Genomic DNA, 234474 nt, shown 5'->3' with positions numbered 1-234474 from the left:
CCTCACACGCAAACCCCGCCTTCCGCGGTCTCCCGGCGCTGCTGCCGCCGCCGTTCGGGCCGCTTCCGGTGTCCCCGTGTGCCCCGCCCCCCTCTCACGTCATGGCGGCCTGTGGGGAGAAAGGCTTGGCGGGTGAGGGGGGGGGAGTGGAGTGAGGGATGCGATGGGGTGTCTCCTATGCCAAACCACACATCCCCTTGTGTGGGGAGAAAGGAATAGTGGTGGCTGGAGAGGAGGTGAACTGGATGCCACAATTCCATCTGCTGGGTGGAGTGAGGGAGCTCATCCAATCTCCCCCCCAAAAAAATTATTATTATTATTATTATTATTATTATTCAGTCTCCATATCTGTTTTTCACAACATTCCATTTTCTTTTGTTACAGAAACGCTGAGGTCTCAAATAGAGAATAAATGTTGATTATTGCACAAGGCAAATGTTGTTGTTTAGTTGTGTCCAACTCTTCGTGACCCCGTGGACCAGAGCACGCCAGGCACTTCTGTCTTCCACTGCCTCCCGCAGTTTGGTCAAACGCATGCTGGTAGCTTCAAGAACACTGTCCAACCATATCGTCCTCTGTCGTCCCCTTCTCCTTGTGCCCTCCATCTTTCCCAGCATCAGGGTCTTTTCCAGGGAGTCTTCTCTTCTCATGAGGAGGCCAAAGTATTGGAGTCTCAGCTTCAGGATCTGTCCTTCCAGTGAGCACTCAGGGCTGATTTCCTTCAGAATGGATCGGTTTGTTCTTCTTGCAGTCCATGGGACTCTCCGGCACCAAAATTCAAAAGCATCAATTCTTCGGTGATCAGCCTTCTTTATGGTCCAGCTCTCACTTCCATACATCACGACTGGGAAAACCATAGCTTTAACTATACGGACCTTTGTTGGCAAGGTGATGTCTCTGCTTTTTAAGATGCTGTCTAGGTTTGTCACTGCTTTTCTCCCAAGAAGTCTTTTAATTTCATGGCTGCTGTCACCATCTGCAGTGATCGTGGAGCCCAAGAAAGTAAAATCTCTCACTGCCTCCATTTCTTCCCCTTCTATTTCCCAGGAGGTGATGGGACCAGTGGCCATGATCTTCGTTTTTTTGATGTTGAGCTTCAGACCATATTTTGAGCTCGCCTCTTTCACCCTCATTAAAAGGTTCTTTAATTCCTCCTCACTTTCTGCCATCAAGGTTGTGTCATCTGCATATCTGAGGTTGTTGATATTTCTTCCGGCAATCTTAATTCCGGCTTGGGATTCATCCAGCCCAGCCTTTCGCATGATGAATTCTGCATATAAGTTAAATAAGCAGGAAGACAATATACAGCCTTGCCGTACTCCTTTCCCAATTTTGAACCAATCAGTTGTTCCATATCCAGTTCTAACTGTAGCTTCTTGTCCCACATAGAGATTTCACAGGAGACAGATGAGGTGATCAGGCACTCCCATTTCTTTAAGAACTTGCCATAGTTTGCTGTGGTCGACACAGTCAAAGGCTTTTGCATAGTCAATGAAGCAGAAGTAGATGTCCTTCTGGGACTACAAATACACATACGTTAGTACAGTCATACCTCAGGTTGAATGTGCTTCAGGTTGAGCACTTTCGGGTTGTGCTCCATGGCAACCTGGAAGTAACGGAGGGTGTTACCTCCAGGTTTCGCCGCTCGCGTATGTGCAGACGCTCAAAATGACGTCACACGCATGTGCGGAAGCGGCGAAACGCGACTCGCGCATGCGCAGAAGCGCCGTCGTGTCTTACGTTCCATTCAGGATGCGGACGGGGCTCTGGAACAGATCCCGTTCGCATCCCGAGGTACCACCGTATATAAACCACATGGCTAACATAGCACAGGAGAGCAATCCAAAAGTTTTGACCTATGAAGCCGTAAACGGCTCCAGACCGCAATACCTCAAGGGCAATACCTCTTTCCATAGGAACCTACCCAGACCCTGAGATCATCATCTGAGGCGCTTCTTCATGTACCTCCTGAAGAGGTCCAGAGGGTGGCAACACGAGAACAGGGCCTTCTTCAGTGGCTCCCCATTTGTGGAATGCTCCCCCAGGGAAGTTCGCCTGGCACCTTCATTATACACCTTTAGGCGTCAGGCAAAAGCGTTCCTTTTTAACCAGGTCTTTGGTTGATTTGATTGACATCCTATGCCCTTTTAAAATGGTTATTGGGTTGCTGTTTTTATTTTGATTATACATTTTGTAGTTTTATATTTTGATTTTGTTCTGTGAACCACCCTGAGGGCAGTATATTATTGTTATTATTATTAATAATAATAATAAAGCCATCTTGGCTCTCCTAAAGACTCTCAATATTTCCTCTGCCTCCTTAATCCCCCTTGCCTGAGAACAGGTAGGCAGATAGCAATTAAGGGAAGTTTTTGAAGGGATTCCTCTCCTATATCTATATCCAGATGCTCTGCATTGAGGGATGTCCGATGGTCATCCTGATGGTCTTATCAAATGCTAATGTATTGTGTAAACTGTGTCTGGAACTTTGTGAAACGTGCTAAATCTTCAGGAACATCACACCTTGGCCTGCCTGAGCCACAGTAACCCCAGCTTGTGTGTGATGTAATTTCTGACCGTTTGTAGAGGGGGTGTCCCTCTTCTCCACGCCAAAATGCAAACCCTGAAAAGAGATGATTCTTCTGGGTTCTGGGGTCTCTCTTGCCTCCTTGCTAGGAGGGGAGGGAACTCTGTCGCAACAGAAAAATAAAGATCTGCCTTGCTTTCACTGCATCCTGCCCCCATCCCTTCATCTCTGCTGATTCTGGACTTAGGGGACTCAGTTCCTTCGGGAGTTGGGCAGCAAAAGCCAACCACCCTCTTGCTGTTCTGGCTTCTGGGATAGCTGCGCAGCCTGCATTCGCTCCATAAGACGCGCACACATTTCCCCTTACTTTTTAGGAGGGAAAAAGTGAGTCTTATAGAGCAAAAAATACAGTATTTATTGAATTTTTATACCGTCCTATAGCCGGATGTCTCGAGGCAGTTCACAGAACAAAATCAAAATATAGAGCTGTGATATACCTAATCAAAATAAGAACGATAACCCAATAACATTCCCCACAAAAAAGAACCACATTTTAAAAGAGCATATGTGTTGCAAATGAGGCTATTTTTCTTTTTCACCCTTGGCACACGGCCTTGAACCAGCACATAGCCTTCTGGAACCCAATCTATTGTTTAATGGGTCATTTACTTACGTGCTGTTGTTGTTTTTCAAAAATGCATCTATAAGCCATCCTAATTTGAGAATTGTACATAGTACCAGAGAATTTTAGAGGGACCACGAGGGTCCTCTAGTCCAACCCCCTGGAGTGCAGGAATCTTTTGCCCAACATGAGGCTCAAACCAACAACCCTGAGATTAAGAGTCTCGTGCTCTACCGACTGAGCTTTTTTATTTTTAAAAGGGGAAACCCACAACATTTATGGCTGGGTAAAAGAATTATTGCAGGATAAATGTTGGGGGACCAAATGTGTGGCAAGTCTTGCCTGGAACTAGGCTCCAATCCACAAAAAGCTTGTGCCGTAATAAATCTGTTAAAATTCACAGTATTTATTGTTTCTTGCAACAGACTAATGCGGCTACCCCTCTGGAATCTTGACTGGAAAGATCGCTTCAGCTATTATTTCCAATAAACATATATTCACCAGCCCCAATGTGCTAGGTGCTGCGCCTGGGCTTCTTACCAATTTCTGAAGGGAGACTAGGATTCTTGCAAAAGACTGCTAGACTTGGCCGGCCTTTGTTCTGATCCAGAACAGCACTTTTCTTGTTCTTAAACGAGGGTGCTCTTGGGAATACATAACATAGATTTTGCCTTAACTGAGCACACAGTCTTGCTTTGTTAATTTAAAACATGTCTGTGGATCACAAGGGCTCTATTAATAAGGTAGACCACACAAGACTGAAGTCAGCCCGTCCCTCCTATACGAAAGGTAATCTTATGCATACTTACTTAGAAGCAAGCCCCACTGGGGAGAGTGGGAATCAAAGCTTTTAATTTATTTTTATTTTTATAATGTGTTACGTTCCATGGGTAGCTAACAGAGTTGTAACCCTCTCGTTAAAATCAACAGGACTTCACCATGCTTAACTTTGGCTAGATCACGCCCAATGTTTGAAAACCTTTGCACAGTGGAGGCTTAAAAAATAATCATAAAATTGACTAGAATATAAATTGATGTAGCTACTGTTGAGAGAAGTTAAAACAAGAATTGTGAAATACCTATTACTGTCACAAAGATAAATGACATTTGGAATACTGATGATCTCTTTGTAAAAATACGTATGCAGAGAAATAGCATCCCGCTAAATAACTCCTCTCATATTACACATTCACCTTCCTGGATTATAATTTCCGTCATTAAACCTATTGAAAGCCACAACAAGGCCAAACTCCCTGTTTAGAGTTTAGAAAAACAAATGCATCTTTTTCCTCTGGAGAGACGTTAACAAGCAGAGTTCCTTAATGCTGCATATATTTCCAGAATGCTTTTGTATTTTGTCGTTATTTGCCACGTGAAATAGTGGATAAATAATATTCCCCAATCTCCTAAATTGTAGCCTGTCAAAACATGAGATATCCAATACCTGAAAACGAACATCATTGGGAGGGAAATAGTAGCATTAAATTCAGCTGATACACCTGAGTTCAAATTGTGTATCCACTGGATCCCTAAATGATTATTAGGATTTATCAATGTTGCATAAATTATACATGCATGGTCCACTAAGTGCAAGGTATTTCCACCATTCTGGAATAAATGAGATTTTACCGTTCTGTTTATACCTGTCTTAGAAAAGATTAATTACCGGTTCTCGTGAAAGTTATATCCAATTCCACCAAGTATTTATAAGACAATAAAGAACTAGGAAGGACAAAATTGGATGCCATTTTCCAGCATTCAGCTGTGAATTTATAGCCGTCAAAGCTGTATTGCAGCAGAGCAACACCCTTGTGAAAATTTCATTTCGGTATGTTAAGTCGAGAATCAATTACATAGGAAAAGGTGCAGTTTTCAAGTGCCTCTTTGTGGAACAGTCTTCTTGTTCTAAATTAAACTGCTCAGAGATAAGGAAGCATCCAGATGGCTTCCTCTGTGGCTGGTTTAGCACTGTAGCGCTAAATCAGAAAAAAAGGGGAAAGGCATTTCAAGAAAGAGGTGCCAACTAACACAAGCATTTTGCGTTCTTTTGTCAAACTCTTTCGCACTTATTCTTTTGGACTGAGGAGCCAAACTTGGTAGTTTGCCACTCCTTAGTCTGCCGTTTGGACTACCAGGTATCAAACTTTTGTTGGCACAGTGAACAGCACACCTGACAATTGAAAAGAAAAACCCTTTATCTGCAGTACACACATACAGTGGTACCTCTGGTTACGTACTTAATTCGTTCCGGAGGTCCGTACTTAACCTGAAACTGCTCTTAACCTGAAGCACCACTTAACTAATGGGGCCTCACACTGCTCCCGCGCCGCCGGAGCACAATTTCTGTTCTCATCCTGAAGCAAAGTTCTTAACCTGAAGCACTATTTCTGGGTTAGCGGAGTCTGTAACCTGAAGCGTATGTAACCTGAAGTGTATGTAACTCGAGGTACCACAGTACATCATTTAGTGATAAGTTATGAACAAGTTCCCCTCGGTTTGATTCATAATCACTTCATTATTTACAAGCTTTGTCTGCCATCTTTCAGAAAAATCTCATCTGTTTTCCAAGAGTGCCCCCACCACACGAACACACATTTTTCGATTGTTTCCCCTCCTTTAATCTGCCCTAGACAGCTACTTGGAAGAAGGCTCCCCCTACCCAAAATGCACCCAGGAGCCAATAAATGTTTTACGTGTGAATGGAGAAACACTAATCACATAAAACATTTGGAAGAAATGGGTCGAAAAGAGATGCTCTTTTGAAAACAAAAAGCTGCCTAGGCAGGTGATCCGATCATATGGTTCACAGGAAACAAGACGGATTTCATTGAGCGTTAAGAGGCCAAACAATATTGACACGTTCACCTACAAAGTGTGGGGTCTAGTCTGCACCGAATCACGGAGCAGAACGTTTGGGAGAAACGATGCTTCAGTTATATTGCACCTGCGCATTACGGGATGGTCAGGCAATTATTACAAATTTACTAATATTACTCATTGGGACTTGGAGCATTTTCACCACCGGAGAATGGTAGGAGCTAAAGAACTGCAAGTTGCTAAAGTAAGGAGAATGCTCTGTCACAGGTTACTAAACCATCCTCAGACGACTTGTAGGGAACAATGAATTACCATATTTTTCGCTCTATAAGACGCACCAGACCACAGGACACACCTAGTTTTTGGAGGAGGAAAACAAGAAAAAAATATATTCTGAATCTCAGTAGGCAGAACAGCAAGAGGGATCGCTGCGCAGTGAAAGCAGCAATCCCTCTTGCTGTTCTGGCTTCTGGGATAGCTGCACAGCCTGCATTCACTCCATAAGACGCACACACATTTTAGGAGGGGAAAAGTGAGTCTTATAGAGCAAAAAATGCGGTACAACAGGTAAACCACTTTGCTCCATGTCTGAAAGCATCCCAGTTAGTGTTTCCCCATGTCGCATTCTGATGCTCCAACTTGCCAGGCTTAGTGCGTCCCTCGTACACTAGTCTTGCTAGGGAGTTTCCCCAAAATATTGGATCTGCCGCCCCCTGTGAGCAGTTTAATTAGGACTTTGGGTTCAACGGCTTGATTATTGCTAAGGTTACCTGCAAGCCCTGTTCCTTGGATTGATTGCTGGTCATTGCTGCTAGGTAAAAGCATGCATTGCTATTTTCCGTCACATTGTCCTGCCTCCTTAGGCTTCTGTGTTAGGGATTTGCGTGCAGGGAGAGGTCCAGCTGATGTGTAGCACCTCCCTAACAGATCTGGACTGCGTTGGTGAAATATGCAAACAACAAAAGTGATTACCCAATTGTGTCTACTTTTGAAGGAATGGGTTTCCCAAATCTAAAACCTGACTGTGCGGTCAGTCTGAAACGGGGCCCAAAATCCCTGTTTCTCCTTCTCCAAGGGTGCATTAGCTAAAAACCATTAACTTGAGCTCATGTATAACAGGAACCCAGCTGTACAAACATAACCGTCTCCCTTATCAGTCCATGAAGGCTGGTAATGACGGATGGCCTTGTCAGTTCCGAGTGGAGCAGGGATGGCACATCTTATCTTACATCCTGACCACACTGATGCACAGACCTTGTCAGCCCCCATGCCCGGGAACAGCGCCAGGAGTGCTCTTAGAGTTGGTGACCTTCTTACCCCAAGATAAGGAATACAGGAACAGGAACATCCTTTTATGGTCAAGAGTACCAGAACAGGAACATCTGTTTATAGTCATGGATGTCAATTTACGTGTATAAGCTGACGTGTCTGGATTCCTGGGGAAGGGGGGAGAGGGTGCCTGGAGGATATATATACTGTATGCAATTCTATTGCTTTTGTGCTTGGTGTGAACTGATTCACGCAGTGCCTTCTGCTATCCAGAGAGCAGAATAAACTCTTTCTCTGAACCAAACCTCGGTGTCATTTGACTTCCTTCCTCCCGTCCGGGAGCAACGCTCACCCAACCAATCGGTAAAGTCTAATAAGGCTACATTTCGGCTTTCACTGAGGTGGCAAACCTGTGTCTGAGACTGTAGGTGTGACTTTGAGCTACCATGAATGATTGAATGCTGCTTCTTTCAATAAGGTCCCCCTCAAAGAAACCTAGATGTCAGGGATAATGGTTCTGGCTTAGCTTTCTCCCTGACATGCTAGTTTTCTGTGAGCAGGGGTTTATTTTTGCAAGAAGGAATATTCAGTTATGTGCCCATTGTCATCCGAAGCTCTATAACCCAGAGCAGATTAACCACCTCACTGAGAACTCAGTTTCCTCAGAAATCTCAGGCAAATCACTCATCACCTCTACAACTTTTCTTTGATTAGGCTACCCCAAAGCCAGAATGTTGGAAGAATTCTTTCCCGTTCATCCCTCTGCCATATTTGCATCATTTCACACATGTGAATTATTTCTATAGGAGATGAACTCTTTAAAAATTGAGCATTTATATCGTTGTTGTTCGTTACAATCTTTCATTGAGATGCATTCAGAGCATTTGTAGGGGGATTAATATATTTGGCTGTATAGGGAGGCTGAAAATGGTTATAAACTAAAAATATTTCTGGAACACTACAGTGTGTAAAAGTTCCATTAACCCCAGTTCCAACGGCGCAAACAGCTTCATCACAATATGAAACAAGTGGCCACAGTACTGGAGGCAGTGGCAGGCAGCTCAGTCCATAGACGTGTGGTTTCCAAATACTTCTATTGATTTAGGAAATGTTTCTAAGGAATACTAGCCTTAGATTAAGCCATAAAGATTAATGTAGATTAAATTAACCCATGATCCACCAGATATTGGTGGATTTCAAAGCCCACCAGCCCCAGCCAACCTGGCCAGGGTTCAGAGACAGGGAGAGGTAAATTTCACACATTATCCAAACAGCCAAACATTCCCTCTCTGTGCCATAAAGGAGAGGCTTATATAAAAGGTGTTAACCATGACAGCTATGGGACGCGGGTGGCGCTGTGAGTTAAACCACAGAGCATAGGACTTGCCGATCAGAAGGTTGGTGGTTCGAATCCCCGCGACGGGGTGAGCTCCCGTTGCTCGGTCCCTGCTCCTGCCAACCCAGCAGTTCGAAAGCACGTCAAAGTGCAAGTAGATAAATAGGTACCGCTTCGGCGGGAAGGTAAACGGCGTTTTCGTGCGCTGCTCTGGTTCGCCAGAAGCGGCTTAGTCATGCTGGCCACATGACCCAGAAGCTGTACACCGGCTCCTTCGGCCAATAAAGCAAGATGAGCGCTGCAACCCCAGAGTCGTTCGTGACTGGATCTAATGGTCAGGGGTCCCTTTACCTTTTAACCATGACAGCTACATCTTCATTCTTTGCTTGTGAGCATTCTCCCATAGCTTTATATACCACTCAAAACCAAGATAGTACGTAAGCGGCTTACAAAATAACCACATACCATATGAATGTCCTAACAAGTCATGAAATGGGGGAATTGCGATGCAATGCAATATAGAATGTTAAGGTTTCTCCAAAGCCAAAATGTAGAAGTGCGTTTTGAAAACATCTTAGAAAGTCAGGGTTCCCTTCCCTCTTCCTCCCTACCTCTTGCCAAGGCACATTAGCCTGACTTCCAAATTCATCTGGTTTGAAACAGAATGTTGGGTTAGTTGGACCGTAGTTTGATCCAGCAAGACTTAAACTCTTAAAAACTCCACCTCAATCGCTATCTTCCCTTGTGTGTTTTCACCTCACATCCCAGGGCAATTTCAAGATGTTTGGAAAGTAACCACGGAGACAGCACAAAATACAAGGACTGCTGCATCGATGTGTTTGGCTTCCTCTGAATCCCCTTGAATTATCTCAGTCTTAAAGAATGAACCATTTGTATGTCACGTACCTCCAGACACGGGACAATCCTTGATGTATTTCAGAGCCAAGGAAACAAATGTTTATAAAGAAGAGTCTTTCTCTTTGTCCCTGCTCTGTAAGTTTTTCCACCTGAGATTCTCCATGCTTGTAAAAAGTTTCATGATCCAAACTCTTAGGATAATAGAAAAGACATCTGCAATCTAAGCTGTTTGCTAATCCTGTTTATTTTATCTTTTCTTTTTTACTGAGTTAAGACTCCATAAACCTTATTTATATTTTATAAGTCACTTTGTTCGACATAGCTATGCAGGGATAATTAAATAATTCATACTCTGCTAGGGATACATAGATTTACATTTAATGTGGACAACTGTCATCTAGATTGTGATACTTGATTTTCTTAGATTTAAGAATCAATATAAAAGGCGTTCATCTCATTCCAGTGGCGTAGCGTGGGGGGGGTGCAGGGGGGCCCGCCCGCACCGGGCGCAACATCTGGGGGTTAGGGTTAGGGGGCGCAAATCCACGGGTTAATGGGCGCAAATTACTTGCCTTGCCCCGGGTGCTGATAACCCACGCTATGCCACTGTCTCATTCCTTCCAGCTGTGTGCCTACTTGTGCAGCCTAAGCATGATTACTCAGAAATGAGTAAGTACTTCTGAGTTCAATGGAGCTTACCCCATAGTAAGGGTGCTTTAGATTTTCAGCCTTTTGCACCATTCCCCCATGTGTTTGTCATCAATTAGTGCATCCTTTATTGGTCTGCTTGTGGGACATAAAAGGAGTTTCCATTAAAGAGCTGAAGGAATGGGTTTCCCCAAACCCAAAACTGACTGTGCAGGCGGTTTTAAACTGCACCAAAATCCCTATTTCCCCTTCGCTAAAATGCATAAACTTGAGCCGTTGAGCAAATGCTTAACAAGAACACAGCTCTCTCCTTTATCAGTCACGGCAAGGGATGACCCTGGCTCTCTCTAGGGGAACAGAGAAAACACGTCAGTACCTTATCTTATGTGCCGACCACAAAAGACGCACAGACTGATGTCCGGGAAAAACGCCAGAAGCGTGTTCCCGGAGACCATGACCTCTTCCTCCCAGATAAGAGTAGGAAGGAATATCCTTTTATGATCAGAAGTATAGGAAGGAAGATCCTTTTATGGTTGAGAATACCAGAGCAGGAACATATGTGATGTCAACCTGCGTACATAGGCTGACGTGGTTGGATTCCTAGGGGAGGAGGGAGAGGGTGCCTGGAGGATATATATACTGCATGAAACTTCTCATTTCTTTGGACTTGCTGTGGACTGACCACGCAAGTGCCTTCTGCTATCCGGAGAGCAGAATAAACTCTTTCTTTGAATCAACCTCGGTGTCATTTGACTTCCTTCCTCCTGTCCCGGAGCAATGCAGACCCAATCAGTGAACTCCAATAAGGCTACAGAGAAACTCACCGTCACATTATCTGAACAGACATGAAGAACATCAAGTCACATGAAGAGGCTGCCTCAGATTTGCTAGGCAGGAGGCAAGACCTTCTGTTTGCCATGTCAAACCGCATGTTGAAGCCTTCCAACTAATCCTTCACTCAGCAAATTTCTTTTTGATATTCTTATAAATAATTCTTCCATTTCTAGAACTGCCGTAGAAGATCATCTTGAAAGGAAGAAGCACAAGGAGAGATAAACTTGTCTTTTCTTCCTCCAGGAAACATCTTTTTGTTCTTACTTGGGGCCCCTACAGATGGGTTTTGTTTTTTGCCGACTGCAACATGTCGTTGACCCAAGAAGAGCGCAGTAGTGGTGAATTCATGCTGGACATCATCCCAACTTATCAGCAGTTCTGCATTGCTTCTCCAATGTGCTTGCATTATTTCCAGCTGGTGGGTCCTTCTTAAACAATAGTACAAGGAAAGTGGGATCAAAAAACCACCCAGAACGTTATGTTGAAATCCTGTAACTTTTTACACTACAGTGGTACCTCGGGTTAAGAACTTAGTTCATTCTGGAGGTCCGTTCTTAACCTGAAACTGTTCTTAACATAAGTACCACTTTAGCTAATGGGGCTGCGGCGCCACCGCCACACAATTTCTGTTCTCATCATGAAGCAAAGTTCTTAACCCGAGGTACTACTTCTGAGTTAACGGAGTCTGTAACCTGAAGCGTCTGTAACCTGAAGCGTGTGTAACCCGAGGTACCACTGTACGTATGTTCTGGGTCGTGCATTGATTGGGAACAGTATGGCTGCCCTGAAACCTTTGCTTTTAGCCCAATTAACCAAGAAGGCACAATAAAAAAGGATGCCTAGATGGTCCCTTTCATTATAGAGAGGTTCCCTTTATAAAGACAAACTGCATCATATCTCCTCTCAAAAGTACTTTTCATGTAGGATGTGTGTCACTTTCAAATTGGCCAAGAGATGTGGATACAAGCCCAGAAATATGAGTGCACAAAAAAGTTTGATCTTGCCGGGGCTTCACCCAGACCCGAGAATGTCAATGGCTTCATTCATATTTCAGCAACCCTTCTGCAAGAACCCCGCGCCCAAGCAGTTGCCAAGATGTCAAGGAAATTTCATGCTCAATAAATGCTTGCAGACAAACCTTTGAAAATCTGGCAAACCTAGGTGTGAGAACAGGAAAAGAATGGCGCTGTAGCTCTTACATTATTCATTCTCGATTTAAACACAATCTGGGACACTTTGGCCAACTTCTCCTGCAGAGAGCTTATTATATGGTGTTCTCACAAAACAGATCTTTCTGGTATGACGATGTTGCTCCAGAGCACTAAAATGTGTCCAAGTGATACTTTGGGTTGCAGTTAAGGGGAGCTCACCTTAATTATCTCTTGGATAGCCCATCTCCCAGTACGTTTCCGAGCACAATTCAAAGTGTTGGTGCTGACCTTTAAAGTCCTAAACAGCTTCAGTCCTGTGTACCTGAAGGAGCGTCTCCACGCCCATCGTTCAGCCCGGACACTGAGATCCAGCGCCAAGGGCCTTCTGGCAGTTCCCTCATTGCGAGAAGTAAGATTACAGGGAACCAGGCAGAGGGCCTTCTTGGTAGTGGCGCCCGCCCTGTGGAACACCCTCCCAGCAGATGTCAAGGCATATTTTACTTTTAAAAGACAACTGAAGGCAGCCCTCTTTAGTGGTTTTTAATGTCTAATGCTGTATTGTTTTTAATATTTTAATATTCAGTTGGAAGCCGCCCAGAGTGGCTGGGGAAACCCAGCCAGATGGGCGGGGTATAAATAAATTATTATTATTATTATTAGATGTGGTAGGGTTAAAAGTTTTTGGCAAGGCTCCTCCTACTTGAGAAGGTGGTTTATGTTGGTTTGATTTTTTAATTTTTATTTGCATTTTCAAAAACAGGAACAGAGAGTATATTTAACCCCCTCCCCTCCCCCTTCCCACTTACAACTTCATACCAAATACAGCATGTATACATATACCATATGACTTCCCTTCCACACTTTTCCTGGTTCCTTTGCTTTTCTACAACTACGCATAATCCACATCTTTTTAATCATCCAATTTGTTACCTATTAAATACCCTATTTCAACTCTGCTGGATTTATTCGGGACCTGCTAAGCTATGTACAGCCATGCCTTGGAAGTCAAACGGAATCCGTTCCAGAAGTGTGTTCGACTTCCAAAACGTTTGGAAACCAAGGCGCAGCTTCTGATTGGCTGCATGAAGCTGCAGAAGCCCCATCAGACATTTGGCTTCCAAAAATAGTTTGTAAACTGGAACAGTCACTTCTGGGTTTGCAGCGTTTGGGAGCCAAAACGTTCGACTTGCAAGACCAGGGGTAGGCAAACTAAGGCCCGTGGACCACATACGGCCCAACTACCTTCTCAGTCCAGCCCGCAGACAGTCTGGGAATCAGCGTGTTTTTACATGAGTAGAATGTGTCCTTTTATTTAAAATGCATCTGTGGGTTATTTGTGGGGCATAGGAATCCGTTCATTTTTTTTCTCTTCAAAATATAGTCTGGCCCACCACATGGTCTGAGGGACGGTGGACCAGCCCACGGCTGAAAAAGGTTGCTGACCCCTGTGCAAGACATTCGGGATCCAAGGTACGACTGTATTTGTCTATACTGGTTCTTGAAATAGTCAATAAATATTTTCTATTCCTCCTCCTATTCCTTATCTTCGTTTTCTCTTATCCTGTTTGTCAGACCAGCCAGTTCAGCATATTCAAACATTTTACACTGCCATTCTTTCTTAAGTGGGTACTAGACTTGTTCTCTACCTTTCTGCCAATAAGGTTCTAGCTTTGGTGGTGGTGTATAGTAATAAACGCTTTTGTTTTGGGGGGACATCTGTTGTTACCATTCCCAAGAGGAAAATCTCAGGTGTTTTGGGGAAAGTTTTTTACCTATCTTTTTAAATTCATTATATATAGTTTCCCAATATTCCTTAATCATTTTCCAGGACCACCATGTGTGAATAAAAGATCCCTCAATTTCAGCAGTGGGCAGATTGGTGCCACCAATTTTACGTTTCCACTGTGGTCCAGAGGGATACTGTACCGGGGCCACCCAGGGCTGGGTTAACCTTTAAGCAAAATAAGCATGTGCTTAAGGTGGGTGTTATGTACTGAATTGAATAGGATCCAAAATGCAGCAGTCTGATTGGTCCTAGAACAATGCAGCAGTATGATTGGTCCGCAGGAGCCACCCAATCCAGCTCCAGGTGGAAGTGAATCCACAACCTGATTGGCCTACAGGAGATTTCATGCTCTTTATTCAGCTCATAGTGGTGAGGAGGAATGGAAGTTTCCCCACAATATCTGCTTTATATACATTATTTACACAATGGGCCCCATGTGATTGGCTAATTCCGGGATTCACCTGTAGGCCAATCAGGTTGTGGATTCACTTCCACCTGGAGCTGGATTGGGTGGCTCCTGCGGACCAACCATACTGCTGCATTGTTCTAGGACCAATCAGACTGCTGCATTCTGAATCCTATTGTTCTAGGACCAATCAGACTGCTGCATTTTGGATCGTATTCAACTCAGTACATAACAGTGGGCTTCTACAAGTCGAGACACAGGGATAACAGCAAGAGACCTTATTGAGCTAATGTAACGGAACAACAGGGGCAGAGCAACTGCTTATATATATTTCTGAAGGCCTGGTCCACTCCCACTCTCAACATGATTGGTTGCGAATCGTAACTCAGAGCTGAAGAGCCAATGCCGGTAGCCCAAACCCTGATAATGCTACATGATTGGATGTCATGTATTGAGCCAGAACGCAGGAGCTTAGACTCCTTAGCCCAGACTGGAGCTCAGCCAACCACAGACCACTGAATGCATAACAAGGGCAGTGGTTTTCAACCAGCGTGCCATGGCACCCTGGGGTGCCTTGAAGGATGGTCGGGGTGCAACACTGGCCTCTGTCCCTCTTTCCTTCCCTCCCTCCTCTAATACCCTCTTGCGTCTCTGCCTCCCAAAGGCTTGTTGCAGCAGCCCTGGCTATAAGCGTCGCAGGCGAATGGTGCCCCTGGGGCTGGCCAGGGGGTGTTTCCCAGGCTCCTGTGGGGCAGTGTGAAGAGGCACCTGTCTTTGGGGCAGGGGGGCAGCTCAGAGATCGGGGGGGGGGCAACAGCGGCTGCCCAGAAGACCCAAGGAGAGGGGAGAGGAGAGGAGGTTGAAGGAACACTCCATAAGCGAAGGTGTTTGAAAAAGGGTGAGAGGCTGCCAGCTCTGCAGGCAAGGGGGGGGACCTAACTGGGCTCCTGAGACCCACAGGGGTGCTGCAGAAAGAATGCAGTTGGTCAAGGTATTTAAATATACCTTCCTGAAGAAACCAGAGGCCTTTCTCCTGGGCATGGTCGGCCAATTGGTGCCACAGAAGGATAGAACATTCTTTATGTATGCTGCAACATCAGCAAGAATACTCATCGCAAAGTATTGGAAGACACAAGATCTACCCACCTTGGAAGAATGGCAAATGAAGGTGATCGACTATATGGGACTGGCAGAAATGACTAGCAGAATGCGAGACCAGGGAAGAGAGACGGCGGAAGAAGATTGGAAGAAATTTAAGGATTATCTTGGGAAATATTGCAAAATTAATGAATGTTAGAATGATGTTGGTTTAGAAAATTAAGGGGTTTTTCAGCTGTAATGATTAAGTAAAAAGAAAAGAAAGGTTGAAAATTAAAAGAAAATTAAGGGAGAGGATTTGCTGAATTAACAATTAGAAATTGGAATACAAAAAGGGTAGGTATGAGGAGGTCGGGGAAGTAAGTTATAAGAAAATAAGGGAATGAAACTTTACTTGTTTTTAAATAGTTTATAGTTTTGTACTTTGTTTTTTTATTTTTTGTGTTTGTGTTTTGCTTTTATTTTATTTTATTTGTATAATTTTTGAAATCTCAATAAATATCTTTAAAAGAAAGAAAGAAAGAAAGAAAGAAAGAAAGAAAGAAAGAAAGAATGCAGTTGGTCAAGGGAGTCGCAGACTCAAAAAGGTTGAGAACCTCTGACAAAGGCATCAAGGGAAGCACCAGTTCCCAGCATTCTTGGGGTGGCAGGAATGTGCTTTGAAGGTTTGAAGGCGAGAGCCAGTGTGGTGTAGTGGTTGAGAGCGGTAGTCTTGTAATCTGGGGAACCGGGTTCTCGTCTCCGCTCCTCCACATGCAGCTGCTGGGTGACCTTGGGCCAGTCACACTTCTTTGAAGTCTCTCAGCCCCACTCACCTCACAGAGTGTTTGTTGTGGGGGAGGAAGGGAAAGGAGAATGTTAGCCGCTTTGAGACTCCTTAAAGGGAGTGAAAGGCGGGATATCAAATCCAAACTCTTCTTCTCTTCTTCTTCTTCTTAGTGTCCTAGTCACTGGTAGACTTCAGGTTCATGGGCCTAGGATCCTGACCTTTGGGCACCAATGGCTAAGTCTGCGCCTCTCCTTTTGCAGGTCTCTGTGCATTCCAACTGCAAGGCTCCAAAGCCTTCATTCATTTGAATTTAAATCTGAAAATCCCTCTTGCCATGACAGTGACAAGAGTGGTCTCCTTATAAACAATGTCCTGGCTACTCGTAATGATGAAATATATCGCTTGATTCCAGAAGGCTGTAATTGGAATTCCATTTAATTTCACTAATTCCAACAAATTAGTCCCCTTCTGTCAGATTAAATGATATTCTAAAAGTGGAGAAAATCTTAACTCTCTCAGTCTTCATTATCATAATAAACACCTCCTTTGGGAGAGCATTTACCCATTATTAGAATGTTTTGTGCATAACAGAGATGTATGATCAGGAGGGGGAGGGAACGTGATTTTAAAATAGCCCTAGTAAGACCCATTAGAAACCAAGGAATTTATCAATGGCTGATTCGAATAATATTAGTGTGTATTCTGTGAGTGTGTGTGCAGAGAGAAAGAGAAAACACAATAGATTTAAAAGGTTCATTTTGAGCTTCCCTCTGTGAAGCAATTTGACTATGTCCTCTGAAGTACGAAGCATATTTTTACAGAAACTCCATCCATTTTTTCCCTTTTCATTACTATTTTTCAGCAGAATGCGTAGACTGAAAGGATTCTAGAGGCTGCCTCTTTAGGTACAACCATGACTCACTGGTGCATTCTGCCCAAGACAATGTATTTCTCTCCTATGGAGATAAATAAAAAGCTTTTCTCTGCCAAAGACAAGAAGACTCACTAGAAGACAAGCAAAAGGGTGGGGTTTTTTTCTTCCAATAGCATGACCTCATAAGACATGAGGTATGGGACAGGCAGACAATCCCGAAGGCTTGAAGAGCAAAAGCCTTAGTGATTTCACAGCAGCAGCTAATGAGGATCTGACACAGGGATTAGATTTTAAATGGTGTTAAAAATCACTCTTAAACAACTGGGAAAACAGCCCTTTGTTTTTTCTGAAATCCCTCCCCTAAAGATGCTCCTATCATCATAAGGAGGAGGTGATACTAGACCAGGACAGTCGGCCCTCGGGATATTTTTTCTGGCCCCTGGCAACAATTGATGCTCCCATTCCCGGCAGCCCTTAAGCTGCCTTCCTAAAGGCACTGGGCTTTGGGAAGGAGGCATAGGGGCTCTGGCAGGGTCCTAGAGCCCTCCAACTTCCTTCCCAAAGTCTAATTAGCCGTTTCCCAGCTTTGGGAAGAAGGTGGGAAGGTTCTCGGACGTGCCAGAGCTTTGCACCTCCTTTCCAAAGCCCAGTGCCTCACTTTGTCAGCTTTGGGAAAGTAGTGCGAGGGCTGGGGGAGGCATCAAATTTTGGCCTTGCCTCCCCACCCCACACAACAAGGCACTGTGTAACCCACAGGTTCCATGTCAAAGTACTCTTGTGTCCCATTTGGTATGAAAAGTTGGACCGCCCTGCCCCAGACAGATTAATGAGTGATTAATGGGATTTGTTGGCAGTCCACTTCGGGGTATATATGTTTGAAGCTGGAGCTTTGGTCGCAATAGAATGCTTTACATTTTTAGTTGTAACTCTTAACTTATGCCAGTAAAGGCTAGTTACATCAGTAAAATCATAAAATCATACAAATACATTGATAACCCAAACACATACAATATATGAAAAACTAGATAACCACCATTGAATAAATCAGTCAACTTTAGATTTAGCGTTAAAGATCTCGGCTAAGTACCCTGAAATAATCTTGGTAGTTTCAGAAGTATCATCCCTCAACAAATACTGGATTACAAACTCTTTGCAAATCAATGTTTTTGAGCTGTAAGGGAGTCACTAGGAGATCTCTGCGATGGGAGTGGAGAAGAGAACAATCCAAAATTATGTGATGTATTGTATCTGGTGTTTTCTTATTACAGGAACAGAATCTGTTCTGGAAGGGGATTTTTTGAAACCTTCCAAACAGTACAGATGAGGAGGGTGCATTTAGACGAGCTAGCATAAAAGCTCTACGATGCGATGGAGTTTCTAAATTATAAAAGTAATTAGGCTCCATGGTGGAGCTGCAATCCTAAGTAAGCAGATGAACATACAAAAGGCTGGGAGGGGTAGAGTTTGTGGATTTCATGATCTAGCAGCCTCTGCTTGATGAGAGAGAAGATTTGTAAGTCATCCAATAGAAGAAGGATTGCAATCCCTATTTGCCTGAGTTTCAGGGTAATATCAGAAAACCATGTAGAATTATGTATACCTCTCAATAAAGAAGTTATAGTAGTAAGCTTTCTGGGTCTGTATTAAAACGAATTTTTAGCCAGTAATTTTAGTTGCTGGAACAGCAGTGACAAACCTAGACAGCATCTTAAAAAGCAGAGACATCACCTTGCCAACAAAGGTCCGTATAGTAAAAGCTGTGGTTTTCCCAGTAGTGATGTATGGAAGTGAGAGCTGGACCACAAAGAAGGCTGATCGCCAAAGAATTGATGCTTTTGAATTATGGTGCTGGAGGAGACTCTTGAGAGTCCCATGAAGATCAAACCTATCCATTCTGAAGGAAATCAGCCCTGAGTGCTCACTGGAAGGACAGATCCTGAAGTTGAGTCTCCAATACTTTGGCCACCTCATGAGAAGAGAAGACTCCCTGGAAAAGAAAAGATGAGATGGTTGGACTGTGTTCTCAAAGCTACCAGCATGAGTTTGACCAAACTGCGGGAGGCAGTGGAAGACAGGAGTGCCTGGCATGCTCTGGTCCATGGGGTCATGAAGAGTCGGACATGACTAAACAACTAAACAACATATCTTAGGTGATATCCACGGTCCTCGGTTGCAAAGATTTGGCTGGGTCCTTCCCATGGGAGATAACAGAGCCTCTCCTTAGGCAGATTCTGCTTCACTCGTTCCTGACTTCCGAACCCTGATGGTACGGTTGCATAAATACACTGGCATTGTTTGAGTGCAGCCAGAGAAGGAGAATTCACCCCAGAACTGCACCCCAGGGAAGGTTCTGATGAGATTGCTTTTGCGGCACTGTATTAGCTATGAGGGCATCAATTCAGGAGTGTTTCCGTATTAGAATAATTGAAAGGCACATTCGACCTGATGTAAGTGAATAATAGGCCCTCGTGATTATAACAGTGCATTTCTAGTGAAATCAGCTGAGCATCTTCACCTCCTTGCCACAATTCGTGGCGCTTCAACCCTGCGTGGCTTTTGGCCAACTCTCTGCAAAACGATAAAGCTGTCTGTGGTTGCCAGCAATGACATAACCACAGCTGCATATTGCAATTCAGCCTTTGCTACTTGCCTAGAAAAACTACCTAGGTAGAACCTGGAGCTTAATAACCAGGCAGGGTTGGGATGTCTCCCGGAGGTAAAGGCAGAAGGTGCTGACCTGGAAATGAGAGTACTTGTGAAGGAGATCTAATCAGAGTGGGAAGGAATTAATACTGAAGTTATCCAGGCTACCTGTTTCTGTTTCAAAGAAGGGCTGGGGAGCCTACGGCCCTCTGGACTCCCAACGCCCATAAACCAGTGATCAGGGGAGATGGGATTTGTGGTCCAGTATCACAGTATCCTTGGTCTATAGGGTGACAAAAGCCATTATTTGATAATCCAGTAAGAAGTAAGCAGCACATAAGCGGCACACAAAACACTACAAAACCATTCTACATTCTAAATCTTATATTAATAATCCAAAAATTGAGAGAACAAGATACACGATCTACTACAGAAGCCACAAACAGAAAACTCATTCAAGAGGGACAATTGAAAAACTATTGTGATCCAGGCAAATACAAGTTCCACTATATCATTTCTTAATTCAACTATTGGACATTGTTTTTGAAAACAATTTCTTCCGATACAAAAATGATTTTTATGTCCAAATTAAGGGTGTTGCCATGGGTGCAGCCCTTGCCCCATCTGTGGGTAACATCCACATGATTGACTTTGAGAATAATTGGGTTTTTTCCAGAATCTAACTTACTTACTTCTTACTGGTCTACTACGTGAATTGGCAGCACAGGTTCATTTCTTCATTATTTGATAATCAGCATACAGAATTACAAAGTCTGCCCAATGCCCGTGCAACCTTAACCGTATCTCTTGGTCTTTTAAAAAATACCCTGTTTAGGAAAGCGATCTCTTTGGCAACAGTACGTCCATGAATTTTTTAGTGACACCTCTTGTATTAGGCTGCGCATATATCCAGTGCCTCAGTCATAACAGTGACTGCTCAAGTTCCTTTGCATTTTGCGAGCTGTGCTTGCAGATCCTCTTTCTTCTCCTGCATGCAAATCAAAAAGCATGGTGACAGCACACAAACTCCATCTCCAGTTATTGTCGTCTGGCTTTGACATTGGAAGCACGAAAACATTTGGATGATGAGTCATCGGAGAGAAAGCCGCTGCCCTCCTCCCATGTGATACGTTTCACTCTTTTTCCATAAGGCAGCCCAACTTTAGATCTGTCAACGTTGCTGCCACGCAGTTATTTCGCAAGAGCAGAGGGGTCTGCTAAGGCCTGGCAGAAACGTCAGCTCAGAGAGGTCTGGACGGAGAACAGAGATCGGAAGTCACTTTAGCAGATGGTGTCTTGCAAAAGCTAGACCCTTAGGACATACTCACATGACATCGGTCTTGGCTGCTAGACAAGCGCAATGTTCCATACAGCGGTCTGTGGTTTTTTTCTGATCGGTATGTGAAATGATAATTCACTGCATTGGGGTCTCAGCTGAAAATCAGTGTGGCCAAGCCGCAGTTCCTCTCTGCTGGGTGATTCAAGAGAATGTGATTATTTAGCATAATCATCAATATCTCTGGATCAGAGGTGGAGAATCTGTGGTTCTTCAGACATTCCTGAACTTCAGCTCCCATTGTAGGTCCTCATCCCCACACCCAATATAGACAATGTACTGGTTTGGTTTGGGTCTACGTGCTTTGTTGTTGTTTAGTCGTTTAGCCATGTCCGACTCTTCGTGACCCCCTGGACCAGAGCATGCCAGGCCCTCCTGTCTTCCACTGCCTCCCGCAGTTTGGTCAAACTCATGCTGGTAGCTTCGAGAACACTATCCAACCATCTCGTCCTCTGTTGTCCCCTTCTCCTTGTGCCCTCCATCTTTCCCAACATCAGGGTCTTTTCCAGGGAGTCTTCTCTTCTCATGAGGTGGCCAAAGTATTGGAGCCTCAGCTTCAGGATCTGTCCTTCCAGTGAGCACTCAAGGCTGATTTCCTTCAGAATGGATAGGTTTGATCTTGCAGTCCATGGGACTCTCAAGAGTCTCCTCCAGCACCATAATTCAAAATCATTAATTCTTCAGCGATCAGCCTTCTTTGTGGTCCAGCTCTCATTTCCATATAGCACTACTGGGAAAACCATAGCTTTAACTATACAGACCTTTGTTGATAAGGTGATGTCTCTGCTTTTTAAGATGCTGTCTAGGTTGGGTGTGCAATCCTATACTCAAGATCTGCTGGCTGAGGCAATAGGATTCACAATACTGGTGGAACTCCAGATATACTGCCATGACAGATAGACCGGCGAAACCCTCTGCGGGCCAAGCCATCCCACTAACAAAAAGGGGAATGACTAAAACAAGGAGAAGTTGTGAGCTGTGCAGGGGAGGAACACAAAACATCACCTCTCTATGTTATACCCCTTCAATGAGGGCTTTTCCTGCTTTCTCGAACTAAGTCTACAGCTTAAGGTAAAGGTAAAGGGACCCCTGACCATTAGGTCCAGTCGTGAATGACTCTGGGGTTGCGGCACTCATCTTGCTTTATTGGCCAAGGGAGCCGGCGTACAGCTTCCGGGTCATGTGGCCAGCATAACTAAGCCACTTCTGGCAAAACAGAGCAGCGCACAGAAATGCCTTTTACCTTCCCGCCGGAGTGGTACCTATTTATCTACTTGCACTTTGACGTGCTTTCAAACTGCTAGGTTGGCAGGAGCAGGGACTGAGCAACGGGAGCTCACCCCGTCACGGGGATTTGAACCGTCGACCTTCTGATCGGCAAGTCCTAGGCTCTATGGTTTAACCCACAGCACCACCTGCGTCCCAGTCTACAGCTTAGGAGGGCAGCTAATGGCAATGATCATCCTGCTTGTTGTGGCTGAATGGTTAGGGAACTGTTCTGCAGAGCACACTGTGCGGGTTCAAGTCCCAAGAATCTTTATCACCAAATAACGTTGGTTTTTTTCCTAAACTCCCACATCTTGAGAGTTTTGGAAAATCACTCCAGGAACCCCCACTGAAGTCTACTCACTCCCTTCCCCTTCTGCAATTGCCTTCACCCAGGAGAATCCTATAATGGAGACCTTAATTATTTGCGTTACTTTCCAGGTACCTGTGACTCATTCCTAATCAGCTTCAGCCTCCTTTAACTCGGTTCTTGGTTTAATTTAAATCCCCTTTGAAGTCTTTAGTTCCCGCTTCTTCTCATTTCTAGTCTCTTACTAACACAAGAACGTGGGCATGCCGGAATGACATGCTAACATGGAGGCATGTCAGTTCTGCAACCCAGAGAAAACAACATTGTGCAGCATAAAATGCATGCCAGATCAATGTTTTGCAGAGTACTAAAGGCGGGATGAGTACCGTATTTTTCGCTCTATAAGACACACCAGACCATAAGACGCACCTAGTTTTTGGAGGAGGAAAACAAGAAAAAAATAAATCTGAATCTCAGAGCCAGAACAGCAAGAGGGATCCTCTGCGCAGCGAAAGCAGCGATCCCGCTTGCTGTTCTGGTTTCTGGGATAGCTGCGCAGTCTGCACTCGCTCCATAAGACGCACACACATTTCCCCTTACTTTTTAGGAGGGGAAAAGTGAGTCTTATAGAGCAAAAAATATGGTATTCAAGGTAGTATCATTTCTCAGATTGTGCACCTAATCCCTTGCTGTCCCTTACCTGCTGGCTGGCATGAGTTGGAAGTCCAGCTTCTAGAGAGCTACAGGTTCCCTACTTTGCCTTACCTTCTATTTATTGTCCCTGAGGGGAATGTGGGAAGGCAATTTTACCAAGGACGAAGTGCAGCACAAATAAAACCATCGCATGCTCCACAGATGACAATGCTTCTGTTAGAAACTATTGTCTGTTTCCAAACCAAAAGTGAATCTGTGTGAATTGCATGTTTTGCTCTGGCTGCAAATGTGATCAGGTCTTTCTTCTTCAGGGTATTTTTATTTTATTATTTATTAATTATTTATTATTATTATTATTATTATTATTATTATTATTATTATTATTATGTCTTGCCAAAGATCTTGGGGAAGTAGGGCGATGGTTTGTCATTCAGGGATACAAAACCTAAGCACAGTTTGATAAGAGTATATAATAAATGAATAAATGTGTCAATTAAGTTAATTTGGAATATGCAGAAAATACAAAAAATATATTTAAGGAACTGCAGAAAAAGGGGGGAAGGAAGTCGAGTTTCGGAATGTTAAAATGATTGTAAAATTATTGAAATGTATAAAAATGAAAATCATAAACAAACAAACCTACAATTTTCAGGGTTGGTTGGTTGGATAAACAAACCAACAAACACACTTCTCCTTTATAATAATGAGGGCTAGAAACTTTTCTCTCTTTAAGCTCTGCAGAGCCTGAATCCCTCCCAGACCCTACATCAGAGATTCAAATTCTGCAGCTCGCACCAGAGAGATTTCTAAACGTTTGCATATAATAATTGCTTTTGTAAGGAGTTGCCAAGTGTACAGCTTTGTTGAATGGGGAGTAACTTGGAATAGCTCCCTTGGAATTTGAACTCTAATTATATTACCTGACCTGCAGCGTGTGCACATTCTCAGAGGGCTATTTATTTATTTTATACCAGCCTGTTTCTTGTCAGTACTTAACAGCATTTTTAAACAAAAGATTAATTGAGGCACTTGCTAGCTGCTCTCAGCACAGGAGAAGAGACGCTAATTCGGAACCGTTACCCAGGTAGACACTTAGCGGACAAAGAGCTTATTTAGGGGAACAGTATCACAACAAAGCAAAACAAAACCCTGCACCCACCCAGTGTACCACCTTGAAGAGATGCATTAGGGATATTCATGCAATTTATAAATTCTGCAGTTGCCAGTCTCCCTCGCTTGCTGTTCTTACAACAAAACCCCTTCTAGTCTAAAATGTTAACAGAGCTCCTTGAATTTAGCAGCGTTCCTTTTTACAAGATGCCAGCAACAGGAACTTTCCTCCTCCTCCTCCTCCTCTACAGAAAGCAGCCGCTATTTCTCACCAATTTCCATCAGCCATTTGTATGATCTAAATTCTCTGCCCACATGAGCAAACTGGAGTGAGTCACATCCATGAAGGACTTGGCCCAACCCGTTTTTGCAACAGCAAAAGTCATATTCCTATTTCAGAATGCGATACTTCTCAGCTCGAGGGGAAACATGGAACGGAGAAGGCAGCAGCTGGGTGGTAGTTCCCCCTCAACACAGAGTTTGTTTAGAAAACCATCCTGTTCCTATATAATTTAGTGTAATTAAAGCACTCCATTTATAAAAGGCACAAAGATCTACAGAAAGCTCTGGTCCATCCACCTTGCATTTGCAGGAGTCGTTTCTGCTCTTCTTATCTGGCAGGATTCCTAATAAGTCTTTTAAACATATGCACATCATCCGGGGACATTCTCCCCATCGCTGCCTCGCTCCTTGCTCTCTACTACTACTACTACTACTAATAATAATAATAATAATAATTTATTATTTATATCCTGCCCATCTGGCTGGGCTTCCCCAGCCACTCTGGGCAGCTTCCAAAAAAAAATATTAAAATACTGCAATACATCAAACATTAAAAGCTTCCCTAAACAGGGCTGCCTTCAGATGTCTTCTAAAAGTCTGGTACTTGTTGTTCTCTTTTACATCTGGTGGGAGGTCATTCTGCAGGGGGGGCGCCACTACCGAGAAGGCCCTCTGCCTGGTTCCCTGTAACTTGGCTTCTTGCAGTGAGGGAACTGCCAGAAGGCCCTCGGTGCTGGACCTCAGTGTCCGGGTAGAACGATGGGGGTGGAGATGTTCCTTCAGATATATTGGACCAAGGCTGTTTAGGGCTTTAAAGGTCAACACCAACACTTTGAATTGTGCTCAGAAACGTACTGGGAGCCAGTGTAGGTCTTTCAAGACCGGTGTTATATGGTCTCGGCGGCCGCTCCCAGTCACCAGTCTAGCTGCCACGTTCTGGATTAGTTGTAGTTTCTGGGTCACCTTCAAAAGTCGTCCCATGTAGAGCGCATTGCAGTAGTCCAAGCGGGAGATAACCAGAGCATGCACCACTCTGGCAAGGCAGTCCGCAGGCAGGTAGGGTCTCAGCCTACATACCAGATGGAGCTGGTAAACAGCTGCCCTGGACACAGATTTCACCTGTGCCTCCATGGACAGCTGTGAGTCCAAAATGACTCCCAGACTGCACACTTGGTCCTTCAGGGGCACAGTTACCCCATTCAGGACCAGGGAATCCTCCACACCTGCCCGCCTCCTGTCCCCCAGAAACAGTACTTCTGTCTTGTCAGGATTCAACCTCAATCTGTTAGCCGCCATCCATCCTCCAACCGCCTCCAGACACTCACACAGGACCTTCACCGCCTTCACTGGTTCTGATTTAAAAGAGAGGTAGAGCTGGGTATCATCCGCATACTGATGAACACCCAGCCCAAACTCCCTGATGATCTCTCCCAGCGGCTGCATGTAGATGTTGAAAAGCATAGGGGAGAGGACAGAACCCTGAGGCACCCCACAAGTGAGAGCCCAGGGGTCTGAACACTCATCCCCCCCCCACCACTTTCTGAACACTGCCCAGGAGGATTTCTGCCTGTCGACTAGGTGCATTTCTGCCTGTCGCCATATAGCTGCTCAAGTTTTGGGAGCTTTTGTCGGGGGAAAAGAAAAGGAAAGAAAAAACGGGGCAGACATCAGCTCTTCAGTGCTGCTTTTAAAGTGCCATCACTGGCTTTAGAATATTCTAAAGTAAGTATCGCATCGCTATAACCTTAGCGACGTTAGTGACTGTTCAGATAATAAGGGCTTATTATATTGTACTTGAAGCATAATCAAAACTCAGGCACTGGAAGATCCCTGCATTGGAAGCAAGCGTTTGTTACTGAGAAGCAGCCCCAGAGATTGTTGATGTTCAATTAACTGCATTAGATGTGCCGTCCAGAGAGGTTGGCCTTGGCTGATTTAGGAAGCTGACACATGAAGCGAAGGAAGAGGGGCAGGCGGCCTATTCTAACAATAGATTTAAAAACTTGTATCCAGAAGCGTACAGGAGGTCAGCATATTATTTTACTCCCTGCGTTAATCAACCAGCACTAATCTGCACTAACAGCAGCCTCTGAACTAGGAATGCATGCAAGTCACACTATACAAATGCTTGTTGTACGGAAATTCATTTATCCAAACACAATGAATTAATACCCAACCCTTGCTTTACACACCACAGATTCAGATTTCCAAACAACTGGACCTGCGTGTGGTACTGTAAACTAAGAATAAGCCTTAAACGAACCTTGCCTTTTGTGTTTTTCTGCTCTGGAGCAGCTAGTTTGCTATAAACCGTGGTGGGAGACAGGAAGTGGGGAGGAAAGGGAGGTAGACTGGATAAATAGGAGAGCGTTTTTCCCTTTGTTGCTTGTGACTCTTGAGTGCTGTGCCTTTTTCTTACTTGCAAGTCAGATCTGCTCGCATGGTCTAGGGGCAGGATCCAGGGCAGGTGCCGTAAGAAGAACTGGCGGGCACATTGGTGTGGCATTCTTGGAAGCCATACTGGTGACTTGACATGAGCCAACAGTGTGACGCGGCAGCTAAAAAAGCCAATGCAATTCTGGGCTGCATCAATAGGAGTATAGCATCTAGATCAAGGGAAGTAATAGTGCCACTGTATTCTGCTCTGGTCAGACCTCACCTGGAGTACTGTGTCCAGTTCTGGGCACCACAGTTCAAGAAGGACACTGACAAACTGGAACGTGTCCAGAGGAGGGCAACCAAAATGGTCAAAGGCCTGGAAACGATGCCTTATGAGGAACGGCTAAGGGAGCTGGGCATGTTTAGCCTGGAGAAGAGGAGGTTAAGGGGTGATATGATAGCCATGTTCAAATATATAAAAGGATGTCACATAGAGGAGGGAGAAAGGTTGTTTTCTGCTGCTCCAGAGAAGCGGACACGGAGCAATGGATCCAAACTACAAGAAAGAAGATTCCACTTAAACATTAGGAAGAACTTCCTGACAGTAAGAGCTGTTCGACAGTGGAATTTGCTGCCAAGGAGTGTGGTGGAGTCTCCTTCTTTGGAGGTCTTTAAGCAGAGGCTTGACAACCATATGTCAGGAGTGCTCTGGTGGTGTTTCCTGCTTGGCAGGGGGTTGGACTCGATGGCCCTTGCGGTCTCTTCCAACTCTATGATTCTATGATTCTAATAGGACTTGGGGATGGAAGGACTGTACAAAGGTGGGATTTGAGGCGGGATTAGATGTAAGTGTGAAACCCCCCATTGCCTTGTCCCCATTTCCAAGGAGCTTCACGTTCATTATAACATCTTCCACTTTCTCCCGTGCATGGCAAAACGTTGCCTTCTTCCCAGAGTGAACCAGCCCCACCTCTCTCCAAATATCCAATGGTTTTGGTCTGAACACCTGCATTGAGAACTGGCTGGTGGCAGGATCCTGTTATGATCAAACTTTGAGGGATATTGATCCACTGTTAAAGTCCTCCATTTTTCATCGTTAATTGGAAAAGCAAGCCAAGGTGAATGTTGGAAGGACAGATAAAAGGAAGCAGTTCAGTTATTGTTCAGTTATTGTCTTGTTGAGTTATTGCATGCTACTGGTTTCTCCATAGCAAGAAAAACTACTTTAGAAATATACATCCATGAGAGACTTGTTTATTCCCAAATGCTCAGTAATGTGAATTTTGGAGGCAGGCTGCCAGATCGCCAGCAATGCTTACTGGGGATCAATGCAGTATCTGGGGGTTCATTTCTGGATCTGAGATTGGAAAGGACAGATGGTTCTCATACAAATAGAAAGAATAATTTGGGACTCCACCATGTTGAGAACATTAATAATAAATAATAATAATAATAATAATAATAATAATAATAATAATAATAATAATTTATTATTTATACCCCGCCCATCTGGCTGAGCCTCCGCAGCCACTCTGGGCGGCTCTCAATCAAGTGTTAAAAACAATACAGCATTAAATATTAAAAACCTCCCTGAACAGGGCCCCCTTCAGATGTCTTTTGAAGATAGGATAGCTGCTTATTTCCTTCACATCTGAAGGGAGGGTGTTCCACAGGGTGGGCGCCACTACCGAGAAGGCCCTCTGCCTGGTTCCCTGTAACCTCACTTCTCGCAATGAGGGAACTGCCAGAAGGCCCTCGGCGCTGGATCTCAGTGTCCGGGCTGAACGATGGGGGTGGAGACGCTCCTTCAGGTATAAGGACCGAGGCTGTTTAGGGCTTTAAAGGTCAGCACCAACACTTTGAATTGTGCTTGGAAACGTACTGGGAGCCAATGCAGATCTCTCAGGACCGGTGTTATGTGGTCCTAGCGGCCACTCCCAGTCACCAGTCTAGCTTCCGCATTCTGGATTAATTGCAGTTTCCGGGTCACCTTCAAAGGTAGCCCCACGTAGAGCGCATTGCAGTAGTCCAAGCGGGAGATAACTAGAGCATGCACCACTCTGCACCACTTCACTGAAAATGTAATATGTGTCAGTTCACGATAGTCAACCGAACTATCCCATTAGCAAAAATGATTGGGAGGGGTGGCTAACACCCCAGAGGACAGGATCACACTTCAAAACGACCTTGACAGATTAGAGAACTGGGCCAAAACAAACAAGATGAATTTTAACAGGGAGAAATGAAAAGTATTGCACTTGGGCAAAAAAAATGAGAGGCACAAATACAAGATGGGTGACACCTGGCTTGAGAGCAGTACATGTGAAAGGGTTCTAGGAGTCTTGGTTGACCACAAACTTGACATGAGCCAACAGTGTGACGCGGCAGCTAAAAAAGCCAATGCAATTCTGGGCTGCATCAATAGGAGTATAGCATCTAGATCAAGGGAAGTAATAGTGCCACTGTATTCTGCTCTGGTCAGACCTCACCTGGAGTACTGTGTCCAGTTCTGGGCACCACAGTTCAGGAAGGACACTGACAAACTGGAACGTGTCCAGAGGAGGGCAACCAAAATGGTCAAAGGCCTGAAAACGATGCCTTATGAGGAGCTGGGCATGTTTAGCCTGGAGAAGAGGAGGTTAAGGGGTGATATGATAGCCATGTTCAAATATATAAAAGGATGTCACATAGAGGAGGGAGAAAGGTTGTTTTCTGCTGCTCCAGAGAAGCGGACACGGAGCAATGGTTCCAAACTACAAGAAAAAAGATTCCACCTAAACATTAGGAAGAACTTCCTGACAGTAAGAGCTGTTCGACAGTGGAATTTGCTGCCAAGGAGTGTGGTGGAGTCTCCTTCTTTGGAGGTCTTTAAGCAGAGGCTAGACAACCATATGTCAGAAGTGCTCTGATGGTGTTTCCTGCTTGGCAGGGGGTTGGACTCGATGGCCCTTGTGGTCTCTTCCAACTCTATGATTCTATGATTCTATGATTCTATGAACTGCTACAGTACCCCTGATAAGGTTGTTTCAGCTCTTTAATCCAATGGGGTAATATGACCACCTTCCAGATTCTAATTATTACCATAGTGTGCCATTTTGCCAAGTGATCCCATTACTTGGGACCACTGAACTAATGTAAAGTATCATTATTGTACAGCACAGTCTTCTTGTGAATATGGCTCTGCAGCAGGGGTAAGCTAACACCCAAAAGAGACATGATATGGACATTTTGGGAGCTTTACTTAACGGAACCCTTGTTAATTATGCTAACAGAAGTCAAAACTGTGTGAAAGCAAAGTGTCACCCAGTGCAGCACATTTTTTCAATTAGGTGTAAATGGGCCACATTCTATACAGTCTTCCTTTTTCTGAATGCAAGGTGTGGAAGGCAGGGAGCAGAATCTAGTGTTGCAGAAGTTGATTCATATTTTTGCAGAGCTTGGAATGGGGAATGAATGCTAATAAATGCTGAAGTGAGCCGGCAGCTTTCCCAGAGGTTCTGTGCAGAGGCAATCCATTTATCCCTTGTTTGAAGCCTCTATCCTTTTGCATCCATTATCGTCACATGAGGCGACAGTGCAAGACCCAAGGAGATAGATAGAGATATATATATATATCAAAAAATATGTCTCTCCTTGACATCTTTGGGGGCTGAAACCTACTGAGTACAAACCGACGCCGACGCCTCTCTTGTTGCTTGGATATGCTAGAATTCTTGGATGGCTGGCTATTCAGCTGTAATTCGGATCACAGCAGGGAAGAAGCCACTGTGCTGCAGCTGAAAAGCTTAAATTGCCTTAAAGGATTATCTGGAACAAACAAGATAAATGTAATCAGTCCCTTACATCTGACTAAACTCCTGCACGAGAAAAAATGATCCACTGTTCAGATCAAGGAAGTACAAATCTGCCGTTGACAGTACGCTTCCGTTGGAGGGTCTCGTGGCTTCGTCTCAGTTAGAGGCGTTGGTTTAGGAACCCATTGCTGTAGATCTGGCAAATTGGGAGAAGAAGAAATATGATACAAATGTCTGGTTCTATCACATTTATGACGGCAAGCTGTCTTTCCTAAATTAAACGAAGCAGCAATTCCCTAGAAGGGCAGCACCTTTTCGCTTCTGTCCTCTTAATTCATTGGAGATGGTGGCAGCTGGATAATCAGTGGACTAGAATTGTAGAGTTCGAAGGGACCCCAAAAATCATCTAATTCAACCCCTGTAATGCAGGAATACGGGGTTGAACCTGCAACCTTGGTGTCATCAGCACCATTCTTTAACCCAACTGAGCTATCCATGTAGCTATGCTGTTCTTGAGCAGCCCCAATGTTGTTGTTTAGTCATTTAGTCGTATCCGACTCTTCGTGACCCCATGGACCAGAGCACAGCAGTCACTCCTGTCTTCCACTGCCTCCCGCAGTTTGGTCAAACTCATGCTGGTAGCTTCGAGAACACTATCCAACCATTTCATCCTCTGTCGTCCCTTTCTCCTTGTGCCCTCCATCTTTCCCAACATCAGGGTCTTTTCCAGGGAGTCTTCTCTTCTCATGAGGTGGCCAAAGTATTGGAGCCTCAGCTTCAGGATCTGTCCTTCCAGTGAGCACTCAGGGCTGATTTCCTTCAGAATGGCTAGGTTTGATATTCTTGCAGTCCATGGGACTCTCAAGAGTCTCCTCCAGCACCATAATTCAAAAGCATCAATTCTTCGGCGATCAGCCTTCTTTATGGTCCAGCTCTCACTTCCCCAATAGATGCGTGCAACTTTCATATGCAAGGCCAACTGATAGTTAAAAACCAAGTCGGACTGGCAGATAAGCCCGGAAGCGTATAGGGTGTGTGTAGAGAGAGAGAGGCTGTCGTGTGGTTGTGTAGTGTTAACACAAATGAATGCAGTCCTCTATAGGATATTTCACCAGTTCCAGTACATTAATGTTATTCCTTTCCATAATTTGGGTAGCTTTTACTCGCGCCTTCTAAGAGAAACATGTGATGGGTGTCAACTGAGCACTGAGCACAAACAAGTTGTCTGTTTGCTCAAGGAACCCTGAGCTTTGCCAAAGAACAGAGAAATGTTTTAAAATATAACATCTAAGAGGGCAAATTGCCCCAAAAACATCCCAGAGAGGACTGGGTTTACTTAGGAGGCACAGAATGTCGACAGTCATTTGGGGGGGGGGGGAATGGAAAACTGGGCAAAAGATTGTCTGCTTGGCAATGGTAGGCAATAGTACATTGCAACATTTTGTTGCAGTTTCCCTCTCATCTAATACGGTACAGAGCTTTTGAATGTCCCATTGTTATTTCACTAGGACAGATGAAATAGCTTTGTGTGCCACCACATTTATTCATATTTCCCCATTTTATTTTCTGGTCTGATTCCTCACGCTACATTGTAGGTCACTCTTGGAACCCTTTCCTATGATCGCTTCAGTTCATAAGACATCCCTCAAGTCGGGCATACATTTCCCACTCCCTTTTTAAACAAGAGGAACACAGTCATTCCAAAGGGAATGTAACATGCAAGGCTTTAAGAAATCCTGCACTGACAACACATGTCAGCAGTCCTTGGTTGTTGTTTTTTGCCAGGTATATGCTCAAGTTCAAAATTAAATCCCAGTAACAACCAATACCAGTTTTGTAACTGTGTTTGCATAGGCCCAATGCAATGATTGGGCATGGTTTCTAACCGCATCAGTGCCAGGTAATCAGGGGCAGATGAAGGTGATGGACTTTATGGAGCTGGCTGATCTCACTGGGAGAATCCGCGACCTGAAAGAAGAGGAATATCAAGAAGATTGGAAGAAATTTAAAGATTATTTGAACAAATATTGTAACATTAAAGATTAGTAATTACTTGAAAGAACCAAATAGGCCTAGGATTAAATTAGGATTAAATAAATAAATGAGAAATAGAAAGATAAGAAAAGTTAAGAAATTTGATTATAACCGGAATATTGTTGTTTGAATAATGATATTGGAAAACCGCTACGTTCATTTACAAGGAAATTCAGATGGAAGAGATTAGAGGAAGTCAAGTAAAATGTTTATGAAGTTGGAAGTTTAACTAATTAATTATTTTTTATTGTATATGTGTTTGTGGTTGTATCTTTGGTTATTATTTGTTATATTTGTTTTTTATGTTTTTTATTTTTATTTTTCTTATTTTGGTTTTATTGATTTTATAGTATGTAATGTGTTTGTATGAAATTCAATAAATATTATGGGGGGGGGGGGAATACCAGGTGATCAGTAAGGTATGTGATTTCCTGCCCCAATGTTCTTTGCTGTTCCCAACCTTTGTGATTGCTCCCAGTTTGTAGAAGTTGTTTAGCAAAACCTTTCCTCTTACTAGTGTTTCTGTGTCCCGCAGTGCAACCTCGGGATAAGTGAGTGCATTCTCCATAAAGGACAGTTAAGACTATATTTCCTTTCAAAATGGGCATGACCAGTGCATTTTAGTATGGCTGCTTAATCTTGTAGCTTTCTTTTTCTTGTTTATGTATTAACTGGTGTTTGCTAGTATTCTATCCTGGATGCGGGTGGCAGTGTGGTCTAAACCACCAAGCCTCTTGGGCTTGCTGATCAGAAGGTTGGCAGTTTGAATCTGTCCCAGCTCCTGCCAACCTAGCAGTTCGAAAGTACACCAGTGCAAGTAGATAAATAGGTACCGCTGTGGCAGGAAGGTACACAGTGTTTCCGTGCGCTCTGGTTGCCATCACGGTGTCCCGTTGCGCCAGAAGTGGTTTAGTCATGCTGGCCATATGACCCAGAAAGCTGTCTGTGGACAAATGCTAGCTCCCTCAGCCTGAAGCGAGATGAGATCCGCAACCCCATAGGCACCTTTGACTGGACCTAACCGTCCAGGGGTCCTTTACCTTTTTTACCTATCCTGGAGTAAAGTAAAGGTAAAGGGACCCCTGACCATTATGTCCAGTCGTGGCCGACTTTGGGGTTCCGGCGCTCATCTCGCTTTATTGGCCGAGGGAGCCGGCGTACAGCTTCCGGGTCATGTGGCCAGCATGACTAAGCCGCTTCTGGCAAAGCAGAGCAGCAGCAGAAGAAGAGTTTGGATTTGATATCCCGCCTTTCACTCCCTTTAAGGAGTCTCAAAGCGGCTAACATTCTCCTTTTCCCTCCTCCCCCACAACAAACACTCTGTGAGGTGAGTGAGGCTGAGAGACTTCAGAAAAGTGTGACTAGCCCAAGGTCACCCAGCAGCTGCATGTGGAGGAGTGGAGACGCAAATCCGGTTCCCTAGATTACGAGACTACCACTCTTAACCACTACACCACATTGGCAGCGCACAGAAACACCGTTTACCTTCCCGCCGGAGCGGTACCTATTTATCTACTTGCACCTTGACGTGCTTTCAAACTTCTAGGTTGGCAGGAGCAGGGACTGAGCAACGGGAGCTCACCCCGTCACGGGGATTTGAACCACCGACCTTCTGATTGGCAAGTCCTAGGCTCTGTGGTTTAACCCACAGCGCTACCCTGGAGTAGTTGCCACTAAATTAAAGAGAACTTCATTCTGAGTAGACATGGTTAGGATTGCAGCCTTTGTCTTTTTTCCTTTTCCTTTTTAATGGCTGCTTTTATTCTGTTGTGTTTTAAGTGCCACCATTTATAACTTTCTTTACTCTGGAATGTACGGATCTAATCAATTTTATTATTGTTGCATGCCATCCAGAGAACCGCTGTTATGGGGTTACGAAGAAACAGAATGAATACCTAAAACAGAATATATCAAATACACAAAGCCCAGAGTATGGGAAATGGTTTGGCAGGAACCTTTTCACACAGGGTAAATAACAACAATGAACTTCTAGTCCTGACACTTTCCTATCTAGGCTTAAGAAAAAAATATGAATGTGAACTTGTGTTTCCAGGATGCATTGGCCCACATTACCTGGCTTCTATTGGTGGTTGATCACCCTTCCCTTTGCTGTAGCTCACATGAAGAAATGGATCAATATTACCCTTGCTGCAATCTGTGCTTCATCGTTGACTTGAGAGGTGTCAGTTTAAATTCTCTTTCTTGGTTAATTAGAAGTCAGGCAGCAGAGCAGGACTGGAACAGGGTCTTGCATCTCTAGGTTTTTAACAGAAGGGACCAGCTTGGATTCTGTAGGAGAGGGGAAACAAGACATAAGGAAGGGAACGCCAACTGTTACTGTTATTAGGAATCTGATCTTTGCCGAGACATGAATGAAGATACTTCTAATTCAATAGCAGTTCTAATGCCCTTAAGATGGAACCCAAATTTGGCAATAAAGCTGTTTGCCTCCAATAAATTATTAGCACAGTTGCACAGCAAAGCCATTTTAAGGCCATGACTTCTTACCAAATGGCTGTCTATGTTTGTTCGTTTTTAACAGGGGCACTTGAACCTTCTCCAAAAACTCCTCCAGACATGGCTTGTTGTTGTTTAGTCGTTTAGTCGTGTCCAACTCTTCGTGACCCCATGGACCAGAGCACGCCATGCACTCCTGTCTTCCACAGCCTCCCGCAGTTTGGTCAAACTCATGCTGGTAGCTTCAAGAACACTATCCAACCATCTCGTCCTCTGTTGTCCCCTTCTCTTTGTGCCCTCCATCTTTCCCAACATCAGGGTCTTTCCCAGGGAGTCTTCTCTTCTCATGAGGTGGCCAAAGTATTGGAGCCTCAGCTTCAGGATCTGTCCTTCCAGTGAGCACTCAGGGCTGATTTCCTTAAGAATGGATGGGTTTGATCTTCTTGCAGTCCATGGGACTCTCAAGAGTCTTCTCCAGCACCATAATTCAAAAGCATCCATTCTTCGGCGATTAGCCTTCTTTATGGTCCAGCTGTCACTTCCATACATCACTACTGGGGAAACCATAGCTTTAACTATACGGACCTTTGTTGGCAAGGTGATGTCTCTGCTTGTCTGCAGCCAAATACACCTCACTATGTCATGCAAGGTAATCTGCGTACTTTTCTTACTTCAGTCTTAAGGGCTGCCTTCTTCTGCTCTCTGTCCTTTGTGGTAAGCTCTGCTGAAGCTAGGATGGAAGTAGGTAGACCCTCCATGTGTCCCTGTTTTCCAGGGACAGTCCCGGATTTACAGAAGATGTCCCAGTTTCTGATTTTATCCCAGAAGGTCCCACTTTTCGTTAGGACATCCCTTTTTCATTGGAGAAATGTTGGAGGGTATGGAGTTACGTGACCCCTGAGCCAAGGAGATAAGTAACTATACAACCTTTAGAAGACATCTGAAGGCAGCTCTGTGTAGGAAAGTTTTTTCCATGTTTAATTTTTTAAATGTTTTTACATATGTTGGAAGCCTCTCAGAGTGACTGGGGCAACCCAGTCAGATGGACAGGGTATAACAACAACAACAACAACAACAACAACAACAACTTCCCGCCACAGCAGTACCTATTTATCTACTTCCACTGGTGTGCTTTCGAACTGCTAGGTTGGCAGGATCTGGGACAAAGCAATGGGAGCTCACCCCGTCACACGAATTCGAACCGCCGACCTGGAGGAGAAGAGGAGGTTAAGGGGTGATATGATAGCCATGTTCAAATATATAAAAGGATGTCACATAGAGGAGGGAGAAAGGTTGTTTTCTGTTGCTCCAGAGAAGCGGACACGGAGCAATGGATCCAAACTACAAGAAAGACGATTCCACCTAAACATTAGGAAGAACTTCCTGACAGTAAGAGCTGTTTGACAGTGGAATTTGCTGCCAAGGAGTGTGGTGGAGTCTCCTTCTTTGGAGGTCTTTAAGCAGAGGCTTGACAACCATATGTCAGGAGTGCTCTGGTGGTGTTTCCTGCTTGGCAGGGGGTTGGACTCGATGGCCCTTGTGGTCTCTTCCAACTCTATGATTCTATGATTCTATGACCTTCCGATCAGCAAGCCCAAGAGGCTCAGTGGTTTAGACCACAGCACCACCTGCTCCCTTTATTGCATCTGAATTATGTCGTGGCCAACATTGGTTTCTGAGACCTCCAGATATAGGGCGATATATAAATTCAATTAATCAACCAACCAACCAATAATAAGGCTATCAGTGCTGTGCTACTTACAGGAACAGAGGCAGTATTTTGTGGGAGAACAGCAAGAGAAGGCTGTGAGGACATGCTTTGGGGCTTCTCAAAAGCGTTTGGATCTCTACTGTGGAAGACAGGATGTGGAACTGCAAAGGCCTTTGGTCAGATCCAGCAGGGCTCCTTCTATTGTTTCATGATAATAGCTTGGTCTTAGCGTGCTCTGTTGAGTTGCCTTGAGGATCCCATTGGAGACATGCCAGGGTACAAATTTAAACAGAGAGGAAACCAGGAGGAAATTTATACAGGGAGGAAATTAAATGTTGATATGGGGTGGGAAACATGTGGCCCTCAGACGTGGCTGGACTACAACTCCCATCATCCCTGGCCTTTGGTCATGCTTGCTGGGGCTGATGGGAGTTATAGTTCAACAGCATCCGGCTGTCCATCACCATTTGGAGGGTCACAGGCCCCCCACCCATTTCAATACTAACCCTGACAGGTACGGCAAGAGAATGACTCCTTACAAATAGCATTTAAATAGCGTTCTGTCTTATTAAGTGGCATACAATTAATTCCCAGACAGGAAGGAAGCTCTGTCAGAAACTCTGGGACAAGATAAATGGAGAAATGACAGCCTCTGCTTTACCTCAAAGCTTTGTTTTAATAAGAGGGCAACATTGCACCCCTTCATTTCAGATGGAGGGGGATGCTCTTTCGAGAGCTGTGAGGAGAAATTTCAACAGCAGCAATTCAAAGGAAGAGACAAATGTGTTTGGAATGCTTACACTGAGATAGATTTAAAAATATGTGTCTTCAAGCAACTATTGCCATGGTAACACTTATCTTTTATCCCTTTCCCACACCCTGCTCCGTATGAGTAAGAAGTGTTTTGTCTTTCTCTTTGTGGTGGTTCCTAATCCAGCCTTTCTCCCATCTGACACCTCAACATCTGACGCCTTGCGGTTTTAATCTAAAAAATGAATTTTGGAGCTGCCACATGGTCAGCTGGTGATTCTTCTTGTCTCCTTTATGTCAGGTCAGGGGCGATTTAAAGCTAAGTTATCATATATGCTGTCCTCGCTGCGTCTTATTTCTTCAGCACTTTCCAGTGGGCAAAGTCTTGTTCTGCAACTATTTTTAAAACTGCCACTTTGAGATCAGAGTGGGATATACTGTATGCAGGCACAAGCTCTACAAACTCAGAGAATTGGAAGTGAACGCTGGTGATCAGCAATGAGGTTGGGCAATGCTGCAAATTGTGTTTCCATACTGTAAGAAGTGGGTCCTAAGGCCCTTAAAATACAATCTGAACAAAGCAAGGTTTACAGCCTATCACGACTGCCTAATTTGTCCCTCCTCTGTTGATATTTCCCACTACCCTTATTTCAGCGCCCCTTACCCTTATTTATTAGGGACGCGGGTGGCGCTGTGGGTTAAACCACAGAGCCTAGGACTTGGCAATCAGAAGGTTGGCGGTTCGAATCCCCGTGATGGGGTGAGCTCCCGTTGCTTGGTCCCTGCTCCTGCCAACCTAGCAGTTCGAAAGCACGTCAAAGTACAAGTAGATAAATAGGTACCACTCCAGCGGGAAGGTAAACGGCATTTCCGTGTGCTGCTCTGGTTCGCCAGAAGCGGCTTAGTCATGCTGGCCACATGACCCGGAAGCTGTACGCCGGCTCCCTCGGCCAATAAAGCAAGATGAGCGCCGCAACCCCAGAGTCGACCATGACTGGAACTAATGGTCAGGGGTCCCTTTACCTTTACCCTTATTTATTATTTCCCTTATTTGATCCTATGCAGTTACTTACTGAGCCAAGCCAAACACCACATCCCAGCCCACAAGCTCTAAACATCTCTAGTTTTCAGGTGCGAATCGATCTGAACTGCTGACATTTATCTAAAATGCTGCATTTGTGTTTTATGTGAAAAAACAACATCCTCATTTCTCACACATACTAAACACCTTCCATTCGCCAATGCTTTTCCTTGGTCTTCTAGGCCCAAATCCAGATTGATCTGGTGGAGTAGCCGCACCAGCAAAGATCCACAATGTTTTCCTGATTCTGTATTATTGCCTTAGGATGCTCCTGAGCCTCAGGGCCCGTCCACTCCGCAGCTTAATGCAGATTGTGAAACTCTTGTGAGTCCTTCAATTCCTCTCCCCATCCATTCAGCGTTCTGCTAAAACTACTGCTATCCTGCAATTTCTCCATCCTAAATATGGAGTTCCCCTATGCCAGGGATGTCCAGCTCCCAAGAACCTGCAATCTACTCCCAGAAGAAAGAACTAGCAGTGATCTACCCATTTTAGCGGGGGGCGACCCTAAGTTGTTGAGCTTTTTTTAGAGGGTGCAAGCCATAGTTGTTGTTGAGTTTTTTTTGATGGGGCCAAAGTTGTTCAGCTTTTTTGGGGGGGGCATAGTTCTGCTGCTTTTTGCCAGGGAACACTCCATACAACACTGCCCAGGTATTACTGTATTTTTCGCTCTATAGGACGCACCAGACCATAGGAGGGGGAGAACAGGGGGGGAATCCATAGGACGCACCCACATTTCCCCTTAATTTTTGGAGGGGGGAAAGTGCATCCTATAGAGTGAAAAATACAGTAACCCCGCCAGCGATAACTCCATCTTCCATTTTTGCAATCATTTGTGGGGTTATCAACCGCTATCATCCGGGGATCGACCTGTCGATGGCGGTTAACCGATTTGATATCCCTGCCCTATGCAATCAATGCAGCAATCCTATCTGGATTTTCCAAGCATAGGAAACCTCTGGATTTAGGAAACAGGTGGTGTGGGAAAGCCACCGTAGTTCGTGTGCGGCTCTATTTCCTAGCACCATTACAGTCCGCGATGGTGCCAGCAGTTAAAAATCCCCAAGCGAGTTTTGCAAAGAACCCTCCTGCCTTGCCGATTTAAAAAAAGGCGACAAGAAACAGTGCGTTTTGGCAGCGCAGAGGAGGCGAACGTACAGATTTTGAGTAGGAACGGATTGCCTAATTATTTATAGTTCAGTGCATTTGTAGGCCAGTGCCTCTTCCCCTCAAAAAAGAGAGATTTATCTTTTTTAAAAAGGAATTTACATAGAATAGAACGCTATATAATCAAGCTCATCATCAGTCTTAGCCCACACATTTTTCGTTGTTGCAAACTGGTGTTAGGAGGGTGAGATCTGAAGCAAGCAAGTTGTGTGCTGGAAGTGTCTGCTGTGTAAGAGTAGCTAAATTGCAGCTAGGAAGGTGACATCATGTGCAATGCTGACTCTTTCCTTGATACCGAAGCTATGTCCAGCAAGATGAGCAGGGTATAAATAATAGCATCATCATCATTATTATTACTACTACTACTATTATTAAAAGGTAAAGGCACCCCTGACCATTAGGTCCAGTCATGGCCAACTCTGGGGTTGCAGCGCTCATCTCATTTTATTGTCCGAAGGAGCTGGCGTACAGCTTCCAGGTCATGTGGCCAGCATGACTAAGCCGCTTTTGGCGAACCAGAGCATCGCACGGAAACATCGTTTACCTTCCCGCCAGAGCGGTACCTATTTATCTACTTGCACTTTGACGTGCTTTCGAACTGCTAGGTTGGCAGGAACAGGGACTGAGCAACGGGAGCTCACCCCAACGCGGGGATTCGAACCGCTGACCTTCTGGTCAGCAAGTTCCAAGCTCTGTGGTTTAACCCACAGCACCATAATCATTATTATTCGTTGTTAAAATATTCAAGAAGCTTTGACTTGCAGAACATAGCTAAAGAATAATATATGCAAAGTACAGTCGTACCTCGGTTGACGAATGCCTTGAGACTCAAAACATTTTGGCTTCCAAACGCCGCAAACCTGGAAGTGCGTGCTCCGGTTTGCAAACATTCTTTGGAACCTGAACATCCGACGCAGCTTCCATTGACTGCAGGAGCTATGGTTTCTTTGGACAGAAATTCCCAGTGTTATTGACTGTTAGGCTTGCCCGTACAGCCAGATCAATTTTTAAAATAATGAGCATGCTGCAATTGTGGTTGGTATTCAGCCGGCGGAGAAAATGGATGCTTACCTTGCTAAGCAAACTATTAGTCATAAATTTTAGAAACACTCCACACGGTGCCATAATAAATTAAATGCTGCAGCTCTGGAGAGACACTTTGGATTTACACCTTCAATTTCTATCAGAAAACCTGGCATATTGCCAGTGGCTTGCAGAGTTGGGTGGTTGTTCTGCAATGGTGTCTTAAACACCTGCAAGAATGCTGAACATGCATGTTTTACCTGTGCACCTGCAGTATTAATTTCCCTTTTAAAGTATGACTAAAGTATAAGTTGCCAGTGTTTTGCAGGTCTCCACTCCCGTGTCTTCCGCTCAGCCAAAGAGACTGGCAGGTGGCAGAATGGCCGTGTGCCCAACATTAGAGAGGGCAGTCCTCTATTTGAAGGTGACATCTCTCTGAATAGCTGTCTGGTCCACATCTGGTTTAAGGATAAAAGAACCTGTCAACGTTTTAAGCTTAGTGGTAGCGTCGACTTGAGCTCCGCATCAGTTGATGCGGTTTTTATTATTTTTATCAGTCTTTTATTAGCTTTCATCAGCCGCAGTATATTATCCCTGTCATTTGGCAGCTATTATATTCACAAAGCTTGAGTTAAGGGCTTGAGTTAAAAGTCTTAGAGAAAGTATCGGAGAAAGCCTTAATTAGCTCCAGCTCAACTAAACCTACCAACTACTTATCAGTAGCTAACAGGACCAGTGGTCAGGGATGACGGGAGTTGTAGTCCCAAAACATCTGGAGGGCCGAGTTTGCCTATGCCTGGACTAGTCCTTCCCCTGCCCACCCCTCTAATATTCTTAAGAGGGTCTCTTCTCCAGTCTTCAGAGAGTAGCTGGAAGAGGGGAGGCAGAAAATACCAGTAGTCCTCCTTTCCTTCCACTCAACAGTTTAATCTGAAATCTTAGGTGCAGTACCGTGCCCAGAGCTCAGAAAACTGCTCGCGCTCATGAAATTCCCTGTCACAAAATGCGACTAGAGCAATGTGAGTTTCGAACCTGATGAAGGAGCGGTTCCAGTTAATCCTGCGATTCTCCACCCTATGCTCAACCTGTAAAGAAAGCCATGTTAAAAACAACCACAGGCTTCCCCAGCAATCAAACTATGTCAAAGCATACTTTATTTAAGGGAAGAATGAAGTTAGAAAGGAAGCAGGAGAACAGCACACCCAAACAAGTCCGGGATCAAGTAATGCGAAAATAAGTTCTTAATTCCTATCTGCGGTGGAATTCAAAGAATGCACACTCTAGTCTCACCTTATAAACCACGCTCACTGAAATGTTGGGCAAAGCACGACCCATTCTGCAACTCACATGCAAAACGCGGGAGACGCACAGAGCTCTGCATGCCTAAAATTGAAGACATCGAAACTCTTCCGCATGTGCTCTCTGCATAATCCAATCACGGGTGCAGAGCCTCCATGTCTGCAAGATGTTCTCGCACTTTCTGCCGCATGCATGGGAGACAGCAGGCCATACCCTACTTCAGGTGTTGCAAATGCGGATAGGAAGCTGAGAAAATGCTTACTGGCGCTCAAGATTCCCGGCATTCTCTCACAAGCCCTGGAAAGTCTTTTGCACCCTTGGCGGTTGCGTTTGGGCCATTTTGTAAAAGTAGGTCATCTGCTTCCTGCTTTTCGGAGGATAAACAGGCATCTTGTGGCATTCAAAAGGTTTAAAGTACCCGGCCACGAAGTTGCGGCAAGCAGCATTAAGGCATTTCCATCGTCCATCGCCTGGTTCTTCCAAAGTTGCACAGTGTTGATGTCGAGAAACAAGTTTATCGTGCTGCTCAGGGATCAAGTCAAACGCTCACCTCAAAATCTTTAGAGATTCCGGCTTCTGGAAAGGGTTTGATTCACCCCGGTACAGATGGCAACAATTTTGCATGGGAGATCCATTCCCAGCCCCGTTCCGGGGCCCAAAGGACCCACACTCTGGGAATTGTGCATCAATTGGGGACATGCCTAAAATGGTTGTTGCCTGTAGGTGTCATACAAAAGTATAGGGAACCCCTAGGCGAAGCGCAGGGAGGTGGGGAATTCAAGTAAGGTTAAGCCTAAACAATGGTTTGTAGGACAATCCAGAGGACTCTTTCAAGCATTAAGTAGAAACCTCGGCAAGGGAAAGAAAAAATAAAAATAAAAATCCGGGACTGCTAACCGGTCACAAGCCTTTAAACTTAGTGTACTAATTTTGCTGACTATTTTTAATTGCCTATTTTTCATTGAAGCTGATTGCAAGGGTAGAAGAATTGCAGTTTAAAAAGTTAGCAGGAAGAGGAACTCCGATTAAAAAAAATAAAGGCACCTGGGCCTGAAAACAATTTGGAACATTGTACAGTCATACAACAAAGAATTGATGCTTTTGAATTATGGTGCTGGAGGAGACTCTTGAGAGTCCCATGGACTGCAAGAAGATCAAACCTATCCATTCTGAAGGAAATCAGCCCTGAGTGCTCACTGGAAGGACAAATCCTGAAGCTGAGGCTCCAATACTTTGGCCACCTCATGAGAAGAGAAGACTCCCTGGAAAAGACCCTGATGTTGGGAAAGATGGAGGGCACAAGGAGAAGGGGACGACAGAGGACGAGATGGTTGGACAGTGTTCTCAAAGCTACCAGCATGAGTTTGACCAAACTGCGGGAGGCAGTGGAAGACAGGAGTGCCTGGCATGCTCTGGTCCAGGGGGTTACGAAGAGTCAGACACGACTAAACGACTAAACAACAACACAGTCATAACTCGTGATAAATACGCTTCAGATTGAGTGCTTTCGGGTTGCACTCCGTGGTTGCGCGTTACTTCTGGGTTTCGCTGCTCGCGCATGCGCTGACAGTCAAAATGACGTCACGCGCATTCGCGGAAGCGGCAAAACGTGGCACACACAGACACGCTGTCGGGTCTTACGTTCTGTTCGGGATGCAAACGGCTCCGGAACGGATCCCTTTCGCATCCCGAGGTACCGCTGTATATAAAATGGGTTGATGATAATGCATAACAGAGATTCATTTTGATCGGAGCTACTTTTAAAAACAAAACACTGCATTGGTAGCGCAGCTGGTTTGACCCCTCAAACCTGTATGGCAGAAAGGCAGCTCTTCCCAGAGGTCTCCATTGAAAAAATAAAAATGCAACCTCCTTAGGTGTGTTCTTCTGGATTAATTCAGTTCAGAACTACTCCTGAAGAAAGAGAGAATTCATCAATACAATCGCTGTGCATCATTCCTGAACCTGATCACTTCCAATCCAGTTTAAGTCAGTTGCGGCCAAGTCCCATTGAGTGCAATGGGGTGTCTCCAACTTACAATGAATGTGTTCCATTGCTTTCAATGGGGATTAGTCGCAAATGACTTAAAACTGGATTTGAGCCTAGACTAGGCATACAAATGAGAAGCTGTAACTAACTAATCTGCTTCTGCATGTGCTCTTGAATATTCGCCCACAGATTTATTCAATTCTGTTTCAAAACTTGTTTCTCCAATACAGCTCATGGAGAAGTAAGGACAATGGTAGGGTTTTACGATGTTATACTTATTGAAAACGGACTTCTGGCCTCCAAGCTGACCTTCTTAACAGCCAGTCTTTTGTAGCTAAGTCGAGGCTTAATTTAAGGCTAGAACTCATCAAACATTACACCAAAAATTGTGTTTTCCCATGCAACGACACAGTCCTGAAAAAGTGGTTTTGTAAGAATAAAACGTGTTCCTTCATATATAAAAACAGGTTTGCCAAAACTTCCTGGCCAGAGTGCCTTACCTCAACCTGCCTATACACACATTGGGTGTGTACAGCATCTACAACAGAATGTGCGCCTATTTTGCAACTCTAATTATTCCAGCTTTCGGTGGTGGAAGCTTAGTCTGCAATACATCTATTCTATAAAATTATCCTCTTCTGTCAATCCTTCAGATTATATTACAGTTTTGTTAGAGGCAACCTGATTATCTTCAGTGTTTCAGTTGCCATGTTTCAAAAAGTGAAAATCCGGACACAAAAGTGGTTGTCGGGCAAAGTCGTTGAGCTGTTTTTTTAGTTTTGCCAAAAGTTGTTGAGCTTTTATTGTGAAATAAAAAGAAGTTTTTGAACTGTTTTTAAGGAAATTCGCCAAAATCTAGACTTCCGACATGGATTGCCATACGCCCGGATTTCCCCGGACATGTCAGCGATTTTCACCCAGATGCTGTTTCTGACTGCCATATTCTGGTTAAATTCTGGACATACAGCAGCCCTAGCTTAGGCCATTTTCATAAAGAAGAGGGAAAGTATTTTAGGCCAAGAATGCCGAAAAATTATTACAGTGAGATAACGGAAGACGGCAGATGGCACTAATAGGATTCTTCTCTTGAAATAAAACTCCACGGCTCGCCTCAGTTTCTCTTGGATATAGTTATCCAGGCTTCCTCCTTTGGCGAGGTGACCAGCTCATATCTGGTATCCACGACTTGACCTTCTACAGAACGCAAGTGGAGTTTCCTCACGATCACAGTCAGCAGGATTGTAGCTACCGTGTAGGCAAACCTGTGTAACCAGAGGGGAGGAGAAGGCAAATAATAATAATAGTAATAATAATAATAATTTATTACTTATACCCCAGCCACTCTGGGCGGCTTCCAGGAAATATTAAAATACTGTGATACATCAAACATTAAAAGCCTCCCTAAACAGGGCTGCCTTCAGATGTCTTCTAAAAGTCTGGTAGTTGTTGTTCTCTTTGACGTCTGGTAAGAGGGCGTTCCACAGGGCGGGCGCCACTACCGAGAAGGCCCTCTGCCTGGTTCCCTGTAACCTGGCTTCTCGCAGTGAGGGAACCGCCAGAAGGCCCACGGAGCTGGACCTCAGTGAAGAAAAAGTCAGAGCTTTGGATCCTCCAAAATGCCCTCCTAAGGGAGGGCAGGGAATGCCCCCAAATGGATTTGGGGCAATTCCCCTCCTCTCCCTGTGTCCCATCCTGCAATGTTCAGGAGGTACCTGTCAGTTTGCATTTCTTAGAACAGAAAGTATTGATCTGATGTGTAGAGATCTTTCCTATTCTAATTAATTCCAGAGGGTTCCGGAAGCTTCTCTGTGTGAAAGAAGGAAGCAGAAGGTTACTGATGTTTGGGTAATTCCTTCAGAGAAGCTGAGTACAGCCATACCTCAGGCTGAAGTAGCTTCGGGATAAGTATTTTCGGGTTGCGCGCTGCGGCGACCCGGAAGTAACGGAGTGCATTACTTCCAGGTTTTACCGCTCGCGCATGTGCAGACGGTCAAAATAACGTCACGCGCATGCGCGGAAGCAGCAACACGAGCAGGCGCGGGTTGCGTTCGCTTCTGAATGCGAATGGGGCTCCGGAACGGATCCCGTTTGCATCCAGAGGTACCACTGTGCAGCTGGTTTAAACTGGTTCTGTTATCTCTTCTGTCAAGGTCATGCTGGCGATAAAAATAGGCCGGAAGGAGCCTGGGTTTCACTTTCTCTTTCTATCTCGCTTCCTTCTGGTGTGGTGTTCTGTACATAGTATGCTTAGCGTTGAGTTTTAGACTTATATTATACGTTATTGTAAGTTTAAGTTAGGTCTGCTGCAACTGGATTTCTATGTATTGAATTCGTGACCATTATGCTCATTTGCCTTCAGTAGCAGTAAAGCTCTGTTGGATGAAATATTAATTGCCTTTTTTTTGCAGGGAGGGCCCAGTCAGTCCGGAGGCGAGGGGGAGAGTAAGAAAGAGGAGTGGATGGAAAAATTCCCTTCCATCTTATCTCTAGGATCAAAGCAAGAACGGGCAATGGAGGAATTAACACAATCCATTAGGCAGAATGACCTAGAGAAAATGCTACCCAAAAGGCTCCCCCCTCTCTCTTTCTTGCTGCCTCATTCCTCACAGAAACAGAGATGCTCTGTTCTTGCTCCCCCCCCAAATAAAAAAATATGCTCACCTCAGTTCAGGGCATTCCTGGCTCCCTGAGAAACCCAGAAGGGAGAAGTTTTTCATGGCAGAGTCGTCACTGAATCTATCTGGATCAAATCTACAAGAGAAAGAAGAAATTAATAATAATAATAATAATAATAATAATAATAATAATAATAATAATAATTGTTACTTATACCCTGCCCTCCAACATTAAAATATTGAAACATTAAAATATTAAAATTCAGCCTCATCACAGAAGGAGAAAGGAAAACGAAAGAGGGGAGGGAATCCAACTGATTCTAAGCCAAAGGCCAGGCGGAACAACTCTGTCTTACAGGCCCTGCGGAAAGAAATCAGATCCTGCAGGGCCCTAGTCTCATGAGGCAGAGCGTTCCACCAGGCCGGAGCCAGTGTTGAAAAGGCCCTGGCTCTGGTTGAAGCTAACCTGACTTCCTTAGGGCTCGGGACCATTAGGGTGTTGCTATTTATGGACCTTGAGGCTCTCCGTGCGGCAGACCGGGAGAGGCGGTCCCATAGGTACGAGGGTCCTGGGCCGTGAAGGGCTTTAAAGGTCAAAAGCAGCACCTTAAACCTGACCCTGTACTCCACCAGGAGCCAGTGCAGCTGGAAAAGCACTGGCAGAAACCCTGTGAGGAGCCTCGCTGCTGCATTATGCACCCGCTGGAGTTTCTGGGACAGCTTCAAGGGCAGCCCCGCGTAGAGCGAATTACAGTAGTCAAGCCTGGAGGTGACCGTCGCATGGATCACTGTGGACAGGTTGGGGAAACCTCCCTGACCCCAAAAACTAGGTCTGCAAGAATGCCATTATAAGGCAGCCAGAAAGTACATCAGTACAAAATACACAGGGCCTCAGTGTCTGTGTGCCTGAACCCTTTTCTCGCTCGATTCTGTACTGCTTGCTCAAAAGCCCTGCAATCTAATTTCTCTGCTCTCCTTCCTTCTTTCCTTGCAGCCTGCCAGCCAGCCTGCACAAAGCTACCTCCCAATTTTCCCCCAAGCCAGTCAGGCTGTGAACAAGTACCTTTGCAGAAGCTGACGATTCATTAGAATGAAAAGCTTGTTTCACCATCAGGTCAGTGGGTTTTTAAAAGCAATTATACAGCCCAATCTAAATTAACGTTAAGATTGCTATCATCAAGAGACTGACAAGGCGGTAAGATGATGCCAGGCGTTAAATAATTTGGTATTTGAATGACTGGTATTAGTAATTGTATTATAATTTGGTATTGTTATAGTGAGGCCGTTATTGGATGGTAATTGAAAATTATGATGATGCCAGGCTGTTTATTTCCAAAGCTAAAAGGGGAAAGAGCATTCACGGCAGAAAATAATATTGAGTAGAGGCTGTGTTGCAGAACATGTGCTCTTTTGAATGCATGGTATTTCGCTGGGTGTGAAAAGAATTATTTACTTTTTTATTCTTCAAACCTTCAGCTGTTTGAGTGTCGCACCCTTTTCTTAAAAGCCAGTTGGGATTTGCGAGAAGATGGGAGTTGTAGTTCAGCAACATGCAATGGCGATAGCTCAGTAGGTAGAGCATGAAATTGTTTATTTCAGGGTCGCAGGTTCGCGTACCACACTGGTCAAAAAAGTGTCGCGTGGCAGAGGGTTGGGCTGGAGAACCCTGGTGATCCCTTCCAAGCTTGTGGGTCTACGAACATCTGGAGGGCCACAGGTTCTCCACAGGGAATTTAGAAAGCAAGCAGAGAATCACTTTGCACAGGTCACACCTATGCATGCACACAAACACACAACCCATTCTCCCTCCGCTGCTCACATTGCCCTAAAGACAAGTGTTTTATGAGGAATGTGTCTGTTTCCACATCAATTGCAGACCACTGAAGAGCCTAAGGCAGAAAATCCAGACAGCATTTCCGTGGTTGACAATTTTGTTTAGTCGTAGATCTCACAGGCTGCGGACTTTTTAACAATACAGTCGTACCTTGGTTGTCGAACGGAATACGTTCCGGAAGTCCGTTCAACATTTGAAAACATTTGAAAACCAAGGCACAGCTTCTGTTTTTTTTAAAAAAATAATATTTATTAAAGTTTCAAAAAATTACAAAAAGAAAAGGAAAAGGAAAACAGAAAATACACAGTACAGAGAAAAATAAAAAGAATTAAAAACAAATCAATCTTTCCATGTCTTGTCTTTCATTTACTTGTTTCCCTGACCTCCTCACACCTCCCTTTTTTGTATTCTAGTTCAATTAGTGACTTCAGCAAATCCTTTCCATTTTTGCTTTTATCTTAATAATTTATCTTAATATATTGTAACTTTACATTCTCACCTATTCATAGTCCAATTTTACTTAATTCAAAAATATGGAACGCTTCACGAATTTGCGTGTCATCCTTGCGCAAGGGCCATGCTAATCTTCTCTGTATCATTCCAATTTTAGTATATGTGCTGCCGAAGCGAGCACACCAAGGCACAGCTTCTGATTGGCTGCGGGAGCTTCCTGCACTCAGTTGGAAGCTGTGGAAGCTACGTCGGACATTCGGCTTCCAAAAACAGCTTGCAAACCAGAACATTCACTTCCGGGTTTGCGGCATTCAGGAGCGTTTGAAAACCAAGGTACGCCTGTACAGTCCTACCTCTTGTTACGTTAGGTTCAGGTTACGTTCTTTCAGGATACGTACCGCGACGACCCGAAAATAATGGAACTGGTTGCTTCCAGGTTTCGCTGCATGCGCAGACGCTCAAAATGACATCACACGCATGTGCAGAAGCGGCGAATCACGTCCTGCGTTGCGCTCTGTTCAGGTTGTGAACGGGACTCCGGAACGGATCCTGTTCGCAACCAGAGGTACCACTGTACTCCCAATATCCAACACCTAGCCATTTTTTTTACTTTTCACCCTTCCCTGGCCCCAAGAGAAGAGTATGGCAGCCATTTTGTAAGAGGGACAACAGCACTTGCACTTCTTCCTGTGGAACTCCTGGAGACTATATCAGCACCTACGATTCTTATTGGCTGTGTTGCTCCTCTGTTTCCTTTTTCCAAGAAGAAAGCTATGGCTGCCGGAAAGAGAAGAGGGGCCCTTGGACTGAATTTATTTCTTTAGATTAAGCCCTACTGTGTTTCTGCCCTGAACTGAAATCAGGAAGCAACCCCAGAGCCACGGTGCCCAAACTATTAAAAGTTGCCATCTGGAGGCCAAAGGGAGCTAGAGCAGTTCCTGTTATGCTGAAGAAGTCAAAATCTGAAGCCAAGAATCCATAAAAATGAGCCTGGAAATAATGAGGTAGAACCTCCATTTCCTTAAAAACAAAAACCCATGATTGATGTTTCCTCCTCCAAACCACAGTTTTCATTATGAATTGCAATTGCAACATCTCCTCACAGCGACCTGTTTTTAAAAAGAAAATCCTGCACGCAGCATTTGCCACAGAAGGTCATGAACGTTCAGAAAAGGAAGTTATCGATTTTTTAAAAAATGCCACCAAAAGCATTTTGCAAGAACACATTTGCAAAGCCCTGAGTTTGAAAGCAAGGGTGCAAATCCGTCTTAACAAAAGGGGCTTTTTGCCTCACCCATGATGTTTAATTAGGTTCAAAAAAATATAGAACTGAACTGTACGTTCAGAACCATCTTCTGGGACTGTATGGAGGGGGGGGATGTTTGGTTTTCTAAAACCTCCCGTCTGTTAAAAAAGGAAGGCATCAAGGAGAGGTCTAACGCAATACAGCTGTAAGCTATTTCCAGAGCATCAAGTATATGGCAAGAGGCTATTTCACCTCTTGCAATCCCATACAAGCAGCACAACAGACCAGTTGTCAGTTCATTTCCCTCCGGGCCCAATTCAAGGTGTTCACATTACTGTTTAAAGTCCTAAATGACTTAGGCTCCGAATACCTGAAAGACTGCCTCGTTCCCTACAGACGACAGATAAACCTGTAACAGGAATTTTTTAATGTCTTAATATTTTACCATTTTTTATGTAAGCTGCCCAGAGTGGCTGGGAAAACCCAGCCAGATGGGCAGGGTATAAATAATAAATTTATTTATTTATTTATTTATTTATTTATTTATTTATTATTTTACATATTCCCTTGGCTGCTATGACTAAGTTGATTAGAGCGTGGTGCCGATAATGCCAAGGCTGCAGGTTCAATCCCTGCATGGGACAACTGCATATTCCTACATTGAAGGCAGGAAATATTTGCCCAGTATGGGTCTCAAACCTACAACCCGGAGATTAAGAGTCTCGTTCTCTACCAACTGAGCTATCCTGGGAAGCCAGGTCAAGAGAAGACTTCTTTTTCCACATGCTATTTTTCCATGCGCAGGGCTTTAAAACAAAACAACAACAAACAAACACTGGGGAGAATTCCAACATGCAATCCTCCCCCTTGCCTCTAAAATAGTACAGTGGTACCTCTGGATGCGAACGGGATCCATTCCGGAGCCCCATTCACATCGAGAAGTGAACACAACCCGCGTCCGTGCATCTGCACATGCTCGGGTCCTGATTTGCTGCTTCTGCGCAGGCACGTGACGTCATTTTGACCGTCTGCGCATGTGCGAGAGGCGAAACCCGGAAGTAACGCGCTCCGTTACTTCCGGGTCGCCGCAGCCCGCAACCCGAAAATACTTATCCTGAAGCTACTTCGACCCAAAGTATGATTGTACAATATACCTGAAGGGAAGACAGAAGTGCCTGGCATGCTCTGGTCCATGGGGTCACAAAGAGTCAGACACGACTAAACAACAACATACCTGAAGGAGCGTCTCCACCCCCACCGTTCAGCCCGGTCACTGAGGTCCAGCTCCAAGGGCCTTCTGGCGGTTCTCTAACTGTGAGAAGCGAAGTTACAGGGAACCAGGCAGAGGGCCTTCTTGGTAGTGGCGCCCTCCCTGTGGAACGCCCTCCCTTCAGATGTCAAGGAAATAAACAACTGACTTTTAGAAGACATCTGAAGGCAGCCCTGTTTAGGGAAGCTTTTAATATTTGATGAATTATGGTATTTTAATATTTTGCTGGAGGCCACCTAGAGTGGCTGGGGAAACCCAGCCAGATGGGCGGGGGATGTATGTATGTAAGTAAGATAAAGGGACACCTGACCATTAGGTCCAGTCGTGACCGACTCTGGGGTTGCGGCACTCATCTCGCTTTATTGGCTGAGGGAGCCGGCGTACAGCTTCCGGGTCATGTGGCCAGCATGACTAAGCCGCTTCTGGCGAACCAGAGCAGCGCACAGAAACACCGTTTACCTTCCCACCGGAGCGGTACCTATTTATCTACTTGCACTTTGACATGCTTTTGAACTGCTAGGTGGGCAGGAGCTGGGACCGAGCAAAGGGAGATCACCCCGTCGTGGGGATTCGAACCGCCAACCTTTTGGTCGGCAAGCCCTAGACTCTGAGTTTAACCCACAGCACCACCCGCGTCCGTATGTATGTATGTATAAAAAAATTATTATTATTATTACAGCCCAACCATCCATTTAGAAACACATGGCAAAAAAAGGGGAAAGACAGAAACAGATAAAGTTACTTGTGTCTCCATACTTATAGGGCAACGGCCAAGTCGAGCTGTCATGTAACACCACACCGAGCGCATACAGCACGAGAGTCTGAAACGAAATGAAAAATGCATCACTTTAGTCAGGTCAGATGACACACCACATTTGCCGCACACAAACGGCGCACCCTAGCAGACCACTGCTAGGGGAGTATTTTGCTAGCGAAAGCAGACATCTGCTCGGAGGCCAGCAATAAGACACTGCTATTATTGGGGGTGGGGTGGGGGGTGGAATGTATTTCAAATGAAGGAATGCAAAACACCAAAAATACCCAGGCCCGGCAGGCTTCATTTTGTTTTACGGATGGAAATTAAGATAGAAACTACTAGGCAAGCTGATTAAAACAAGACTGATGGAAGACGTCTTATTCTAGTTTGTCTTTCAGATTGGCTCATTTGAGCCTTCCCTTCGGATGCGAGGAATGCTTTGAAGCTCTCTGCTACAGCAGACATCAGGATGCAATCCTGAGCACGCTTGCCTAGAGAAAAGTGGGGTTTGGCTCTAAGCAAGCACAGCTTGGGGGAGGGGGTCAGGATGAGGGAGGATGTGAATGTACCATTTAAATCAGGGGTCAGCAACCTTTTTCAGTCGCGGGCCGGTCCAGCGTCCCTCAGACCATGTGGTGGGCCAGACTATATATTTTTTTTGGGGGGGGGGGAAATGAACGAATTCCTATGCCCCACAAATAACCCTGAGATGCATGTTAAATAAAAGCATACATTCTACTCATGTAAAAACACCAGGCAGGCCCCACAAATAACCCAGAGATGCATCTTAAATAAAAGGACACATTCTACTCATGTAAAAACACGCTGATTCCTGGACCGTCCGCAGACTGGATTGAGAAGGCGATTGGGCCGCATCCGGCCCCCAGGCCTTAGGTTGCCTACCCCTGATTTAAATGAAGCTAGTAACCCATAGCTTGGGTGATACAGGAAGCCAAGGTTACTTAGTAGATTTTCTTTTTAATCGTGGTTTACACGAAGGGTCTTCAGACGTGGGGAAAAGTCTCGGTGATCTGATAGTCTGGGTTACTGGAAAAAGAAGGCCCTGGTTTCTTAACCTTATGCATAAACCTCTACCTAAGCATTCTTATAGTAACAACAAAATATTAGCTTTCATCCATAGGAAAGGGAGACTTTAAAAAAAACTTTAAAAATTTTTTTTATTAAGTCTTATAGAGGAAAAATACAAAACTTAGTATCTTTCCCCTTTTTTGAACCAAACTAAGACTTTGATCTAGATACAATAAAAACATAAAAGGGGGGGGGGGGAGAGAAATAGAGAGAGAGAGAAAGAAAGAAAGAAAGAAAGAAAGAAAGAAAGAGGGAGGTTAAAAGAGAAAGATCGAAAAATAAGATTCAGAAAGTAAAGAACTTCTGATTCTTCCTATGTCTGCTATATAAAAACAATATTCGCTTCATCCAATCCAATATAAAGGTAAAGGTAAAGGGACCCCTGACCATTAGGTCCAGTCGTGGCCGACTCTGGGGTTGTGGCACTCATCTCGCTTTACTGGCCGAGGGAGCCGGCGTACAGCTTCCGGGTCATGTGGCCAGCAGGACTAAGCCACTTCTGGGGAACCAGAGCAGCACATGAACCAGAGCAGCCGGAGCGGTACCTATTTATCTACTTGCACTTCAATGTGCTTTCAAACTGCTAGGTTGGCAGGAGCTGGGACCAAGCAACGGAAGCTCACCCCGTCGCGGGGATTCGAACCGCCGACCTTCTGATCAGCGAGTCCTAGGTTCTGTGGTTTAACCCACAGCGCCACCCGCACCCCTAATCCAATCTAATACCCAACAAATCCACTTTCTATGAGCAAACATTATTTCCAGTCCTCAAATCTAAATATCATTATTTCTTTTTCATGGAAAAGTCTCTGAGAGGTTTCCAACCTCTGATTTTTCTCTGATTAAAGGAAAGGGAGGCTATGAGCGCTGGCTTCCAGTCCTACCTCTTTGGGAATAATATGCTGGTCAACGCTGCCCTCCAGCTCTTGCAGCCGAGCCGCAATTGGTGTCAGTTTTGATGTCCTCACCGTCTCACACAGAACCTGCCGGCAATATCTGCAAACAGAGAAACCCATTGCAAGCCTTTCGCTTGAAGCAAGAAAAAGGCGGCAACAACAATGAAAACCCCATCGGACATACTTCTTCAGACTCCTGAGGCAGGCTTCTTAGATTCTGTAAGGGCAAGAATCAAAACCGAGGGCTTCACGTTAAGTTACAGCGCAACTTGTAGCAGGATCAATCCATTAGCGTACAAATTGCATTTCGACTGGCCAGAACGCAGGCACAAAACATTCCCAAATTGCTAACCGTGCTTTGAAGAAAAGAAGCACAGATTCTGCTGTGGGGCTCACGTACTCCATGCCTCCTGAGTCTTTCAGTTCCACCTCTGGTCCATGGATTTGCTTAAAAATCAGGGCATAATGTTACAAGATTACCTCGTAACCAGGGTTTGCAAACCCACTTCAGTTCTGGTTTGCGCTGACCATGGTTATATGGTCTCGGTCCAGTATATCTAAAGGAGCGTCTCCACCCCCAACGTTCTACCCGGACACTGAGGTCCAGCACTGAGGGCCTTCTGGCAGTTCCCTCACTGCGAGAAGCCAAGTTACAGGGAACCAGGCAGAGGGCCTTCTCGGTAGTGGCGCCTTCCCTGTGGAATACCCTCCCACCAGACATCAAAGAGAACAACAACTACCAGACTTTTAGAAGACATCTGAAGGCAGCCCTGTTTAGGGTAGCTTTTAATGTTTCATGTATTACAGTATTTTACTGTTTTTTGGAAGCCGCCCAGAGTGGCTGGGGAAGCCCAGCCAGATGGGCGGAGTATAAATAATAAATTATTATTATTATTAGTGTATCTGGACTTAAACAAAACATAGAAAGGAGGAGGGAAACTGGTGTAAGGGAGAGTAACAGGAGGAGTGCAAGGTCAGTCTGGATGACCGGTTTCTTGAGCATTCATCCTGATTTGTTTGCATAAAACTCGTGGGGAGGTTGTAAGGCCTCCATTCAGATTTGTTTGCAGAGAGGCTATAGGATGACATTGCATCAAGCCAACTGCAATCCAAATTCGCCCGGGACTTTTCCTATCACTTTCCTTACTGCAAGAAGTCAGATGTTTACTTGGAAGTAGGTATGCTGCACATTCAACTAACAGATTTGAAAATAAGAGACCAGCAGCCAAAATGAGGGATTTTAGTCAACCAGCTTCTTTCCTTTTCCCCATAACAGTCAATCGAAGGAGCCTCCAAAACAAATCCAAAACGCCCCCTTCCACGAGATCGCCGCCCGCCATTGTACTCAACCAGCTCCTTTCCTTTCCCCCCACCATGTGCCCCCGCTCCAGACAGGCCTTTTCTCCAGCAAGGGTGAGTGCGTTGATGACGTATCCATCTGATTCCGAGCACATCCATCTGATTCTGAGCCCCTGATTCTGAGCAGAAAGCCCAGCCAGCAGCCAAACGAAGCCTCAAGCGGTGGTTCCCACAGCGCAGCAACCCGGCAAAGGGGATGCAGCAAGGAAAACCACCATCACCTCTCCGCTGGGAAGTGCTAAGCAAAGGCGAGTCCCTAGGCAATGCGGCCGATTTGATCAGCACAAGGCACGCAAGCTCCACCCCCCAGTTGTTCTTAGACTCCTTATTGGGTGAGCAACGCAGCCAAGCAACACAGTTGGAGCCTCCCTCCTCCCTGGCCAGCAGGGAGGGAGGGAGAGAAGAAGAAGAAGAAGAGAAGAGTTTGGATTTGATATCCCACCTTTCACTCCCCTTCAGGAGTCTCAAAGCGGCTAACAATCTCCTTTCCCTTCCTCCCCCACAACAAACACTCTGTGAGGTGAGTGGGGCTGAGAGACTTCAAAGAAGTGTGACTGGCCCAAGGTCACCCAGCAGCTGCATGTGGAGGAGTGGAGATACGAACCCGGTTCCCCAGATTACATGACTACCGCTCTTAACCACTACACCACACTGGCTCTCAGGAGCTGCTTCCTTTGAAACCCGGGAAATTTATGGGATATCATCAATCTGGGACAGCAGCGGGACACGGCGCTGGGATAAGGGAGTTTCCCACCAAATAAGGGACGGTTGACAGCTATGCTGCTGCACACAAGCACCAATTCGTCTTTAACTGCACAAGCTGTATTTGCCTGCGTAAGATTCCTACATGCCAAATCGTAACAGTGTGGAAGAGGTCCAGGGGTGTGCTCTCAAAACTGGTTCGGTTATCAGGAGAGTTGTAGCTGTTGAGTCCCAAGCACAGCCCTAAAACACACACAAAACCAAGTGAATACCTGAGTTGCTCAATTTTCACAGGTGTAACTGGACCTTTTCCAAGAATTTGGTCCATCTCCTTGTAAAGCTTCTCCTGAATTTCTTTTGAGGTAGTCAAGAAATAAAGTGCCCAAGTGCACACTGTTATAAAAAAGAGAAAAAGATGAGAGGATATGTTAAGTCAGCAATTTCTTCCTTTCGATTTACAGTTCCTGTACAGTAGCTAAAAAAAAAAGCAAAACCGCAGAATGTAAAGATCAGATCATACGAAGCAGTGCTACCCACAAAGAGGAAACAGCTGTTCTGGGGAAATGAAAATATATGCTTGCAAAAACCAGAAGGACATTTCAAAAGGCTAAAGAGTTCTTTTGAAGTAAGGCTGCTACTTAGCAATTATGAAGTGCTTTCTCCTAAGTGCGCCACATGTAAGATTCAGCCAGCGCTATAACCACCCTGTAAAGTAGACAATTATTATTGTTATTCCCACATTGCAGGTGGAGGCTGGGGAGAGAGTAGCTTGCTGAAAGCTATCCAGTGAGTTTAAAGCAGAGCCCAGATTTAGATGACAGACTTCTAGCTCATAGCCTCTATGCTAGAATAGCTTTTGAAGGAGTTAGAAATCTCTAGAGCAGGGATATGGATCATTCCCACGGGCTGGCCATTTCGACAGGCGGGTGGGAGACTGCCTACCTGTCAATCAACTGACATCGCTATGGTGTCAGGCAACCAATTTTTCCTTTGCAGCATGGCAAACAGCGCCGGGTGGGGGGGACCCAAGCCCGTCAGTTGCACCACGCTTTAGGTTCCGTTTTGTGTACTTACACTTAGCTGTGATTATGGACCCTGCCAGCGAGAATATCATTGTGTCTTCCAAAATCTAGGAAACAAAGTCTGGTTCAGGGAGAACGAATCAGTACATGGTAAAAATTGTCACTATCCCATCCAAAATCTTGGCTGAGGGGACAAATAATAAAATAGCAGGATCTGAGTAATTGCTCTAGTTATTAATAGTCTAAATAAGAAGTTTGTTTAGAATATATAAAAAATAACAATATTAGGACCTGGAATTAATTCTATACTTGCTAATTACAGATATAGTAGGAAAAACTTGGGAACAGAAGGAATGACTTATCTTCCATAGCCCCTTTACAGATGTTCTGAGTAGAAAAAATGTGCAACGTCACACAAACATTCAAAAACCTACACAGACAAACAAAGAGCCCTCATATTTGTCCACCACTGTGGTACCCTGGTTCTCAAACGCTGAAAACCTAGAAGTAAGTGTTCTGGTTTTTGAACGTTTTTCAGAAGCTGAACGTCCATTGCGGCTGTCTGCTATTGCTTCCGGGGTGCCTGCACCAATCAGAAGCTGCGCCTTGGTTTTTGAACATTTCGGAAGTCAAATGGACTTCCGGAACTGATTAAGGTTGGCGCTTTTGTTTTTGCTATTTATTTTGTGTTTTTGAGGCTTTTCCGGTTAATTTGTTTTTGTGACTGTGTGGAACCCAGTTCAGCTACTGACTGATTGATTGTGTGACCGCGGAAATGGATAAAAGCCCCCCATCCAAAAAATGACTATCATCACTGCAGGTAAGGGGAAAAAATTAATTTTTATCATCTACAATACTGTCTTATTTATTTTATAGTACAGTACATTGATTATTGCTTTCATTTTATGGATCAATTATTTTGTTAGATAGTAAAATTGCTGTTAAATTGCTGTTTTAGGGGCTGTTTTTTAAAGTCTGGAACGGATTAATCCATTTTGCATTACTTTCTATGGGAAAGCGCGCCCTGGTTTTGGAACGGACTTCTGGAATGGATTAAGTTTGAGAACCAAGGTACCACTGTACCAGCAATGGTGCTCAACTGCTGTGGTGGTCAAATGGCTAATGAGCTGCTCTGTGGAGCGAGTGTCGTACATTTGAGTCACAGTGTCACCCTCTCTTTTGCTCCCGACATGAGTGGCTTTTCAAACTCGCCATGCAAACTGGCAAGGGGGCCCCAATCCTGCCCCCTTCCCCTGAGCAGGGTTTGAACTGCCATCTCCTGTTTCCCAACTCTGGGCCACTCAAGTTGGTGTCATGAATGTATGCCTTGTTAAAGCTCCCAGACTGATGCCCAAAAGGTCTCTCTCCCTTTGGATGAGCAATGACCTTGCCAAGGAACATGCTCACTCAACTTGAGTTGGCGGTTCCCTCCAGGGAGAAGTCACGCTTGGAACAGAAGGTGCTTCTGACTCATTCAGGAGGACGCATCATAGCAGCGGCCTTTAAATGCCTGCTGCTCAAGGAATCCAAAATGGCGGCCTGTGGTTCAAACATGGAACCTGAAAGACTTGGACCAGCATGCCTTGCAAACCGCAGGCTAGCCGCTCCCCCACAAAGGTCAGTGCTACATGGAGCCATGTTAAGCAGAAATAGCTGCTTCAAACGTTTCTCTTGGGACGAAAGCAAAGAGAGCAATCAAATAGAAATCTATATACCGTATTTTTTGCTCCATAGGATGCACCGGACCATAGGGCGCACCTAGTTTTTAGAGGGGGAAATGAAGAAAAAAAATCTTATTTCCCCCCCAGCCCCAAAGAGCAGCGTACAGGCTGTGCGCAACCCCTCCGGCAGGGAGAGGCTGCGCGCGGCTATCCCTGAAGCCTTCGGAGCGCAGCGCAAGTTCCTGCGGTGTTCTGGAGGCTTCAGGTTCCTTTTGCTGAAGCCAGGAGAGCAAGACTCTCCTGGCTTCAGAGTAAGGAACCTGAAGCCTCCAGAACACCGCGGGAACTCGCGCTGTGCTCCGAAGGCTTAAGGGGGCTATCCCTGAAGCCTGGAGAGTGAGAGGGGTCGGTGCGCACCGACGCCTCTCGCTCTCCAGGCTTCAGCGAAAGCAACGTGAAGCCTCCGGAACGCGGAGGGAGCGCTCCCTCTGCGCTTCGGAGGCTTCGTGTTGCTATCGCTGAAGCCAAGGATCCTGCATTCACTCCATAGGATGAACACACATTTCCCCTTAATTTCTGGAGGTGAAAAAGTGCATCTTATAGAGCGAAAAATATGGTATTTAAAGCTTCAAGGTTGCAAAAGGAGAAAACCCTCCCCCGCCCCTCTCTCTTCCTCTCTCGGATGAAGATTAAAATCGGGAGAAACAATGCAGGCAATTAAATTAATCAAGCCCAGCAGAATGCAATTACCAGCGGGTCTAGCGGGACTTCCATTAATGGTTAATTACAGCACAGATGTAGATACCTGCTTGTCGCTCAGCTTCCCCTGCAGTAAAGAGTCTATGAAGATGTCTCGGCTGAGATTCTTCCCCTGTCGCTCTTTTATGACTTTCTTCAAGACCAACTCCATATCCACCAGAGCTTCAGGCACAGGAAAACAAAACGGTTCTTTCATTAGCCGGCACAGGACATTGTCTCAGAGATCCCTTGACACCACCCTGCCAAGCGGCTTGCAGTCCGCTCCTTTGTGAGGGCTGCTTCATGAATTACAGATCAGGCGTGGGGAACCTTTGGACCTCCAGATGTTGAAGAAAGACAACTCCCATCATTCCTGGCCATTCCCTGGTGCTGATGGGAGTTGGAGCTCAGGAGAATCCTAAGGACCAACGGTTCCCGCAACCGCTGTAGATTAAATCAGCAGCTTGAAAGCAGCTCTGCAGATCTCTTTCTCCAAAGCCCTCTGCACTGTGGAACGGCACCTACTGCCTCCAAACCATCTTCTCAAAGGGGAGCCTATAGAGCCATATGCATGTATATGGAGGGTGGGAAATGCGCCAGGGTGGTGTAGTGGTTAAGAGCAATAGACCCGTAATCTGGGGAACCGGGTTCGCGTCTCCGCTCCTCCACATGCAGTTGCTGGGTGACCTTGGGCTAGTCACACTTCTCTGAAGTCTCTCAGCCTCACTCACCTCACAGAGTGTTTGTTGTGGGGGAGGAAGGGAAAGGGGAATGTGAGCCGCTTTGAGACTCCTTCGGGTAGTGATAAAGCGGGATATCAAATCCAAACTCTTCTTCTTCTTTGCAGAACAAAAGTCTCAGCTTAAAGGTAAAGGTAAAGGGACCCCTGACCATTAGGTCCAGTCATGGCCAACTGGGGTTGCGGCGCTCATCTTGCTTTACTGGCCGAGGGAGCCAGCGTACAGCTTCTGGGTCATGTGGACAGCATGACTAAGCCGCTTCTGGTGAACCAGAACAGCGCACGGAAATGCCATTTACCTTCCCGCTGGAGTGGTACCTATTTATCTACTTGCACTTTGACTTGCTTTCGAACTGCTAGGTGGGCAGGAGCAGGGACCGAGCAACGGGAGCTCACCCTGTCATAGGGATTCAAACCGCCAATCTTCTGATCGGAAGTCCTGGGCTTGGTGGTTTAACCCACAGCACCACCCACATCCCTCAAGTCTCAGCTTACCAAAGACTTATTAGATACAAATATAAAAGTATTCTAAAAAATGTACAAACTGTTGTTGGAGTGGGAAACTAAAGAGGAATCTGTGAAATCGAGCATGATTAAGCGGGCACAAGACGCGGGTCACTATACTGATTATGAATTATGGGGAAAGCTGTGGCAAATAAATATGAATTTTATGGTATGTGATGCGATGAAAGAAAAGAGGAAAATGGCCCACAGATGGTATTCAGCACCCACCAGATTGGTGAAAATGTCTAAAAAAGAAAAAAGGTGTATGCTGAAAGTGTAATGAAAATGAGGGATCTTTTCCCCCCTCATGTGGTGGTCTTGTAAAATAATTAAGGAATATTGGGAAACTATATATAATGAATTAAAAAAAGATACTTAAAAAAAGTATCTCCTGCCAACCTAGCAGTTCTAAAGCACCTCAAAGTGCAGGTAGATAAATAGGTACCACTCCGGCGGGAAGGTAAACGGCGCTACTCTGGTTTGCCTGAAGTGGCTTAGTCATGCTGGCCACATGACCTGGAAGCTGTACGCTGGCTCCCTCAGCCAATAAAGTGAAATGAGCGCCGCAACCCCAGAGTCGGCCATGACTGGACCTAACGGTCAGGGGTCCCTTTACCCTTTACTTTTATAGACAAATACATAGCTTAGCAGGTCTTGATCCAGCAAACTTGAAATAGACAGAGTATTTAATAGATAACAAACTAGATGATTTAAAAGGTGTGGATTACACAGAGCAGTAGAAAAGCAAAGGAACCAGGAAAAGGGTGGAAGGGAAGTCATATAGTATATGTATACATGCTGTATTTGGTACGAAGTTGTAAGTGGGACGGAGGGGAGGGGTTAAATATGCTCCCTGGTTTTTTAAAAATGCAATTTATTTTAAAAAAATATAGCACGGACAAGCTGGAGGAGGGAAAGAAGCATTTCTTACACCCCCAAGCAAATGAGGTATAAATCTGTAATTGTCTTTCTATCCTTCCTCCCATACAAGGTAGTTGAATACTGAGCCACAACATTCCTAAAGTTACAAACCACTCCAAGTCTAAGTACAGTATTTTTAGCCACCATCCATCTTGAACTCTGAAGAGGTGGAATCTGAGCTAAGCACATCCCTTCGCATGTAGCTCCCCTTTGGAGCAGAGAGCGCATTGTCAAGAGATCTCAGCATCACTTTCTCGGCACATAAATGCAGACGTGGTTTATTGTTTACTGTGCCCTTTTGAAAAATGTGTGTGTGAGAGAGAGAATAATAATAATAGCTACCAGGGATCCTGTTGCTAGACTAACGCTCCCATCATCCCTGATGGCAGGCCATGCTATCGGGGGTTTATAGAAGTTGGGGGTTCAACAACATACAGTCAGTCGTACCTTGGTTCTCAAACACACCGTATTTTTTGCTCTATAAGACTCGCTTTTTCCCTCCTAAAAAGTAAGGGGAAATGTGTGTGCGTCCTATGGAGCGAATGCAGGCTGCGCAGCTATCCCAGAAGCCAGAACAGCAAGAGGGATCCCTGCTTTCACTGCGCAGCAATCCCTCTTGCTGTTCTGGCTTCTGAGATTCAGAATATTTTTTTCTTATTTTCCTCCTCCAAAAACTAGGTGCGTCTTGTGGTCTGGTGCGTCTTATAGAGCGAAAAATACGGTAATCTGTTCCGGAAGTCCGTTCGACTTCCGAAATGTTCGAAAACCAAGGCGCGGCTTCCGATTTGCTGCTGGAGCTTCCTGCACTCAAGCCAAAGCCACGTTGAACATCCAGCTTCCGAAAAACGTTCAAAAACCAGAACACTTCCGGGTTTTCAGCGTTTGGGAGCCAAAGCATGGGAGTACCAAGGCATTCGAGAACCAAGATATGACTGTATTGTGGGTCACCAGTTAGCTGCTCTTGGACTAAACCAATAACCAGAGTCTCTCCCCTGCCTACAAACACGAAAAGTATTGCACAAAATGTGCCCAGTTTATTTTAAAGTGTAAAGGCCTTTGGCTATGTGCAATCCACTTAATGGGCCCACCGATTTGGGGAGTGGGGAGATGAATGAAGAGAGGGATTCTGGGACAGCGAACTGGTTCAAGAACCACATGTTCTTAGCTGTGTGTAGTTCACCTCGGTAAGACAGACGATCTGATGTAATAGCTGCATTGGACAACACGCTGCCTGCAAAGGACAGCACAAAGTATTTGAAAATTTACGTCCTGCCTTATTCAATTTGCCAGAGGCTGTAGATTGCTGGAGCAATACCTCCTTGGCTCCTGGAAGTTCTGCTTAAAACCAAACTACCCTTAACCTCACATTTCTAAGCCTCTCTCTGCAGTGGCAGAGATGAGGTTTTTTTTTCTTGTGAAAACAGTTAAAAGAGAACCAAATCCAGGGCAATGGTCTGAAGACATTCTGATTTGAAGGCCTATTGATTTGAAGACATTCTGGGCAAATCCTGTGAAATAGGCAAGCATACCTCGACGATTGAAGACTGGAGGATGACGTTAATGGACTATGCAGAACTAGATAAACTAACAGGAAGGATTCGAAACCGGCGGGACCAGAAATTCACGGAAGACTGGAGCAAATTTACGGACCATTTGAAAAGTACTTGTGAAGATCAGACGACGTTTGTAGGTTTGCAAGAAGTTTTGTGAGGTGTATTATTGGAAGTATAGCAAAAATGGAGAAGGGGGAGGATGATTTGTTAAGAGATGTAAAGGCAATTAAGAAATGCATAAGAAGTGGTTAAAACGGTGGATCATCAGAGGTGCTCATGGAAGTCTAAAAAGATTGTATAAGTGATAGGTTTTGTGGTACATTTTAGAATTTATATGTTAAAATCAATAAAAAATATTTTTTTTTAAAAAAAAAGAAATAGGCAAGCATACCTAATTCATCCACACACACAAAAAGAAAATGGATTTTGCAGCCTGCATGCGATAGTCGCATCCACACCTGGCAGGGCTAATACACGGACGCCAAGAATAAACTCACCGTCTTCATACAGCTTTTTCCGAGTTGTGCTTCTGTCAAGGGACCCATCCAAGAAACCCTTTCCAATTTCTGACCAGATCTGAAACAAGTGCAGAGGAATCGCATTATCTTTCCAAGTCTTATTAAGCATCTTGTCTTAAATCAGTCTCCCCGGAAAAATAAAAATTAGGGCCTTAGTTCTATACAGTGGTACCTCTGGTTAAGAACTTAATTCGTTCTGGAGGTCCGCTCTTAACCTGAAACTGTTCTTAACCTGAAGCACCACTTTAACTAATGGGGCCTCCAGCTGCCGCCGTGCCGCCAGAGCATGATTTCTGTTCTCATCCTGAAGCAAAGTTCTTAATCCGAGGTACTATTTCTGGGTTAGCAGAGTCTGTAACCTGAAGCGTCTGTAACCAGAAGCGTCTGTAACCTGAGGTATCACTGTAATTGTAATAAGAGACTGGCTCTCATTGGCCCGAATCCTAAAACAAAACGTAAGGAATTTCACTGAATAAAAGGTTTCCACCTTCTTCCCAACCACATGGTTCAGCAAGAGCTCCTCATTTCCTTTAGCTATTGTTTCTGGGGTGGGGGGGGGTGTGCCTTTTTTGCAGGTAACTGCGGGTTACCTGCAAAAAAAAAGAGCCAGTGTGGTGTAGTGGTTAAGAGCGGTAGACTCGTAATCTGGTGAACAGGGTTCGCTTCCCCGCTCCTCCACATGCAGCTGCTGGGTGACCTTGGGCTAGTCACACTTCTCTGAAGTCTCTCAGCCCCACTCACCTCACAGAGTGTTTGTTATGGGGGAGGAAGGGAAAGGAGAATGTGAGCCGCTTTGAGACTCCTTTGGGTAGTGATAAAGCGGGATATAAAATCCAAACTCTTCTTCTTCTTTGCAGAACAAAAGTCTCAGCTTAAAGGGAAAGGGAAAGGGACCCCTGACCATTAGGTCCAGTCATGGCCGACTGGGGTTGCGGCGCTCATCTTGCTTTACTGGCTGAGGGAGCTGGCGTACAGCTTCCGGGTCCTGTGGCCAGCATGACTAAGCCGCTTCTGGCGAACCAGAGCAGCGCACGGAAATGCCGTTTACCTTCCCGCCAGAGCAGTACCTATTTATCTACTTGCACTTTGACTTGCTTTCGAACTGCTAGGTGGGCAGGAGCAGGGACCGAGCAATGGGAGCTCACCCTGTCATAGGGATTCAAACCGCCAATTTTCTGATCGGCAAGTCCTAGGCCTGGTGGTTTAACCCACAGCGCTAGACTTCTTTGAAGTCTCTCAGCCCCACTCACCTCACAGAGTGTTTGTTGTGGGGGAGGAAGGGGAAAGGAGATTGTTAGCCGCTTTGAGACTCCTTCGGGTAGTGATAAAGCGGGATATCAAAACCACACTCCTCCTCTTCTTCTTTGGGTGGGAAACTTTTCTTCCATGAACTTCCTTAAGTCAACTGACCTTAGGATCCAAGCCAACATGCCTTAGGTGTAGATTGACGACTACTGCATTAGAGCGGTATTTTCAAGGAGGAAGGCTTACGCAGCAGTTACTGGCACAGCTGAAGGTAAGGCTCCATTAATAGAAAGTGGGCAGATTAATCCCTCGGGATAAATCACACCAAATGATCCAAAAGAGCGCTGCTGAAACAGAGCCAGGATGCTCCTTCCAACAAATGATCGGCTACAAAACTCAGCAATACAGGACTTGGGGCCATGGCAACAGAAATTACAACTACGGTGGTACCTTGGTTTTCAAACACCTTGGGACTCAAACACTGCAAACCTGGAAGTAAGTGTTCCGGTGTGCGAGTGTTTCTCAGAAGCCAAATGTGCTCCGTTTTGAGTGTTACGCTTCTGATTTGAGAGCCATACTTCTGTTTTGAGTTTTACGCTGAGGTCTGTCTTTGTTATTTATTTTGCGTTTTTGTTAAGTTGTGGGTGAAGATATCAGACAACACAGCGATTCTTCAAACAGCTCTTGTTTATTCACAGGCCAGAACAGAACTGAACTGAAGGATTCAGCCAGCCTGCTTATATAGAGCTCCACTAGAATGCAACAGTAACCATTTTCTGTAACTATCCAATCACTGAACATCACTTTCAATCCCTTATTTGCATATGTGGACCTGAGTGAAAACTATCTACAGTATCCCCCTGCTGGCCCAGGGTGAGAACTTCAGTACATAACAGTTTTTGTGTCTCTTTTTTTGTTTTTGTGACTCTGTGGAACCCAGTTCAGCTACTGATTGATTGATTGTGTGACTGCAGTTCATTGTTTATTGCTTTCATTTTATCGATCAATGGTCTCATTAGATAGTAAAATTCATGTTACATTGCTGTTTTAGGGGTTGCATTTAAAAGTCTGGAACAGATTAATCCATTTTGCATTACTTTCTATGGGAAAGCGCACCTTGGTTTTGGAACGCTTTGGTTTTGGAACGGATTTCCAGAACGGATTAAGTTTGAGAACCAAGGTACTTGTGAAATTATATTTATTTATGAGCAAAAGGCATAATCAGATCCATGGCAACGAGAACGTCAGGGTGCAAAAAGGTCATTTTCAAATCCATGCTCGCTTAGGAAGCTGGCTGAGTGGCTATGGGCAAATGTCTGCACGAGGGGTTCACCGTTTCGTTTCGTCAAAGTTGGCAGTGGGCAGAAATCTGCCCCTCCTCTCCACGCAAGCCTACCGCTCTGGACACCTTGGGCATCAAAAACATCAGTCCCCATCTTTCCTCTGGAGTTGGAGGCAAAGGCTGGGGCTCGGTTTGGTGTCACACAGCCTTGCAAGACCAAGAAAAGGTCCGCCACAGCCTGCATCTCTAGCTTGCAGCTGGTGGGAGCATTGCCGGATTTACGTATAAGCTGAAGACGCTATAGCTTAGGGCCCCACTCTCTTGGACCCCCCAAAAAAATTTAAGGGGAAAAAACTGGATGTACATTTCCAAAATATAAGATAAAAAACAAGAACAGTGTTTTGTGTTGTGTAGGCTCCTATGATGTAAGTAATGGACCCCGCCTGCTAGCCTGCTCCCTAAAATATCACTGGTTTCCTCATTTCTATATATAGGGTGCCTACATTCTGCCATTTATAATTATTAGTAGTTTGCATCATATAAAGGTAAATGTAAAGGGACCCCTGACCATTAGGTCCAGTCGTGGACGACTCTGGGGTTGCGGCGCTCATCTCGCTTTATTGGCCAAGGGAGCCGGCGTAAAGCTTCCGGGTCACGTGGCCAGCATGACTGAGCTGAGCCACTTCTGGCTAACCAGAGCAGTGCACGGAAACGCCGTTTACCTTCCTGCCAGAGCGGTCCCTATTTATCTACTTGCACTTTGACGTGCTTTCAGACTGCTAGGTTGGCAGCAGCAGGGACTGAGCAACGGGAGCTCACCCCGTCGCGGGGATTCGAACCGCCGACCTAATAATCAGCAAGTCCTAGGCTCTGTGGTTTAACCCACAGCGCCACCCGCGTCTGAACAGAGGATTACTTGTGAGTAAACATTTTATACTTTACAGAAGACTGTGTAGAATCTATTTTAGGAGGGATTGAACAGGGAAAATACCAGGAAATATTTACAGAGACTCTAATGAGTCTGAGCAAGCTATCTGCTGCGCGTGTGTTTAAAAAAGGGGGAATGTTAACTCTGCCGATTTTGTTGAACTTGTAAAGGATATCTTAGACAATATATCCTCCCCCACATCCCTAAACATTCCCACAGGAGGGCCACAGGTCTTTAACACCTCTGCTAAGTCCCTTAAATGCTGGAACAACTGCAGGGACAATATTCACTCACATCCCAGCCCCAGACTAGAGAGGAAGACTGGGGTTCCTATTGCCACCCTTGCCAGAGGGCAGTTAAAACCCACCCCATACAGAATCTCCAGAATCCTAGCCGCTCTCACAGGTTTGTTGTAGTCAAGATAATACTCCACCCCAGTGACTTCCCTGGAAAGGAGCAATGGTTAGAGCCACTCTGGAGAGCGACACGGCATTCTCTGAGCTGTCTGCTAACAGAGGAACGAATTTATGAAGCTGATTGCTGTGGAATTCTCCCAGCCAAACCCACTGAAGTCCCGTCAAGGGAAACCCAAGCAAACACTCCACTATAGGCAGAGGCAAACTCGGCCCTCCAGATGTTTTGGGACTACAACTCCCATCATCCCTAGCTAACAGGACCAGTGGTCAGGGATGATGGGAATTGTAGTCTCAAAACATCTGAAGGGTCGAGTTTGCCTATGCCGGCTCCAATAATTCCCAGAGATTAATTCTGCAAGAGAGATTGTGCCTAAACCAGGATGGATTTGATTTAAATTACAATTTAAATCACTAGTCAATAGGACTTGAATTAAATCTTTTTTTAACAAAAAGACTCATTCTTGCTGGTATCATCAGCAAGAATACAATCAGATGAAGGTTTCATTTTTGGAATAATAAAGTTTCAGAGTAGTTTTTACAGTTATATAAAAAATTACTGATTTGGTTATACTTTTAGAAATACATAGTTATGAAACAAATAAGTTAATTGTTTATATTTGGACAACTTTCCTGCTGTACTTAATTGGAAGGAGAAGAGCAATCATTTCCTTAATAACAATTTAAACTATTTATTTAACTAAAACAATAACATTATAGCATATAATGATGTGGTTTTTTAAAAAAAGAACTTAGACTGAGTTTTAGCAAACATGAAAAACTTTAAACAAATCCTTATTTCCTGATGAATAGCCTTTGGACTATAACATAACTTAAACAGAAAGCTATCTTTAGAAAGATATTTCCTCCAAAAGCATTTTATTTTAAAAATCCAATTTGAATTTTTTTTTAATCTGATTTTTATTTTATTTTTAATCAACAATTTTTATCCACTCTGGCCTAAACTGTTTTAGGCTAAATGTGCCCGGGAATCAAAAAGTGCAGGGATTGCAAGAAGCAAGAACTGGAGAAATAACATTTCTTTCTCTCCCCTTTCAGATGCTTACCGCATCGTGGTTCTTACGGAACCGGATCACTTCCTGGTCATCCTCGAACCTGCCGCCCATTGCGGCTTGAGTGACGGCCTTCATCGAAAAGCCAAGCATGTGCTGACTGAGGGGCACATGTTGAGATTCGGGGAAGGACAGCCATTTTGCAAGGAGCTCTTCGGACAGCTTGAAGAAAAGAAGAGAGATCCTGTGTCAAACCCATTGCTTTGAGTTACTTCAAGAACGAACTAAGGTAAAGGAAGCATTTGTTATTTGTCTTGTCCCGACGGCTATCGATATTTCATTTCGCTTTTATTTTTTTAGACCGCCTTTCTATATTATGATATGCAAGGCAGTTTGCAAGCTGAAGAAACAATGAAGATCGCACCCCTTCTAACAATCTGATCCAATACAAAAATGCCACAGTATACCGTATTTTTCGCTCCATAAGACGCACTTTTTTCTTCCTAAAAAGTAAGGGGAAATGTCTATGCGTCTTATGGAGTGGCTGCGTAGTCCTTGGAGCCAAATTGCCCTGGGGCAAAAAGCAGATCATGCTTCTTCTTTTTTTGAAAGAGGGAAGTGGGTGTTGAAACAAAGCCGCTGGTCGTTTGCTGGGAGAGAGATAAGGGATGCTAGAGATAAAAGAGGCTGCCTGGGAGGGGGGGGGTTAAAGACATCAAACTTGCAAAGGGGGGAAACAGGAAGACTAAAGTAACAAGGAGAGAAATTAGAAGAAAAGGAGGAGCAAAAAACTGCTCCAGCTAAGGAAAGGACACTAAGGCAAACAAGAGGGAAGGGAGTGTTGAAAGGAAACAGCTGATCAGTGGGATCGGAAGAGAGATAAGGGATGCTAGCAGAGGCTGTCTGCGAGGGGGGAGGTAAAAGCCCACGGATCCTCAGGATTTTTACATTGGGTCACCCCAAATTCACCATCAAATCACATAGCATGTCCATGGCTACAGCCTGCACCAAAAAAATCACACACCCACTGTTGCGTGGGGTTGCAATGGTGCAAAAACGTGGTTACAGAGCACGGATCCACATGGATCCTCGGGATTTTTGCGTTGGGTCACCCCAAATTCACTATCAAATCACATGTCAGTGGCCACAGCATGAACCACAAAAATGATACATCCACTGTTTCATTCAGAATATTTTTTTCTTGTTTTTCTCCTCTTAAAAAAAACCAAGAACAGTGTTTTGTGTTGTGTAGGCTCCTATGATGTAAGTAATGGACCCCGCCTGCTAGCCTGCTCCCTAAAATATCACTGGTTTGCTTGTTTCTATATATAGGGTGCCCACATTCTGCTATTTATAATTATTAGTAGTTTGCATCATATAAAGGTAAAGGTGAAGGGACCCCTGACCATTAGGTCCAGTTGCAGACGACTCTGGGGTTGTGGTGCTCATCTCGCTTTATTGGCCAAGGGAGCCGGCGTACAGCTTCCGGGTCATTTCGCGAGCATGACTAAGCTGCTTCTGGCGAACCAGAGCAGCACACGGAAATGCCATTTACCTTCCCGCCAGAGTGGTACCTATTTATCTACTTGCACTTTGACGTGCTTTCGAACTGCTAGGTTGGCAGGAGCAGGGACTGAGCAACGGGAGCTCACCCCGTCGTGGGAATTCGAACCACCAACCTTCTGATCGGCAAGTCCTAGGCTCTGTGGTTTAACCCACAGCACCACCCACGTCATTAAAAAAGACCTGCACGTCCCCAAAGACAAGAGTATAAAGCTGCTCTCTCTAAGAAAGAAGTCCATGTGGATTCCAACTCACCTGGGAGCTTCCACATCTCAGAGCACAGATGGGACTCTGGGCCAAGACAATGCTTTGCAAAGTTTAAAGAATGTAAGATGGAAGTAAACGGGCAAGATTTAACTGGGGAGGAAGCAAGCAGATTTCTGCATGCTAATGATGAAAGATTTAGCAACAGCAATATTAGGAAAAGCAGAGACATCACCTTGCCAACAAAGGCCCATATAGTCAAAGCTATGGTTTTCCCAGGAGTGATGTATGGAAGTGAGAGCTGGACCATAAAGAAGGCTGATCACCGAAGAATTGATGCTTTTGAATTATGGTGCTGGAGGAGACTCTTGAGAGTCCCATGGACTGCAAGAAGATCAAACCTCTCCATTCTGAAGGAAATCAGCCCTGAGTGCTCACTGGAAGGACGGATCCTGAAGCTGAGGCTCCAATACTTTGGCCACCTCATGAGAAGAGAAGACTCCCTGGAAAAGACCCTGATGTTGGGAAAGATGGAGGGCACAAGGGGACGACAGAGGACGAGATGGTTGGACAGTGTTCTTGAAGCTACAAACATGAGTTTGACCAAACTGTGGGAGGCAGTGGAAGACAGGAGTGCCTGGTGTGCTCTGGTCCATGGGGTCACAAAGAGTCAGACACGACTAAACGACTAAACAACAACAACAACCCAAATAACTTGGCATCTCATTGCGTCCACCACCTTGCCGGTGCCTCAAAAGGGACTTGCCTTGCTCAGACCACCCACATTGCTACCAAACAACGCACTGAGCCCCCAAGACTAGGCGATTCACCTTCTGAATGGCTGAGAAGTTGCTCTGTAGACACTTGGTTACTCCATTTTCATAGAGCTTCTTCCTCAAGCAGGTCTCGCCAGCATCTCCGCCGAGGCCAGACTGGTACCGCAACAAGGACTTCAGCATCGTTTCAAAGGGATCCGCTAGGCAGAGGGAGAGAAAATCCAAAATCGAACAGAAATCCCTGCAACGTCCCCAAAAAGAGCAATATTCAGTGACATATAGGCCTGTCAAAACATTTAACGGGGAGCAGTTTCTACTTCTCTCGCTTCCTTGCCAAAAAAATACCAGGGCAGAGTTGGTATCTACCAATGCTCCTCATACAGCAGATTGCGGTGGCCGACGCGGTGCCCTTAATATGTTGCTAAACTACAACTCCCACCATCCCTCTCCAATGGCCATGGGCGTAGCCAAGGGGAGGGCAGGGAGGGGCAGCTGCCACCCCCCAAATCAATAAAAAACAATAAAAATACATAGCTAACTGAAGTTCTGCAAAATGCTGGCTACACCCATGCCAAAGGCCATGCTGTTTAGGGCTGATGGGAAAACCCCCACATTAGCTACCCCTGGAATAGATTTACGGATGACTAATCTTTCCTGCTGGGATGCAGGTGGCGCTGTGGGTTAAACCGCAGAGCCTAGGACTTGCCGATCAGAGGTCAGTAGTTCAAATCCCCGCGACGGGGTGAGCTCCCGTTGCTCGGTCCCTGCTCCTGCCAACCTAGCAGTTCGAAAGCACGTCAAAGTGCAAGTAGATAAATAGGTACCACTCCGGCGGTAAGGTAAACGCCGTTTCCGTGCGTTGCTCTGGTTCGCCAGAAGCGGCTTAGTCCTGCTGGCCACATGACCCGGAAGCTGTACGCCGGCTCCCTCGGCCAATAAAGCGAGATGAGCGCTGCAACCCCAGAGTCGGCCACGACTGGACCTAATGGTCAGGGGTCCCTTTACCTTTTTAACCTTTCCTGCGACAAGGTGCCTTCCATACAATTCTAGCCCTGCCCTCCATTTTAGTTTCCGAGACACACTTTGACAAGACCACCAAGGCGGTCCTCTTTGAAAGAGTTTTTTTCAATCATGGGAGATAAATTAGAAGCCAGCAGAGCAGTTAGGAACGCTGCGGCAGAATCCACTTATTATGCAAGCCACCTTGCTGGCCGGCAGTATCTCCTGCCCAGCACTGCCAAAAACTCCAAGCCATCTGCCGTTCAATTCAATTAGCAAAAACGCAGCTGGCACTCTCCACAGAGACCCCTCCTTGCCATATTCCAGGGTTTTTACCACATGTAAAAGGCACCTCCGCATTATTACGACCGTGGTGGGAAACACCAGAAGAAACGCACCATAAATATCTCTTCAAAAATCAAATCCTAAATGCACAAGAGTCTGTTTGCGATTCCCTTTCGAGTTCTGTCCACGCCGGCTCAGCCTTGCCGACACGGAACCCCCCCCCTGATCATTTTACTGATGCCCAGACTGGGCACCCACCCTCTGCCATGTTCTGAAGAGGAAAAGTGCAAAAAGCTTCTGTTTGCAAGCAAGCATGGCGTCTGATGTAGGTGCCTTTTCTCCCCATTCATGCGGAAAGAGGCACGCCCCCAGCCATTTTGTGGCCCGGTATCTTTTTCCGTCCTTTTAGATGTAGCAGCCATTTGGCGTTACGCCACATGGCAGCCATTTTGTTAACGGTGCCCATGGCACTCTCTCCAAATTTGAAGCAGGCCCCCTGTTGTCGTCAGGTATTTTGTGTTTTCACCTTGTGTTTTTAGGTCACAAACCTTCCTGCAGTCTTCATATGAAGGCCGGTATGCAAATTTAATAAATAACAACAACCACCGTAACTATGGGGGCGCTTGTCAGAAATCCACATTGCAGTATGTGGAAAGCTGTTCTTAAGGAGCGTAAAACAATTTCTGTTTGAACCAATTGTATTACTTTTGACTGAAAAAGCATAAAAGCAAAAACAAAACAAAGTAGGCTCAAAGAGGAACATTTCGTGTTATGTCACAAATTGCTTGTAATTCTTGTGTCTTCAAATATCCAGTCTCGCTTGCATAGCCATTCTTAATTATAGTTATTATTATTACAGTGGTACCTCGGGTTAAGCACTTAATTCGTTCCAGAGGTCTGTACTTAACCTGAAACTGTTCTTAACCTGAAGCACCACTTTAGCTAATGGGGCCTCCCGCTGCCGCTGCGCCACCAGAGCACAATTTCTGTTCTCATCCTGAAGCAAAGTTCTTAACCTGAGGTAATATTTCTGGGTTAGCGGAGTCTGTAACCTGAAACGTATGTAACCTGAAGCGTATGTAACCCGAGCTACCACTGTATTTATTGAATTTATACCCGGAGGTCTCGGGGCAGTTATAGTGCCATGCAATCCACATCTAACTTATTTTCCTTTCATACCCCTGTGAGGGGCAAGAATAGCACCAAGGTCACCTCTCGGTGGGCGTCCTGGCTGGGCAAGGACTGAACACGCCACCCCAACCCATGCCTTTCCGCACTCAATTTCTTGCATTAGATTTCACAGCTCCTAATTTTATCCTCACAAGGATCCTGTGAGGTAGGTTAGGCAGAAGAGGCGTCCATTGGTCCAAGGTCATCCAATGAGCTTCACGGTGGCTTGAACACCACACCACTCGGCTGTGCCAAATCCAGCAGGATATTATGGATTCGCAGAAGCCGCCTCGGCTTCTGTTTGACGTCCGTGATGCCCTGCTTTTGATGCCTCTGGCGTTTCCCTCCCTGCCAGAGATGTGAAGCTACAGGAAACTGGGCACGGGGCCTTCTTGGTAGTGGCGCCCTCCCTGAAGAACACCCTCCCATCAGATGTCAAGGAGATAAACAACTATTTGACTTTTACAAGACATCTGAAGGCAGCCCTGTTCAGGGAAGCTTTTTAATGGCTGGTGCTTTACTGCAGGGGTAGGCAACCTAAGGCCCGTGGGCCGGATGCGGCCCATTCGCCTTTTCAATCCAGCCAGCGTATGGTCCGGGAATCAGCGTGTTTTTACATGAGTAGCATGTGTGCTTTTATTTAAAACGCATCTCTGAGTTATTTATGGGGCACAGGAATTCGTTCATTCCCCCCCCAAAAAAAATATAGTCCGGCCCACCACATGCTCTGAGGGACGGTGAATCGGCCCACGGCTGAAAAAGGTTGCTGACCCCTGCTTTACTGTGTTTTTAATATTTTGCTGAGAGCCGCCCAGCATGGCTGGGGCAATCCAGTCAGAAGAGTGACATAATAATAATAATAATAATAATAATAATAATAATAATAATAATAGGCAGAAGCCCGGGGATCCATGCAGCGGCATGAGCAAAAGTGCCCCCAAATGCCACACAGCAAGTTTAATACTTTTTTTAAAAAAGTTAACACAGTACAGTGGTACCTCGGGTTGCATACGCTTCAGGTTACAGACTCCACTAACCCAGAAATAGTGCTTCAGGTTAAGAACTTTGCTTCAGGATGAGAACAGAAATCGTGCTCTGGCAGCGCGGCGGCAGCAGGAGGCCCCATTAGCTAAAGTGGTGCTTCAGGTCAAGAACAGTTTCAGGTTAAGAACAGACCTCCGGAACGAATTAAGTACTTAACCCGAGGTACCACTGTAATACATATGACCGTCCAAAGATCCCTTAAGGCCATGAAGTCGACGGCTTTGGTTAGGCGTTGGGTGTCCAGCTGTCCAGAAACCATTTTTAAGTGTTACTAAACACGTGCCTAATAATGAGTAAATAAACAAAAAAATCGCCTCCAAACTATCTCTTTGGCAAACAGGCTTGGCCAAGGAACCCCCTAACCTTCATTTGCACTTGAAAGGAAAAGGTGTGAGCAGAGACTTAGTTAAATACCACGCTCCTCTAAGGCAAGGAGCATTTCAAAAAGCATCAGGAGAAATTTAAATAGTTGTCAGAGTCAAGTAAACTGCAGCCTCTGGGTCAAACATCTCTTCTCAACGTTGCCCCACCAAATTTCAGCAGGGAAGACTGGAGTAAGTTTTGAGCATCTCCCTCTCTCACACACGCAGAGATCACTGGCGGCTTTGAGTTCTTGCACTATGAAACGGGCCGCCACTCTCAAAAGCTTAAAGGTAAAGGACCCCTGACAGTTAAATCCAGTCGCGAACGACTCTGGGGTTGCAGCGCTCATCTCGCTTTACTGGCCGAGGGAGCCGACGTTTGTCCGCAAACAGTTTTTCTGGGTTATGTGGCCAGCATGACTGAGCTGCTTCTGGCGAAACCAGAGCAGCACACGGAAATGCCATTTACCTTCCGCCGGAGCGGTACCTATTTATCTACTTGCACTGGTGTGCTTTCAAACTGCTAGGTTGGCAGGAGCTGGGACCGAACAACGGGAGCTCGCCCCGTCGCGGGGATTCGAACCGCTGACCTTCTGATCGGCAAGCCCAAGGCTCAGTGGTTTAGACCACAGCGCCACCCATGTCCCGCCTCAAAAGCTTATCCCACAATGAATGCGGTCATTTCTACGGTTCAAACCCAACTCGTATTTTTGTAAACACCAGGAAGGAGGAGAACTCACACGTCTTGTTGGGGTTGATGTGCTGCTTGAGGAGATCCATGGACCCGAGACTAATCACAAGACGCCGTCCAAACCAGAAAGAGACGACAGGGCCGTATTTCTCATGGAGATTCACCTGGAACTCATGCAAGCTACCGCTAGCGATGATATCTGGGAGGTTTCCATCTCTGGAACGAAGAAAGGACATGAGATGACCGCCAGGTGGTAGGACAACTAAATTTTACTCCACTGAAATTAATGAACAGCTTGGCTGATTACTTTCAGTTGAATATCACCCATACAATTTGCCATCAAAATTCTGAACATGCAAAGATATAGAGGGGTCCCATTAGAACCCTCCACTGCCCAAGTTGGCATTATTGTCTGTGCCACAGACACCTTTGCTATGGCAGACATGTTGCAGTTGGTGACACACCTATGGCACTTGAAGACCTGCTGGAGTTCCCTGTGCTCCATGCAGAGATCTTCACTTCTGAATACTCCTGGTGGAGCCACTGGACACAGCAAGAAGTATATGCTTTGCTGCCAATGGGGTGCCCAGGGATGTGACAGCCCTCACGAACCCTTGGGCAAGAGTAGTAGTAGTAGTAATAATAATGATAATAATAATTTATTTATACCCTGTCCATCTGGCTGTGTTTCCCCAGCCACTCTGGGCAGCTCCCAACAGAATATTAAAAATACAATTAAAAAATCAGACATTAAAAACTTCCCTAAACAGGGCTGCCTTCAGATGTCTTCTAAAAGTCAGGTGTTTGTTTCTTTCCTTGACATCTGATGGGAGGCTGTTCCACTACCGAGAAGGCCGTCTGCCTGGTTCCCTGTAACTTGGTTTCTCGCAATGAGGGAACTGCCAGAATGCCCTTGGCGCTGAACGATGGGGGTGGAGACGCTCCTTCAGATATACTGGACCGAGGCCGGTTAGGGCTTTAAAGGTCAGCACCAACACTTTGAATTGTGATCGGAAATGTACTGGGAGCCAATGTAGGTATTTCAGGACCGGTATTATATGGTCCTGGCGGCTGCTCCCAGTCACCAGTCTAGCTGCCGCATTCTGGATTGATTGTAGTTTCCAGGTCACCTTCAAAGGTAGCCCCACGTAGAGCACATTGCAGTAGTCATAACCTGAGCATGCACCACTCTGGCAAGACAGTCTGCAGGCAGGTAGGGTCTCAGCCTGTGTACCAGGTGGAGCTGGTAGACAGCTGCCCTGGACACAGAATTGACCTGCAGCTCTGTGTTCAGCTGTGAGTCCAAAATGACTCCCAGGCTGTGCACCTGGTCCTTCAGCGGCACAGGAAACCCATAGGAACTTTCCCTATCAGCAGCTCTGTAGGAGTGCAAATATCCAGAGTGTGGGGTCAGGTGGGATTACTATGAGGAATTATAAAAAATGCATCAAGCCATTGTGTCCACGATGAATGCATTGTGTTGACTGGGTTTGATACATTGACAGTAATTTCTGACCAAATCCCACAACCCTCTGCATCTCTGGCCATTTCCTCTACTGCCCATTTCTCTTGCTTGACAAGTCAGGTACACACTTAGACAGGCAGGCGTCCTGGGTCATCAAAGAGAGTGGGCAGTTTCTTTGATGTAGCTTTTCTGATATGTTAATCTTAGGATGCTAATCTTAGGGCCAGGAAACAGATCTCACCTGAAGGTGATAATGATCGCTCTCTTTCTGGCCATCCTTCTTATCATGTGTATTGATTGTTTATGACCTCCAGGGTTGCTGAATGTACTCCTTTGTAGTTTTCATTCATTTACTCCAAAAGTATACATGCTTAACTAGTGTTTGTAGTTTAACTTTGTCCCCACGTGGGGTTTGTTGAAATGCTCAGAAGAAATCTGATTGGTTCTTACGAACTCTCTGTAAAAAGCTCTTTCGTGAATAAAACGACCTGGGCCAGGGGCTGGAGACAGAGATTATTATACGCACCCTTCCCAGAGTCTTGCTGGTTCAAGCCTCTGTGTGTATTCTTATTAATCAGATTTCAATCCTTCCTTTACTTTGGGAACGCCTCACAGCTCCCAAGAAAGATCAGAACATACCCCATTCGTGCATGAAAATATTAATCCTCAGTGCATGGAGAGGAAAAGATTCACGCCCTTGATCAAGCGTGGAGAATCTGCAGCTTGTCAAGTTTTACTGGACTCCAACTCCCATCAGCCTTGATCAGCTGATCAAGTTGCAGCACAACAACATCTGGAGACACGATTTCCCGTCGTAGCCCCAATCAAACACGTAAGAAGCTACTTACTTTTCATCTGTCGGAGTCATCCCTGGGATACCTGAAGCCTGTCTGGAAGACTAAGGAAGGAAAGGAGCAATAATCATAACCACAATCCACGGTTGATGGAATTCAGCCACGTAAATGGAGGCTCGAATGGAACCTCACGATTATGCGCTGCACATTAGTACACATGTACTAAGCGAGACCATTATAAAGCAACAGTGGATATCTAAAAGTATTTTCCGCCTCCCCAAGTTTGAAATGCTCAAAGGGCAGAAAGATAGATCAACTCAAGATATCAAACGGCAGCACATCCACAGGGGTTTGAGGCAGCAGTCTTTCCTGACCCGACAATGAAAAAAGCGGGACCCTTTGTATGTGAAACGTGATCCGAGTTCGAATCAGGACAACCCCTGCCCGTCGGAGTAGCACTGGCTTGCTAGGAAGATGGTGGGCTCCTCTGCGAAGGGCTGTGATCCTCAACACACTCGCGAGGGAGGAGTCCCCCTTGCATCCAACCTCTGAATAAACAACTATTAAGACCGTATTGTCAGCCAGCAAACTTGCGTACCTGTACTAAGTGGAAAGCCCCACCGACTTCAGCGAGGGCCTTACTCCCGTTAAACGTGCAGAACATCAGGTCGCACATCGGCAGCCATGGCTCATAGCCAAGGATAAACTACCCGGACACTGAGGTCCAGCGCCCAGGGCCTTCTGGCGGTTCCCTCCCTGCGAGAAGCCAAGTTACAGGGAACCAGGCAGAGGGCCTCCTTGGTGGTGGCGCCCGCCCTGTGGAACGCCCTTCCATCTGATGTCAAGGAAATAAGCAGCTATCTGACTTTTAGAAGACATCTGAAGGCAGCCCTGTTTAGGGAAGCTTTTAATATTTAACAAACTACGGTATTTTAATACTTTGTTGGAAGCCACCCAGAGTGGCTGGGGAAACCCAGCCAGATGGGCGGGGTATAAATACATTATTATTATTATTATTATTATTATTATTATTATTATTATTATTATTATCATCATCATCATCATCATCATCTACTGGAAAGTTGCTCCTGAAGTTTCACCCCCTCCTCCTCGAAAAGACCACCTTGCTTTCATCTCCTGTGGTTTTTGCCCTGCTCAGCTGCACATGTACACACTACGCCAAAATTTCGAATCCATGTCTGTTTTTTAGGGACTACAACTCCCATCATCCTTAGCAAGCTGTGACAGCGGTCAGGGACGATGGGAACTGTAGTCCCCACTTTGCAAAAATGCCTTTAAAGCGTATTGGAGGCGCGTCCCCTCCCTCAAAGGATTCTGGGTCCTGTAGTCTGTTCAGAGTTGGGGTCAAGTTATAGCTGTCAACTTTCAGATTTGAAAATAAGGGATCAGCAGCCTCGCCTGTCTATAGGATATCTAACAATCCGGGATAGCAGCGGGAAACAGCGCTGGAATAAGGGAATTCCCCGCAAAAAAAATGGGAAGGTTGACAGCTATGGGTCAAGTGCTGCGGCAGAATCGTTGGAGGGGAAGAACTTCGGACTTACTTCCGAGTAGCCCAACTCCCTGCAATGCAGGAATGTCCGCTAGAGTAATATCTGCTTGTGCTGTTTCCGAGCACAATTCAAAGTGTTGGTGCTGACCTTTAAAGCCCTAAACAGCCTCGGTCCAGTATACCTGAAGGAGCGTCTCCACCCCCATTGTTCAGTCCGGACACTGAGATCCAGCGCCGACGGCCTTCTGGCGGTTCCCTCATTGCGAGAAGCCAAGTTACAGGGAACCAGGCAGAGGGCCTCCTTGGTGGTGGCACCCACCCTGTGGAACACCCTCCCGTCAGATGTCAAAGAGAAAAATATCAATGGGGTGACAGATGTCGCAGCCAGATCGCCCTCACATCCAAACTTTTAGAAGACATCTGACGGCAGCCCTGTTTAGGGAAGTTTTTAATATTTAATGCTGTACTGGTTTTAACACTTGATTGGGAGACGCCCAGAGTGGCTGGGGAAACTCAGCCAGATGGGCGGGGCATAAATTAATAATAATAATAATAATAATAATAATAATAATAATAATAATAATAATGCTTTAAAAAACACACACCTTACTTCTGGTGCAGGCTCGCCCGGAACTAAGTGCCACTAACTAAACCCAACGGCGGGACTCCCTCCCCAGTAAAGCCATTAGCGCTGCGGGGGACGCGCCGCCCGCTTCCGCGCGGCCACTTTCTCCCGGCGCCCCAAGATTCTAGAACCCCTTTGATCTCCCCTTTGATCTCCCGGCGCGCGCGCGGCGCAGCCTTTACCGGGTAGAGGTAAAGCACGGCTCCCACCAGGACCAGCAGGAAAGTGACGGCGAAGATGGCGAAGTCCAGCATGGCAGCAACCCTTCCTCGCCCGACTTTGGGTGGCAGCAGGGCGGAGATCCGAGCAACGGGAGAGGCGAGAGCAATCGAGCTATCGGCTGTGCGAGGAAGGCGGGGAGGGGGGCGGGACTTTCCCTTGAAACGCGCGTGCACCCGGCTGATGGAGGTCCAGTCCCAGCTGCGCCCAAGGGTGCGTTTGCAGCGCCTCTCCGCGCGCAGCCGCTGGTCTGGCGTCCTGACGCTTTCCGGGAAGAAAAGCGGTGCATTTGCACTGTTTTGCACTCTTTGCACTTTTTTGCACTGTTGCTTCCCCCCCCCCCTCCCTTAGGCTTTGGGTTACAAAGCATTCCTGAAGCCCTTGATCCCGTCGAAGCCGCATGGACAGCTGAAGCAAAATTCATTGGTAAATATTGGTCAATATCCATTTTCCTACGCAGGTTGCTCCGCTGCCCTCCGGTACAAAAAGTCTTGCGGCGGCTGCTTATGAACTAGAGCTTTGTGTAATATTTTTATTAAATTTTCTGTTTTACAGTTTCAGATAGACCTTTTGCATCCTTGAGATAGCAGTGACTTCCCTTCTTCTCTTTCCATGGTTCGTTTTGCATATCTTGTATCCCTGCATGTTTTACAAAAACTATACCAATCGGTTTTCCATTATTAAAGGTAAAGGGACCCCTAACCATTAGATCCAGGTGTGGCCGACTCTGGGGTTGCGGCGCTCATCTCGCTTTATTGGCCGAGGGAGCCGGCGTACAGCTTCCGGGTCATGTGGCCAGCATGACTAAGCCACTTCTGGCGAACCAGAGCAGCGCACGGAAATGCTGTTTACCTTCCCGCCAGAGTGGTACCTATTTATCTACTTGCACTTTGACATGCTTTCGAACTGCTAGGTTGGCAGGAGCAGGGACCAAACAATGGGAGCTCACCTCGTCGCGGGGATTCGAACCACCAACCTTCTGATTGGCAAGCCCAAGAGGCTCAGTGGTTTAGACCACAGCGCCACCCGCTGACAGAAAACTGGAATAAATGTTTATCTCTAAACTATGGTTGCTTGTTACGTTTGGAAACTCAAACCCTCTTTGGGTTCTCATCTGCAGCACCACAAACCAGAGTTTGGTATGTCCAAACAGAACAGGTATGAGGCTCTTCAGTGATAATATTAGTGAAATAAATAGCTCGCTTGATTTATGAACAGGATTGTCCACTTTTTAAAACGTGTTAATACCATCTGCCTGGGAACTGAGGTGCTCTAAAGAACAAGTGCAGCTCGCTTCTGTCAGGTAACAGAAATTCACACATTTTTAAACGGTTGTTGCATTTGAGCATAAATAGGTTTATGTTTTTTATTATTAAAGATTTTCTTGTTTTACAGAAGTAAGTGTAATTCCTCGTATTTTTTCCATGTAACATTTTTACAAATCCGTTTCATTTGTTGAGACATTAAGGGGAGAAGAAAAAAAAGGGGAGGTGGAGGGAGGGAAGATGGGTGGGGGTGGGGTTGGGTGGCGATGTTTCTATTATGCTTAATGTATGTAGGTTTTGGTGTCAGCGTTGCTTGTGCTGTTCACTTGTGTTCCTTTGGTGGTGAAAGAGGTTGGGGTTGGCCTAGGATGTGGTTGTTTGTTTGTGGTTGGCTGTGGCGGTCTTTGTTTTTGTGTGTAAGTGGGGTGGGTGGGTGTTTTGGATCAGGTTAGCCATATTGATTTGTATGCTGTTGGTGGATTATTGTCATTGTCTTGTTGGGCTGTGTATGTGATAAAGGGGAGCCATACCGGGGTAAAGGTGTCGTCTCCTGTTTGTCCCCGTGTCAGTTTCAGTTTATTGGTTAATTTTTCTAGTAGGGCTGTTCCCCATACTATTACTCCTGATAGGTCTCTCCAGTGTCTGGTTATGGTGTTTCTGGCTGCTGAAAGTAGGTGGGTTATGAGTTCTTTGTGGTGTAAATGGGAATTGTTGTCTTGGAAGATGTTTAGTAGGGCCAATTCTGGGGTGATGTCTAATACTTGCTTAGTTATTTTACATATTTCGTGTATGGCTGTTGTCCAGAATAGTTGGATTTTGGGACACTCCCACCACATGTGAAGGTATGTGCCTGTGGAGGTGCACCCTCTCCAGCATTTTGGTGAGGTTCCTGGGCGTATTCATGAGGAGTTCTGGGCTGAAAACCTGCTTATACCATGGCATTCAGCTTTTGGGGGGATGCAGGTTCCTCCATTCAGAAAATGTTCCCAGTGTCCTGGCCAGGCCTGCATGTTTTGAGATGCTCAAATGCCTGCTGGAACGGCTTCTTGCCCCCCAAGCAATCCGTGACGGGCATAGTGAGTCTTGAATAGGCCAGCACAAACTTGCGGTAGTAGTGGTGATTCCCGCCTCCCCCCCCCCCCCTTTGAGTCTCAGAGGTGCACAAAACTCAAAAAGCCTCATCTTGAGGAATATGAATAGATTGAATGTGTGGTGTTAATATGCCTTGAAAAATAAACAAATGTTTAATATTTGGAATATTTTGTTTGCCAGGTTCAAAAATACATTTGCAGTATAGTACAAAGTTCATAGTTGCTAGGTGATTCTTTTTTTGTATCACTATTGCAGGAAACTCAGGAGAAAAGGATCCCGCAGTACCATGGAGAACCCAACACACCTCCTGTTTTGGTGAGTAGTATGTTTTCAGTCCCATCACCTCCTGGCAAATAGAAGGGGAAGAAATGGAGAAATGGAGGCAGTGAGAGATTTTACTTTCTTGGGCTCCATGATCACTGCAGATGGTGACAGCAGCCACGAAATTAAAAGACTCCTGCTTCTTGGGAGAAAAACAATGACAAACCTAGACAGCATCTTAAAAAGCAGAGACATCACCTTGCCAACAAAGATCTGTATAGTTAAAGCTATGCTTTTCCCAGTAGTGATGTATGGAAGTGAGAGCTGGACCATAAAGAAGGCTGATCGCCGAAGAATTGATGCTTTTGAATTATGGTGCTGGAGGAGACTCTTGAGAGTCCCATGGACTGCAAGAAGATCAACCCTCTCCATTCTTAAGGAAATCAGCCCCGAGTGCTCACTGGAAGGACAGATCCTGAAGCTGAGGCTGCAATACTTTGGCCACCTCATGAGAAGAGAAGACTCCCTGGAAAAGACCCTGATGTTGGGAAAGATGGAGGGCACAAGGAGAAGGGGACGACAGAGGACGAGATGGTTGGACAGTGTTCTCGAAGCTACCAGCATGAGTTTGACCAAACTGCGTTAGGCAGTGGAAGACAGGAGTGCCTGGCGTGCTCTGGTCCAGGGGGTCACGAAGAGTCAGACATGACTAAACAACAACAACAATAAGAACATGTTTTCAGTCTGGAAGCTATTTCTCCCTCGGTCCAGTTGACTGTTCTTAATAGTTCCCTTAAAATGTACCACAAAGCATATAGATCAGGGGTAGGCAACCTAAGGCCTTCTAAATCCAGCCTGCATACGGTCCGGGAATCCGCGTGTTTTTACATGAGTAGAATGTTTGCTTTTATTTAAAATGCATCTCTGGGTTATTTGTGGGGCATAGGAATTCGTCATTTTCCCCCCCCAAAATATAGTCTGGCCCCCCACAAAGTCTGAGGGCAGTGGACAGGCCCCCCCGCTGAAAAAGGTTCCTGACTCCTGATATAGATCATTTGAAATGCACATGCTAGGTATGCAATGTTTGTAATTGTGGTAAAATTGCCCTTTGTACCCATAGACAGAGGTGGAGAAAATATAAAATGTTGAATGAACAGGTGATAGCAGCCACCTGCTGAGCTCAGACCTGGGCGAGAGAAGCTGTCCTGTACTTTGATGAACGGGGGTGGGGTGGAGAGTTAGTGTGTGTGGCACCCCTACTTTAACCATTCACTTTGTTCGTTGCCTCTAAAGGGTTTACGTGAAGGATCACTGCTGATTGTAGGAGGAGGCAAAAGTTACTTTGCGAGGGGAAGCTGGGTCTTGACTATTGGGGAGGCAAAAATCTCACCCTTTTCAAGCTCCATGAAAGTGGTGTTTGTATTCTATGGCCAAATTCTTACATAGATCAGTTCCAGTTTTGTTTTTTTTAAAGGGAGCAGCTACCATCTTGCAACCCTTCCTCCTTGTAGTCTGCCTTGGCGTCTTCTCAGACACGCCATGTTTGGACGATGCCATTGTGACTGCCCTGAGGGTCTAAGTTCCTGATCTCTCAGCGCAAATGTTTCTCAAACTTGCCTTGCCTTGCCCCCCATGCATCCAATAATTGGGGGGTGATGTTACCACCCATTCCGTGGTTGCATCTTAGATCTTAAAGCTGTTTTCTCCTGCTCTGCTCTTACTGCCTTTGCATCCATAGAGGTGCGGTACTTAAGGAAGACTTAGTTGCCCTAATTGTGGGGAGGCAAGCACTTGCACCGTGAGATAATCTCACCAACGATCATTAACCCTGGGAATTTTTTAAATAAAAAAGATAGGACAAAAATCTCTACCTGGAGATTTTGTACAACACAGAAACACCGCTTACCTTCCTGCTGCAGTGGTACCTATTTATCTACTTGCGCTGGCATGCTTTCAAACTGCTAGGTTGGCAGGAGCTGGGACAGAGCAATGGGAGCTCACTCCGTCGCGGGGATTCGAATGCATCATGTAAATCAGGGTTCGGCAACCTAAGGCCCATAGGCCAGAAGCATCCCATGGGGGTCGTTTAGCCAGCCCATGGACCCCCACCGCCCGCTCGGTTGGCTCCCATGAGGTGCGCTAAACCAGCACAGAGCAGAGCAGGGACCACTTTCTGTGACGCTGGCTAGCTTCCCATTGGCTGCAGGAAGCTCCTACAGCCAATGGGAAGCTGCGCATGCCTCCTCTGCACAGGAAGGAGCGCCAGAAATAGCGTTTGAGCATGCATGTGCACGCATTCCAGCGCACTGCACCACCTGCGGGACTGTGAACCAGCCCAAGCCACTGATGTACCGTATTTTACGCTCTATAAGACGCACCAGACCACAAGACGCACCTAGTTTTTGGAGGAGGAAAACAAGAAAAAAAAAATTCTGAATCTCAGAAGCCAGAACAGCAAGAGGGATCGCTGTGCAGCGAAAGCAGCAATCCCTTTTGCTGTTCTGGCTTCTGGGATAGCTGCGCAGCCTGCATTCACTCCATAAGACGCACACACATTTCCCTTACTTTTTAGGAGGGAAAAAGTGAGTCTTATAGAGCAAAAAAATACGGTAAACAAAAGCTTGCTGTTGGCATCTTTCATTGTATCATGAGACTTTGCATGATGGGCATAGCAGCCATGGATATAAAGGTAAATGACCCCTGGACGGTAAAGTCCAGTCAAAGGCGACAATGGACTTTCAGGCCGAGGGAACCGGTGTATGTCCAAAGACAGCTTTCTGGGTCATGTGGTGAAGCATGACTAAACCGCTTCAGGCGCAATGGCACACTGTGCCATTACACACAGAAACGCCGTTTACCTTCCTTCCACAGTGGTACCTATTTATCTACTTGCTCTGGCGTGCTTTCGAACTGCTAGGTTGCCGGGGGCTGGGACCGAGCAACGGGAGCTCACCCTGTCGCGGGGATTCGAACCGCCAACCTTCTGATCAGCAAGCCCAAGAGGTACAGCAGTTTAGACCACAGCGCCACCTATATGACTACAGCTCACATTGGGTGTTGTGTGTTCTTTGGAGCCGAGCCTCAAATCATTCTCCACCAGCATGTAACCAGCGAATTCACATTTGAGGGCTTAAAACTAGAACTGGATAGAGAACCAGTAGTGTCCTCTAAGAAAAACGTTCAGTCTTAACAGTTATGTACATTAGTAACTTCAAGTTTGCCTTGTTCTTCCTTTGGTGCAGAGGGAACACCCCCAAGGACTATGACCCTGGAGCGGGCTTCAGTTTCCTGGTGACAGCGAGTCCAGGTAAGCTGTAACGTCAATTGAAGAGAAGTCAACTTCCAGGCAGACTCTTGCTTAGCAGAAAAAGAATGGCCTTATCTGGGATGGGGGGAAAAACCCAGAAGCCACTGGTGCATGCTGGCAAGTTAATGCTTCCCACAGTGCAACTCTATACTATCTTAGATAGTCTGGCTTCTTTAGCCTATACTATCCTCCACCAGGGCCAGGGCTTTTTCAGTGATGGCTCCGACCTGGTGGAATGCTCTGTCCCACAAGACTAGGGCCCTGCAGGACTTGATCTCCTTCCGCAGGGCCTGTAAGACAGAGCTATTCCGCCTGGCCTTCAATTTGAATTAGCCTGATCTTCTGTTCCCTTTCCCCTTTCCTCTTCTATGAAGAAACCCTTCTGGGACCCCACATTTAAACTCTTCCCTGGTCTCCTTGCTGGCCCTAGTAGGACCAACTTGGCCAGTTAGCCCTGGTGATCATTTGATGTTTACTGACTAGGGTTCACCCCCATGACCCCCGAATTTTTGAATTTTATTGACATTGATAGTGCATTTATGTTGTATTTTATGCTGTTTTTAAGTCACATTTTAATCAATGTTTTATATTTGCTGTTAGCTGCCTTGAGCCCGGTTTTTAAACCAGGAAGGGCGGGGTATAAATAAAATTTATTATTATTATTGTTATTATTAAATATAGTTGTGCATTCTTTCACAGCAACTCTCTAATTCTCACATGCTTCCCCCTCACCCACTAGCAGCTATTTTGGCTCGAGGAAATGTTCCCATAGCAGAAGTTATAGTTTCTGCGTAGGCTGCAGCTCAGCCAGGGCCGAAAATCTTTTTTTTCCAGGCATGTATCGGAACACACAAGGGCTAAAAGTGTGGGAGTGTGCAAGCCACGCATAGATTCGTATCAGATGTGAAGGTATCCTTGGGGTTGGACAGGACACTTCCAGCTGTGTTTGTGAGTTATCGTCTGCCATCCCTGCTGAACAACAGATTGGCTAAAGAGAATTGTTTGCACAGCCCCTGTTTGCATGTGGAGCAAACCTTGCAGTCCAGCCGAGGTGCCCATGCAGATGTTTGAATGCAGGCACAGTGCTTTGGGGCGACGAAAAAGGAGAGAGGCTAAACACACGTCCAATTTTATTTAATTGGCTGCAGACCCATTATATACAAACCTAATTTGACAATCAATTTTATGTACAAGTTGAGCAAGCCTTTTAAAAAGGGTTAAATTACAAATCTGTAAATCTTACAAAGTGCAAATTTTAGAACATTTCCCACCATGCTGTACATCAGTTCCGTGTTAGCCAATATACATACATACAGACTTAAAATTATTAAACCTTACCGTCAAAAACACAGTGTATTATTTAACCTTAGAAGCACCCCCCCCAAAATAAAGAGGAAAGGTATTGCACAGACTAACAGAAATATTTGCTGTTGTTACACGAGGACTAGTTGAACCTAAATATATCAAAAACACGTCCACCCAAAATCTGAAGGCATTTTTTGGCATTAAAAACCCATTTGTAATCACAATTGCACTATCAGAATAATCAGTATGCGATTATCATTTGCCTGTATATATACATAAGGCTTAGTGTCCTGTTTCTATTTTAATTGTGGTGTTTTAAGCAAATGCAGAGGCACGTGGTAAATGAATTTTTGTTTTCTGTTTAGAAAAATCGGTTTTAATTTTAAATAGCAGCACAATTTCCAGGGCAGGTTTCTAATTAGCAAAGCTGGGATATTCAAAATGGCCATTGAGCAGCACAAGAACATTCTCAGTGTTCTTTTTCCTTGTAGCATTGCAGTGGGGAAGAACATGCATGTCTGTAGCCAAGCAAGAGGGGATTGGGGAAAGCCAACAACAAAATGGCCCTGCCCCTCTCGTGTCAACAATGACCATTACTTTCCCTACATGCTCTTGCACGGTGCTGCCAGATTTCGGGGAAATGCCATTTTTGCTGCTTTCAAAGCTCTGTTTGGTGTTCTCAAAGTGAAGACTTTTCGTTAACATGCTACGAAGTGGCACGAGGAACCTGAATGCTTCTGTACAGGAGTTTACAGAGAGGCCAGCAAAGCATTTGGTTTCCTGCTATGACCCATGCCGCTGGGGTAGCACATGGCCCAGACCTGGCAGTTACAGTGCAGGTGGGGAACCTGAAATCGCACACCCGTCATGTAACCCTAAGCCAAACCATGACTACAAGAGATGTTGAAATGGCAGTATTCTCCATAAGAAGAGCAGCTGCTTCTTCTCCTAAGGGTAGTACTGCCCTACCCTTAAGCTAAGCCAGACATACACAAACTCGGCCCTCCAGATGTTTGGGGGACTACAAATCCCATCATCCCTGACCACTGGTCCTGTTAGCTAGGGATCATGGGAGTTGTAGTCCCAAAACATCTAGAGGGCCAATTCTGCCTATGCCTGAGCTAAGCCATGGTTTGGCTTAGCATTACTTCTGAAACCAGGCTTCCATTCTCCGTGAAAGGGCTATGGAGGGAAGTTCTACACAGATCGAAGACGAATAAGTTTCCATGTGCCCAATATTTCCATTGACACACAACAGTGACCTGGTCTGATGGCAATGCACCCAACGACATTGTGAGGCCCCCATGTTGGCTTTCCTTGATTATTTTCTTCAAAAGTCAGAAGACTCATAAGTTACTCAGAGTTTTGCTGGGAGGCCTTCCAAATATCGCTGGAGAAAGAATAAGCATGCGAACAGTTCCCACAATTTCTCTAGTTTGCTCCCCTGAATTAGTCTTTGTTTACCAGCCGGACATTTCTTTACAGTTATTTTTTTTAAAAAAAATCCAAAATAACCATCAACATAATGCCCCCAAGCAATACACTGTAGAAACCTACCCGTAACCGCATAATTACATCACCTAGTTTTTTGAATTAGAAAAAGAAAAGGTGACTCATTCCAGAATATTCATCAATACTCCTTCACTTTTAAATCTTAATGAACCAGTTTCACATTCATAAATGTTTCAACACTTCCAGATTATCTTTGGTATTGCTACAATAACGACTGCTTTCATTTTAACTTGCTCCCACATTGTATAAGCACATTCTCAATTTCAGCCGTGTGTGAAAATTGCTTTAATCCCTGAAATCCCAGTTGATCCCTATAATAAGCAGTAAAGTTATTTCCAATCAGAATTTCTACACACCCGAGCCAGATTTATTAAAACAAACCCACTAAATACTTTTTTTTAAACAACCTTTCTTAAAGAGCACAAAACAAGAGCATTGATGCTTTAAATAAATAAATCAGAAGACATGGGAAACCTGTGGCCTGCAGAGATGTTGCTGGACTAAAAACTCCTATCATCCTGGATCTTTGGCCGTGCTGACTGGGGTTGGGAGTTGAACAAAATCTGGCAGGCCAAAGGCTCTTCATCCCGGAAATAAATTACCCAATTTCCAAAGACATCTGCACAAAAGTCAAGGAATAAACTGAAAATTGCTTATATTTCTCATGTAGTTCAACATCTTTCCAGCTTGGAAAGAAATTTGAGCAAAGTGATCCACTCACTTCAACCAGTTTTGCACAAAGTCCATTAGAGCGTGATAATAAAATAACAACTTATTGACCGGTTCCATAAAAGACCATGTTTTAAACGATACTCTTCCAACAAGCGAGTGAGCAAAGCCCTACAACATCATCATCACCATCAACAACAACGTAAGACTTTGCCCTGGAGGTCAAAATTTCCCCATGCAAATTCAGGTCGAAAACCAAGGCCTCTGGCTTTAACCATCAAAGGACGCTCTGGAATCCCAAGCAAACAGATCCTTCAGTTCGCACCCAAAACTATGGCGCTCCATGCGTAGGAAACCGTGGCTCCCACGTCGTCCAAAGAAATAACGAAAACGCAGGTAGCGCTTAGATTCTCCCATTTACTCCTGCTGTATCTGAAATGTCCTTCGAAAAAGACACAGCCCTGTGCACAACCATCTCTTCCCCATTACCAAAGGATCGGCAACAATAGCCCATCACTCATCACTTTTTGGAGTGTGCAGGTGGGTTTCAGCCATGCACAACTCCCTGCTGCTGGAGACAGCATCTCTGAACACCACACTAAGCACTGTTTGCATGTGCTGGACCTGGAACTGCCATCCCTTTGTGTAAAAATCTGCTATGGTTCCAAAAGTACTGGAATTGCTAGATCAGGCGCCTAGATATCGCACGTTTTCTTTTCAGAATGACCCTACCTCTCAATTTTAATTTCCAGCAGCATGTAATAGTTCAGAGTAGCAGGCCTGCTCCCCGCGTCTCCCAGGTCCACATTCGTTTTTAACGTACTGACAATCCAACGCATGACATCAAAACTGGACGATGGAAGCACGTCCAGAAGAACAGTTCCCAGCTTCTCAATACAATTCTGACGTCAATTGCAGAATTCAACTGAAGGGCGCAAGGAAAACTCTCCCCACCCCACAAGCTGAGTCTGAATAATTTTCATTTTTAGATTTCTGGAACTATGGAACCTTTGGAGGGGAAAGAAGGAAGTGTGTTTGTCTATAACGGACAGGAAATTTAGAGGCATTGGTTAAGATCCAAAAGACTGCCCATGTCCTGCTCAGGTATTAAATTGGATCTTCTGTTTCTTTTTTGGGCAACACTCCTTGCTCTCTCATGGCCAATTTTAAAACAACAAGCTAGTTCACAGAATGGGGCAGCAACAAACTAGCTATGCACATACCCATTTGCTTGTGCACGAGTAAATGAATTTACTGGATCACAACCTATATAAATATATATTATGTTACAGTCAATGTCAACGGTTTGGTGGTGACGACAATCACATAACCCGGACAAATTTGGCAAGTGTTCAAAAGCTTTTATACCAGTGAATGCTGACCTCAGAATATGTGTCAGCATTCACCGGCATGTATGCAAAAGGCTTATAGAAATCAATTTTTCAGATATTCAGCGAACTTACCCATGATTGCCATCATTAACCTGCGAATGTCAGTTAAGTGTCAAACACACACATATATGTACAAACATGTTACACACAAATATACACATATAAACATATGAATGCATACATATCTCTCACAAACAATTGATTTGCTTAAATAATGTCGAATCAGCTTATTTCGCCCAATTCTAACATAATAACACAATTCCAAAAATGACAGGTGCTATGGGCTTATTCCCCATATCTGCTGTGGAAACTGTGCTGTTGCTTCAAACGTAACTGAGCAAGTTGAAAGATACGATTGGAAAATAATCAGATGATTAAATAGAATTCCCCAAGAGGAGGCAGGAGCAGAAATCACATGGAATCTTGCGTGTTATATTCAGTCTCTCCTGATGAAATCTGGCTGATGCGTTTGCTTGAACCCCACAACTTTCGAGACAGCTGTCCCACACGCATCTGTTTCGGGTAATTGAGAGAAACAAAAAGGGGAGGGAGCGGATAAGGGGAATAAATTAAATAAAAACTTCAGGAGATTCTGGAAAAGCACAGACAGCACAAGATATAGCTCCTGCGAACACACACACACACAAAACAAAACATAATGGGCAATTTATTCCTAAAATAATTCAGCGCTTGGACAATTTTAGGGCACACAAATAAGCAAAGCAACATGGATGTCTGTCTTGTGCTTTCTGACTGTTATGGGGCCTTCATGTCAAGTGGTTTTATAAGAACTCTGGCCTTCCTTTAAAATGAGAGAAAAAATGGAATTTAGATCTCTGGCTTTGTGGTGTTGGTTGTTGGTTTGGTGTTTTTAATAAACACAGTTTTTAAAAGTCCAGTGTAAGAGAAGAAAATCAGTTTTAAGTTTTTGCTAGGGAATAAGTCTCATGGAACACAATGGGGCTCACTTTCATTCCAAACAAGCAGAGGACAGAAATGCAGCTAGCAAAATGCTACGCTTTAGCAGGAAAATTGCTTGACAATGAATCAGAAGGAAGACGATTCTGCACAGCAGCAGCAAAAATAAGATCATTCATTGCACCAAATCTGTACACATTTAAATTGCTCAGGTGAAATAATTAGTGCAAGAATCACTATTAAAAAAACCATGTAAGGTATATTGACATAAATACATAAAAGTTAAAGCCTATGCTGACATATGTATGGCCCAATCATGCTGGTGAGGTTAAAGGCAGATCAATATCTGTGGTCTCAACAGCACACACTAGACTGGAATCAGATATGCCCTTCTGCAAACAGTTTTATCCCTTCACCGTTTGCAGGACAGGCTAAGATCCTGCAGAGATTTCCAGTCATGGAAGCAACTTTTGCTAATCCCTCCAAGCCCCCTCCAGTGTTCTGCCTTCCAGAGCAGCTTTTCGTGTGGCCCAGCGATTACCTAATCAATACAATATAACATAAGGAATACTTCTAGTGCAATGTTTGGTTGCCTTTGACTTCAGCACACCAATGGCTCAGGCACAGGTTTAAGTGTGGACCAGAGGCAAGCGGTGTAAAACATTTCAGAAATCTGTGGAGTGCTCAAACTGTGTGACGCTTGAGATAGGAAAAAAAAACCTGCAGAGCTTTTTTCACATGATCTTCAGGAATCAATCGGAGATAGTTATCAGTTACTTCCTAGCATCTTCTGGAGATGTTAGTCCAGAGGTTTGCTTGACTTAGGAATGCCCTATTAGGCATCACTGTGAAATGAGAAGGAATTCTCTCAAACTCGATGCAATGTGGCATTCTCCACTGGTCCACAAAGCTTATGTCAGCATCTTTCCTCAATGGCACCGAAATACTTTGGTGCAGTTGTGTTAAAAAAAAAAAAAGTTTGGTAAGACCCTGTTTTTGTGCAGGAATGCTATACAAGTGATACTTGCATACAGCAGCTTAAGAACCATCACAGAACAAAACAGCAGCATTTGCCCTTTTCTTAACTCTAACGGGCAAGGATAAGGTGGTGCTTATAACTATAGCTTTCAAGATCAAACCCACATGCAGTAAAGCAAAAACAAAGAAAAATCCACAGGAGTTCATCCTTGTCTGTTCAGCGTTCTTCCGAAATCAAATTCCGTAACTTGCAAACAGGAATGGTGCATTAGTGTTTAGAATGAAATGTTATACGGCAGGCAGCAATGTGCAAGTTCAGTTCAGATGGTTTCCCGATCTGGCAAGCAGCAGAAAGTTGTAATCTCAGCTATGGTAAAACCTCTATATTAGTCCAGATACACGCCTGATTCTGCCCCAGCTCCCCAATGTGTTGTTCCCTTCTAGGCTCTCGTTTCCAGCAGAAGACCTTTTGGAAAGAAACGGCAAGAACATCTCGAAAACTATTTCTTCCCCGCGGAAAGCTCAAGCTTGCTCGGACGTTTGCCCTGCCAGAGAGGCGATCGTTTGCCCAGCTTGAAAGCAGAAATAAGAGAGCTGCCCACCGTTCGGTAGATAAAGTTCCTGAGGGTAGGTTTTACCTCTGCCGGTTTCCCGACGCCGATGATGATCAACTTGCCGTCCTCGAGGCCCACCAGAATATGGCTGGACTCTTTGGTCACAGAGACACAGCGTATCGGCAGCCGCATGGCCAACGGGGAGGTGCTGGGGCTGAGGCTGAAATAAATGGAAACAGAACAGCCTGGTTAGCAACCCCTAGAAATGCGCCAAAGGTTTATTTTAGACGAGGATGTCTGGATACAGGGAGAATATTGACATTGACTGGTAGGCCTTATGGTTGTGGGAGGTCCAACGTCAGAAAGGACGAAGATGGTTTCAAAGCGGGGGACGGGGGGACGGACTTTTTGACATATATTTGCATATCTGTCACATATTTGAATATGTGACAACAGCAACTAGAACTCTATACACACTGAAATGGCAAGAAGAGAAGCTTTCCTTTTGGGAATTATAGGGATAAAGGTAAAGGGACCCCTGACCATTAGGTCCAGTTGTGACCGACTCTGGGGTTGCGGCGCTCATCTAGCTTTATTGGCCGAGGGAGCCGGCGTACATCTTCCGGGTCATGTGGCCAGCATGACTAAGCTGCTTCTGGCGAACCAGAGCAGTGCACGGAAATGCCATTTACCTTCCCGCCAGCAAATAGTAAGAAAACCCTTAATTTATTTCGGCGGCCCCGAGGGCTGGGGTTGTGGCTAAGCAAACGTCAACAGTTGGTTCACGTTTAAACTTTTAAGTCGAGAACCAAGGGCAGTTGGCAGCCCCAGCCATGGAAGCAGCTTCAGTTGAAGTACCGTATTTTTCGCTCTATAAGACGCACCAGACCACAAGACGCACCTAGTTTTTGGAGGAGGAAAACAAGAAAAAAATAATTCTGAATCTCAGAAGCCAGAACAGCGAAAGCAGCAATCCCTCTTGCTGTTCTGGCTTCTAGGATAGCTGTGCAGCCTGCATTCGCTCCATAAGACGCACACACATTTTTCCATCCTTTTTGGGGGGGGGTGAGTCTTATAGAGCAAAAAATACGGTACTTCCTGCACCTCCCAACCGTTCTCGTTACCTGTGGAGATCTCGTATGGATAGAAATCCCTGTAGGCTCCCCATGACAATATATTCCCCAGCCAGGCACAGATCCGACACGTCCTCTTTCAGGCTCTCGGAGCCCAAATACCTTCCATTCACAGAATAGAGATGTAGTGCATTTTTATCCTGAGAAAAACAAAGCAGAACTGATTGCAGGAGACTGCATAATGAAGGCATTTCTTCAGAACAGAGGCAGAGAGACAGAGAGGAAGCTCCTGCAGCCAACCAGAAGCCGTGGAAGCCCCATCAGACATTTGGGTTCCAAAAGAACGTTCGCAAACTGGAACAATCATTCCGGCGTTCGGGAGCCAAAACGTCCGAATTCCAGCGCATTTGACAACCAAGGTATGACTATATTATTTAATCCAAAGGTATCAGGATGGTTCACAATACAGTCATACCTCGGGTTGAAGTAGCTTTGGGATGAATATTTTCAGGTTGCGCTCCGCGGCGACCCAGAAGTAATGGAGCGCGTTACTTCTGGGTTTCGCCGCTCGCGCATGCGCTCAAAATGATGTCACGCACATGCGCGGAAGCAGCGAAACGCGATCCGCGCTTGCGCAGACACGCAATCGTGTGTTACGTTTACTTCGGGATGCGAACAGGGATCTGGAACAGATCCCGTTCGTATCCAGAGGTATCACTGTATAAAAATAGGTTAGGAGGGGGCAAGCTGGGGGGGTAAGAATTGGCCTAAGAGTGCCCAGTTGACTTAAGAAGTACCACTGATTCCCTCTCCAAACCCCACCCTAGCCTGGAAGCAAAATAAAACAAGACACATGCTTCTAGGCCTTTGTGAGTCTGGTTGTCCCCATACCTTGAGAGTTGTCTTTCCTTCTACACTGGTGTGGACGACTATATGTCCTTCCCAGGAGACAGCAAGATTTGGGACAGTGAGCGAGAGAGCTCTCTCGCAGGGCGGCCGCAGGGTCTTCACATACTGACCTTTCCGAATCGTATGCACAATCACAGTGCCGTCCTGTTCAGAAGGGAGAAAGAAAAAGCCACGCATTCAAAAAGTGTTCTAAGACGTTAACAGCAGCAACAACAATTTATTTATACCCCGCCCATCCGGCTGGGTTTCCTCAACCACTCTGGGCAGCTCCCAACAGAATATTAAAAGCACAGTAAAATGTCAAACATTAAAAACTTCCCTAAATAGGACTGCCTTCAGATGTCTTCTAAAAGTCAGATAGTTGTTTATTTCCTTAACATCAGGGCGTTCCACAGGGCGGGCGCCACTACCGAGAAGGCCCTCTGCCTGGTTCCTTGTAACCTCACTTCTCGCAGGGAGGGAATTGCCAGAAGGCCCTCAGAGCTGGACCTCAGCGTCTGGGCTGAACGATTGGGGTGGAGACGCTCCTTCAAGTTTCAACGTATTTTTTTTAGCATATGTGGAACCATGTGAAGCATTCTGCATGACAGCAGTACAGGCAGGGGTGTTTTAAAACTCAGTTTAAAACAGGGGTGTTTTGAACTGAGAATCCCAGTGATGAGAAACAGAGCGACACACACAAAAAAGACACACAGGGGAGGCAGTGTAGGATGGTCCAATAATGGGGTACAGCCCCACCATCCTTACCATTCCCCTGCCCTCCTGCCTGCCTTATAACCGGTCCAGGGGGCGGCATCCTTTCTCAGCAGTCTCAGCCCTTGTAGAACACATCAGGGTGCAAGATGGGGACAAAATCAGCATCAGTTGCCTTTGCCCATCTTCTGCTCTGGCTCTGCCTGTACAGTATCAATTAATTAATTGCTTGGCTTATCATTTGACAGGTTTGGGGCCGTTTTGGGTTTTCCCTGATCTGCAATGTGTGTGCATGTTTTTAATTCTATATTTTTATTTTGTCAGATACACTGGGTTTCCTTCTCCACCCTTCACTTTAAAAGAAAGGAGGAGGAGAAGGAACGATTTTGGAAATAAATATGAAAGCATAAGCAAAAAACAAAATCCTAAGACCCAATGCCAAGGACGTCACATACATATAAATATAAATAATATAAATATAAATATATACACACAAACATATTGCTATTTAAAAAATTCATTTAATCAACTTTAAAATATCAGTGACTTCCCTTCTTCTCTTTCCATGGTTCATTTCGCATAACATAAATCCCTGCATATTTTACATAAACTAAACCATTCAGCATTCCATTATTACGTCCATCAAAACTTATTTACACTGTTTGAATTTATCTCAATGCTGCCAACGTTTCCAAACGTACACCATTTCCCCCCATATACTCAATAAATATTTCCCAATCTTCTTTAAACGTCCCTTCCCTTTAAAGAAGGACGTCACATTTTGAACATGCAATGGTACAATCCTGTACATATGTAGAGTTAAGTCTGTGTTCATTGGTACTTATTCCCAGATTAAGTCTGCCTAGCAGCAGTGCGGCCTAAAAACACAACTCGCGAGCGTAAATGCAAGGGGTAACTACGAAGCACATGAACGAGGTCGCTCAAGACTTGAGAATTAAATCACGGGGTGGTTATTTGCTTTCAGTGTAGTTGGGGAAAAAGCAAGCAAACTCACCCTGCCCCCTGACACAGCCATGTCCAGTTCTGTACTGATGCCAACACAAGAAACCTCATTGGTGTGCCCATACAGAATCTGCAACGGTTTAGATGCCAGGCCTACAGGCACACCTCCCTGGTGTAGATAACAATAATAAATATTTTAACCATACAGAAGGCCCTTTCAATGCGCTAAGATGCAACTAACGAAGCAATTTCTCACAAAATCAATGTACAGAAAATGATTGCAACATATAATCCTGGTAAGAGTCGTGTTTTGAATCAGACTACTGCTGGTATATACAGTGGAACCTCTATTTGCGACCATAATCCGTTCCAGAGGTCCGTCCGGAGGTCGAAACAGGTCGCTGGGAGAGGCGCCGTTGTGCGCATGTGGGAACGGCGACCACCGCTCCTGCGCATGCGCGAACGGCAGCCCACCCACAGGTTACTTCCAGGTTTGCCGTGGCCGCGACTTGGAACAACAATAAGAAGAGGCGATGGTAAATAGAGGTTCAATTGTATTCACAAAATGCAAGTCCAGGCAGATTTGAATACACAGCCACAGACCCGTGTAATACCATACACACCAAAATACCTTGGAAAGTTTTTTATCCAATGCTAATAATAATAATAATAATAATAATAATAATAATAATAATAATAAATTATTTATATCCCGCCCTTCCACAGCCAAAGCGGCTAACAACAATAAAATAATACAACATTCTAAAATCATTTCATTATAAAATTAATTCAAATCAAATTAATGGCAACCATTGGGCTAGAGTTCTGTGAGGATTGCCAGAGGAGGGGATCAGACTGTGCCTTGGCCAAAGGCCTGGTGGAACAGCTCTGTCTTGCAGGCCTTGCGGAAAGATGTCAAGTCCTACAGGGCCCTAGTCTCTTGTGACAGAGCGTTCCACCAGATCGGAGCCACAGCCGAAAAAGCCCTGGCTCTGGTTGAGGCCAGCCTAACCTCCCTGTGGCCCGGGACCTCCAAGATGTTTTTGTTTGAAGACCGTAGGTTCCTCTGTGGGACATACCAGGAGAGGCGGTCCCGTAGGTACGAGGGTCCTAGGCCGTATAGGGCTTTAAAGGTTAAAACCAGCACCTTAAACCTGATCCTGTACTCCACTGGGAGCCAGTGCAGCTGGTATAGCACCGGGTGAATGTGATCTCGCAGCGAGGACCCCGTAAGGAGTCTTGCTGCGGCATTCTGCACCCGCTGGAGTTTCTGAGTCAGTCTCAAGGGCAGCCCCACATAGAGTGAGTTACAATAAAAACAGTGTGGTTTTGCCCTTAGGCCCGAGGGAATCACTCATTTCTCTGTGAAAAGGTGATTTAAAATAAAATAAAATAGATCATCATTTTAAAAAATCAACACAGCCTTGTGAAGCAGCTACCACACTCCTAAAAAAGCTGGAGTACTCAGAACGGGGTAAACTATTTTAAAGTGGGGTTTTACTGATATTAGTAAATATCAGTAAAACTACGACTCCACGGTATAAACGATGTGTTGTTTTCTGTGATGGTTTCTCTATCGACTTCCTTGAGGCTGGAGGAAGAAGGGAATACAGTGGTGCCCCGCAAGACGAATGCCTCGCAAGACGGAAAACCCGCTAGACGAAACGGTTTTCTGTTTTGGAGGTGCTTCGCAAAACGAATTTCCTATGGGCTTGCTTCGCAAGACGAAAATGTCTTGCGAGTTCCTGCGGGTTTTTTCCCCTCCCCCCCCCTTTTCCCCAAGCCGCTAAGCTGCTTAACAGCTGATCCGCTAAGCCGCTTATCAGCTGATCCACTAAGCCCGCTAATAGCGCTAATCCGCTAATGGGATTGCTTCGCAAGACAAAAAAAACGCAAGATGAAGAGACTCGCGGAACGGATTCTTTTCGTCTTGCGAGGCACCACTGTATCGGAATCTTGAATAGAAATAAACGAAGGAACTGTGAGTCGTGCTCTTTAAGGGATCCTTCAGACCCAATTCGAAATATAGGGCAGCAGGCAACATTTTGTCACATTTAAAACTGCTTGTTCCTTGGCACCTTAACATGAGCTTTCAAGCACCAGAGCCTACTTTGTCAGCCGTTATCCCAATGGCTTGCTGGCACACATCCATCGCAGATCCCCAAGTTGCTCCTATACATTTCACACATTTTTCCATAATTCAGCAACCACAGAAAGCATGAGTTGGCTCTTAAGACGATTACACCTCAAGGTCACAACACTTCTCCACCCGCCCCCCTTGCTGCTTCCCAACCCATTGCTGGTTGCCGAAGCTAACTTACCTGCTGAAGAACTTGCCATATCATACAAGTGGTGTCCCTCGAGCCCGAAATTAAATGGATTCCGCAGAAATCCATAGCCAGGCACGTCACTATATCTGAACAGAGAAGGACAGCGATTAGCTGAGGACGGCAAGATACGTTCCCAATTTTCAAAATGCAATTTAAAAGGGACTGCGGTGTGCCAGCTTCTACAAAAACATGTGCGTGGTTCTACGCTGCAAAGCAGCCAGCTGGAAGAATGGTTTAGCGGCAAGTGAAGGGTGTCAGCCAGACTCTAAATAAGAATGGATGTGCCTATCCGAGAAAATGAGGATAATCAGGAATGGAAATGATGATGGAACAGGAGTGGGAAACCTGACTGTATTAATATCATTGTATTGTATTAAATTGTATTACTGTATTTTTCGCTCTATAAGACACACCAGACCGCAAGACGCACCTAGTTTTTGGAGGAGGAAAACAAGAAAAAAAATATTCTGAATCTCAGAAGCCAGAACAGCAAGAGGGATTGCTGCACAATGAAAGCAGCGATCCCTTTTGCTGCACAGCCTGCATTCGCTCCATAAGACGCGCACACATTTCCCCTTACTTTTTAGGAGGGAAAAAGTGAGTCTTATAGAGCAAATAATACGGTTATTTAATTTGGTTTGAGTTGATTTGTAATAATTTGGAAAATCAATAAAAATAAATTAGGCAGGGGGGAGAGAAGACAGGGAGACCAATGCCTTGGTGGGTTACCTGGGCTCCAAATCATCCAATGAGATTAGCAGGATCACTTTGGGAAGCAGAAGTACTATTGCACCGAAGCAGCAGAGATAGCTCTAATTCTCTGCGCCGGGGGGAGGGGGGAATCCATTCCATAAGGGGCTTCCTTTTGCATTTCTAGTTTGTGCACGACTGTTGCTAATTGATCAAAGCAACATACTGAAGTACCCATCTCTCCCTCTCATAGCTGTCAACCGTCCCTTATTTGGCGGGAAACTCCCTTATCCCAGCGCCGTGTCCCGCTGCTGTCCCTTATTGATGATGTCCCTTAAATTTCCCGGGTTTCAAAGGAAGCAGCTCCTCTCCCTCCCTCCCTGCTGACCAGGGAGGAGGGAGGCTCCAACTGTGTTGCTTGGCTGCATTGCTCACCCAATAAGGAGCCTTTGCTCAGCGCTTCCCAGTGGAGAGGTGATGGTGGTTTTCCTCGCTGCATCCCCTTTGCCGGGTTGCTGCGCTGTGGGAACCACCGCTTGAGGCTTCGTTTGGCTGCTGGCTGGGCTTTCTGCCTTTGGCTCAGAGGGGCTCAGAACTTGAACATATCTGTGCTCTGAAAACCCCTTATTTTGGCTGCTGATCCCTTACTTCCGAGGCTGCTGGCCCCTTATTTTCAAATCTGTAAGTTGACAGCTATGCTCCCTCTCCCATTCCCCGTTATCAGAAATGACTTACCCATGTGCCTAATGTGCTGTGCCATCAATTTCCCCTTCGTGAGTGACGTCACTCTGATGCTGTTGTCCCAATGGCCTCCACTAAATAGCAGCTTTGCATCGTGAGATGCTACAAACAACTTGGGTGTAATCTCCAGTCCTGGCGCAAAAGGACCACTCACGCTTCGTTGTGTTCTGCAAACAATTGGTTACGTTAAGGTCTGCGTTGCCTCCTCAAAGGCATTGATTTCCGCTACCTACAATGCTCAGCTCAAATAACATAATTTCAAGATAAATATGAGTTCATTAAACTCACCCGCACAAATACAGAAAACGAAATAAAGCTATGCAAAGGACAGGGAAGCAATTTGTAATTTATCGAAATTCCCAAAGCTCATTTCCTATATTTAATCTCAGCAATGAGCATTATTATTCTCATACTAGCTAAAGGCCTTTTACTATGGCAGGTCGCAAGGTGTGACTCTCTTATCAAAGTGACTAAGATAAAGGTGACCATGAAGAGCTGGCCATAGTTTGCTGGCTCAGACAAAATGGAAACTGTGGTTTGCCTCAAACCATGACTGGGAGTGGGAAGAATAACAGAAGGTGTGGTCCCAAGGCTTCTCGTTGCTTATCCACATGGCTTGGCAATATGTCTGAACCACTCAAATACATTCAAAGCTGGCGAGTTTCACAGCTGAGTAGAGGCTCTGAGACATTATGGTCCATGTTCTAACTACTGCATGACACCAGCTTTTAATACACATTTTTTCCCTCTGTACAGTGGTACCTCGGGTTACATACGCTTCAGGTTACATGCGCTTCAGGTTACATACGCTTCAGGTTACATGCGCTTCAGGTTACATATGCTTCAGGTTACAGACTCTGCTAACCCATAAATAGTTCTTCAGGTTAAGAACTTTGCTTCAGGATGAGAACAGAAATCGGGCGGTGGCGGCACGGCGGCAGCAGGAGGCCCCATTAGCTAAAGTGGTGCTTTAGGTTAAGAACAATTTCAGGTTAAGTACGGACCTCCGGAACGAAAGTACTTAACCCAAGGTACCACTGTACCTACATCTGTGTTGTTTACAACCAAGGATAACACTTCAGACGTCTGACGAAAGTCCTCCTGAATCATGGCACGATAAAGACCAGAAAATGATCTTTATTCTGATTTTACTCACTTGGGATTTGTCACAGTTTGATCTCTCAGAAAAGTGAAATAGTTGGAGATATTTCTGTCATAAGGCAGCCACCCATGAGTTCCAATGACGCAGTTCTGACTTACGGTTACCTTCAGAAGAACGTGCATTGGGAGAAAACAGAGAAATGATCAACGATTAAAGCAGTGCGTCTAACTAGCTACATTTATACAACGATCAATATCAAGGAGGAGAACAGCTGATTTTCCTTCTCTTCTCCCCTCCCCCCCACTTCCCCCTTTGTTTAGATTGTAGTAGTGGTAGCAGTAATAATAATGATGATGATAATGAATAATAATAATAATAATAGGGAAGAGATGCATCTTTACTGCCATTTACTAGGCACTGTAATAATAATCTCATCTACGTGAAGAGAGTGAAAGTGCTTCAGACCAGGACAAAATGAGCTCAGTTGAAAGAACACTCCATGTTTGTGGTTTTTCACAGTTATATAGGGCAACAGCATCAATATTATTATTATTATTATTATTATTATTATTATTATTATTATTAATTATATACCGCCCTATACCTGGGGGGTCTCAAGATAAAATCAAGATATAAAACCACAAAATACATAATAAAAATAAAACAACAACCCAACAGCCCCCCCCCATAAAAAAACACACTCTAAAAGGGCATAGGATGTCAATCAGATCAAGCAAAGGCCTGGTTAAAAAGAAACGTTTTTGCCTGGCACCTAAAAGTATATAATGAAGGCGCCAGGCGAACATCCCTGGGGAGAGCATTCCACAGATGAGGAGCCACTGCAGAGAAGGCCCTGTTCTCGTGTTGCCACCCTCCGAACCTCTCGAGGAGGAGGCACACATAGAAGGGCCTCGGAAGATGATCTCAGGGTCCAGGTAGGTTCGTATGGGAAGAAGATGTTCTTGAGGTATTGCGGTCCTGAGCCGTTTAAGGCTTAACATCATACAAATCACTATCAAACTCAGTTGACAATCCCAAACAACAACAGCAGCACTCTACTCACCAAAATCTCTGGGCTCCCTTGTGACATGAAAGAACGTGACTGATTCCTGGGGACAATGGACTTAACAATAGGTATCCCATCGCTGATCCCCTAAGAGAGAGGAGTGGGTGGGTGGAAAAAAATAATAATTTCAGTTGGCAACCGTTGGATGACATTGGGCAGATAGTATTTGGCAAGAATCCCCCTGATATCAACAAGTTGTGCAAATCCTTTTGGTACAGCAGTCTCCAACATTTTTAGAGCAAGGGTCAAACTTTATCCCAATCATGCAATTGGGGATCCACACCCTCATTCTCCTCCCCCTTCCGCTTGTAGGGCTGCTGTTGAGATCCACTTCGGGTCAGACTGCATCCCAGTAATGGCTGGGACGGGAAATCGCCTGCCCTGCAGATACTGCTGGACTACAACTCCCATCATCGCTGACCAATGGGGTCATGCTGGCTGGAGCTGATGGGAGTTGGGAGTCCGGCTGCAGGTTTCTGACCCACCAGTCAAAAACCAGCTTCTTGGGCTCATGTACTCTAAAGGCACAGGGCAAGAAAGTGTAGGAAAGGTATGCTCCTCAGCAATGTTATTCTCCTTGCCACTCCATACCAAATATGTGCATATGAGATAAGGACTGAGTTGGCGATCACTCGTAGCCGAGTAAGATTGTCTTCCATGAACACGGTTTTAACCAGGCATAGGCAAACTCGGCCCTCCAGATGTTTTGAGACTACATTTCCCATCATCCCTGACCACTGGTCCTGTTAGCTAGGGATGATGGGAATTGTAGTCCCAAAACATCTGGAGGGCCGAGTTTGCTATGCCTGGTTTTAACAGTGAGTCCGTAAGTGACTGTGGAGGCCAATTCTGGATCCACGTGTCCTTCCACAGTGGGGACATAGGTTTCCAGGCGGGATTTGATCACGGTGAGGGTTTGCCAAGCGTGCCTTCCTCTTCACACGTTTCTAACTCTCATCCGGAGTTTGAGTGTCTTCAAAGCCCATGACACCTTTGGTAAAGGCTGTTCTCCAACGGGAGAGCTCACAGGCCAGTGTTTCCCAGTTCTCTGTGTTTATACTACATTTTTCTTTAGATTTGCCTTGAGAGTGTCTTTAAATCTTTTGTTGACCACCAGCATTACGCTTTCCATTTTTAAGTTTGGAATAGAGTACCGTATTTTTCACCCTACAAGACGCACTTTTTCCCCTCCAAAAATGAAGGGGAAATGTGTGTGTGTCCTATGGGGCGAATGCAGGCCTTCGCTGAAGCTTGGAGAGCGAGAGGGGTCGGTGCGCACCGACCCCTCTCCCTCTCCAGGCTTCAGGAAGCTCTGCGCAAGCCGAGGGAGCCGGCGGGAGTCCCCCCCGGGCTCCCACGGCTTGTGCAGAGCTGCCTGCACTCCGAAGCCCCGGCGCGCTGAGCAGTCGCGCCAGGGCTTCGGGTAGCTCTGCGCAAGCCGTGGGAGGGCTCCCCCGGCTTGCGCAGAGCTGCCTGTTCTGGGGTCGGGGGAAGCTCGGGCTTCCCCCGCCCCGGCCTCATGCCTTGGGGGGGGGGATTTTTTTTCTTTTTCCCCCCTCAAAAAAATTAGGTGCGCCTTATGGGCCGGTGTGCCCTATGGGGCGCAAAATACAGTAGTTGCTTTGGAAGACGGTCACCAGGCATCCGAACAACATGACAAGTCTCAGGGAAATGATGTTGAATAACCATTGCACTGTTAATCGCCTTGCAAGAAGGCATGGTGGGTGAAGAAAGGTCAGGACTAACACTCATTGATTTTGTGGAACAGTGCCAGGGCCCCAAGCCAATCTTATAAGAGACCAGCCCTAGCCTTTTGAATACATTGCTTGCACCACAGATAGGTAACCTAAGCCTTGCAACGAACAAGAAAGGCAGAGTGGCTGCAGATATTGGCCTAGCTAGAAAGAACCTCGTTGTTTTCAAGCCGACTCTCTCTAAATTCATGTTTATGCAATGTTGTCAAGATGTTACCTCAATGAAGAATGACTTCAATTCAGGGAGATGTTGGAACAGGTGAAATGCGGCATTTTCATTTCTGGTCTGCTTCAGCACCACTTCCGCCGCAGACAGCCTCGCAGGATGCGGCTCCTGGGGAAAAAACATTAATAGCAGGGAAAGTCGCAATTGTGGAAGCCTTCTTCACACCTGGCAACGAAGTCACTAGGAATTTAGGCATGCCTAACCACGCACAATTATTGGGCAAGCACATTTTGCAAGGAGCCTAGGAGAATAACTTAGTAAATCCAGTACAATGATGGCAGGATGAAACATATACACCCACACGGGCTCTCTAGCCAAATTTAAGTTTTCAACTCTGCATATTTATTTGTTTTTCTACATTTACAGTCCACATTTCTCCCGCCGTGGAACTCAAGGCGGTGACCGTGTGGTTCCCAGGCACTGACCAGAGCTAAAGGTAAAGGTAAAGGGACCCCTGACCTTTAGGTCCAGTCGTGACCGACTCTGGGGTTGCAGCGCTCATCTCGCTTTATTGGCCGAGGGAGCCGGCGTACAGCTTCCGGGTCATGTGGCCAGCATGTGGTTCTGACGAACCAGAGCAGAGCATGGAAACGCTGTTTACCTTCCCGCCGGAGCGGTACCTATTGATCTACTTGCACTTTGATGTGCTTTCGAACTGCTAGGTTGGCAGGAGCAGGGACCGAGCAACGGGAGCTCACCCCGTCACAGGGATTCGAACTGCCGACCTTCTGATTGGCAAGTCCTAGGCTCTGTGGATTAACCCACAGCGCCACCTGCATCCCTGACCAGAGCTAGACCAACTTAATTTCAACAAGACTCAAAGGCCTTGTGTGCCTTTGGACTACACACACACCCCAGAAACAATATATTCTTCCCCTCTCTTCCCCTCCACCCACAGCATATGCAAAAGGAGTGTTTCAGTGCAGGAAGTAGACTGGATAGCAAACTTGTGTTCTCTATTGGCGCCAAAGGACTTACCTTGAGTAGCTGACAAGGTGTTTGTCCAAAATTATTAATCATCCCCTCTAAAGCTTTCCTTTCTTTCTCGTCGGTCAAGGCATCAAGATCAACAGCTCCTGGGATGACAGTAAACAAATCAGCACAGCACACCCCATTCATTTAATTACATAATTTAGGCACAAGGTATTTCACCTAATTTATCTGTTACTGGGAGGCATGTAGTTGCTGCCTCCTTTGCAACTGTTCCCACGATGCTCCTTCGTTAAAGGATGGAGACCTTTGTATTAAAGGTTACCGCCCACACATTTCTGCGCTTTTCTTTTTCTGTGGTGGCACCCCAGTAAAACCACTTCTTACTGTTTATAGTTTTTCCTTGGAGGCAGAGGACAAGAACAGGAGTCATACTCAAATTCTCCAGTCAAGAGCTTCTTTAATGCTTGACTGGTTGCACAAGGGTCATTCCGCATCAAATCAATGCAAAAAACAAGGGTTTCGCCACCCACCGTCTCGGATTTTGATGAAACTTGGTGTGCACCCTTCCCTTATGGTTGAAAGAAACCCAACCCTTACATTTCCCCCATCTATCTCAAACAGTTTTAGTTTTATAGCACTTCAAGGTTTCATGAAATCTGTGTTTCTGTCCCTCTTGAGATCCTCAGCCTTGTGTGTGTTTTATATTTTTTCTCCATAACCAATGATAAGATCTCTTTGAAATTTTACACAGAGCTCAATAACATGATGAGGATTTCAGGGAAAAATACACAAACACTCAAAAGATTTTATAAATGCCTAAAAAAAATGTACAAATGTAGTTTTTTTGGTGGAAAATGAGGTTTAGAAAACCTAAATTTTCAGTTGGAGGGCATGATGGAATCAAAAGTTTTTGATGGTGAAAATTATTGCAAAGACATGCTCTTTCTCAACAAAGAATAAAATTTATGGGTCTCTTATGTCTTCTCAAGAGGAACAGAAACACAGTTTTCACAAAACTTTGAAGTGCTATAAAATTAAAACCGTTTGAGACAGAGGTGAAAAATTTAAGGGGGTTTCTTTCAACCATAAGGGAAGGGTGTACACCAGGTTTCATCAAAATCCGAGATGGTGGGTGGCATGACCACGTTGGAACTGACGTGGGATGACCCACAATCATTTCTGTTACTTTTATATACAAGCTATTTGCATTCCTTCTTTATCTCTCCAGCACAGTATAATCTCAGTCCAGTAATTGACAATCCTGACACAGCAAAACCCACAATATCAGCAGCACATGTTCCAACCTTAGTTCCAACCTTCTTAGTTCCAACCTTATTGTCAGTGTGCGTGCTGACAGCATGTGTGCGCACATGTGCTTTCCTTGTGCGGAAATTGCAGCCTGCAACTTTCTCCCTTTATTTTCACCTCCAGCTGACACCAGACAAGCCGAGAATGCCACTCCTACACACTAAAGAAAATTCTGGAACCCTCTTTAAAGCTTCCAGGAACTTTTATCTGTTTTTTAAAGAACATTTTCCTAACACTTTGCCTCCCCCCACCCTACTCTACCACGATGTTGCGGCTCAATGGGAATTAGCCATAGAATGCTATGAGGCAGAAATCAGCAAGGTGCAATAATTTTGCCATGTAAATCACATTTAACTCCTTCCCACACGATACAATGATTTAAGAGTAGCAGAAGGCTGATCGCCGAAGAATGGATGCTTTTGAATTATGGTGCTGGAGGAGACTCTTGAGAGTCCCATGGACTGCAAGAAGATCAACCCTCTCCATTCTGAAGGAAATCAGCCCTGAGTGCTCACTGGAAGGGCAGATCGTGAAGCTGAGGCTCCAATACTTTGGCCACCTCATGAGAAGAGAAGACTCCCTGGGAAAGACCCTGATGTTGGGAAAGATGGAGGGCACAAGGAGAAGGGGACGACAGAGGACGAGATGGTTGGGCAGTGTTCTTGAAGCTACCAGCATGAGTTTGACCAAACTGCGGGAGGCAGTGGAAGACAGGAGTGCCTGGCGTGTTCAGGTCCATGAGGTTATGAAGAGTCACACACGGCTAAACGACTAAACAAGAAAAACATAGCTTGGTACCTTCGTAAGTACAGTAATAGAACACATTCAGGGCCTCCACCGCAGCTGGTCCTCTCTGTTTGTAGCCAAAAATGAGATCTATCCACTCGTGGAGATGAGCAGAGACGTACTCCGACTCCTAGGACAGACCGAGAGAACGGGTTTCAGCATTCACAGGAAAAGTGGCGGTGGAGGCCGCTGCAAAGTATTGTACAGTGGTGCCTCGCAAGACGAAATTAATTCGTCTAGCGAATTTTTCGTCTAGCGAATTTTTTGTCTTGCGAAGCACGAAATCCCATAGGAATGCATTGAAAATCAATTAATGCGTTCCTATGGTCAAAAAAAGTCCAAACAAAGCCAAATTTGGTACAACAAGAGTTTATTAAGTGCTCTTTAAAGTCACACATACTGTAAAGAGCATTTCAAAATTCAAACCCAGAATTTTTTTTAAAAAAACAGCAGAGTGGCCCAATGGTCACAGAAAATCATAAAAATGCAGGGGGAAAAACACAAGCTTCCAGATTCTTGCAAACCCCTACCCAACTGTTCCCCCAGCCACCCAGCACACAGAAATTCAAATCCAGAATTTTTTTAAAAAAACAGCAGAGTGGCCCAATGGTCACAGAAAATCATAAAAATGCAGGGGAAAAAACCACAAGCTTCCAGATTCTTGCAAACCCCTCCCCAACTGTTGCCCCAGCCACTCAGCACACAGAAATTCAAATCCAGAAGTTTATTAAGTGCTCTTTAAAGTCACACATACTGTAAAGAGCATTTCAAAATTCAAACCCAGATTTTTTTTTAAAAAAACAGCAGAGTGGCCCAATGGTCACAGAAAATCATAAAAATGCAGGAAAAAAACACACAAGCTTCCAGATTCTTGCAAACCCCTCCCCAACACCAAGTCCTTGAATTCCAAACACCCCAACCCAAAATCCACACCCCCCCCCAAAGTTTTAAAAGCTTAACTTACCAAATGGCTGCAAAAGAAGTTTTGGAAAAGCTTCAAAACTCACCAAAGTCTTTAAAAACCTCAAAAAAGGCTACTATGTACATTGTGTTCTATGAGTTGCTCCTCAAAGTCAAGTCGCAACTGTATTAATGGTGCTAAGAAAAAGGAAACAAACTTGCAAGACGTTTTCGTCTTGCGAAGCAAGCCCATAGGGAAATTCGTCTTGCGAAGTAGCTCAAAAAACGGAAAACCCTTTCGTTTAGCGAGTTTTTCGTCTTGCGAGGCATTCGTCTTGCGGGGCACCACTGTACATGCAAATCAAAAGGCAGCAACAAAATGTACAGCTTAAGCCTTGTGGGCAGCATGTGCTATGTGCATTTTCGATACTCCACTGAGCCCAGAGGGCAATCAATAGCTCACCAAAGCTTTCCTGTGTTTAAAAATGAAGTCCTCTGGTGACTGGGCCCATTTCGGGAGAAGAACATCATTCACGAGTTCTTTCGAGATCTGCAGCTGACCCAAGCTGAAATCTGCAGAGCCGCAATTAAGACAATTAGGTTGCTGTTCAACCATGAAAAACAAACAACAAAACAACAACAGCTTATTATTTATACCAAGCCCATCTGGCTGGGTTTCCCCAGCCACTCTGGGCGGCTTCCAACTGAATATTAAAAACAATACAGCATCAAACATTAAAAACTTCCCTAAACAGGGCCGCCTTCAGTTGTCTTTTAAAAGTAAAATAGTTGCTTATTGCCTTGACATCTGCTGGGAGGGCATTCCACAGGGCAGGCACCACTACCGAGAAGGCCCTCTGCCTGGTTCCCTGTAACTTGGCTTCTCGCAGCAAGGATACCACCAGAAGGCCCTCAGCGCTGGACCTCAGTGTCTGGGCAGAACGATGGAGGTGGAGACACTCCTTCAGGTATACAGGACTGAGGCCGTTTAGGGCTTTAAAGGTCAGTACCAACACTTTGAATTGTGCTCGGAAACGGTAAATGAAGTATTTATCAGGAGTTTTTAAAAGTCCATATGGAAGGGAGGTGAGAGAACAAAAAAAAAAATGCTGCGTAAGTAAATGATTACTTTGCCACAGAAATGTATTTCAGAAACAGTTATACAACAGAATATATCAGGAATGAGGAACCTGGGAGCTGGAGTCCCAACAACATCTGTGAGGTATACACCTCTGGAATACATTAAACAACCAGTAATTTGGCTAAAAAGAACTCCCATGTTTATTAGCTGTATGTGAATTTCTATGTGCCCTGCAACTAAGGGATCAAAATTTCAGCCAAGCACTTTACTTAGAATAGTTAGCTACAACCAGGCAGCTTCTCCTCAGGGAAACGCACAGCCAGAAAAACATTCCACTACTTACTATTTTGATTCTCTAAGAACTCTGGAAAGTAGAAGAATTCTGGGATTAGCTCTTTCACATCGTTGGGGTTCTCCATGAGAGCCTGCCAGGTAGCAGGAATGGAATGGAACTGCCGATCCGCACAGTCAAATCTGTGGGTTAGAGAACGCATGGGACATGTGCCCTGAGAAATCTCTGAATGCAATCCAAGGCGTAAGGAGGGATACTATCAATGCAAATGCCAGGATTCTGCTTAAACAGCATAGCTGTCTGCATTCGTTTGACAGCTTAAATGGCCCAATCCTACCATCGTGTGGTCCACAATGGTGTTATAGAACCCAAGAGCCCGTATAGAGTCCTTATGTGGGTTCTCTATCTATAGGAGAAAATAACAGAGGCCAACCAGAGAATACAGTGGTACCTCGGGTTACAGACGCTTCAGGTTACAGACTCCGCTAACCCAGAAATAATACCTCGGGTTAAGAACTTTACTTCAGGATGAGAACAGAAATCATGCTCCGGCGGCGTGGCAGCAGCAGGAGGCCCCATTAGCTAAAGTGGTGCTTCAGGTTAAGAACAGTTTCAGGTTAAGTATGGACCTCCGGAACGAATTAAGTACTTCCCGGGGTACCACTGTATTCATCATCATCAAACCTTTATTGGCATCACTTACAAACATTCAGAATAAATAGGCCAGGGTGATCTCGTTGCCATTTCAACAGTACAGTCATTTGCCAAAGGGAAGAAGATGCAAGCAATCTATTTCAGCAGCGAATATTGGGAAGCAAAGCAGCTAGTAAGCCTAATCTTTATTGAACTGTTGCAACAGGGGGCCCCACTCACCAAGGGAGGAGAGGAACCCAGAACAGTAGTGTGAAAGCCCTTATACAGACTTTTGAAATTGCCAATCTGTAGCTCAAGAATTATGGTGTAGCACCATGAATTATGGTGCTGGAGGAGACTCTTGAGAGTCCCATGGACTGCAAGAAGATCAAACCTCTCCATTCTGAAGGAAATCAGCCCTGAGTGCTCACTGGAAGGACAGATCGTGAAGCTGAGGCTCCAATACTTTGGCCACCTCATAAGAAGAGAAGACTCCCTGGAGAAGACCCTGATGTTGGGAAAGATGGAGGGCACAAGGAGAAGGGGACGACAGAGGACGAGATGGTTGGACAGTGTTCTTGAAGCTACCAGCATGAGTTTGACCAAACTGCGGGAGGCAGTGGAAGACAAGAGTGCCTGGCGTGCTCCGATCCACGGGGTCACGAAGAGTCGGACATGTCTAAACACACAACAACAACTATACGTCGCAGTTCTGCTCTGGATCAATGCTTTGTAGAATTCCATTACAAAATATGCCAGAGAAGTGCTTTCCAGAGAGAGGAGGGTTCATCCTTAACCGAGACAGCAAGGATGGAGATGTTTCCGACTGATTCATGTCATACTCCTACCTGCCACTCTGAAGCTGGATGTGCAATGTGGTAAAAGGCTCTACTCGGATGAGGTAATGCATGACTCCAGCTGCGTTGGAATAGTGAGTGCCGTAGTGGAACTTGTCGACAATTCCAAGCGGATCTTCAAAGTTCTCATATCTTAGAGAGAGAGAGAGAATAGGGGTTCCATAGCTGAATTCTCTCAGCAAATGAATCAATAATAATAATAATAATAATAATATCTTTATTGTCATTGCCCCCTCTCGGGGACAACGAAATTACTTCTGATCAATCAAATTCTGATTTCTGGTATATGAACATTTCAGGATTCCCCCCCCCCAACCAAGATGTTATTCTGTCACCGGTTAGCACCTGTGATATTAAAAACACTCTTCCACCAAAAATGTTTGGGAAACGGCGTTATTACAGGGTGTTGCAACTATGCTCACTTTAGAACACGGGGGAAAATAAAGAGCAACACACATATTTTGGGGAGAGCAAGCATTAGTTTGAAAGTAAGATGAGCGCGGGTGGTGCTGTGGGTTAAACCACAGAGCCTAGGACTTGCCGATCAGAAGGTCGGCAGTTTGAATCCCCGTGGCGGGGTGAGATCCCGTTGCTCGGTCCCTGCTCCTGCCAACCTAGCAGTTCGAAAGCACGTCAAAGTGCAAGTAGATAAATAGGTACCGCTCTGGCAGGAAGGTAAACGGCATTTCCGTGCGCTGCTCTGGTTCACCAGAAGCGGCTTAGTCCTGCTGGCCACATGACCCGGAAGCTGTACGCCGGCTCCTTCGGCCAATAAAGCGAGATGAGCGCCATAACCCCAGAGTCGGTCATGACTGGACCTAATGGTCAGGGGTCCCTTTACCTTTACCTAAGATGAGCTAGCCAAACAGTGCGCAGATCACTTTAACTTGAGATCTACAACAGGTTCTTCTGAAGCCATCATTCGGGAGTTCTGAGGTATATATACCCACCACATTCAGATGTAATGAGAAACCGTGGTTGGCACTTACTATGGTTTGTTTGAAGGAACCCAATTTGAAACTGTGTGGTTAAGCAAAGCCAGTAGTAGCAAGAACTTTCAAGATCACCTGGGAGTGGACTGAAATCCAAAGCGTTTTGAATGATCTGAGAGGCCGGGTGCCTCCTCTACCAGCTCTACAATGCCACCTGCCAAATTTCTGAAAAGCGCTGTGGGTTAAACCACAGAGCCTAGGGCTTGCCGATCAGAAGGTCGGCGGTTCGAATCCCCGTGACGGGGTGAGCTCCCGTTGCTCGGTCCCTGCTCCTGCCAACCTAGCAGTTCGAAAGCATGTCAAAGTGCAAGTAGATAAATAGGTACCGCTCTGGCAGGAAGGTAAACGGCATTTCCGTGCGCTGCTCTGGTTCACCAGAAGCGGCTTAGTCCTGCTGGCCACATGACCCAGAAGCTGTACACCGGCTCCCTCGGCCAATAAAGCGAGATGAGCGCCGCAACCCCAGAGTCGGCCACGACTGGACCTAATGGTCAGGGGTCCCTTTACCTTTACCTTACTATGGCTGTACACAGCACAAAGTCTCAATAATGAACCATGGTTATTTTCTTTACCATGCTTATTTATCAATACAACCAATATGTTACCTTGGTTCCCGAACCGCTTAGCTTCCGAACGTCGCAAACCCAGAAGTGTTCCAGTTTGCAAATGTTTTTTGGAAGGCAAACATCCATTTTGGCTGTCGGCATGGTTTCCAGGGCCAATCAGCCAATCAGAAACTGCGCCTTCATTTGCGAACGTTTCGGAAGTCGAACTCCACAACAGATTGAGTTTGGGAACCAAGGTACAGTGGTATCTCGGGTGCCGAACACAATCCGTTCTGGAAGACTGTTCGACTTTCAAAACATTCGACAACCAAGGCGCAATGGGAGGTCGGCAAATTCCATGGATAAAATGGAGAAACGTGCCTCAGAAGCCGCTTGACTTCTGAGGCAGATTTGAAAACGGAAGAATTCATTCTCGGGTTTTCAGCATTCGGGTTCCAAATTGTTCCGAGGTTCCACAGTATAGCTATTCTTGCTCTCCCCACCACCACCAGCCTGCCCATAGCTTCAAGTATTGCTTCCTTCCTTGCTGGTTTGGGCCAAGTGTGTCTCAAAACGCTGTTAACAACTAAACTCGCATCTATCGATTCCCACCTACGTTTAGCTTCCGTGAATTTCTTTACCACCATTTGAATCAACAGCATCATTGTCAGATGAAACTTAGAATAGGAAGGTAAACATACTAAGAGCTCCCCCCCCCCAAAAAAAAACCCAGTAAGAATGCAAATTTAACTAAATACTTTGGTCATTTTAAATGAGATACAGTACCTTTCCAGTACAGCCTTGGCGTTCTTTTCATTCGCCACGCCAATGGGCTTGGACAGATCCCTGAACACGGCTGGGTTATTGAGATCCAATTCTTCTGAAGTATAATCCTGTAGGATCCATGGAAACTTGAATGGGGAAGACAAACAGGTTTCAGATCTCACATCGCTTCTCCCCACAAATGTAAATACTGAATTCTAGTCTGGAAAGAAGACACTGGGAGCTGGATGGGGAGAAAACTTACTACAGGATACTGTGCAAGGTCATTATAGGTTCGTCCTGCCATTGTGTTTAATTGAATGAGGTAGTCAAAGTTTGAGATCTCTCTGTTCACCCATTTCTACAAATAAAAGAAAACGAAAAATCAAAGCTGTTAATGAGCATCACGGTTAGGCCACACATCTTGCCAGTACAGTGGTACCTCAGGTTACATACGCTTCAGGTTACACACTCTGCTCACTTAAGAACTTTGCTTCAGGATGAGAACAGAAATCGTGCTCCGGCGGCACGGCAGTAGCAGGAGGCCCCATTAGCTAAAGTGGTGCTTCAGGTTAAGAACAGTTTCAGGTTAAGAACGGACCTCCGGAACGAATTAAGTACTTAACCTGAGGTACCACTGTAGCTGAATGAACCAAACAACATATCTTCAGGTGACAAAATTAAGGGGGAAATTCAAGTTTACACGTTTATTTATTTTGGACTTTTATCCCGCCCTAACACAATGGCTCAAAGTCTCTTAAAATTGTAAACAAAACCACAAGGCTTTGGTTGGAATGCCTTCCGATTCTGCACCACTACCGGCCATCTGGAGTGGGCATGTGTTACCTCAGGCTTCCTCCACCTCGGCCCTCCAGATGTTTTGAGACTACAATTCCCATCATCCCTGACCACTGGTCCTGCTAGCTAGGGATCATGGGAGTTGCAGGCCAAAAACATCTGTAGGGCTGAGGTTGAGGAAGCCTGTGTTACTGTTTGACACTGATGGCTTTCCTCGAGGGAACCCCTGGGCATTCCTGGTCCTAGGAAGTCCGTTAGGAATTTCTAAGAAAGAGACACCCGTCCGCCTTACAAGTTCTCGAAGAGCAGGAGCACTGGTGGGTCCATATGACAAGTGATTAACCGATAAAGTTCATGTGCAAGCTTCCCTGTCATGTTTATCGACAATGTGCATAGCTGTCAAGTGTCCCTTATTTGGCGGGAAAGTCCCTTATCCCAGCGCCGTGTCCCACTGCTGTCCCTTATTGGTGATGTCCCTTAAATTTCCCGGGTTTCAAAGGAAGCAGCTCCTCTTCCTCCCTCCCTGCCGGCCAGGGAGGAGGGAGGCTCCAACTGTGTTGCTTGGCTGCATTGCTCACCCAATAAGGAGTCTAAGAACGACTGGGGGGTGGAGCTTGCATGCCTTGTGCCGATCAAATCGGCCGTGTTGCCTGGGGACTCGCCTTTGCTCAGCGCTTCCCAGCGGAGAGGTGACAGTGGTTTTTCTTGCTGCATCCCCTTTGCCGGGTTGCTGCGCTGTGGGAACCACCGCTTGAGGCTTCGTTTGGCTGCTGGCTGACTAAAATCCCTTATTTTGGCTGCTGATCCCTTATTTTTGAGGCTGCTGGTCCCTTATTTTCAAATCCGTAAGTTAACAGCTATGGCAATGTGCAATGTGCATGCTGCATCCAAATCAGAAATTTTGTGTCTGATGTGGCTAACCAAACATCAGCAGGATGGAAAAAACCCAGTCATAGCTGGAAATGGGAACTCCATCTTTTACACATCACAAATTAGGGCTTATTGTATTATACTTTGCCAACAGGCTTTTCTTAACAGAGGGATCAGAACACAAAGAAGTGGAGGTTGCCTTTTGTATATTTATTTTACGTATTTTTAATAGCACATTGCAACTCAAAAGTGGTTTGCAAAAAGTATTATTATGTCAGCAGAGCGGACTACTGGGGATATTTTGTAAAGCAGGGATGATCAACCTGTGACCTGCCAGCGATTTGTTGGACTACAATTCCCATCAGTCCCCAAAGCACAGCCAGTGTTCAGGGCTTATGGGAGCTGTAGTCCAGTGGCCAATGGAAGGCGACAGGTTCCCCATGCCCGATATAAAACAAAATGGGGTTTTTCCTGAGTTCTGAAGCTGGGAAATCACTGGGAGAGAGAACGGTTAGGTTCCGGGCTTTTTAAAAGGGCAGGTTCTACCCTACTACAGAAACCATAATTAAAAATTTAAAAATTCCCAAGCCATTCCTGGCAACATCTTCTTACCTGGGTCAGTCCAGATGCTTTAAATAATTCTTGTGGAGATCTTGTCCCACTAATATTTGGGGAACATAGAGACAGAATTCGGCTGTACACTTTATTTCTTGCCTATAACAGAGTACAATAGATTAATTCATCCAAGAAAATGCCAAATAAGCATTCTGGAAAGAATGTAATTTTTCCCTTACTGTTTCCTCCCACCGCACACATGAATTTAATGACTTTGAATCAAATATTATCCCTCCTGCTTTCTAGAAAATTAACTTTTTATGTCTACTCAATCCAACTAAGTGATACTCACAGCAGATCCATTGAAATCATTGGACTAGTTACTTGAGTGCATCGATTTCAATGGGTCCAGTCTGAATATGTCTAATGTTGAATATTGCCCATTAATCTTCTATGTCTGGTTAGACAATTGTCTTTTTCAAGAGCCAGTCCAATGAATTTGCTTTAGAAGCCTGCTGTTTCGCAGCCAATTTAACAGCTTATCAATAAAACCACACCTTTGATTTCCCCTTTAGCACTTTATCAAAGAATTATGTACATAAAACATTCAGAGTACCGTATTTTTCGCACGATTGGACGCACCGGACCATAGGACGTGCCTAGTTTTTTGGGGGGGAAATAAAGGAAAAAAATTTTCCCTTTATTTCCCCCCCAAAAGCAGGTCAGGGAAACCGAACCAGGTCGAGGAACAGCGGGATAGTGGCGCTGCGCCTCCCTGCTGTCCCCCGAGCTTGTGGGGCTGGCTGATGTCTGCCTAGCGCGCGGGGCGCTCTGCTTCAGGGCGCCCCACCCGCCGGGCGGCAGGCTGCTATCCGCAGCTTGGGGAGCCTTGCGGGGAACTGCTGCAGGGCTCCCCACGCTGCGGATGTATGCCTGGCGTGAGGGGCGCTCTGCTTTAGGGCGCCCCACCCACCGGGCGGCAGGCTGCTATCCGCAGCTTGGGGAGCCTTGCGGGGAACTCCTGCAAGGCTCTCCACGCAGCGGATGTGTTCCCGAAGCGCCAGGCGCTCTGCTTTCAGGGCGCCCAACGCTCCGGGAAGCAGGCTGCTATCCGCAGCTTGGGGAGCCTTGCGGGGAACTGCTGCAGGGCTCCCCAAGCTGCGGATGTATGCCTGGCGCGAGGGGCACTCTGCTTCAGGGCGCCCCACCCGCCGGGCGGCAGGCTGCTATCCGCAGCGTGGGGAGCCTTGCGGGGAGCTCCTGCAAGGGTCCCCACGCTGCGGGTGTGTTCCCGAAGCGCCGGGAGCTCTGTTTTCAGAGCGCCCGACGCTCCGGGAAGCAGGCTGCTATCCGCAGCCTAGACACGGCTAGCGGAGCGCTAATCCCGAAGCTTGGGGCGTGCGGAGCTCAGCGCGCCCCAAGCTTCTGGGCGCCGGCAAGGTCTCCGCTAGCCGTCGCGGGGCTCTCCCAGGGCTAGCGGAGACCTTGCTGGCACCCAGAAGCTTGGGGCGCGCTGAGCTCCGCACGCCCCAAGCTTCTGGATTAGCGCAGTGGTCCGCTAGCCCTGGGAGAGCCGGGCGACGTCGCGGGGCTCTCCCAGGGCTAGCGGAGACCTTGCCGGCACCCAGAAGCTTGGGGCGTGCTGAGCTCCGCACACCCCAAGCTTCTGGATTAGCGCAGTGGTCCGCTAGCCCTGGGAGAGCCGGGCGACGTCGCGGAGCTCTCCCAGGGCTAGCGGAGACCTTGCCGGCACCCAGAAGCTTGGGGCGCGCTGAGCTCCGCATGCCCCAAGCTTCTGGATTAGCGCAGTGGTCCGCTAGCCCTGGGAGAGCCGGGCGACGTCGCGGGGCTCTCCCAGGGCTAGCGGAGACCTTGCCGGCACCCAGAAGCTTGGGGCGCGCTGAGCTCCGCACGCCCCAAGCTTCTGGATTAGCGCAGTGGTCCGCTAGCCCTGGGAGAGCCGGGCGACGTCGCGGGGCTCTCCCAGGGCTAGCGGAGACCTTGCCGGCACCCAGAAGCTTGGGGCGCGCTGAGCTCCGCATGCCCCAAGCTTCTGGATTAGCGCAGTGGTCCGCTAGCCCTGGGAGAGCCGGGCGACGTCGCGGGGCTCTCCCAGGGCTAGCGGAGACCTTGCCGGCACCCAGAAGCTTGGGGCGCGCTGAGCTCCGCACGCCCCAAGCTTCTGGATTAGCGCAGTGGTCCGCTAGCGGTGGGAGAGCTGGGTCTCCCACTCCTAGCGGATAGCTTCCTGAAGCCTGGAGAGCGAGAGGGGTCGGTGCGCACCGACCCCTCTCGCTCTCCAGGCTTCAGCGAAAGCCTGCATTCGCTCCATAGGACGCACACACATTTTCCCTTGCTTTTTAGGAGGGAAAAAGTGCGTCCTATGGTGCGAAAAATACGGTAATAAAAAACAAGTTACACAAAAAGACAAATCTTTACTCTTTTATGCTATGGTGGAATGCCGATTTCAGTAGGTTTATAGTTACTTTTTTCAAAGAGCTGGATTTTTGAGATAAAAAAATTCTCTGGGCAAATCAACAAATAGTGCAGTATATCCTCAACCAGTCAGGAATGTTTACATTGTACAGCTGAGTTGAAAACTGTTCATCTTTTTACCATGCAGCAACTGCCAGAGGTCACCTTGTTACGAATTTCACCTTTAAGAAGACATACCTCCTTTTTAAAGTTCAGGAAGTAATTGGTCTGGTCAACGAAGAAGATCTCCAGAGCTGACCTCCTCAAGTTATAGCGACGCAAATGAATCTCTCGAATCTGAGAAAGAGGCCATTTGAAATCAAAACCTATACCTGTAAAGAAAAGATGGTCATTGTTGTGAAATATGTTGAACAGGCATATAACTTATTGTACCAGTACGTTTCCGAGCACAATTCAAAGTGTTGGTGGTGAGGTGACCGTTAAGCCCTAAACGGCCTCAGCACAGTATACCTGAAGGTGCGTCTCCACCCCCATCGTTCAACCCTGACACTGTGGTCCAGCTCCGAGGGCCTTCTGGCAGTTCCCTCCCTGTGAGAAGCGAGGTTACAGGGAACCAGGCAGAGGGCCTTCTCGGTAGTGGCACCCGCCCTGTGGAAAGCCCTCCCATCAGATGTCAAGGAAATAAACAACTATCTGACGTTTAGAAGACATCTGAAGGCGGCCCTGTTTGATGACTGATGTCTTAATGTATTTTTAATCTTTTGTTGGAAGCCGCCCAGAATGGCTGGGGAAACCCAGCTGGATGGGTGGGGTATAAATAATAACTTGGTTTACGACCATAATCCGTTCTGGAGGTCTGTTCGTAAACCAAAACAGGTCGTAACCCAAGGCGCGCTTTCACCAATGGGGCCTCCCAAAAAAAGGGGTCGTAATCCCCCCAAAATTGTTTGTAAACCAAAAAAAATTGTTCATAATCCCAGGTCGTAATAAAAAAACAGGTCGCAATAAAAAAGAATTGGCAAACCGGGTTTGAATTGGTCGTAATCCAAAATGGTCATAAACTAGGCTGCTCACAAACCAAGGTACCACTGTATTATTATTATTTATTATTATTATTTGAAGCCAAAGCAGCAAGGTTCGGTAAAACGCTTCAAAAACATTAAACTTGCACATGGGCATACCCCTCTTGCCTACATAGGAACATTGTCTTTGGTATCTGTATATTTGCACATGTGACATGTACAAGTTTAATGGCACACCTCCAAGTCCCAGGCCCTGTAACAGCATAACATTTCCTTATGAGCAGCGCTTCCTGGGGGGAAACTGAACAGTGGCAAAATGCAGGAATGCACCGAGGCTTCAAGGGAAAAGAGAGCCAGTTACTTCATTTGGAGCTACAGTGCTCCTGTTTTTGAGCAGCGCGAGAAACTAAACCTTCTTGGGGACATCAAACACACATGAGGAAACGCCATGTGTGCAATATTTCAAGAAACTGCACATGCTTTTTACAGGAGCAGCTCTCATCGCTTCATCACCTAACATAAGGCTTGGCAAACACCCAGATTTACCCCCTATGTGATGCAAATTTGCAGCCTGATTTCATCTGTACCAAACCCTAAGCTGACTAGTGTTATGGCGATCAGGTGGTTGCTCGAGAGCGATCAGGAAAGATGCCTCCTTGGTCCTTTCAAAAGCTTTATTATTGGTGCTAAAACCTTTACAATACAGAACGCCTCTGTTCCATGTCTTGCTCACTCACTAGCAGAATCTGAGAGTGGGCGGTCCTTAAACTTTCCCCTGCAGAGTACCATATTTTTTGCTCACTTTTTCCCTCCTAAAAAGTAAGGGGAAATGTGTGTGCATCTTATGGAGCGAATGCAAGCTGCGCAGCTATCTCAGAAGCCAGAACAGCAAGAGGGATCGCTGCGCAGAAATCCCTCTTGCTGTCCTGGCTTCTGGGATAGCTGCGCAGCCTGCATTCGCTCCATAAGACGCACACACATTTCCCCTTACTTTTTAGGAGGGAAAAAGTGAGTCATATAGAGCAAAAAGTATGGTAATTCCAAAGTAAAAATGCGTACAGCAAAACTGTCCACACAACGCTCGCTGTTATTACATTGCAGGCCTCACCTTCCTCTTTTTCAATGCTGCCATCGTAGAAGTAAATGTGCTGTGTAGTGACCTCCAGCCTGCCGGGGATGACATTAATGATTGTAATAAGTTCGCAGTCTTCAGAGAGCACAAGTTTCTCTTTCTGGCTCTGCTCCTCCTTTTCATCCCTGCAGCAGGAACACCAAACGACAGGCTAGAATCAACGGGGAGGTCTAGAAGATGCAACTCTCTATTCCCCCCACCCATCGCTCTCTTTGCACTCTCCCCTAACAGTATACACAGCAGTTTTATCATGCATAAAAGAGCTGAGTTCTGATTTAAATGCAGCAAGTAGGTGGTCTGTAGCTGCTCATGTTGTTCCTAGTATAGCAACGCATCTCTGATTATCATCATCAAACAAACGTGGTAGAGGTGGGTGGTTCAGGTCTAATCTTTTTCACCTTTTGGGCAGAGGTTCCAACTTGAGCTGACCACCACTGCAAACAAAATCATAGAATTGGAAGGGTCCTTAAAAGGTAAAGGTAAAGGGACCCCTGACCATTAGGTCCAGTCGTGACCGACTCTGGGGTTGCGCGCTCATCTCGCTCTATAGGCCGAGGGAGCCGGCGTTTGTCCGCAGACAGTTTCCGGGTCATGTGGCCAGCATGACTAAGCCGCTTCTGGTGAACCAGAGCAGCACATGGAAACGCCGTTTACCTTCCTGCCAGAGCAGTACCTATTTATCTACTTGCACTTTGAGGCGCTTTCGAACTGCTAGGTTGGCAGGAGCAGGGACTGAGCAACGGGAGCTCACCCCATCGCGGGGATTCGAACCGCCGATCTTGTGATCGGCAAGTCCTAGGCTCTGTGGTTTAACCCACAGCGCCACCCGCATCCCTGGAAGGGTCCTTAGAAGCCATCTAATCTAAGCCACTGCTCAACGCAGTGCGAGATCCAACTACAGCATCCTCAACAGAGATAGTCATCCAACCTCTGCTTAAGTTGCTTCCTGCAATTTCCACCCATTGGCTCTAGTCCTGACACCTAGAGCAACAGAGCACAGGTGTGTTCCATCTTCTTCATGGCAGTCCTTCAGATCATCTCTCCTCTCCAGACTAAACATAGCCAACTCTTTCAATCACTCCTCATAGGACTTTGTTTCCCGATTTCTCACCGTATTGTCCTCTCTAGTCATATTGCAGTTTGCCAATCTCTTTCTTAAAATGTGGAGCCCTGACCTGGACATGGTATTCCAGATGTAGTCTGTCTAGCTCAGAATAGATTCAGACTATTACAAATTGTGATGTGGACATCACACTGCTGGCTCAATGTTCAGCTTGTGAGCTACCAGGACACAGATCTTTTTAACATGTACTGCTGCCAAGTCAGGTTTCCTCAACCTATACTGTACTTGTATTTTTGTACCTAAATGTGGGACTTAACATTTTTTTTCCTCATGCATAAAATAATATTTAAAACGCTGGACTGATCAATCAGCTTAAGTCACATTTTTAATTACAACAACAACACAGAGTGGACCTGTGCAGAACAGATTTAACCATTCTTTTCTGGAGAGACGTTTGTTCTGGCGTCCAAAACACCTGCAAAATTAGTTCCGCTCAACCTCTGGGTTTGTGCTTCTTGAAAGCAGTTTCCTCGTGCCCACGTGTAAAATAACTTCTGAAAACAGAGGGGACCTGGAGGGGGGGAGTATCTATGACAAAGGCATGGCCATCAGCTACTCAAATCAAATTTATTTTGGAAATCCTACTGCGCCCTTGGGCAAGAACAAAGCAGCTCTTTGGATTCCAGCCTCCGGATAACCAGGCTTTGCGACATACATGCTTGTATTAGATGCCGGATCTTCATCTGGCAGTTCAAGTATATCATCCTCCATATCGCTGACTTTCACTTGCTTCACAGCCTCCAGAAGCAAAGCCTCGCTCGACGGCGGCGCCTGCTGGACTCCTTTTGAGATAAAGCGAGATTTTACAAAGTCAGCTGCATTCTGCTAGACTTACCGTATTTTTCGCCCTATAGGACACACTTTTTCCCCTCCAAAAATGAAGGGGGAATGTGTGTGCGTCCTATGGGGCGAATGCAGGCTTTCGCTGAAGCCTGGAGAGCAAGAAGGGTCGGTGCACACTGACCCCTCTCGCTCTCCAGGCTTCAGGAAGCTACCCGCAAGCCGTGGGAGAGCTGCCGACTTCGCGCAGCTCTCCCACGGCTTGCGGAGAGCTGCCTGCACCTAGAAGCCTGGGGCGCGCTGAGCTCAGCGCCCCTAGGCTTCGGGCTTCGCACAGCTCTCCCACGGCTCGCGGATAGCAGCCTGTTCTGGGGGCTGGGGTCGGGGGAAGCTCGGGCTTCCCCCACCCCAGCCCGGCACCTGGGGGAAAATATTTTTTTTCTTTATTTCCCCCCCAAAAAACTAGGTGCACCCTATGGGCCGGTGCGCCCTATGGGGCGAAAAATACGGTATATCGCTGAAAGAAGTTAACCACACAAAAGTTCTATTAAATCACATGGTTTCTGTTCATATTATACTGTTATAATCATTGCAAGGGATGCGGGGGGGGGGGGAGAACAAACTGATTTGCACAGACGTATTTTAGACTACATAGTTTCCTGTGGGGGGGGGGAGAGATCAGAGACGAATCAGACTATTTTAAGATTTTTAAAAAATGAGATTATAAAACACACTAAACAAAATTGATGAACTATGCCGAGATGGCAAAACCTACAGGGAGAATCAGAAACCAGGAAGAGGAAGTCTTTAATAAAGAATGGGGAAGGTTTCTAATTGATTTGAAAAGCTATTGTAAACAATTGCATACATTGGTAGGATTGACAGAAAACTTGTAGTAAAAATTTGAACTATGGATTGACAAAGGATTTATAAGAATAGAATTATGAAAGAGATGCAGAGGGGGAAATCATTATATTAAGATCTGGAGGGGGGAGTCCGAAGGGATTATATGTTTATGTATTTGATTCATTTGTTTATGTAAAACAGAAAATGCAAAAATAAAATTTATTCAAAAAAAAGATATTAGATCTCACCTAGATTATCCCTTAGGGCACTGGCCTCCTGATGAGAGTTGAAATTGTAATTTTGTACCAACTTTAGCCGCATCCGTGAGTAATTTTCCACATTTGAAAGTTTCCAGTGAATACGATTTAGCTTCCTGGTGAAAGGAATATACCCAAAATAATTTGACATGCATCAGACACAGAACCTAACTGCTACAAGGGTTTCCAACAAAAATAAACAAGAAGGAAAAAGCTTTAAATCAAAGATGAACATCGCTGTGGATTTCAAAATTCACAAACAAGCTGCAGTCGCTTAAAGTCTCCAGCTGAGTTGGAGAACTCCCTAGCATGTGGGGCACAGAAGTCTTTGATAAGCATCGTTTTTGGCTTGTATTCTTCCAGGGAAGATAGGATTCTCTAGGGTGGCTAATTTGTGGACCCCAAGATGTTGTTAAACTACAACATATTCTACTTGACCAAGCAGGCTGGGGGCGATGGGAGTTGGAGATCAACTGCATTTGGAAGGTCACAGGTTACCATATTTTTCGCTCTATAGGACGCACCCGACCATAGCACACACCTTGTTTTAGAAGGGAAGAACAAGGGGGAAAAAATCTCCCCCTCTCTGCTCAGCGCCCCTTCAGCGAAGCGGCAGGAGAAATGGAGGGGCGCTATGCAGCTCTCCCTCTCGGCTGAAGCCGGGAGAACAAGACTCTCCCGGCTTCAGCAAAAGGAACCCGAAGCCTTCGGAGCGCAGCGGGAACTCGTGCTGCGCTCCGAAGGCTTCAGGCGGCTATCCCTGAAGCCTGGAGAGTGAGAGGGGTTGGTGCTCACTGACCCCTCTCACTCTCCAGGCTTCAGCGAAAGCAACGCAAAGCCTCCGGAGCGCGGAGGGAGCGCTCCCTCTGAGCTTCCGAGGCTTCGCGTAGCTATCACTGAAGCCAAGGAGCCTGCATTTGCTCCATAGGACGCACACACATTTCCCCTTAATTTTTGGAGGGGAAAAAGTGCGTCCTATAGAGTGAAAAATACGGTAATCTATCCTCGATTAGACAAAACACATTAAAAAAAAACCTTAGACCCAAACGTTGACAAGCATGGCCATATGTTAGAAGAGGCATTTTCAAGTGAGGATGGAGAAAAGAATCTCCCTCTCCTTATATGCCATCCCCTGTCCCCATTTTCCCGGCAAGATCTTGTATTGCTCCATCAAAGCCCTAGCTTCCACAATACGTTTAAAGTACCAGAATGGCCATGGGTCTTTGCATAACTGAACTGTGAAAAGGATTAACTAGGGAGGGAAATCCTGAAGCTCAGGGGTGTGTGAATGTGTGCATAGGAATGTGTGCATCAGAAATTATTTGCTGGAAAATGAGCCACACGCCAAAACTTTACATGGTGTGACGTTAACATATGAGAGTGCTGGAGGTGAAATAGTTAAACGGGTTACCCAATCAGGACCCAGGGGGTGGAGTCAGAGGGACTATAAAACCAGCTCTGGGAGGGGCAAAGGGAGGAGTTCATTGGGAGTTGGGTGGTTGGTTGGAGCGGGAGTGAATTGGGATAGAGTCTGGGGGTAGGTTGAGTTAGTGTAGTGAAATAAGCTGAGTCAGGAATAGTTAGGGGCTAGGAAGACAAGTACCGTATTTTTTGCTCTATAAGACACACTTTTTCCCTCCTAAAAAGTAAGGGGAAATGTGTGTGCGTCTTATGGAGCGAATGCAGGCTGCGCAGCTATCCCAGAAGCCAGAACAGCAAGAGGGATTTCTGCTTTCACTGCGCAGAGATCCCTCTTGCTGTTCTGGCTTCTGGGATTCAGATTTTTCTTCTTCTTGTTTTCTTCCTCCAAATACTAGGTGCGTCTTATAGTCTGGTGTGTCTTATAGAGTGAAAAATACGGTAAATATCTGAGAGGTGGTTTAGTGAGTGAGAGTAGGTAACAGAAGTTATAGGTCTGGATAGGCAGCCCATGATTGTAATTGACCAATACCGTTTATGAAACCGCATGCTTGTTAAACTGCAATAAACAAACAAAACTTTATGTTCCAATTTCACCCTGACTGGACTCCGTATTGTACCAGGTAGGGCCTGGGTGGTGGCAGCGGGATCAATAAACGGTGAAATGTCCGGGGACCCTGTGTGATCGCCACACATGGGTAGTCCAAACTTTAATGTACAAGACACATAGGATCAAAAGAATATTTACCTAACCAGCTTGATAGGGAAGAGTCGTTCCAAAGAGATTCAAAATGCTACCTGAAGGAGCAAGAGAAAAGGGAACCCTCCACCTACCTTTCAGCCCAGGGTCCTTGCTCACACGTGAGGTACAGTTTAGCAGCTCTCCACTGTCGGAGAATTGCCGTGTGCTGATTGTTCAGCTGCTTCAACATGCTGTTGTAACGCAGATTTTCCTGTCGTGCCCGTCGGTTGAATGGCTCCACAAAAAACTCCTGGAGGTGAGAAAGTTGAAACATTTAAATGCAGCCATACCTTGGAAGTCGAACGGAACCCGTTCCGGAAGTCCGTTCGACTTCCAAAATGTTCGGAAACCAAGGTGCGGCTTCTGATTGGCTGCAGGAAGCTCCAGCAGCCAATCAAAAGCTGTGGAAGCCCCGTCACATGTTCGGGTTCCAAAAGAACATTCGCAAACTGGAACAATCACTTCCGGGTTTGCGGAGTTCAGGAGCCAAAACGTCTGCGTTCCAGGGGTTTCGGGATCCAAGGTGTGACTGTAAATGCAAGAGGGGTTCTCAAAGGACATGGAAACATCTATACAAGGGGCTGTTTTAATACTCTCCAAAACAGCAAAAGGCAAAAAAGAAGGAAATCATTCCGTTGAGTTGTTCTCCAAATAAAGACTCCCAAGGCTGGAAAAGAGATCCAGTTGATTTCAGGGATCTGCCGCCAGCCTTGAAAACAAAAGTCAGAACAGCCAGGGAGGAAGGAAGGTGCAGTCAATTGGTTTGTCAATTGGCCCTCTCCATGGAGGAGCAGATTACAGCTATAACAAAGGCGGCATTTTTTCATCTCTGCCAAGCTAAGCAGTTGGCTCCTTACCTTTCTCTCCCTGACCTAGCCACTGTGATCCACAACCTCCAGACTGGATTATTCTAACTCGTTCTTCGTGGGGTTGCCCTTGAGACTGACCCAGAAACTCCAGCGGGTGCAGAATGCTGCAGCGAGACTCCTTACGGGGTCCTCGCTGCAAGATCACATTCACCCGGTGCTTTACCAGCTGCACTGGCTCCCAGTGGAGTACAGGATCAGGTTTAAGGTGCTGGTTTTAACCTTTAAAGCCCTATACGGCCTAGGACCCTCGTACCTACAGGACCACCTCTCCTGGTATGTCCCACAGAGGAACTTACGGCCTTCAAATAAAAACATCCTGAAGGTCCCAGGCCACAGAGAGGTTAGGCTGTCCAGCAACATCTAGAGGGCACCGGGTTGCCACCCCCACCCTTGGACCAAATTGGGATCTTCCTGGCCAGGCAATGATCCCATAGGAAGAGCTCTTGCGGTCTCTGCTCTGCTTGGGAAGTAATGAAATGTCACCTGGAATTTGAGCTTGCTTTCTCCTCGCTCCCGCTCTCGTTTGTGGATGTTGACCATCAGTTCCTCATAACAATCCTTCCAAAATACTGCCATGCGCTCGTGGCCGTCGCTGAAAGTGCTGAGTTCGTACTGTTTCATATGTGGAATGATCTGGTGCACAAAAGGTTAAGAGGGTTATAGTGAACACGCCCCCTCTCTCCTGTGCAGGAGTGTGGCGTTTGACTCCTAGGTGGGTCATAAGGAAAGGGTTAAATGAGTGTGATGTGATTGGCCAGTGGGAATGCAAGGGAGGAGTAAAAGTTAGAGTGGGAGGTTTCGAAAGTCAGTTGAGGTTTGGGAGGTGAAGAAGGAAGAGTGAGGATTAGGTGTGGGTTGGTAGAGTTGTGTTGTGAGAGAGTGAGAAGAATTGTTAGGTGGAGTCAGACAGATAGTTGGGGATAATCAGTTTGAAGTTGTTAGGAACTAAGATTAAAAAATTGACAAGAAAAGTTAACTGAAACCATAAGCTTGCTCCTGCATTTAAAAATAAACTTGATTATTTGTTAATGTTAACAACTGGCTGGACTCCGTGTGTCCACGTGGTGGTGGCAGCGAAGAAAGCAACCACAGTGGTGGCACAGGATCAACAGACCGTCAAATGTCCGGGGGCCCCGTGTGATCGCCAGAAGGAGAAAGGAAAAACGACGGCCGAAGGAGGGCCTTGCGACTTACAAATTTAGCAATATAAGTCTGCCATTCCTCCGTGCTGCAATAGTCCTGGAAGTCCTCGAAAAAGGAAGGGCTCCCGTTCGTCGAAGGCAGGGAGGGCAAGTGCAAGCCCATGAAGAGCAGCTCGTATATTTTGGAAACCAGCGTCCGGACAAGAGGGATCAGGAAGGAGTAGGTCTCTGTCTTTTCCTTGATCGATCTGCTCAGAATGCCTTCCAGCCTTCCCAGGAGATAGCAGGACTCCAGCTGGTTGTCCAGCACTTTGGTCTGAAGGAGGGTGTTTAGCTTGGCTGCAGCCATTGCGCAAACCTGAAGAGGGAGGGAGGGAGAGAGGGAGCAACCACATCAGCCAAAGTGCCCCCAAATTTCCCCAAAGCTACCGTATTTTTCGTCCCATAGGATGCACCTAGTTTTTTTGGGGGGGGAATTAAGGAACTTTTCCCACCTTTATTTCCCCCCCAAAACCAGGTCGGGGAATCCAAACCAGGTCGGGGAACAGCGGTATGGCGGCGCTCCACCTCCCCGCTGTCCCCCGAGCTTGTGGGGCTGGCGCTGGGGAGAAGCCCCAGCCTCCAAACCAGGTCGGGGAACAGCAGGGTGGCGGCGCTGCGCCTCCCTACTGTCCCCCGAGCTTGTGAGGCTGCCCGATGTCTATCCAAAGCGCGGGCGCTCTGCTTCAGGGCACCCCGTGCTCTGTGCAGCAGGCTGCTATCCGCAGCCTAGGGAGCCCTGCGGGAACTCCCGCGTGCTCCCAAGGCTTGCTTATAGCTTCCTGAAGCCTGGAGAGGGAGAGGGGTCGGTGCGCACCGACCCCTCTCGCTCTCCAAGCTTCAGCAAAAGCCTGTATTGCCCCATAGGACGCACACACATTTCCCCTTCATTTTTGGAGGGGGAAAAGTGCGTCCTGTAGGGCGAAAAATACGGTATTTCGTTTCTTTGCAGAGAACAGCAAACTGTAGTTTGAGCCAAAACTACAGTTCTTGTTGCAGAAGAAGAAATGAAAAGGGGGGAGTTTGAGGCTCACAATGACCTATTCTAATCACAATAAACTCACTTGTATACTCCTGCCCACTTTAAATCTAATACAGTACTCTTTTTTTATAATTTTGATTTTACCAGTATAAAATTGTAACAATACAACTATACACATCCACATTTAAAGATTCATCTGAATCTCTGGACTTCCCACCTTCTCCTCCATGGGTCCAATTGTTAACATTTTCTACTGCATATTTTTCAAAAGTCCCTATTCTACATAACTCCATTATCTCCCTAATACTTGCCACATTACAAGTGTTATTGCAATCCTGCTAATGTTTTCATCTGTTTGCAGTGGTCTCCAAGATAAATTATACATTCTTCGCATTCTTTGTTAAAGTTTTGGTCTTCTTTGGTTTTGGAGCCTTCTGGACAGTTTTGCCATTTCGGCACAATCCAACAGTTTAATAAAGTCCCAACCAGAAAAGAATGGCAAATGAAATCTAATTCTCAACACACTATACAGACCATAGCTGTCAACTTACAGATTTGAAAATAAGGGACCGGCAGCCTCAAAAATAAGGGATCAGCAGCCAAAATAAGGGATTTTCCTAAAACAGGTATGTTCAACTTCTGAGCCCCTCCGAACCAAAGGCAGAAAGCCCAGCCAGCAGCCAAACGAAGCCTCAAGCGGTGGTTCCCACAGCGCAGCAACCCAGCAAGGTGGGATGCAGCAAGGAAAACCACCATCACCTCTCCGCTGGGAAGCGCTGAGCAAAGGCGAGTCCCCAGGCAACACGGCCGATTTGAACAGCACAAAGCATGCAAACTCCACCCCCCAGTCAATCTTAGACTCCTTATTGGGTGAGCAACAAGGCAAGCAACACAGTTAGAGCCTCCCTCCTCCCTGGCCGGCAGAGAGGGAGGGAGAAGAGCTGCTTCCTTTGAAACCCGGGAAATTTAAGGGACAGCAGCGGGACACGGAGCTGGGATAAGGGACTTTCCCGCCAAATAAGGGACAGTTGACAGCTATGATACAGACCCTGGATGTTGCTAGTACTATTCCGCATCACAGCAGCTCCACGCTGTACAATACACATGACAACAAACCTGCAAATTATCCTGTCCAATGAATCCAAGCAGCATCTGAACTTGCACTTGGTAGAACTTCACATACTCTGGGCCGGAAGAGTACCAGACGGACAAGGTATCCATGAGAGTCACCAACTCTTCTAAGAGCTATGAGAAACACCATTCGGAAATCCCAGGGGAAGGAGAAGACACGTTATGGGTTGTTTTTTTTAATAAAAAAGTTTTAAAGCAGAGGAACAGTTAAATACATATCTCGATTCACAGCGAGACCAAGTAATGTGCAACCCAGGATTGCTTTAAAAATTACCCCCCCCCCCAAAAAAACACCTTAAAATCGTAAAATTAGAACACACACACACGAGCTCCACCAGTGGAAGACACCCTGAATCTCAACACCATTGCATCTCCCCCAGAAACCCCAAACCAGCAAGGGTTCAAGGGCTGTGCCTGCACGCTGCCAGCGAGCTTCCAAACAGACAGACCTATATACTAGGAAAACAGCAGCTATACTTGCTTTTCTTATTTATTACGGTACTGTGTAGAAACTTCAAGATTTGCCTATTAATGTATTAAATGGGATCCCTGCCACGGAGAAGGTGTTTAGAATCCAATCACGTTTTAAACATTAAACTATATATATTTACTAATTGATATTATTAGTGTGAGTCCAAAGATATGTCTTTTTTAAAAAAAAAAATTAACTTCCTCCCTAGAGCAGTAGAAATACCCCCTGTGACGTTAACATATGAGAGTGCTGGAGGTGCCCTAAGGAAGTTAGATTAGCCTCAACCAGAGCCAGGGCCTTTTCAACACTGGATCCGGCCTGGTGGTACACTCTGCCTCATGAGACCAGGGCCCTGCGGGATCTGATCTCTTTCCGCAGGGCCTGTAAGACAGAGTTGTTCTGCCTGGCCTTTGGCTTAGAATCAGTTTGATTCCCTCCCCCTCTTTCTTTTTCCTTTCTCCTCCCATGAAGAAGCTGCATCCTAATGTTTTAATGTTGCATCTTAATCTTTTAAATTGTATTTTAATCAACTTGTTTTTATTATTGCTTGTTAGCCACCCTGAGCCTTGGCTGGGGAGGGCGGGGCGTAAATAAAAAAATATTATTATTATTGTTGTTGTTGTTGTTGTTGTTGTTGTTGAAGTCTTGCAGGCAGGACGCGAAGGCATAAACAACCACCCGACAACTTGACTCTTGTTTTTACATATTCATTCATACCTTTTCCGTCCACAGACTTGAATTAACAAGCCCTTCCGCTTGCAGGAAATCTTGCACAATAAGCAGGAGCCGGAAGGCGTTTTCTGAATACACTGGGAGAGATTTAGCGTCTCTGTTGTCTGTGACTGCCCATTCCAACATCTTCTCTAGCAAGCTATATTCAAAGAGGAAACGTGTTATTCAAAGGAGGCAAACGTTATGAATTTCAGAAAACAAGGACCTGATTACGTCTCCAGCTCTGCCACCCTATTTCTTGCTATGGGGAGGTGTTTTAAACTGCTTTTAAAATTTTGTTTCAATATTGTAACCCAGCCTGGGGCTTCAGGGCAAAGGGCGGGTAAATAATATATCAGTAATAACGTCTTAAAACACATCACAGAAGGCATGCTAACTCTCCAGTGGTCTGACTCTTCCATTGTCTCCTGAGACAGGCATATGCCAAAAACAGCAACAACAATAATAATAATAATAGGAGTTAGAGGTTCTGTGAAGTTAATTCCAGACACACGAAACAGTGTTCCAATTACAATACGGGTGACAGAATAAGAAAACGAATCACACCTTGTTTCTCAGGTTGCAAAGACTCTCCCAACTATTTGCTTAGAATGGAAGAATCAGCTGATACAGCTGGTCTTTTAGCTTTTTATGGACACATGTTGTGCATAGGTTGTGTTATTTACCCTGCTGTAGACAGCATCTTAAAAAGCAGAGACAACACCTTGCCAACAAAGGTCTGTATAGTTAAAGCTATGGTTTTCCCAGTAGTGATGTATGGAAGTAAAAGCTGGACCATAAAGAAGGCTGATCGCCAAAGAACTGATGCTTTTGAATTATGGTGCTGGAGGAGACTCTTGAGAGTCCCATGGACTGCAAGAAAATCAAACCTATCTATTCTTAATGAAATCAGCCCGGAGTGCTCACTAGAAGGACAGATCCTGAAGCTGAGGCTCCAAGACTCTGGCCACCTCATGAGAAGAGAAGACTCCCTGCTAAAGACCCTGATGTTGGGAAAGATGCAGGGAACAAGGAGAAGGGAACGACAGAGGACGAGATGGTTGGACAGTGTTCTCGAAGCTACGAACATGATTTTGACCAAACTGCAGGAGGCAGAGGAAGACAGGAGGGCCTGGCATGCTCTGGTCCATGGGGTCACGAAGAGTCAGACATGACTAAACGACTAAACAACAACAAAACTGCCCTGTGGACTTTAGGCAAGGGGCAGTATATATGTATGTATGTATATATATATATTTAAAAATTCTTAAAATAAACTCACTTGAGTTTTATTTCATCCGTTGGCCGTAGCAGCTCATTGGATATCCCCAATTTGGTGAGGGCAGAAAACACCTGCCCCCTCTCAACCCAAGCAGCATCGTCGGATCTTTCTATGCCTCTCCACATCACACAAAGCAGGGCATCGGTGAGTAATTGTATGAGATCTTCTTCACATGCCTATGGAAACAATCATGCATTTTAAGGAATTATAATATTATTATTATGGCGCTGTGGGTAAAAGCCTCAGCGCCTAGGGCTTGCCGATCGAAAGGTCGGCGGTTCGAATCCCCGCTGCGGGGTGCGCTCCCGTCTTTCGGTCCCAGCGCCTGCCAACCTAGCAGTTCGAAAGCACCCCCGGGTGCAAGTAGATAAATAGGGACCGCTTTCTAGCGGGAAGGTAAACGGCGTTTCCGTGTGTGGCTCTGGCTCGCCAGAGCAGCGATGTCATGCTGGCCACATGACCCGGAAGTTTCTTCGGACAGCGCTGGCCCCTGGCCTCTTAAGTGAGATGGGCGCACAACCCCAGAGTCTGGCAAGACTGGCCCGTACGGGCAGGGGTACCTTTACCTTTACCTTTAACAAGTCTTATCCTATGGAACTGGGACTCCTGGCATATGTACTTATTTTAGAAAATATGGTCTGTCTCTCGCTATCTTTTTTTTTTTAGCTGACCAGCCCCCAAGTGGCATCCAATCATATTAAAAGATAGACTATAAAAAGAAAAGGTAATTAACTGAGCAGTGAAAACCACAATAGTGTGAACTATTCAGGGAGAGAAGAAAATCAACTTGCGCTGATAAACTCCATCTGGATTTGCCTACTATGCAGTGGCAAAGCAATGTGAAAAGCACAAATCTTGAAATCCGAATGAACACGCATTATTTGTCTCTCTTTTCGTTAAAAGTTTAACTGTGAAAGAATTTTGATTACCGTACTTTTCCATGTATAAGACGCCCCCATGTATAAGGGGTTTCAAACTGAAGAAAATGGGGGGAGATGGCACAGAGTTGTTGAGCTTTTTGGGGGGGGCTGTTACCCAGGGTTATTTAGTTTTTTTAATAAGGGGGATTGCCGAAAATCACTCACCTGCATGCGTCGCAAAATCCGCCTCTCATCTGTCCCCTCGCCAGCAGAAACTGCCAATCGCCCGCCCAATTGCCACAGTGTCAGCCAATCAGCGTCAGCTATTAACGCAGCAACCAATCACACGCCCAACAGCCGTTGACAGCTGCGGCAGGAACCAATCAAACGTCCACCCTATGCCCTATCCATGTATAAGACGACCCCCACTCATAGCTGTCAACTTTTCCCTTTCCTTGCGAGGAATCCTATTCGGAATAAGGGAATTTCCCTTAAAAAAGGGGAAACGTTGACAGCTATGCCCCCACTTTTTAGCATAATTTTTAAAGAAAAAAACCTAGTCTTATACACGGAAAAGTACGGTAATTTTAAAAACTTTACTGGGTGGGCAGGCAATGGGACTGACCGCAAAAGTTTGCACAGAAGCAGGACGAAGACATTACCTCGCGAATTTCAAATAATGAGAGATCTGCCGGGAATGCCACCTCTGCCGCAGCGTTTGGCTCCTTCTCAAGATGCCCAGAGAATGTTTTGGTGTTCTCGACAGGCGAAGGGGTGCTGGGCAGGCTGTCCACCATCTGACTCCCACCGTCGCCCAGTTCATAAGAGTCAACGCTTGACAGGTCCAAGCTCAGGTGAGAAGGGTTCTTCTGCCACAGCTCATCTTGGTCCTCGGCCATGAAGGACATCTCTGCCCCGGAAGGTTCTTCGAGCATCACCCCAGGCTTGCTGTCTTCCAGGCTCCACCGATCGCAGGAACCGTTGAGAGATGCAAAACCAGTAGCGTCTCCCCCGTCGGCCTTTGAAGAAGAGTGTTTCTGAAACTCCTTACCCGGAGCGTGCTTTTCACCCTCTTTGGCAGAGTCGTTCCTGTTCTCCCTCGCACCGTTCCGGACCTCGGCGTTCTCTTTCAGGAAGAGCCTCGCCAACGTCTCCTGCCAGCCACGTTGCTGAGAAATCTGCTGCGCTGAATCCGGCTGGCTATGGAGGATTTGCAAAAGCTGCAGAAAGGAATAAGCGGGCGAGTTGAAGACTCAACATCAATCTGCAACAGGAACCTTTCAGATTTGAATTTTTTTTATTATTATTAAAGATTTTCTTGTTTTTACAGAAGTGTAATGTCTCGTATTTTTTCCATGTAACATTTTTACAAATCCGTTTCATTTGTTGAGACATTAGGGGGAGAAGAAAAAAATGGGGTGGTGGAGGGAGGGAAGATGGGTGGGGTCGGGTGGCGATGTTTCTATTATGCTTAATGTATGTAGGGTTTGGTGTCAGCGTTGCTTGTGCTGTTCACTTGTGTTCCTTTGGTGATGAGAGAGGTTGGGGTTGGCCTAGGATGTGGTTGTTTGTTTGTGATTGGCTGTGGTGATCTTTGTTTTCGTGTGTGAGTTGGGTGGGTGGGTGTTTTGGATCAGGTTAGCCATATTGATTTGTATGCTGTTGGTGGATTATTGGGCTGTGTATGTGATAAAGGGGAGCCATACTGGGGTAAAGGCGTCTTCTTCTGTTTGTCCCCGTGTCAGTTTCAGTTTATTGGTTAATTTTTCTAGTAGGGCTGTTTCCCATACTATTTGGTACCATTGGTCCCTGCTTACTCCTGACAGGTCTCTCCAGTGTCTGGTTATGGCATTTCTGGCTGCTGAAAGTAGGTGGGTTATGAGTTCTTTGTGGTGTAAATGGGCATTGTTGTCTTGGAAGATGTTTAGTAGGGCCAATTCTGGGGTGGTGTCTAATACTTGCTTAGTTATTTTACATATTTCTCGTATGGCTGTTCTCCAGAATAGCTGGATTTTGGGGCACTCCCACCACATGTGAAGGTATGTGTCTGTGGAGGTGCACCCTCTCCAGCACTTTGGTGAGGTTCCTGGGCATATTAGTGCTAGTTTTCTTGGTGTTAGGTACCACCTGTAGGTGAGTTTCAGAGTGAGTTTTTTTCTTTTCGTTGATATGGATTTAAAGGGGGTTTAGACCACATGCTGGTCCCTTGAGTGGGGTTAATCTCATAGCCTATGTTATTCTCCCATTGTTTTTTTATTGTGTCTAGGGGGTTTGTGGGATTTTGGAGTAGTATTTTGTATATTGTGGATACCGTCCCTTTACCGTTTCAACAGGAACCTTTCAGAGCTTTCTGTGTGCCTGTAAATCACGTTGCCTCGGAAAGAGCCACCAAGGTGCTAAACCAGCATGTAACTTAAGATGTAAGTAATAGGTCTGAGAATTTAAAGGTGTGACCTAGAGATGGGGAAAAAACCTGCGAAAAAAACGGAAAAATTGGGACAAACCCAAGTTTTTCCCTGGCTTCTCCCCAAGCCGTGTTTTTTTCCCCGCGGGAGGCGGCAATTTGATATAATCTGAATATTCTACACACTTTTTTTCAATTTTCCCGGGGGGAAAACGACTTTGGAAAAAACTGGGGTCTTCCCCAGTTTCCCCCCCAAGCCTTCCGACCTCTAGTCATGCCACATGCCATCTTTATAATAATTTCAGCCTAAAACAATATGGATTTTTAAAAACCAAAACAGGGATTATAATACCACAAACTTTAAATAGGTGGTTTAAGAAACAAATGTACTGTGTAAACAAATTTGCAATTTACGGCATGTTGTACAATGAAACAAGATTATATGAAAATGATGTACCGGTGGTATTTGACCCCTACTAAGTTAGCAGAAATAGAACAAGTACAAATATCTGCTGGAAACATAAAGAAAAATAAGGTACTTTTAATCATATATGGTGGACGTGTAAGAAAACAAAAACTTTCTGGGAGATGATATATAATGAACTGAAAAAACATGTTTAAAATAACTTTTGTCAAAAAAACCCCAAAAGCTTTTCTATTAGGAATTATAGGTACAGTACCAAGATTCCAAAGGACCAGAAAAGACATTTTTTGTATGTGACAACAACCGTATGGATGTTACTAGCCCAGAGGTGGAAGGAAGAAACAATTCTGACCAGGTAAGAATGGCAAACCAAGTTGATGGACTATGCTGAAATGGCAAAATTAACTGGGAAGCTCGGAAACCAAGAGGACAAGAACTTTAAAAAATAATGGGGGAAATTTCTAATTTATTTCTAATTTATTTATTTATAATTGTGGGCAGATGAAAACATTAGCAGGATTTTAACCACACTTGTAAAGTAACAAAACTTATGGACAATTTCAGGGGTCAGCAAAGTTTTTCAGCAAAGTCCCTCAGACCTAATGGGGGGCCGGACTATATTTTTTTTTGGGGGGGGGGTGGAAATGAATGAATTCCTATGCCCCACAAATAACCCAGAGATGCATTTTACATAAAAGGAGACATTCTACTCATGTAAAAAGACGCTGATTCCCGGACCGTCCAGGGGCCGGATTTAGAAGGCGATTGGGTTGGATCCGGCCCCTGGGCTTAGTTTGCCTACCCATGATTTAGAGTGATGGAAAATTTGGATATGAGCCAATATGCAGTTGTAAACATTGTTTTTAAGACCCATGGAGGAGATGGGGGGAAACCTTGAGATTCAGAGGAATCTCATTCTATGGATTTTTAATTGATTTTGTTTTATGTTTGTGTATTTTTAAAAAATAAAATAAAATTTTTACAAAAAAGAGAGGCAAATGGACTGTGTAAAAGGGGAGGAGCCGAATCCTGAGGATGCAAAACCCACTGAGAATTCTTATAGGTACAATGCAGTCAATTCATACTATCTTCACCAGGTTACAAAAAAAATAAAAATGAGAGAAACCAGATATGAACATTGTCCCACAGGATCAGTTCCACATAGCCAACAGGTGCCTTTCCCCCCTCCTCTGCCCCATGTGAACAGGATTGCACCCTGCATCAACTTCTGGACACATCCTAAGAACTCCACTGTCTCTCCCCAGACCTCGTCCAATAGACCCATCCTTTGCGATTCACCAGTGATGTTCCTGTCTACCATCTGGCCCACTCCAAAACGACAACAGAAACAACTCACCTTTTGACAAATGGCCACTCGGACATTGATATCTGCTCTGTGAGCCAGGTGAACCACTGCTATAAAATCTCTGTAATTCACAACTGGATCTGTGAAAAAGAAGGATCATTTTATCATATGTGGTGGGAGTGTAAAAAGGTGAAAGGCTTCAGGGAGATAATACATAATGAGTTAGAAAAAATGTTGAAATATACATTTATAAAGAAACCAGAAGCATTTCTTTTGGGTATTGTTGGAAATGAGATAAATAGAAAAGACTGTAAACTCTTTTTATATGCGGTAACCGCAGCAAGAATATTACTGGCCCAAAAATGGAAGCAAGAAGAATTACCAACGTTGGAAGAATGGAGGATGAAATTAATGGACTATGCAGAATTGGATAAGCTAACAGGAAGGATCCGAAACTGGCAGGACCAGAGGTTCACCGAAGTCTGGACTAAATTTACAGAGTATTTGAAAAGTATTTGTGATGATCAAACTACATTTGTAGGTTTACAAGAAGTTCTGTGAGGAGTAATTTAAGAAATATTGTAAAAATGGAAAGGGAGAGATGATCTGTTAAGAAATGTAAAGGCAATATTAAGTTAAGAACTGCAGGAGATGTGATTATGACGGAGGATTATCAGAGGAGCTGATGGAAGTCCAAATAAGAATACTGTATGTATGTAATAATTTGTGGTATGTCTTTAAAATTTTGTAAGCTAAAATTAATAAAAAATATTATAAAAAAAATAATTCACAACTGGATCTGTAGAGTAAGGATTCAAGACACACATGATGAGAAAAAGGGAAAATGTAATGAGTCCATCTCTGTCCCTTTTCCAACCCCCAAAATTGAAGAGGGTTGGGGGGTTTCGTGTATTTGGACTTTGCCATGAAAACACTACAATGAATTGAAGTGATAAATGTATTTTTCCTATTTCAGAACTCAGACAAGAAGAAAAAACTGTTAGGGTTCGACCACACAGTGGGGAACTTTTTTAAGCGCTGTAACAAGGGTGCCTCTGGAGCTTAAAGTGAGGCTCACCCAACAAAAAATAATATATAGAACCCCCTACCGCCCACCTAGGGGACGCGGGTGGCGCTGTGGGTAAAAGCCTAAGCATCTAGGGCTTGCCGATCGAAAGGTCGGCGGTTCGAATCCCCGCTGCGGGGTGCGCTCCCATTGTTCGGTCCCAGCGCCTGCCAACCTAGCAGTTCGAAAGCACTCCCGGGTGCAAGTAGATAAATAGGGACCGCTTACTAGCGGGAAGGTAAACGGCGTTTCTGTGTGCGGCTGTGGCTCGCCAGAGCAGCGATGTCACGCTGGCCACGTGACCCGGAAGTGTCTCCGGACAGCGCTGGCCCCGGGCCTCTTGAGTGAGATGGGCGCACAACCCTAGAGTCTGTCAAGACTGGCCCGTACGGGCAGGGGTACCTTTACCTTTACCGCCCACCTGGAATCCTGAAACGCCCACTAGTGGGTGGTAGGGACCAGGATGGCAACCCCATGGTTTAGAGGATGGAGAGAAAGATATGCAGCCCTGTATTGGGAAGTTTGTAATGCTGTGTGTGTGTGTGTGTGTGCGCGCGCGCACACACACGCATGCTGTAAGCCGCTCAGAGTGACTGGGGAAACCCAGCCAGATGGGTGGGGTATAAATATTATTAGTATCGGTATTAGTAATAATAAATAATAATAATAATAATAATAATAATAATAATAATAATAATAATAATTATTTTTATTTATACCCTGCCCTCCCCAGCCAAGGCCGGGCTCAGGGCGGCTAACAAGCAATAATAAAAACAAGTTGAATGAATACAACTTAAAAACAAAATTAAAATACATTAAAATATTGAAACATTAAAATATTAAAATGCAGCCTCATCGCAGGAGGAGAAAGGAAAAGATAAAAGAAAGAGGGAGAGGGAATCAAATTGGCCCCAAGCCAAAGGCCAGGCGGAACAACTCTGTCATACAGGCCTTGCGGAAAGAAATCAGATCCTGCAGGGCCCTGGTCTCATGAGACAGAGCGTTCCACCAGGCCGGAGCCAGTGTTGAAAAGGCCCTGGCTCTGGTTGAAGCTAATCTGACTTCCTTAGGGCCCGGGACCTCTAGGGTGTTGCTATTTATGGACCTTAAGGTCCTCCAGGGGGCATACCAGGAGAGGCGGTCCCATAGGTACGAGGGTCCTAGGCCGTGAAGGGCTTTAAAGGTCAAAACCAGCACCTTAAATATGACCCTGTACTCTACCGGGAGCCAGTGCAGCTGGAAAAGCACTGGATGATTATGCTCCCATGGCAGAGACCCTGTGAGGAGCCTCGCTGCAGCATTCTGCACCCGCTGGAGTTTCTGGGACAGCTTCAAGGGCAGCCCCACGTAGAGCGAATTACAGTAGTCAAGCCTGGAGGTGACCGCCGCATGGATCACTGTGGCCAGGTCGGGGCGGGAAAGTTAAGGGACCAACTGCTTGATGCGGCGAAGGTGGAAAAATGTCGCCTTGCCTGTTGCTGTAACCTGCACCTCCTTGGAAAGGGAGGCGTCAAGGATTACACCCAAGCTCTTAACGGAAGGCAATGGCACCAATTGGGCCCCCGCAAGAGAAGGGAGTTGGTCCCTCATCCCCATGCCATCCCGACCCAGCCATAGGACCTCTGTCTTCGAAGGATTTAGTTTCAATAGGCTCCCACGAAACTATCCAGCCACAGCTTCCAAGCATCTGGTCAGTGTGTCCGGGGCCGAGTCAGTGTGGCCATCCATCAGCAGATAGAGCTGAGTGTCATCAGCATATTGTATTATTATTATTATTATTATTATTATTATTATTATTATTATTATTATTGAACCACCCAAGTACCTGCATGAAGAACTTGGTTGAGAAGGTTCTTAATAAGAGATGTGGTCACTGGAGATTCGTTCAGGAGCAGTCCCAGTCCGGAATACCCAACTTCTCTGAGTTTCATACGCTGTTTGCTCCGCTCATAGACCTTGGTGCACTTCAACATCTGCCCCATGATCTGCAAAGAAAGGCTGCATGAAGGTCTTCCCGATGTGGGCAGCCAGATCCAAACCTCCCCAGTAGCACCAATGCACACCAAAGACCCTTCTTCACAAGCAAGAAACCAGCAACGCAAGTCTGCCTGGGTTCTGGAGGTGGAACGGGGTGTGTGGAAGTGGTCCTTTGCCTTGGGCGGTAAAATTTCTTTGCCTGGCCCTGCACACACACCCTCCAGTATCCCTATTCATGAGGGCTTCATCTGCCAAACAGTGCAGGATTACAGAAGTGAGAAGTGCCCTGGTCTTCACCACCCTAGTCATTTAGAAGCAGCTTCGACTCCAATCTGTACAGGCCCACCCTGGCTACTATTTTCTCGGTCACGTTTGTGTCTCAGAATGCAAGGGAGCTAGCTTTCGTGTTGAGATTTATCAGATGATAGTAGAAACAACCGTAAAGAGGGTCCATTTCTTCTCTAGACAGCGCTTGTATTCTTTCTAAGCCGTTTAAGGGTCAGTATGTCATTACAACAAATTTCAAACGGGCACGTTTATTTATTCTTAATAATTCGCAGTTCTACAGAACCCTCGCGGCAGCTCAGAACACAACATCAAACTAATATTAAAAACAGCCATAAATGCAGTGCCAGCTTTAAGAAGGACATGATTATTTAAAAAAAACACAAAAATCAATAAACTCCTCTCAGATGAAGGCTGCAATCCACTTGCTTGTGAGCACATAGACACAGCAAGATTTACTGTATTTTTCGCTCTATAAGACACACCAAACCATAAGACGCACCTAGTTTTGGGAGGAGGAAAACAAGAAAAAAAATATTCTGAATCTCAGAAGCCAGAATAACAAGAGGGATCGCTGCGCAGCAAAAGCAGCAATCCCTCTTGCTGTTCTGGCTTCTGGGATAGCTGTGCAGCCTGCAATCGCTCCATAAGACGCACACACATTTCCCTTTACTTTTTAGGAGGGAAAAAGTGAGTCTTATAGAGCAACAAATACGGTACTTCTGAGCAAATATACACAGTATTGGGATTTAAAATTAGCTAATGACAGCCAGTTTCCAGAAGCTGAAGCTATAACTGTACAACAGTTCAGCAAAGGGATTTATATTTTTTAAAGCTATCGGCTTGCATTTTATGCAAGCTTTCATCGGTGTGTGCAGAACTCAGGTGTGCCAAAAGAAAGATGTTTCCTAGAAAATGTGGCTTCATCTTGGTAGATCTATCGTTTTAGAGGGGACGCAGCAAGTTACCTTAAACACAAGCTCCCGCAGTCCGTCCGAGTACCTCTGGTTCAGCAGCAAAGCATAGAGGATGTCTGCATTTCCTGGCTCGAAAAGCAACAAGAAAAGCTGGTCTCGGGTTGGGCTGGTGTGGAGCAGGCTGAAAAGTACTTCCAGGACGCCACAGAGCTTGGGGGAGAACAAAACTGAATCAAAAGTGCAAAAGCCACACGGTTCTCACTATTCAATTTCACTCACTGTAAACAGCTTTTTATCTCCAGAGATGGGGGTTGATTATTTGAAGCGAGGGGTTTCTTAAAAAATGCCAGCGCCCCTAATGGAATTAGGATGGACCCAATTGGAGCCAGGCACAGCCCTATCTGGGATTTGCATGCTTTCTCCATGAACATTTGTAGCTGGGGTTCAGAGACTTGCCAGGAAGGGCCAAACAAGTGAAAAAGGCAGAGAGGTATTGAGCTGCTTGATGTTCACGCAGTGGCGTAGCATGGGTTGTCAGCACCCGGGGCAAGGCAAGTAATTTGCGCCCCCTAACCCGTGGATTTGCGCCCCCTAACCCCCACCCCCAGATTTTGCGCCCGGTGCGGCCGGCCCCCCTGCACCCCCCACGCTATGCCACTGTGTTCAAGTCGGATACTCAGGGCTCAGCCACACTTCCACTCACCCCACCGCCTTCCCTCAGGAAAAACTGCTCTTTACTGCTTAACTGGAACAAATGTCAATTGGTTGTTCCGCTGATTGATGGTTGTTCCTGTTCAGTGGTAAACAGCAGGTTTTCCGGGGGAAAGTGGTGGAACAAATGAAAATATGTGCCTAGAAGGCACAGGACAAGCAGAAAACCTCTCAAATCCGTACTTTCTAGGTGCAGTACAAGCCCTCGGTTGCCAATCAGACATTTTTACTCCCAAATTTCCTACTTCCATCTTTTAGAATAAATAGATGCAGCAAACCCAAAATTGTATGGATTTGTTATCTAGTAGGGGTGGATGGATCTATTTCTGTTCCATGCCAGTTTCAATACTTTGGCCACCTCATGAGAAGAGAAGGCTCCCTGGAAAAGACCCTGATGTTGGAAAAGATGGAGGGCACAAGGAGAAGGGGACGACAGAAGACGAGATGGTTGGACAGTGTTCTCGAAGCTACCAGCATGAGTTTGACCAAACTGTGGGAGGCAGTGGAAGACAGAAGTGCCTGGCATGCTCTGGTCCACGGGGTTATGAAGAGCCGGACACGACTAAACGACTAAACAACAACAACATGCATTACATCTCTTCCCCCACTGCCACTCCCATCGTTTTGAAGATGGAATAGAGAATGACAAGAAAAAAGAAACCGTAGTTTAACACAGGCATGCTAAATACCTGCTCCTCATCGTTGATGGCAGCTATATAGCCCATGATGCTCTGCACTTCCTCATGCGCCCCACCTTTGCTCAGGAAGTACTTTATTAATCCATACAGAGATGTTCTTATTGTTTTAAGATCATCTGGTGCCAAGTCACTGTCTTTGGAGCTGTTTCTAACCAAAACAAGGAAAGAAGACTTCATCAACAGGATTGCGTACTATGAATATAAAAGAGGCCAGACCCAGGAGAACCTTAGTTCTTCCAGTTTTCTTTTCACAAAGCATTTCTCCCTTTGTATATAATTTACCTCTTTGCATGTAACAGCTACCACTACCCATTTCGACTCTCTGGCACCCTATCTGCATAACCTAGCAATTCTAAAATATCGAAGCGCTTTTACTCTCATAAGATTGGATGTATTCCCCTCGGCCGTACTTGAGGGACGATTCCAAAAGATTCCACACGAAAAACGCTTATGTCCCTGTGGAGATGGCAGTACTGAATCGGTGGCGCATGTCCTCCTGGCTTGCACTTGAGGAATGAGGTTATCACCCCTCTTTTATTGTCCATTCTGGGTCGCCCAACCACTGCCACAGTGTCCTTTCTCTTGGCAGATCATGATGAGCAGGTGACAGCAAAGGTTGCAAAGGTTTTTAGCTGGGGCAATTAGAATAAGATCCACTATTTGACTATTGATTCAAAACCCTAAAATTTATTTTATATAACTGACAATTTTTTTTTTATTCTTTATATATCGTATTGTTGTTTTATTGCAATGGCCAATGCAAATAAAGATTCATTCATTCCATTCACTCCTATATAATAGCTACCCCTATTCTTGGTAATGGATATTAAAATGTTGTGCTGTTTTTGTTAGACATCACTCCGAAGAGCTTCAGAAACTTTACCCAGTGTAGGAAGATAGGACCAATGGAACAAGCACATGAAAGAGAGAGAAAATTAAAAACCAGCATTGTCCACTTAATGTCTCATTCAGGGGAGTACCTTCTTAACTACGATCAAGCATAATTACTTAAGGCAAATTAATTTTAACAAGAGAACCTATCTTACAAAACTCCATGTGCTTAGAAATGTCTGCTTGAAGGTGGTTAATAATTATGCAGACAGCTAGTACCGTATTTTTCGCACTATAGGACGCACTTTTCCCCCTCCAAAAATTAAGGGGAAATGTGTGTGCGTCCTATGGTGCGAATGCAGGCTTTCACTGAAGCCTGGAGAACGAGAGGGGTCGGTGCGCACCGACCCCTCTCGCTCCCCAGGCTTCAGGAGAGCCCCACCGCCAGCCCCACAAGCTCGGGGGACAGCGGGGAGGCGGAACGCCGCCATCCCGCTGTCCCCCGACTTGGTTAGAAGGCTGGAGGGGGGAGAAGCCTGCTCCTCCCTGTCGCCAGCCCCGCAAACTCGGGAGACAGCGGGAGAGGCGCAGCGCGCCCTTCCCGCTGTCCCCCGACTTGGTTAGAAGGCTGGCGGGGGGGGGGGGATAAGCCTGCTCCTCCCCGTCACCAGCCCCGCAAACTCGGGAGACAGCGGGAGAGGCGCAGCGCGACATCCCGCTGTCTCCCGACATTGTTTGGAGGCTGGCGGAGGGCTTCCTCCTCCCCCAGCCCCGCAAGCTCCCAGAGCGATGCCAAAGCTGCGCGCAGCTTCGGCATGGCTCTGGGTCCCGTTCTGGGGGAGGGGGAAGCTTGGGCTTCCCCCGCACCAGCCCCGCGCCTGGGGGGGGGAATAAATTTTTTCCCCTTTATTCCCCCCCCCCCCCAAATCTAGATGTGTCCTATGGACCGGTGCGTCCTATAGTGCGAAAAATACGGTATATAGAACAATAGCTAACATCTGAGCGGCATAACAGGAAGTCCCTTGTCCGAACCTCAGTTCTGTCATGAAATTATTAACAAAGCCACACTCAGCTTCAGCTGAGATAACAGCATCAACATTACAGTGATATTGCGGCAAGGTAACATATGTGAAGCATATTCTAAAAATCTTGCACTAACTGACGTTCCCACCGTAAATAATATGTATCAAGTTTATTGCAAACCCTCCAAACAATTTTGTGATGCGGAAGAAAACATTTTTGACATTTGCAAAGAAGTCCTATGCCATCTGTGTAATTGTTTTAAGGTATTTTCCCTAAGAAAACTGGAAACAGGTTTTCACAAGTATTTCATTGTTCCCGCACTGAACATGTAGATGTGTTAACTAACGGTATTTTTAATCATAATTGAACACACCTCAGAGTATCACCTAACCCCCAAACTGAAACCTAGACTTATTCTGATATTCCATTTTTCTGTTATGAAAATGGAAGAGTCATAGTGGCAGAAAGGCTGTGAGGGTCTTTGTGATGACCCCCTCCATTGAAAGCTTCCTTCAGAAAGGAGTTTCTGCCAGGATCATGATGCGCAGGTGTATTTTGATTCATTGAATACAATGAAAGTTTTTTAGTCTTGGTGGAGGGAAGAGCGTGTACAAATTCAACAGGGCTTTGTATGTTGGCTTTGTTGCTATTTTGTTAATGTTGTTCATATTGTTTTATAGATATGAATGCTGTAGTACTTTATGGATCCTATAATGTGATTTTTGGTGTAACTGTGATGTTTAGCTTATTTTTTTTAGTTGTTTTGTTAATAGTGTTACATAGATGGTAATTGTTTTATCTGTGATTGTTTGACTGGGGATTTGTATTCTATATGATTCATGCTGTATTAGTGATGCTCCATCATGTTATTTTTATCTTTTGTTTGTAAGCCGCTTTGGGATTTATTTGAATAAAAAGCAGCATAGAAATAGAATCAATCAATCAATCACTTTGAACATTCAAATAGCTTTGTGCTATATCATGTTAATACATACATACATATATATATATATATATATATATATATATATATATATCTGTCTGTATGTGTGTGTGTGTGTGTATATACACACACACACATACACACACACAGAGAGAGAGAGAGAGAGAGAGAGAGAGAGAGAGAGAGAGAGATAATATATACCGTATTTTTCAGCCCATAGGGCACACTTAGTTTTTTGGGGGGGAAATAAATAAAAAAAAATATCCCCCCCCCAAGGCACAGGGCTGGGGCGGGGGAAGCCCGAGCTTCCCCCGACCTCAGCCCCCAGAACAGGCAGCTCTCCCATGGCTTGCGGATAGCTTCCTGAAGCCTGGAGAGCGAGAGGGGTCATGCGCCCCATAGGACGCACACACATTTCCCCTTCATTTTTGGAGGGGAAAAAGTGCGTCCTATAGGGCGAAAAATACAGTATATTCTCTCTCTCTCTCTCTCTCTCTCTCTCTCTCTCTCTCTCTCTCCAGAGCGGTTAAGACAAAACAATAAAATCGATAAAAATTCACTGCCAGACATCAAAGCATACAAAAGTTAAAATGCACAACAAGCTAAGGAAAGATGCAAGATTTCATACCCATAATAGATCCTCAGTGTATCCAGTAAAAACTGCACGCCATACTTTTTTCGGAAGAGCCTCCGACTGTCTTTGATGATTGTAGAAAGGTACTGGATGTGACCTACAAACACAACATTTCCCATCAGGGCAGGTCAGTCTAGCGTTTCATATATATGGCGAGTGTCTTATGATACGTGCAGCAAACCAAGTTATGTTTCAGTGTTAATTTTAATAGCGCCAAGACTCACCGATTCGGAACGGGAAGTCTCCCCGATTCCAGATGCTGAAGTCAAAAAGCAAGTGTTGATACATCTGCTGCAGAAGGGGTGTGTTTTTCGCCACAGAGACCTGTTCGATCAACAACTGGACAGCCATCAAGACATTCACATCCATGAAGCTGCTTGGCACCTAAGAAACAGACAGATAAATTTACGTCTATCCCTTTATGTTCTACAAACTATAAAACAAAACAAATATTGCCACTGCATATTTAAGCAAGCGTTGCTGTTTAGTCATTTATTCGTGTCCGACTCTTCGTGACCCCATGGACCAGAGCACGCCAGGCACTGCTGTCTTCCACTGCCTCCCGCAGTTTGGTCAAACTCATGCTGGTAGCTTCGAGAAGACTGTCCAACCATCTCGTCCTCTGTCGTCCCCTTCTCCTTGTGCCCTCCATCTTTCCCAACATCAGGGTCTTTTCCAGGGAGTCTTCTCTTCTCATGAGGTGGCCAAAGTATTGGAGCCTCAGCTTTAAGCAAGTGGCTTCATGACAAATACGTTATTAGTACGAAAAACCTACCAGTTTTGTTTGCATGGAAGAAGTCAACTTGAGACTTGAGAGAAGTAGTGTGCACCAGCTGAATTTGCATTTTTTCCTACAGGCTTGCAATTTTATTACAACAGACTGTAGCAGCTTTAGTTTAATAAATCAAATTCAAGTCTCTAATGCTAATATATGCACCCTTAATGTTAATGAATGACAGGGAGCTACAATCCTGTAGCATTTCAGGGGATAATTTAGAATGAAATTCCCAGGTGTCAAAAAAGGTTATTTATGTATGCCACTACTGCGGCCTGTGTTTTGTTAGCCCAAAAATGGAAAACGAACAAAGTCCCGACCAAAGAAGATTGGCAACTTAAGTTGATAGAATATGCGCAGCTTGCAGACTTAACATATAGAATAAGAGAACAACAAGAACATATGTTTAAAGATGATTGGAAAACGTTTATTGAATATATGGGAAATAACTGTGTACAGCTAAAAAGGCTGGCAGCATTAAGATAGATTCAGCAGTGTAAATAAGCTATGATAGATGTAATAATGAATTACTGAATGGTATAGTTTCTGTAAAATATGCAGGGATTTATGATATGTAAAATGAACCATGGAAAGAGGAGAAGGGAAGTCACTGATATCTTAAGGATGTAAAAATGAGAACGTGAAATTGTAAAACAGAAAATTTGATAAAAAATTATATACAATTATGTAGCATTTTCATTGCACTTCACTGATCTACGCTGGAGTTCTTTGGTATGGATCAATGGAAAAATATATCTGGTTTGGATATACAGGGTGAGTCCTTTAAAATGGCCCCACGGATACAGAATACACATGTTCCACGGGGCCTCTTTTAAAAGACTCACCCTTTACAACAATAGATTCACTGTGGTTCACAATGCACATATTTGTGAACAGAGAATCTGACAAGGCAACACTTGTCTACCAAAACTGAAAACATATACAAACTATGGTTTAAGTATCCTACTCAGTACAATTGCTAGTATTAAATGTTGGTAGTTGCTGCATACCTTCTGCAACAGGGCTCCTAAGGTTGCGACTCCATGCGAGTGAACAAGATTATCCTGGTTGATTGGGTGCCTTTGAATAAAGTGCTTTATCATCAGGATGAAAGTTGCAACAATGTTCTTCTCTAAACGAGCCTCTGGAAGAAGGAATATAGGCCTTTAGCTAAAAATGTTAGGAATTGTGGAAGTAGAAAAAGAAAATGATCAAGAGAAAAGTTTTGTTGTTGTTTGGGTGCATTGCTTTTCCATAAAGAAGGCTATTTAAAAGCCTCAATGCATACAGTTCTTGCCTTACCCGAAGCCTTGGTGGAGGTTAACACCACCCAATCTCCTTCTACAGGTGTCTGCAATTCAGGAGCAACCGATTCCACATCAAGCCTCTCAGGTAGTTGCCCATCGAGGTAGCTGATCTGTTCTAGCAGTGGAAACAGCACATTCAGTCCACCAACGCAGTTGATCATATCCTTAAGGAAGAGAGGGAAGAGAGAGAAGGGATGGGAAGAGGAATGTGTAGTCAGTGTTTGGAAATCAACAACCAAAGAGCTTTGGTAAAGATCTGCGACTGTAAGTGAATTGGGATTCTTGTGAGCTTCTGAAACAAGCTGCAAATACTATATAGATGCGGAGGTTAATAGCAAATCACACTGCACCCTGCTTTCTGTCTGCACCCTAAACGGCCTCAGTCCTGTATTCCTGAAGGAGTGTCTCCACCCCCATCGTTCAGTCCGGACACTGAGATCCAGCGCCCAGGGCCTTCTGGCAGTTCCCTCATTGCGAGAAGTGAGGTTACAGGGAACCAGACAGAGGGCCTTCTTGGTAGTGGCACCCGCCCTGTGGAACGCCCCCCCCATCAGATGTCAAGGAAATAAGCAGCTATCTTACTTTTAAAAGATATCTGAAGGCAGCCCTGTTTAGGGAAGTTTTTAATATTTAATACTGTATTGTTTTTGACACTCGATTGGGAGCCGCCCAGAGTGGCTGGGGAAACTCAGCCAGATAGGCAGGGTATAAATAAATTATTATTATTATTATTATTATTATTATTATTATTATTATTATTATTCCTAAAAACATTGGATTTATTTGTGGGAAATGTATGGGACTGCAAGTGGGGATGCCATGGAAGCAGAGGCAAAACTTTCCCCCTTCTCGTGCCACTTTGGTCCCCGTAATCTAGAGTGAGAGACAGGTTTTGTCTCCACCTCAACTGTGTCCCCTTCAGTTTCTCTCAAATAATAACCCACTTCCAGAAGAGAAAGTAAGCAGAAATGCTGAAACTACCACACACAGGTTAATGAATTAACTTCTTAACCCTCTGTTGGGCTATATGGCAGGTCTTATGCTACACCAATCCTCTGAACGTTTGGTAGAATCTAGGTAAAGGTAAAAAGGTAAAGGACACCTGGACAGTTAAGTTCGGTCAAAGGCGCTCATCTCGCTTTCAGGCCAAGGGAGTCGCCATTTGTCCACAGACAGCTTTTCCGGGTCATGTGGCCAGCATGACTAAACCACTTCTGGCACAAAGGAACACCGTGATGGAAACCAGAGCACACGGAAATGCTGTTTACCTTCCCACCGCAGCGGCACATATGTATCTACTCGCAATGGCGTGCTTTCGAACTGCTAGGTTGACAGAAAGCTGGGATAAAGCAATGGGAGCTGACCCCGTCATGGGGATTCGAACCGCCAACCTTCTGATTGGCAAGCCCAAAAGACTCAGTGGTTTAGACCACAGCGCCACCTGGGCCCCAATTGGGAGAATCTACAACCCAGATGTCAAGAGTCAACACACGCTCTTCCTGCTTACTGTAGTAGTAGTAGTAATAATAATAATAATAATAATAATAATAATTTATTATTTATACCCCGCCCATCTGGCTGAGTTTCCCCAGCCACTCTGTGTCACTTTCTGTGACTGCAGAAAGTTGCACTGCAGACTTGCCTTTAGAAACTCACAATTCTTTACACACACAGTACAACCATGAGTCTGACCAAACTGCGGGAGGCAGTGGAAGACAGGAGTGCCTGGAGTGCTCTGGTCCACGGGGTCACGAAGGGTCGGACACGACTAAACGACTAAACAACAACAAAAGACTTATCTCTAAATAGAACTGCATAGGATTGCATTGCTATGAAAGTGTCAAGATTTTATGTATCCTTTTGTAAAGCACCTCCAAGGTATCTCTACTGATCTCCCCTGCCAAGTTTTTCGCTTTCCATCTACTCTCCCCATCCCTGCTTTGGTCTTAGAAACACACACACACAGAGAGAGAGAGGATTGAGACCATTAGCTCCACCAAAACATTAAGAAGAGTTTGGATTTGATATATTGCTTTATCACTACCCAAAGGAGTCTCAAAGCGGCTAACCTTCTCCTTTCCCTTCCTCCCCCACAAGAAACACTCTGTGAGGCGAGTGGGGCTGAGAGACTTCAGAGAAACGTGACTAGCCCAAGGTCACCCAGCAGCTGCATGTGGAGGAGCGGGGACGCGAACCCGGTTCCCCAGATTACGAATCTACCGCTCTTAACCACTACACCACAGTGGCTCTCTGGGTGGTCATTTCTCATACACATAATATAATCCAAACCCTTATAGAATCCCACAATCATTACAAGCCATTGGAGATGTTTACCTTAATGTCCCAGTTCACCACTTTGTTCCCTGTTAGCCTTCCATGTAGAAGATTGGGGGAAAGGTCAAGGCATATTGGGCTTCTGCAAGCCTGTCCAAAAAATAGGAGAAAATGAGCTAAGCACTCTTTAACAAATAAGCTCAGGCACTGTACAGTGGTACCTTGGTTCTCAAACTTAATCTGTTCCAGAAGTCCATTCCAAAACCAAGGCGCGCTTTCCCACAGAAAGTAATGCAAAATGAATTAATCCGTTCCAGCCTTTTAAAAGCAACCCCTAAAACAGCAATTTAACGTGAATTTTACTATCTAACGAGACCATCGATCCATAAAATGAAAGCAATAAACAATGTACTGCAGTGACACAATCAATCAATCAATCAATCAATTAGTAGCTGACCTGGGCTCCACACACTCACAAAAACAAACACAAAAAGAGCCACAAAAATGCAAAATAAATAGCAAAACCAGACAGACCTCAGCGTAACACTCAAAAAGTGTGGCACTCAAATCAGATGCGTAACTCTCAAAACGGAAGTGTAAAACTCAAAAGGGAGCACATTCGGCTTCTGAAAAAAGTTCGCAAACCAGAACACTTCCTTCTGGGGTTTGCAGTGTTTGGGTTCCAAGTCGTTTGAGTACCAAGGCGTTTGAGAACCAAGGTACCACTGTACCGAAATTCTGCTTAGTTATCATGGCTAAAGCTGGTGGTATCCTCACCATATTTGTATAATCCTCTTCTAAAGCCATCAAAGCAAAACTACAGGAAAATGGAGTTCCTACCTTGGGTGTATAATGAAGAAGCATTTTACTGGGCAAATCGGCTGTTTCGGACTCTTGAGATTTCCATGGAGTTAAGCAGTTTGGACCTTCAAAATATTGGGGGGGGGGGGGAGAGAGAGAGAGAGAGACAAAAAGCCATAATAGGTTTAACATTTGTGCCAACAGCCTGACTTAACACCTACTCCCCAATCTAGCAAGAGAGATCCATGTGAAGCAAAGCTGCCTATCGAGAGAGCTGAAGGCGCATCTCAATGTATCTCACATCTCAAAACCATTTCTACACACACACACATACCCTCCCTGTTCCTCCGGCCTGGCTGGATGTTTCTTTTGAAGCAAATGTAGAAGTTCATCTCTCTCTCTGGGACCACTGGCCCCATAGTATGTATGTAACAAGTGGTATGAAGCTGGACAGACAAAATACCGTATTTTTCGCTCTATAAGACGCACCAGACCACAAGACGCACCTAGTTTTTGGAGGAGGAAAACAAGAAAAAAAATATTCTGAATCTCAGAAACCAGAACAGCAAGAGGGATCGCTGCGCAGTGAAAGCAGTGATCCCTCTTGCTGTTCTGGCTTCTGGGATAGCTGTGCAGCCTGCATTCGCTCCATAAGACGCACACACATTTCCCCTTACTTTTTAGGAAGGAAAAAGTGAGTCTTATAGAGCAAAAAATACGGTATATAACAGCCCAGATGCAGATGAAAACAGAAGAAAAGGGGGGGGAATGACACATGTGGTTTTGAAATAAATAAATCACCATTCCCCTCTTTATTTTCAACTTTCTTGGGCACATGAAACTAACCATAATTACCTTGAATTTCTGCTTAACCCTCAAGAAAGAAGGGCATTTTCGCTGGCCAGGTTTAATTCAAATCCATCAAACCTCCTTTGGGGATGGTTCTTAGGCAGGGTGGAAGGAGAAAGAACTTGCCCATGCGAAGACCCCCTGGTGGAAACCCTTACACATATGGCTCTCAATTGTAAACTATATGCTGATCTCCGCCAGCAATTTCTAGATCAACTCTGTATCCCCAAATGGAAACCAGAGTCAGAGGTCATACATTTTCTATTACTGGGGAATGATCAGGAACTCACCAAGTTAGTCACTAAATATCTCATTTTGGTTTTTTGTCATCGAAATACACTGCAGATCTCCCTGAAGACCGTGAGATGTGACAATAGACTGCTCTACCTCCTTTCATTCAGCAAATATTTCGTGTCACTGGGGAAGGGATAATTCTGTATTGATTTGTTTTGTTTTGGATTTTGTGTGTGATGCCAATAAAAGGTTTTACGAGTTCCCTAAATAGAAGCAACTATTTCATTCATTATATTTGTCACCAATTGTGGTTCACACCTAAGTAAAAAGGGAAAGGGAAAGGACCCCTGGACGGTTAAGTCCAGACAAAGGCGACTATGGGGTTGCAGCGCACATCTCGCTTTCAGACCAATGGAGCCGCCATTTGTCCACAGACAGCTTTCCGGGTCATGTGGCCAGCAGGACAAAGCTTCTGGCACAACAGAACACCGCGACGGAAACCAAAGTGCACAGAAATGCCGTTTACCTTCCCGCCGCAGTAGTACCTATTTATCTACTTGCACTGGCGTGCTTTCAAACTTATAGGTTGGCAGGAGCTGGTGCAGAGGAAAGGAACTCACCCCATCGCAGGGATTCGAACTGCCGACCTTCTGATCGGCAAGCCCAAGAGGCTCAGTGGTTACTTAATGGGATAGTAATACAGATGCCCATTCCATTTGCCAACTTTAATGTGCTCAACTCTTATATTGGCACAGATGACACACACGGCTAAAGCGTAACCAGAGTTCCATTTGTAATATGAGTGTGAAGCTAGTTATGAAAATCAAGTGCAAATCGCAGAACTGTTTGCGTGTGTTTATGAACACACATTTCTGTGAGAAATAAAGTTAGCAAAAAAGAAGAAGGTAGAGAAAACAATTGAGACTAAATTGGGGCAAATTAACCTTTATATTGGGGGACACGGGTGGTGCTGTGGGTAAAACCTCAGACCTAGGACTTGCCGATCGCATGGTTGGCGGTTCGAATCCCCGTGATGGGGTGAGCTCCCGTCGTTCGGTCCCAGCTCCTGCCCACCTAGCATTTCGAAAGCACCCCTAAGTACAAGTAGATAAATAGGTACCGCTTTCTAGCGGGAAGGTAAACGGCGTTTCCGTGTGCTGCGCTGGTGCAGGCTAGCCAGAGCAGCTTCGTCGCGCTGGCCACGTGACCCAGAAGTGTCTCCGGACAGCGCTGGCCCTCGGCCTCTTAAGCGAGATGGGCGTGCAACTCCAGAGTCGGACACGACTGGCCCGTATGGGCAGGGGTACCTTTACCTTTACTTTAACCTTTATAAAAGCAGGGACTAGACAGCGGAAGAACTATGCCAGTTCAGAGATTTGCAAACCGGCCTGTGAGCCTCAGATGAAGGGCAATACAGAAATTTAATTAATTATTATTCATAATAATAGACCATAGCAACTGGAAACAAAAGAGATTCCTAGGCAGACTAAAACTTAAGAACAACAGAAGAGGGGTCAAAATACCCAAAGTAAACTGCACTTTCCAGAGATGAAAAGAAAACAAAGTCCCTACCAGAGAAGAATGGCGGATGGACTATGCTGAAATGGCTAAAATACCAGAAGAATAAAAAATTAGGAAGACCATAATTTTAATAAGGAATGGGGAAAATTTATAACTTATCTTAAAGACCACTGTAAACAGTTAAAATTGTTAGTAGGATTGGAATATCACTTGTAGTTTAAGGGTGAATTATGGATACAATGGAGATGTAAAAGATTTGGACTATTGTAAAAGATGCAGAAGGAAATGCTTAACAACAGGACCCACAAAGGGGAGGAAATCCAGCAGATTCCTTGGAATCTTGTTTTTGATTATTTATGTTTGATATATCTCTGTAAAATTTCAATGTGAAAAACCAAACTGCGCTTCGGAATGCTCACCTGCCAAATACAACGCTTTCACATGAGTAGGCTGCAAGGCTTCATGAAATATGATAACTGATCCAAGCTGGCCTTCGAGAGAGGTGGGGCATCCCCACTCGCTGTCCTGCGTTCCTGCTGAGATCAGCTTAGTGATGTGTTCCGGCTTGCCCAGCAGCCCACTCCAGCTGCCTGGGCTAAGAATACCACCGAGCGACGTCCGATGGGGCAGAGCAGGGGATGAAAAAGGCGGATCTGGGATCTGGGATGGCGGTGGAGTAGTTGTCCTTTGGCCAGCAGAACCAATGCAGCAAGAAGTGAAAGACTGGAGAATTTCCCCCATGTGGCAAAAAACAACAACACATATCACAAATTAGTAAATTAAATGCAGTTTGGCACATACAAACAGATAGCCATAAAGGGCCAAAATTATCACTGCGTGAAGATCTCAGGCTTTTGACAAACATTTGGCCTCTCAAGTGATACCTTTAATCTCCTTAGCATGCTAATTTCAACTAGTTTTATCTCCTGTCTCTTGCCACTGGTTATGAGCTACGGCTTTTGTTCCTTGTTTTTTTAAGTTGTCTTTTAAATGACTGTAAGCTGCCTTAAGCATTTTAATACAAAGGCAGGGTAAAATATCTTTAATAAAATTTCATATAGGTATATGTACACATACAAACACTTATCTATTATGTGCGGTGCTAAATTTCTAAAAAAAAATGTTCAGGGGTACTCTTATTTTCCTACTCCTATTGAAATACTGCCCCTCAACCTAGCAGTTCAAAAGCACATCAAAGTGCAAGTAGATAAATAGGTACTGCTCCTGCGGGAAGGTAAACGGTGTTTCCGTGCGCTGCTCTGGTGCCACATGACCCGGAAAAACTGTCTGCGGACAAACGCCGGCTCCCTTGGCCTATAGAGTGAGATGAGCACCGCAACCCCAGAGTTGTCTGCGACTGAACCTAATGGTCAGGGGTACCTTTACCTTTACCTATGTAAAAGAACACTGTTAAAATATTAATCTGCTGGCAGGCTTTGATTGAGTTTCTGTGTGTAAATAGCACAACTTTATATAATTTTAAGTAAGCTAAACAATATGGAGAAAATATAGTCATGTGCGTATTTAAGGAATCGAATTCAGGAACATAATGGGAAGAACGGAGGTCACGTTATTACAAAATGATGTAAAAAATAAGTATCAATCAAGGAATGAATGGCTTTTTTTATTTTGTCTTCAATATCCACTGATTGTTTTTGTTATACTGTTTTGGATCTAATAAAGAATTTGAAAAAGGGGAAAAAAGAAAAGAAAAAGAAACAGTCTTCCATGAGCAGAATACCACAAGATTTGAGTTGAGCCTGACAGGTAAAAGGTAAAGGTAAATGACCCCAGGTCATTGAGCCTGACAACCTACTGGAAGCCAGTATAATTATCTGCGTACAGGTGTAATAAAAGGTATTTCACTTTACAGGTCTCGGCTGATAATCTCATTACCACTTTCAGAACATGCTGATCATTTTGGAGAATCTTCCTTGACTATCCAGTTTATAGGCGACCATAGTCAGTAAGCAAAAGCTGATGTGACAAACTCACTTGTTGCATAGTTTTTTTCTTTATGCATCCACAATGAAAGCTAAAGGTCCATATTCTATGCAGGGGGAAAGTGAGGTGTGACAAAAACACAGACTTACTTCATTCATGGCAGGAAATCTGAGGGGCGCCGAGATCTTCTGCTGTCCATTCACATAAATATATACAAGGCTTTGACCAAAGGGCCTCTTCCCGGGCATATGAACAATGCTTATGTTGTGCTGTTGAAAAAAAATGATAATATTTTTTAGTCATCATCATTATTAATTCTATGGAGGAGTTACAAGTGGCTAATTGTTGCTAGATTTTGCACCCAGGAACATTATCTATCTATATGCATCCATCTCCGTGAAAGAAATAAAATAAACAATTGCAGTAGATTACTTATCAGATCACTAGGAATAGACCTAGATTTTCTCATTGGTCTGAGAGAGACGTACCGTATTTTTCGCTCCATAAGACGCACTTTTTCCCTCCTAAAATCTAAGGGGAAATGTCTGTGCGTCTTATGGAGCGAATGTGTGGTCCCTGGGGCTGGGAGGGGGACCCGGGCTTCCCTCGCCAGCCCCACAAGCACGGGGAGGGAAGCTCAGCGTTCCCCACTGCCAATCCCACAAGCTGCGGGGAGCAGCAGAAAGCTTCAGCGAGGCGCCTGTCCTGGAAGCCAGAGGAGGAACAGAAGGGTCTCCTCCTGTTCCTTCTCCAGCTTCGCTTGAAGGGGCGCTGCGCAGTTCTCCCTCTCTGTGCAGCACCTCTCCTGCAAAGGAGTGGCGCTGCGCAAAGAGGGAGAACTGCGCAGCGCCCCTTCAGCGAGGCCCCTGCCCTGTCTTCTGCCTTAGCCTCTTCCGGGCAGGGGGAGCCTTCATCCCGCTGCCCTGAAGAGGCTTGGCGCTGTTATCCCAGAAGCCAGAACAGCCACACAGCATCCCAGAAGCCAGATCCCTCTTGCTGTTCTGGCTTCTGGGATTCAAATTTTTCTTCTTCTTGTTTTGCTCCCCCCAAAACTAGGTGCGTCTTATTCTCTGGTGCGTCCTATAGAGCGAAAAATACGGTAATGCTCACTGAGGAGCAAGTCTTGCATCTCTGTCCTATCATGCTCAAATTCCTCTCACCTTTCCTATACCCAGGAATGTTGTGCCATCCAAGCATTGTTAATCCTTGGTACAATGCATGCAGAGACACTCCTAAGAACTGATTAAACCTAAGAAATGCAATAAGGTTTAGGAGCCTCCGTGGGTTCATCTTAATCAGATTTAACAACAGTCAGGCAGGGACCCCAAATTGTGACCTACACAGACTAGATTAGTGAGACTTGGGGATGGCAAGGATGTCGTTACATCTTTACATGATGACTGCCTTCAGATGATAATATCTTTGCTTAAGAAGGCAAGATATGAATGAGTTTTGTGTCCATACATGCAGTCTTCGGCTACGGAATAAAGAAAAAAATGGCAAGCTATAATAAACCATGGTTTCCTGTTACATCTGAGCCAAGTCTGGAGCAAGTCAGCATCTCAAAACATGGTCCAAAGCTGGTTTATGTCGCTCCAAACCCAATGATCATACTTTTCCAGTCGGACATCGTTGGGAACTATGGTTAATTGAAGACACTATGCCAAGAACATAGGAAGGAAGGGATGGCATGAGAATGGAGAATCTGGGGAAAGGTTTTGTGCATTAACCCGAAAGCCGGTCATTTGAACTTGGTCAGTTATCTTATCCTGAGAGGGAATTCCCAGTGCCTACCAACAGAGAGTCCACTTTTTAAAAGGGTCCTATCGCATTACAGGGAAGCGGGTGGCGCTGTGGGTTAAACCACAGAGCCTAGGACTTGCCGATCAGAAGGTTGGCGGTTCGAATCCCCGCGACGGGGTGAGCTCCCGTTGCTCGGTCCCTGCTCCTGCCAACCTAGCAGTTTGAAAGCACATCAAAGTGCAAGTAGATAAATAGGTACCGCTCTGGCAGGAAGGTAAAGGGCGTTTCCGTGCGCTGCTCTGGTTCGCCAGAAGTGGCTTAGTCATGCTGGCCATGTGACCCGGAAGCTGTATGCCGGCTCCCTCGGCCAATAAAGCGAGATGAGCGCCGCAACCCCAGAGTCGGTCATGACTGGATCTAATGGTCAGGGGTCCCTTTACCTTTACCTATTGCATTACAACAAGGTCAGCTGAAACAGTCTCTCTTACCCACAGAGAATCACAGAAGCAATGATCCGACAGCATCACGGTCGCATATTCCTTCTTCGTACACACAGCAACCACTAGCATTCCTGAACACGCAATAAATGCCTCAAACCCTGTTCCATTGCCTGTAAAAAAGCTACAGATAGATAGATATTTAATGAATGTGGTCAGCTCTTCGGAGGCACACATTGGCAGATAATAATAAACATTTCTTTTGCAATGAGTTAGAATTGTCTCCACAAGGGCGGTGGCCCCCCAGGCTCATTTGAAGCTAGGCTGATTATTTCAGACAGAAGGGCAATCTTAGACCTGGGCATACAAAATGACCATGTCATTTTGATATCTCTCAGATTCTACCAATTTCAGCATGGAACCACTTCTGAGAGGAGCTCTCTCATAGCAGAGCTATGCAAAATGCTGTTTAACTGAGGCTGTCTGAAATTCTATAGGTAGCTTAGTTTACGTGGTTCTATGGACCATAAACATCATATAAAGGTTATCAAGACAGCCACAGAAGAGGGAAATACAATATACATCCCCAAAGATTGCGCCTTTTAAATAATCTACGATCAAAAATCATTTGAGAATACAGATAGTCTTGACTCAGAACTTATCTTCCCTTTATCGGTCATTGTCTTGTTTTGATGACTACAGTGAGAAACTTAGCTATAGTTTCTGTAATCTTAAGTCTGCCCTCCGCCATCAAAACTGAAGCAGAAAATTCAACTGAGTTCCCCAAGTGTAGAGAAAGTAGCCAGGAGATAAATTAGGATCTTACAAACATATTTAAAAATTTGCACCATAGTAGAACATAGGCTACTGATTCTAATGAGAAGAAACTCTCAAAGGCCGAGGCAGTCTGCTAAATCGGCCTTCTATGCCTGCTGATTGCAAAGAATTGAACTACCTAGCCACTGAAATGCTTCGTTATCTAGCAATGTTTAATGCTTCTAAATACATAGCAGTGTCCTTCTACATACAAGGCACCGGATGACTCTACTACTGAGCTCTGGCCGCTTGTCTATAATTTCACTGTGGGAAGAATGCAGGTTTCCTTTCTAAACACTAGCAGTCATCAAAGGTCATTTCACTTTGTGCTGAACTTCCATTAGACAACCTCGGAAATTAAGCAGACTTAAGCCAGGATTATTTGGGAAATTGTTCTTTTAAATACACAGTGAACTGAGTATACAGTATGTATTTCAATAGGTGGCAATCTTCACCAACACTATGTTAAATCCCAGGCACAGACAACAGTAGTGTTTGATGTTTTATTCTGCTTTTACTGCTCTGCCCAGAGTGGCTGGGGAAACCCAGCCAGATGGGCAGGGTATAAATAATAAAATGATGATGATGATGATGATGATGATGATGATGCCCTGGGTACAGTGGTACCTCGGGTTACATATGCTTCAGGTTACAGACGCTTCAGGTTAACCCAGAAATAGTACCTCGGGTTAAGAACTTTGCTTTAGGATGAGAACAGAAATCGTGAAGTGGCGGCGCAGCAGGAGGCCCCATTAGCTAAAGTGGTGCTTCAGGTTAAGAACAGTTTCAGGTTAAGAAAAGACCTCCAGAACGAATTAAGTTCTTAACCCGAGGTCCCACTGTACACAGCTGGCCTGTGTCCAGTATACCTGAAGGAGCGTCTCCACCCCCATCGTTCCGCCCGGACGCTGAGGTCCAGCGCCAAGGGCCTTCTGGCGGTTCCCTCATGGCGAGAAGCAAAGCTATAGGGAACCAGGCAGAGGGCCTTCTCGGTAGTGGCGCCCGCCCTGTGGAACGCCCTCCCATCAGATGTCAAAGCGATTAACAACTACCTAGCATTCAGAGGACATCTGAAGGCAGCCCTGTTCTGGGAAGTTTTTAATGTGTGACATTTTAGTGTATTTTTGGTCTCTGTGGAAGCCGCCCAGAGTGGCTGGGGAAACCCAGCCAGATGGGCGGGGTACAAATAATAAATTTATTATTATTATTATTATTATTATTATTATTATTATTATTATTATTACTACTTACAAAGCTTTCCCACTCTCCCCCGCCTTCCAAAACCCACAACAGGCTTCCTCCTTAACGTTAATCGGCTGTGCAAAGGGGCTGCTTAAAACTAGGATCAGCTATGTTGCCATGTAGAGGAAGTCAAGCACGCGGCTGTGCAAAAGGGCGTCAAAAAAGCACATGAACCTCAGCTTGCTCGCCCATTGCCACCGATCTGGGCATCCCCCCTTTTTCCTGCCACGGCAGTCGCCATACCTGTAGAGCTGTTTCCTCTTGGGCCCCTTGCCGCTGGCACCAGGAGTCGTTTGTTCTTGGTCCAGGCACAACCAAGCGCTGAAAGCAAACGCAGAACCCGGCCACTTGTGAATAGGTGGGACGGCAATGCCCGCCATGCTGTGGGAGAGGTCGAAATATTGCAAGGCGCTATCCAGGCCCTGCTTCCGAGCCATCGTCAGAATTGCGCGCATCACCGGGACAACGTAAGGGTGCGTCTGTTTGGGGTCCTTAGTCCTCAGCAGCCGAATGAGCTGGTGGAGTTCTTCGGAGCTCATTGACTGGCTCCCCAGAGAGCCCAAGAGGACAATCAGGTTCTCAGCGCAGGCTCCGTGGAGCAGGGTGTGTTGGCCCAGGGTCTCCACGATCCGAATGACCATGTTCGTATTGACACAGACGGCCCGGCTCTGCCGGTTGATGCAGCAAATTCGCTTCAGCAAGCTTGAGATGAAGACCTGGAGATCGTGCGACTCGAGATCTGGGAGCCACTGAATCAACAACAACAAGGGCTGGACGTTGCTTATGCCCAGCATCCCAACAGACGCATGGTCACCTTCAACGGCCTTTGGGGAAAGGAAACGGAATGGTTACCAGAAGCTAACGGGAACAGCAGCAACAGCAGCAACAGGAGAGTTTGTGGCACCTGAAAGACCAGCAGATTTTTGTGTGGGCGTAAGGCTGCCACTGACTTTCATGGAGGCCACGAGCGAATGGAACTAGACTAGAGCTTATGCTAACATAAAGCCGGCGTCTCTTTCACGTGCCACAAAGATTTCTGCTGAAACAGAGTAACTTGGGCTCTAGAACTTATTGGATAGTAATTTATTTGCAAATTAAAGCTCATTTCCACAATATACCGTATTTTTCGCTCTACACGACGCAGCAGACCACAAGACGCACCTAGTTTCTGGAGGAGGAAAACAAGAAAAAAAATATTCTGAATCTCAGAAGCCAGAACAGCAAGAGGGATCGATGCGCAGTGAAAACACTGAACCCTCTTGCTGATCTGGCTTCTGGGATAGGTGCGCAGCCTGCAATCGCTCCATAAGACGCACACACGTTTCCCCTTACTTTTTAGGAGGGAAAAAGTGAGTCTTATAGAGCAAAAAATACGGTATATGTGAGCGTGTATTACAGAGAGAGAGAGAGAGAGAGAGAGAGAGAGAGAGAGAGAGAGAGAGAGAGAGAGAGAATATTAAGTATAAATGAAATCAAAAGGCTCTGGGGCATTTCTATCTACAGCAGTATGTATATACGATAAGAAACAAGAATTGGTCACCTTATGTGTGCATTCTGACTTTGCAAAGAAACACCATGAACCTAACACTGCCTTGTTTTCTCTGCACTCACATGTGTACAGTGGTACCTCAGGTTACATACGCTTCAGGTTACATACGCGTTTCAGGTTACAGACTCCGCTAAGCCAGAAATAGTGCTTCAGGTTAAGAACTTTGGTTCAGGATGAGAACAGACATTGTGCTCTGGTGGCGCGGCAGCAGCAGGAGGCCCCATTAGCTAAAGTGGTGCTTCAGGTTAAGAACAGTTTCAGGTTAAGTACAGACCTCCGGAACGAATTAAGTACTTAACCCGAGGTATATCCATGTGTGTAGCAAGTGTGTGGCAAATGGTTTCAAGCATAGGACAAAATGGACTTTAGGTCATAAAAAGTTTATGGTACAGTAAATCTATTAGGCTCTGCCACCAAGAATCTTCTGTTGTTTTGGCTGCAACCGACTTTACAGCCTGACCCTATTTTAGAAATTTCCATAACAAGCAGATGTCTCACCATATTCAAAAGTTCTTCAAGCAGCTCCCGTGACGGCTGACCCATAGATTTTAGGACCTCAAATATATGGGCATAACCGATCCGCTCCTTAAACACCTCCTGAGGGGGTAAAATTAACATTGCACATAAGCAGAATATTGTTCGCAAAGATACAGACATTTCTTTAAGCTGAAGATAAACCTACCAAACAATACAAATTATAAGGTAACTGTATGCTCCCCCAAAAAAATTCTGCAGCAAAACAGGCCACAATATCTAGGTAGCAACCCCCAGTATGAAAACCAAGAGGAATGATTTGATGTTCCACAACCCTCAAACAAAAATCAGCCCACATATGAATCAACATTCTTCTCCTCTGTGAAATGCACGGATGCGCAAGTGGTTCTATGCACCGCTAAATGCTGACTGAGGCTGGGCCTACAGGTGCAGCAGAAAAAGGCAGGAATTTGAACTGAATCGCTTGTGACTACAAGTGAGCAACACTACAGTGGTACCTCGGGTTACATACGCTTCAGGTTACATACACTTCAGGTTACAGACTCCGCTAACCCAGAAATAGTGCTTCAGGTTAAGAACTTTGCTTCAGGCTGAGAACAGAAATTGTGCTCCGGCAGCGTGGCGGCAGCAGGAGGCCCCATTAGCTAAAGTGGTGCTTCAGGTTAAGAACAGTTTCAGGTTAAGTACAGACCTCCGGAACGAATTAAGTACTTAACCCGAGGTACCACTGTACTTCGAAAAGCATGTGAAAACAACAGAAATCCCTGCAAAGACAACACTCCAATACTGGGGAGAAATATTCTAACCATGCCCCCTTTTTGCCTCTGTGATGGCGTTTCAACTGTATGGAGTTTTTAAGGTAGGGGGGCATTTAAAAAATGTGATTTCTCTCCACCACCCACTGGCCCACCATCTGAAGGGATGCAGCCAGTTCTAGTTCTCTTAGCACACTACCAACACATTCTGCTAAAGGTTCAGGATCAGGCCTGAGCGGGACAGCCTCTGTGGCATAGAACACTTATTATTATTATTATTATTATTATTATTATTATTATTATTTATTATTATTATTATTATTACTACTACTACTTTTTTATTATACAGTCGTACCTTGGATCCCAAAAGCCTTGGAAGTCGAACATTTTGGCTCCCGGACACCGCAAACCTGGAAATGAGTGTTCTGGTTTGCAAACGTTATATGGAACCCGAATGTCCGACGGGGCTTCTGCGACTTCCGATTGGCTGCAGGAGCTTCCTGCAGCCAATGAGAAGCCACACTTTGGTTCCTGAACGTTTTGGAAGTTGAACGGACTCCGGTTGACTTCCGAGGTACGACTGTACTGCCCTAAACCCGGAGGTCTCAAAATATAAACATAAAGCAAAATATGAAAGCAAAAAATATATATAATCAAAATAAAAACAACATTCACTTGTCAGGGATGTGAAATATAGCTGGCTGCACTCTCTGTGGTCCTTTCCAGTCCAATAATCACTGCCCTAAAAAGAACTGTCAGTATAATGACAGAGAAAGGAGGCTTTGGAAGCTTGGGATTGAGGTTGAATCCTGACAAGACAGAAGTACTGTTTTGGGGGGACAGGGGGCGGGCTGGTGTGGAGGACTCCCTGGTCCTGAAGGACCAGGTGCGCAGCCTGGGAGTCATTTTGGACTCACAGCTGTCCATGGAGGCACAGGTCAATTCTGTGTCCAGGGCAGGTGTTTACCAGCTCCATCTGGTACGCAGGCTGAGACCCTACCTGCCTGCAGACTGTCTTGCCAGAGTGGTGCATGCTCTGGTTGTCTCTCACTTGGACTACTGCAATGCGCTCTATGTGGGGCTACCTTTGAAGGTGACCCGGAAACTACAACTAATCCAGAATGTGGCAGCTAGACTGGTGACTGGGGGCGGCTGCCGAGACCACATAACACCAGTCTTGAAAGACCTACATTGGCTCCCAGTATGTTTCCAAGCACAATTCAAAGTGTTGGTGTTGACCTTTAAAGCCCTAAACAGCCTCAGCCCAGTATACCTGAAGGAGCGTCTCCTCCCCTATCGTTCTGCCTGGACGCTGAGGTCCAGCTCCGAGGGTCTTCTGGCGGTTCCCTCATTGCGAGAAGCAAAGCTACAGGGAACCAGGCAGAGGGCCTTCTCGGTAGTGGCACCCTCCCTGTGGAACGCCCTCCTGTTAGATGTCAAAGCGATAAACAACTACCTGACATTCAGAAGACATCTTAAGGCAGCCCTGTTCAGGGAAGTTTTTAATGTGTGACATCTTAGTTTATTTTTGGTCTTTGTGGAAGCCGCCCAGAGTGGCTGGGGAAACCCAGCATGATGTGTGGGGTGCAAATAATAATAATATATTATTATTATTATTATTATTATTATTATTATTAGGGCGGCAACTGCTCCGAGGAAGTTTTGCTTACCTTAGCAGCGGGAGATTTGTGCATCACTGCAGTAAGGGATCGAATGGCTGATACCGCCAAGCAGTCTAGCTGTCCCTGAAATACCTACGAGCCGCAAAAAGACAGAAGGCGTTACGGACAGTCGAGTCAACCACTGTCACCTTGGAGGCCAACAGCCCACCCCGTTCTTTTGTGTTAGCATGAACAAACATTTTCATTCGCATGCTTCCCAATCATCTCCCCAACGCCCCCCTATTCCCCCCCCAAAAAAAACCCTCAAAGGCATGGATTTTATGACACCACAACCTACAAGAGAGAGGACGCGAGAGAAGGGTAGGCAGATATCTCAAGAGAAAGGAGAAGGAGGAAAGAAGGATTCACACATACCCAGGAAGACGCTTGGACTCACATTTTCTCCATGCTTTTAATGGACAATCTCAAGAGGGAGGAACTAACGAAGATAGCCTATGCATATCTAGCCAGCGTCCCAGCCATGAGGGTAATCAATAGTTAGTCTCAGTCCATGCTCCAGCACATGAAATCTTCTTAAACAGATTCTTAATTGCGCCTGCACAGTTTCATGTTTCGAAAATTTGTTAACCCCATAGCGCTTTCCATGCAAGGGGCATCACTAGTCTCTCGTCTCGAAAGGGTCACAATGCTTTTTTGTTCTGTCAAATTGGAGGGGGGGCATTTTTTTCTGTTTGAGAAACTAGAAATATTTTGTCACCCAAATCCGCTTGTGAATCTGCACAGTAAGACTGTGTGTATAAAGGGCATTTCGTCTGGAGTGCACAAAAACAAACAGGAGTTTTTAAAAATAAAAATAAACAAAGGTTGTTAGCTGAATTAGCTCTTAGGCAGTGATCACCATGCTGACTTATTAGCAGATTAATTTAGACAGAATCGGGGTTCAGGCAAGTGTATTGTTTTCACCTGTTTCAGTCGTTCTGCACAAGAACATATTTGTTATCAAAGCTCCTACCATTTCTAAAGAAGTCATGAGGTAATATCTGGCATTTTGCATTCTCTCATGATGGAAAACATTTTTAAAAATTAAGCCACCAATTGCTCCCCACCTCCCAAATTCAGTCTGTCCATTGTACCGTGAACAATGATTGGTTTTATTTTCATTTCATTTCATTATTATTCTTTGCAACAGAATCAAGACATCACATCCAATCGCACAGATTTGACAAAACCCCAAAAGCCCAAATACACCACAGCGCTTAGAAAGATGAATGGACAAGGGTGGGGGAAGAAGAAAGAAAGAAAGAAAGAAAGAAAGAAAGAAAGAAAGAAAGAAAGAAAGAAAGAAAGAAAGAAAGAAAGAAAGGAAGGCAGAACTAAAATAAAACGAAATCACCAAGTTGGTAGTTTTGAAACTGGAGTTCTATTCCTGGACTTCACCTTCCTCCGTTTAAAACATAAAACGCGACAAATATTGTACGTATCAAATGCTTTGACATTTTTGTTGGCCTAGTAACGGCACCACCTTAATACGGATTTTGGAATGCTTAAGCCTTGAAGCGCCTTTAAACCTAGCTTGTGTTTTTCGGTTAGTTAAGACAAACTAAATCTTAGGGACAAGGAAGGTGTTTCAGAGGTGAAGTACAGGAAAGGTCTCGTTCAACCGATTGCCACTGCGCCTCAGCTTCAACTCAAAGATACCTGTTCCTGATTCATTTCTGTCAGTAATTTGTTGGCAAGGTCTTTCTCAGTCTTGTCTGCCACCTGACTGTTAGCATTTAAAAACAGCTGTTAAAAACGGGAGATAAGAATAAATGGGAACAGGCGTGTTAAACAGTCAATCTGCAGGCCGGAGACAATAAAGGCTGGAGCAAACATCTCACTAACCAGCAAGTTAACACAATGGCTGAAACAGATAAAGGCTCCCTTTTTTCCAGAAGGAAATAACCAGGATTGGGGGATATTTTTCCTCCTTTCCAGATGTCGTCTCAAGAAATGCAAAATATGGAGATAGGAAACTGTCACTGTTCACAGAAACATAGAGGTGAATGCCAAGATCTGGCAATTATGGTTTGTACTAAACTGGTTCACTCTTAACCGGAATTTGCAAATGCACTTTGAACCGTATTTTCAAATCCTAGTCTAGAGAGGAACCAGGTTACTTGGTTACCTTATTTCCTTGGGGTGTAATAAGGTAAAAGTCAAGGGACCCCAGGACGCTTAAGTTCAGTCAAAGGAAATTATGGGGTGCGGCGCTCATCTCGCTTTCAGATCAAGGGAGCCGGCGTTTGTCCACTGACAGCTTTCTGGAACATGTGGCCAGCAGGACTAAATCGCTTCTGGAACACCCTGATGGAAACCACAGCGCACAGAAATGCTATTTTCCTTCCCGCCGCAGTGGTACCTATTTATCTACTTGCACTAGTGTGCTTTCGAACTGCTAGGTTGGCAGGAGCTGGGACAGGGCAACGGGAGCTCACCCCGTCACAGTGATTCGAACCGCCGACCTTCTGATCAGCAAGCCCAAGAGGCTCAGTGGTTTAGACCACAGCGCCACCCGCATCCCTCATAACTTGGGGTGTGTGGGGTATTGAAAGAGTAGTGCCTCTGTGGTGGGGGGCATGTTGTGCTCCTTCTGTGGAAGTTTTTCCAGCTTTGGTCCCCACCCTGCACTCAGCTCTCACCTGTGGTATCTAGAAGCTGTCAGGAAACAGCTTCAACTGGCCAGCTAAACCAAGTGAAGGCAGCCAATGGGTTTAGCAGGTGGGCTACTCAACCTGGGAAGGGAGCCCACTGAGGAGAAGGAAAACTCGATCCTAAACCTCGGCTGCCTTGCGGGATATCTTCAGGAAAAGGAAAGGCTAAGGCTCCAGGGGTCAGCAAACTTTTTCAGCAGGCGGCCGGTCCACTATCCCTCAGACCTTGTGGGGGGCCGGATTATATTTTGGGGAAAAATATGAACAAATTCCTATGGCCCACAAATAACCCAGAGATGCATTTTAAATAAAAGCACACATTCTACTCATGTAAAAACACCAGGCAGGCCCACATCAATGAGGCCGAAAGGTGGGTCTTATCTGGGCATCGCAGGACCTCTATATACGCTGCCCAGGCTTGCACCCTAAGGAGGTCACTTTGGTGCTGCTAAGGCAGTGGTTTGACTTCACCCCTGCATGTGTGAACTCCATTGTAGTTATTTCCATATGCTTATTTCATTTATACAGTGGTACCTCGGGTTACCTACGCTTCAGGTTACAGACTCCGCTAACCCAGAGATATTACCTCGGGTTATGAACTTTGCTTCAGGATGAGAACAGAAATTGTGTGACAGCGGCGCAGAAGCAGCAGGAGGCCGCATTAGCTAAAGTGGTGCTTCAGGTTAAGAACAGTTTCAGCTTTAGGAATGGACCTCCGGAACGAATTAAGCACCGCATTTTTCGCTCCATAGGACGCACTTAAAAACTAAGAGGGAAAAGTCTGTGCGTCCTATGGAGCGAATGCAGGGGGGGAGGCAGGCAGAAAAAGCCCCCAAGAGCCGCACACAAGCTTTGTGCGACTCTTGTGGGCTTTTCCCCAGGAGGGAGAAGGGACTGACCTTAAAGGGTGTGCAGCTCCTGTGGGCTTTTATGGGAGGTAGGGGAATTGCTATAGCTGCACACAGCCTCTCCAGCCGGGAGAGGCTGCACAAGGCTAAAGAGGAAGCCAAGGCAGCGAGCGGGATGGATCCCGCTCGCTGTCTTGGCTTCTTTGCTCTTTGGGGCTGGGGGGGGGGCAACCCGGGCTTCCCCCGCAGCCCCGAGAAGCTCTGGGAGAAGCGGACAGGCTGCATGCAGCCTGTCCACTGCTCTTTGAGGCGGGGGGGGGGGGAGAATAATATTTTTTTTTCTTGATTTCCCCCTCTACAAACTAGGTTTGTCTTGTGGTCCAGTGCATCCTATAGAGCGAAAAATACAGTACGTAACCAGAGATACCACTGTATTCCGCTTTTCCTCCAAGCTGCTCAAGGGCAGTATACATGGACACCTCCACAATTCTATGCTCACAACAACCTTGTGAGGAAGGTTGTGCTGAAGAGTCGGGGTGCGACCCCCAAGGTCACCAAGTGAAATCTTCATAGCCAAGTGGGAACTTGAACTCGAGTCTCCCAAGTCCTGACATACTCTAACCATTAGTAGCAAAAAGGGGGGTGGGGCATTTTTTTAAAAAATAAAAAAGTCTGACCATTACACCACACTGGCTCTAGCATCACACTGACTCTCTAGTTAAGGCCAGGGTGGGGGTCGGGGGTAGGATGGAAGGATGGAGAAAATCTGTACCCAATATGCGAAGGCTTGGGGAAGACTTTTATCCTGATGGTGTGATCCCACTCTCTTAAATCACAACTGAAATCTGGAGAGTTAGGTCTCCCTAGCCAAGAAGAGCCACCATATTAAAAGGTTTGCCGCCCTATACATGACAATGAAGACCAGTACAGTGGTACCTCAGGTTACATACGCTTCAGGTTACATACTCCGCTAACCCAGAAATAGTGCTTCAGGATAAGAACAGAAATCGGGCTCCGGCGGCGCGGTGGCAGCAGGAGGCCCCATTAGCTAAAGTGGTGCTTCAGGTTAAGAACAGTTTCAGGTTAAGAACGGACCTCCGGAACAAATTAAGTACTTAACCTGAGGTACCACTGTACCATTTTTGCTGCTGTTGTTACCTTTGTATCCTGACTCCATAATGGAACTTGGGGTGGCATACATAGGGTTTTCGGGCAGACCCTGACCACACTTAGACCTGCTTAGCTTCTTGTTTCCTTATTCTTATTTCATTTATATTCCGCTTTTCCTCCAAGCTGCTCAAGGGCCGTATACATGGACACCTCCCCAATTCTATCCTCACAACGACCCAGCTAGCCCTGGGGATTATTTCATTGATTTTTGATTTTTATTGTTATTCATGTTTTTATACTGTATTTTATGCTGCTTTTATAATTAAGTGTTTTAACGTGTTTTAAATTTATTGTTAGCCGCCCTGAGCCCGGTTTTTGAACCAGGAAGGGCAGGGTATAAATAAAAATTATTTATTATTATTATTATTATTATTATTATTATTATTACTCCAGACCACGCCTTGGGACCATTATAAGGGTCTGCTTCTTCAAGCGCAAGAGGTTTTCCCTCTGCATATGTGAGGGAAAAACATACCTAACATAATTTATGGAAAAACAAAAAAAATTCCTTCCAGTAGCACCTTAAAGACCAACTAAGTTAGTTCTTGGTATGAGCTTTCGTGTGCATGCACACTTCTTCAGATATCTGAAGAAGTGTGCATGCACACGAAAGCTCATACCAATAACTAACTTAGTTGGTCTTTAAGGTGCTACTGGAAGGAATTTTTTTTGTTTTGACTATGGCAGACCAACACGGCTACCTATCTATAATTTATGGAAGTACAAGAAAAAAAGAACATTATAAAGTAACCTACGTGAGTTCAACATGACCCAAAAAGGGGAGGGGGACCCCAAAATTAGCACAAAACACACAAATGTTTAATTATTATTTTTAATCATTTCCCTGTCCCTATGTTTTCAGCTGGTCTTATTTTATCAGTAAGCTGCCCTAAGACCCTGCCCAGGGAAAAAGTCAGGGTATAAATGTAACAACAGTAATTAACAATAATAACAACAATGATGACAATGTTAGCCATTATAGATTGTTCAGGTTGCCCAACACATACTCACAAATGCCATGCCCATCGCTCAACCACCCATGAATGCCCAACATAACCCTAAAAAATGCTCTGAAGGATGAGGGGCACTATTCAGAATGTAATCCAATGCACTGCGTGGGGATGTATCGTGAAGAGAAAAATTGGCAGAAACCCCAGAAGCACTAATAATAATAATAATAATCCCCTGGCAAATCCCCTGGAAAAAAAACCTCAACAACTTTGAGGTTCATTTCCCAAAAGAAAAGCTCACAACTTTTGGGGCGGCTTCTCCCCAAAAATGCTCAACAACTTTTTACTTCTTGAAATATGGCAACCCTACCTTACAGAACTACTGCCTGATACGAAGTAAATATACAGCCTTGCCCCCCCCCAAAGCCCCCAAACATCTTCTGTTCTGTGGATCAGAGCACACGCTGGAAACCTATCCACAAGAAGGACGCTGTTGTTTTCCGTCATTTTTTCCATTCTGCCTGTCCCCCCCCCCCCAAGAAGTGGGGGACAGGAGAGGGAGGAGGCCAGGGCAAGTACTGCACCTACATGATGTGTTTCAGTAATAGAGGAACAGCACAGAAAGGAAACAGAGCCATGACCTGAGCTAATTGATGGGGTTAAACAACCCAACCTTTAGGATTCCCTCTGCACGTAAGACCAACACTGACATCTCAGGAATTAACAGCTACAGTAAGGTAAAGGTAAAGGGACCCCTGACCATTAGGTCCAGTCGTGACCGACTCTGGGGTTGCGGCGCTCATCTCGCTTTACTGGCTGAGGGAGCCGGCGTACAGCTTCCGGGTCAGGTGGCCAGCATGACTAAGCCGCTTCTAACTAAACCAGAGCAGCGCACGGAAAGGCCGTTTACCTTCCCGCCGGAGCGGTACCTATTTATCTACTTGCACTTTGACGTGCTTTCAAACTGCTAGGTTGGCAGGAGCAGGGACCGAGCAGCGGGAGCTCACCCTGTCACGGGGATTCGAACCGCCGACCTTCTGATCGGCAAGTCCTAGGCTCTGTGATTTAACCCACAGCGCCACCCGCATCCCTTAACAACTACAGTACTGGATCATTAATTTTGCAAGGCTATTAAGCACTGAGCATGAAACTATATTGAATGTTGTTTGTCAATCCACACACCAGGACTAGTATCACAACCCTATCCTGGTTTACTCAGAAGTAAGTCCCGCTGATTTCAAAAGCGCATAGTAAATATCTTGTTGGCAAGATGAAATTCCATGCACAAAGGTATCGCACAGGCATAAAAGGGGGCGTTCTTCAATAATTTGCAGACTAGGATTCAGCATTTGGGAGATGTTCCCTCTCTCACACACACCTTCCCCTCTCCAGAGTGAATCCTCCCCTCCATGTTTGTTAGCCATGCTTCAGAGTGCTAGACATGTACAGTGGTACCTCGGGTTACATATGCTTCAGGTTACATACGCTTCAGGTTACAGACTCCGCTAACCCAGAAATAGTACCTCAGGTTAAGAACTTTGCTTCAGGATGAGAACAGAAATCATGCTCCGGTGGCGTGGCAGCAGCAGGAGGCCCCATTAGCTAAAGTGGTGCTTCAGGTTAAGAACAGTTTCAGGTTAAGAACGGACCTCCAGAACGAATTACCAGTAAGTACTTAATCCGAGATACCACTGTATCAGCACTAAAATGGTTAATGCCAACCAAGGTTCTCTTAACAAGGGTCTGCAAACCCTCTAATAGACCAGTCCTAGTTTGCAAGGGAACCACGGTTAACCATCTTTTGTGAAAGTGGACATGCAGGAACAATTCTATGCCTGTCTACTCAGAAGCAAGTCCCATTGTGCTCCGTAGGATTTACTCCCAGGTGTATAGGACTGAAGCCCAAACCATATGTCTAACATGAGAGGAAGAGGGAAAGAAATCACTCTGGAGCAGGCGGGAAGGCTAGAAAGCACTTAACTCCAAGGGTGACTCCCAGTTTGCAAATTGTTTGCTAATTCTGCAGCATTGAAAGAAAGAGCACACCCAATATGACTAGGAGAAAGCACTTTTCTGAAGCATTCAGCTACTTCTGTACAAAAAGAAGCTTGCCACATGATTCACTGCTATCTAGATTAACAAAGAACTATAAGAAACTAAAAAGAAAACTTGTGGATTGTGTGCTTGGCAAGAGAAACGTAATATTAATTTACCGTATTTTTTGCTCTATAAGACTCACTTTTTCCCTCCTAAAAAGTAAGGGGAAATGCGTGTGCGTCTTATGGAGCGAATGCAGGCTGCGCAGCTATCACAGAAGCCAGAAGAGCAAGAGGGATCGCTGCTTTCACTGCGCAGCGATCCCTCTTGTTGTTCTGGCTTCTGAGATTCAGAATATTTTTTTTCTTGTTTTCCTCCTCCAAAAACTAGGTGCTTCTAGTGGTCTGGTGCGTCTTATAGAGCGAAAAATACGGTACTTTTCACGGCCTGCCCCTGACACCAACATAACAATTTTAAGTGCATCTGGAGTAAAAGATGCACATCTGCATAACAATCCAAAAACACACACACACACCGCTACCACCTCAAAGGCTCTTGAAGCATTCAGAGTATTAAGGACATCGAGGAAGTACAAGTTGTTCCTTGGCAAGGTAAGATTGCTGCTCGCATTGAGTTATTTTGTACACAGTCATGGCGAAGATTTTATCTAATGTATGGACAAGGTATTAGGAACAACAGCTCTTACAAAAGCTGGGTACTATTTTAAAAAAATAAAGATTAGCTATTATACAACCTTCTGTTTACCTTGCAATTTTGCAGCAGGCGAATCAGATGTTCAAAGCAGTTGCTGTTAAGGAAAATGGCTTGCAGAACAGGCCTGTCTGTGCAGTCTAACATGGCGGTGATGGTATCTAAGGAGGGGAAAGTGAAAATCAAAGAGAAATACAGTATATAATTTGACATTTTGCTCTAGGGGGCTTAGCTTGGTCAGAATCAAGTACACACTTCCAGAATTAATGCTAAATACGGGTTAAACCACAGAGCCTAGGGCTTGCCAATCAGAAGGTTGGCGGTTCGAATCCCCGTGATGGGGTGAACTCCTGTTGCTCGGTCCCAGCTCCTGCCAACCTAGCAGTTCGAAAGCACTTCAAAGGGCAAGTAGATAAATAGGTACCGTTCCAGCGGGAAGGTAAACGGCGTTTCCGTGCGCTGCTCTGGTTTGCCAGAAGGTTTGCATGACCCAGAAGCTGTACGCTGGCTCCCTCGGCCAATAAAGGGAGATGAGCGCCGCAACCCCAAAGTCGGCCACGACTGGACCTAATGGTCAGGGGTCCCTTTACCTTTACATTACTTCTGGTAAATAGGCCACTATAGCCACTAGAGGACTGTGAAAATTTGTGTTCCAGACTTTTTTGACTCATCTACCCATGTACTATCTGAAACCAAAGGGGCACATTTGTTGCAAGGGGGTGACATTCTTGTTGCTCTAGCGGGACTCAATGCACTAGCTTCCAAGAGTGCAAAAACTTAGCCCATTTACAGGTACACTTGGAAGTGTAGGAACACGTTCTTGCAGGTGAGGGGCGGCAGAGAACACATTCTTTTGTCCGCTTCTGGGAGAACTGAATAGACACATCCAAAATGGTTGTGGTTTTTTAGCTGACCGATTTTTTTTAATACTTGCAATTGGCTTAACGCGAGCTCCCCTGGTATTACAAATATTGATGAGCAGCACCAAAAATGCCTAAATAAATAAATACCACGTGTACACAAACACTGGCCAGGTGAAACTGAAGACTATAAAAGATGTGCTTGTTTTTCCTTTCCATGAAATGCACAAAGGTGATTTTATATATTCTCGCCCACCACTGTGAATCAGTGATAAAGTTATTATAATTTGATGGAGTATTTCAGATGCTGGATGCTGCCAGTAGTTTTTGTGTATGTTTAGAATCTACTGCACTTAGGAGGCAACCCGACCATAGGACGCACCTTGTTTTAGAGGGGGAGAACAAGAAAAAAAAATTCTCCCCCTCTCTGCCCAGCGTCCTTTCAGCGAAGCGGCAGGAGGTGCTGCGCAGAGAGGGGGAGAATATTTTTTTTCTTGTTCTCCCCCTCTAAAACAAGGTGCTGTTCAAGGTGTGTTCAGTCGCCTTCAGGGGGCTACCTTGGAAGCCTGGAGAGCGAGAGACCCCTCTTGCTCTCCTGGCTTCAGTGAAGGCAACCCGAAGCCTCTGGAGTGCGGTGGGAGTTCCCGCTGCACTCCGGAGGCTTCGGGTTCCTTTCGACCTGCTGTTTGGGGCTGGCGGGGGAAAGCCCACCACCAGCTCCAAAGAGCAGGTCGGGGAGCAGCGGAAACGCGCGCAGCCTTCCCGCTGCTCCGCGAGCTTCTCGGGGCTGCATCTTGGCTTCTGCCATAGCCCCGCGCAACCTCTCCAGCCGGGAGAGGCTGTGCGCGGCTATGGCAATACCCCCACCTCCCGCAAAAGCCCACAGGAGCCGTGCACCCTTTAAGGAGCCCGCAGCTCCTGCGGGCTTTTCTATGAGGAGGGAGAAGGGACTGAATGGCTGCGTCAGTCCCTTCTCCCTCCTGAGGAAAAGCCCACAAGAACCGCACGGAGCTTGTGTGCGGCTTTTCCTGCCTGCCTCCCCCCTGCATTCGCTCCATAAGATGCACACACATTTCCCCTTACTTTTTAGGAGAGGAAAAGTGCCTCTTATGGAGCGAAAAATACGGTATGTATCTCGATTGTGTCAGCCTTCTGAAGCAGTTTCATTTGGGAAGCCATCATTACACACCAGCCACAAAAAGTGACTCAACAGAAAGGGCACGAGGCAGCGCGGTCAGCACTCCCTAAAGCGAGGATGGGGAATGTTGTTGAAACTCCCAACTCAGATGGCATAGCCAATGGTCGAGGATGATGGGAGTCCAGCAACATCCGGAGGAGCACAGATGTTGCCACCCCCTTTTTTATTTTTATTTTAATATTTTTATTAAGTACAAATTAGAAAACATACATATACACAACAAAAGAAAATACAAAAGAAAAAGAAAAAATACATCTAAACAAGGGGAAAAAATTAGAGAATATTTTGTCTCTTTACATATTTACAGTTATTTAAAGCTCTATAAAATACTATTCACAATAAAGCAGTGAAATGAAAAATATCAGAAAAAAGAACAAAGAAAGAATAAAGAAGTAAAAGAAAAAGACCATAGGTGAAAATTTTTTAAAGTAGATAAGTACTCACAATACATAGCCGTTTCCCATCTATATTTATATTCAATTGTATAATTTCATCTTGTCCTTATCTACCTTAAAGAAAGTATTTTTTTTTAAAAAAAAGACTTCCACCATTTACCTCGCACGTTTTTAATAATCCTTTCATCAGAGCCTCTGTTCTTCATATTTTCCCTTTGGATTTCCTTAATGTCTCACTTTGTATTTTTTATATTACGCACAAGATTATTCTATGTTGCCACCCCTAAAAGCAAATGGTTCCAGGGAGAAACCTCAACCTTTCCCCCCCTTTTTCCAACTCCCAGAAGGGGTGTCACACTCACTCAGCATTTGAATCTGTAGCGCTATGAATCGGCTCTCCCACTGCCGGGACCTCTGCGAGTTCGGCAAAGCCGTGTGGTCCGAGTTTAGGAGTTTGAAGTAGTTCTCCAATATGGTGCTGGTCTCCACTTGCCGCTGATCCGAGCTGCTTGTCAGAAGGATGTGAACCACTTCCGTCAGGCACTTCAGGGTCAGCTCGGCCTTCCTGCTCACTTCGTCGGGGTCTCGGCTGTCCCATGCGTCGCAGTCTGCCAGTACGCGCATCAAGACTTCCATGGTGGCAGGGGATATGGCTTGGAGAGCATTTCTCTAAAGTCAACAATAGAACTCTCTCAATACAAGGACATTATATCAGCAAACCTTGAAACAAACCGCAAAAAACAACAACACCCAATTTGGTACAGTGGTACCTTGGTTCTCAAATGCCAAATAATAATAATAATATTAATTTATTATTTATACCTCGCCCATCTGGCTGGGTCCCCCCAGCCACTCTGGGTGGCTTCCAAAAAAAATATTAAAATACTGTAATACATCAAACATTAAAAGCTTCCCTAAACAGGGCTGCCTTCAGATGTCTTCTAAAAGTATGGTAGTTGTTCTCTTTGACATCTGGTGGGAGGGCGTTCCACAGGGCGGGTGCCACTAGTGAAAAGGCCCTCTGCCTGGTTCCCTGTAACTTGGCTTCTCGCAGCGAGGGAACTCCCAGAAGGCCCTTGGCACTGGACCTAAGTGTCTGGGCAGAATGATGGGGGTGGAGACGCTCCTTCAGATATACTGGACTGAGGCCGTTTAGGGCTTTAAAGGACAGCACCAACACTTTGAATTGTGCTTGGAAACGTACTGGGAGCCAATGTAGGTCTTTCAATTTCAGTGTTATGTGGTCTCAGCTGCTGCTCCCAGTCACCAGTCTAGCTGCCACATTCTGGATCAGTTGTAGTTTCCGCGTCACCTTCAAAGGTAGCCCCACATAGAGCGCATTGCAGTAGTCCAAGCGAGAGACAACCAGAGCCTGCATGCACCACTCTGGCAAGACAGTCCACAGGCAGGTAGGGTCTCAGCCTGCGTACCAGATGGAGCTGGTAAACAGCTGCCCTGGACACAGAATTGACCTGTGCCTCCATGGACAGCTGTGAGTCCAAAATGACTCCCAGGCTGCGCACCTGGTCCTTCAGGGGCACAGTTACCCCATTCAGGGCCAAAAAGCTGAAAGTAAGTGTTCCGGTTTTCGAGTGTTTTTTGGAAGCCGAACATCCAATGTTTCCGGGGCACCTGCACCTATCAGAAGCTGCACTTTGGTTTTCGAACATTTCAGAAGTCAAACGGACTTCCGGAACGGATTGCGTATGGAACTTTTGTTTGTGCTATTTACCGTATTTTTCGCACGATTGGACGCACCAGACCATAGGACGCACCTATTTTGGGGGGGGGGAATAAAGGGGGGGGAAATTCCCACTCTGCGGATGTCTGCCTGGTGCGAGGGGCGCTCTGCTTCAGGGCGCCCCACCCACCAGGCAGCAGGCTGCTATCCGCAGCATGGAGAGCCCTGCGGTGAACTCCTGCAAGGCTCCCCACTCTGCGGATGTCTGCCTGGCGCGAGGGGCGCTCTGCTTCAGGGCGCCCCTCGCACCGGGCGGCAGGCTGCTATCCGCAGCGTGGGGAGCCCTGCGGGGAACGCCTGCAGGGCTCCCCACTCTGTGGATGTCTGCCTGGCGCGAGGGGCGCTCTGCTTCAGGGCGCCCCACCCACCAGGCAGCAGGCTGCTATCCGCAGCGTGGGGAGCCCTGCGGGGAACTCCTGCAAGGGTCCCCACGCTGCGGATGTGTTCCCGAAGCGCCGGGCGCTCTGCTTTCAGGGCGCCCGACGCTCCGGGAAGCAGGCTGCTATCCGCAGCCTAGACACAGCTAGCGGAGCACTAATCCCGAAGCTTGAGGCATGCGGAGCCCAGCGCGCCCCAAGCTTCTGGGTGCCGGCAAGGTCTAGACGGCTAGCGGAGACCTTGCCGGCACCCAGAAGCTTGGGGCGCGCTGAGCTCCGCACGCCCCAAGCTTCGGGATTAATGCAGCGCTCCGCTAGCCGTGGGAGAGCTGGGTCTCCCACAGCTAGCGGATAGCTTCCTGAAGCCTGGAGAGCGAGAGGGGTCGGTGCGCACCGACCCCTCTCACTCTCCAGGCTTCAGCGAAAGCCTGCATTCGCTCCATAGGACGCACACACATTTTCCCTTGCTTTTTAGGAGGGAAAAAGTGCGTCCTATGGTGCGAAAAATACGGTATTTTGCATTTTTGTTTTTGAGGGTTTTTCGGTTAATTTGTTTTTGTGGCTGTGTGAAACCCAGTTCAGTTACTGATTGATTGATTGATTGATTGATTGATTGACTGATTGTGTGACTGTGGAAATGGATAAAAGCCCCCCATTCAAACAATGACTATCATCAGTGCAGGTAAGAAAAGAAATGTAATTTTAATTTTTTATCATCTATAATACTGTCTTAAAGGTAAAGATACCCCTGACCAATAGGTCCAGTCGCGGACGACTCTGGGGTTGCAGCACTCATCTCACTCTATAGGCTGAGGGAGTTGGCGTTTGTCCGCAGACAGCTTCCGGGTCATGTGGCCAGCATGACTAAGCTACTTCTGGCGAACCAGAGCAGCGCACGGAAACGCTGTTTACATTCCCGCCGGAGTGGTACCTATTTATCTGCTTGCACTTGACGTGCATTCGAACTGCTGGGTGGGCAGGAGCTGGGACTGAACAACGGGAGCTCACCCCGTTGCGGGGATTCGAACTGCTGACCTTCCGATTGGCAAGCACTAGGCTCTGTGGTTTAACCCACAGCACCAAATAAGACAATACTGTCTTATTTATTTTATAATATAGTACATTGATTATTGCTTTCATTTTATGGATCAATGGTCTTGTTAGATAGTAGAATTCATGTTAAATTGCTGTTTTAGGGGTGGTTTTTAAAAGTCTGGAATGGATTAATCCGTTTTGCACTACTTTCTATGGGAAAGCGTGCCTTGGTTTTGGAACACTTTGGTTTTGGAACGGACTTCTGGAATGGATTAAGTTTGAGAACCAAGGTACCACTGTATATCGAATTATTTTTAAAACCTTATCATTTTATCTGGACTAAGTTGATGAGTGATTTCTATGTGCAGAATCCGAATATCTTCTTTCCGCTTACATAAAGTGTCATGGCAGGAGGTTACTTCACTATCATAGTATCGTGCAAACTCTTAAGCATGGACAAATAGTGGCAATGAGCATTTTTCCTTCCACTCCTGCCTATCTGGTCTCCACATATTATAATAATAATAATAATAATAATAATAATAATAATAATAATAATAATAAATTTTATTTATATCCCACCCTCCCCAGCTGAAGCCAGGCTCAGGGCGACTAACAACAATAAAATATTACAACATATCAAAATCATTCATTATAAAAATAACTCAAATCAAACTGATGGCAACCACTGGATCAGTGTGTCAACTTGAATAGAAGCTATTAATATTGCAGTTATTGTAAGAGGAATAATTATTATGACCAGAATGTAATTGAAATTAATAAGATTTTGGAATGCAGAAATAAAGAAAACCATCAAATCATCAAATCTAGCACATGGGGGCCCACTTTATCTAAATTATATAATTATATAACTCGGTATTTGAATGATTGGTATTAATAAATGTATTATAAATTGGTATTGTTAAAATGAGGCTGTTACTGGACTGTAATTGAAAACTAAATAATAATAATAATAATAATAATAATAATAATAATAATAATAATAATAATAATATCTGTTTCTTGCTAAGATTTGAGGAGCCAGGATGGGCTGTTAACAATCATGCTGAAGATCATCATGGCTGCGTCCTTCAGTCAATAAGATGACGCCAATATTTGTTGGGTTTCTCACCTGCCCGCCAGCCACAATCGCTCCAAAGAGGTGTAGCAAACAACACTTCAGGCTCTCTTTCAGATGCTCACTTTCTTGAAAACACTCTGAAAGAAGAGAAGAAGTTGCAGGCACGTTAACTTCGAGCCAAAAGATTTGTAGCCGCATGGTCAAATAATATATCTCAAAAACAATTACTGTACAAATACGTAACTCCCATTTTTCTTTTCTTAACGAAGTCAACCCTCGAATCTATAATCAAATCTGCCTTTTTTTAAGACATAAAAACAGGTGATTTAATACAAGCCCAATTAAAACTAAATTAAAATGGCTTTATCTGGGAGCTCCAGGACCAGGTGCCTAGCTCAACACCATCTTGACCAGAAGGCCTATAATCAATGTTTAGTTATAGTGGTAAAATTAAGCCACCGTTTCAGTTAAATCCACCTTTCCAAATCGTCACATTTAACTATGTAGTAGTAAAGCATCCTTCAGAGAAACATAGCAGTACACCTGGGATGGGGAAATTCAGGCTTTTTTGCTTGAACTTTTAGTAAAGAACTGTAGTTTGTTTTGTTCTCATAGCATACAAACTGGCTCATTTTAACTACAGTTGCTTCCAAACCATGGTTTCAGAAGCTCGCTTGTTTAAACTAGCCCCAGTTAAGATTAGGTAAAGGGACCCCTGACCGTTAGGTCTAGTCGTGGCCGACTCTGGGGTTGCGGCGCTCATCTCGCTTTATTGGCCGAGGGAGCCGGCATACAGCTTCCGGGTCATGTGGTCAGCACGACTAAGCCGCTTCTGGCGAACCAGAGCAGTGCACAGAAACGCCATTTACATTCCCGCCGGAGTGGTACCTATTAATCTACTTGCAATTTGACGTGCTTTTGAACTGCTAGGTTGGCAGGAACAGGGACCGAGGAACGGGAGCTCACCCCGTTGCGGGGATTCGAACCGCCGACCTTCTGATCGGCAACTCCTAGGCTCTGTGGTTTAACCCACAGCGCCAGTTAAGATTAAGCACAGGTTAAAAGGTACAAAGAACACCGCAAAGTACGATTAATCAAAAGCAGAAGCAAAACTTCCAAATGCCTCCTCCTCGATATGTTGGCGAAGAAGAGGAGAGAGACAACAGATGAACTGAGGAGGAGGTTAGGTGTGCTCACATCTCACTAAACCAACCTTCCTCAACTTTCGGTCTTCAGGTGCTAGATTAGCTAATGTTATAGGATGACGCTGAGTTTAAGTCCAGCAACATCTGAGAACCCCAATGTAATGGTTCTAGGGGTTGCCCATGCGTAAGTTGCCGCCACTCCTGGCTAGGTTGCCTGGTTGAACCCTTTCTCTCTGGACAGCCTCTCACCCGTGGCTGTCTCAGTCGCTGGCAGAATCCGTCACTGGGCGTTTCTTGAACTTCTTCCAGCAAAGAAGTTCTTTGACGCCAAGTCTCCTCCTACTCTCCCTGCGCGGAAGTCTTCTGCGCAGGGAGGGTGTGGGCAGCGGAGTACCCGTGCTCTCCCGGCTGGTCTCCGGTGAAGAGTCCTGGAGCCTTCTCTCCGATTCCCCCATCTGCCCCCCTTCACCCCTGGTGTTACGCTGATTTCCTTCCCCAGCAGATGGGCTGCCTCTCTCCCTGCTGGGACCCTCTCCGGCATCGCTCTGGAGCCTTCCCTCCGCCTCTGGCTCCAATGGCAGTTCCCTGACACCCAAGTTGCAAAAGGATGCACTAAAACACATCAAAACATAGTAATTTTCTCTTCTCTATTTTATCAATATACGAGCGGTAAGGATGCACACCAAGATTCCCTGAACGCAGCCACGAGAAGATTGGAAACTTCTGCTTTCATCTCAGATTAACCACAGTTTAGTGTCACACTTAAACCTTGACCGTGGTTAGCGAAAACAAGGCAGCTTCATAAACTATGGTTTGAAGTTGGCTTGTTTTCACAAACCGCTGTCAAAACTAACCAACATTTGTCCTAGTTCAGACTTTGTGACAAGCTGTAGTTAGCCTGAAACAGAAATGGACATTTCTGGACATCTGTTCCAGGCTATGCCAGAGGAGAGAAGTGGAGATGAGGCAGGTAGCATGAAAGTCTGAGGCTCACCGCATTTTTTCCACATAATGCTAAATCGTAGTTTAGTATTATGTGAGAATGCAACCATTTAAAAGGTGCTATTAAGTGCACAGAGATTTTATATACTGACATAGGATCCAATAAAATTTTATGCAGCAAAAAACTCTTAAACATTCACAGTGCCCAAAACACACAAAAAAACCCCCTCCTATTGGCAAAAACTAGAACAGGCCCAAAATCTTCCCCTTCCATTGAAAAATCATTACACTGTATTCTTTGCTCAAAGCATACCTGGCAGAAGGGAATTACAAGTAGCTTAAGGAATTTTTCTCAGCAATAAACATTAACCTGGAAGCTGTTACCATAGCAATAACTTTACGCAGATGAACGAGCTGCTGCCAAAGCCACAAGATTATTTTGTTTGAAATTAGCACCATAAAAATCTCTGAGTAACGTCACCAACCAGCACTGTTAAAATGTCACCATTTTTAAATGAAGTGGGCAGTGGAGACGCCCAAGTCTCAAAACAAGCTGGCTATTGAAACAAAAACTACATTTTGGAACTTTTAAAAAAAACCTTTACGTAAGGGTAAATAGCTTAGGGGGAAGCCACGTTAGCTGAAATTTCCAGAGTGGTTTTTACAGTCAACCCCTGTCCCTAAACTGGACCATAAAGAAGGCTGATCGCTGAAGAATTGATGCTTTTGAATTATGGTGCTGGAGGAGACTCTTGAGAGTCCCATGGACTGCAAGAAGATCAAACCTCTCCATTCTGAAGGAAATCAGCCCTGAGTGCTCACTAGAAGGACAGATCATGAAGCTGAGGCTCCAATACTTTGGCTACCTCATGAGAAGAGAAGACTCCCTGGAAAAGACCATGATGTTGGGAAAGATGGAGGGCACAAGGGGACGACAGAGGACGAGATGGTTGGACAGTGTTCTCAAAGCTACCAGCATGAGTTTGACCAAACTTCGGGAGGCAGTGGAAGACAGGAGTGCCTGGCGTGCTCTGGTCCATGGGGTCACAAAGAGTCGGACACGACTAAACGACTAAACAACAACAACATGGTTTGGCTTAGATTTACACTCATACCTTGGATCCCGAATACCTTGCTGCTCGGACATTTTGGCTCCTGAACGCCACAAACCTGGAAGTGAGTGCTCCCATTTGCAAACGTTCTTTGGAACCCGAACGTTCGATGGGGCTTCTGCGGCTTCAGATTGGCAGGAAGCTGTAGTTTGGTTTCCAAACGTTTTGGAAGACGGACGGACTTCCAGAACGGATTCCGTTTGACTTCCAAGGTACCACTGTACATGCTAACTGGGTACCACTGTACATGCTAACTGGGCCAGTGACTACAGTATTTTTCGCTCTATAAGACGCACCAGACCATAAGTTTTTGAAGGAGGAAAACAAGAAAAAAAATATTCTGAATCTCAGAAGCTAGAACAAGAGGGATCGCTGCGCAGTGAAAGCAGCGATCCCTTTTGCTGTTCTGGCTTCTGGGATAGCTGCGCAGCCTGCATTCGCTCCATAAGACGCACAAACATTTCCCTTACTTTTTAGGAGGTAAAAAGTGAGTCTTATAGAGCAAAAAATACGGTAACTCAATGTCACCAAGTGAGCTCCATGGCTAAGCTAATATCTGAACCTTGGCAAAATACACAAAAGTCAACCACAGGCATGCATGAAAATGGTCAGATAATATGTGCCAAAAAGAATTTGTTAATTTGCATTTAACTGTGCTTAATGTCCCAAAGCAGTTCTCAGGAATTATTTTGTACTCGTCACCTTGAGATTGGAAGTGTGCAGCAATGAATTTTATCCCTTAAAAAAATCCGAATTTAGCACTAGAAACATTAAAAAAACAAGGCAATGATACTCACGGTAAAAGAAAGGGACAAACTCCACTGTGAGGGAAGCTGGTTTGTACTTCTGCCTGCTTTTTTCAACACTGCTCAGAATTCGTCTGTATATATTTTTTTAAAAAAAAGAGAAACCAAGAGGTAAGATTTATTTGTAGGCGGACACTGCAGAACACATTTTTTATTTATTCTAAAGCATACGTGTCTTCAAATGCAATAAAATACCTCTTCCATATTACACTGGCAGCACTTTTAAAACTACCACGGTACTATTTTGGACTACTTTATTTCTAAGCAGGCACTCCCGAAAGCATATGGCTTAATAAGCCAAGATCTGAATGTGACAACTTATATTGGTCCAAGCTAGGCCAGTATGCTCCTTCGTTGTGCCACATAAGCACATGTTGTGCAGACGCCTGATTATCGTCTTCCAAAGCAACTACTCTATTCCAAACTTAAAAATGGAAAGCATAATGCTGGTGGTCAACAAAAGAGGTTTAAAGGCTCTCTCAAAGCAAATTTTTAAAAATGTAGTATAAACACCAACAATTGGGAAACACTGGCCTGCAAGCGCTCCAATTGGAGAACAGCCTTTACCAAAGGTGTCATGGGCTTTGAAGACACTCAAACCCAGGATGCAAGGGAGAAACATGCTAAGAGGAAGGCACGCTAGGCAAATCCACAACTCCCACCCAGTAACCAATGTCCCCACTGTGGAGGGACGTGTGGATCCAGAATTGGCCTCCACTGTCACTTACGGACTCATTGTTAAAACCATGTTTATGGAAGACAATCTGACTCAGCTACAAGTGATCGCCAAAGATATGGGTCAACCACGTCTTTATTTGACTGCATGTATTCACTGCAGTTTCACATTCTCATGGAATGCACACAATAAGAGTCACATTTGTCTCCCATAGCCACTGGCCCACTAATTTCATAGGTAATGCAGTTCCCCCTGCTTCCCCCCCCATCAAAACAAACAAAACTAGCCTCTCCTACTCTCTCTTTCTTTAAAGAATGCATTTTCTTGACTAATAAGTCATTTAGTGGATGCTATAGTGGACGCAGGTGGCACTGTGGATTGAACCACAGAGCCTAGGACTTGCCGATCAGAAGGTCGGCGGTTCGAATCCCCGTGACGGGGTGAGCTCCCGTTGCTCGGTCCCAGCTCCTGCCAACCTAGCAGTTCAAAAGCACGTCAAAGTGCAAGTAGATAAATAGGTACCGCTCCGGCGGGAAGGTAAACGGAGTTTCCATGCGCTGCTCTGGTTCGCCAGAAGCGGCTTAGTCATGCTGGCCACATGACCTGGAAGCTGACTGCAGTCTAACGCCGGCTCCCTCGGCCAATAAAGCAAGATGAGCGCTGCAACCCCAGAGTCACGACTGGACCTAATGGTCAGGGGTCCCTTTACCTTTTTATATGATAAAGTTCTCTCCTTAGTTAACTGTCTGTCTGTCTGTATTTATGACTGAGATGTGACAAGTTCCAGCACTCCGTTATTCAGTGAATATCTTGCATGCGTGATTAAAAAAGAATGCCTTTTCCAAGATTGCAAAGTTTACACCGCAGGAGACGAATCTTACTATGTTTGTTTACTTTTCTAGGCTCGGTTACATCGCTCCAAAGTGAGCTTGTGCAAGGGCTAAGAATAACGCAGCAAAAGCAATGGCAGAAAACAAGTTACAGATTGTGCTTGCCAAGTTGCTGGAAAGGCAGTTGTTATAATAGGCCCAATGTACTGAAAAAAGGTGTATTTAAGTAGGGGGCGTATTAATGGAAAATATATATATATAACAGGAGAGTTTGAACAAAAGTACCACATTTTTCCATGTACAACACAGCCCTGTGTATAAAATGCCCCCTATTTGGGGGGACTCCTAATTAAGAAAATGGGGGGAGTTGTTAAGCTTTGGGGAGACTGCCAAGAGTTGTTGACCTTTTTTGGGGGAAATGCCCAATATTGTTAGGTTTTTTTCGAGGGGGTACTGCTGAAAATTGCTCACCCGCATGACCGCATACATCACCAAAGGCACCAATTGTATGCCTGCTCACTGCAAACAGCAGCAAATCGCCCGCTCTATTGTCACAGCGGCAGCCAATACACAGCAGGCATTGTCACAGCCACCACTCACCCGCCCCAATCACCGCTGACAATCTTCTGATCGCGGCAGCAACCAATCGCACGTCCTACCAATGCACTAGGTAAAGGTAAAGGGACCCCTGACCATTAGGTCCAGTCGTGACCGATTCTGGGGTTGCGGCACTCATCTCGCTTATTGGCCAAGGGAACCGGCATACAGCTTCCAGGTCATGTGGCCAGCATGACTAAGCCGCTTCTGGCGAACTAGAGCAGCGCACAGAAACGCTGTTTACCTTCCCGCTGGAGCGGTACCTATTTATCTACTTGCACTTTGATGTGCTTTCGAACTGCTAGGTTGGCAGGAGCAGGGACCGAGCAACGGGAGCTCACCCCGTCACAGGGATTCGAACCGCGCACCTTCTGATCGGCAAGTCCTAGGCTCTGTGGTTTAACCCACAGCGCCACCCGCGTCCCTTAATGCACTATCCATATATAATACGAACCCAAATTTTAAACTAATTTTTATTAGGAAAAAACTCTCATCTGAAAACTACGGCATATGGGTAACGAAGCAGCAACAGAAACTACAGGAGAGAAAACAGCAAGGTGGTGGTTTGAAAGCAGGGATAGACAACCTGTGTTCGTACCCAAACATTGCTGAACTATGACACCCATCATCTCTGACCACAGGCTATGTTTGGTGCAGCGGATGGGAATTGGAGTCCAAAAGGACATGGAGGCCCACACATCTACAAGCCCAGTTTTTACATGAAACTGAGCACTAAGGCCCTGTTATCTAAGGTAGCACTAAGGCCCCCCTAAGGCTCGTACCTACGGGACTGCCTCTCCTGGTATGCCTGGCAGAGGACCTTAAGGTCCATAAATAACAACACTTTGGAAGTCCCGAGCCCCAAGGAGTTAGTTTGGCCTCAACCAGGGCCAGGGCCTTTTCAGCTCTGGCCCCGGCCTGGTGGAACGCCCTACCGCAGGAGATCAAGGCCCTGCGGAATTTGACATCTTTCCGCAGGGCCTGCAAGACAGAACTGTTCCGCCTGACCTTTGGTCTGGACTCAGTCTAACCCTACCCTCTCATTTATTTTTTTGATGGAACCCCTCCTGTGGGATTTTGTATATAAATTTTCCCTCGGCTCTTTTTGCTGGCCCATGTAGGACCAGCATGAATAGCTGGCCCCGGTGAATATTTGACGTTTTCTCCACTTATGGCTTTGATCTATAGGCTACCACTAAAACGGGGCTGCATTTTAAGCTGCATTTTAAACTGTATTTTAACTTATATTTTAATCAACTGTTTGTTTGCTTTTTGTTTGGTTTTTAATGTTTTTACTGTATTTATATTCAGTGTTAGCCGCCCTGAGCCCGGTCTTGGCCGGGGAGGGCGGGGTATAAATAAAAAATTATAATTATTATTATTATCATCATCATCAGTGCGCAGCTCACAGCAGCAGTGCCCTGCCTTCCGGTGCCCTTGGGGTAGCTTGCGATGCCTCTGACCGTGCCAGAGGAGTTCACACAACCCACGCAAGTGCTAACCCGTGTTTTCAAGGGGTCTTGCGGTACCCAGGGAGCAGCGGTGGAAGGAGAGACACTGCGGGACCTTCTTCATCAGCGGGGGAAGCTAAACGCCAAGATCCTCTGTGCATGCAAACATTTCTTCAACAGAATGCAAAGATACACATCTATTGCCTGTCTGCTGAGCTTGCAAGTCGGCGCATTCCACTGACATTTGTCCTGCAAAGAGATTCGGCGCAGCAATAAAACACCGCCCACTCGATTGCCACTTACCCAGCGATTCTTTGCCGCCAGTTGCGATAGGGGTCGTACAGGCTTTCGCAAAAAGCCAGCGCATGTCTTACAAACTCTTCTATGGGTGTCTGGTCGGCGACTTCTTTCTCCTTCGTTTTGCTCTTTAGCTGAAGAGACAGCAAAAAAACGACGGTCACCAAAACACTTTCAGCACTACCAGTTCTGCACGCACCGCGGCCCTGCCTGAAATGCTGGACAGCTGTTGCCCGTTGAGAGGAATCAACAGCCTGACTCTGTGGAAAGCAGCTAGCTACCCATGGTTCCCAGGAAACGAAATGAAATGTACCGTATTTTTCGCTCTATAAGATGCAGCAGACCACAAGACGCACCTAGTTCTTGGAAGAGGAAAACAAGAAAAAATATATTCTGAATCTCAGAAGCCAGGACAGCAAGAGGGATCGCTGCGCAGTGAAAGCAGCAATCCCTCTTGCTGTCATGGGTTCTGGGATAGCTGCGCAGCCTGCATTCGCTCCATAAGACACACACACATTTCCCCTTACTTTTTAGGAGGGAAAAAATGAGTCATAGAGCAAAAACTACGGTAGGGTTTTCAAAGAGAGCTGCGCAGAAGTGAAATACCACGTTCATCAGGCTCAGAGGCACAAGGAAGACAGGGGTTTCGGGATCGGGGACAAAATCATGCATGCCCTCCGACCAGGTCTTCTTTCCTCTCCTACCCTTTCCATACAGATGTGAGAGCATTGCCAAACACACCAACTTTTCTGTTGTTGTTCTGTTTAACTGTAAAGGTTTTCGATTCTACAGTGAAATATAACCCCCTTCCCAGTCCCTACGTAATTATCAGGACCAATTGGAGCAGTTAAACCGAAGCACATGGAAAAATGGAAACAAATGCTGCAATATTGCTGTTGTCTCGATAATGAGATATTGAGGTTTTCTCTCCCCTGTCCTCGCCTCTGCCTATAGGCCTCCTTGCTGGCCAGTCCCAAGATAATGATGAGGAGGAGGATAATAATAATAATAATAAATATTTTTATTATTTGTGGCCAACCCATCTGACAGGGTTGCCAGGCGGCCAGAATCAGAAGAGGCCCAAAAAGCAAATTTGAAATAGGATGTGAGAGCTCCCATAATTGTTTGATTTTTAAAAGATGTTTAAACCACTCGCATTATAAAAGATCAGAGGGGTGTGCAGAAAACCCAAAATAAGTACAAAGCACATGCTAAAAATTATACAGCTAAAATAGCAGTAAGAGAAAATTGCCTTGGAGGCACACGCACAGTATAATTTTCTCTGTTTATTTCCCCCCACAGTTCTTACACCAAACTGCTTGTTAAATTTGGGAGTGATCAGAGAGGGTTTTAAAAAAAAAAAGTTAGTGGATTCCGGGAATCCCCTTTTGCACAGGAAACCTGCAAAATGGACTAGAGGCCAGCTGATGGAAGTCAATTATTATAAGTTATTGCTGCATTATTATTTTTTAAAAAAAATTGACTGTCAGCAAACTGTGATGAGGTGTTTTTTTGGGGGGGTGGGATCCTACCATATCACATATTTAAAATTAATGGGGGAGGGGATTAAAGATAAAATTGACCACTATTTATTTGGCAAGTACAGTGGTACCCCGGTTTAAGTACTTAATTCGTTCCGGAGGTCTGTACTTAACCTGAAACTGTTCTTAACCTGAGGCACCACTTTAGCTAATGGGGCCTCCTGCTGCCGCTGCGCTGCTGAAGCACGATTTCTGTTCTCATCTTGAAGCAAAGTTCTTAACCTGAAGCACTATTTCTGGGTTAGCGGAGTCTGTAACCTGAAGCCTATGTAACCTGAAGCCTATGTAACCTGAAGCATATGTAACCCGAGGTACCACTGTAGTATACCATCTATGAGAACAAGTTGTTACTCAAGAAGTCTCCAGCCACGAACTCGCCTTAGGAAAGCCACTCTCTCTTGGTCTCCCCCATTGTCAATATGGGAACCTGCAGCTTTATTTATGAGGATTGAGGTAGTTTGCTTAAAACATTCTGAACCCCCCCAAAAAACACTTCTAAAATATCTAAAATTACCGAAGGGAAGGCAACTTTCTCTTCCTGCCTGGCTGGTGGGCAGAACCAGAATTCAGACCACTCTGCTTCTGTTTTCACCATGGCTACCCCAAATTCCCAATTGTACACAGCCCTACTGAGTTTGATGGCTATACAGTGGTACCTCAGGTCAAGTATTTAATTTGTTCTGGAGGTCCGTTCTTAATCTGAAACTGTCCTTAACCTGAAGCACCACTTTAGCTAACGGGGCCTCCTGCTGCTGCCGCACCGCCGGAGCCTGATTTCTGTTCTTATCCTGAAGCAAAGTTCTTAACCTGAAGCACTATTTCTGGGTTAGTGGAGCGTGTAACCTGAAGCGTATGTAACCTGAGGTACCACTGTACTCTTTTAACAAAAGGGTATGGAGGATTTTTTTATTTCAATTTTTAGTACAAAATACCTATATAACTACTCTCGTAGAAACCAAGTGAAAGTAATTCCTTTCTGACTTTAGTGTCGCACACTCATGATCAGGAGAAGGAAGGAACAAACAAGAAGGAAGAAACTCTAATGAGACAGAAAACGGGGGCATTCAGCAAGTACTGGAGGTTTTATAAAATGAGGTGGGGGGCACATGCAGCCCCCACACACTTTAGGCAAGTTGGTAGGGCAGAGTTTCCAAACTGTGTGTCGCGGCACATTAGTGTGTTGGCTGCAGTGTGTAGGTGCATCACACAAACACTTCTCCCGGGGCTGGAAAGGGGTTTGTTTAACCTCCGGTTTGCTAGTAAAACTAAATTACTGTGTCACGACATGATGCAAAACTGAATTACTGTGTCACAAAATGATGTCTAAAAAGTGTGTCGCCCACACAAAACGTTTGGAAAGCACTGCTGTAGGGTCTCCATGCAATGTTGAGAAAGCAGACCTTTCACCACCTTATAAATTACCCCCTAAATTAATTTTCAGGCATTCCTTTGCCATTGCAGTACGGCTACAAAAATAAAAAGCAATCAAGAATTCTCACAAAACTTATTGTGAAACTCATTGAGCCTGTTCTAACCAGTCAACTAAATCTGAACTCCAGTGGTGGAATTAATTTTGTCGCTCCAAATGGAACTTGGAAATAAAGAGATGAATTGTGTTGCAGGTGACGGGACACATCGCCAAGTCAAGTGTTGGTGAGTTTATTCTCAGTGCAGCACCAGTTTCTGACTAGAAAGCAATTTAAGCAAATTACAGGTTCACCTACCTGCTGAATATACAGTGTAGTCATCGTAATGACATGGTTAATATAGGAACAGGTGCCAATCTCCTCCACATTAGCCAAATTTCTGAAAGGGAAATAATAAGGCATGAGTGGCAAGACATGGTAGAACTGTCCAATATGATTTAACGCGCAGCAAAATAATGGTATATCACGATTTCCCAAAACAATCTGCACCGTGTTATAAAAATACAGAATAATCTCACATTAAGAGGCTGTCTTTAAACATGGAAATTATACCCAGTGAAAGCCACTTGATGGCAAACCGTATCATTAATGGAATTGAAATCCCTCTCTCCATCACCAAATAGCATAAAAATGGTTCACAGCAACACTCCATGTAGATTTAGACATTGGACCATCAACCATTTTGTGTGTGTGTTTTACACCTTTTTCTATGTTTTAGAACGTTTGTGAGGGTCACCTGAGCTACAGAAGAAACCCAACTGAGGTATTTGGAACCAAACTGGATGAGGCTAGAATCAGAAGTAGGGAAGAATCACAGAACTGTAGAGTTGGACAGAACCCAGAGAGTCATCTAGTCCAGTGTTTCCCAACCTTTGGTCTCCAGCTGTTTTTGGACTACAACTCCCATCATCCCTAGCTAGCAAGACCAGTGGTCAGGGATGATGGGAATTGTAGTCCAAAAACAGCTGGAGACCAAAGGTTGGGAAACACTGATCTAGTCCCCCTGCAATGCAGGAATCAAAATTAAAGCATCCATGACAGATGGCCATCCAAACTCTGTTTTAAAACTTCTGAGGAAGAAGAGTCCACAACCTCATGAGGGAGACCATTCCGATGCCAAACATCTCTTATTGTCAGAAAGTTCTTCCCGGTACTTAGTCAGAATCTCCTTTCTCAAAACTTGAATCCATTGCTTTGGGTTCTACGCTCCAGAGCAGGAGAAAACAAGCTTGCTCCATCTCCCATGTAGCCCTCAAGATATCTGAAGGTGGCCATCATATCTCAGCCTCCTCTTTACCAGGGTAAATCTTGTTTCACATCAGATGTCCTGCCCATACGTCACTGATGGACACAGCCACCTCTAATTCTGTAGGACGGACCCTGCTCCATGTCAGAGCTGGGGGAGCTTTTTCCCAGGCTGAGGGCCACATTTCCTTCTAGACAAACTTCTGGGGGGCCACAGGACAATGCTGGGTGGGGGCCAGAGGCAAATTTGACACCCTTGTCCTGCATGGAAGTTCCAACAAATGCTCACACAGCCCTCCCAGGCAAACAAAAGGCATTGTCAGGGCCCAAGGACACATTCCAGCTGGGTAAAAATGCCATAGGAGGGTAGGGGCCAGTGAGGGGCGTGGCTAAGGAGGGGCATGGCTAAGGAGGGCATGGCTAAGGAGGGCGTGGCCTGGGGAGAAACCTTAGGTTTGGAGGTCCTGGGGTTCCTCGCCCCGGCTCCATGATTCTGAGGATGAAGGAGCTGTTGACAATGGAGCATGGAGTGAGGGCCGTGAATCGAGAAGGTTAAAAAGTGAAGGTATGGAACTGCCATCAGCTCAGAGGCGAGAGGTGGAAGGGCCGCTGGGTTACAGGGAGCCTCCGAAGATTGGGTGAAGCAGCTCTTCCTCCGGGGGGAAGAAACTCTTCCGCCTCTAGTGGGGAAGGGATGCAGGGATCGGAGGATGTTAGAGAGAGCCTCAACACCGAGCCTGAGCAAAGCGAAGGGGAGGCAAGTCCCCCTTTGCCAACGCCCTCCCTGCGCAGTAGGCTTAAGTTCAGAGAGGGGAGGAGAAGGATGGGGGTCAAAAGACTGTTATGCTGGGGAAAGTTTAAGGACCGCCCACTCCCATATTCTACTAGCGACTGAACAGACCTGGACGAATTATTATTATTATTATTATCATCATCATCATTATCATTATTATTATTATTAATACCCCGCCCTCCCCAGCCAAGGCCCCGCTCAGGACGGCTAATAAGCAATAATAAAAACAAGTTGAATGAATACAATTTAAAAAACAACATTAAAATATTGAAACATTAAAATATTACAATGCATCATCACAGGAGGAGAAAGGAAAAAGAAAAAAGAAAGAGGGGGAGGGAATCAAACTGATTCTAAGCCAAAGGCCAGGCGGAACAACTCTGTCTTACAGGCCCTGCGGAAAGAAATCAGATCCTGCAGGGCCCTGGTCTCACGAGGCAGAGCGTTCCACCAGTCCGGAGCCAGTGTTGAAAAGGCCCTGGCTCTGGTTGAAGCTAATCTAACTTCCTTAGGGCCCGGGACCTCTAGTGTGTTGCTATTTACGGGGCCAAGTCAGTGTGGCCATCCATCAGCAGATAGAGCTGAGTGTCATCAGCATATTGGTGACAGCCCAGCCCAAAGCTCTGGACAATCTGGGCAAGGGGGCTTGAGACGCTCTGCACTGTAAATGTTTTTGTACAGATAATAAAGCCTGGAAAAGACCGGGGGGAGTGTTGCCTCTTCGCTCTCGAGCAACCATGCCAGCACCTAACAAGTTGGGAATTGGTAAGATAACAAACTGCGAGGGGGAAGTACTGGTAATATCTCCCCATAAACACTCCACGCCCCAGCCGGCTTCTGAAAAGTCAACTAGGTTTCTTTATAATAATAATATAAAATACCGGCAAAGAATAATGAAGAATTTGACCAGGAGTAGCGACAAGGCCTGTTGTGGTTCTTCTAGACCTTCTGACAATTTCTGGACACACTGCAGCAACTGGAGCCTCAAGACCTGAAGGATGTTATCAGGAAGCAGCGATATTCCTGGGGGGACATCATCCACCCTAAAAATAAAGCCGAGAGCTTTTTTAAAAAACACACACACACTAGGGCAAGCAGCAATAACCGCTAACGTATTTTATGCACGTAACATCTTTTACTGCACTTCACGATACAATGGTATCCAGACATTTCACTGCCAGAGGGCCAATAAATTGTAATAATGCCAATAAATTACGTAAGATTGACTCTTGCACTTTAATCCTATAATTAACACTTTAAATAAATATTTGACTTTAAGAATAAAAAAGCCTTCAGCAGATGTACAGGCTGCCAGGGCTCACTAAATGCCAAACTGTTGATTCAGAAGAAGCAAGGCATAACAGGTTAACAATGGGCGTAATCCACATGAAATTCAGCACTTTTCAATTCCATCGGTTTCAACGGGAGAGAGTGGAGCGTGTGCTCTTGTAGAATTCAAATATTTAATTTAAGATGGATCGGACCGGATACTAATCCTATACGCTAACTGGAAGGGCCAGAAGTCCAATGAGATATAACGTTTTCAGAAGTAGTTACAGTTGTAAAAATCAATTTGCGCCCGCCAGTTGTTCCCCAAACTAGTCAGTTCTCCGTGGATTTTGATTCCAGAAAAGCTCGTCAGTGTCCGAGTCACCTTATAGCAGGCAAACCTGCATTTCTCTATTTATACTCTTGACACCGTAATTAGAAGGGCGAGGGCTTGGCATATTCAAATTCCTTTCACAACTGAAAAATGCTCCCCTGAAGGAAGACAAAACAGACTTTTTTTAACCAGCTGGCAAGGGTTCATCCTTTCAATTGTAAGTAGAACAAGATGCCATCGCTGCGTCAGGAAACACAAAGCAGCAGAATGGATTAATCTTTCATGTTCTCCTGAGCGCAGCGGTCAAGAGATCTATTATACCGCAGAGGGCTCAATCTTGCCTGCCCTCCGCTGCCGTCCCCCTCCCCCCAGCAGAGGCTGCAGAAACAGCCACAAACGACACGCTAAACATCCTGGTCTGAAATGTGTTTCTTAGAAACAAGCATCTGGTTGTTTCAAGAGAATTTACTTCCTTGAAATGTGTTGAGGACTAGGGTGCATTAAGATTGCTAGGAGAAAGGATTGGCGGGTGAGAAGGCTACGCGAAAGCAAAGACTGCAAACCACAGGATGAGTGCGTGCAATCGGTTGCATCCTGCATTCGGTCTGCGAGCCAGAAATGATCCAATGGATGGTTGCTGCCCCACATTTGTTATACAGTGGTACCTTGGTTCTCAAATGCCTTGGTACTCAAACAACTTGGAACCCAAACACTGCAAACCCGGAAGTAAGTATTCCGGTTTGCGAACCTTTTTCGGAAGCTGAACGTGCTCTGGTTTGAGTGCCACACTTCCGATTTGAGTGTTATGCTGAGGTTTGTCTGTTTTTGCTATTTATTTTGTGTTTTTGTGGCTCTTTTTTTGTGTGACTGTGTAGAACCCAGTTCAACTACTGATTGATGGATTGTGTGACTGAGGTACATTTTTTACTCCTTTCATTTTATGGATCAATGGTCTTGTTAAAATTCATGTTGAATTGCTGTTTTAGGGATTGTTTTTAAAAGTTTGGAATGGATTAATCCATTTTGCTTTACTTTCTTTGGGAAAGCACACCTTGGTTTTGAAACGCTTTGGTTTTAGAACAGACTTCCAGAACGGATTTGAAAACCAAGGTAACACTGTACAAAAGAAAATAAGAAAACCAACAGGAAACTACTAGATTTCTATGTAGCGAGGTATAAAACACGGTAATTCATATCAATTGCTGTCCTTCCACGTTTCAAATCTTCCTACCATCAATGCTTCATAAGCATTTCATTGTAATGTATTCTAAGAGACGGCATTCTTCCTATGCAATCTGGTTATTACAGACAGCAAAAAAATGATACTCTAAAACACAATGTAGAGAAGATATAATGGGAAGCAATTTGCTATTTGATGCCAGCTATCCAATACTCTATACAGTCTCGCCTTGTCTTTAGCTGCCTAGATATCTTCCCTTGTTCATCTGCTGCAATAAAAGTCCAGTCCTCTATGCTGATTTTCTTTTTAGGTCGCAAGTTTAATCCCATCATTAATCTCAGAGGAAAACAGCGGATTTTATACTGAGCGCTCAGTAACAGCACTGGAGAGTAATGGGGAGGGAAGCTACTGTTCATGCATTCATGTCGTCTTTAAAAAAATACTATTAGTTAAGAGGGGGGAGACACACAATCCATTTAATCTTTTATTTAAAAAAAGGTATTCACAATCTGCTAAGCATCCTAGTCCACCTGTCATTGTCTTTTTAAAAAAATAATATTTATTAAAGTTTCAAAGAAGTTACAAAAATGAAAAGAAGGAAAAAAAGAAAAAAAGAAAAAATACAAAATACAGAAAAATAAAAACAATTAAAAACAAATCAGTCTTTCCATGTCCTGTCTTTCATTTACTTGTTTCCCTGACCTCCTCACACCTCCCTTTTTTGTATTCTAATTCAATAGTTGTTTCAGCAAGTCCTTACCATTTTTGCTTTTATCTTGATATTTTATCTTAATATATTGTAACTTTACATTTTGACCTGTTAACAATCCATTTTTTAATATATTTTTTTATTAGATTTTCTTTTACAAATTAAACAACACAATCTTGTTCTCATATTTCCAATTTTTTGAACTTCCACCAGCTCCTCCACCAATCCATTTTTACATACCCCTTTGTAACATTATTGCTAAAACCACACCTGTCATTGTCTACTGGTAATGTGTCTCATCCTCTCAATCTCAGGAATCTATGATGGGTTTGCACAAAATCACAACCTCCTGTGACAAATGCAAGCCCACCAGCCATGGGTTTGAAGTCCACCTATAATTTGGTGTCGGTGTTTGGGTTCAGTCTCAGGTAAGCGGAAATACGTCTACCGCTGTTGCTGTTGAACAGGTTTAATCAATCAAAAGGTTGATTCAATGGTCATCATCGAAAGCAAACCAAGGCCAGGATCCTAAGCATCCTTCCTTAGGGAGTAAACCCCACTAGACATGGTGGGAACTGACTTCTGAGTAAATGTGTCTATGACTATGCAGCTGAAATCACATACTGAGGTCATTTCCTGGTTCACCGCAAACAAGAATGTTTACCTGGCTCTGTAATTTGGCAGCTCAAAGCCCATTTTTAAAGAATGAACACCAGGACAATCAAGAAATACCAGTGTGGAACAAGTGGGGTGGGGGTTAAACACGTAAACACAGGGCTTATTCACACTGAAAATTTATTTTGGGTTACTGCTGGTTCCCCTTTGATTTAACCAGCAGCTGACCTGGGAAAACCTAGGGACTGGGAGCGATTCCACTGGAAGTTAATTACACAGTTCAGTCACATTTGAGAGCAAACTGAGAGATGTAAAAGCTTGTAGTGGCCATGATTGGCGTGGCAGATAAAGGCAGAAGGAGCCCAAATGAGCACCTGGGAACAGGAATTTGGCAGAACTTCAAACCGTGGTTTCTGAAGCTGGCTTTTTAACTAACCTGATTTTGTTAATAAACCACTCTCTATAGTTCACCCAACAAGCGGAGATTCCATGTAAAAAACTTAAGATCCTGCTATCCGCTCATTCCTACTCTTTGCTTCCTGAAACTTATCAAATTTGTGACCCACAAGAGGAAACACAGCCCAACTCCTCTCCACCCTGCCATGTGAGGAAAGGAGGGAAGCATGAAGGCCCATAACTCATTCCAGCTTGTGTATGTCACACAATCCCATGGTTTATTACTGTATTTTTCGCTCTATAGGATGCACCGGACCATAGGAGGGGGAGAAGAGGGGGGGGGAAATTCTTGTTCTCCCCCTCTAAAACAAGGTGCGTTCTGTGCGTTCAAGGTGCGTTCACCGCCAGCCTCAAAGACCAGGTTGGGGAGCAGCGCAAAGGCGGCGTGCCGCCTTCCCGCTGCCCCCCGAGCTTGTGGGGCTGACGGTGGGGGGAAGGGTTGCACCCTTCCCCCCACCTTCGTACAGCCTTCGTAGCCTCCGCAGGGCAGTGGGGTGAAGGCACCCTGCTGAGGCTTTGTGCAGCTGTCCGCAAGCTAGAATAGCGAGACGGAGTGCTCCGCAGTGCTCTGTCTCCCTGTTGTGGCTTAGGGCTTAGCTGCGCAGCCTGCATTCGCTCTATAGGACGCACACACATTTCCCCTTAATTTTTTGGGGGGTGAAAGTGTGTCCTATAGAGCGAAAAATACGGTATATCATATGGATGCAGCCACTAAGTTTTCTTTGCACTTTCTCGACTTTCTTTGTCGAGCAAAATGTCTGCACACAGCACAGCCACAATGTAAAGAAGTCCCAAAGAGATTGCATATATCAACACACACATACTTATTAAATCAGCCATCTCACTTTTAGGCATCAACACAAAGAACTATTATTTCTACATACCTAGTGGGCAGCTTTTCAAAATCCACATCCAAAAACTGTTCGTAACTAGAAACAAAACTGTCCAACCAGAGCTTCAAGTAGTCTGGGTCTTTCTGCGAAGGCAAACAGATTTAAAAAGTTAATTTTTCTTCCGGAAGCATTTGTAAATGTGTGTGTCCAATGCTGCCCCATTCGTGCCCCCCAAGTTTCCTGCCATAATCATGTATTACTTGGTGTTGAGGTCACTTTAAACTTCCCAGAATACCACTCTGCTTCCTGACACTGCTGCCCTGATGCTGAGATATTCCCTAACAAGACTGACCATTCTCCAGAGATTCCACTTCCCAAAACACTCAAAAATATTAAAATAAAACATAATACGACATCAGCAACTTCATACAACTTTTTTAAAACCATATCCAATAAATTGGGAGGAAGACAAGGAGATTGACCTGTTGGGTCCCCAAGACAGGCTATGAGATGATGATGATGATGATCTTAGTATTGATTTATTATATTATTTATACCTCACCCATCTGGCTGGGTTTCTCCAGCCACTATGAGATGGAATGGATGGGCTTACAATGGTAGAACAAATGCAAGCTTAAAAGGACAGAAGGTCAATCTCTCCTTTCTTCAGTTGACAACAGATCTCAGGAAGCAGGACTGGAAAAGACCTAGCAACAAGAAACCTCAAAGCTGCTACCAGCAACAGTGCAGAGCTAGGTGGACGAAGTATCTGAGTCTGTAGACACAGCTTCTTGTCTTTAACATATCCTTAGATGTTATAGCTTAGCTAGAAGGTATAAGAAAGAACATCTTTTTGGCAGAAGGCAGAGCAGAAGGGAAGGCTAGGGAGCAACTGAGCAGAGCCAACTAAGAGAATGTCGAGGTGGTCGTTTTTGCCAATGACAGTCAGACGTCATTGTGTCACGGCTGGCCAAGAATAAACTTTGGCTGCAGCTCATAGCCAGTGAGCAAAGAGCTTAAGAATGAGCCCAAGTCTGGACGACACGCTAAGCCAAACCTTAGCTTAGTTTGGAGCAGAGCAGGAGTAGAAAAGACAGGGGAGGTGCAAAGCAGCTGAAAGGTCTTCTCCAGAAGGCCACATATTCATGCATTAAGCTAATTTAGTTTCCCATGCTGGGTGAATCAGGCCACTGGAACCATGCCAAGTTCCATGGTGATCACAGCTAGTCCACCACTTTGAGTGGAACAGTCACAGCAATCTCTCGTGCTACTGGGTACTTCTCTCACAATACGTCTCTCTGCCATGATTTAGCACTACCATTGCTGCAAGAAGCTGAGCACAGTTTGCAGAAAGCTGATGAAGCTCCTGTGGAAGTCAACCACATAAAGACTTGGGCGGAGCAGCTCTCAAACTTGTGGGCATTGGCAAGTCCCACAATCTGCTTTATCGGGTTTGCATTTGCATGGCGAATCACTTCCAAAATTCCCATCCCTTCTCAAGTGGTTTGAGAGCCTTGAGTCACCATCTTCATCTACCCAAGCAAAAGCACCTGAATGAATTTCAGGAGAAGCTGTATGGAACACAGGGACCTGGAGAATTAATTGCAACCATTTTTTTAAAGCCGTGTTGTTGGCACCCGTCTGTCTTGAGAGACCACTGGAGTGTGCATCTGGGGCAAAGACAATCCACTGGAGAATCACAGCACCTGCTGTGGTTGCAGAGACCGGTAGCTCGTAACTGCTGCTTCCTCCTGCATTGTTTCTGTGGCATAAGCAGCATCTACCGTATTTTTCGCTCTATAGGGCGCACCAGACCATAGGGCACATCTAGTTTTTAGGGGGGGGGAATAAAGAAAAAATATTATTTCCCCCCAGCCGTGGGGCTGGGGGGGAGCCTGAGCTTCCCCTGACCCCAGAACAGGTCCAGGAGCGGCGGGAAGATTGCGTGCAACCTCGCCGCTGCTCCCAGAGCTTGCGGGGCTGGGGACGGGGGAAGCCCGAGCTTCCCCCGACCCCAGCCCCCCAGAACAGGCTGCTATCTGCAAGCTTTTGGAGCCTGAAGGCTTGCGGATAGCTGCCTGAAGCCTGGAGAGCGAGAGGGGTTGGTGCGCACCGACCCCTCTCGCTCTCCAGGCTTCGGTGAAAGCCTGCATTCGCTCCATAGGACGCACACACATTTCCCGTTCATTTTTGGAGGGGGAAAAGTGCGTCCTATAGAGCAAAAAATATGGTAAGTGACCTCTCCAGGGTGCAAGCCTAGGCAGTGTGTAGGAAGGTCCTGGGCTGACCAGACAACAAATCTCCACTCTTGGCCTCGCAGATGTGGTCTAAACAATACCTTTAACACCAGCTTGGCTGCAGGTCACATACAAGATACCATCCAACCATCTTTGGCTTTCCACTCTGGATTTTCATATGGTTTACTTCTTAGCCTTTTCTTCTCTCAAAGATGTCCCACAAGGCAATGGCTACAGGCAAATGTAATAAATTTCCTTCTATACATTACGGGGAACTTGTGCTCCTTCTAGAATCCACTGAAGCATCTCTTGGCCTCTCACTGATAAAAAGTAGTCATGCTCTCAGCATCAACCACGAGGATAAGGAATCTTTGCTCAAAGACAAGGACAGACATCAAAAGACTATTCTAAAATAGAAACACTTCTTCGGGAGAAGAAGAAAAAACAGAACAGGAGGGTGACTCACTTCCAGAGTAAACAGGAGTCCTTAACTAGAGTGTTGTGTTGCTTTTAAAAAAACATTTCTGACCACCGCAGCTGACAAATCAGCCCATTCACCTACGTGGCAATGTATTCAAGAAATAAACACGACTCCTAAGGAAATAGAAACTTCCATGTAAGACACCGATTTGTTTCAATATAAACCAATGTTGAACTACAGTCATAGTAACCACCACAAAGGCTCGGTGCTACTTTTCCTGGGTGTGATGTCACAAATCACACAGGTAATCTGAAAAGGTTATTCTTCAGCCCCAGTCAACATGGCCAATGCTTTAATATGAGTCACAGTACAACAACTTCCAATAGGTACCACGTCAGCTACCCCTGAGCTAGGTCAATCACATTGCTCCGGTATCGACTCACAGATAATTCAAGGAGCATCTTAGATTCCAAAATAATTCCTGTGCGATCAAGTTTCTATCTCACACGCAGTTCCTACAAGAGCACAGCAGCTTCCCTGCAGTTCGAAGTTTGCTGATCAATCCATGCAAGTTGGCAGGCCAAGCCAACGGAGACTAGAGATGTGAAGACTTGGGGGTAGGGGATGGAAAAATGTATGGGGGGGAATCTATACACACACACACACACACACACACACACACAAAACACACTTTCCCATTCTTCTGCCAGTGTCCTAAATATGGCGGCAACAGAAAAATTGGGGAGGAAACAGTTTTCCATCCAAAATTGTCCATCTTTCCCCCAGACCTTCACAGCTCTACCCAGGACACAACAGCAGGTGGGACCAATGAGTGTAGTCTCGCTTTCCCCGTCACACTTTTGGAATCGAGTTGTGTAGGGTGGAGGGAGGAGAATGGGCACCCAAGTAAGGCTTCTGTTTTACAACTGGCAGTCCGCATTTGCAAACTCCCTGCTGTCACCAAAAGCCAGAAAAGGCACATCCTAATTTAGAGAAGAAAAGCTCCCAATTTCAAGTAGAGCTAGTGACCTCCTGGAAAGTGGTATAGCTGCTTTCAGTCAAGAGGAATGTCAAAATTAATAAGTAGAAGCAGTGGGGAAGGGGGAGAAGCAGTGGCCAGGGCTGCAGGCTTGATCGTTACCCATAATTCCATGCATTAAGTGTTTGTTAAAGAGAACAAGAGGCCGAGCTATGGCAAGTGGGTGCCTTTTGGTGTGTTTCCTAGAAACAAGTAGCAGAAAGAGCAATTAGCAGTGTACTACACAGCTCCAAACAACTATGCTTGGAATCTCTGAAAGTACTCATAGCGATGCTATATATAACTTGTTAGGGTACTTGTATCTTGTTTATTATGCAGCAAAGAGAGAGATGGGCATACTTGAGGGCTTCTCCTAAGCATCCGGTTGGCCATGGTGGGGAGGGAATGGTGGACTAGATAAGGCAGGGGGAGCTGACACGATGCCCGGCTGTTATATTATGATGCCCATCATCCCTGACCATTGACCATGCTGGCTGGGGCTGATGGGAGCTGGAGTCTGACAGTTTCAGGAGGGTACCAGTGGCATGCAGTTAATTTTTTTTCCGTAGGGGAACAGTTAGGGTGACCTTGCACATTGGAACAGCATCATGTTTCCTTCACTAAGCCGGGAATCATAGGAAAGGAGGCGCCAGGGCTTTGGCCAGATACTGGAGCCCTCCTGCCTCCTTCCCAAAAGCAGGAGGGCTTTGGGAAGGTGGTGGGAAGGCTCTTGGACCGATCGGAGCATCGCGCCTCCCTCCCTAAGCTGGGGAGAAGCTTCCCAGGCTTTGGGAAGGAGGTGCCAGGGGAACATTTAGGGAACCAGCCTAGTCCACTGACAGCACACCACTGGAGGGTACCGTATGACCTACCCCTGAAATAAAGCCTTTGGTGTGATCCAGTAAAGCTGTTATGTTCTTACTCTTTTTTAAAAAAGAAATTCTGCAGTTCAGCAGCTCACATTTTTTCACCAAAAACCCTGAATACTCCAACCTGCCCAAAATAATGCAAATTTGATCATAATTTAGTCACAGAGCTAGACTGGAGCCGTGCTCTTCCGAATAACTAGAAATCTTATTATGGCTATGGGAGTGATTTTAATTCAACCAGTTGGACAGTATTTCCGAATTCACAGGACTTCGGTATTTTAATTCCCTGGGCTTCAGTAAAGCAGTCTTCACAAACCTGGTTCTCTCTAGATGCTTTGGACTACCAAATGGCATGGCTGTGCTAGCTAGGGCTGATGGGAGTTGTAGTCCAAAAAATATCTAGAGGGCACGAGGTTGGAGAAAGAAGTCTTCCTTGTTTGCCAACCTGAACAGGAAGTGGAGGTCCCTAAGCAAGGTTAAGCAACAGACCACAAAACAATATACCTGTCACTCAGCAAGCCTGGCATTAGCTCATTAAGAGGTTATAAGGGAAATGTCAGGTTTTGGTGCTCCACTACAATATTGTAAGAGACGCTGGTGGCGCTGTGGGTTAAACCACAGAGCCTAGGATTTGCCGATCAAAATCTCACGATGGGGTGATCTCCCGTCGCTCGGTCCCTGCTCCTGCCAACCTAGCAGTCCGAAAGCACGGCAAAGTGCAAGTAGATAAACAGGTACCGCTCCAGCGGGAAGGTAAATGGCGTTTCCGTGCGCTACTCTGGTTTGCCAGAAGCGGCTTAGTCATGCTGGCCACATGACCCAGAAGCTGTATGCCGGCTCCCTCGGCCAGTAAAGCGAGATGGGCGCCACAACCCCAGAGTCGGCCACGACTGGACTTATCAGTCAGGGGTCCCTTTACTTACAATATTGTAAAAAGGCACAGCTGGATTCTTCATTTCATACATACTACAGTGGTACCTCTAGATGCAAACGGGATCTGTTCCGGAGCCCCGGTTGCATCTTGAAGCGAATGCAACCCGTGTCTGCACGTGCGAGGGTTGCGATTCACCGCTTTGACGCGTGATGTCATTTTGAGCATCTGCACATGCGCAAGCTGCGAAATCCAGAAGTAACGCACGTTCCATTACTTCCGGATCGCCGGGGAGCACACCCCGAAAACGCTCAACACGAAGCTACTTCAACCTGAGGTATGACTGTATTTGCCATTGCAAAACTGGAATCGCAATGTAAAATAAAATCCAAACATAGTGCTACTTACAGAATTACAGGTCATGACAAAAGCTGTAATTAGATAACGTTTTAAAGGATTTTGTAGAGCAGTTGCTTAAACAAAAGGGCATGGCATCTAAGAAGCAAAAAATAATAAATAGGTTGTCTATTTTCTTTCAAGCTTAAGAGGTCTGAAAAAGCACTCCACCAAGCAGAGACAAAAAGCATGGCTTTTCAGTTTGGAGGGACACATTCAGGATTTGCCCAGAAATGGCTCTGCAACTCTGCAGCTGCTCTTCCAAGCAATACTAAGCCATGATGGGACCGCTGCATATTCCTGCATTGGACTAGATGAGCCTCAGGGATCCTTCCAACCAGGGTTCGAAATTAGCAGGCGCCAGTCAAATTTTGCGACTGGCAACCAGCCTTTTGCAACTGGGTGGAGATGCCATTTTTGCTGCGGGGCTGCCTGGTTTGGTAGCAGGGCTACCAGAAAAACAAAAAGGCAACTAGACGTTTTGTTTGGGTGCCCACACCCTAGGTCCCAGGAACCACGTGGCTCCCAGCATTCCTATCCCAGTTTCTAACACTGTTTCCAGCTCTACAGTTCTGATTCTCTGATAAGTTTCAAAACAGTCCAGTTTCATAACCCATGGCTTGAAGCTAGCTTGTTTCAGAGCTTATCGGGGTTTGTTTTAACCACAATCCATGGTTTGTACTCAACAATAGGACAGGTTTTCTGGAAGCCGAAGCTCTGCCAAAGCTCTCCTCTTCCCAACTGTGCTGTAGGGGGAGAGGTGTAAGGGCCCTAGGCTCATGAAAGCACCTTCCTGCTCATATCAACAGTGTTACATGTGGCTAAGCATTACATGTGAACACAGCCAATGGCTCAGTTCATATGCCAATGATCCAACTGAATCCATGCAGGTTTCCATGGTCTAATTGATTCCCTATGGCTCAGGAAAGGGAGGCGGGTGGCGCTGTGGGTTAAACCACAGAACCTAGGACTTGTCGATCAGAAGGTTGGCGGTTCGAATCCCCGCGACCTAGCAGTTTGAAAGCACGTCAAAGTGCAAGTAGATAAATAGGTACCGCTCTGGCGGGAAGGTAAACGGCGTTTCTGTGCACTGCTCTGGTTCGCCAGAAGCGGCTTAGTCATGCTGGCCACATGACCCGGAAGCTGTACGCCGGCTCCTTCGGCCAATAAAGCAAGATGAGCATAGCAACCCCAGAGTTGGTCACGACTGGACCTAATGGTCAGGGGTCCTTTTATGGCTCAGGAAAACGATAGCATGCTCTTATGTTCAAACTGAGCTACGTTTTGCACAAATTCAGTTTGTTCTCTAATTGTGGCTTAGACAAACAATGGTTTGTCCAAGCCAGGATGGGATGGGGGAACTGGAGTGAAACTTTGATCGCTGCAGAAATAATAGGGGCTGCACCAACATTTGACGATGTTGATCAGGCATAGGTAAACTCGGCCCTCCAGATGCTTTGGGACTACAATTCCCATCATTCCTGACCACTGGTCCTGTTTGCTAGGGATCATGGGAGTTGTAGTCCCCCCAAAAAACTGGAGGGCTGAGTTTGCCTATGCCTGATGTTGATCAAAAGCCACCAATTCTTGAAAACTATTTTGTTCTTCTCATTCTTAGGACTTGTATGTAACACACATGGGAGGGTGAGAAAGATCACTGTCTTGCTGCTACAGTATATTTTTAATATTGACAATGCTGTTTAACTAGCAGGCTGGGTAATAAAATCAGACAAAATGATACTGGATGAGTTTCAAACTGTTCATTCCCTGCGCCAGCATCTTGGTTCTGTACCATCCATTCCTTATCTCCCGTTGTTATCACGGTGCTGCCACCATTACCACTGCTGTTCCTAGCCTAGCTATATTTGTCCGAAATGGGTTAAAGGCATCATATGATGGCAGTCATCTGCTGACCAGGACTAAACAAACCAAGATACCAGGAGGGAAGAATTAGGAATGCTCAACTCTCAGGGATGCACCAAAGATTGTGATTAAAAAAGGGAAAAAATAACCTTGTTTTGTTGCTGTCAAACAAGACAAATTCTCATTTTCGAAGGTTTGCAAATGTTAAAGGGTATATTGTCAAACACTTGAAATTTAGGGTTTGTTCTTATTTCAGGGTTGTATCAGAGCACACCTACTGAAATTAATGGACACGGCTAATGCAGGTCCAGTAATTTCAATTTTCAGTTTCAACTTCCCATATTCCAACAACTTTCCTTTGCAATGCTATACAAAATGCACCAATACAGTGGTACCTCTGGTTAAGAACTTAATTGGTTCCGGAGGTCCGTTCTTAACCTGAAACTGTTCTTAACCTGAGGTAACACTTTAGCTAATGGGGCCTCCCGCTGCTGCCGCACAATTTCTGTTCTCATCCTGAAGCAAAGTTCTTAACCCGAGGCACTATGTCTGGGTTAGCGGAGTCTGTAACCTGAAGCATCTGTAATCCGAGGTACCACAATGATAAAGTGTTGTGTGTGCTCCACGTGTTTTTTCCCCAAATAAATTTTATTGGTTTTCATGTAAATACAAGCCGCGTCGTGTTGTTTTTAAGAAAACCAAGTTAACCTTCCGCATGCAACCAATCATATACAGTGGTACCTCAGGTTACATACGCTTCAGGTTACAAATGCTTCAGGTTACAGACTCTGCTAACCCAGAAATAGTGCTTCAGGTTAAGAACTTTGCTTCAGGATAAGAACAGAAATTGTGTTCCGGCGGCGCAGCAGCAGCAGGAGGCCCTATTAGCTAAAGTGATGCTTCAGGGTAAGAACAGTTTCAGGTTAAGAACAGACCTCTGGAACGAATTAAGTTCTTAACCCGAGGTACCACTGTATATATAGTGTGTGTGTGTGTGTGTGTGTGTGTGTGTGTGTGTGTATATATATATGCAGGTTTTGGTGTCCTCGGGTGTCTTCCCGTGTAAAAGTTGGGGTGTCTAGGCGACGTTTCGACGAGGTCTCACTCGTCATCTTCAGGCTGGTGCTTTCGGCTTCTTGTTACTGGAACAGAGCAGGATCTCAGTGTTTGAGTTCCTATAAATACTGTTGAGGGGGTGTGGTGTATAGCCTCCAATGTTCTGGGCAGAGAGGAAGTTCCCAGGCTAGTGTGCCTTTTCTTCTTTTGTTCCTTAATTACTTGAGGGATATCTTGAGTGATTTCTTGAGTGATATCCTGAGTACCACTTAGGTGGGTCATTAGGTGTGGATTAGTTGCTAAAGTCTTTGTGTCTTGACCTCTTGAACTTTGTGAAGAGTTTTTCTGAGAAGATGGCTGTACTGCACTTAGTTGTGCTCTGGCTTGGCTTCGTGTATAGGGGCGAGCTGTGGTTTTGTGGCCTGTGTCAGCCAGATCTGTGTAGGGATTGCAGGGGGGTGCAGCATCCGGAGGTGCCACCATGGTTTGGCTACTGGATGGTGTCTGTAATTTATCTGTGGAGAGGGTCTGGGTTTGGGTCTGGTGTGGTTGATTGGTGATGGCGTTCTGTGTGCCTCTGGATCTGGTGTCAGTTTTTGTGGGGAGGGCTAATTTCCAGATGTCTGGCAAGCTCGCCCCTATACACGAAGCCAAGCCAGAGCACAACTAAGTGCAGTACAGCCATCTTCTCAGAAAAACTCTTCACAAAGTTCAAGAGGTCAAGACACAAAGACTTTAGCAACTAATCCACACCTAATGACCCACCTAAGTGGTACTCAGGATATCACTCAAGAAATCACTCAAGATATCCCTCAAGTAATTAAGGAACAAAAGAAGAAAAGGCACACTAGCCTGGGAACTTCCTCTCTGCCCAGAACATTGGAGGCTATACACCACACCCCCTCAACAGTATTTATAGGAACTCAAACACTGAGATCCTGCTCTGTTCCAGTAACAAGAAGCCGAAAGCACCAGCCTGAAGATGACGAGTGAGACCTCGTCGAAACGTCGCCTAGACACCCCAACTTTTACACGGGAAGACACCCGAGGACACCAAAACCTGCATTCCTGTACCCGTGAAAATCTACGAAAGCATATATATATATATATATATATATATATATATATATATATATATATATATATGCCTATGTCCTATGACAGGAAGGGGTGAGGAACTAAGCAAGGGACTAAATTCCTGCCCCCGTCCACTCAAAATCCTTATTCAACAACTCATCTGGGCTCTGACCTTTCACCAGGCATCGCCACATATTTTCACAAGCACGTAAGACCGAGATCCTTGCTTTCCTATCAAATGGAAGTCAAGCAGCTTCTCGGGAGCCTGAATTCTGCACCAAATGCAACATTTTGCACTCCCACAGAATCCCAGCAAAACACACATGCGAGTCTTACATAACACACAAACAGGAGACAAATAGGATTGGCCGGCTTGAGCTTGCAAGAGCAACAAAATTTGCACGCCTTGAAATTCTAATAGCTTCAGATTTTCTGCCCCACGTTCTGCATTTTTACAGCATGCCACATATGCTTACAAAACCCAGATGAGACTCTCAACCATTTTCTACCCCCTCACTCCCAGAACTGCAATCCTATGCATGTTTACTGGGGTAGGGGGAAATCCCACTTAAATCTGTTTAGGATCGCAGCTTCAGTTTCATTAGGGCACGGGTCAGCAAACTAAGGCCCGTGGGAGTTTTCTAGACGTAGATGTGACCCAATTGCCTTCAGGATCCGGCCCGTCAACTGTCTGTGGATCAGTGTGAGGATTCTGTTCATATATTTTTCTGCGACGCCATCTTTTCTCCCTCTCCCTCACACCGTGGCAGCGCCTCCTCCCTCCCTCCCTCCTGGCTTCTCCCTGCCCTGCCTAGAGGAGGAAGGGAGCAAGGCTAAGCTGGCTGAGCGCCATTTTTTGCAGCCCCTCTCTGGAGCCAACCCTTTCATGCCGCTCATCTTCCCTTCGCTTCTGCTGCCACCACCCTGGAGCTCCTGTGAGCTCTCCTTGCTGGCTGTGCAGCGGCGATCTGGCCTCCGCTGCCGGCGGGAGGGCCCCCATCCCACCCCCAAAGTGCGGAAGAGCAGAAGGCCCAGCAGGCCGCAATGCAGCACCAACCCCAGGCGAGGACCCCCCATCCAAACAATGACTACCATCAGTGCAGGTAAGAAAAAAAAATAATTTTAATTTTTATCATTTGCAGTACTGTCTGGCCTGCCTGGTGCTCTTGCATGGAATGTGTCCTTTTCAAATGCATCTGTGGGTTATCTATGGGGCCTGCCTGGTGTGCATAGTGTGCATAGGAATTTGTTCATTCCCCCCCCCCAATATTGTCCAGCCCCCTACAAGGTCTGAGGGACAGTGGACTAGCCCCCTGCTGAAAATGTTTGCTGACCCCTGTATTAGGGAGGTAAGGTAAAGGGACCCCTGACCATTAGGTCCAGTCGTGGCCGACTCTGGGGTTGCGGCACTCATCTCGCTTTATTGGCCGAGGGAGACGGCATACAGCTTCCAGGTCATGTGGCCAGCATGACTAAGCCGCTTCTGGTGAACCAGAGCAGCACATGGAAATGCCATTTACCTTCCTGCCGGAGTGGTACCTATTTATCTACTTGCACTTTGCCGTGCTTTCGAACTGCTAGGTTGGCAGGAGCAGGGACCGAGCAACAGGAGCTCACCCCGTCACGGGGATTCGAACCGCCAACCTTCTGATCAACAAGTCCTAGGCTCAGTGGCTTAACCCACAGCGCCACCCGCGTCCCAGTCTACCTAACAGTACAAACCACCTAAACCTTCCAGATACTCTAATATCTTTTGCCTCTGAACGCTTCCTCCAAGCTAACTACAGGAAGCCCTCAACTTACGGACATTTACCTTTTGTGCATTCAGCTTTTACATGCATGGCCATTTAAAAATAAAAAGGGGAGAAGGGTCAGGGAAAAATGACTTTGGAAATGCCATTTACCTTCCCGCCGGAGCGGTACCTATTTATCTACTTGCACTTTGACGTGCTTTCGAACTGCTAGGTTGGCAGGAGCAGGGACCGAGCAACGGTAGCTCACCCCGTCGTGGGGATTCGAACCACCGACCTTCTGATTGGCAAGTCCTAGGCTCTGTGGTTTAACCCACAGCGCCACCCAAGTCCCATGTATTAGGGAGAGGAAGCAGCTAAGCAGGACACATTCTGTAAAGCATCTTCCTTTGTCTGCCCAAGACCTCCGCTCCTTGTCATGGGATGACCCATTAATGCATCCTCTGCAACCTGGAGACCTCCATATGTTTCTGACTACAACTCCCACCAACCTAAGCCAGCTTCCAAGGCTGATGGGAGTTGTAGCCCAAAAACATTTGGAGAGCACCCAGTTGAGGGAGGCAAGTCTAGACAGAGACTCCGATGGCACATTCAGAATGTTTCTAATGTAAGAGCCATCTTAAAAAGCTAGACAGCATCTTAAAAAGTAGAGACATCACCTTGCAAACAAAGGCCCGTATAGTAAAAGCTATGGTCTTCCCAGTAGTGATGTATGGAAGTGACAGCTGGACCATAAAGAAGGCTGATCGCCGAAGAATTTATGCTTTTGAATTATGGTGCTGGAGGAGACTCTTGAGAGTCCCATGGATTGCAAGAAGATCAAACCTATCCATTCTGAAGGAAATCAGCCCTGAGTGCTCCCTGGAAGGACAGATCCTGAAGCTGAGGCTCCAATATTTTGGCCACCTCATGAGAAGAGAAGACTCCCTGGAAAAACAAAAAAAATTCCTTCCAGTAGCACCTTAAAGACCAACTAAGTTAGTTCTTGGTATGAGCTTCCGTGTGCATGCACACTTCTTCAGATACACTTCTGTGCATCTGAAGAATTGTGCATGCACACGAAAGCTCATACCAAGAACTAACTTAGTTGGTCTTTAAGGTGCTACTGGAAGGATTTTTTTTTTGTTTTGACTATGGCAGACCAACACGGCTACCTATCTGTCCCTGGAAAAGAACCTGATGTTGGGAAAGATGGAGGGCACAAGGAGAAGGGGACGACAGAGGACGGGATGGTTGGACAGTGTTCTCGAAGCTACCAGCATGAGTTTGACAAAACTGGGAGGCAGTGGAAGACAGAAGTGCCTGGCGTGCTCTGGTCCATGGGGTCACGAAGAGTCGGACATGACTAAACAACTAAACAACAACAACAAGAGCCATTCTAGGCAACATCCCAACACCTCCTCTCATATCAGGCAATGCAAAAACGATATTCCGCTGGGCAACTTTAGCCAAATCTTCTTCATATTATTTCTGTATCCCTTCTCCTGCTTCTTTTGCAGCTGACTCCATAGCTTTCGGAAGATTAAAGCATCTCTCAGAAAATCTAAAAGCATCCAAGTACATAAAATAAGTGGTTGCTGGAAGCAGCAGTCTTATTCTGACTCAAAAGGCAAACTTTTCTAAATGCTAACCCAGTGACAGGTCATCTTGAGTCAAGAGCTCCTGTTGATTTTTCCACATCAGACAGGTGGGGAACCTCTGGCACGACAAACATTTCTGAACTACATCTCCCATCAGCCTTTGTAAGCATGGTCAATGGCCAGGGATGATGGGAGTTGGAGTTCAGAAATACCTGGTCGGTCAAAGGTTCCACCACACTTGGTTTTATGAAAAATGAAAAATACAAAATGTGAGAAAAGGAAGGACCTTACTAAAGCCACCTGTTCTGGGCCCTAGAAACAAATTTATTGTGTGTGGATATCATTCTGTGCTGTTTTGCCACCTGAGGCAAGCGTCAAAATGGCGCCCGTCCTCCCATTCCATACATAAATGCCAATTGGATGGGCAGCTGAATCTTACTACAACGCTGGCAGTGAGGAAAGAGTCCTCGGGGCACTGTTATACAGTGGTTTCGCTCCTTCCTCCTGGACCGTGTTCAGAAAGTGGTGGGGGGGGATGAGTGTTCAGACCCCTGGGCCCTCACCTGTGGGGTGCCTCAGGGTTCCGTCCTCTCCCCCATGCTTTTTAACATCTATATGAAGCCGCTGGGAGAGATCATCAGGGGTTTTGGGCTGGGTATCCATCAGTATGCAGATGATACCCAGCTCTACCTCTCTTTCAACTCAGAACCAGTGAAGGCGGTGAAGGTCCTGTGTGAGTGTCTGGAGGCGGTTGGAGGATGGATGGTGGCTAATGGATTGAGGTCGAATCATGGCAAGACAGAAGTACTGTTTTGGGGGGACAGGGGGCGGGCAGGTGTGGAGGATGCCCTGGTCCTGAATGGGGTAACTGTGCCCCTGAAGGACCAGGTGCACAGCCTGGGAATCATTTTGGACTCACAGCTGTCCATGGAGGCACAGGTCAATTCTGTATCCAGGGCAGCTGTCTACCAACTCCACCTGGTACGCAGGCTGAGACCCTACCTGCCCGCGGACTGTCTCGCCAGAGTGATGCATGCTCTAGTTATCTCCCGCTTGGACTACTGCAATGCGCTCTACGTGGGGCTACCTTTGAAGGTGACCTGGAAACTACACTTATCCAGAATGCGGCAGCTAGACTGGTGACTGGGGGCAGCTGCCGAGACCACATAACACCAGTCTTGAAAGACCTACAGTACGTTTCCGAGCACAATTCAAAGTGCTGGTGTTGACCTTTAAAGCCCTAAACAACCTCGGCCCAGTATACCTGAAGGAGCGTCTCCACCCCCATCGTTCTGCCCGGACGCTGAGGTCCAGCACCGAGGGTCTTCTGGTGGTTCCCTCATTGCGAGAAGCAAAGCTACAGGGAACCAGGCAGAGGGCCTTCTCGGTAGTGGCGCCCGCCCTGCGGAACACCCTCCCATTAGATGTCAAAGCAATAAACAACTACCTGACATTCAGAAGACATCTTAAGGCAGCCCTGTTCAGGGAAGTTTTTAACGTGTGATATTTTAGTGTATTTTTGGTTTCTATGGAAGCCGCACAGAGTGGCTGGGGAAACCCAGCCAGATGGGCGGGGTACAAATAATAAATTTTTATTATTATTATATAATCCTGCACAGTTCCAAAGAGACTTCACTGAGCTTCAACTCAACCTGATGGTAATAGCCGGAAGAGCAAAGTTCAGTCATTTAGAGCTATACCAGGAAGTACTGGCCGCTATAAACAAAAGCTGGATCAGCCGGTAGAAGCTTTCAATACTGCATTCCCCACAATGGGGGTGGGGATTATTCACTTCGGAAACCTTGGGAAACCCGAATCGTGGTGCAACCCATCGTTACGTTAGTCACAAAGCATCCATCCTAGCAGAGCATCAAATTAGTGCAAAAATACTGTTAATTATGATTTCTTTAGAGTAACTTTCAGCATGTTTATCCAGCAGAAGTTGGTAAATCGCAGCCATTTCCATTATTAGCTAGAATCAAACATTGTTACATACAACTCAGTGACGTTAGCCTAACAATGGACTGGAGTGAACATTCACAAATAGCTTTATATACTCTGCAATCAGGCTAAATCTATGGCTCTTAATAATAACTGCCTTCTCTGAAAAAGCAAGACTTTTAAAAAGCACATCACTTGATGATTTACTGTTGACGATCTGCAGCTGAACACGTGAACTGAAAGAATTTGAAAACAATTTTGGTTGGTGCATCTGCGATGGGGACAGCAACAGTCCATTCGCACATGAAAGCTGTCACATGATTAAAATCACTTAGCAAGTGTGTTGTGATGAGGAATCTTTTTCCCTTAGGCTGTGGAGAACAAGTTTTAAATCTCCACTTGGCTATGAAGTCCATCGGGTAGCCTACAAAGATGTTACATGGATAAAACTGAACTAGGAATCATGTATGGCGCCTTGAGCTCTTCAGAGGAAGGGTAAAGGTAAAGGTAAAGGGACCCCTGACCATTAGGTCCAGTTGTGACCGACTCTGGGGTTGCAGCGCTCATCTCGCTTTACTGGCCGAGGGAGCCGGTGTACAGGTTCTGGGTCATGTGGCCAGCATGACTAAGCCGCTTCTGGCGAACCAGAGCAGCGCACGGAAACGCCGTTTACCTTCCCGCCAGAGAGGTACCTATTTATCTACTTGCACTTTGACATCCTTTTGAACTGCTAGATTGGCAGGAGCAGGGACCGAGCAACGGGAGCTCACCCCGTTACAGGGATTCGAACTGCCGACCTTCTGATCAGCAAGTCCTAGGCTCTGTGGTTTAACCCACAGCGCCAAACATGCAATAAATACATAAATGCAATAAGGTGCATGGCTGAACTAGCCCTAAGTCTGCTTTTAGAGCAGGTGGGGGGGGAACCTCTAGGTGTTGTTGAACTACGACTCCCATAAATAAGCCCCAGCATGCATTGCCAATAGCAAGGGATACTGGGAGTTGTAGTTCATCGACAGCTAAGGGGCTGAAGGTTCCTCATGCCCCATAGCTGTCAAGCTTTCAGATTTGAAAATATGGGACAGCCTCACCTGTCCCAGGTACAGTCTACGGGATATCTAACAATCTGGGATAGCAGCAGGAAGCCCTGGAATAAGGAAATTTCCCGCAAAAAAGGGAAGGTTGACAGCTATGTCATGCCCTCTTTAGAGGTTGAAAGTAATCAGCTGAGAAATCTTTTTAAAAGTAACAAGCAAGTTGTAGGAGACACAGAGTTAGCTACTAAGACAAACCCTTTTGCTTCAAGTTTGATATATAAAAGCAGTGGGAATTTATCTCCCACAGATATCATATACAGTGGTACCTCGGGTTAAGTACTTAATTCGTTCCGGAGGTCCGTACTTAACCTGAAACTGTTCTTAACCTGAAGCACCACTTTAGCTAATGGGGCCTCTGGCTGCTGCCGCACCGCCTGAGCACGATTTCTGTTCTCATCCTGAAGCAAAGTTCTTAACCCGAGGTACTATTTCTGGGTTAGCGGAGTCTGTATGTAACCTGAAGCGTATGTAACCCGAGGTACCACTGCACAAGAATCATTTTTAAAATGCACTGTCCCAGCCTTGCTCATCCCATACAATGAAATCCTTTAGGCTTTTTTACTTTTTATAAAGTAAGTCATAAGTCATGTGACTGAATAGAAGACGGTCGGTAACTCTCGGGGAAAACTTTGCTGTGCGATTTGCCAAAAATCATCCGGAAGTAGAAGCCTGTGCATTTCCCACGCTCTCTCTGAGAGCTGGTAGGTCTTGCACTGTCACAAAATAAACGCTACGTCTCAGGATTAATGGAATATTTTCAAGGCAAATTCAAGGCAAGGTTTTTGATACCCGTGTCCTGAGAACCCCAACTAAACACTCATACTTGGTCTAGGCATCTAAGAAAACCAGAACCTTGAAATGTGCTTAATTCATATTTCTCTGCATTCTTTCCTCCTTCCTCTTCTAAACACTGGTCTGAATATCGAGTCAATTAAAATCCACCCTCACGGTTCCTTCTGCAAGAGGCTGTCAACTGCCATGTATTTAATGTACCGTATTTTTCGCTCTATAGGATGCACTTTTTCACCTCCAAAAATGAAGGGGAAATTTGTGTGCATCCTATGGAGCGAATGCAGGCTTCAGGCAGCTATCCGCAAGCCTTCGGAGCACTCCGAAGGCTTGTGGATGGCAGCCTGCAGCCTAAAGTCCGGGGAGCGCAGTGCCAACTGCCGCTGCGCTCCCCGGGCTTCAGGCAGCTATCCGCAAGCCTTCTAAGCCCAGTGGGAGTTCCCGCCGCACTCCGAAGGCTTGCGGATAGCCTGTTTTGGGGGCTGGAGTCGGGGGAAGCAACCGTCCCCAGCCCCGCAAGCCCCGGGAGTGGCGGCAAGGTTGCGCGCAATCTCGCTGCCTCTCCTGGACCTGTTTTGGGGGCTGGTGTTGGGGGAAGCTCGGGTTTCCCCCACCCCAGCCCCGTGGCTAAAAACGAAGCCGCGTGCAACCTCTCCCGGCTGGAGATGTTGCACATGGCTAAAGAAGAAGCCAAGACAGCCAGTGGGATGGATCCCGCTGGCTGTCTTAGCTTCTTTGCTCTTTGGGGCTGGGGGGGGGAAATAATTTTATTTCTTTATTTCCCCCCCTAAAAACTAGGTGCACCCTATGGTCCGGTGCGCCCTATGGAGCGAAAAATACGGTACTTCTTTATATACAAATAAAAGAATTTTAACCGACTGCATAGCATGACTAAACTTTTAAGAAACTCCATGGGGAAGTGTCAAATCCCCAGATTAAACAAACCCAACTTGCATCCCTTGTCATAAACGAACAGCTATAAGGGCAGACTGGGTATGTCCTAAGGGCACAGGAAAAGGGGCCTTTTCAGTAGTGGCCCTATGCTCTTTGAATTCCCTCCCTAGAGAGGCAACATATGATTTCAGCTCTATTGGCTTTTCAATGAAACCAAAGACTCCTTTTATTTCAAACTGCTTTTTACCATTTCATGTTCTAACCTCTGCTGTTCTGCTAGTGTGAATTTTAATGTTGTTTTTTTATAAATAATCATAGAATTGTAGAGTTGAAAGGGACCCCAAGGTTCATCTAGTCCAACCCCATGCAATGAAGGAATCTCAGCTGAAGCATCCATTATATTGTGATGGAATTGGTATTACGGCTTTGACGAAAGTTGCTTTGGGAGGACTTTGCTTTGAAATTTATTTTGGGCCCAAAATATTTCAGGCAGTCCGTTTAACAACTGATAGAAAGCCAGGATACTTGTTGTCCAAGCTGAACGCTTGAACAAAAGATGTTCCTTGTTTAAATTGTCCGCAGTGCACTCATTTGAAATGCACCACTGAATTAAAAATGGAGTGTATGCCAAAGGGCATTTATTGCAATAATGCCTGGTCGTGACTGCAGTAATGGCTGTTCTGTTCTGACCACTCAATTTCACAAACTCCTAGGATTCGGCTGCAATTTAGTTTCAACAGCCACCTGTCATGAACATTCATTAGCACTTAGCAATTTGCTGAAAAAAGATATTCCAAAATCAGGTCTTAAACAGTAAAAGTCCCTACTACTGTGTAATGTGTCATGTGTTGTTGTTCATCTGAGGTTGTATTTACCTAATTTTAAGACAAGCTAAGCAACAAAGGGACGCGGGTGGTGCTGTGGGTTAAACCACAGAGCCTAGGACTTGCCAATCAGAAGGTTGGCGGTTCGAATCCCCGCGACAGGGTGAGCTCCTGTTGCTCAGTCCCTGCTCCTGCCCACCTAGCAGTTCAAAAGCGCGAAGTGCAAGTAGATAAATAGGTACCACTCCAGCGGTAAGGTAAACGGCGTTTCCATGAACTGCTCTGGTTTGCCAGAAGCGGCTTAGTCATGCTGGCCACATGACCCAGAAGCTGTACGCCGGCTCCCTCGGCCAATAAAGCGAGATGAGTGCCGCAACCCCAGAGTTGGCTACGACTGGACCTAATGGTCAGGGGTCCCTTTACCTTTAAGCAACAAATGATAGCTATTGTGTCCTGATAGGTAAAACCACAGAATTCAAAGAGGGGTCACTCTTTGTCCCATGAATGTATTAGCTTTAATCTGTTATTTTCTCTCTCTTTCCAATTCCCTGAAGCATAATATGTTGAAGTAAATTATTCCTGGAGTCTTAATTGCTTAGATCACAAACCCATCATTACTGAAGTACCAGTATTGTCTACTCACTCAAGTGCCCAATTGTTTCAAGCTGCTTAGGCGGAAATGTTTCAACCTATTTTAAGTATATTCTAATCAGTAATGGATGGTTTGGAGTAATTAGGCCCTGCAGGAGAAGAAATGCAAATAGCCAAATAAAACATTTTTGTAAGGGCATAAGCTATGGTGGTTTTGTCCAAATCTCTGTGCTTCTACCTAGTACTATGGGCTTCTGAATAATAATAATAACAATAACAATAACAATAACAATAATAATAATAATAATTTATTATTTATACCCCGCCCATCTGGCTGAGTTTCCCCAGCCACTCTGGGGAATCAGCCCTGGGAAACAACAGCAGTAAAAAGTAAATCCAGATATGTATGTTTTGATATGTACATAAAATATGACTGCAGGAAGAGTTCTGTATTTTTTTAATAATATTTTTGTAATGGCTAAAACAATAAATGTATTTTCTTGCAAGAGATCAGCACACAACACTGTCCTCAAAGACAGGACAAATAACTCAAGTATTCAGTTCTTCTCACAACTGCTATACTCCCTAGGATGACAGAATTTTAGAGTCAGAAGAGACCCTGGAGATCATCAAATCCAACCTTCTACTCCAGAGACAGCCAACATAGGGCCCTCCTGAAACTGCCATCATCCATGAACTGGCCATGATGGCTGAGGCTGATGAGCTGTAAAAGAGATAAAAGGTAAAGGACCCCTCGACGGTTAAGTCCAGTCAAAGGCAGCTATGGGGTTGCGGCGCTCATCTCGTTTTCCGGTTGACGGAGCCGGCGTTTGTCCACAGACAGCTTTCCAGGTCATGTGGCCAGCACGACTAAACCGCTTCTGACGCAACAGGACACCTTGACGGAAACCAGAGCGCACGGAAACGCCGTTCACCTTCCCGCCACAGAGGTACCTATTTATCTACTTGCACTGGCGTGCTTTCGAACTGCTAGGTCGGCAGGTGCTGGAACAGAGCAACGGGAGCTCACCCTGTCACGAGGATTCGAACCGCCAACCTTCCGATTGGCAAGAGCTGTAGTCCAACAACATCTGGGAGAGCATCACATTTGTTACCCAGTTCTACTCAATGTAGGAATCTTGCAACCGCAGCATCCTAGGTCCACGACCACCCAGTTGCTGCTTTAATAGCTGCATCGGAAGAAAACTGCTCCATGTCCAAGAACTGAACTAGGTTTCAAGTCATACTGTACCTCCACTTTAGAAGTTGAGAGGACACATTCGAATTGCTTTCTTTATGACGAAGAAAACCCAGCCTGCCCGTATCGAGCGGCAAATGATCCTCGCCTCCATTTCCACTTGGCCTGTTGGTTTCCCAAGGACAGGAAGTTTTGGCTCTAAGGCAGGGTGTTGGGAGATAAGTAGACCTGTTCTTATCTCCCAACACCCGCACAGGCCAACTTTGATTGGCAGGCAGGTGCACATGTCAGTCACCTGACAATCACAGTAAATTGAGTGACCCGTTTTCCTTTGCCTGCAGAAACCAAAAGGCACCGTACTTTGCAGATCAATTGACTGGCAGGGCCTGCAAACATCATGGGAGCTCCACCTTTACCCAGTGGCGTAGCGTGGGGGGGTGCAGGGGGGGCCGGGCGCAACATCTGGAGGTTAGGGTTAGGGGGCGCAAATCCACGGGTTAGGGGGCACAAATTACTTGCCTTGCCCCGGGTGCTGATAACCCACGCTACGCCACTGCCTTTACCTGCAATGTTAGGAGCAGGACAACGGCACATGGCTTGGCCCAAACAGCCTCACAGGCCAAATGGAGAGGCCTAGCAGGCCTGATTCTGACCGTGGGCTGCAGGTTCTGCACTGTTGCTGTGGCAGAGGAACCTCTCTCTGAAAGGTGTTCCAAACCCAGAGAAACGTACCACTTTTTTCCCATTTCAGCTTTTAGCACTTTTAAAAGTAAAAGTCATGGAAGCAGAGCATTTTCACCACTGAAGAGTAAAATTACTGCTTTCAAACCACAGACTGACTCGATTTTTTAATAAGTAGAAGTACAGTGATACCTCAGGTTACATACGCTTCAGGTTACAGACTCCGCTAACCCAGAAATAGTGCTTCAGGTTAAGAACTTTGCTTCAGGATAAGAACAGAAATTGTGCTCCAGCGGCACGACAGCAGCAGGAGGCTCCATTAGCTAAAGTGGTGCTTCAGGTTAAGAGCAATTTCAGGTTAAGAACAGACCTCCGGAACGAATTAAGTACTTAACTAGAGGTACCACTGTAATAATGGTGTCGTCCGTCCGTCCCCCCCCCCCCAAAAAAAGGCTTATTGTGTTTCACGAAGAAGAAACGCAATAGGTCAGGTGAATGAAAAACCTGTTTGGGCAGAACTTAGTTTGTTAAACATTTGGGTAAAACATTTCTCCATAACCGCCGCCAGATTATACAAGTGACTATAAACACAGGGTCTTCATCGTTTTGCACTTACTTCAAGTTGTTGTTTTGCCAAAGTGACCTTTAGTTTTCAAAGCCCCAAAGCAGAATTTGACCCGAGGGCATCCCTGACGTGACAGCTGTCTATATAGCCACAACTAGATCCTAAGACTCTGACATTACCCTGTCAAAGTGGCGGAATATTTAAGCTAGTGAATCAGTGGGCTTGGGAAGTGGAAAGTCCACCTGTCTGGTGAATGTAGGCTTCTATCCATCTTTCATTAATATACTTGAAAAAATAACCAGTTCAATTACTTCTCCTCGCTTTCTCGCCAAATGTTCTGCCCCGATATTCAACAATTCCATAGGCTGTTTTTCCAAACGTATTATATTATATTATATTATATTATATTATATTATATTATATTATATTATATTAAGTCATATTACCTTCCGGGTCGGCGGGCAGACAGGATTGTGACCTCTCCCACTGGGGGTACATGTCCATCTCCAGGCAGTGTTCAAAACTCCCATTGTCCTAGGCGCATTTTGCGACAGGGAATTTCATGAGCGCGAGCGGTTTCTGAGCTCTGGGTGCAATCCTGCGCCGAAGATTTCAGATTAAAACTGCAGAGTGGAAGGAAAGGAGGAGCTTTTTCTGCCTCCCCACTTCTAGCTACTCTCTGAAGATGCAGAAGAGACCCTCTTAATAACATTAGGGGGGTGGGCAGGGGAAGGACTAGAGCAGGGGTCAGCAAACCTTTTCAGCAGGGGGCCGGTCCACTGTCCCTCAGACCTTGTGGGGAGCCAAACTATATTTTTTGGGGGGGAAATGAACGAATTCCTATGCCCCACAAATAACCCAGAGATGCATTTTAAATAAAAGCACACATTCTACTCATGTAAAAACACACTGCTTCCCGGACCGTCCGTGGGCCGGATTTAGAAGGCGATTGGGCTGGATCCGGCCCCCAGGCCTTAGTTTGCCTACCCACGGACTAGAGCATGTGAAAAATTAACGTAATATTTTAGCTGCAGTTCATTTATTTTCAGCTCTGTATTTTTGTTGTTTTTAATAAGCGAGACTAGACATGGCATTGTTGCGCCCATGGCCTAGGTTTAAGGTGCCATTTAAGCTCCTAGCTTTCATATCTCAGTTTCTAACACTGTCTCCAGGTTGTGACAACTGTTCCACATTTGACTTACGGACAAACAATCCGCCATTTATCAAAGGGCTGGCTAAACTGTCCACATCTTTGTAGACTGCAGCACCCATCACCAATGGCCATTGCAATCTATGCTGAATGGGGCTGACAGAAGACGGAGTCCAGCAACACAGAACAGTATGGACAGATTCAGTAAGTGACTTAAATCTATACATGATGGATTTTCCATGCAGGATCTCTTCAACCATGGAAAGCACATATCTGGACAAGAAGCCACGATCAAGCTCCTCCACTACATGTAGCCAGCAAGATCATCTCAGTAGGTCCAATGCCTTTTTAAAACAAAAAACATGACCCCCAAATTCTATCTTCTTCCTGCCACGCAAAGAACAATTTACAGAGCTTGGATATTTTCCTGCTGTTTCAGTGCCAATCCAACCTGCATTTGTCTCTATAATGAGTGCAGCTAATCTTCCCTTCAATAGCCAGAAAAGTTTTTTTCTAATCTTAAGTGGCAGAAGATGAGCATGTGTTAGCAAACAAAGGAACTTCTGCCAGGTTTCCCCCCCCCCTCCACATAGGGCATTTACTCAATGGATGAAACTTTTCCTCTGCGGACGTCTTGACAGGAATGCAATAAAGTCAAAACAGACATCTGAACAAGTGCCCTAAAGTGGCAGAAGTGCTTCATGCGTTATGCAGTCATTAACTCGGTATCAAAGCAAGAAGCCCACATATTTCAATTTGGCATACTGATCCAAAAAAAATGGGCCTGCTCCAGCCACAGCGAAGCCCTTTTACGTGCTATTGATTTCAGCAGAGAGGCAAGCACCTGCTCAGAATTCCTCCCACTGGGAACAAAACAGGACTCGCTGCTTGTTGAATCGTACCCAAAGTTTGTCACCGCGAGACTATTTTACGGGGATCTTCAATCTCTGCTGGAAACAGGATTGAGGCTCCATTTTAGCTTGAGCGGTTATTGCTTTTCACTTGGCTTTCTTGAGTTTTACTGCTGCTTTCTGCCCAGAGTACTTTTTTCAGCACAAAAAAAGCAGATGGTATTATTATACGTGGCATTTTTAAAAAATGTATGCATAACACGATTTATTGTGTCAAGTCAAACCACGTGCCATTGGTCTCTGTCTTGTCTCTCATTAAAAAGTAAAGTCAGAAGGAAATTGTTTGACCAATTCAAATATTTCCACACTCTTTTTTCTCTAGAAGTGGCAGAGCTATATTCCTAAGTAGCCCCTGGCATACTGGCACAGCTTATTATGTAACAATTCCAGCCTTGTAATCCCCATAAGCAAGACTACACAATTTCAAGTGAAATTAATAGGTCATCTAAATACTGACGCAAATAAAACAATTTAGTAGACATTTTATTCATTCACCGTTACATTTTAATTTGTGGGTTTAAAGAAAACAGTTTCAGCAAATGAAAGACGAAATCATTTCACGTGGATAAGACTATCTCTGCTCCTTTTCAGTCAAATAAGGTGAATCCCGTAAGGTTGACTTTTGCAGTCACTCCAAGATGATCACCAGAATTCTGAGTCACTCAACTCACAAATAGGACAGCAGAGAAACGAAAACAGTACTGATATATATTCCCCTCTGGTAGCTCAAAACCTGATTCGGTGCTGCATTTTGTGCGGCAAACAGCTTCAAAGCATACTCATAGATTAAAGCATTAAAGAGCAGTAGTTTTTGCCTGATAGGCTTTTAAACTCAAAAGCTTCAGCATTCTCACCAACAGCTGTTGGTCCAATAAAAGATGTCATCTTAACCTACTTTCACAACCCATAAGTCATTTGTGATTCCTGCATCCCCTAGCATTTTTCAGACTGTTTGCTCCTAGATTATAAGAAGTTTTGCTAGATTTGATACAACAGAATTTCCAGTCCTTCAGCACTCGTAAGCACATATCCAGGCTACCATTCTCAACATGCTTCCTAGGATGTAAGTCACACTGAATTGTTGGGAGTGGAACCTACTTTTGAGTCAGCATGGAGAGAACTGACTGAAAGTGTCACCTTCAGGCATAACTGCTGAAAAAAGGAGAATCTTTATGCATTAGGATGTCAAGATTCAAGCGGGCCCTTGCAACGGGCAATATCAGATGGGGTGGTTCTCATTTTAACCATTCCCATAATGTACCTTCTTTCAGGGACATGTTTTGCTGCCTAGGTCACATTCACACCGTATCTCTAAAGCACGGTGGCAAGACTTTAAGCAGCCAGGAATCCACTCTTCTCTGGGCCACCTCCCTGGGGCCACAGAAGCCACAATGGGTGGAACCATAGCTGTAAACTTAAACATTTGAAAATAAGGGATCAGCAGCCAAAAGAAGGGATTTTAGTCAACCAGCAGCCAAACGAAGCCTCAAGCGGTGGTTCCCACAGCGCAGCAACCCGGCAAAGGGGATACAGCAAGGAAAACCACCATCACCTCTCCACTGGGAAGTGCTGAGCAAAGGCGAGTCCCCAGGCAACGCGGCCAATTTGATCGGCACAAGGCATGCAAGCTCCACCCCCCAGTCGTTCTTAGACTCCTTATTGGGTGAGCAACGCAGCCAAGCAACACAGTTGGAGCCTCCCTCCTCCCTGGCCGGCAGGGAGGGAGGGAGAGGAGCTGCTTCCTTTGAAACCCGGAAAATTTAAGGGACATCATCAATAAGGGACAGCAGCGGGACATGGCGCTGGGATAAGGGACTGTCCCGCCAAATAGGGGACGCTTGACAGCTATGGGTGGAACAAGGAATATAAACATTTACTTTGGTAGGTAGAATAGTGTCTGTTTTGGCCTCCAGGCGTGAGGTTCTTCCACTCCTCCAGAGAGGCTCCTGGGGTTGCACTTGACCCCCGGACCGAACGTTTCTCAACTAATACATTTGATTTATGTCCCACCTTTGCTCTAAGGAGCTCAAAGGGGAATCCATGGTTTTACCCCCTCCCCATTTTGTCCTCGCAACAACCGTGTGAGACAGGTTAGGCTACGAAACAGTGACTGGCCCAAGCTCCCCCAACGACCTTCACAGCTGATCAGAGAAGAAAAGTGCTTCGTAGAGGACAAGTTAAAATACCCAAACATGCCACCTAGCAGCTGGGCTCAGTGCTACAAGAAGCAAGTCTCCGCCAACTTTTCCAGATATTATTTCCATAAAATTGTAACCCGTTTCGACCCAGCAACACACATTACCATCTCTCTCCTCTCACGTGTGCACAATACAGTAAACATTACGCAGCGGTTGCGTTCCAGGGCTTCCACCTAATGCCAAAGTCCCGTATAGTCAAAATCCATTGGGTTCAATGGCGGGTGGGATTGCCAAAGTCATTTTTCCCTGACCCTTGTCCCCTTTTTATTCTTAAATGGCCATGCATGTAAAAGCTGAATGCACAAAAGGTAAATGTCCGTAAGTTGAGGGCTTCCTGTAGTTAGCTTGGAGGAAGCGTTCAGAGGCAAAAGATATTAAGAGCATCTGGAAGGTTTAGGTGGTTTGTACTGTTAGGTAGACTGGGACACGGGTGGCGCTGTGGGTTAAGCCACTAAGCCTAGGACTTGCCAATCAGAAGGTCGGCAGTTCGAATCCCCGCGACGGGGCGAGATCCTGTTGCTTGGTCCCTGCTCCTGCCCACCTAGCAGTTCGAAAGCACGTCAAAATGCAAGTAGATAAATAGGTACTGCTCTGGCGGGAAGATAAACGGCGCTTCCGTGCGCTGCTCTGGTTCGCCAGAAGCGGCTTAGACATGCTGGCCACATGACCCGGAAGCTGTACACCAGCTCCCTTGGCCAATAAAGCGAGATGAGCGCCGCAACCCCAGAGTCGTTCGCGACTGGACCTAATGGTCAGGGGTCCCTTTACTGTTAGGTAGGAATGGTTAGAAAACAGTACTAACTTCATAAAAGTTTAGGTCCCACTTGAAAATGTTCCGTTGCACATTTGTGTTATTTTTCATTCTGCCACCAAGTATCTGCTCACTTCAAAACAAAGCTCAATCTGCACGGTCATATTGAGCTTCTAAACAATAGGACGTTTGTGTTTCAAAATCTCACCAGCTTAGGCAGCGGACTAAAGGCAAATTCCTTAACTCCAAATCTTATGGCTCAGAGGAACATTTTTGCATGTTCTTCTTTGCAACAAAACAATGGACACGCAAACAAAAATGCCAAGTGCTTTTGCACAATGAAACTGCTGAAGAAAGCGCCACCCTAACCCAAGCAGAATTCAGATGAAAGGAACAAGAAATAATACCGGAGCCTAATGAGAATAATTATGATTATCCAGCAAATTGTTGTGGTGGTGTAAACATCTCGTTTCTGTAGCCCATCTTCAGCATCACCATCAAGTTTGCACAAGCCCAAGTTTGGCAAACTCCTTGCATAATGAGCATACACTCAAGTGGAAGACTGCATCCAGTCTTGGTTCCGTGGAAAGAAGGCCAGGAAACAAATATTTAAAGTTTTAGATATAACAGATTAGGTTAGGTATGGGGAACCTTTGACCAGCCAGATGCTGTTGAACTACAATTCTCATCAGCCCCAGCTTGCATGACCAATGGCCAGTAATGATGGGAGTTGTAGTTCAGCAACTCCTGGAGATTCAAAAGTTTGTCATACCTGTCCTATAGGAGCACATAACTGTGGCCATTCTGGTCAACTGTACCAGCATGTCAGGATTCCAATAAAAAAACAGTCTAAGGCTGCACTCCTATTCCCAATGCATTCAAGATGACTTACTTTTGAGCAGACGTGATTAAGACTGCACTGTTAGCCATTTGGCTTCAACAAAACTGCTTCAACTAATGCATCACCCAAGTTTTATTTATTTTTTAAAAAGAAGTTACCTTATTGCAATAGAGCATCCAAAGTTCATACAGCCTCTCTCTGGACGCCATCGTTCGCCTTCCTCAGTCGTGAAGTACCATACGCTCAAGATCCTATCATGCTCACTTTCAATTCAAAATGTTCGCTTTAATTCGTCAATCCAATCAAGGACGGGGAAAACAAGTTTCTCCAATACTCTTGCACAGTTAAATCGGCTAAGGGTGACAATCAGCCCTCTCCTTTTCATCGATGGCACTTTGGAATTAACCTCTGAAAGTAAAATTGTGCTGGCTGGAACGTGCAGGATGTGAGACGATGTCAGAAAGGAAATGTTATAATTCCATATTACGGGTGCTGAAGGAGATCCCAGGAACTGCTCTTGTTGTTTCTGAATGATGAAATCTCAGTAAGATGTTGTTGACCTCAAGTCTTCATCATCCCCCTCAGTGACAAACTGCATGGTAGAAAATATATTTTTCAGTGTACCAAACAGCAAAGCAATGTTGACAGATCAGCTGACAAATAAAGACTGGGTTATTTATTTATTTATTAAAAGTACCCACTATGTTGAGTATTTTCTACAATTCACATCATTTATTTAAATTTAAAATTTAAAGTGCTCAGACACTCATTTCCTTGCTTTTGCTTCCGTAAGAATGCGGAAATTAGAATAAGGGCATCGCTGAGCAGAAAAACCCTCTTCACAATAACACAACGTCTCCAGGTTTTCCCCTCCTCTCACATACCCAGTTTCCAAATGTTCCCCCTAGCTTAGAAATTATAAAAACCCTAACCATTTTCAAAGGGTGATGAAAAACGGACGACTTCCGGGGAATTTGGGGGTGGGGTGGGTAGACTGATAAAGTTGTCGTAGGCTAAAGTGCCAACTGCGCTCTACTTAAGATATATATTTTTTTAAATAATGATCCAAAATTAAACACAGATCATCTCTCCTCAAACCTTGTTTCTGATGGTTCTTTCCCCCCACCCTTTCTCTAATTCACACACAGTTGTTTTCCTAACGTCACTTGTCTGCCCCTTTTACTGGATGCCTCTCCCTCAACCCAGTACAATACAATGATGCAACAACAACAACAACAATGAATAAATTCTTTTGGGAATTATAGAGACAGAACTACCTAAACTGTATAGAAACTTATTCATGTATGCTACTACAGCGGCAAGAATGTTACTTGCCCCAAAATGGACAGAATAAGAAGTCCCAGCAAAGGAAGAATGGATACCAAAACGTACGGAATACGCAGAAATGGCGAAACTTCCGGAAAAATAAGAAATCAAGATAGCAAACTTTTTATAAAAGAATGGAAATGGGTTTATTGGAAAAATAAGAAATCAAGATAGCAAACTTTTTATAAAAGAATGAAAATGGGTTTACTGAATATTTACAGATAAATTGTAAACAGATAAAAACGTTGGCAGGATTGTTGTGATAACCTGCAGTTTGACAAGAGTATTTATTTAAAGTAGATTAACAAGTGAGCAACTTCAGTTCATTTGGAATAATATGCAGAAGATATTACAAATAAATTGAAGGAACCGCAGAAAGAGGGGGAGGGAAGTCGAGTTCCGAAATGTTAAAAGGATTGTAAAACTAGTGAAATGCACAAACCTGAAAAGCACAAATAATTTTTTTAATGAATAAATAAATAATAATAATGAATAATTTAATGATGATGATAATAATGATAATTTCTCATCGCCCCGCAACCCCACCCTTCTTCCAGGGCACACCATCCCTAATCCCCGTGCTGTAGTTTCAGGAGAAATAAATTATAGTTTCAGGAGAGATAAAATATGATTATTCTCATTGCATTTGCCCTCCCCACTTCCCTGTTTCCTTCCCCCCATACCTCGCCCTCCTCCAGCCCCATAGCCAGGCGGCTCTCCCCTCCCCGCCGCCCCACAGGGGCTCCTCGCTCACCGGGGACGCGGGACGCTCCTCGGACCCCGGAGAAGAGGCGCCTTCGCTGGCCGCGGACTCAGCCCAGCTCGGGGGAAGAAGCTGAGGCGGCTCAGCAGGAGGAGAACGAGGAGGAGGCGGCGGCGTTTGCGGCTGCTGCTGCTCCTGCTGGCAAATGGGAAGCCACATCGGCCGCCCCGACGCCCCGCCCACATTCCAGCGCTGCCTCCTTCCGCCCCGCCCCGCGACGCAACCACGTCCGCCCTTCTGGCGAAGGCGCGCGGAGATGACATTGTGGCGGAGGGGGTGGGGGTGGGGAGGGGAAAAAAGGAAGCCTCGGCAGCCATCTTGGCTCCTGGCAGAGTCTTTGCCATTGCCCTCAACCCCCCCCCCGCTTCTTGCTCTCCGTTATAGAATGGGAGCATGCTTTCCAATATTTCTGAGAAGAGGCACGTCATATTCAATAATAATAGCTGTTGTTGTTGTTGTTGTTGTTATATTTTTCTATAATTCCTAATATTCTAATTATTTTATTCATTATTCACTTTTTTGTTTGTTAATTTATTTATTCTTTATTCTTTATTGTTATTATTTATTATTATATTATTATAATCTTATTACCATTTCTATACTATTTATTATTTATTTATTATATTTCATAGTAGTAGTAGTGCTCTGTCATATTCAATAATAATAGTTGTTTTATTATTATTATTATTATTATTATTGTATTTTTCTATTATTCCTATTATTCTATTTATTTTATTCATTATTCACTTTATTATTTATGTATTTATTTATTCATTATTATAATACTGTATTATAATATTATTATCATTTCTATTCTATTTATTATTTATTATATTTAGTAGTATGGGACGCAGGTGGCGCTGTGGGTTAAACCACAGAGCCTAGGACTTGCTGATCAGAAGGTCGGCAGTTCGAATCCCCGCGATGGGGTGAGCTCCCGTTGCTCGGTCCCTGCTTCTGCCAACCTAGCAGTTCGAAAGCACATCAAAGTGCAAGTAGATAAATAGGTACCACTCCTGCGGGAAGGTAAACGGCGTTTCCGTGCACTGCTCTGGTTCGCCAGAAGTGGCTTAGTCATGCTGGCCACATGACCAGGAAGCTGTACGCCAGTTCCCTCGGCCAATAAAGCAAGATGAGCGCCGCAACCCCAGAGTCGGCCATGACTGGACCTAATGGTCAGGGGTCCCTTTACCTTTTAAATAGAAACTTAACCCCAAAAGTTAGGACCAAGATTCAAATCCTGACTGGGTAACTTTGCTCACTAGTAACATTGAACCATGAGGACGAGATGGTTGGACAGTGTTCTCGAAGCTACCTACATGAGTTTGACCGAACTACGGTAGGCAGTGGAAGACAGGAATGCCTGGCGTGCTCTGGTCCATGGGGTCACGAAGAGTCGGACACGACTAAACAACTAAACAACAACAACAAGTTAATTCTCCTTATTTGACTGCTTTCCCCTTTGGAATTAATTATTTCATTGGCTGTTCTTTCCTGCGCTACTATACATTTAACCAAACACCTGACTAGAGTAGTTCTGAATTTTGTGTTTGCTTGACCTCTCTCAATGCCCCCTTCTTTGGTACTTTATTATTAAACTGACTGTGTCCTCTCCCCAATTTCTATTGCACTTTGCTTACACAGGTGGTGGGGGACATCTTCAATTCTTCCTTTGAACTGAAAACCTTTCACAGTCAGTATATTTCTTTTATATTTTTTTGTAATTATTTTTCAGTGTAGACCTATTTTGCTCCCTTTCAAAATCATCTCTTTCTAGGGGTGCAGCCTAGGTTTGGTAGTCTGTTCCATAATATTAAAAAACTTCCCATAGTGTCTTTTATTTAATTTATATTTATTCAAAAGCCGCTCAACATGTTAAAAATCTATTAAACTCTGCATACTCCTTCCAGGCATAGGCAAACTCGCCCTCCAGATGTTTTGGGACTACAACTCCCATCATCCCTAGTGTTACGGAAGGGGGGGCATGTCTTCTTCACCTTCTTCGCTACAATATATCCATTTATTCCCAATTGTCAATGTCAAAAGGGACTGAAATCTATAAAATCCATAGAAAATCAACGTGCCAATTTGCTCAATTTCTCTAGGACTCCATCACCCCTCCCCTGTCTTCCATAATCCCTCAAGTAAGGTGTCAAGACCCTAATCCTGTCAAAATCACTCTGCCAAACCTTTCCTCCGGGCAATGCCAGGTGACAAACTATGCATACATGGACCATTGTCTTCCCATCACCGGCACTCAGGAAGCGCTTATCTGCGCATATCTCCAGCTCTGCATATTCCCCCCTCCCTCCTCCATATGTTAATCCGGTGTAACCCAACCTCTCCTTAATGTATTCATGATGTAATCTGTGTAACCCAACTTTTCCTTAATGTATTCATGATATAACTGGGATGTATTTTGCACTGTATTCTGGGACATGGAGGGAGTTTCAAAAGTTCATGTCACCCCTTTATCGCTGTTCAATCTCGTCTTGAACCTGTTGCGCAATAAACCTTGGATCTCCGCATTTTGCTCCTGTCTGGCTGAGCTCATTTTCTTCCGCAGGGACCTGCGGACACTTAGTCCGACGAGCTGGGTGGCAGTGTAGCCCCGCACCCAGATTTTAGCCGTAACACTAGCTAACAGGACCAGTGGTCAGAGATGATGGGGGTTGTAGTCCGAAAACATCTGGAGGACTGAATTTGCCTATACCTGCTCCTTTCCCTTTGTTCCCTATGGCATCCTAATAGCACAGGGATTATGTTGACACTTAACCTCTCAGCACATATACCAGACAGTGTTACATCAAACCCTGCAGAGAGACAGAATTGTGGTAAATCCCACATTTCTAACCTTTTTGCTTCTGAGAGAATTTGTCTTTTTGCTTGAAACTTTAAATCATGCAGAAGATTGTTAACCTGGGAAGAGAATTTACTACTAAGGAAGAAGGAGTTCCTCTTTTTTCAGTTATTGTCAGTTGCCCTTTTGCTAACTGGAGATAAGGGGGGAGGCACAAAGTCATTCTTTGTTTCAGGATCAATGTGGAGTTACGTTACAGCCAACTGCAGTTTTTATTACCTTGAAACGGATCCACAGTCTGTTTAAAACCTTTAATCAAGATCCCAAGGTAAGCAGAGCTGATATAATTTTTATCCTCCATTTATACCTTGGAGTAAACAAGTCAGGGATACTGATGAGTCTGCTGTGGATTACTCATTTGCAAAACACAGCAGCGGTTACCCGATTCCAGTTAACAATGCAAACTCAAACAGAGCAACCAAGCATTCTACTGTATTGAAAAACAGCCGGTGATACAAGGTCTTTCTACAAACCATGGGTAGGCAAACTAAGGCCCAGGGGGCAGATCTGGCCCAATCGCCTTCTAAATCCGACCCGAGGATGGTCCAGGAAACAGCGTGTTTTTACATGAGGAGAATGTGCCCTTTTATTTAAAATGCATCTCTGGGTTATTTGTGGGGCTTGCCTGGTGTTTTAACATGAACAGAATGTTTGCTTTTATTTAAAATGCATCTCTGGGTTATTTGTGGGGCATAGGAATTTGTTCATATTTTTTTTCCAAAATATAGTCTGGCCCCCCACAAGGTCTGAGCGACAGTGGACCAGCCCCCTGCTGAAAAGGTTTGCTGACCCCTGATGATAGATTGCAGTGCCTTTTGTGGAAGGAGGGAAGATAAGGTCAGCTGGACACCACTTCCTGCCTCTCCCCTTCCAGTTGCCAAGATTAGTAAAGGTAAGGTAAAGGGACCCCTGATCATTAGGTCCAGTCGTGGCCAACTCTGGGGTTGCGGTACTCATCTCGCTTTATTGGCCGAGGGAGCCGGCGTACAGCTTCCGGGTCATGTGGCCAGCATTACTAAGCCGCTTCTGACGAAACCAGAGCAGCGCACGGAAACACCGCTTACCTTCCCACCAGAGTGGTACCTATTTATCTACTTGCACTTTGACGTGCTTTCGAACTGCTAGGTGGGCAGGAGCTGGGACTCAGCAACGGGAGCTCACCCTGTCACGGGGATTCAAACCGCCGACCTTCTGATCAACAAGTCCTAGGCTCTGTGGTTTAACCCACAGCGCCACCCGTGTCCCCACTTGCCAAGATTATCATACTGCAAATCTCATAGAAATCCCATAGAATCGCTGAGTTGGAAGGAAATCTGAGGATCATGTGCAATGCAGGAATATGCAACCTTGGCATTGTCACCACTATGCTCTAACCAACATTGGTAGAGGGACAGACATTTCATTTGACTCACGGTTGTACAGCTGTGGCAGGCAACCAGAGACCCCCTGGACAAAAGGAGACTCCCTGGGATTTCAGTTGACACTTCTATCTGGTCAAGCAAGAGAGGCAAGAGAAGGATGTGAGAAGGGAACATTGCGCATGGAAACAGGACTTAACCTGAAACTGTTCTTAACTTGAGGTACCACGTTAGCTAATGGGGCCTCCCGCTGCCGCCGCACAATTTCTGTTCTCATCGTGAATCAAAGTTCCTAACCCGAGGTTCTGTTTCTGGGTTAGCGGAGTCTGTAACCTGAAGTGTCTGTAACCCAAGGTACCACTGTAGTATTATTATTATTATTGTTATTGATGCTGGGAATTCTAGCTCTGCAAGGAGCCTTCTAACAACTCTCAGCACCCTTAACAAATCACAGTTCCCAGAATTCTTGAGGGAGGAGCCACGAGTGTGAATGTAGTATAAGAGAGCTTGAAATGTATTGTATAGATTTGACCCAGGACTATACAAAGTACCCTATTTTTTGCTCTATAAGACTCACTTTTTCCCTCCTAAAAAGTAAGGGGAAATGTGTGTGTGTCTTATGGAGCGAATGCAGGCTGCGCAGCTATCCCAGAAGCCAGAACAGCCAGAGCGATTGCTGCTTTCACTGCGCAGCGATCCCTCTTGCTGTTCTGGCTTCTGAGATTCAGAATATTTTTTTTCTTGTTTTCCTCCTCCAAAAACTAGGTGCGTCTTGTGGTCTGGTGCGTCTTATAGAGCGAAAAATACGGGTATGTCTGTTGCTCTTTGCTTCCGGACTTCCAATCTGTAACATGGACCAATGAATATTATGCTGAGTAAGCCACACACTGTGGATCCCTTAAGAGCTTAAAGAACTGTTGCTTCAAAACTGTACATTTTCTTTTAAGACTCATTATTTGGCTGCCTTGTCTTTCGTACCAAGAAATGGGTTCATTGACACAGTAAGGCTTGCTGTTGTCCCACATGCCATTTGCCTTCACAATCTTTTGACTTGGAAAGGTGGCCGTGTAAGCTATTAAAATGTCACAAAAACAAAGGACTGTTGTTTCCAGCTGGTAAATAGGCAATGCAAAAGGTTCCCAGAGAAACAACAAAAATCTGTGGACTTTCCTTTTCTTCCAAATGATAGCCTAACCGAGAGGGCATATAGTATAGCAAACTAAGGCCCAGGGGCCAGATCCGGCCCAGTCGCCTTCTCAATCTGGCTCACGGACGGTCCGGGAATCAGCTTGTTTCTACATGAGTAGAATGTGTCCTTTTATTTCAAATGCATCTCTGGGTTATTTGTGGGGCCTGCCTGTTGTTTTTACATGAATAGAATGTGTGCTTTTATTTCAAATGCATCTCTGGCTTTTTTTGCGGGGCATAGGAATACGTTCATATTTCCCCCCAAAATATAGTCCAGCCCACCACATGGTCTGAGAGATGGTGGACCAGCCCATGGCTGAAAAAGGTTGCTGACCCCTGGGATAGCAGAAAGAAAGTAATCCAAAATGAA

The 234474-nt window shown here is 45.5% G+C and overlaps 2 protein-coding genes and 2 long non-coding RNA genes across 7 annotated transcripts; 2 read left to right on the top strand and 2 right to left on the bottom strand.

The window, feature by feature from the left end:
* Positions 1–26177: 26177 nt before the first annotated feature.
* Positions 26178–37934, top strand: LOC309363762. The gene is made up of 3 exons (XR_014165581.1): positions 26178–26318; positions 27930–28093; positions 37683–37934. It is a non-coding gene; the product is annotated as an uncharacterized lncRNA (long non-coding RNA).
* A 4195-nt stretch (positions 37935–42129) lies between these two features.
* Positions 42130–80850, bottom strand: CYP20A1 (cytochrome P450 family 20 subfamily A member 1). The gene is made up of 13 exons (XM_081890246.1): positions 80710–80850; positions 78444–78493; positions 76180–76346; positions 71634–71779; positions 69091–69258; positions 64135–64213; positions 59988–60103; positions 57574–57628; positions 56772–56892; positions 54427–54538; positions 52456–52520; positions 46943–47032; positions 42130–45543 (listed from the first exon to the last, which is right to left on the bottom strand). Exons 1-13 carry the CDS (start codon positions 80779–80781, stop codon positions 45393–45395), a joined length of 1392 nt encoding a protein of 463 aa, XP_081746372.1. The 5' UTR covers positions 80782–80850; the 3' UTR covers positions 42130–45392.
* A 149-nt stretch (positions 80851–80999) lies between these two features.
* Positions 81000–86674, top strand: LOC309363646. The gene is made up of 3 exons (XR_014165512.1): positions 81000–81172; positions 83359–83418; positions 86607–86674. It is a non-coding gene; the product is annotated as an uncharacterized lncRNA (long non-coding RNA).
* Positions 86675–89234: 2560 nt separating this feature from the next.
* Positions 89235–228852, bottom strand: NBEAL1 (neurobeachin like 1). Of its 4 annotated transcripts, XR_014163085.1 has the most exons (57): positions 228690–228852; positions 226768–227201; positions 199091–199182; positions 194525–194686; positions 191903–191984; positions 188644–188771; positions 184778–184860; positions 180833–180918; positions 176910–177216; positions 174149–174255; positions 167384–167470; positions 165734–165817; positions 163312–163410; positions 161508–162088; positions 159258–159390; positions 157176–157295; positions 155502–155805; positions 152518–152603; positions 151738–151827; positions 149399–149567; positions 149107–149240; positions 147546–147705; positions 147316–147418; positions 143882–144038; positions 142533–142691; positions 141128–141287; positions 138288–138376; positions 134765–135322; positions 133243–133418; positions 131967–132120; positions 130763–130891; positions 128678–128983; positions 127967–128116; positions 126707–126864; positions 124445–124569; positions 123226–123352; positions 121424–121572; positions 119531–119664; positions 116915–117016; positions 114900–114995; positions 114659–114783; positions 112327–112467; positions 110897–111027; positions 109936–110045; positions 108585–108702; positions 106524–106621; positions 105537–105653; positions 103563–103652; positions 102554–102663; positions 101392–101564; positions 99958–100052; positions 97689–97805; positions 95963–96124; positions 95123–95271; positions 94083–94218; positions 91902–92061; positions 89235–90107 (listed from the first exon to the last, which is right to left on the bottom strand). XR_014163085.1 is itself a non-coding variant. In XM_081889448.1 (56 exons), exons 2-56 carry the CDS (start codon positions 226816–226818, stop codon positions 91960–91962), a joined length of 8151 nt encoding a protein of 2716 aa, XP_081745574.1. In that variant the 5' UTR covers positions 226819–227262; positions 228690–228852; the 3' UTR covers positions 90226–91959. The 4 variants fall into 4 exon arrangements, 3 of the variants coding, with proteins under 3 accessions (XP_081745574.1, XP_081745573.1, XP_081745575.1); XM_081889448.1 differs by lacking the exon at positions 89235–90107 and having other exon boundaries at positions 90226–92061; positions 226768–227262; XM_081889447.1 differs by lacking the exon at positions 89235–90107 and having other exon boundaries at positions 90226–92061.
* Between the last annotated feature and the right edge of the window lie 5622 nt (positions 228853–234474).

Source organism: Podarcis melisellensis (assembly GCF_964234715.1).
Source record: "Podarcis melisellensis genome assembly, chromosome: 1".
NCBI classification, from domain to species: Eukaryota; Metazoa; Chordata; class Lepidosauria; order Squamata; family Lacertidae; genus Podarcis; species Podarcis melisellensis.
The sequence above is the reverse complement of the archived record's forward strand: the minus strand, read 5'-3'. Positions and strand labels throughout refer to the sequence as shown.

What these genes read in the sequence shown, in the direction of transcription:
- NBEAL1 (XM_081889448.1), bottom strand. Translation starts at nt 226,818, where the DNA reads ATGGCGTCCAGAGAGAGGCTGTATGAACTTTGGATGCTCTATTGCAAT. An exon ending in TTTGAAAAGCTGCCCACTAG is followed by an intron (nt 194,687 to 199,090) that starts GTATGTAGAAAT and finishes CTTTATTTTTAG; the next exon opens with GGTGGATGATGTCCCCCCAG. An exon ending in CGATTGTGGCTGGCGGGCAG is followed by an intron (nt 177,217 to 180,832) that starts GTGAGAAACCCA and finishes TGTTGACTTTAG; the next exon opens with AGAAATGCTCTCCAAGCCAT.
- CYP20A1 (XM_081890246.1), bottom strand. Translation starts at nt 80,781, where the DNA reads ATGCTGGACTTCGCCATCTTCGCCGTCACTTTCCTGCTGGTCCTGGTG. An exon ending in GAAAAAGCTGTATGAAGACG is followed by an intron (nt 60,104 to 64,134) that starts GTGAGTTTATTC and finishes CTGTGCCTGAAG; the next exon opens with CTCTGGTGGATATGGAGTTG. An exon ending in ACTTGGCCGTTGCCCTATAA is followed by an intron (nt 47,033 to 52,455) that starts GTATGGAGACAC and finishes TTTCTCTTGTAG; the next exon opens with ATTTGATCCAGATAGATTCA.